This window comes from Sorex fumeus, unplaced genomic scaffold (genome assembly GCF_029834395.1).
Source record: "Sorex fumeus unplaced genomic scaffold, SorFum_2.1 ptg000035l, whole genome shotgun sequence".
NCBI classification, from domain to species: Eukaryota; Metazoa; Chordata; class Mammalia; order Eulipotyphla; family Soricidae; genus Sorex; species Sorex fumeus.
This window is the reverse complement of record NW_026606092.1, coordinates 22,895,582-23,183,939: the sequence shown is the minus strand read 5'-3', so window position 1 is coordinate 23,183,939 and position 288,358 is coordinate 22,895,582. Positions and strand designations below refer to the sequence as shown.

The following is a 288,358-nucleotide window of genomic DNA, read 5'->3' as shown; positions in this document are numbered from 1 at the left end:
TTAGCATTTGACTCCAGAGGTCTATCAGTGTAGGCTTTAGAAAATGTAAGGATAATTTAGATGGTGATGGAAGGGGTGCTAAAGAATGCAAAATTTAAGTATTACTCCTTCAATGAACAATGTAAGAACTGATTCTTACAGAATGTAAGAAGAGATTGTAAAAATACTCTGAGTGTAGTTCTAAGGAAAAGACTTGGAACAAGGAGCCAGCACCCCTCCACCTGATGAGAAACTAGATATGTCAAGTTATAAACATTTTCACATTCTGAAAAGTAGTTTTTGTTTTTTTCCTGACATTCTGTTTAGACAAGGTTATGTCTTCAATTTTCTCCCCAGTAGTACAAACCAAAGGAAACTTCAAAATGCAAAATAATAGTTGAAACTGATGAGAGTATTAATTTATACTGCTAAGTTAGAATTAACTGAAAATAGTAATAGTACTAGGGAAATCTGCAGAGAGAATTCGTTGTTTTTAATTTGTTCTTTATAAAAGGAAATGCATTTGAAAATAGAGAAATTTCTGATTTAAATATGAAGGTGAAATTTACAAGGGAAAAATCACATATCCTATAATTGTTCAATAGAGTTAATCGCAATTATGAATTGGATATTGGAGAAAAATTACTTATATTGTTCTCCATTAATAAAGAAAATTAATGACTGCAAGCTAACACAGAGATACAGAGTTTGTAATGGTAACTGATTTTAATTGTTATTCACCACCACATTGACCAAGCACTACCAAAATTTTGTTAAGCAAATCTTATTGAGTATCTGTCTTAAAAATGCTTAAATCAATAAGAAAGACAAAGTTTATTTGACTTGCAGTCAGATTCTAATTCTACTTTCACTTTTTCTACAGGCTAAATAATTACAATTAACCACTGATTAATGCTGTAGTTAATGAGAAATTAAAGCATTCTTCAATTTTCTCCTCATAGTGAAAACAACAGTTAGCTAAGATATATTTCATTGTTGACAAGAAAGCAGAATAGTGAGCAAATATTTTCAAAGTTAAATTTTGATTCAATCACTTTTTTAATACCAAAATGTATATATTTGATACAATAATAATATTTCTAAAAGGGAATAAATATTTTAATACATTTTATTTCTTTAAGATAGTGTTAGATTTTGTAATCATTTAAAACATTGATTTTTTTAAAAAATAAAAATACATTATAATAGAAACAAAATATTTTACAAAGTTGATACATTCTTCAAAATAACATATTCACTGTCTATTTTATTTTTATTCTTCTAAAGCTGACATGATTGTTTTGCCTTATTCCAAAACTATTTTAGCTAATATTAAATAACAAAAACAAAATCTTTCACAAAACTAATAAATTATTTTAGATAATATATTTATGCTCTCATTTTCTTTCATCAACGGTAATTTAATTAGTTTTCTTCTTTTATATAAATATAAAATTATTTTAGCTAAAATAAATTTGAAGAAATTGTGGTATATTTAAACTGTTTCTCTGTAAAAACAATGTTGTTTCTATAAATGTTTAGTGCTTGCTCAATTAATTGAATAAAGAGCATGATCTATTGACAATCTTTTCATTGTAACCTTTATAAACTTTGATCAGATTAACTGTTTGCCATGCAAATTAATTATCTACATCCAGAGACAGTGCTAGATGAATGGAAAGCTTATGAACACCATTCTTTAGCACCAAATTCTCTTGTCACTATTAATTCCATTATACCACTATCTTAATAGAGATCCAATTCAATATGTGGGATGGAAGAGGAGGCAAAAACAGCCTAATGAACTAAATTGATCATTTCTCGTCTCCAGTATATATGTTCATTTTGAATTTTCGCTGCAAGGTAAACAATAATGAAGTATGATGGTGCTCTTTTATCTCCTATATTTATATTTACTTCATAACTTAAATGTATTATTTACTCCATTTTTTCATTTCATTTCATTTCATCATCCTGTTATTCGTCGATTGCCTCGAGCAGGCCCCAGTAACGTCTCTTTCATCCTAGCCCTGAGATTATATTCAAGACTATTTAGGAGAATGAGACCCATCATTGTTACTGGTATTTGGCATATTTGGTATGCCACGGGGAGTTTGCCAGACTCTGCCCTGTGGGCAGGCTACATTCGATAGCCTGCAAGTTTGTCCAAAGTAGGAATAAGACAATAAGATGTCATAAAAAAAAAATTCTGTTAAGATGTTCCGGGATCTGGATGTTAAGCGGTTCCGGGATCTGGATTTTATAGTCTCTGAGTCTTGGCCGCTGATGGGATTACACGGCGCCAGGGGGCCAGGTGGTGGGTGTGACCCCCGCCTACTGGAATTTGGAGGATCTGGGTGGAAGATGCTCGACTCCAATTCGAGTAGGCTTGGAGGTCTCGGCCCCAGAACCCGCGTGGCTTTGTCCCTCTGCCAGTACCTTCATGTGTGCGGAGAGTGGTCTCAGCATGGTGGTTGCTGGTCCTGGAGGTCTTCGGCTGCCGTGGCCCTGGTCGGGGCGGGGAGGAAAGCTCAACCCGCTCCCCTCCAAGGGACTCCGGGAAGGAACACCCAGGCGCGGGGGCAGAGACTGCACTGCTCTCGTCCGGGATCTGGATTTTATAGTCTCTGAGTCTTGGCCGCTGATGGGATTACACGGCGCCGGGGAGCCAGGTGGTGGGTGTGACCCCGCCTACTGGAATTTGGAGGATCTGGGTGGAAGATGCTCGACTCCAATTCGAGTAGGCTTGGAGGTCTCGGCCCCAGAACCCGCGTGGCTTTGTCCCTCTGCCAGTACCTTCACGTGTGCGGAGAGTGGTCTCAGCATGGTGGTGGCTGGTCCTGGAGGTCTTCGGCTGCCGTGGCCCTGGTCGGGGCGGGGAGGAAAGCTCAACCCGCTCCCCTCCAAGGGACTCCGGGAAGGAACACCCAGGCACTCCAACACTCAACAATTTTGATAAGATAAAGATTGGCATTCAGTGTACTTTATAGCACTGTAGCACTGTCCTCCCATTGTTCATCGATTTGCCTAAGAGGGCCCAGTAACATCTCCATTTTGAGACTTGTTGTTACTGTGTTTGTTATATTCCAGGCTTTTCTGTGCAGGCTGTGCAGGCAAGATACTCTTGGTTGCTTGCTGGGGTCTTCTCCAAGAGAGGTGGAGGAATCGAAACCCACTCAGAGGGGCTGGCTGCACACAGGGCAAACACCCTACCGCTGTGCTATCACATTTATTCTACATAACTTTTCTGTATCATTCATTTTACTCGCTGTAACTAAAATCCCTGATGATAAGAACCAAGTAATTATTTCTTTTTAAAGTGAAACAACACCTTGTATATGATTTTCAATTTTTTTCTACCTCACAATTATTTTATAAGATGAAGTTTGGTTTTCATAAATAGAAAATATTTTGTCTTAGATTTCACTACAGAGACACATTTAATGGATTATAAGATTCTAAGACATTTCTGAGAAATGTTTTAGGAAGATAGCCCAGTTATAATTTTGGAATCTAAAATATATGATGTTCATTGAATATGTAACTAGAAGCCTTGAAATAATGCAATGCAAGAGAACAATGAATACCATGGTCCTAATGTTTAAATATTTTAAGGGAAATGAAGTTGTATAAATTTTAAAAAATAGTAATTAATAAAATGTAGACAGTTGATGCAGAGAGAGCAAATATGACTCTAACATATACTTCTGACATTTTTATTGTAATAAAATAAGGAACAATGAGAATGTGGCAGCAACAGGAGGTAAATGATTAATAGATATTTTTCAATATAAATAGTTTCTATTTTTGGTACACAGTGATTCTACAGTAGAAGTCTATAAAACATAGTTGAAATTGTGTTAGATCCTCAGAGAAAGGTAACCTTTCTGATAATTTACTTCTTCGTAATGAAGGAAAGATTGAGTGAAGATTGTCAGGAAACATTACTAGAAAATCTAAAAGAACTCAACTATGGAATGTTAGGGAAAATATGGTTTAGTCTTCTAAGGGGAATTAATAACTAGAAAAAGTCCTCCTCTACTTCCAGATGACCTGAAATCTATTTCCACATCTCGAAGCCACCACCATATCTCCGGCCAGACTGTCCAGCTAAATATTCTGGATTTTCTGGAATGCAACAACTCCAAACTCCATGACACTGTATCTGTAGTACATAGCAGCACACCAGATTAAATGGGCTGTAACAGAGATGCCAACAATGTCTCGATTATTTTTTTGCAAGATATATAGATTTTTTAATTTTTCGTATTTTTGTTTATTATTTAATTCACTGTCACTGTCACTGTCCTTTCATTGTCCATTGATTTGCTTGAGTGGGACCAGTAACATTGTGAGACTTGTTACTGTATTTGGCATATTGAATATGTCATGGGTAGCTTGCCAGGCTTTGCTGTGCGGACCAGATACTCTCGGTAGCTTGCTGAGCTCTCTGAGAGGGGCGGAGGAATCGAACTCAGGTTGGCCATGTCGGCCACCTGCAAAGCAAATGCCCTGCCTGCTGTGTTTTACAAAGTTGTTCATGGTGAATTGTTACAAACATTCAGTATTCCAACACCAGTCTCACCATCAGTTTTTATATTTTGTAGAATACTAATTCATAGGTAATAATAAGTATCAAAATTAACTATGAATAATATATTTTAATTTTTTTTAGTTTTACTCACTTGTACTTTCACTGATTAAACAACCACGGGGAACATTTTATTTTCTATTATATGGACAAGCTGGGATCTTGTAACATAATAGCAAATAAATGTATTCCATTTAAGTTCTTTCAGTTAAACTAGTATATTCATATATAACTGTTAAAAATTGTATAATTTTGAAGAGCTTATAAATATTTTCATCAAATGTTCTGGTTCAATTTCAATAAAATTTTAGTCGCATAATGCTTTAATTAATTTAAAATATATTAGTGCAGAGCTAGCCATTTATTTTATATTTGTGAAAATGTATTTGAAACATAAAATCATACATTTATTTTTATATGATATAATATCATAAATTATTGATAGCCAGCTTTCCTTTTACATGATAAAATATGCAGCATTTGGTTCTGGTATTTTAAATGTTTTACACATTTACAAAAATAAACTAGCACTTTGGAGTTGTTATGATCCCAACCTTATCCTAATGCAAATGTGTTTCCTTCTAGCAAAGCAATAAGAAAATTACACTAAATAGCAATCTAATTTGAAATCATTATTATCCCTTTTACTATTTATTGTGTGTCTTTTATACTTCTATAATTGTTTTAAAAGTATTAGGTCTAGTTCTTTACTTAATCTTTTTGACTTCTTGTTCCTCCATTTACAGAGTATTAGTCTTCTGACATAAGACAATATTACTCTCATGGAGAGTTTTTATTTTCATCATTATTTTCTTGATTAATGACTAATATGGTCAAAGATCTGTCTAGAGGCCTTATGAGATAATGACTATTGGTTTTAGATTCATTTTTCCTTTTATACAATTCTTAATCTCAAAATCATGATGACTACATAGGTCAATTGTAATTCTACTGTTGTTCATTGTTTTTATAATCTCTCTACCTCTTACTAGTAGTGCAAATAAAGTAATATTTTAATGCAAAGACAGATCTCTTCTGAAGATTTTTCCTCATCCATTTCTGTAATTCTATTTTCCATGATAAATAATATTAAAGTAGACATTGATGTAAAACCACTCATACCTGCAAAAGTCAATATTATGTGCAAAATTTTGTATTGTGGTTATCATCAAATTTGTATTATATATGCTCAGACTAAATAATTTAATTTCTATACCTTTAAATAAAATATTTCTTCTGAATATATTCATTTTTATTTTTAATATTACTCTTGATCTTCCTTTTAAAAAAAAGAGTTTTTCTGCTCATATTTACTCTCCTCTTCTTAGGGTTTGAGGGGTTTCGTCCAACCAGTGTGTAGGAAGTCCAGAGAGAGGACTTGATTCTTGATTTTCTGTCATGTGAGCTGGTGATTCACTGTGAAGCACTGAAGATGAGGTGCTACTCTGGCTCCTCTGTTATGGAGATTACTTGGGGAGGTGTCCAGGGCCACATTCAGAGGTGACCAGGAAATAGGACACTTTAAATTTTGTAGTGATCTCTTAAATAATACTATATATACCAAATTTTATTCCCAGATAGAATCAAATTCTTTGATTTTTTTAAATTAATTTATAATCCTGTCTAGAATTCTACTTGGAACATATTTATTCATCAAAGAACAGTTCAGAGTTTGATTACCAGCATCTCATATGGCTCCTCTGCAAGGAGTAATTCTTGAGTGCATGAGCCAGAAGTAACCTCTGTGCATCGCCAAGTGTGACCCAAAAAGCAAAAAATAAAATAAAATAAAAAAGTACTAAATCTCAATATGTCATCTCTTGTTCTACTCCATCACCTTTATCTCCACATTGGTATCTTCTTCACACTTGAATTACCTTTAATTTATGGTTAATACAGGACAGTTTTCTTATTTTCATGTTATTGTGTTTCAGTTCCATAATTTCTACTTGTTTCCTATTCACTTATGCAGCATCACTTTTATACATTTAGTCCATTTTTTCTGAGGTATATTTTTATTCTCCTGACAATTAACATACTTGTGTGATTATCTATATTGATTTTTTTTCTTTGAGAAAGTTTCCATTCATCTCCTCTACCCATTTTTTTGATGAAGTTTTTTTTTTTTCCTGTAAAGTTCTACTAGTACTTTGTATATCTTGATTAGTAATCCTTTATCAGATGAGAGATAGGCAAATCTTATTCTCCCAGTCTATTTGCTGTTTTTGTATCTTGGTCATCACTTACTTTGGGGTGGGGAAGCTTCTTAATTTAATGGAGTCCCAATAATTTATTTTTGCTTCCACTTGTTAGGCCAGTGGCATTTTATCCTTAAGGGTGTCACTAGCGTCAATGTCATGGAGAGTTCTGCCTATGTTTTCCTCTATGCACATATGGATTTAGGTTTAATATAGAGGTCTTTAAACCATCTTGATTTGACCTTTGTGCACAGCATTATGAAGATGACTGAGTTCTTTTTTTTTTTGCACCAGTTTTACCAACACCAGTTGTTGAAAAGGCTTTACTTGCTCCACTTCATTTTATTTTATTTGCTCCTTTATTGACAGTTAACTGACTGTATACCGGAAGGTCTGTATCTGAGCTTTCAATTATATTCTATTGATCTGAGGGTCTGTCTTTATTCTAGTAATATGCTATTTTAATTACCACTACTACGTAGGACAATTTAAGATTAGGAAAAGTGACACCTCCCTTCTTCTTTTTCTAAGAATTACTTTGGCTATTCAAGGTAAATTCTTGCTCCATATGAATTTCAGGAGAGTTAGATCTATTATTTCTGAAAACGTATGTATCCTTATAAAAAATGTATTGAATCTGTATAATACTTGGGGGACTATTGCCGTTTTGATGATTTAATCCACTATGTTCCTTCTATTTTAAATTTAAATTTTTATCATTAATGTTGAATCATGCCAACTGCTTTTATTTAGCATTACTGGTATGATCATGGGTCTTTTTATAATTATGTTGATATGATACATCACTTTAATTGCTATATGTCAAGCCATCATCACATTCCTACAATTAATCTCATTTTGTTAAAAGTTTTTCCTGATGTATTGTTGAATTATTTTTTGGCAAAGTTTTCCATCTATGTTCTTTATAAACGTCAATTTATGTTCATTAACTGGAAGAAGAAAAATAAACAAAGGACCATATTCCCTAATATAAATATAGATTCATGTAATTCTCATAAAATACCAATAGTGGTACTATTATTGGAAATAAAACAAAAATTAGTAACATGTGAGGAAACTCTATTCCTTATATCTATCTCAGACACACACATACAAACACACTCAGAAATACACACACAGTCAAAGAAATTCTGAGACACATCTCCTAAGTTTTATTAATAAGGTAGAGTGAGTTTACCTGAACAAAAACAGCTACCAAATGGAATCAATCCTCACACTGAGTTTCCACTGCCAGCCAAGCATTCACAGCACAGGAACTGACATAAGAAAAGCTCTAGATGCTCCAGACATCAGACTAGCAGCATGCACTGCTGGTCTGATGCATCGAAGGACTTTCCTGGTCTGTTCCCGTATGTTAATGTACCTGAATTCCCTTGTTTGTCTTTTAGTGCTTCAGCTAAGAGAGGAGTCTAATAAACTTAGAACTCTCAGTCCAGGTGCTCCTAGCAGTGACAGGTACTTCTATCTAGAATATCTGACTGTTGTCTGTGAATCTACTGATTTTTGGCAAGCATGAATTCCTTGTGATAATTTATAAAATACTTGCAAGATCTATCTCTACCTGTGGCTCTGTTTTATGTACATCTGCACAACAGCAAGGAACTTGATATTCCTATGTGTTAGAGCTCCTGAATCATCATAGTTGTAGCTGACCTGAATTGTATGCCACAGTTCGTGGTTGCTTGTATCTAATAGTCAGAGCTAAGGAAGATAATTTTACATTCATCAGTGCCAATAAGGGGTTGACTGCCCCAAACAGTGGCCTGGTGGACAGAGCTCACCTCTGGAAAGTCTGCTACCTACTTCAGTCTAAAGTTAAAAAATGTTTCGTCTCTCTTTGATTTGTTGCCTCTTTACATTTTCTTGTAATGGATGACAGGGTTAAGTTCCCTGAATACTTTTTGGTTCTTTGTGGGATACATCAGCCAGTGCTCAAGGTTTACTACTAAGGTTTAGCTCTGTGACCACTGCTGATGGGCTCAGGGAACAATGTAGGACACCTAGGGTCAAAGTTAGTTTAGCAGTGTGCAAGCAAGTCTCTACCAGCTATAGTGACTTTCTGCTATGAAGTAAGAGAGTATCTCAAATCATAATTTCTATTGTACTATCCTCTCATCTGTGCCACAGCTAGATGTTTAACACTAATTTGTACTGTGGTAAGATACACTGAGTAATTACTTACATCCCTTATATGCTTAATAGATAAATTCAAGTCCATTAAACTAGACAGAATTTAAAATAAAAATTAATTTAAAAAGTTTAAAAGATGAATCTGAAAGACTTTTTAATGATTTTAAAAATAAAATGCCAGGAGCATATTATATACTTTTCTTTCTATTGTAAAAAAAATTGATGACATTAAGAAATTGATGGTAGATAAATTTTAAATTATCAGTAGTATCAAAATTAAAGGTTATTGAGCTCTATAAAGCATGGGTCCATGGAAGATAAGATACTTATTAGTGATCACTCAGAACCTAACATTGGGTTGGATGCACTGTGAACAACCAATGAGGTTTGATAGTGAATAATTTAGTCTTGTTAATAATGCTATCTATGCAATTTTAAAGATTTTTAAGGAAAAGTAAAATTTGCACATAACTTGAGAAAAGGAAGTTTGTAATCACTGGTGATGCAATATTCAGTGATAGAGCTATCATAAACCAAAACAGTCAACTCTCAGAAGTTAATAAATATATGTAATAGATGTATGTGCATATATAGATATACATATATAATCTTAGATTGACAGTTGTTATTAAATTTAGTATTAGCCCAGAGATACTTAGACTATCATCATTCTATCTAATAATGATTAAGATAAAATACATTTAAAAAGTACTAAATTGCCTGTGAAGATGAGAGATCAAATTCTGTTGAGTTCACCAAATGCAGTGCTAACTTATTTACTCATATGTCTCATTGTAACTTAAGTTTCTCTAGTAAGAATTGATTTGAAAATAATTCTGAAACATACTTACATATAAGTGTGTGACCACATGGAAATCAATCCCATTAATTTTGATTATTGGCCATCTACTTTAGGTGTTTACAGAGACTGACACACATTCATCATTACTTTTGTACTGATGTATACTATTATTTCAGTGTGCCCTCATTAGGCTCAGAAAAAACATAGAGGTTAATTTTCTTTACAATAATAAAGAATGTGGGACAGAAAACAACAGCATATGTGTATAATTAACTGAAATTTTTAAAATAAGAAGAAAATGTCATTTTGGTATGTGAGCTACTTAAATTTTGTGTGTATTTTTTGGAAGAAGTCATTTCAGTGCACATTGGGTGCTCAATATCATATAATAGGTATATAATAGCATATATTTACGTCTGCTCCTCCGTAGGGATGCATGGTCCCCATGTTTAAGACTGAAAAAATTTCAAAAGTCTGGGTAAGAAGTTGAACATGCTAACCAGTAATCCTAATCGAGGTTTCCACACTGAAATACAGAACACAGGAAATGTTGTTTTGGGACCAGAGCAATAAGAGTGGGTAGGGTGTTTGCTTTGCACTTTGTTAATCCAGGTTCAACCCCAAACTTCTGATATGGTTCCTCGAGCACCAACAGGAGTAATTCCTGAGTACAGAACAAGGAGTAACCTCTGATTGAACATTGCTGGGTGTGAGACAAAAAAAATTAAAAAGTTTTCTTAATTGCCTACTGGGGTACCGTTTTATATGCATAGGTGTAAGATTATAACCATTAGTGTGATGCCTTAAAGCAATAGGACTTACTATTTTCACAATATTTTGGTTAAGGAAGATCTAGATAACTATAATGTTTCTAAGTATATACATTTAGATATTTATTTGTATGTGTACACATAATCATATAGATATGCAATTACCTATTTCTATATACTAATATATATTGTTCTTTTATTGCCCTCGCTGGGGCTCCTTTGAGAGGGCAGGTTGAGTTTCCCTCTCCGACCCCAGCAGAGCTCCAGCAGGTGAAGGCCTCCAGAACCAGCCTCCACCATGCTGAGACAAATCTCCACACGCATGAAGGTACCGGCAGAGGAACAAAGGCATGTGGGTCCCAGGGCTGAGATCTCCAAGCCTGCTCGGATCGGGGCTGAGCATCCTCCACCCAGGTCCTCCATCTTCCAGTAGGCAGGGGCCACACCCACCAACTGGCCCCCTGGCGCCGTGTAATCCCATCAATGACCAAGACCCAGAGACTACAAAACCCAGCACCAGGAAGCTCCCAACATCTTATTATCTCATTCTTACTCTGGACAACCTGTCAGGCTACCCTATGTTACCTACCCAGACGGCAGTCTGGCAAACTCCCCGTGCCGTACCCAATATGCCAAATACCAGTAACAATGATGGGTCTCATTTTCCTAACCCTGATAGAGTCTTGAATATGCCACTTTTTAAAATCTCAGGGCTAAGACGAAGGAGACATTACTGGGACCTGCTCGAGGCAATAGACGAACAACAGGATGATCATGATCGTGATATATATTGTTCTTTACTCTCCTTTATTCTTTATTTTAAAAACAGATAAAGAGAAATTATGTATAATGAGAAGAAGAAATGGTACTTATATATTTATTAGCTAATGTTTCGCTAATTAGTATTTCCAATTCTTGTAGTGACATCTACATATGAAGAAAATTATTATTAGAAACATAGTTATTCATTTATGAAGAAAAATATCATTTGGTCATGAGGAATTATTCTATTTTTATTCTTCATTAACACATATTTGTTGCAAAGTCTGGTGTCTAATTTTAGCTTAAGTATTTTCTCTCCCCTGAGTACTAAGCATAGTTTCATGACTTATTTTCCTGACTCACTTTTTAGAAGATGATAAACCTGAGCACCTGCTTTTCTGAAAATCTCTCTTTCAATTGGAGCATCCCTTACTTAGTTAATTCTCATACATATTTATATGTCAAATATTTGTTTGACAACTTTCTAAATTATGTATCTACATTCCTTAAAAAAGGAATGCCCTTCCCAGGAGTTAAAAATAAAATTGCAAACTGCAAGTCCCACTTTAGTAAAGTCTTTGATGATATATTTTACCTGTTTCACACTTTTTTGTTCTTTAACTAGAGATGAAGACAATCAAATCAATATACATTTGAGTAAATATCCTCCACTTTCAACCCTTATGAATTTTTATCTTTGCTTCAAGAGGATTAATACTGAGACCTGTGTTTCTCATCACTAGAACCAGAACTTCCACTTTTAATTTATTACTTATTTTTGAAGGTAAGAAGGAATAAAATCATGGTTTTAAGATTTTCATAGTCAGAATGGTCATTTTTTCATGATATATAAAAGGAAATCTCTTATTTGAAGTATAATGAGTGCTAGTGGTCCCATTTTTGCTGATTCCTTTCCCATGCTGCAAAGAAATTACTAGGCTATATTTGTGGTACCATACTGTAATATCTGAAATATACTCCAAAAATAGATCCTTGATATTAGCACTTATATAAATAAATAACATAGAGTGGATGTTAGACTGATACCTGGTTTGTAGTACATTGTAGGGGGTTTCCTTTGATAACCATAGCAAATTATCATAGTTTATCAATCAATGAAACTCTTTATTTATAGTAGTTCTAGGCTAAATGTCAAGTATGAGAAGCTCTGAGCTCAGAATGTCAGCAGTACTTTATTCTGGAAAGTCTCTAGCATGTGAGATACTTTTCATTTAAAATTTGGGTTATGGGCATAGTTAGTTTCTCAGCTGTAGGAGTGACACTCCAATTAATTTGTTGAATTTTTGTAAAGATTTATTTAGATTCCATTAAGATTTCTTCAATAATGCTTCCTTCCTTTATTTTCAAAGTCATTGACAGTTCATTCATTCATTTTCATTCATCATCCTGTTATTCGTCGATTGCCTCGAGCAGGCCCCAGTAACGTCTCTTTCATCCTAGCCCTGAGATTATACTCAAGGCTCTTTAGGAGAATGAGACCCATCATTGTTACTGGTATTTGGCATATTTGGTACGCCACGGGGAGTTTGCCAGACTCTGCCCTGTGGGCAGGCTACATTCGATAGCCTGCAAGTTTATCCAAAGTAGGAATGAGATAATAAGATGTCATAAAAAGATGTCCTGATAAGAGGTCACGTGGCCGATTCACGGCCACGGGGTTCCGGGAGCTGGATTTTATAGTCTCTGAGTCTTGGCCGTTGATGGGATTACACGGTGCCAGGGGGCCAGGTGGTGGGTGTGACAGTGGCCCACCAAAAAATGTTTGTTTCAAATATCTTCTCTTTTTTGCTTCATCTTTCTAACCTCAGAAAGTCAGTTTTTCTATTTTTGGTGATTCTTATAATACAGTTGATCAACTAAATAACAGAAAACAATATTTCCGTTTCAAAATAATTTGAAAGTCTATATTGACAAATAATCTAAAAGAGTGTTTGCTAAAGGTGCTATAGAACTTTTAGAGGATTTGCAATTATAATTATGGCATCTTTATAAGGAAGAGTCACTTTTTTTTTTTGCTTTTTGGATCACACCCGGCGATGCTGAGGGGTTACTCCTGGCTCATGCACTCAGGAATCACTCCTGGCAGTGCTTGGGGGACCATAAGGGATGCTGGGAATCGAACCTGTGTCAGCCATGCTGGCTGTGTGCAAGGCAAACGCCCAACCCGCTGTGCTATCGCTCCAGCCCCAAGAGTCACTTTTTTATTTACTACACTCAGTATTTGCATAGCTATTTGTGTTTACTTCTTAAGTGACCTTGACTAGTCTACTATAAAATACTTTGGCTATTTTATATTTAATTTTAATCCATTTCTTATGTTCTGGATATATCTTAACTTTTATGATGCTTTGCATCCTACTAATATGTTAGCCATGCTTTGCTTTCCAGTTTAGTTCAAAAGATGTATTTTGTTTCTCTATTTGCAATGTTTCTCTATTTTCAATATGTAAGGGAGATCACGGTTGCCCATGTGTATCAGTTAACAGAGGGAGTTGTATTTAGATTGTGGGTAGTTAGATTTATCAATAACAAACTGTGCATTATGCCAACAATTTAGTCATAAAACACATATATATACAAAACTTGAAGAATTTTGAAAATAATGCTATTGCTCCATAGCCAAGCAATCACTGTTTTGAATATCAAAGGACCATATTTTGACAAGCTTATCTGAATCTAATTGGAAATTCAGATCTCTACACAGTCATTTATCCTTAAGTTCTAAGCCATTGCATTTCATATGTTATTTATGATCTCATTTAGATTTTGAAAAAAAATCCAATTCCTCCTGACTCATATTAATTTACATTTTACCTTTTAGTTCTTATTACTATTTGATCCAAATGCACAACACTTTTTATGTGAATGCAAGTTATACCAACACAGGTGAAAAATCCACTCATATAATGATGACAGAATTATGAGTGCAATCTTGGTATCTGAGGGGTGGTTTGAATAGTGGTGTAAATAACTGCACATGATAATTTCAAGGCATATTATTCCAGCGGGATTATGATTTTTGGCCAGCCACTTTTTAGAGCAGCATTAATAGCAGAGGAAGGTAAAACTGCAGATAGTTGCTCAGGGTTTTCTTTCATTAGTTCTAGTCATTGGAACCCAATTTGATTGCTGCCCAAGGCAGAACTTCTATAGACCCCAATACCAGAACACTGAACATACTTAGTGTGCTAATAGAGTATAGAAAAACTCAGTTTCATTTCCATTTCACTTGGGATACTGAAAGTCAAAGAACTGCTACCAGTAAAAAGTCCTGGAGCATAAATCTAGTGACAGAAAGTGAAAATTTGAAAGGAGTAGCTCATAAATGATAGGCATATGATAAGTTTTCTTTGCATTCTCTAAGGGGTAGACTGTTTCTCAAATGCCAATTCCCATCATAATTGGCACCCCTGGCATTTATGAAATGTTTAGTTCTTTACATTCAGCTAAGATTAGGAAACAGGAGTTGAAAGAATGTGATTGTCCTGGTTAGCCACTGTCAATCACCACTCCCCACTCCAAGGGATTTATTCAAAGAGAATACAACTTAAGGTATCCCTTTAGGAAAGTTTTCATCTCCTTGCAAGAAATAGTGTAAGTCCAAGTAAATCTCCAACTTGCTCAAAATCCTGAAAGGATATATGAAAGTAAAGAATAGACATTTTTAAAAATAAAGAAAACCCATAAATTATTACAACATATAATATAAAATCACAGAAGTCATTCACAATAAAGCAATAATACTACATGTGTTTGGAAATATCACAGTTCCAAGTCACTTTGTGCCAGGATTTCAATGAATCTCACAAATGCAGTGAGAACATTAGCGAGTTCATTGCTGCTTTCAATGTGCTTTATCCATTTTTGAAAACAAGAATATCACAAGCACCTCAAAGTCTCAAAGGATCAACTTCTAGGGACACATTACAAAACCTCTTTCAGACTCACCTCATGACAAATACATGATTAAATCAAAGTGCCATGACTCAAAAATGAAAAATAACAAACCTACTGCTGAACTGACTAAAGAATAATCTTTTTCGAAACAAAAAAAATAAGGTTATTTTTATTTTTGAGGAGAGGAGGGTTTGTGGTTCTGTTGGAGACTCTGAACCTACTCCTGGTGATAACTATTGCATTAGTGGGGACACAAATGTACAGTGATTAAACTAGCAATACAGTTCGTGTTGGAACAGCAGTGTTAGGATTCACCAAGACTATAATCAGAAGTTCTTAAGGAACATATGGCACCAAGTAGCAAATACTGTTTATGAAGGCATGTACTATCACCATCTTTCAGTTTCCTCTGGAGTTATCCCTAGCTATAAAGGTGAAAATCTTAATACAAGTAGGAATCTATACCAATAAAAGTGAAATCCTAGCAGTCACCAACTACTCATTTCTATTTGTTGCACTAAAATGTTGCTTAATTTTTTCAAAACACAAGGATATTTTAAGTATTATGTAATAAGATGGTAATTTTAAATTTCAGTCATCATCAGGGCTTAGACTATAGATTTATTTTCTTTGGAAAATGATCCAAAATACTAAGTATTACTTAGTATTGACTTAATACTAAGTATTAAGTTAGTGTTGAGTTAATACTGTATTATTAACACAGTTACCTAGAGATAAACACACAAAATTCAACCCATTTTTTAAGCAACTAGAAAGTCTGAAACTTCTACACCCTTTGCATTTTCTAATAGACACTAGTACTTGCTTCAGTGAACAGCTGAGGAAAGGAAATGAGACTCTATTCACTTGGTCAAATACAGACTGACTTGTTTGTGAAAGTTTAATTTTCACATGCTAAGACAGTTTTAGAAGATCTTTATATTTATCTGTCTTATGGAAGTCACGTGATCCTTGTGTACAAAAAAGGCTAGTACCCTAACTACTATACTATCTCCAGCCTCCCAAAATGGACATTTTCACTGCTCCCATGATTTCTTTGTTTTCCCACCTTAACTTTTAGATTAAAGATTAGCTGGCAGTAAATACCTGCAGCATGGCATGTGTTGGCATCCCCTCACAAGTAAATATCCCCCCTGACAAACCAGAGTAGAAAGGACAGGCAGAATGCATTACAATTATTTAGCTTCATGACATCACTTTATTTAGAGCCCCAAGCTCATCCCTTAGTATGGCTATAATTTCTCTTGGTTTTATACAACATACATTGGGTTAATGAGGTCAACTTCATCTCTATATGATACCCTAAATCCAGGACATAGCTTAATAAAACATAATTCTCTGTGACCAGAGGAAAATACAGAGCACATTTACATAAATCAGACTAAAATCTGGATGTGTTCTAGATTTTCTTCCTTTTACTTATGCCCTGTATTAAATTGATGACAAAATCTTTCTCTGGTTGGCTCTCAGTTCTGCAATTTCCTCTACTAATGTTTTAATTCAGTCCATCTTTATTTGTCACTTGAATCTGACAGTAACCAAACTAATTTCTCTGCTCTAGTCTGTGTTTATATTTATCTGGCCATCTATATCGCCACCGCTATGATGGGAATAAAGGATGCATTTGTGATCTTTTATACACTATTTGAATAATTTGGTTGCCCGGTAAATTCCATGTATGATCACATAGTACCTCTTTAGCTGTATTAATATCAGAGAAAATGTTCAGCAACAACTATTTGACTGTTTTTTATTGTGTGTTCACTAAATTGAACTAGGCACTTCATACTCAACGGATATATGTATATATGGAATAAAATCCTATATAATTATGTCAGTCTAGTTCTTGTTATCTTAGCCAATACTTAATGAAATAAATAATTTTAAGTTCCAATTATAAAATTAAATAATGCAAGAGAATCTCTAATATACAGTGCAATGATGATAATTAGTTGTATAATATTATAAATGTGAAAGTTGTTAAGAGTAGATCTCAAATGCTCTCATCACAAGACAGCAAATAAAGCTGCTTAAGGCATTAGATATTAATGAGAATTCATATGATGAATATTTTACAAATATACTGACTTCATTGTGCTGCACATTGGAAAATATTATGTTAAGTGACAACAATGGTAAGAAAGAAAATAGCAAAATAAAGAAAAAGGAACAATTTATGCAGAATCTATAGATGATAGCAACTGATTACATATGAGATCCAAGGGAATGACATATGGAACCCAAGGGAAAATACATAATTAATAAAGATGTTATGTTTGATAGTGTGGGCAAACTGTTGATTATATTATAGAATTAGAGTATGCAGAACAAGATACTGTTTATTGAAATAACATAGAAATTTTGATTTAGGGACTTTTGGTTAGAAATCAACATGTCTGGAATTACTAAGTAGCATGTTCCTATATTTTGTAATCACCATTAAAGTTCCTAAAGCTAAAATTTCATATAAAATGTACAATTGAAAGAAAATAACTTTTTCATGTGAAGTATTATTTGTGTATATATGTGAGGATTCATGGAGAGAGAGAGAGAGAGAGAGAGAGAGAGAGAGAGAGAGAGAGAGAGAGAGAATGGATTTAAAGTTCCATTGCTCTAGGGCTAGAGCAATAGTCTTCTGGGTAGAGCATTTGCCTTGAATGAGGCCGACCCGGGTTTCATTCCTGGCATTCCATATGGCTCCCCAAACACTGACAGGAGTTATTCCTAAGTGCTGAGCTAGGAGTAAACCCTGAGCATAGCTAGGTGTGACCCTAAAAGACAAAAAAAATGAAATAAAATAAAGTTTCATCACTCTGCTCTTTGATACTGCCAGTTCCTGGATAAAATCCACAGCTGCCTGGTTAAAATTGAAAGGGGATAAATAAATTCAACAGAATGAATATAAGGGTATAGGTTTAGATTATAAAGTTAGAAGTTTTATTTAAAGATTTGGGTTACTTGATAAAGAAATCAAATGGAATTATTATTTCTATATGAATTTAAAATTATAAAAACATTGATTCTAGTAGAACAATAAATTTTGTATTTATAGCTCATAAATATAAATTGACTATGAAGTTGCTAAAGCAATAAAATAAAATAATAAATAACTTTATAAAATTTATAATTTAAATTTACTAATAAGTAATTTATAAAGATATTGCCTTGGGGCTAGAGCTATAGTACAGCAGGTAGGGCGTTTGCCTTGCAAGCAGTAGACCTGGGTTCTATTTCCAGCATTCCATATGGTCCCCCAAGTACCGCCAGGAGTAACTCCTGAGTGCAGATCCAGGAGTAATCCCTGAACATCGTTAGGTGTGACCCAAAAAGCAATATATATATTATATATATATAAACTTAAAGTAGCCAATAAGAAAACTATAAAACAACCAAAAATGAAAACAATAAAAAGCAGAATGAACTTTTAATAACTCTTAAAGTGTTAACATATCCCAGACAACTGTCTTTTGTCAAGATTTCTGTTAAAGATAATGTAAAATAGATGTTCTCATACTTACTAATCATCAGATTTGTGGCAGCCCAGTTGAATGGGAGAATACAGCACAAAATTAAGAAAATATGCAATTCAGAAACCTTGTGGGTGAGGAATCATATTTTGTTCCAAAGAAGAATCTAAAATTTAAGTTTAATGAAGATTTAAGTAAACTATTCACCCAATTTTTTTCCTAATTCCACTTCTGAAAGATAAATAGTTAAAACTAAATCAGCCAAGGATTCTGAAGCAAGCAAACAAATACCGAAGTAAAATATACCAACCAGCTAGTAAAATGAATATTTGATGCACAGTAAGCAGAAAGTATAGTATAGGAAAAATAAAATAGCAATAGCAATTAATGGGCAGCTCTATGCACAAGAAACTATTCCTAAAATCTTGTTCAATTCTATCCTAAATGTTTAAAATTTTGACCAAATTTTTCAAATGATATGAATCTCATAGTAAAGTTGCTAAATGGATAAAATGATTTTGCCAAATATAATTAGGTCAAGACTGGTTTAACATTTTTAAATTTGCTGATAAGCACATTCTACAAGTAGACTGAGCAAAGAAATATAAGAATGGAGCGATCTCTCCACCTCTTCTTCCATCTAATATTATATAGCATGGTCATGTTTAGTCTATTGCAAAGATATTACTCCAAGATTTCAATATACTATAAGATATGAACAATTTTCTGCTTTTGTTTTTATTTGTTTTGGGGCCACACCAGGCTATTCTCAAGAGATTTCTCCTGTTCCTGTGCTTAGAAATCACAAGAAGGGCTCTGAGACCATAAAGGGTATGGAGGACTTAATCCAGGTTGGCTTCATGCAAAGCATCTGCCTACCTTCTGTACTCTACTGCCTAGTTCTGGACAATTTTTGAAAGCAAATAATCAAAACTTTGGTTAACTTAGGTAGCAAGATTGTTTTTTTTAAGCATTAAGAGATGAAAGTTATGCAGTAGAATTTAGGATGCTAAACCTTAGAGAAGTGTCTTGCATTGTACTAGTCACACTTACTTTAGTGAGTAATCACTGTTTGAGAAAACAGGCTCAATATCAACAGACACGGATAAACTAAGAGTCTGTTAAATTTAATGGAAAACTTCAGTGCAAAATTAAAAGTCTCTAAGTTTTAATAAGGTTTAATAAGCCAATCTGATTATAAGTTACTCAATTGGGATACTTAGAGAGTAAATCAAATATATAGTTTCTGTTCCCTAGAAGAGGGACTCAAACTGTTTGTCCAGGGTCTTGACAAAGAAGTATGACCATCTTGTAGGTGGGTGACCATGTGTTCTTTTGACATCACGTGAAATTCAATCAGTATCAGCTCTAGTCCAGTGGTCATCTTCAAATCACATTACATGTCCGTCCATCTGATTTTTGATGCCTTGGCAACAAGACAGCATCCCTGACTCTCATCATGGACAGAGGTCGGAACTCCAGATTCCCTCTCTCACTTGAGTAAAGAGTGATACTCCAAGCATAGCTCTTTCAATTCCTCTTTGGGTGAACCGAATAGTGTTCTCATCCTGTTTTCGCAAGACCCAAGTCTCTGAGGAATATGTTAGTGCAGGCAGAATGGTGGAGTTGAAGAGATGTACCCAGAGCCAGAGGTTCTTCATCTTCTTATCTATTTCTTTGATGCTCTTAAAGTCATTCCACAGTGCTCTCTTTCTTCTGTGCAGCTCAGGTGCCAGGTCATTTGTAATGTTGAGTTTTTGACCTATGTAAACATAACTGCTGCATTCAGAGATGTTCATTCTGTCAAGAGCAAATGGAACGTCAGGAACGAGTCCTTTTTTCATAAACATTGTCTTCGTGAAATTCAGCTCCAGTCTGATCTTTTGACACTCACGGTCAAAGTTGGCCAGCATTTGTACCACTTGGCTAATGTTTGGTGCCATTAGAATGATGTCATAAGCGAAGCGGAGGTGGTGTAGTTTCTGACCGTCTAACTTCACTTCCATTTCTTCCCATTCCAGTTGTTGCATGACCTGCTTGAGGGGGGCACTGAAGAGTTTTGGTGAAAGGGTATCACCCTGTCGAACTCCTCTCTTTATGTCAATGATCACTTCCTTATAGAATGATGAGACCCTGGTAGTGAATCCATTGTACAGCTTATGAAGGATCTTGATGTACTGAGTTTGAACGCTCTGTTTGGCTAGGGCTTCAATGACCACTTCAGTCTCAACAGAATCAAAGGCCTTCTTTAAATCAATGAACGTAAGACACAGTGATATTTGAACTCCTGAGAATCCTCATTGAGCTTGGTCACCATGTGGATATTTTAAGTACTGCTGAATCCTTTATGGAACCCAGCTTGCTTGCATGGTTGTCCTTTATCTAATGTTCTGCCAATTCTATTCAGGATGACTCGAGTGAACAGCTTGTAGACGACAGACAATAGGCAGATTGGGCGGTAGTTGCCAATGTCGTGTACGTTTCCCTTCTTGTACAGTAGAACAGTCCTGCTGGTTTTCCACTGGGACAGAACCTTGTGTTCAGAAAGGTAGCGTGTGAAGAGTGGAGCCAGTGTATTGATGAGTACTGATGGCAGGTTCTTCAGGTGTTCAGGTCTGACCTTGTCTGGCCAGGTGCTTTATGCTTCTTTACCGATGAAACAGCATGTCAGATTTCAGAAGGTAGAACATTGGGAATGACATATCCATCCTGCAGAATTTGTTATGTGGGCAGGTGGACATAGCTATCAAAGAGATCTGAATAGAAGTCATGGATAATCTCTATTGAGCTTCTAGAAGATGTGGTAGATCCATCAGGATGTTGAAGGACAGGCATCTTGGTATGTAGCTGGTGAAGGACAGGTGGGCTTGCTAATACTTTTATCTGGGTTCTGCTGCATTGGTCAGAACTGTTGCTCTTCTCTCTTTGAGATCTTTCTTTCACTTTTCTGCACTGCTTTGTGAGCTTGTGATTGCCTGAGGCTCACGCCCAACCACATTGGCGAATGAGCTCCAGAGTTTCTAAAGACAGGCATCTTCTTGAGGCTTTCTCTCTCTTGGTGATCCTCATACAATCATGGAGGTGCCAAATCAGTTGATCGTATTTATCGTCAATGTCATCAATGAAGGCATCTTCCCATGTTGCCTCAATAGTGCCAAAGAGCTCCCAGTTGGTGGTCATTCTGGAAGTTCTCTTCTTAAGCTTTGAAGCCCTTTATGCTCTCTCTTTAACTAGAATTTTGCAGGAAGGAAACAGTTGTCCAATCCCTTTGGAATTTTGAGACAGCAGTGACATTGGTCAGGCAAAACTCTTAATTGAATATGATGTGGTCAATTTTGTTTTGGAACTGTCCACTGGGAGACTCCCATGTCCAAAGTTTAGATTCCTCCTTCTGGAACTGTGAGGTACCATCGATGGTTTTGGTCGACATGATGAATCTAGACAGTCTCTCACCCTGTTCATTCCATTCTAGGCCATTGGTCCCAATGTGAAGTTCTTTGAGTGATCTTCTCAGTCCTATTTTGGCATTAAAATCACCAACAATGGTCTTGTAGAAGGTGTGGCCTTCTTTATAGTACCTTTCCAGCTCAATGTAGAATTTCTCAATTTCTTCTTCATCTTAGTTGGATGTTGGTGCATAGACGATGAAGATAGAAACTGCAGGCAGTGAGACACATACAAGCATAAGCGTCAGATTCAGGATGTTAGGCATTCTAATGAATCAATGTCATGGCCAAGTTTGTGTCGATGAGCACAATGACACCACCAACACCTCTTTTGTCACATGTTCCAAGGAACAGTTCTTCTCCAGTGTCAAAAGTGGTGTGACGTGGTTGATGCCTTCTCATCTCAGTCAGACCAATGATGTCATACTTGTTCTTCTGTGCTTGCACCATCAGTTCCTCCATGGATGCTTTCGATGCCAGTGTACATGCATTGAAAGTACAGACAGTCATTTTAGTCCTTCTTCTGTTTGTCAGGCTTGTTCATCCCTGAGAATTTATCAGCTTCTCCTTGCTCAACCTTTTTAACCCTGCCATATTGGAGGCTCTTTCAAGTTTAGGTGAATGTGGCCATAGCTTTTACTGCTATTGGCATATCAAATATGCCATGGGTAGTTTGCCAGGCTCTGTGCAGGAAGGATACTCTTGGTAGCTTACCAGGCTCTCCGGGAGGTATGAAGGCTTTTAGGGTGGCCTCAAATCACCGTTATCAGTGTTTTCATGGTTCACACCACATTTGAACCCTATCAAATATTGTGTGGTAATCTTGAAGATGGACATTAAGTGTCTTATGATGTGTCTTACGATGTTCTGGAATGCAGCCTGGAGCATGGCAGCGACTGGGTAGTGGAGGTACCGGAGGTATTGGAGGTCGGCCGATGAGGTATTTATCTGGCACTGGCAGGGAGGGGCTTCTGGGTGTGATCCCTGGGTCACTGGAGATTGGTGGAAGCAAGCAGAGGATTTCTGTTTCTAGGTCCTATTGAGCCTGGAGTCCAAGGTCAAAAAGTTCTGCTTACCTGATTCTGTGGGACTTCTCTCATGCATAATATATATATATATATATATATATACATATATATATACACACACAAATCAAAAATATTTCTATATATATAGCACTGTCCACCTGTTGTTCATCAATTTTCTCGAGTAGTCACCAGTAACATCTTTATTGTGAGACTTGTTACTGTTTTTGGCATATTGAATATGCCACGGGGAGCTTGCCAGACTCTCTGACGGGCAGAGAAATCAAACCAGGGTCAGCTGTGTGGAAGGCAAACACTCTACTCACTGTGCTATATTCTAAATATATAGCATTGTATAGAACTGTCTTCCAGTTATTCATCAATTTGCTCGAGCGGGCATCAGTAACGTCTCCATTGTGAGACTTGTTACTGTTTTGGGCATATCAAATACATAATGGGTAGCTTGCCAGTCTCGCTATGCAAGCGGAATACTCTTGATAGCTTGCTAGGCTCTCCAAGAAGGGTGAAGGAATCAAACCCAGGTTGGCTGAGTGCAAGGAAAACGCTCTACCCACTATGCTATCACTCTGGCCCATTCTGTATATATACAATATATAAATATATATGCATATTTGTGTATATATTCATATACTTTTATATATATTTAGAAATCAATGAAATTTTTAATGACTACAGACGTACAATGCTTATTAAAAAATTATTGTTGAAAGCTAATGTTGATAAGCTTGCTCTCCAAATAGAAATGTACCTTGATTTTCTGTACAATTTGCATCTGGAACAAGAAGAAAACAGTGAGCACACATCACAGTTATTTGGAATCTGAGTGAAAGAATGCAATAGAATAAAAAAATGTAGGCATTCCTTGGGAAAAGAGCTATACATTAAAATGTATCCCTGACCTAAATTGAATTAAGTCTATAATGAAGAACAGTGAATTGTTCATAGTTAATGAGTATGTTTTACAGTATTTAGAGAAATATGATGTATCACAGGATAATTAAAAAAAATTACAACAGAAATGCAATGCTTACTCTGTATTAGACAGACAAGGTAAACGTAGAAGAGAAAGACAAAAATATAAACAAGTTTCCAATTTTCATTACGCTAAAAATTATAGAATAAAATTTAGGGGCTGGAACGATAGTACAGCAGGTAAAGTATTTGCCTTTCATGCGGCCAACCTGGGTTCAATTCCCAGCATCCCATAATATCCCCTGTACACCGCCAGAAGTAATTCCTGAGTTCATGAGCCAGGAGTAACCACTGTGCAATGCCAGATGTGACCCAAAAAGCAAAAGGAAAAAGAATAAAATTTAAAAAATATGAAATATATTGTTACTGTGTTTGTCATATCGAATATGTCACAGGGAGCTTGCCAGGCTCTGCCGTGCAGGCGAGATACTCTCGGTAGCTGGCAGGGCTCTCCGAGAGGGGCAGAGGAATTGAACTCGGGTCGGCCATGTTGGCTGCATGCAAGGCAAACGTCCTACCGCTGTGCTATCGTAGGGCATTTGCCTTGCATGCAGCCAACATGGCCGAATCGAGTTCAATACCTCCGCCCCTCTTGGAGAGCCTGGCAAGCTACCAAGAGTATCTTACCCACAAGGCAGAGTCTGGCAAGCTACCCGTGACGTACTCGATATGCCAAACACAGTAACAAAGTCTCATGATGGAGACGTTACTGCGCCCACTCAAGCAAATTGATGAACAATGGGAGGACCGTGACTGTGACCATGATGAAATATATTATGCAAAATACTATCAATTTCAGCTGTATATAGAAGGGGAATTTAAAGAGACTAATTTCTCATCGAGAAACTGTTTTAAAACTTATGCAGCTGAATCAATATATTATTCTGATTTAAAAGAAAAACAGTGGCAACCTGGGAGTATATTTTTAATTTTTAATTAAATGTAAGCATAAAAACAAAGATTGTTTACATCTTTTAGTAACCAGTGTTACAATGAGTGATCACTGTATTTTCCATTTTTTTAAGAAACAGATGAATTAATATATTTACTCTTTGTTTCTGATAGTCATTTATCAATAGCATAAGGTATTTTTATAAAATATTATAGAATTATTGAAATGTGTCAATGTAGAAAAACCTATCAATTTAAATATATAAATTTTCAACTCAATAATAAGGGTCTAGTGCTTTAATAATTCATTTGAAAATTAAAGCCAGAATTAGGATTCCTAATTTATTTAACAATGTTAATTAATTAATTAATTCATATCTATTCTCAAGTCTTCAACAAATAGCAACATGTGAATTAGTAAGTAAAATATTCACAAAAGTGTTCTATGAAAGCACAACCTTTGTTTAATATGATTGATCACTTGATCACTTGACATTCCGTTACTCATCAATTTGCTTGAGCAGGCGTCAGCAAAGTCTCCATTTGTCCTTGTCACGCGCCAGTGTAGCTCAATGGCATCTGCTCATTCTAGGAACACGAAGAGCCTCAAACCGATCATTCAGGTTCTTGACGAAGAAGTCTGACAATCTTATAGGTGGGCGGCCACACGATTTTTTGACGTCCCGTGGAATCCAGTCAGTAATGGCTCTGGTCCAGTGATCATCGCCAAATCTCGTTATGTGTCCAGCCCATCTGATTTTTGACTCCTTCGCAAACAAAACAGCGTCCATGATTCTTGATCACTGATGGAGGTTGGAACTCCGGATTCTATATCTCATTTGAGTAAAGCGTGATACTCCAAGCATAACTCTTTTGATTCCTCTTTGGGAGATCAGAATAGCATTCTCATCCTGTTTTCGTAGGTCTCTGAGGCATATGTTAATGCAGAAAGAACAGTGGAATCACAGAGATGTGACCAGAGTTGGAGGTTCTTTGTCCTCTTAGCTATTTTCTCAATGCTCTTGAAGGAGTTCTAAGCCACTCTCTTCCTCTTGCACAACTCAGATTCCAGGCCATTCGTCATGTTGACTTCATGAACTAGGAACACATAACTGTTGCATTCTGAGATGTTTGTGCAGTTGAGAGTGAACAGAATGTCAGGAACGAGATTATTTCTCATAAACATTGTCTTCGTGAAATTCAGCTGTAGTTTGACCTTTACAAACTCATGGTCGAAGTCGGCCAGCACTTGTAACACTTGGCTAATGTTTGGTGTTATTAGAACGATGTCATAAGTGAAACGGAGGTGGTGTAGTTGCTGACCGTCTATAGTCACTCCCATTCCTTTCCATTTCAGTCTTCGCATGACGTTCTCAAGGGTGGCACTGAAGAGTTTCGGTGAAATGGTATCACCCTGCCGAATCCCTTTCTTGACATCAATGATCACCTCACTGTAGAATGGTGAGATCCTGGTAGTGAATCCGCAATAGAGCTCATGGAGCAAACTGATGTATTGAGTTTGAACACCCTGTTTGGCTAGGGCTTCAATGACCGCTTTAGTCTCAACAGAATCAAAGGCCTTCTTTAAATCAATGAAAGTTAGAGTGAGCGGCATCTTGAACTCCTGAGAAACCTCAATAAGCTTGGTTATCGTTTGGGTATGGTTGATTGTGCCGAAACCTTTTCAGAAACCGGCTTGCCTGCATGGTTGTCCTTCATCTAGTGTTCTGACCATCCTATTCAGGATGACTTGAGTGAACAGCTTGCAGCTTTAATATGATTATGTTGTAAAAATAAGCAAAAAAATGTACCTACAATTCACTGTTCCTGGGTCCTTTTGAAGACTATAATTATAATATACGGTTTGTACACAATGTAGAGTTATATAAAATTTGAAGGATACTTGAAAGATAACTCACAATAACTTGGATATTTCTTTAGTATATTTTTTAGCATTTTGCAAGAGGAAATTTTAGTGTGTATCATTTTCCTCTTGTTAAATTTTTATTTTTAAGTAGAAAGGATTTTCTTTAAGTGAAGCCAGATCTAATATGAACTTCATGTTGAAGTTTAATTTTTAATTGTAGCTGCTAACACAGCATGATGATATATTTATGTTGGTAGAAAACTAAAAACAAAACTAAAACTTCAAAAGCACCATTATCAGGGCTGGAGCTATAGCAGAGCAGTTAGGACATTTGCCTTGCATGCAGCTGACCTGAGTTCGATTCCTAGCATCCCATATGGTCCCCTGAGCACTGCCAGGAGTGATTTCTGAGTGTAGAGCCAGGAGTAACCCCTGAGCTTTTCTAGGTGTGAACCAAAAAAAAAAAGGAAAAAAAACACAGCACCATTATCTTTATCCTTTTATATGAGAGAGATTAATGCCATGCTTTGGATTTGATTAAAAATTTTATTTCAATAAGTTCACATTTATAACCAGGAAAGTGTCAAGTTACCTAGCTACTGAATTGTCTATCTTCTTTATAATTTAAATAAATTAACGCAAACTCATCCTATGTGGTAATAACTTGAAAAGTTTATGATGTGTTAATAGAGGGTTGCTTTCTTAAACTTCTCACTGCAAACTTCTTTTCTCCTAAATTTTTTATTATTTTCCAACATTCTATATTTTAAAGGCTTAAAACATGAGCAAAATATGCCTCCTCAAAAAAAAGTGATAGAAATAACAAACTCAAATTTATCTATTTTTTTATGATTTAAGAATGTAGTTTGAAGTTGATGAAGGCATCAATAGAATGAACAGAAAACAAAAAATATATGACATAAAAAGCAACATATGATGAGCACATCTAATAGATAGACCTTAAAGGTATTATATTAAGTTAAAGAAATCAGATTTTAAAAGATCTGCTTAAGTTTAAAGGATAATTAAAACTATATAGAGAAGACAAAACTATAGTGACATAAAAGATTGAAAAGAGAGAATAAGGGAAAAATAGTTTATAAAATAATCCGATAAACATTTATGGACTGATAGGAATATCAAATATATTGGTACTGCTGACATGTACATGATCATTAAATTTCATAAATCTGTGTATTTTATTATATTGAAATATAAATTATACTTTGACAGATCCCACTCAAAGAAACGGATTTCTCTTCATAGTTATTTACATTTTCATTGGATTTTCTTGAAGTTCACTTTCCATGAAGTCCTCAATTCTGACTCATTCTCAAATCAGAACTTTTGATTCCTCTTAATATAGTTTCTCATTTCTTGTTTTCTCAAACTCCAATCTTCATAATTACTCCAAATAATCCCCAAGAAATTTAAACATGAATTAATTAATTCACTTCAAAAATTAGTAAAAAGAGACATTTTTGAAGCTCATTTATTTGACCTAAAGTAGGAAGGTTTTTTTCTGATACTAATCAAAGAAGAATTGCGTGGCTTTTAAATTTTTTTTTAAAACATATGAAATGAACCGTATAACTCAGAGAGTTTATAGTCACTCTTGACATCTAAAAGCCTACAGAACCTTTACCTTTATACTCTTTTTATCATCCTATTTACTCCAAGATGTACATTATTTTAAACTGCCCAGAATTAATTCTTCTTTCTGTGCCCAGAATCTACCAAAAAAGCAAAGGATAAAGTACTAGAAAATCCATCAACTGCATGGATTACTTTGTGAGGTGTCTTTTTCAGTTGTCCAATATTTCTTCATCTACTAGTCATAATAATTGTCTAAGGGAAAAAAAGTAGTGTTAATTTAATAAAAAGGGGGTTTTACTCTTATATGCCTCTGTCATTCTAAATACTATTGAGCATTTCCAAATTTATAGATAAATCCAATCGACATCATACCACTATTCCCAGACCCGTCAACCCATCTCAGCCAGTTTTGAGGCTGATCTGTCTTTTGGGAGACAATTCCCCTTGATGTCTTTTGAATAAAACTATTCAACAACTATGCTCCTCGATAGCTTACCAAAGAAACTATGGAATTAAACACCCTTGAAAGCTTAAAAAGGCAAGCAGTTTAATGAGGAGCTCCTTGGAAAGTCCAGTGACCTCCTGAATTATGAATATTAGCTGAGATACAATCATTCAGCCATTAGGCAGCTTGCCTTGTACATGGCCAATCATAGGTAGATATATCCCCCCAGCCCAGTAGCACCTAAGGTCCTATAATATCCTCCAGAAATGATTCCCGAGTGCAGAATCAGAAGTAACCCATGAGCACTGCTGGGTTTGGCTCCCAAGCTAAACACACACACACACACACACACACACACACACACACGAGTGAGGAGGAAATATTATACACTTACCAGGGCTCCTGAAGGTCAGTTGCTGTGATGTGAGGAGAAACTTGATTGTCGTTCCACTCCCTGCTCTAGCTATTACTCTTCAAGAGTTTGTAGCTCACAGTAGACGTACATAATAATTCATACTTCTTTTAGAAGGTTACAGTTTCTGTACCCAGATAAAATCCTCTTTATATCAACATCCTACAGGTATTACTGACTTTGTAGAATAAATATCTGTTAACCTCAACACTACGCTGTGCCTGTGTAAGCAATTCCTTATAATAATATCTCTATTTTATTTTATATTGTTTTATTTTACTTTATTTTAGACTTTGGGCTGGAGCGATAGCACAGCAGTAGGGCGTTCGCCTTATAAGCGGCCAAGATGGCCGACCCGAGTTCGATTCCTCCGTCCCTCTCGGAGAGCCCGGCAAGCTACCGAGAGTATTCAATATGCCAGATACAGTAACAACAAAGTCTCCAATGGAGACGCTACTGGGCCCGCTCGAGCAAATCGACGATCAACGGGAGGGCCTTTACCTTTTACCTTTACCTATTTTAGTCTTTGGAGTCCTTATTTGGTGATGTTCAGGGGCTATTCATAACCACACTCAGGAGTAATCCTTGGCAGTTTTTAGTTCTTACAGATCATATACAGTACCAGGATCAAATCAAAATAAGATCTACTGCATGCAAGGCAAGTGTCTACTTCCTGTATCATCATCTCTCTAGATTCCTGTTTAAAATGGTTTTCATTTTCCTGTTTAAGTCTTAATGTATTCATGCATTTTTCTATTGTAATTTTTTACTTCTATTTTTTATGTAAGATAAATTTTAAAGCAATTTGGTGGCAATATAAACACTAGCTCACATTAAAAATTAGGAGTATATTTCATTAAACTGGAGGCAGGATGTTTTTAAATAATTAGATAAAACATTGTCAAGAATAAGGCTAAAATAATGCACAAAAGATATTCTATACCTTGGCAGTGTAAGACCCAAACTTTAGCTCTAAACAAGTTAACATACAAAAAGAGAAAAAAAATTGACCAGTTTAAGAAAGAAACAAAGAAACAAACAGCGTAGGTGAACAACAACAGCAAAACAGCTATTAGAACCCACAGTTAGTTATCAGTTGTATCACTTGTCATCCTGTTGATCATCGATTTGCTTGAGCGGGTGCTAGTAAGAACTCCATTTGTCCCTGTCGAGTTCTAGTGTAGCCCAGTGGCATTTAGGGGCTCTTTCAGGGTCAGGGAAATGAGGGCCATCATTGTTAGTGTTTTGGGCATCTCAAATACAGCACGGGTAACTTGCCAGGCTTTGCCAACAGTTAGTTATAATCTACTTAAATTATATAAAAGGTCAATGCTTTATGCTTTTATCATTTTTGTTTTCAAAAAAGGAGAATACACTAAAGTATATGTGTAATTATTGAGTATTACATTAAACACATACACTCATCCACTGTCCAATGAGCCTATAATCAATACGCGGTAGCTATGGTATCCTGGCTAATCAAAGTCACACTCAAGTCCTTAAAGTTTTTGCAGTCCTTCAGTGAAACACTCTGACAATACAGGTCTATATTCCTTGTGATTTTATGGCATTTTAATGCATCAAAATTATTGTCTGTTTTTTCTAATTATAAAAACTACTTATTAAAAGGATTTGATAAAAATTAGGCTTTCCTTCATTTTATGTGTGTTTTCTTTTAGTATTATCTTGTGTCCCATAGGACCTGAGTGAAGACTAAAGGTACACAATTAGAAATGACTGGCAGTTATTGGTTGCTTCAAGATCTAGTAAGATTGGGTGATAACTCAGAATTTGTGGTCACAGACTTTGGTAGTAACTATGACACTAATTTTTAACCAGAGGGTCTAAGTTGCCAGCAACTGGCACCATCAGTGATACCATGTTCAAACCAGTCTTAGATGTAATCAAATATAAATGTTTTAAAGATGCTAATTCTTCTAGTACAGGAAACTGAAGTATCTTTTTACTCTTTGTGTCTCCCCTGTCTTTTAGTAATATTATAGTTTCTTTGTATTAGATTTTAAATTCTTTTTATATTTATTCCAAATTTTATATAATTATTTTTAAAAACAATACACTTTCTGTATTACTCTTGCAGCTTTACAATTTGTTACATTCATTCTCAATAAGCACAAAAAATCACTAGACACAATTGGAAATGATCTTATAATAAATATTATTATTAAAATTATTTTGGAAGGGATATAACTTAGATAATGAACACCATATGCAACAAACCAGAGATAATATCATACTTGGTAGTAAAATACTTAAAACTTTTCATGCCATATCAGGCACATGGTGAAGATTTCACTCTCCTCACTCCTACTCAACATGATACTATAAATCCTTTCAAGATAAAATGGATACGAAAAATATATAAAATGATTCAAATATGAAAGGAAGAAGTAAAACTATCACTGTAGTGCCATGATAACTATTTGCATTAAAATAATGAAGTTTGCATTATTATTATGCAAACTTATTTGTATTATGGTAAGGGCATGGGCAGATAGCTCTTATGGGAAATAAATAACTCCCCCAGCTTACTCTAAAACCCATTTGAAAAGTAAATGTTTTTGTTTTTGACAATTTGTAGATTTATAAACTCTTACTGTTCAAGTTGATTCGTTCTTTACCATTTTGAATAGCTTACCTTTATCATTTATTCTTGTGAAGTACCTCTTGGCTTTTGGTGATGACTTAAGTGACTATAATGTAAAATGAGATGGATTCCGAGTTAAAGTAGGCAATATTGAATGCACTCCTATTCAAAACTGTCAGCCTCTGATTTGGGCTATATGTAGCCAAGTCAATAAATCACATGAATATTTTCTAACTTACTCGCTTTTACACTAACTTCTTTAAAGATAAATCATTATTAAATATGGAGAAATAGAGATTCAATTGACCTGAACATTTTCTCAAATGGTCTTTGACTGAGATAGGTATATATTTTGTTAAACAGAAATCAGATGCCCATGATATCAGGGAATATTGTTAATCATAGAGATGCTGTGTGGATACTTTACTCTTTACTCTTCTGCAGAAAAAAAGAGTAAAGCCACTCTAAATATATAAAGTCATCAAAATGCATGAAAGTGTATAGAAAAAATATAAAACTTTTAAAATGAAACAGTAAGATAATCCTTGCATTTACAACATGTGGAAGCCCTTATACTCTTCTTACAATTTAGAGGGACATAATGAGGAGATGACTTGTAGGACTAAAACATATCAAGATGGAACTGGATTTGTTCATATTTATTAGGCAGCTTATGCTATACACATAAAAAGTGAATCTCAAATCTTCTGTGCATAGAAATTGTCTAAGCAATTAAAATATACTTTCACCATTTACCTCAAAAGATTCTATTTCAATGGAATAAGATTCAGTGTTATTAGGACTACGAACACTTAGTTTAACAAATATTCTTAGTAATTCTAATTTGAATAGTCGATGGATCACATTTTTAAGTGTTCCATTAAGGAGAAATTTCATAGTTCAAGATATAACAGTCCTGCTTCTTGAGAAATAAATCTGTCAACTGTTGACTAGGGCATGATGGATTTAGAGAGTATTCAGAATCAATTTATTTCTTGCATTCACTAAAGCCTGGCTCTTCAGTCTCCTTTTTTTCAGACAACAAGATTACATTCTATTTCAAAGTAAATATTTGCACATAAAGTTAGATACTAATTTGGATTACTCCTCTAGAAATTAATAGAGTTGATATCGCTTCATGTTTAGTGTCAGATTACTTAGGAAGGAAATAGCAATGAAACAACAACTGCCCATGCGTTTTTATAAAACCAAAATTTAAAGTCACAATTTAGGAAATCATGTTCACCAATCAAACTGGTAATCTAATAGCACTGTTTATCTGGTAGTATTTATAATTCATATATAGGAGATTGTCCGTATACTATTATTTTGCATTGCTTTTTTCTTTTCCTTTTCGTGCCTGTTTCTCCTTCAAAAGATTCATTCATTGCTAACACTGAATGCCATTTATTTACAAATCTATACCTTTAAAATCTTATTCTCATAGGGGTCAGATAGATAGTACGAAAGTCAAGACACATCTTGCGACACACAGCAGTGAAGAGTCTGGTGGACACCACAACAACGGAGAATTCTCTGGGTCACATACAGAGTCGATATCACCAGGACTCCAGAGATGGAGCAGGTGCAGTCTCGCTGACTTCTCCAGATGGAATCCCTGCGACCATAAGCTACAAGAAAGGCTTCAGTATGTGGGTGTCAGGACTAATTCTCCAAACCGCTATGGAATAGCTTCCTACAGAGATGTCTCTGGAACTTAACATTTGGAATTTAGAATCTCAGAAGCACGCAGCTGCATAAGCGGCCATGCAAACTTTCCTGATATGCAAAGTGAACAATGAAAATAAATGATCTAGCATCTGTCCCTGGATGTCAGGCTTGAATGGTGGTGGGAAAACTCGAGCAAAATATAATGCCCAAAAAATAGAGACAGAGTATCTGAGTAATTGTCTACTATAGAGGCAGGGTAAGGACAGGGATAGAAGTGTGCATGTGCATGATAATGGGGATATTGATGGTGAAAAGTTTGCACTGGTGGAGGGATGGGTGATTAATCTTTGTATAGCTGAATCTCCAACATGAAAGCTTTGTAACTGTATCTCATGGTGGCTCAATAAAAAATTTAAAAAATAATAAAACACAAAAGTGAAGACACTGGCCTATGTCTTCTTTGAAATCTCTGACACTTAATGTGGCCTCCTCAGCACAGAGCCAGGATTAGGCCCTGAGAACTGCCAGGGTGGTACAACTCACCCATAACCAGTCAAAAGAAACTAAATATTATCCACAAAATGGGACTTACTGTGGGCACTGTTTGTCACACAGAAGGTCAAACACGAAGTAAACTGTCTTTTTAAACTCCATCACAGCAGGACAGACACTACTGCTCACACATCCATCTTTCATGTGGCTAACATTCTGAGGTTTCTTTCTTAGCAACATTTCTCAGTCTATTTACATTTTGAAGAGGTGGGAAATATAGGGGACAGGTTGTGGGCCACACCCAGCTGTGCTCAGGAATCACTCCTGGCTCTGTGCTCAGGAATCACTTCTGGCAGTGCTGGCAGACCACATGGGGTGTTAGGAACAAACCCCAGTCATTGCACACAAGGCAAGCTCCCTACTTCTGTAGCATCTCTCTGACTTCATCTATTTTCAAAGTGTTTGGATGCTCTCCTCCTCCTCTTTGGCTGACAGAGCTTTTCTTGCGAGATTTTTGGTCAGCTTTTTTGTAGACTAATCCAAGTGCTGGTATAGACATTTTGTGATAGCAAGGGGATGAAGACACAGGTTCTTCCTACTCGGTTTATTTGTTCCTAGAATACTGCAGGAACTGAGCAGCATCGCATCCTCAGGTCCTTGCATTGAACATTCAGTCCAGTTGCTTGAGAATTGGCATGGAGGAATCTCCAGCTTTCTGAACAACTCTTGAAATAATCTGAAATACAAACTACCATTTTTATGAGAGATGAAATTCCAAGATAATAAAATTTATATTTTAAAGTCTTCTTAGATTATCAGCCCGTTACACTTCACAAGAATGCAGTGTTTTGAGGAACCATCATAGATAATTTCAATATTTGTAAATGAACAAAAGAGATCAATTTGTAGTCTTTTTTTTACTTTTTCTCATAAAATAGGAATCAAAAAACTGTTTCAAAATATTATCATAATTGTACTAAGTGAAACTATATTATTTTTCTTCAAACTGAATTTCAGTGTTTTATTCTTTAAAAAATGGTCAGAGGTTTTCTTTGTTCATTTAGAGTACAGTGTCTATTTGAATAGACAATTAATTATGTATAATAGAGTGATAGCACAGTGGTCGGGTGTTTGCCTTGCTTGCACATGGCTGGACCGGCTGAGCCTGGTTCAATTCCTCCACCCCTCTTAGAGAGCCCAGCAAGCTACTGATACCCGTGATATATTCGATATGTGAAATACAGTAACAAGACTCACAATGGAGATGTTACTGGGCCTGCTCGAGCAAATCCATGAACAATGGGAGGACAGACATAGATTCCAAACACATAAACTGTAGAAAATCTTCACAAAAATGTCCTGAGAGTACTGTACTATAGCACTGTCCTTGATTGAGTAGACACCAGTAACGTCTCCATTGTGAGACTTGTTACTGTTTTTGGCATATCGAATACACCAGGGGGAGCTTGCCAGGCTCTGCCGGGCAGACGGATACTCTCGGTACCTTGCCAGGCTCTCCAAGAGAGAGACGGAAGAATCAAACCCAGGTCAGCTGCGTGGAAGGCAAACACCCTAAACTCTGTGCTATCGCTCCAGCCCATGCCAAAAATGCTCATCTTTGGGCTGGAGTGATACAATTGTATTAAAATATTCTAAAATATACTAAAACTTGGCTCACTGAAAGTTCTGTCTTAGTGTATTAAAAGTTGTAAAAACTTTACATACAAATAATGTAAAAAACTCAACATGCAGAAGGTTATGTGTTCATGGGCTCTCTGGAGGGCTCTCTCACTGCCCGCCTTTGGTTCCCTAGAGCCACTGTGTGTGGCCTGGATCAGGACAGCTGTTGGCCGAGGGCAGAGGAAAGAAGAGAGGAGGGCCAGGCCGGTTGATCTTTCTAGCAGTTTATTACAAGGAAGTTTATCGCATAGAAGAAATTTATGTTATGGAGGGCCTAGGTTCTCTCAAGCACATGTTCTCCTTGCTAGTCTCTCTGTGGTCCATCTTAAGCCTTCCTCTCTCTTTCTCCAGCTCCCTTCTAGTCAGGGCTGACACTCCACCCAATCAGGTAGCCAAATCAACATAAGAAAGCCCTTCCTGGCTGCCCCAGGCAAAATACCTCCTTAAGGTGTTTTTCTCTTTTCCTCAGTCCAACAAACTATCAACTATTCCTGAAGCTATGCAGGAAGGACAGAACATTGTTATCCTACACAATAATAAATGTATGTTTTAAATTTCTAACACCTACTCACATACACACACACACACACACACACACACACACACACTCTTCCTTCTGTCTCTGAAGTCTTGTTTATTCTGTATACTTCAAATAAATAGAATCACAGATCTCTTTTATATAAAACCACATAAACCAAAGCTAATGTCAAATTGATTCATATTGAAGTGCATGCAAAATAATATTTATTTTTACACTTATTCCAACATTTTAATAAAATTTATCAAATTTATCATTTTATGATCACTCAGTTTGCTTTTTTGTCATTGAAAATAATGTTTATATTAGTATTTGAATTCTTTCTTTACAACCTCTCTTTCCAAATTGGGAGTATAACTACAAGTAGAATTGGTAAGTCATAACATTAGCATCCAGTGGAATTGCTACACTGCTTTTCAAATTGAAGATAGTATATTAAAATGTATACAATAATATGTAAGAAGTTAAGTTTTCTTCATTCTAAGAGCTTGTCATGCGTTCAGCTGACCTTAGTTTGATCCCAGCACTGCAGATGACACCATGAGCACCACAAGGGGTCACTCCTGAACCGGATAAAGCCCTAGAGCACTAATATACATGACCTTAAAAGCCCAAAAGGAGCCCAATAGATACTACAGCAGGTAAGGCGCTTGCTTTGCATGTGGCTGATATGTATTTAATCTCCAAAACCCCAGTTGGTTCACTGAGCATCACCAGAATTGATCCCTATGCAAATAGCCAGCAGTAAACCCTGAGAAAGTCCAGTGTGTTCCAAAAATAAATAAATCCCTAAAGTAAAATATAAGAATCTAGAACAGATTTTTCAAATAGGAAATGCTCTACAAATACATCTATATTGTCAAATTATTTTTCTATGTGTATATTAATTTATAAGATAATGCCTTATTTCACTTAATAGTTTGCCAGGGATAGTAGTTTGCAGTTCACATATAGCTTATAAAAATAATTAATAAGGCCTGATATCATGATATTGTACTGGGAAATGCAAGCACACTGAAAACTAACAAATTACAAGCATAATAAAACTAAAAGTTGCCACTTCTAATGATAGCATAGTCAGACTTCTGACTAAAGAACAGGTAAAGCCTTCAATCAACAGGATGATTAAATTAAATGCAAATTAAGTTGGGGAAGTAAAATTTAAAAATTTGACAATTAGAAATTGTCTAATTACAAATTACATTTGTAATTTTAAATAAGATGTATTCAGAATTATTTATTGATGTTGGTGGTCAAAATGCTGCAATTAAAAATCAAATTATGATAAAGCATACACACAACTTTAATTATATTTCTTTTGAAGCAGATAAGTTAAAGACAAATGTTAAATATAAAAGGAAATAAAGATTCCTTCAAAACTAGAAATTGAGCTTCCATACGACCCCACAATACCACTTCTGGGAATGTATCCCGAGGGTGCAAAAAGACACAGTAGAAATGACATCTGTACCTATACGTTCATTGCAGCATTGTTCACAATAGCCCAAATATGAAAACAACCCAAGTGCCCGAGAACAGATGACTGGTTAAAGAAACTTTGGTACATCTACATAATGGAATACTGTGCAGCTGTTAGGAGATATGAAGTTATGAAATTTCCTTATAAGTGGATGGACATGGAGAGTATCATGCTAAGTGAAATGAGTCAGAAAGAGAGGAAGAGATATAAAGAACTGCACTCATTTGTAGAGTATAAAATAACATAACATGAGACTGACACCCAAGGACAGTAGACACAAGGGCCAAGAAGATTGCTATATAGTTGGAAACTTGCCTCATGGTGGGGGGAAGAGGGGAGAGGGCAGCTGGAATAGAAAAGGGATCACTAAGAGAATGATGGTTGGAGGGCTCGGTTGTGACGGGAGACGTGTGCTGAAAGTAGGTAAAGGACCAAACATGATAACCTTTCAGTATCTGTATTGCAAACCATAATACCCAAAAGTAGAGAGAGAGTATGGAAGAAATTGCCTGCCATGGAGGCAGGGGGAGGGTGGGAAGAGGGGGAGGGTAGGAAAGAAGAGGTATACTGGGAGGATTGGTGGTGGGGAATGTGCACTGGTAAAGGGATGGGTGCTTGATCATTGTGTGATTGGAACTCAAATATGAAATCTTGTAACTGTACTTCAAGGCGATTCATTAAAAAAAAAGGAAATAAAGAGATAAATATAAATTAGCCAAGGGAATATTTACAGGCAAATTAACGTTATGCAAAAGAAACATTAATTCAATAACATAATAACAGAAAAAAGAATATGAAATAATGAAAAAAATTATTGGGAGGCAAAATATTTATAAATTAAATATGCAATAATGGAATAACAAGATAAAAGAAGTAGAAAAATAAGCAATGTTTAATAATTTATGAAATCTCTGTGACAGTGAAAGACTCAGACCAAAAAATTTAAATGTATCGAGAAAATTTGAAACCCATTATTATAAATGTGGTTTTCTATATAATTTTAAATTTTCCTCACATTTTATGAAGAACAATCATTTATTTTGGATAAAACCGAATTGATTTGAAAATTCATGTAGGATTAGGATGTAAATGAATAGCTAAAATAATCTTGAAAAATAACGTATGGGGCCAAGAAAAGACACCCAATGCATTATGTTTATAAAAGTGTCACTTCAAGGGCCAGAGAGTACAGCCATAGAATGCTTGTCTTGCAAGTGGTCAATCACACACTCAGGTGGTCTCCTTAACACACCAGAAGTGATTCCTGAGCACAGAGACATGAGTAAGGTCTTAGCTCTGCCATTGTGCCCTTAAAACAAGCAAACAAACAAATAAAAAAGAAAGTATAACTGCAATCCTTTTAATGTGCAGTCCAAAGTAGAGTTCTGAGTTTTCTCATATGAAACAGTCATTTACATGCAATTCTATCAATGAAATTTTAAACATAAAGCAAATTGGGCCATGGAAATAGTGCATTGCGATTGAGTTTCCAGCACCACGTGGTCCCCTGAGCTATGAGCAAGGAGTAGCTTCAAAGCAACATCAACTGTGCTCCCCTAAAACAGACCAATCAAAAAATGCTTGAGCTCGAGCGGGCCCAGTAACGTCTCCATTGGAGACTTTGTTGTTACTGTGTCTGGCATATGGAATACGTCCCGGGGAGCTTGCCAGGCTCTGCCGTGCGGGCGAGATACTCTCGGGAGCTTGCTGGGCTCTCTGAGAGGGGCGGAGGAATCGAACTCGGGTCGGCCATGTTGGCTGTGTGCAAGGCAAACGCCCTACCGCTTGTCACATGTGGTTATGCAAAGTAAATTGGAAAAAATGAATTTCAAGACCTGCAAGCTAGCCCAGAGGCTTGAGAAGTGCCAGGGCAATCTTGAAGCCAGAGCTGAATCCCTGTTGCCTGGCCTCTGCATGCACTGAGGTGATTTTGACAGCCCCAAGGTATGAGATTCAAACAAGGTACAGAAGATTTTACTTATCAACATAAATAATTGTTTTTCAAATGCTCAATATTTATATGTGGTTAGGGATTACTGTACTAGGGCACATTTAGAACACGCCATTATCATGAAAAGTTCTTCTAATCCTACATGAATTTTCATGGGTAATTTAGTTCTAGAATACAGCAATGAAGTTGAGGTAGAAAGTTTCTCAATTAGGAAAGAAATATGCTAGCTTTAAAGATAATTACAATGATAAATTGAAGTCTTAAAATTAGGCATTTATGTTGATCAAAAGATGTCAGAAAAAGAATGAAAAAAGTAACTCACAAAGCATAAGATGATATTTTAATCATATGTACCTGACAAATTATATCTAAAGAGCTTGGTTAAAAAATTGTCTGTAAAATGAAAATAAATTCAATCAACCTTAAAGAAAAATGAAGGAAAGCTTTGAATGAGCATTTCACATATAATAAAAGATAACAAATAGCAAATTAACAAAGATATTTTAGCAACCTTAATTAGCACAGAGATTATATATGCTATTTTATCTCCCTTTCTCTTCCCCTAACCTTTTTCATCTCTTTCTTTGTATCTCTAACATCATGTACATGCACAGAAGCTAGAATGACTAAAAATTAAAAGATTGACATCAATTGCTATGAAAATCATATTAATTGTTACCTTTTTATGCTTGTAAGAGTGACAAAAATAGGGGCTGGAGTGATAGCACAGCGGGTAGGGCATTTGCCTTGATTTGATTCCCAGCATCCGATATGGTCCCCTGAGCAGCACCAGGGGTAATTCCTGAGTGCAGAGCCAGGAGTAACTCCTGTGCATAGCCAGTGTGACCCAAAAAGCAGAAAAAAAGAGTGACAAAAATACTATAAAATAACTGTATTTAATAAAGAATATATAAAAAACAATATATCTAATGAAACTCTTCTTATATTGCTATATATAGAAATACACATAAATGTAAACCAATGGAAATGTACCAAAATTATTCATAGCAGCACTTACTCATAGTAACTCCAAACCTAAAATCACTCAATTTCCTGTTAAGAATATGTAAAGGAAAAGGTAAAGGCCCTCCCGTTGATCATCGATTTGCTCGAGCGGGCCCAGGAACGTTTCCATTGGAGACCTTGTTGTTACTGTGTTTAGCATATCGAATACATCACGGGTAGCTTGCCAGGCTCTGCCATGCGGGCGAGATACTCTCGGTAGCTTGCCGGGCTCTCCGAGAGGGGCGGAGGAATCGAACTCTGGTCAGCCATGTTGGCTGCGTGCAAGGCAAACGCCCTACATCTGTGCTATTGCTTCAGCTCAATATAACTTATAGTATGTCATCAGAATAAAACTTATAAGTACACGTTTGCTAAGCAGGTGTCCTAAATCCATGAACTATCACCCTGGGCCAATGTATACACAATTTTAAACAGTAAAACCTAATCTTAGGTATAAAAAGTTAGAGAAAATAGTTGCCTTTCAAAATTGCAATGAGTAGAAAGTGTTTCCACAGAACTTTTTCTTTTTCTTCAAAACTCATTTATAACACAAGGGAAACTTCTATTTCATTCTTTATCTATTTGTATAACGATGATTAAAAAGACATTATTTTATTCATAATTTATTCATATACATTTTTGGTTTGATCCATAATCTACATGTATATTATAATTAAAAGTTGTATCTAAAACTTATTTTATATTTGAATTTAACTCCATGCCTGCTTCATGTTGAAGTACTGAACTTAAATCCTAGGAGTCATGTGAAACTAATTTTTTTTTTTTTTTGCTTTTTGGGTCACAGCCAGCAATGCACAGGGGTTACTCCTGACTCTGCACTTAACAATTACCCCTGGCGGTGCTCAAGGGACTAAATGGGATGCTGGGAATCAAATCCGGGTTGACCACGTGCAAGGCAAATGCCCTACCCACTGTGTTATTACTCCAGCCCCATGAAACTAAGTTTTAACAAAAATCGCCTAACTCCCTAATTACATGACTTGTAAAATATTAAGGAGACACTAGGTAGAAACCTGGAATTATATTTCAATGGAAACTGACAATATATGTGATGTGTTTTACATACCACCGTGATTAGAGAGAGGTTAAAATGTATCCACAATACCAAATACGTATAAAACTTTTACTTTTACAAATATTAGATAAATGTGGCATTCTAAGTGTACATGCTATTGTATGTCATATCAATGTATTGAATTAGGTATCACTTATACAGATATATAAATTTTTGTTTGTTTTTTGAGGTTGCTCCCAAGTGGTACTCAGGATATTGAGCGCCCCTCCCCCAGCCCCCACAAGAGTGTTTGGACAATGTGCTGAATAGTTAAATGTAATCACCTGGTTAGGTAGTGTTCTTTGGGCCTGTGGTGTTGGGATTTTCCCAGGCCACCGCAAATACTCAAGGCCTTTGGATACGCATCTGGGGAATTTCTTATTATAAAATTTATCTTACAGTTAAGTTTACACAGGTAAAGTCATACGTGTATAAAAATATGCACAATGGTACTGAATATGGGTTTTTTTTAAGTTAAATATATTGGGGATGGAGAGAGAGAGAGAGAGAGAGAGAGAGAGAGAGAGAGAGAGAAGGAGGGAGAGAGAGAAGAGGAGTTAAGACACTTGTGTACAGGAACTATGGTGCTTGCATTACATTTAACCAATCAGCACTCTCAAGTGTGGAGCCTCAAGATTAAAAACATTGCACCGTCACTGTCCTCCCATTGTTCATTGACTTGTTCGAGTGGGCACCAGTAAAGTCTCCATTGTGAGACTTGTTACTGTTTTTGGCATATCAAATATGCCACAGGGAGCCTGCCAGGTTCTGCGTCTGGGCGAAATAACTCTCCATAGCTTGCTGGGCTCTACAAGAGGGACAGAGGAATCAAACCTGGGCTGGCCGCATGCAAGACAAACACCCTACCTTCTGTGCCATCACTCTAGCCCAACAGATTAAAAAGCAAAAAAAAAAAAAAAAATACTAGTTAATTCAGAGGTCAGGAAAAAAAATCAAGGTGTTGGATCTTCCTGTCACTGAAATGACCCCTAGTGGTGCTTGGTGGAGCCTTGTGGGCTCCTGAGTGTTGCCTGGGTATGGCCCTGTGGGGTCCTGATAAGTGGAGCCTCAGTGCTGGACAGAGCACCTGTCAGTTAGGCAAGGCACTGCGGGTAGTTGGTACTCAAGCACAACTGAGTGATCCTGACAAAAGAACTAGTTAAATTCAGTTTATTCAGTATTACATTGAATGTAGATATTTCAAATATTGTAATTTAAAAAAAGTTTATCATTATAAATAAAATAAACACATAAGCTTAATAAGGGTGCTAAGGAGTGTTGGAAATGAAACTTGAGTCTACTTCATGCAAGGCATGTGCCTTAAGCCATGTACTAACTCTTTAATGCATTGCTAATTATTTTGAAGATCATTCCAGACATCATTGAAAGCCATGGGAGATTTTTTTTTCTGGCAGGGGCTACACCCAATAAAATAGTTGGTAGAGGCTAGTGTGACTCCACTAACGCTCAGCACCTAAAAAAATATTACATTTTACCCTAATAAACTGAATCATAAATGAAAAGGGGGTCATTACAACGAAAACTACAGAAATTCAAAGGATGCTCAGGGAGTACTTTGAGAAGCTTTATGACACAGAACATGAAAATCTTCAGGAAATGAATAAATTCCTAGATTCCTATAGACTCCCAAAGCTAAACTGAGAAGACCTGGAATACCTGAACAGAGTTATTACCATCAAGGAAATTGAAGTGGTAATAAAAAAGTCTCCCCAAGCAAAAAAAGTCCTGGCCCAGTGGATTCACTAGTGAACTCTTCCAAATGTTTAAAGAGGAGTTATTCCCAATCCTCTTTAAGTTTTTCCTCTAAATTGAAATATTAAGAACACTTCCAAACAGTATCTATGAAGCAAATATCATATTGATCCCAAAAGCAGACAGAGAAACCACAAAGAAAGCGAATTACAGGCTGATATCCCTGATGAACACAGACCCAAAGATCCTCAACAAATTACTACCAAATAGAATCCAACAATTCATCAAAAAGATCATATACCATGACCAAGTAGGATTCATCCCAGGAATGCAAAGATGGTTTAATATTAGGAAATCGATCAATATAATCAATCATATCAACAAAAGAAAAGATAAAAACCATATGATCATATCAATAGATACAGAGAAAGCATTTGACAAGACCCGTTTATGATGAAAACCCTCAACAATATGGGTACAGAGAGGACTTTCCTCAATATAGTTAAAGCCATCTATCACAAGCCTACAGCAAGCATCATCCCCAATGGAGAAAAAATGAGAGCCTTCCCTCTAAGATCAAGGATGGGACAAGGATGCCCACTCTCTCCACTGCTGTTCAATATAGAACTGGAAGTACTTGAAATAGTGGTTAGGCAAGAAAAAGATATTAAGGGCATTCAGGTAGAAAAGGAAGAAATCAAGCTCTCACTATTCGCAGATGAAATGATACTATACTTAGAGAACCCTATAACCTCTACTAAGAAACTCCTAGAAACAATAGACTTGTATAGTAAAGTTGCAGGCTATAAAATCAATACCCAAAAGGCCATGGCTTTCCAATACGCAAACAGTGAGAGAGAAGAAAGTTACATGAAAAAAACAATCCTATTCACAATTGTGACCCAGAAAATCAAGGACCTAGGAATTAGCTTAACTAAGAAAGTAAAGGACCTGTACAAAGAAAACTACAAAACGCTACTTCAGGACATAAAAGAGGAAACGAGAAAATGGAATGATATTCCCTGCTCACGGATTGGGAGAATTAACGTTGTCAAAATGGCAATACTTCCCAAAGCATTATACAAATTCAATGCGATTCCTATAATGATATCGATGACATTCTTCAAAGAAATGGAGGAAACACTCCTGAAATTTATATGGAACAATAAGCCCCCACGAATAGCTAAAGCAATTCTTGGGAAAAAGAAAATGGGAGGAATCAAGCTCCCTAACTTCAAACTCTACTACAAAGCAGTAATAATAAAAACAGCATGGTACTGGAACAAAGACAGAGCAACAGACGAATGGAACAGGGTTAAATATACTGACATCTCCCTTCAAACATATGATCATCTAATCTTTAATAAAGGAGCAAGAAATGTGAAGTGGAGTAAGGAAAGCCTCTTTAACAAATTGTGCTGGCAAAACTGGATGGCTACATGCAAAAAAGTGGGCTCAGATCTCTGCCTAACACCATGTACAAAAGTAAGATCAAAATAGATCAAAGACCTCAACATCAGACCGGAATCCATAAGGTACACTGAAGACACAGTTGGCAAAACCCTCCATGACATTGACGCTAATGGTATCTTCAAAGATGTCACGCCACTGGCCAAGCAAGTGAAAACAGAGATAGACCAGTGGGACTATCTTAAACTATGAAGCTTCTGCACCTCCAAAGAAACAGTGACCAAAATACAAAGACAGTCTACAGAATGGGAAAGGATATTTACCCAATACACATCCGACAAGGGGTTGATATCAAGGATATACAAAGAACTGGTTGAACTCCACAAGCAGAAAACATCCAACCCCATCAATAATTGGGGCGTCAAAATGAACAGAAACTTTCTCAAAGAAGAAATTGAATGGCAAAGAGGCACATGAGAAAATGCTCTACATCATTAATCATCAGGGAGATGCAGATCAAAAAAAAACAATGAGATATCATCTCACACCATAGAGAATGGCCCACATCCAATAGAACAAAAGCAATCAGTGCTGGCGTGGATGTAACGAGAAAGGGAACATCCTTCACTGCTGGTGGGAATGCCGACTGGCTCAGCCTTTTTGTAAAACAGTATGGACGATTCTCCAAAAATTAGAAATTGAGCTCTTATTTGACCAAACAATACCACTCCTGTAAATATATCCCAGAGAGGCAAAAAAAGTATAATTTTCTTTTTTTTTTATTAGTGAAACACCATGAGGTACAGTTGTAGATTTACAATTTTTTGTGCTTGGGTTTCGATTATACAACGATCAAATACCCATCCCTCCATCAGTGCCCATTTTCCACCACCATGGATAATATCCCTCCCACCCCCATCCCCCCATCCCACCCTGCCTCTGTGGCAGGGCATTCCCTTTTGTTCCCGCTCTCCTTTTGGGTGTTGTGGTCTGCAAAAGAGGCATTGAGTGGCAAACATGTTCAGTCCATAGTCTACTTTCAACATGCATCTCCCCTCCTGGGAGGATCCTCCAAACACCCTTTATTTGGTGCTCCCTTATCTATCTGAGCTGCACTTTCCCCTAGAATGCCTGGCTGGCCTCTAAGCCATGGAGTAATCCTCCTGGTACTGATCTCGGCTATTCTTGGGTATTAATCTCCTATTTTGCTACTTTATGTCCCCCAGATAAATGCAATCTTTTTATGTCTATCCCTCTCTTTCTGACTCTTTTCGCTTAGCATGATACTTTCCATGTGGTACCACTTGTATGTAAATTTTATGACTTCATTTTTTTCTAAAAGCTACATAGTACTCCATTGTGTAGATGTACCAAAGTTTCTTTAACCAGTCATCTGTTCTTGGGCACTCAGGTTTCTTCCAGTTTCTGTAAAGAGTGCTGCAATGAACAAACAAGTGCAGATGTCACTTCGACTATACATTTTTGCCTCTCTGGGATATATTCCCAGGAGTGGTATTGCTGGGTCAAATGGGAACTCAATTTCTAATTTTTTGAGAATCGTCCATACTTTTTTCCAAAACGGCTGAACCAGTCGGCATTGCAACCAACAGTGAAGGAGTGTCCCTTTCTCGCCACGCCCGCACCAGCACTGGTTGCTTTTGTTCTTTTGAATGTGGGTCAGTCTCTGAGGTGTGAAATGGTATCTCATTGTGGTTTTGATCTGCATCTCCCTGATGATTAATGATGTAGAGCATTTTCTCATGTGCTTTTTTTGCCATTCTGATTTCTTCTTTGAGAAAGTTTCTGTTCATTTCATTGCCCCATTTTTTATGGGGTTGGATGTTTTCTTCTTGTGGAGTTCAACCAGTACTTTGTATATTCTTGATATCAACCCCTTGTCAGATGTGTATTCAGCGAATATTGTTTCCCATTCTGTAGACTGTCTTTGTATTTTGGTCACTGTTTCTTTTGAGGTAAAAAAATATAATTGAAGTGACATCTGCACTTGTTTGTTCATTGCAGCACTCTTTACAATAGCCGGAATATGGAAAAAAACTGAGTGTCCAAGAACAGATGACTGGTTAAAGAAACTTTGGTACATCTACACAATGGAATACTATGTAGCTGTTAGAAAAGATGAAGTCATAAAATTTACATACAAGTGGTACTTACATGGAAAGTATCATTCTAAGCGAAATGAGTCAGAAAGAGAGGGACAGACATAGAAAGATTGCATTCATATGGGAAACATATAGTAACAAAATAGGAGACTATCAACCAAGAATAGTCGAGTTAATTACCAGGAGGTTTACTCCATGGCTTGGAGGCCAGTAACACATAGAAAGGAGAACCAAATAAAGGGTGTTGGGAGGATCCTCCCAGGATGGGAGAAGCATGCTAAAGGTAGACTATAGAAGGAACATGATTGCCACTCAATGCCTCTCTTGCAAACCACTGCACCCAAAAGGAGAGAGAGAGAACAAAAGGGAATGCCTACCACAGAGGCAGGGTGGGGGATGGGAGGGATACTGGGACCTGTGGTGGTGGAAAATGGGCACTGGTGGAGGGATCGGTACTTGATCATTGTGTAATTGAAACCCAAGCACAAAAATTTGTAAGTCTACAACTGTACCTCATGGTGTTTCACTAATAAAAATTAAAATAAATACAAATATATATATATATTACGTTTTAATGAGCATTGATGCATAGAGTTTAGTTTCTACAAAAATAAACATTTACAAGTTAATCAATGTACCTATTAATTTCTCCTAGATTCTTCCTGGGTATTTAAGATATTTAAGATATTCTTTCTGGGTATTTAAGGTACTTAAGATATTTAAGGTAAGTTCCTTTATTGCTATGAACAATTTCTTATTCACACTTGCTGATTTCTTATATCCTGCCTTCACACACAAGTTCACATGTACTTTATTATGTACTGGTACCACAGGACAGTAAACTTATTTAAAATTCATTTAACAAGTTCTTTAGTAGTTTTTCAGTAATAGACATTTAAGGTAAGTGCCTTAATCCCAAATCTATTTCTCTGATACCTAGCTTTTAAGCTGGGGGGTTTCTTTTTCTTTCCATATACTTTTTTTTCTTTAAAAATAGCTACTTTGCAATTAAAAATCAAATTAGCTGAAATGCATTTCTTTATACATTTATGTATTTTCATGTGTTAATTTTGTTAAATGATAAATTCATGAAAATGAGACTTTTTTGTTATGCAACCTCTTGACTGAATTTTGGTTGATATTATTTCAAAATTATCATTTAAGGTGTAAGAATTATTTTATTATCAAGAACTGCAATTGATTATCATCGTTTCTGTTTAAAAAATATATGTGAAATTTTGAAGACAAACCTGGCAATAAAAAGTAGATTTTAGATAGTACTTGGAAATTGAATACAATAGTAGTCTTTATAAGTAGTTAGGGCAAAGGCAAAAAGAAGTAAGAAAATTAACAATTTTGAGAACTATCAAAGTAGTATATCTGAGAAGATTGAAATAATGACACCTTTGAATGCTCTACCCATTATATGGCCTTAAGAATATCGTTTACTAAATCTTCTGAGTTGAATTTCCAATAATTCACAAGACAGCCAGTCCATTACCATTTCAACCTTTGACTTGTTGGCCTCTCAGTTCTTTTTGCCAAATTCTCACTTCATTAATGTGCTACTAAAATGAATTTCCTCTGTCAGATGTCTCCACTGCTCTCCATTAAGCCATTAACATGGACTCTACTCTCTCAAGACCTTTGCCTTCAAAGGTTAGCAAACTTGAAGTTCAAGTATTTGGCCTTTATCATTAAAAGCCTAAGAGAAAGATATCTTTAAATCTGCCTCCATATTCAACTTCCAAATCCTTTTTCTTCCAGTATTAATAACTTTATCTTCAGAGGACCACAGTTCTTATAACTGACATGTGAAGAAATATTCAATAATTTACTAGAGACACTTAAGCTTGGCAAGCAATATTATCAGCAACAATTGTTTGTTTTAATTCCTTACCATGGATCATCCCTACCAAGGAACAATAAATTTCCAAAATTATTTTGATACAAAAGAAACACTTTCATCCTGACATAGCTGACATAGTATAAAGCCTTTTTCCCCTCCCTCCCTCCCTCCCTCCCTTCCTTCCTTCCTTCCTTCCTTCCTTCCTTCCTTCCTTCCTTCCTTCCTCCCTCCCTCCCTCCCTCCCTCCCTCCCTCCCTTCCTTCCTTCCTTCCTTCCTTCCTTCCTTCCCTCCTTCCTTCCTAAAATTTAATAAGTTATTAAGGGAATTATATGATATTAATTATTAAATATTTTATATATTTTAATTAAGGCTGTATGATTTACTAAGTTGTTCACAAATGGCGTGTTTTTGTGAGGAATTTCATTAAACTGTTTTTACTTAAACCTCTACTCCACATTAGTGCCTTAGTTTGTCGTGATAACCTATAATGGTCTTCCCATACTCCTTCTCACAATGTAACCAGCCAATTACAACTTAAGAGTTTGAGATATAGAAATGACATTGATCCCTAAAAAGGCTTACTAAAAGTTTAAATAGATTTTATACTGGTGGAAGTATCTATAAACAATGGCATGCCAGATACTCTTTTTAAGCTCAGATACAAACTTTATACTAACATCTTTGAAGTCTAAATCTACTATAAACAAAGTGGAAAGGCTGATAAAACAAACAGAATCTAAAGAGAAGAACTTGTTCTTGGGAAGCAGTCCAGGTATTTTCTGCTTTACAATTGTTAGAGACACAGTCCACTTTCATGGTGATTTTTTTATTGTTCCAGGAAAAACCACCAATGAAAATGCACTTTTTAATTTTGAAGATGTAAAGAAGAGATGTGACTCTAAGGGATGTAATTGTTCTGTAAGATAATATAAAGAGCTTGACGATGTGGCAAGTAGACTTGCATATCTGCAGATTGTGCTTCCCTTAGAGGAATTGTTTTTCTAGTATGGATTTAGAATGTGCTGTCTCTGAAAATTATATCAAGCCCTAAGGGGACATTTCTGTAAAAACAATGAGCATAATACATGAGAAATAGAGACCTCAAAGGACTTAAAGTAACATAAGAAAGCCCAATTAACTTGTAGTTGAAAAGAAAGTGTACATTGAAAATAAAATTGGAATTGGCTAAACACTGGACTGCTGATATTCTCAAAAATGTTGCACTCGACAAATGAGCTTTTGTCAATAAGGGGATGATTCAAGATTATAATATTCTACAAAAATTGTTCTTATGTAGCTACTGGGTCATACCTCTTTGATTGGATGTAAGATATTTCTTTGAAGAAGTAGAAATGCTCATGAAAACCACTCTGAAGGGGAAAATAAAACCAACTGAAGCTTCACAATAATCAGGTATGATTTATATTTAAAGAAAAGACATTTTCCATTCTACTTGTGGTAGCAGTTCTGTCGTGATGAAGAATATCTCTAATTTTAGCTTTTCAGCCACAACAGAAATGCTGGGTGATAGTCCTGGATCTGTGTTTTGGGAGATCACTCCTAATAGTGTTCTGGTGACCATGTGACATTGCATATGAACCTGACCTTTCACCTCAAAAGCATTCTTTGTGTGTGCTCAACCCATTAAGTTATCTCCCCAACTTTAAGAATACATGTGTGATTCATCCTTTCAGTTTGCTGAAACATGAATGGAACTGGAAGGTATCATGCTAAGCAAAAGTCAGTATTAACTAGACATTGTGGTATAAAGGAGAATAAAAGAGGGGAATAGACAGAACAATGACGAATTCTGGATTTTGGATTACAAAACTGAGACTACTGAAAAGTAAGAAGTGGGAAGTGGTATTATGGAGTTGAAAGTCTAGGGGACTGAAGTAGCATAAGGTTGGTGAGGGTGGTCTTGGACACTTTGATAGTGGTTAGGTGCAGAACACATAATCTGTAATATTAAGACACACCCACACAAAAATTCTTAAAGGCCTAGAAACCAGAGGAATGACAGAGCGAAACTAACCATTCTCACACTGATATGGGCTAGAAAACAAAATAGGAGTCATCTGTTAGGAATGTCCTAACATTGAATCTAATTTAGTGGTAGCTTTCACATTAAAAAACTATATATAATCACAGCTTATATATATTTTTCTTGCTATTCATAAGTGTGAATACATATGGCAACCAAAATATTTCATCCCTTCTATTATATTTTATTTTCAGTTTTTTTCCCAGTGGAAGATTAAAGTAAAGTCCATTTTAGCCACATTTGAGATAAAGATAGAAAATATTACATTCAGAAATAACATACTCTGGATCAGGGATGTAACAAACATTTGCTTTAAGTGTTTTATTTATTTTTTTAAATGTTTAAATATTTAATTTTTTAAATGTTTTAAATAAGTTACTTAAAAGTTCAGTTCATAAGTAAACTAAATTACTTAAGTCATTAGACTTTTATTTTTGAATTTTGAATTTTGGTCTAGGAAAATCTGCTTAGGAACAAAGTATCCAATGCTCAATTATTGCATGAAAAGGTTTATAATAGAAAAATTTTTATGCTAACACATTTATGCATTCATGCACACATTTATGTTTTTCAATACTATTGTCACTCAGTTCATTCTTCTTATTAATATGTCATTTTGCATACAGAAAAGTGATGATACAAAGTCATCCAGTGTGACAAATTTTTTATATTATTTTCATTATGCTATTGAGGATAGTAAATTATATATTTAATAATGAATTCATTTACATTTATCTACCTATTAACATCCTCAGTATTTCTCTGGCCCAATAGACTAATTTGGGAATAGCAGTTGTCAAGAGTTTACAAACTCAATCTGTGGCAAGAAACCATATTAACCAATTGTGACAATTCATTAGTTAACAGACTGGCAATCACCACTTTACTAAGAATGAGCAGATAATTAGCATGTCTTCAAAAGGTAATGTTCTGTGAGTTTCTGTTTCATTGTATAATATTGAAACCTGTGAGCACATCAAGATTAAAGTTAGCAAACTCAGGTAGACATATTATCATTATTGAATGAGTATATTCTGCCTGCACAGACTGACACTAAATACAGTGTTTAAATTGACTTCTAACTCCCATGTTTGTTGTCCATATTGTTGAGTGTTCTTTAACTATTTGTTAGCACAAATAAGAGATTATTCTTTTCAAATTACTTTTCATAAAAATTCCATTAAAGTGAAATAACGATGTAGTTGTTATTTATTTGCTTTTGAATCACCATGAGATACACAGTTACAAAGCTGTTCATGATCAGGTTTTAGTCATACAATGTTCCAACACCAATCCCTCTATTGGTGTATATTTCTCACCACCAATATAAGCAGTTTCACTCCCCACCCCACACAAGCCTTCCTCTATGTCAGGCACTCTTCTTCTTCTTCTTCTTCTTCTTCTTCTCCTTCTCCTTCTCCTTCTCCTTCTCCTTCTCCTTCTCCTTCTCCTCCTCCTCCTCCTCCTCCTCCTCCTCCTCCTCCTTCTCCTCCTCCTCCTCCTCCTCCTCCTCCTCCTCCTCCTCCTCCTCCTCCTCCTCTTCCTTCTCCTTCTCCTTCTCCTTCTTCTTCTTTGTCTTCTCTCTTTCTCTGTCTCTCTCTTTGTCTCTCTTTCCTCTCCTCCCTCTCTCTCTTTCCCTCTCTCTTTGATCTTTTGAACATTATGGTTTGTAATACAGGTACTGAGAGGTTATAATGTTCAACCCTTTACCTGTTTCCAGCATGCAGTTCTTTTTCAGAGTGATCATTTTCAACTATCATTGTCACAAAGGTCCCTTCTCTATTACGACTGCCTTATCCCCCACCAGCACTTGGGATAGGCTTCCAACCGTGAACTAATCCTCCTAACCCTTGTCCTTGGGTATTAGTTTCATACTATATTTCTTTATATCCCACAAATGAATGCAATAATTCTATGTTTGTCCTTCTCCTTCTGACTCATTTCACTCAGCATGATACTCTCCATGTCCAATTGATGAAAATTTATCAAAGTAGATCCTTACAAAATGTTACTGGAAAATGAATTAAATTAACTCTTACATGCTCTCTAGGTTAATATATGTTACTAAAAAATTCATTTTTATATGCAATTTAAGATTATCATTTTAAAGTACTAATTTAAATATCTTGGCCACAAAAAGTCACCTTAGATACTAAGGGGTCATGACTCAGAAAAGTGAAGCACTATTTCCAGTAGATTTTTGTACTGAAATTAATAGTCTGAATAATTAGATGTTCTTGTGATTCAAATAGTATTAAATTTCAATTAAAAATGTTTTAATAAAATGTTAAAATAATAAATACTTTTAAATTAAAACTTGTTTAAAAGTTAAAAAATCATTTCTAAATTTGCTAATTTTTAAATATAATTAATACAGCATTTTAAGGGAGGGGATGATTTATTATATGCTATTAAAAACTTATTTTAGAAGTTAGACAATGCAGGGAAGAGATCTCAGTGACATAGTTAATTGTTTTAAAGGTAAGATAAAAAGTATCAATCAGTAACTTTAATAGCATTCAGCATATAGGTTTATTAAGGATTTTTAACTTGATCACATTAGTGATCAACACTGAGAATTGGTCACATATAATAAATAGTCTAACATACAGTTTGGTTGAAACATCCCTGAAGACTACTTCTTTCTTGTCATTTTCAAAGTATCGTCCTGTATTTGATATGCATGAACATGTGGAATCATGCAAAATAATATACATTTGTGTCAAAATGAGCAATCACGTCTTTGATTCTAATGAACAATACTAAAATGAGAGTCCTATATAAGAAAACTCAAGCATGGAGTATGATTACAAGGATGAAGTTAAAGATATGACAGTTTCAATCTGCGCATGTATAAAAGCACAGGGGTTGGGAACACTTGCTTTGCATACAAGGGATGGTGATTCAATTCCTGGTACTATATACCTATATCAGTGCTACAAAATATAGTCTTGAAGGCCCCATGATCAATGCCTTGTGTCATTCTTGGGATCTCTGAGAGCATAGGAATCATTTGTGAGAATCATTTTACCTGGGTGTCTGAGTATTACCTGGAGTAGTCCTTGGGCACCCTGAGTACAGCTTTGGGGCTCCATTCTGCCTTTTTTGCACCAAAATATAAAATGTTCCATAAAATTGACTATTTATTGAACTTTGGCTCTTGTACATAGTACTGCAATGAATATCAGTTGTATATATCTTCTTGAGTTCATGTTTTCATGTTCTTGGGATAGGTGCCATGTAGTGGAATCATCAAAAACAAATGCAGTCATTCTATATCTGTCCCTCTCCTGACTCATTTCACTCAGCATGGTAACTCTTCATGCTCACCGATTTATGGGCAACTTTCATAACTTCATGTATATTAGAAGATTAATATCCATTACCGGGGAAAACAGGGCTTAGGAAGACTGATCATTGCCTGGAATTAATAACCTGTGTAGGGCTGAGAGTAGGTAAGATAGAGAAGAGACCAGTTTTAACATAGTAGCTGGAAATGATCATGCTGGACAAGATGTGAGGCTTAAAATAGGTAAAGGGATATTCTCAATAACCTTTCAGTATCGATATTGCAAACCATAATTCCCAAAATAAGACAGAAGACAGAGAGAGAGAGAGAGAGAGCGAGCGAGCGAGAGAGAGAGAGAGAGAGAGAGAGAGAGAGAGATGAAAATTGCCTGCCATAGAGGCAGGCAGGAGATGGGGGGTGGTGGGGGTGATGGGAGGGAACCTGGGGACACTGGTGCTGGAAAATGTACACTAGTGAAGGGATGAGTGTTGGAATACTGTGTGACTGAAATCCAATCATGAACAGCTTTGTAAGGGTGATTCAATAAAAAAGGTTTTTAAAAAAGATGTGGAATTACTGGGGCTTACAGGAGTTCTATTTTAAACGTTTTGAGAGGTCTCAAAGATATTGTCTATAGAAGGTGAACCAGATGGTATTCCCAGCAATAGTGGATGAATGTTCATTTTTCATCACTTGCTTTCTAACACTGTTTACAATCTTTTTGATATTTGCCATTTTGACTTGTGTTAGGTGATGTTTCTTTGTCATTTTGATAGTGATGATGAATACTTTTTCATACAACTACCTTATGTCATCCTTATGTCATCTTTAAGAAAATGTCTGTTTACTTTCTACATATTTTGAGGGGGTTGCTGTTTTGTGTTGTTGAACTTTGTTATGCCCATTTTTAGCATAATATGCAAAAATTTATATGCTAATTTATATTCTTCTGTACAGATTTGTCACAATTTGTTTTCATGTTTACCCAAAGAATACTTAAAAACTTATTTGGCATTATAAAAGTTACATGTAAGTATTTTTGCATGTATTTTTAAATTATAAGTGTACATGCATTCCTGAAAGGCTCATATTTCAGCTCAGTGACTAAATCCATTAAGTTATTAGCAAATATATATAGATTGAATGCATTTTCCTAAAAGAAGACTATAAAATTTTTCATTTAAAGTGATGCATAGTGACTTATTAGCATAATTTTGTTATAGCATTGTTTTAAAAACATGGATAACAAAGCGTGATAATTATTTTATAACTATCTCTACTTAGCTATGCTCTCTGTTTTTTAAATTTTCATCAGAGTATGTATTGCATTATTTCATTTAGCTGTGACCCAAAACAATATTATACTCTAACTTTCCAGGTACAAAAGCATTAATTCTGTTGATAATGCAAAAGTTATAAAATTAATAAAAAAGAGAAGACAAAATTCTGATAGATAAGTGAAGGACTAGTAATGTGATGGCTGATAGTTATTTTATTAAATGTAATTAAATTTCTAAGAAAAACATATTAGAATACCAATATTGTATATTTAAAGTCAAATTTTTAAACATCTTATTTTACTTATTTATTTATTTGTTTGTGGCTGAATCTAGTAGGGTTCAGGAACCATTCTCTGTGAGGTTTTCTGGGATTCTGTCCTGGCAGTGCTTGGGAGGCTCTCAGGAATGAGCAATTCTTCTAGTATACAGGGCATTCCAATTCCTGAGGCTATATCCTTAGTCCTCAAATTTATACTTTTGTACAATTTGTATATTAAAACTTAGCACTTATTATTCATAACAAAAATATTTAGCAACAAATTTTGGCACAAATGTATAGACAGCAATAGGCCACAAATATTTTGCTAACAGAAATTAATAAATCCACTTCAAGTGTTTCCTAAAATAAAGTTTATATTCTTATGTATATATCTATATACACACATGTACACAGAAAAGTTTATACTTCGTTGTAAAGGTGTGATGGTGTTGGTACAAAATCAAAAAGTAGACTTTACCACTTAAGAAAAGCAGAATTAGTATATAAATAAGGTAATATTCATATAATTTATACACCTTGTATATAGTATTATTTTTTCTTTCCTAATAATTGTTATATATGTACACATAGTATATACTTTATAATGTAAGTATACTATATATTTTCTCGGAGAGCCTGGCAAGCTACCCGTGGCATATTCAATATGCCAAACACAGTAACAACAAGTCTCATGATGGAGACGTTACTGGGTCCGCTTGAGCAAATCGATGAACAACAGGAGGACTGTGACCCACTGTGACCCACTATATATTTTATATTTAAAGCATTTTTTATAACTAAGCCATATTTTTGCTTATTTGTTTTGTTTTTATGTTTTTGAACCACCATCTACTGTGATAAGGGTTTATACAAGGCTCTGTGCTCAGAGATCAGTCCTGGCAGGGATCGGGGACTATCTGCTGTGCTGGGGATTAAACTGGGTACTCTGTCTGTTAGGCAAGCTCCCTACCCAATGAACTATCTTTCTAGTGCCTATATGTGGTTCTGGTTGGATTTTTTTTAATGTGGCAATGCTCTCACCTCAGGAGACAATGATGCCAGTGACCCAGACAGCTGTACTATATTTTTCCAGCCCATGTTAAGCCACATTTTATGCTTAAATACTACTTCTTACTTATTTCTCATTTGACTTTTACAGTAACTACTTAAGGATGTTATTATTATTCATATTTTACTGACAGAATATTGAGGCCCAAATTGATGAAGTATAGTGTCACATTTGTAAATATCTCACAAACTCTGAATATCAAATCTCTAACACTCATGCCTACTTTCTCAGTATGCATTAGTCCTTGTACTATATCACACTGACAGCATACAAAAAATTACAGTTTGTGTATAACAAACATATTTTACCATGTTTATGCACTTTAAAACTTATTTTTTACATAAGTAGTAATTTTACTTATCCAGGCTTTAAATGACTATGGCAATTTTTAAAAGTATAATCTGGACAAATATATTTTATACCAAAATAAAGATCATCAAATAGCTAAACATTGAATAAAACATCACCATAGTTATTTTCAATATTTTGGTTTTTATTGAGAACATTGCATTTTTTGGTATTACAAGCATAGCCCAGGGGTGCTATATTTAAAACTACATCGGCATTTCTATTAAAATCCCAGCTTTCAAGGGTTTATGCTAAAGCCATATAAATTCTATTTGATAGAAAGACAGAATTGAAATTCTCTGAGGAGATTGTTTCCTTCCTTTCTCATATAAAATCAGACTACCTATTTGTTTTCTTCATGGGATCCTAACACTTTAGCAGAACGCGACACTTGGATGACTAATAAGCTGTTAAGGTAAATCAACACTCTACCAATCTGAGAAAATATGAGGTCATCATACTGTCTAAAGGCTACCACTTTTCAACATATATTCTTTTAAACATTAAAAAGTTTATTGTTAATGTGAATGTCCTCCAAACACAGAACATTTTGAGTCACTGTGACAACAATGTATATGATCATAAAATTGCTAGGTTTCTAATTTTGTTAAGAAAATCATATAATTTATATTTGTTTGGGAAGGGTGACATAGACCTGTTATTCAATCGCCATATGAACTTTAAAGTTTAATCTTTATTTTTTTAAAAAAAATTCAACTAAATAAGTTTTATTGAACCCCATATCATTTGCTTAAGATAATATTTTTCCTAGGAAAAAGCGAGAAATGTTGGACATTTTTCTATCCATAAAAAGTCAGCATTTCAATTGGAAAGCTAAAAGATATGAACATTGTAGGTTAAGTCATAATTATCATCTTGAATATTCTTAAAAGATTAGCTGAAAAACAGCTGTGGTACTAAATACAATTTAACTAACTATTGCCACACTTCTTAAGGACTTTATAACTGAGAACAATATGATGCAACTGTATACATAAGAAAACGGAGGAAATAGGCAGTTGTTGATTAAATTGAACCCTGTTTATTTTCTTGTGAGAAGGTCATCCTAGGTGGTACTTAATGGATCTGTGGGTCTATCCTGGAAATACTCAGCTAATTGATATTCAGTAGGACTCTGTAGTACCTGGACCAACAGTGAAAACTTTATGATGTTCCAGGGATATATCCAGCTTGGCTTGGATGGTCATGGGGAAAAAGCAATAAAAATCAGGTCAATGGCATGCAGGGATACACTCTAAACTGTGTATCATCCCCACAGGTCATAGTTTGCTTAACTCTAATATAATAATTAAATGTAATTAGTGATTTTCAAACTTACAAGAGCTGTTCTACCATCTTTTGATATCATAAAATAAAATTAAATGGGTTTGGACCCACATTCTTTTACAAAATGAAATAACACTTGATAGATCAAGCAGAACCCAAAGGGTACCACCTAGTTAGAGTAAGTGTTGTTGCTTGAGTTACTATTATTTTTCAGAGAATGAAAGGCACACAAGTTGGTGCTAAGGCACAACTCAGCTCAGAGTTTCAGGTTCCATGCAGCACACTTTGGGGGCAGTGGGGATCAGGGATTTCCTCTATAAAAAGCATGCACTCCTACTTATCTATCTCTCAAGCATCTATTTTGATTGGATTTTTAAAAAATGTGCATACTAGTAATCGTTATAAAATATAAAATATATTTATTTGCAGGAATCAAATTAGATTTAGATAAAATGGACCAATTGCATTTCATATCTTCAGGTCTACTGTTTTGCAAACTATCCTAATTACATTAGGTTTCCCCAACACTCTATTACTTTGAACATTAATCCTCAAAGGCAGTTTAACAGTTTAACTTTCAGCAATTTAAGGGAAAAAAGCATCCTCTTTCTAAAACACCTGTTCTCCCAATCTGTTACTGTGGTGACTAAGTATGTTGGGGGTAACTCACATGTTTCATGACTTAAGATGTTCATAATTATATATATATAGCGGGTAGGGCGTTCGCCTTACAAGCGACCAACATGGCCTACCCGAGTTCGATTCCTCCACCCCTCTCAGAGAGCCCGGCAAGCTACCGAGAGTATTCGATACGCCAGACACAGTAACAACAAAGTCTCCAATGGAGACGTTACTGGGCCCGCTCGAGCAAATCGACTCTGCCATTGTTCCCTAAGCATTGAGCCATGTCTATGACATACTCAGCCAGTCCATAATATCTCTGCAAGCATTGAATCTCACACATATCATGGTGTTGACCCTGAAACACAGAGGCACATTCTTGAGGGTTCCTTGTCCTTTCCATGAGCTTTGTTCTTTCAACTTCTAGCTTATGTCTGCTTTTTCTTCATTATTTTTTTGTTTTTCTTAAAACCAGAAATCAACCATATCTGACTGACTGGTAGGGTAACAGATGATATTCCATCAATTTTTATATTTGTCATTTCTCTCATCTCTTAGATATTCCTTAAGAATTCCTCTATATTCCTCCAGCAAAGAGATAATAATCTGTGCCAGTGGCCCCCAAATATCACACTTTTATGTATACGTTGCTCCATGTTTTTGGATTCTTGAAGTCAGCATATTATTCCATCCCACGTCCTTTTGACACTGGCTATTTTTTATAGCATTAGTATTAAGAGATTGCCAAATAAGATGACAGAGACTCCTCTTGCTCCTTGTGCCTCCTTTAAGTTTGTATTTGCTACAGAGGTAGAGAAGAGATTTTTAGAGTTCAGCATTCTGACATATGTATTTAACTTTTAAGTTTCAGTCATGGTCAAAATAAACTTTGAAAAAAGAAAACAGCACTTGCCATTGTTTCTTCATTTTAAAGTAACCATAAGTTCATGGGCATGAACACAGATTTTTCCAACTTTTGATATTTGGTTACAATTTTTTTCTTTTTACTCCTCTATAATACAATTCCCTATTTACTTTATGTTATTCACATTCCTCCAACACTTATATAGCCCTTAGATGATTAAATTTTCTCTGAATTATTCGAGTTGATCTGCATTCCTAAAAGCTGAAACTGATCTCTTACAAGTGTTAGATCATTACAAAAATTTAAAGATGGGAGAACTACCAGCACTCATACTTTCAAGTGCATTTGAATATTAGATCAAGCTTAGTCTATAAAAATATTGAGAAAAAATGCCTACATTGCATATACTAATAATCTTTAGCAATTCCTTTGTGCACTAAAGTTACTTGAAGGTGGGGCTGGAGCAATAGCACAGCGAGTAGGACGTTTGCCTTGCGTGTGGCTGACACGGGTTTGATTCCCAACATCCCATATAGCCCCCTGAGCACCGTCAGAAGTAATTTCTGAATGCAGAGCCACGAATAATCCTTGTGCATTGTTGGGAGTGACCCAAAAAGCAAAAAATAAAACGTAAAAAATAAAAAATAAATAAAGTAACTTGAAGGAGATTGTGATATTTTTGACAAAGATGTGTCCCCATGGTCTGTAGGTAGGAAAGTTTTGCTCTGCTCCTTATTAGTAGGGAATAACATCCATATTATATTTTTTGGCCAGAGCAATGTGGCATGAGTAATAGCTTTAGTGTAGGCATGATAGGTCTTCTGGTGCATCCGCATATTTATGTCAGTCTCTTTGGGAATTCTCAATTGATCACTGTCACTCTATTCCCGTTGTTCATCGATTTGCTCGAGCGGGCCCAGTAACATCTCCATCTTGAGACTTGTTGTTACTGTGTTTGGCATATCGAATACGTCACGGGGAGCTTGCCAGGCTCTGCCGTGCGGGCGAGATAATCTCGGTAGCTTGCCAGGCTCTCCAAGAGGGGCGGAGGAATCGAACTCAGGTCGGCCACGTTGGCTGCGTGCAAGGCAAACGCCCTACCCACTGTGCTATCGCTCCAGCCATTGTGCTTTGCACCCGTGAGTTCTCAATTGATACCATAAGAAAATCTGGCTCTGATGGCTTCTATCCTTGTAGCCCAGGAATTCAGAGCTAACATATTCAGGTTGCAACTTCCTCAACACTGTGATGTTGAATTTCCTTTGTCAATCTACAGACCCTGGTGTATGAGAATAAAAAAAAAAACTGTTATTTGCCACTGAGATTTTGCAATTAGTTGATATGCAGACAAAACTACTCATGCCATAGATTTTCTAAGAGAGATATGTTCCCTTTCTCTATCTTGACTTTTTTTCCCTTCGTAATTGCTGACATAAATAATCCCTATAATCAATATCTGCATAACTCTGACCTGACTATTTTGACCTATTGTGCCCTAATGCCTGAAAATTTTATTTAGAGTTATTTGAAAGCAACTAATAGAAAACACTATTTTAAAATGCTGTTTCTTAAGAATAAAGATTCTATTCAGCTTAAACTCGAGATTTGTTGTCCTTTACTCATTTATTTCCTCATTCATCTTTGTTCCAAGTATGAGAGACATAACAGCAAATCAAATAAAATGTATTATTCTTATTTTGAGAGATCAGGACAGAATTTAAAATAAAAACAAATAAATCTACAATGCTCTGCCATAAACTTTTTGAAGCTGGGTGATCAGTGAAGAACTTTGGTCTTCTACTAGAGTTTAAACTCTAACAGAGCTAGTGTCTATAAATTTATATGTATAATATTTTGTTTATAGAATCATAGTCCAGAAAAATATCATTTCCTTTCACTCAGCAGTAAGTTTGTTAAGAGATTTCATGTGCCTTGCAGAATAGCAAATGATAAAAAAAAAAATATATCCTTCCATTAATGGAAAATTAGAGTACCTTTCAGAACTGACAAGAAGAACTGCACATAGACTTATCACATGATTGGAATTAAAAATATTTTAAAAGAATAAAGAAAGAAAAAGAATAAGAAAACTATCTAAAGAGCTTCTATGTCCACTTTGTTTCTCAGAAGCTGTATTTTCTCTTTGTTTTGGCTTTTCCTTTGGTGAGTATTCCATTTGCTTTATTCCTTACTAAATATCCCTAATTGCATATGACCCATGATGGCTACTCTGTTTCCAAAATCAAATTACAGATTTAAACAAAGATAACTGATAATAGTCCCTGTTCCATTATTTTAGTAAAGAGAATAGTATTGACTTTTTTTGGGCTATCTACTTCTTTTAATTCTCAGAATCTGACACTCTCACTGTGTTTCTTGTGAAGACAGCATCACTTTAAAATAGGTTAAAGTTCCAAAGTATCAGCCCCTGTCCCTAATTCCAGACCTAATGAGTTTGAATCTCTGGGGGTGGAAATTAGAAATCTATATCTTTACAACCTTTCAGGTGATCTGATGCATGCCAGACTTACAGAAATCACTGTTTCATGTGATGCCTCCTGTGTTAAAAAATATCCTTTCTCTAGAGAAATTATTAATATAATTTAATCATTTTCACAATCCATGAAATGGAAAACCAGTATTTTTAAATAACTATATTGGACCAGAAGGGTAATAGTGATTACCCCTGTATATTAGAAGACTCCAGTTGGTTTTGTTTCTTTGTTTCTTTGTTTGTTTTGGGGTAAGGGGAGATGGGCAGAATAAAATTTATTTGTTCCAGGTGTGGAAAATTAGCACGAAAGTACAGCCCATCCTTGCAAGCCTGTGAAGCATGGCTCATAGACTGGCTTTCTGGGATAAGAAGCTCATGATGATTTTCGTGCACTTGTTTGACACCCATCTGCCCTACAGAACCCGGCAATCCTACACGTTCACTGAGTGGAGCTTCTCCTTCTCATCTTTTCTGATGTGCTCTTTATAAAACCGCATGATATTCTGGGACAGCTTCAAATCAGACATAACCAAAACCTCCTTCTGGAAAGTTCTGTCTGGAAAAACTTGAGTCACCAGTCCCTGAGCAAAGACTTCTCTTGCTGTCAACTTCTTCTCCAAAATAAACATCTTTGTGACCTTGGCTAAGCCCATTCTTTTATTTATTTATTTATTTATTTATTTTTAGTGAAACACCATGAGGTACAGTTGTAGACTTATTTTTTTGTGCTTGGGTTTCATTTAAACAATGATCAAGTACCCATCCCTCCACCAGTGCCCATTTTCCACCACCATGGGTCCCAGTATCCCTCACACCCCCATCCCCCCATCCCACCCTTCCTCTGTGGCAGGGCATTCCCTTTTGTTCTCTCTTTCTTTTTTGGTGATGTGGTTTGCAAGAGAGACATTGAGTGGCAATTATGTTTAGTCTATAGTCTACCTTCAGCATGCTTCTCCCATCCTGGGAGGATCCTCCCAACACCCTTTATTTGGTGCTCCCTTCTCTATCTGAGCTCCATTTTCCCCTAGCACGTGTGGCTGGCCTCCAAGTCATGGTACTAATCTCAGCCACTCTTGGGTGTTAGTCTCCTATTTTGTTACATTATGTTCCCCAGATGAATGCAATATTTCTGTGTCTATCCTGCTCTTTCTGACTCATTTTGCTTAACATGATACTTTCCATGTAGTATCACTTGTATGTAAATTTCATGACTTCATCTTTTCTAGCAGCTGCATAGTATTCCATTGTGTAGATATACCAAAGTTTCTTTAACCAGTCATCTGTTCTCGGGCACTCAGTTTCTTTTCAGATTATAGCTATTGTAAAGAGTTGAGCCCATTCTTCTGGACTCTGAATGAGGTGACTGATCAGGGTCTGGAATGTGGCCCTGTCAGTTGCCTACACCACATTGAAAATCCCTAGGAGGATAACAGTGATTCCCACTGCAGACCCCTTCCCTACTGCATTCAGGGGCATCAGAAAATCTATAAAACTGGCTACAAAATCCCCCAACAGTACCACACTGCTTTGTCCTCTCTTTTCTGCTCATCTAGCCAGAGTCAGTTAGTGAAATCGTTCCCACTGTATCAATGGCCCCATTCTCTGTAAAAATGGTGACGTTTGAGTCATCTTGCCTGCAGTCTTCAGCACAAACACGATTTCATGGAACATCTGAATGGTGATGGTGTTCTTCTCGCTGTGCAAGTTCAGCAGGATCTTTGTAATGCCACCCTCCAAAGTCACCACCTTGGAACCTGTTCGAGATTCCTCTATTGTAGACAAGGTAGGGCACAGGCACTCACAGGAAATCAGTCTGGCCACCAGATCCACATAATTCTGCAGAGTGCCAATCTCATTCCACAACTCCCACTTGGCCTTATTGAGGAAGTCAAGCTGTTACAAAGTCCATTGTTGACCTGCTTATGAAGGCAGAGGTTTTTTGGTGTTTTTTTTTTTATTGAAACACCGTGAAAACAGTTACAAAGTTTTCAAGTTTACATCTCAGTCATACAATGATCAAACACCCATCCCTTCACCAGTGGCCATGTTCCACCACCATGAACTCCAGTATACGCCCCATCCTACCCCTCCCCCTGCCTGTGCACCAGATGATTTCCACTTTGCTCTCTCTTTTCTTTGATTACATTCGATTTTTTGACAGAAGACTCACTATTATTATTTAGAATTTTCCTCCAACTATCAGACCTGCCAAAAAGGCATCATTAGGTAATTTGTTTTCTATTGCTGATAATGAAGAGCATATAAGGTCTTGCGGCCAAGTGGCCACGTGATTTTGGATTTCTGGTATTTTGGTAATTAGGTCTAGAGGGATTTCTGCCAGAAGCCACTGGGTTCCCACATTGGTTTATATGCCTCTGGAATCATGATCCTTAGGAAGCAGAGAAGCCCTTCATAGCTGGCGACTCAGAGTCTGGTCAGGGTGGGGAGAAGGGCCGGTTCCGCCCCCATCCTGAGAGGCCTCTGCGCCCTGTCACTGCAAGCCTGTACCTCTCTGTCTGTTAGGTACTGAAAGATGGTAATCATCACCATGCTGCCACGAGAGGGGAAAAAAATGGAGGGACTAATACCCTTCCCCTCTGGGGTGGCACAAAGTCATAGCTTAGTTCACAGTCCAGAAGCATTTCTGCCAGAAGCCGCTGGGTTGCCACATTGGTTTGTGTGCCTCTGGAATCATGGCCATTCAGTAGCCTATGCAGGTAGAGTTTTAACTTCACTTTCCTGGATCCTTCTTCAAGAGTTCCAGCTGATTCATCGCATTTTCTAAGTCCTGATGACTGGCTCTCATGGCTGCTTCGCTCCCATGCAGCTGGAAGACAGAACCATAAGTGACCTGAACAGGACTCTTCATGCTTATTAAGCCAGTCCACAGAGAAAAAACCACAAGATCTCAGGATGCAGGGTTTTGTTTTGTTTCATTTATCTTTATTTATTTTTTTAATTGAATCACCTTGAGCTAATTACAAAACTTTCATGTTTGAATTTCAGTTATACAATGATTGAACAACCATCCCTCCACCAGTGTACGTTTTCCACCACCAATGTCCCCAGTATCCTTTCCCCTCTCCTCCATCCCTCCCTTCCGCCTGCCTCTATGGAAGACAGTTTCCCTTTTATTCTCTCTCTAATTATGAGCATTATGGTTTGCAATACAGATAATGGGCCATTATGTTTGGTCCTTTATCTACTTGCAGCACACATCTCCCATCCCAAACGATCCCTCCAATCATCATTGACTTAGTGATCCATTCTCTAACCCAGCTGCCTTCTCTCGCAGCTCATAGGCAGGCTTCCTACCATGGAGGAATCTTCCTGGCACTTGTCTCTACTGTCCTTGGGTGTTAGTCTCATGATACTTTATATTTCACAAATGAATGCAGTCATTCTATGTCTGTCTCTCTCTTTCTCACTTCATGATTTAGGAAGCTAAGCAGGGTCGGGCCTGGTTAGTACTTGGATGGGATGCAGGTTTTTAAGCATACACAGTAGACACGGGGAAGAGGGAGCTTCAAGGTATTAGAGTCACAGCTTTATAAGGATGTGCAGAATGATGACCCTCCAGAGTATGTTCATACACCAGTGCTGTGCCAGCCTTCCTACTTCTCCTACCATGGCAAGGTATCCCCATGCTGGATCAGAACCCCAGAAGACCCCATTTTGATCCCAGACACTCCATGACCCTACTAGTATTGTCACCTGGTATAGCCCTGATGTCACTTAAGCACCCTATGAAGGGTGGTCTTGCTGGCTGATGAACTCCACTAAGGTGGCCTTGATAGACCAGATATTACAGGACACAAGAAGCATACTATCTTCAGCCCTGACTTTGTACCTTGAAGGCTGATTGGTTGACTCTTCCCTGGAATAGCTATGGGGTCCCTTGTGCATGGCTTGAAAGTCCCCTACTCTAAGTGAAATAGGAAACATGAAAGTAAGCTAGCAAAAAAGGAAAGCAAGCAAACATGAGAGAAGAAAAGAAAAAATAAAGAAAAACAAGAAAGGAAGAATTAAAAAAATAAATTAAGGATAGATGGAGTGGCTCATAGATAGAGTGGCTGTCTTGTAAGGATGCAGTCCTGGGTCCTGGGTACAATTGCCAGCACTGCAAAAACCAACAAACAGATATCAAATTTGAAAATGCTCTGAGTCTATGGCCATACCACCCTGAATACACTTGATATTGGAAGCTCAGCAAGGTTGTGCTTGGTTAGAACTTGGATGAGAAAGCGGAAACAGTGATATGAAATAAAACAAATATTCTTCTTCTTTGCATGTTTATTAAGATCTGGAATTCCCATCAATTTATTTTGGATATTGGCTTTTTTTTCTTTGTCTTTTCTATTTTTTTTTAAGAATTTGGCTCTTTTGGGGGCTGGAGCGATAGCACAGTGGGTGGGGCATTTGCCTTGCAAGAGGCAGATCCAGGTTCGATTCTCAGCATCCCATATGGTCCCTCCAGCACCCCAGGGGTAATTCCTGAGTGCATGAGCCAGACTAACCCCTGTCCATCGCCAGGTGTGACCCAAAAAGAAAAAAAAAGAATTTGGCTGTTTTTAATAGAAATTCTTTCTATGGGATATAAAGATCATTTTAGCGCTTAGGTAACTTTTAATTTGAGAAACTACATGTTTTTAAGTATGTAGCAGTTTTAAAGACAAGATTAGATTTATACATGATTCCTCTTAATCAGTAAGCTATTTCATTTTCATTTGCACCGAGTTTTGGATTTAAAACTTATAAAAACTAACATAAATAAATATAAACTAGCTTAGAGAAATTTCACAACTAAATAACTCCATAGAAATCTCAATATAACATGGCTCATAAATATTCAGCATTGTCATTTCACATGCATAAAGTCATTTCCTGACATCTTTACATGCTATGTTAGAATTACATTCATAAAATAGTAACAAGATTTAAAAGCATTGGTTTTTCACAACATATTCTAGCAAAAACATGAATGGTATTTGGGTACATCACAGCAGAAGGAGATTTGAAAATTCTGGTGATTTAATAACTACTGTTTATTCTAAAGAAGTAAGAATCAAAGAAAATCCTCATCACAAATGCTGTTCTATGTACTGATCAAAGAAAAATACAAGATATGCCCTTTGTCCTCCAAGAGATTACAATCTGAGAACATTTATTTTCCTTTAGAGAAACCAACTTAAGTGACAAAAGGCAGAGCAGAAGTCACACATCGGATTTCCAAGTAGTTAACATTTGAATGAAACAGAAATAAAGTGACAGAACTCATTTTATATCCAGGGAAATACAAAACCTTCCAAAGGTAGAAAGAAATGACCTTTTCACCTTCCTTAAATGCTCAAAAGACACAACATAACTTATTTGAATTCTGTTCAAAATCATTTCACTGAATTTTACTACCTTAGCTTCTCTGTTTTCTCTCCTATTACCCATTAAAAAAAAAAAGATACCCATGGAAAGTAAAACAAAAATATATCTGACCTCAGAGTAGCAGTGACAAATAAAGCTCACTATAAAGACCAGTTCCATAAAAAAAAAAAAAAGGAGAGCAAAATAAATGTTCTCATGGTAGTGACAGTGAGAAAAGAAAATCCAAGAGTTATGTTGTGACATCTTAAAAATAGCAGGTAAGGTAAAAAAGGTAAAGGCCCTCCCGTTGATCATCGATTTGCCGAGCGGACCCAGTAACGTCTCCATTGGAGACTTTGTTGTTACTGTGTCTGGCATATCCAATACTCTCGGTAGCTTGCCGGGCTCTCCGAGAAGGGCGGAGGAATCGAACTCGAGTAGGCCATGTTGGCCGCATGCAAGGCAAAGGCCCTACCTGCAATGCTATCGCTACAAGGATAGAAGCCAACAGAGCCAGATTTTCTTATGGTATCAATTGAGAACTCACGCGTGCAAAGCACAATGGCTGGAGCGATAGCACAGCGGGCCGCTGATGGGATTACACGGCGCCAAGGGGCCAGTTGGTGGGTGTGACCCCCACCTACTGGAATTTGGAGGATCTGGGTGGAGGATGCTCAGCCCAGGTTTAATCCTGACTAAACCCCAGAAAATTAAAATGGAAAGCATAAGTATGAAGTCCAAGTTAAAAAAAAAAAACATTGCAAGGGACTGGAGCAATAATACAGAAGGTAGGGCACTTACCTTGTACATAGTTGATCTAGATTCAATCTTATATTGTCCCACCAGGAGTGATGGCTGAGCAGAAAGCCAAAGGGCAAACCGTAATCACCACCAGGTGTGGCCCCAAAAGAAAAACAAAACAAACAAAAAATGATTCAGCATCTATTATACATACAAATAAATGTGTTTAAAAATATCCAAACATCTAAAAAAAAGTAAAAATAAAAATGTCCTGTCTCTATCTATGTGATTCTATCACCATGTAAAAGGTTTGTAGTTATTTCTTTCATTATTATCATGTCACTATATATGTGCTAAATGAAAAGATTGATAAATATAACATCAGAATTTAAATGTTGTTCTACAAATGGGAAATAATTAAATATATACTATCTGTGATTAAACATATATAACACTTCTATATATAATTGATAATATATGATAGGAAAAATAAAATGCAAAGTCATCAAAAAATGAATAAGGTGGGCCAGAGTAGAAAGTTAGTGTGTAGGGCCTTTGACTTGCATGTGGCCAATCCAGGTTTGATCTCCAGCATCACATATGACCCCCCCTTTGTACTGCAGGAGTTATTCCTAAGTGCAGAGCCAGGAGTAACCACTGAGCATTGCCGGGTGTGACAAAAAAAATTTAAAAAGACAGATGAATTAATTGACTTAGAAAAAATTTAAACAAACTATACTTTGAAACCTTACTGATTACTCACTACTAATGCTGATAGAATTTAAACTTCTTAAAATGAGTGCTTTTACCTTAGTTCATCAAATTCAAAATGAAATTAATGAATTCTGGGAAAAGAATTCAGGGAATAAAGAACATGTCTTACACACAGTGACCCTGGATCCAAAATCTACACCATGCAGTTCCTCAAACATTATCAGGTGCAGCTCTGGAGAGCTCAAGTACTTCCAGGGGAGTCTCGATAATCTCTGCCACTGCAGAGTCCTAGATCAGTACATTCTGGGCCCATTGCATTGAACAGTCACCTGGTTGGCCAACAATCCACAGGAATAGCCCTCAGGCCCCATGAATAATACTTGAGAGATCCTCCAAATTAAATGTTTAAAATTTTCTAATAATACCTTCACAAATGAGGAAATGGAGTTTTCTTTTATTCTTGTTGGCAATTAAAGCAGTGTAGCAATTCTGAAGCAGAATTTGGAATTATCAGGGGCTGGAGCAATATTACAGTGGGTGGGGCCTTTGCCTTGTAAGCAACTCACCCGAGTTCAATCCTTGGCATCCCATATAGTCCACTAAGTACTGCCAGGAGTAGTCATTCTTGAGTGCAGAGCCAGAAGTAACCCCTGAGCATAGACACTGTGACCTAGAAAAGAAAAAAAAAGAACATGGCATTATCTGTTTGCACTATAATTGTATATAACCTATGATATACTTACATTGGAGAAAACACATGCTTTGTTGGTGGCAGAGCCTGACTAAACCCCAGATCCTGACTCACAAATCACAAATCACAAATCATCCTGTTATTCATCGATTGCCTCGAGCAGGCCCCAGTAACGTCTCCTTCATCCTAGCCCTGAGATTGCATTCAAGGCTCTTTAGGAGAATGAGACCCATCATTGTTACTGGTATTTGGCATATTGGGTATGCCACAGGGAGTTTGGAGTCTCTGCCATGTGGGCAGGCTACATTCGGTAGCCTGCCAGTTTGTCCAAAGTAGGTTTGAGATAATAAGATGTCATAATAAGATGGCATTCGTGGACGCGCAGTTCCGGGAGCTGGTTTTTATAGTCTCTGAGTCTTGGCCGCTGATGGGATTACACGGCGCCAAGGGGCCAGTTGGTGGGTGTGACCCCCGCCTACTGGAATTTGGAGGATCTGGGTGGAGGATGCTCAGCCAGGTTTAGATCCTGACTAAACCCCAGAAAATGGCATGTGTTTTTCCAGAGCCCAGTGCTAGGAGTGAAACCTGAGTAATTGTAGCATGGCCCAAAGAAAATTACTCCCAAAATTAAAATTTCCACTAAAAATTATATATTGTCTATTCTTTTATTTGTATAAAATCTAGTGTCTTTTGCCAAAGCCCAATCTCTCCAGGAGAATAAAAATAAATAGTCTGATTTTATTGCTTCTATAACTTTGTATTTTGAGATGCAGAAATTTTCAGCAGAAATCTATAAAATGAGGCTAGGAAATACCAAAGGGGGTAAGATACTTGCCATTCACTTTACAGATTCTGATTCAATCCTCAGTATTTATCCAAGAACTGCCAGGAGTGATCCCTTCAAACAAAGCCAAAAATAAGCCCTGAGCACAGCCAGACTCAAGTCTGTGACCTGAAAACAAAAAGATAAAAATAGAGAAAATATGGAAAGAATAAAGTGATTGGAATAAATAAATAAACTGGGTGACCTCTGCAAAAGATAGTTATGTGTATACATATATATCTCACTGTCACTGTCCTGTCACTGTCCTCCCATTGTTCATCTATTTGCTCGAGCCAGCCCAGCAAACATCTCCATTGTGAGACTTGTTGTTACTGTGTTTGGCATATCAAATACGACACGGGTAGCTTGCCAGGCTTTGCCGTGTGGGCAAGGTACTCTCAGTATCTTTAAGAAAGGGCCTCTAAGAGAGGGGTGGATGAATCGAACCTGGGTCTCCTGGGTTGGCTGCTTGCAAGGCAAATGCCCTACCCGCTGTGCTATCTCTACAGCTCTACATATATATCTACATATCATATATTTTTATGTATACAATTAATAACCATATGACGTATTCAGATAGATAAGAAAGGACCCCCATGGCAATGGAATTCCTAGGAAGTACTAAAACCAATAACCCCAAGGCTGCAAAAAACCCACCTTGTGAGCTCAGCCTTAGCCTGATCAGACTTCATCTGGTGCCAGCACAGACCCAGAAAAGGTTGGATAACCCTAGTGAGATAACCTCCAGCAGAAACAAAGGTCAGTGAAAGGAATTTCAAAGACCATCAACCACTCTCACTCTATCCCATAAGCAATCAACTGGCAATGGAATTTTACCTTGCTAGAAGTCCCACTGGGGAAGCTTGGGAAAAACACTATAAAAGCCACCATGAAGAAAGGAAGTACATGCATATCTGCTTGTTGCATGCACTGAATGAATGCCACTAGAGTCCATGAACTGTTTGAGTCCATGTGGCCCAGCACACATGGTGCCCTTGCACATGTGTCATCGGCATCTCCCCTCTTGAGATGTGTACGGGGACTCTTTTCACCTTTGCAGAAGCCAGGGTTCTCTCTTGAGCATGCTACTTTCTCTCTCTCTCTCTCTCTCTCTCTCTCTCTCTCTCTCTCTCTCTCTCTCTCTCCTTTCTCTCTCTTTTCCTTTCCTCAAAAAGACCCCAAATAAAATCTATTTTTATTTCACTATTCATCTACTCCTGAAATTGTTTTCTGTGCAAAACACAGTGATCAGGAAGGATTGGGTAAGGATGAGGACTGGCTTTCTTTGCCAACCAAGGAGCAATTCCTCGCTCCAATCTAAATCCATGTCTTCTTGAGAAATTGAGTGGGGAGATTAATTTCTGAGCTGAGAAGGACACCAGGTGTGTTTTGAAGTCCACCTAGTGGGACTGGCGAGGCTCTGGTCCATGCTACACAAGCGCTTATTGCAGACTTTTTCAATTTTAGCCTTCCCAGCTAGTCCGACAGCGACAGAGGTAAATTGGGAAAAGTCATCTCTCTCCTCTGCACCACACATAAGGCACTGGGAAGAGGAGGCAGGTATCAACTCCACATAGATACACAAATGCTGTTGAGATAAGACAAAGGATGCCTTTAGCTTCATTATCTGTTTTAAAAGCACGTATTTTATTTTATTTATTTATTTTTTATTTTTGCTTTGTTTAGGTCACACCCAGCTATGCTCAAGAGTTACTCCTGGGTCTGCACTCAGGAATTACTCCTGGTGGTGTTTGTGGGACCATATGGGATGCTGAAAATCAAACCCGGGTTGGCTGCATGCAAAGCAAATGCCCTACTTGCTGAAAAGCACATATTTTAGGGTAAACATATTTATTTGGGAAAAAAATCTTTATCTGTGATGTCAAAGTTAGATACTTTTACTCTAAAGCACAAACCAAGGGTTAAAATAAAATCAAACTTGATAATTTTTATATTCTCAGACTTCTATTCTCACACTTATTTTCAGGCATCAAATCCTAAAACATCATTTAGGAGAAATTTTAAAGTCATGTATTCTGTGACATGCAACAGTTTAGTGATAGCTTCAAGAAAAATTTGAAAGTAATTTTTATATCATACTTATTGAAACTTAAATTACTCTATTTTCTTTTTAAATTGCAATGGTTATGTACTTCTATTATAAACTCCAGAGAGAATTTTTAAACAGTTTTACATTTCTCTCTTTCTTCAATATGGAATATGTATGGTTATAAGTGTAAATAATTATTTTTCTAGAAAGTTTAATTTTAATGGTTACTCTTTAACTTTAAAATTTAGAATTTGGGGCAGGCCCAGGTAAATAAAAATGGTGTGTTTCTTGTCTTGCAAGAGTCTTACCCATTTCCAGCTCTCTAAGCCCTGCCAGGAGTGATTCCTAAGTGCAGAATAGGAATAAACCCTGCACAACACTGGGTGTGGTCCAAAATCCAAAAGAAGAAAATAAGTCAATCCATGGGGGAATGGAGGAACAGACCTGATAAAAAATTTAAGTTGTGCACATAAGGAAAAGTTATCTCACTAAATTAAGCTTGGAATTTTGAATATTAAATGGAATTGTACTATTTTTCTATTTGATATATTACGTTTTATTTGATTCAAAGCCTGGGAGGCTGTTTATATTATACAGAAATGTATTGGGGCTTACTAAAATAAGGTATTGAAGATCTAGTCCTGGAGGCATTTATATGAAAACAATGTGAAATGAACTTTTTTGCAATGATATGGCATTAATTGTTACATGCAAAACATCGACATTCATTTTGTAAACAAGAAATTGTTGATAAATCATACAAGGCAGCTAAATTACTTTTCGACAAAGAATTTCATAACTAGGAACATGAATAAGGTCAAGTATCATATAATTAATCAATACCATTTTTTTAAAACAATTACAAGAGGTGTCAAAATATTCTCTTGACATGAATTCACTGATGATAGAGCTTCTGGTGATAATGGGCCTGTGAATGCATTTTTGTACTCAGCCAAGGGTTTTGTGTCAGAATGACCTTTCACAATGATGAATATTTATAATAGTAAATGTTGTACCCTTTGTTAGTATAATTGAAAGGACTTCAGTCCTTTCAGTGTACAAATAAACACAAATATCTGTTGGCAACTTCTTTAGTATTACTCAAAGTAAAGTTTAACTATCCTCCATGGGAAGCCTAACTGAGACTCAGAAAACTTTTGATTCTTTGGTATACAGGGAACTTGTTCATTTAATTCACTAAAATAAGCATTCACCTGTCATCTTTCCATGTGGCTTAAAGATATGTAATATAACTGCTCTAAAAGGTCAGAAAATCAATTCTAGTTATCACACATGTGTACTAACTATGGTTCCCAGTAACTGGAACTGCACTCTACTTCTATTTCAAGCAGACTTGTCTAAATATGATTTTAAATCAAAGAGTAATATAGCATCAATACATGATTTTCAACATTTATTCTGTAGTTAAGTTTTAATTATTGAATAGAAATATGTGAGAGAGATGAATAGGAATTTATTGTTAAGTTGGTTCAGTATGGAATGACAAACAATTTCAGTATGGAATGATGAAGAAATTCTGGACATGGAAAATAGTGATAGATGTACAATGATGGGAATGCATTTAGTGCCAATAAAATATTCATTTTAAAATGGTTAAAATGATTAATGATGTTTATGTTAATGCAATTGTAAACAAGACATAATTGAGTCTTTGAAAATCAGTGTTGCCACATAGGATGTTCTAGTCCTAATTAAATGTGTCTGATCAAATCTGGTGGGATGAATCTATTTCGCCTCACTAGGATCTTAGATTAAAAGATTGAATAAACTGTGTTAAAGATTTGAAAATATATATGAGACTGGTGAAATAAAAATCGAAAGGCAAATATATGTTAGAAATGTGCTTAGAACCATTAAAAAATCAAATAACAAGTTTTCATTAAATTAAAAGATTAGATTCCCTTGAGATGGCAAACATGACTTATTACTCTACCTGCCTTCTCATACAATTACTTTTAATGAGCAGTTGTACCTTGGTAAGTTTATAAAATAGTTTAAGATGAAGGATAAAAAGAAATATAAAAGGTAAAAGTATAAATATTCCAAAATTAAAAAGATAAATATATTTATATGTTTGAAGAAACAAGTATTTAAACAGAGCACAAAGATATAAAATGCAAAAAAACAAATAAGACTTCAGCCATAAAATATTGTTTTCTCATCACAAGGAACCATTAAAAAAACAAAAGAAATCTGCAGATATGGATTAATTTTAGCAATGCATGTATATGACAACCTGTATCCAAAGCTTTTTTTTTTTTTTTTTTGCATTTCTGGGTCACACCCGGCAATGCACAGGAGTTACTCCTGGTTCATACACTCAGGAATCATTCCTGGCGGTGCTCCGGGACCATATGGGATGCTGGGAATCGAACCTGGGTCAGCCACATGCAAGGCAAATGCCCTACCTGCTATGCTATTGTTTCAGACCCGCTTTTATGCTTTTTAATCTTTAAGATTACGCAGTGAAAACAGGCAAAACACTTAACAGACACTACTTTAAAGAACTTGTAGCAATCAAAATTTTTTCGTTATCATTACACATCAGAGTGGGACAGAAACCTGGGACCCCTGGTGGAGAAATATCGATACCGGATAGTAGGACTGAGGCTGTAACATTGTATGCTTAAAATTCAACTATGGATAGTTTTATATATTCTATTTGTATATTAATATTTTTAAAAGAAAGAAACCTGAAGAAACATTCTACAGGGATGGCATAGTTTTTATGTATGAATTATTACATAAATTATTACATACAAAAATATAATAATATGACTATAGAGAGGACTATCTCTATTGAAACTCAGTACATTAAACACAATATAATGCATTTTATTTCAATTATACCTGATGGCATTTAATTTCATGCCTCAATTTTAGAAGGGATTTTTTAGATGAGATTAATATATAAATTATTGATAGTCCTCATTCAGTTGAAGGTCTGAGTAGGCCATAAAATGAGGAACCTCCCTGAGCAAGAGGGAATTCTTCATCTGACAGCCTTTCACACTCATCTGCACCATCGGCTCTTCTGGGTCTCCAGGCTGCTGGCCTGTGGGTTGGAATTGAATCATCAGCTCTCTTGGGTCCCAAGCCTGCAGGCCTACATTGCAGATTTTCCATTTCCCAGCTTCATAATCATGTGTATATATGTATATATATACATATATATGTACATATATATGTATATATATACATATATATGTACATATATATGTACATTTATATGTGTGTATATATTATGGACTGGAGCGATAGCACACCAGGTAGGGCATTTGCCTTGCACGGGACGACCTGGCCGACCCGGTTTCAATTCCTCCGTCCCTCTTGGAGCAAATTGATGAACAATGGGAGGACAGTGCTACAGTGCTATATAATATTATATATATAATATACATATATTATATAAGCACATACACACATATACACACTAACACACACTCACAAGCATAAAATACTAGTTACAATGAGTTTCAGAGTAGATTCCTTCAAGGATAAGCCCGAATACTGCCTTTTTAAAAATTTATAATGAACCATGATCGTTCCTATGTTCAGGAAAATAAAGCTTGAGGTTTAATTCAGTCAAACTCCTCAATTTACAGAACAAAACTTCATAGCATTTTCCTTCTAGGTTCTAACTTACCACTTCTGTAAAATCTATTTCTGAACAGCTATTTTTGCTTCTCTTTACTGATCAGTCAGGGTTATTATGGGTTTGTTTCTACAACCACTAGGATCTCAGTTGAAAATACATTGAGATTCCCCAACCCATTTAGCTCTTGACAGTTTCTGAAGCCTTCTTTGCAGTGTATCTGAAATTTGTTATCACCACCTAGTTGGTTTTCAGTTAGGTTTTCTACCAGATTTTAGTCATATTTCTATTCAAAGACATAGTTTAATAATCACTCAAGAACTATAGGAAATTTAAATACTGTGTTTATAATCACATTTTTTATATTTCTTCTCTCTAGGATTTCCCCCCTCACATCTGTCCCACTTTCTAATATCAAACTTAATCCTGTTTTTTTAGAAAAAAGTTATCTACTGCCTTCATTATATTCCTATAAATTAAAACAAACATTGTAAGTACTTAAGTGACATCATTTTTCCACTCTATCTATTCAATTAAATAAAATCCTGCATTTTTGCTGGTTCAAACTATTCTCTTGTATTTTCCAAAAATTACTTGTTATAGATTTTTCATAGTTTGTAATTATTTTATGGACATTACAGCTGAAACCAAGTTTACTAGAGCAATAATTTTGAGGCCACAGCAGGTAGTGCTCAACAGCCATTCTCAGATCAGTTCTCATACTGATACAGTACCTGGTTGTAGTAGGGGTAATCACTTAGTGCAGAGATTCAAACCTAGGTCTCCAGCTTGCAAAGCATGAAGTCTAGCCATTTGAATCATTTCATCTGCATGCAGAGCAATCTTTTAAAAAATTCATACCAAATTATTCTCAATAAACTTTATTGGGTCCCCTGCCCCCCTTGGACAAAGTTAGATACTTAGCTCTGACCTACAAAGGAAGCATCACCTAACACTGTGTACCTCGTGAGTTCATCAAGATCTATATTTGCATGATCACTATAAGTTTCAAGTCTCATGATCCTGTTTTTAGCTCTCTAAACTTACAAGCCCCCATCAGTGTGTGACCTCTGGACCTCAAAGTGTGACCCCTCTTACATTTGTCTAAAGTTTCAAAGACTTATTTCACTGATTTTTTTTCTCAGTCCCTGACTGATCTTAAAACAAACTTCTCAAACAGTCTTTTTGCCACATACAATAACTGAAGGCACTGAAAGAAACAAGTAAAATTTAGCTACACAAAGAACGGTAGATAACATTTAAAAGATACTTGTACTTAAAACACTAAGGCAATATTTAACATATGTAATGGAGATAAAAAGAAAGGAAAGGATGAGGTAGATTTTTACTGTGTTCTATGGTATCCTGTGGGAAAATTACTTAGGACTTATGATTCTTTATTCTTTATTAAACTTTGTTCTTGTTTCTTACATCAATACATTACAAACTGGTGTCCAAATCAATATATTCACTGTTACAGTTATGAATCATGACTGTTTAAACTTCCTTCTCATTTGGCAGGATTTTAGAGGAGGGTTTCAAAATTTATTACTTTGAGTAAGTTATTCATGAACTCCTGAGAAAGTATTGTGTGAATTTCTCAGATCAACTTTCAAAATAATTGCTTCCAAGAATGAAATATCTTTGATATAAAGAATATAAATATTTTGAATTCATAATATTTCCTTGAGGGAAGCACCCCTGGCAGGTCTCAGGGATTGCTCTAGTGCTTTTCCCTGCAGAGTCTCTCTAGAGGTGCTGGAGAATCATTGTATTGAATGTTTCGAACATAGTATTGAACCAGAATCTTTCACATACAAAGCACACACACTAAGCCTTTAAACCATATCCCCGTTTCAAAACTTTAATTATCTTATGACCAAAATAAGATCAAATATATCAATTTACAAATAAGAGGACATTGACTGCTTTTCTATGTTTTACTCAATATGCTTTGTACTTGTTGATGATTTTTTGGTTTGGAGGCTCATCTAGGATTGTTCCAGGCTTACTATCTTGTTTGTGGACAGTTTTATTCCTGCCAGTGCTCAGGAACAATATGTGGCGCCAACAATCAAAACAAGTTTTGCCACATTCAGGCCAGCACTTTAACCCTTGTCCTCTCTCTAACCACCTCAATACTTTAGTCAATTTGGAAGGAAACTGATGCCTCATTTTGATTACAAAAGAAATAGAAATAAACTCTAATATTCATTAGCTCCTTTTCAGCACTGAAAGGCTTTGTGTATGTCTTCTATAATTTCCAACGAGCATACATTATTTTTATTAAATTCAAATTAAATTGTGATAGGTTGGAAGATTTGAGAGTAAAAATTATGAAAATATTTTTTTTAAAAAAGTGCACAAAATTCATCTTATCTCCTATGCCTGTGAAGAAAATTAACATTTAATGGTGTATTTTGTTCTCATCTTTTGTACAGTTAATGGTAGCTTTTGTTCTCAACGACAAACTACCTCTGAAGTATTGTACATATAATTTTGCAGTAAGATTAGTAGATCTTTATCACATGTTTGGTACATATTTTAAGAGTTTCTTAACTTTTAATTTTGTGCTTAATTTTTTCAATGTTAATGCCTAATTTCAGCTGACTACATGCTTACCATTTTCTATATGGTTATTTTCATATATTCTCACTTAAAATGTCTTTAATTATTATTGTCAAAATACTTAGAGATCAAATATATAAATTTACAAATTTACAGAACTTTGTTGCTTTTAAATATTTTAATGAATTTATTTTGGTGTTCCTCTTGCCCAAAGATCATTCAGTTTTTAAGTCAACTCAAAATGACATTGTTAATCATTGTCACTTACCTCTAGAGCATATTTTAATTTATATGGGAATCTCCTTTTCATTTCTTTAATATAAGCTGCTAAACACTATTTTAAAAATTATCCTTTTAGGGGTATGGTGCCGTCAACAGGTCAAACTGTACCTGCGGGGACAAGTGTATCAGCAGCCTGGTTGTGTCTTCAGACTTGAGGATACCCCAAAATTGCTGCTGTGCCTTTGGCCAGACCCCAACAACTCGGAGCCCAGTTTACCAAGAAATTAAATGGCCAAAAGTTAGGTATATGAGAGACACACCCACAAGCCACCTCCTGCTCATCTATATAAGCTCATTTATTAGCCTTATTTTAGAGACCTATAAATCTTGAAAGGAAAGAGATCAAAAGACGCAGCTAGGGCTTGTAGCCAGAGTTGGGAGGAACCTATGACTGAGATATCCAGGCCCACTGGATCAAGACTGAGCCTCCTCTCCCCAGGTCTCCAGTTTTTCAGTAGCTTGGAAGTCACATCCACAAATTGACCCCGGAGCCATGTAATATCATCAGTGGCCAAGACCTAGGAACTATAAACTAAAGCTCCCAGAGGAGAGTACCGCAGAATATCCTGACCCGCGTCAGGCTGTCTTCACCCAAGGCACCTCGGAGGGGGGCTGTTTGAGTCTTTCTCCCTGCCCCAAATAGAACCCCAGCAACCAAAAACCTCCAGAACCCAAGCGCCACCATGTGCAATGCCACTCTCCACACTTTTGGACAAGCCTCACCCAAGAGGAGACGAGCCTCACCCAAAACGGAATGAACCTCACCCAAGAGCCGACTGTCAGGAAAATGTGGGAACGGGTGACTGAGATCTCCAAGCCAGCTTGGATGAGGATTGGGTCTCCTCCCCTAGTTCCCCAGTTTTTCAGTAGCTTGGCAGTCACACCCACAAACTGCCCTCATGTAATCTCATTAATGGCCAAGACCCAGAGACTAGAAACTAAAGCTCCAGGAAGAGAACGACACAGAATATCCTGAACATAATATTATATTCTATCCATAACAAGTAATAAAAAACAAATCGTCTAACATTGCCTTTTCAGCAGGTTTGAGTGGTGTTGGGACTGTAATGTAACCGCAGTAGAGAGAGCATATGGAGTAAATGTCTGCCACAGGAGCAGAGGAAGGGTTAAAACAGGGGCAGGAGTGGAAGGGGCAAATACTGGGGATTTTTGTGGTGGAAAATGTGCACTGCTGAAGAGATGGGTGTTTTGATGTTTGTATGACAGAAGCTCAAACATGAAAGCTTTGTAAATTTATCTCATGGTGAATCAAAACAGGGTAAAAGAAAATAATAGCAACATAATAAAATAAGATAGCACAGTGGGTAAGGCACTTGCCTTGCAAGTCGCCAGCATGGCTGACCTGAGTTCGATTTCTCTGCCCCTCTCGGAGAGCTTGGCAAGCTACTGAGAGTATCTCTCCCACACGGCAAAGCCTGGCAAGCTTCCCGTGATGTATTCAATACGCCAAACACAGTAACAACAAGTCTCAAAATGGAGACGTTACTGGGTCCACTCGAGCAAATCGATGAACAACGGGAGGACAGTGACAGTGAATGAAAAAAAAGTAATGTGGAGTTTATGTCCAATTCAATCAGCTTAATCAATGACTGAAATATCTTTTTTATATCACTGTCACTGTCACTGTCCTCCCGTTGTTCGTCGATTTGCTCGAGCGGGCCCAGTAATGTCTCCGTTGGAGACTTTGTTGTCACTGTGTTTGGCATATCGAATACTCTCGGTAGCTTGCCAGGCTCTCCGAGAGGGGCGGAGGAATCGAACTCGGGTCGGCCATGTTGGCTGCATGCAAGGCAAATGCCCTTCCAATGTGCTATCTTTTTTATATAGTTTAAGAAATAAAACTCCAATATATTCCTATGTAAATATATATTTCAACATTTGTAGAAAATATCTGTACAGATATATCCAAACATTCTTTCCTAGTTAATAAATGTATGTCCTAACATAGTATATTTCCTCTTAATGCTTATTTGTTAAATAAATGAGATTAAATTACTTATTAATTAGTCATTACTCCTTAAATTAAGTTGGTATTTTCTTAGTCACCAGCTTTAATACTTCAGCATGGTACATTGCATCACTACTTTATTTAAGATAGTTTAATATTAAACACAATTCATTACCCTTGTTTTTCAAAAGTTCTTGAGATGATAAAATTTGAATTATGTCAAACTACATTAGAAGAATGTCATATTTGGTACAAAAGTAAGAAACTTACAGATTGAAATAAAATAAAGAGAAAAATGCTTTCTACAATAGTACTATAAAACAAAATTTCCAGAATTTGCTTAACCATATTATGGTTTGTTCAGTGCCTTACTGAGCACACAACCTTTCAGTGAATATTGATTGAAAAAAACGTATGAAAGAAGTTGAAAACTGAGCTATTTTTCGAACCTGTATGACAAAAATTGTACAGATAAAATATTTCTTTAAAACCTCACAAATTATGTGTTAAATCAGTTTGAATCAGGAATTCACACGAATTGACTACTTTTAGAAGTCTCAGTTGTTTTGTATGGTTTGTACTATGAAGTGGAAGTTGCAATGAGCCTCTTGTTTAAATAACAAATTGTAATAATAAAAAAAAACCTTTAAGTATATAGTCATTGGAGAAAACTAAGAATTTTCAGAAGAAAGATTGTACGGTACAAAATCTAACAGGACTCTGTTAAACAAGGCAAAATATAGCTTTTCTGCTCAGAGAATAACAATCGGAAAGGAAAATGTCTGAATGTCTGTACTCAGAAATTCTTTTCTCACGTATCCAAGAATTCAAATGAAAGAGCTCGGATCAACTCTCTCCTATGAAACAAGAATACTTAAGATAATTGTTTTAATAGAAGTTCTTTTTGAAAGTATACTTGACTGGGGAAAATATAATATTTATATATCCTATGATAAGAAGTGTACATTTTGGCATTCTCTGGCTTAGACACTCACCCTCATCTCAACATAAGATGTCTACTCTCAGCGTTTTCCCTTCTGGAGTAGCTCGTGTTTTCTCTTGAACACACTTTTTTCTTCCACAATGCATACGAAGTTAGTATTTCTTTATGGAAATTTCACGAAATAAAATTATTAATTAATTTGATAACATAAGATTTTTTCAAAGTGTGCATTTCTATATTTTTAAAAAGCTTTTCTGTACTCTTCCCTTTGAAAAATTTCATTTCAGGTAAGGAACTTTGTTTGGTCTTTGATCGAAGGATTCAACATAAATAGTAAGGTCAGTATCCCACAGTTCTTAATACTATTTGGGCACTTATGTCATCCATTTTATATACATTTCCTCTTAACTACATGGCAACACTATAAGAGCAACAGTTTCTAACAAAAGAAGTAAGAAGAAAATGGTTCAGTATTCTTGACTCCATTGTATGTGATGCTTGCAAAGATGATGTTGTTCTATATAAAAAAGAAGAGAAGGTTATTTAATAAATTTGTTTTATTGTGCCCTGACCCAGGATACATAAGAAAAAATAACACTTAACAAACTAATGAAAACATTTATTGAGGTTAAAATTTAAATAATTTGATGATACTTGGGATCACTGTACTTAATGTGGCATGTATCACATGTCCTTAGTTATCTCCTTAATATTTTATTTTGGAAAACTAAGTTCAAAACATAGAACTTCACTAGTGATACATGAACTTGAACATTGTACTTTGAATTTTATTTAGAATATTTATAAAGTTTTGCTCCATTATATGTTTATCCTAGTAAACTTAAAAAAGTGCCTTGAGATTATACATTGAATGCCTACTGATTGATATTGATGTTTTCAACATTATGTACTTTTATTTTGAAATACTTATGAAGGGGTTTAAGTTATCTAACTACATAGAGAAAAATAAACACATATTTCTCCCTGATAAAATACCAATAAAAAGAAAATAAATAAGTGGATTTATGGATGTGTACCAAAACATCAGTAAACCTTGGTTGATTCAGCTTACAAAGCCACCTCATAATAGGTAGAGATCACTGCTAAATCCATTTGACAATAGCAATACTTCAATAGAATTGAAGTAGTATTGACACCACTTCAATACTGGTGTCAGTAGTGAAGATAGTCAGAATCATTTTTCAGTTTTTATTGCATCCTAGCTCACTTTTCTAGCCTTAACACTCATGGTTCCAAATACTAAGCTATTGCTATTACTCATTCCTTATATTTTTAATAAGAATTATAATAAGACATTTTATAGTCTAATTTTGACAGAAGAACTTCTGTATATGCTATGGATGTGATTCCTCACTTTCTCCCTTTCTCCTAGGTAAAGGTCAAGATTGGAGACAGATAGTGAGTGAACAGTTAGGCTCTCAAGTCGTCAATAGTTTTTTGGTCTTGATTGGTAGTACTTACTAAACTAGGAGTGAGTAAGACATCTAGTCACAAATAATCTCTCTATACTAAGGATAAATCAGCAATTATCATAGTTCCCTTAGAGAACCTATAAAGATTTATAATATTTATGCTGGTAAAATAATTTTGCAAGTTATAGACTTCATGTTAGTAGTTTTTCCAATGAAGAAGCTTCAAGAGATACAGACTGTCCTGTTATGGAAAAAAGGCCCTCTTTTTTCTTGACCTTTCAGAAACAAATGATGCAATCCAAGTAGATATTCACAACTCTTAGTTATTGGTAGAATTTCCAGTTTTCTCTTCTATTCTAAATATTATTATGAGCTCTTCCAGAGGTATATTCAACAAATAGAAAATATAAGCATCATTATCAGCTAATGAGAACTCATGTGACTCTCTTGGCATCTACATTATGATGACTGAGCATTGCATCAAATTTGCATGCCTTTATGTGAAATTTTTTCCTTTCTATAATTTTCAATAATATTAATAATAAATTATCAATACTTATCATTATATTAATATATTTAAATCAATATAGTTAAATAATTATAGTAGAGGTAAATTAAATTGTTTTATTATTATATCGCTTGAAGCAGAGCAAGCGTTCAATAAGTCTGGGTACTTTTCTTTTTTGTTTTTTGTTGTAGGTATTTTTCCCTGTGAGAAGTGTTATTAAGCACCAACATGTATGATGTTTCTACTTCCTTGATCCTTACTTACATAGCATCCAAGTCTAAAGGATCATGGTGACTCTCAATCTGAAGGAAGTTGGTCACGTTATATAGTAGTGAAGAAGGCACAGAGATTAATTTTATTATTTCGAAAATATAATAAAGGTCATTCTCAACTGACTTTCTTCATGACTGTGACAGAACAGCACATTTAAATAAAACTCATTGGATGTTTATGATAACAATTAGTTGTTCTTTACCACTGCTGATCCATGTTGTTTATTTCAGGGCCTATTGGCTCAGAATTTTCTTCATAAATTCCTTAAACTTCTATCTGAAAATTTAGCTACAAGTAGCAAGATCAGTTTAGTCTCACTATCCAAAAGACAGTGTCACTTTATGTTCGGATTAATATTTTGTGTTACAGGGAGAAAAAATATTCCCTTTAGTCCAAACAAAGGCTTTATCTCTTGTACTCTCATTTCTTATATCAGAATCTGATTTTTGCTATGAGTCATTTTCAATAGAAAATCTCAACTCTACAATATAATCATATAGTTTAATCCATTCTATTTTCTAAAGAAGAGAAACATATTCACCATCTGTCTCTTTCTTCCTTCTCATCTAGAAAAAAAACCTTCAATAAAGTCAACAAAGATAGAAAGCCCTGCCTAGACCAAATGCCTGTGCTTTCATATAGAAAAGTTGTTTAGCTTCTCCATCTAAATAAGGTGCCTCTGGGTTAATGGGCACTTCAGTTCTTCCCACAGAACAATGATGAGCTACATTATAAAACAACATGAGCATTTACAGAGTACTCATTAACTTAATGCAAAAATTGCTATCATCACCTGTTGACATGATTGGTATTACAAAATAAAGGCAAACAAGAATTTTTTTTAATTCTCTTTGAAAATATCTTCAGAAGTGAAAAATCCAGTGTTAGAGAAATAAAACTTTGTTTTAAAACAGTACTGTTTTGACATTTTATAAATTTTTGTTAATGAAACCAGACATAATGAAGGATAATAGCAGATGGAATTAGCAATGACGTGGAGTACCCTCAGTCACTGTGAGCTTTGTCCTGTCATGGTACATTCTTTCTATAATCTTGGTTTTAATAGTATTCTCTCCATTCAGCTGAAAAGTGCAAATGAATTATGTATATATTGTAATTACTAATAAAATAAAACCACTAATATCCAACGACAACACAAACTAAGAACTGATACTCATTAGGAAGCTCCCAAGAGGGGGTTGTTGGGAGGCGGTGAGAGCATGTGACACTGGGACACCGGTGGAGGGAACTGGACATTCTGGTGGAAGGTGTGTGCTGGAATGTTTAATGCATGGAAACCTACCATTAATAGTGTTGCAAACCACACAGTGGCTAAAATATAGATATTGATATAGATATATAGCCACAATAAAACTACAATGTGAGTAATGAAATAATTAAATATGCAAAGAAAATATTAATTTTAGTATGTGCACATAACAGAAACTTTGAGTCTCACCTCGAAGGGGAAGGGTTAATGCACCACCTGCCCAAACAGAGCCCTGACTGCCAAAAACCTCCACAGTCAAATTGCCACCATGCTCACGGTCAGATTCCATAGGCTCCGGGCGAGTCTCATCCAGGAATGAATCTGTTGAAAAGCTCAGGTATGCAGATTTTGTAACTGAAATCTCCCGTCTCCCATGGAATTGGGGATGGGCCACCTCTGCATCTCCCTGTGCTTCCTAAGCCTGGTGGTCACTCCCATGAACGGCCTCTGGCACCGTAAGCTCATTAACTGGCAATAATCCAGAAACTCATAAATCAATGTTAAAAGAGACAAATTGCAGAAATGCTCCCAGACCCCAATGTCACTATCAAGTTAAAAATTTAACTCTAGCTGTATCACCCCATTCAAAACTTTATAATTTCTGGAGCAGGTTGCTGCATCTGTGAGCAAGCAAAACATCAAACTATGCACCACTGATAAACTAGGAGTAGTGCACCATATTGGATGGGATGTAAAGTAGAAGGCAAGCAATTTGAATTAAAAAAATATTAGCACACAAGATTTAACAGTTACACATTAGTAATCTCTTATACAAGGGTATAATGGCTCCGGATTGAGATTCAAAAATCTTCACAGAGTTTCTTTTGAGGAAAACTTTTTTGATAATTTATAGTGAAATATTCATAACAAGCAATATAAAATAAATCATATAGCGTCTCCTCTTGAGGTAGGCTTGGGTGGTGGTTGGGAAAATTGGAAATAATGGTGGTTGGAAGGTGCAATGTTAGTGGGACTGGAGTTGGAATATTGAATGCAATAAATCGTCGTGAACAACTTTATAAAATATTTCTTAAGTATGAAGTGGAGAAGTGGAGTCCAGTATGGATGGAGATCATTGAGAAAAGAGGACTGTGAGGGTAATGAAGTCATAAAGGTATCAGGAGTAAATCATGCAGGCTGTGTTTACAAAGAAAGGCCTCGTCTTCTTATTCAAATATACTTGGCTGGAAGTACATGCTTCAGATAAGAATTATTTCATTACTTTATGCTTAGAAAAAAAATGCTTAGAAGGAGTAGCCAAGACTGTGCACAGTGCATTCAGTTCTCTACACCATGTACAGTTTCTGGAGTACCACCTGGAATGACCCCTCACCAGACCCAGGAGTAGCCCTTGAGCAGTAGTAAGTATGACCTCCAGAAGCAAAGTAAATAAACAAATAGCACTGCAGCACTGTCCTGTTCTCCCGTTGTTCATTGATTTGCTCAAGCGGGCACCAGTAATGTCTCCATTGTGAGACTTGTCACTGTTTTCAATTTACATTTTTTTTTATTACTGAGACACCATGAGGTACAGTTTGGAGGCCAGCTACACATGCTAGGGGAAAAGGGAGCTCAGTTAGAGAAGGGAGCAACGAATAAAGGGTGTTGGGAGGATCCTCCCAGAATGGGAGAAGCATGCTGAAAGTAGACTATAGACCGAACATGATTGTTGTCACTGTTTTTGGCATATCTAATATGCCACGGGAAGCTTGCCAGGCTCTGCTGTACAGGTGGGATAGTCTCCGTAGCTTGCCGGGCTTTCCCAGAGGCATGGAGGAATCGAACCCGGGTCAGCCATGTGCAAGGCAAGCCCTACTTTAGTTGTGGACACAAAAAGTCTGCACTCTAGGGCAAAATACCATTCTAGTCAGAAATTTGAATAAAAATGATAATACATTGAATTACTATTATTATAATTCTGTACATGTCTTACTTTTCCTGCTCTTGAAAATCACAGTTTTATTCATATGTATTGAAATATTTTTCTTTATCATTCATTTTTCTCTAAAACAAGTTCACTTCTTTAGAACTAACCTAAATTTTTCTGCATGCAAGAAGAAAAATTACTGACAGTTATTCTGGTCCAAGGACATTGGTTTCTGTAGAAGTAACCATAATTCTTAGTTTGCTTTAGTTCTTCGGGTGAAACATTAATGTTGGCATATTATAATGAACAAAAATCATTAATAGTTCACTTTTTCTCCTTCTGAAAAACTAAAATCTGTTGAAATAAAAATATATTTAAAATCTAAATCAATCTGTTGCTTTAAATTTATTTTTGGCAGTTAGTAGATTTTTTTTTTTATCTAACAACAACAGATGTGACTAAAAGAATTGATCTTGTTAACATCGTTATGCTTGTATGGATCAAAATCAATATTAACAATATCATTTACCACTGCACATTCTGGCAAGCAAATTTTTACCATTCATAAAGTCAGTTGGGACTTATTCTCCACTATAGTGTCACAGTCTCCTTCTGATGGAAAACATTTTTATCTGCAATTGGCTAAGTCATTTATCTTAGTGAGACATCACATGCAACAGACAGCATCAGCAAGTAGATATAGGAAAACTGCCATCATTAATTATACTGAGAGAGGGAATTGGGGTCCCTGAGCTTCCAGTGGCAAACTCACAAAGAAGGTAATACAATTTGTGATTCAAACACAATTAAGTGTAATGCATTGTTAATGTCTTTGTAGTCACCTCTTTAAATGCAGGATCAACAGTAAATCTACATGGTGATGACTGGTATCCAGCAAAACTTGAAGAAGGTTAATCTGCACTCACCATTGACATCACAGTGAGCATCTTGGCAAGTTTCATGACAAATGCCAATGTCTTTTAATTATCTTTCACCAATATCTACACACACCGATACTGTAGAAGACTCCAGATAGATCAGATAGATTTCTTCTCCCACATTTTTATTTCTGAATGATTAAAATTTCAGAAGAATTTTCCAGAGAACCAACAGCTCTTCTTTTCTTTGTTTGTAATTCTCCTATAATCATTTAAAGCAATGTTTCATAACTTTTGAAACTATGGCCCTCTTCCAAACTTGTTTTCTTCCTATGGACCCTCTATTCCAGCAGTTGGCTCCTAGTCTCGTACCACCATGGGCCCCTATTTATTAAATATTCACCCTCTGCTCCCTTGGAGCGATAGCACGGCAGTAGGGCATTTGCCTTGCATGCAGTCAACATAGCCGGCCCCAGTTCGATTCCTCCGCCCCTCTTGGAAAGCCCCAGCAAGCTACCGAGAGTATCTTGCCCGCACGGAAAAGCCTGGCAAGCTACCCGTGATGTATTTGATATGCCAAACACAGTAACAACAAAGTCTCCAATGGAAACGTTACTGGGCTTGCTTGAGAAAATCAATGAACAATGGGAGGACAGTGACAGTGACAGTGCTCCCTTGGACTGTCCTGGGCCCACAGAGGGGCATATATGATCCTTGTTGTTGAGAATTGCTATTTTAAAAATAAACACAACCACTTGTGATTATCCAATAGCAAGACCACTCACTTGAAATTGTTGTGTTTGAGGGAGAAATCTATATAAATAAATAAAATCATATTAAGATATGATTTTAAATGTTAATATAAAAATCAATAATCAAAATATTTTGAGTGTCTTTTGTTTCCATCACTAAATGTACAAATATTGCTAACCCTAAAAATGGTTAAATGGTATTAAGTTATTACTTATATATTAAGATATTATCCTTTATATTTTATGCTATAGAATTTATAAGTATTAACTATATTTCTGCTAATACTTTTATAAATTTAATTTTATGCCTAGCATCTGATTCTCTATTTGCCAAGCTCTATAGCATTTTGTTAGCTATTATTTATATTTACACTAATTCATCTCTTTAATAGTATTTTCTATCTTATCTTAAGTTTCAATTTGGCTTTATTATCTGTTTTTTTTCTCTAAAGTTACACCAGCATTCCATAAAATCTTATCAGAACTTTTATATACTGAGTAATTTGTTATTTTCACCTTTCTTAAATTAGAAAAATCTTTTAGCAGTAAAATTCTGCCTCCTCACTTATCTTAAGTCTTTAACTTCATATATAATTGATCAAAAATGTGAATATGTTAAAAATCTTTGTTTCTTTAGATCAAATTAAATTTATCTTACATTAAGATAATCCTGAATTTTTCTACAGAAATAGAAATTATACAATGTTCGAAGGTATGTTTCTTAGAAACATATTGGTAACTTCCTACCTGTAAATACTTATGTACAGAGGTATACATGTGTGTGTTTTGATTTGTTTATTACTTTAACAAAATTTTAATTGGAATGTTGGGTCACAGTTGGCAGTGTGCAGAAACTTCTCCTGGGTTAGTACTGACAAATCACTCCTGGAAGTGCTGGAAGTATCATTAAACTTTTAGAATCAAAGCCAGACCTCCTATATACAAAGCATGTATTAAATTCACTCTGCTGAATTATCTCTTTGATCCCCAAAGTAGCATTAAAAGGTAAGTACATTTATTCTTGGAAATCATTTCCAAAATATAAAAACCCTAATTCACTAGATATCTGCCCATCTATGTTTATTAGTGTTTGACTTCAATAGTCAGTATAATGGAAAAAATATTCAACAGATGAGTAGATAAAGAAGTTGTGGTATATATACTAAATGGAATATTATACAATTGTAAGAAAGATTTCATTTGTAGTTCACCACAATATGCATAGAACTAGAAGGTATTGTTAATTGAAATAAGTCAGAAGGAAAACAAATACCAAACTCTCTCATTTATCTGCAGAACAAAGAGAGTTAACTCAAGGAAATAGTATCAAACAATGACAAACTCTTGGCTTTGGATTACAAATTTTAGTAACAAAGCATGATGGAGTGTGGTGAGAGAGTGAATATTAAACAAGAGGTGACATAAGAAAAGTGGTAGACGGTCATGAGCACTTTGGTGTAGTTGGTGTGCAATAAGATTTTACAACACCATGAACTTTATTATTAAAATCATATTACCTAAACTAAAAATACTTTTTTTAAACATCATGGGGTTGGTAGAATTTGTTGGTATGACACAACACAGGAAAACAGGATTTTATTTACCAATAAGAAATAAATTAAAAATAAAATCTAGGTTATTTATGTCTCTTCCTCTCATTTTGAGTTGACCTATAAAATACATACAATTCATATATTTCAGGAAAGTGTTTGTTATTACCTTTATCTACAGATATATATAACTTTTGACATATATAGTAATGAGCACAAATGAATTTTTTCTTGTTTGTTGTATGGAAGAAGTGTGTGTGTGTGTGTGTGTGTGTGTGTGTGTGTGTGTGTCACTGGCCGTACCTACATGCACATGTGCTTACTTATGAACTATGTTTCTTGCACAACACAAAAGACAAACAGTATGAAAATTCTGAACTAATTGAAGTGAATATGGGAATGAAGCCTCTCCATTTCACAATTTTCACTGTAACATTTTCTTATAAATCAAATGATTTTACAAATTAGTAACATACATAGGGTCAATAATTCTTTCAAATGCAGTTAAAATAGTAACATACAGATTTGGTTTGGGAGTTCTTGCTTGACATTTGAGGTCAGCATCAAGTATAACTATACCTCCTATTTCAACTCTTTGGTGTCCTCTTAAGTGACAAAATCCTGATAAGGGCAGCACCCAACTGACTCAGTTTTTCAAATATCATATTTTTGACTTCTGCATGGCCTCTGCTTTTTATGAAGCCATCTGCAAAGAAATAAATCATCATAAAGTTGACTGAGTGTGTCCTATGCTCATCTGCTTGACTGTGCTTGATGTAATTGACTGACAACAATAAAAGAAGATTAGAGAAAGAGGCCTCAGTATTGTCAAAGAGGTGTCACATGACCCATGAATTGAAGAAGATTGCCAGGATACAGATGGACTGAGAGGGAAAGAAAAGCTATCCAAGGGGAGCAAAGACAAACAATGCTGAAAGAGCATGACAGCATGGCAACCGGGTCCATGTTGGGGAAAAGAAAAAGGAGGAGTGTTTTTATGATTAAAAAGCTAGCTATTGAGATTGTTATTAATAAGAGATGATTTTAAAAACTAAAATTTCCTGAACTTATTGAATGCTATCACTTAGGCTTATTTTTATATTCCATTTGACATCTCAGCACAGTAGCACTTTTAGCAATTTGAGGAAGAATTAATTACATTTAAGAGAGCATTTTGTATAGGCATGTGCCTTTTATGCTTTTTGCACCTAAATATAATTCTAACAGAATGTCAGTATCCAGCCAGAACAGGATATTTCATACACAACAAAAGCCTGAGGTGTTGTTGAATGTATTGTATAGAGAGAAACAAAGAATATGTAAAACATAGCTGGGCCCATGTCTATTATGCAAGCCATGTATGAATTGCTTTATATATTTGCACACAATGAGCTCAGTCATTTATTGTTAAAGAAATAATGGAATCTATTGACCAAGTTATTCAGAAGCATCAATTTGACATGTTACCTGTGATACTCTCTCTTTTGGGGGGATTTTTATACTATTGATTACATAGTCATTCATGTGTACTTACTAATTCTTTAATAACTGATAAAGTTCCAATTCCATATTCTCCAAGTCATAGTCTTCTGTATTCTTTCTTTTGGATGGAAGTCTTCTGAAATCACATTGAAAACACTGTTTTATAATTTATTATGGAATAACTTGTGGATGGAATGAGCTAAAAGGTGTAATAGAGAGAGAGTACAGAAGGCAAGACACTTGCCTTGTACTCAGCTAACCTGGTGTTCAATTCCAGCACCGGATATAGTCTCCAAGTACCTCCAACCATGATCCCTGAGCATAGAGCTAAGAATAAGTGCTGTAGTGCTGATCACTTCTGGGTGTTGCTTTCCTAAACAAACAACAAAAAATTATAAGTTTACTAAAGGGGTAAGGGTAACAATATTATACATACTGATTTCCTACCCTTAAATAAGTCTAATGTTAGAAACTTGGATGATTTAATTTATGTTCTTGCAAGTATATCTTGATTGTCATTAATTACACTTTCATTGTTGCCTCTTTTATGTCTGGGTTGGAGTGATAGCATAACAGGTAGGGCATTTGCATTGCACACGGCCAACCCACGTTCAATTCTTTTGTCCCTCTCAGAGAGTGCAGCAAGCTACCAAGTGTATCCCGCCCGCAAAGTCTGGTAAGCTACTCGTGATGTATTCAATATGCCAAAAACAGTAACAAGTCTCACAATAGAGATGATACTGGTGCCTGCTTGAGCAAATTGATGAACAATGAAGGACAGTACTACAGTGTGACATTTTCATTGATTACACAGAACATAACCAATGTAATTTGGCTTAGGGATTATTTTGAGCTGAATGATACTGAAAGGAATACATCAGATAAAAGATTCTGTTTTAGTGATAATTCTCCTGTGAAAAGGCTTTTCAGTATAATGTAATGCCATCTCCTTAGTTTTTTCTTTTGTTTTCCTTACAATTATAGTTGAATCCTTGAGGAAGATAAAAAATGAATCTTTGAATAAATCATAGAGGCCATAAATTTGCTTAAATATATTTTATGGCCTTACTCTAATATAAAACTCTTCAACCCATCTTGAGTTAACTTTCTCAGTTAATTTTCAATTCATCTGATATAGTGATCCAGTTCAATTGTTTTGTTCTCGATGTCTAGTTTTTCTAGAACCATTTATTTAAAAGACCATGTATCTCTATTTTAAGTTCATTGCTCTTTTACCATAAACTGTTCATGTATGTGAGGAATTAATATTGGGCTCTCAATTATATTCTATTGATAAATGAGTTTATTTGTATTTCAACACCTTGTTATTATCATCACTCTAGTTTTGCAGCATAGCTTCCAAACCGAAGCTGTGATTCCTCCGTTATACTTCTTTTGTGTCTGGATTGCTTTGGTTATGGTGGTCGAGGGATACTGGTGCTTTGATCATAGCTGTGATATGGTAACATGTACTTGTACATCTAAAACCCATGTAGACATGTTAATAATGTTACCTCATTAAAAATAAATGGGAAAATTCACATTGAAATATATTCTTAAAAGAAGAGTAAAAGTCATAAACTTTACTCTTGACATATCATCGACATATTTGCCTGAATTATATTTACAAAGGCGTCTTTTCTTCCAACTTTATAAAGAATAAAATTTAGCCACTGATATAGTTCATTTGGATGAGCACATGGTTCGCATGCAGAAGATCCAGGTTTAATTCCTGGTAATTGCATGTCTCCAGAGCACCACCGAGAAGCAACTCCTGAGCATACAGTTGGGGATAGCTTCTCAACACTGCTAGGTATGGTGAAAAAAAATGTTTTAAATATATAGAACAAAAATTGTAAATGTAATTAATATTTCTTTCAAAATAAAGTGGTGAGCACTTTAGACACTATCAGTTTATAACATATCCCCAGAGAAAGGAACATAGTGAACTTTACTAAATAGACTTTCTCCATCGTTACTTTCCCATCTACCTGTCATTCTACCATTTCCTGCATATGCAAAGTAAAAGTTCTTTTCTTACTCTTTCCACTTCCCCAGTGTACATCATACCATTGTTAATATTATGTTTTGTCCTCATTCTAAACCTTTTTATTTTTGGTTTACTTATTTCTAAAACACCATTCTGCCTTGTGGACTTTAAATATGCTAATAAAGTTCTGCTTCTTCTCTCTCTCATTCATTCATTCATTCATCATCCTGTTATTCGTCGATTGCCTCGAGCAGGCCCCAGTAATGTCTCTTTCATCCTAGCCCTGAGATTATATTCAATGCTCTTTAGGAGAATGAGACCCATCATTGTTACTGGTATTTGGCATATTTGGTACGCCACGGGGAGTTTGCCAGACTCTGCCCTGTGGACAGGCTACATTCACTAGCCTGCAAGTTTGTCCAAGTTTGTCTCTCTCTCTCCAGTATATTTCACATGATTTCAAGTAAAGAACTTAAAATATGTAGAGGAAGAAAATTATTTTTTACTCTGTGTGCGAGTAAAACAGAGAAAAGTGAAAAGTGGAGATATTTGCTTTTCTATGGGATTAGAAATTATTGAAAGAAGAACTGCTGGGATTGCACTGGGAGTGTGAGATGGTGCCAGGAATTGTACTCTCTGACTCACCAACCTCTAACTTGAAAAGCAGGTGCTGTTTTCATTGAGATATCTCAGGGCACTTTTAAGCAAATCTTTGTAACTACATAATTTCATCAGATGCCTGAACATAATATTTAATAGGAGATCCTAATTATACAATAATTAGCATCCTTTGAGCATCCATACTTGTCATATGTTGCAGTTATACAGAGAGCTATGACTCACAAAATTAGCAAAGTCTTATGCAGAATGGGGCTGACAGACATTGGGAAAAATAGAAGAAACAATAAATGAATCAGTCAACATTAATACATGATGCTCCTTCTCAGATTCATGACAGGTCTTTTTAAAAGAGATGACACAGTTCTTTATTTAGGTGCCCAATATTATCAAATAGCATTTCAATATTTTCAAATTCCAATACTTATTAAAGAATGGAATTTTAGGAGGATATTTATGAGTTTCAAAAAAGCTTGGGTACAAGGGACTCGAGTGTTTAGTTACCATTTTCCTGGCCAGCTCACAGCAATGGATGGATGAAGGACCAGAAAAATGGGCAAACAGGGCCCTAGCTGATTGGTAGAAAGTTTATTTCTCTCTTCTCCTTTATGGTTTGATCTCTCTCCTTACAGCATAGTAACTTCTCCTTCTTTCCTCTCCAGCATGTTTCAATCTCTTCCCTTGGGGCATAATAATTTTTCTTCATTGTAGTCATAGTCATAGTCATCATCATAGTCATAGACATAGTCATAGTCATAGTCGTAGTCATCATAGTCTTCTCTCTCCCCTTACAGCATAGTTACATAGAAATCATGAAGAGTAGGGGTTACATATAGGGGAAGTTCTAGGAGACTGACTCAAGGACAAAAATCTGATCTGAGAGTTTAGCACTCTAGATTACTAGAAGGTCTGCTCAAGGGCGAGATTCCATCTAGGGTGTATTACTTTCTCATTTCCTCAGCTAGTAATCCATTTAAACTATCATAGTAAACTTGCTTCTTATAATATTTCTATTTATTTTGTATGAACACAGTAAGAGATATGTTAAGCTTAAAGGGTGGCTCTTCCTGGGGATATCTCACTATATATCCCAGACTACAATCCTCAGGCTGGGTTAATCTTTCCTAACCCCTGCAGGGTCCTTATTCAGTTATTTCTTTTTGAGTCATGACAGAATTTGTTTCATGACTGTGTTCTTAACTTATACTTCTTATGGCACTTGGCTTGTCCTTTTCCAATGCCAGGCTAGCTTACAGCTTGTCCTAGGTCCATCCTTGTCCCTCGCTGGGATACTTCTTTTGGCAGTGTTAGGAAGTAAAGGCAACTGAGGTTAAGTCAAGTAAATATGATGGATGTCCAAATAAATATTATTTGGAGTCAGTTAACTCCCATGTCACAAAAGCATAACATCAACTGCCTTCCTGTGTCTATACAAAAAGGACATTGCTTGATCATGCAAGTGATATAAAGGAAAGAGAAAAGCAATATAGGATTATTAGTGCCTGATGGAATTGGGTGTGCCTCAGGGGCATTGTTGTGGGAGTAACTCAATAAACCTAATCTCCCCTTGGGAAGAGCAAGGACAACCCAATGTTATCCAAAAGACATTGTGATACAAAAAGGGTTAAATAATAATGTTTTATGTCCTAGAGCAATAGCACAGTGTTTGCCGTGCAAGTAGCCCACTCAATCCCTGGCTGGCCCCACATATGATCTTCTGGACCAACTTTGAGTGATCCCTCAACACAGAGCCAAGAGCAAGCCCTGAACACCAGCAGCTATGATCCCCAAACTAAAATGATGATGATAATGATAATGATGATGATGACGATGATGATGATGATGATGATGATTGCACTGCACTGTAACACTTTCCTACCATTGTTTATTGATTTACTCTAGCAGGCACCAGTAATATCTCTATTGTGAGACTTGTTGCTACCGTTCATGGCATATTGAATGCGCTACCGGGAGCTTGCCAGGCTCTGCCATCAGGCAGGATACTCTTAGCTTGGTGGGCTCTCTGAGAGGGACAGAGGAATCAAACCAGGGTCTACTGTGTGCAAGGCAAACGCCCTACCTGCTGTGCTATTGATCCAGTCTGTGGCTAATAATAATAATGATGATAATAATAATAATAATCACTGCCACTGTCCTCTCATTGTTCATCGATTTGCTCGAGCAGGCCCAGTAACATTGTGAACTTGTTACTGTGTTTGGCGTATCAAATATGTCACGGGTAGCTTGCCAGGCTTTGCCATGCAGGCCAGATAATCTCGGTATCTTGCTGGGCTCTCCAAGAGGGGTGGAGGAATCGAACTTGGGTTGGCCATGTTGGCTGCATGCAAGGCAAATGCCCTACCCACTGTGCTATCACTCCATACCACTACTACTACTACTACTAACAATAATAATATTGTTTTGTCATTTGAATCATGAGTGCTGATAGATTTAGGGAAAGGTTTGAGTTTTTATTTGGGTTTTATTTTTTTATTTTATTTATTTTTTTAATTTATTTTTTTCTTTCCAAAACCATACATAATTCATTTTAAGTTTGATATTACCAAAATTTCCAGAAAGAGCTGAGATTTTTCAATCATTACCTCCTCCTGAACAATTTTGATGATCACTAACCTAGATAAGGGCAAGATAAAGAACAGGAAAATATCAAAAACAATGACTTCTCTATTACAGAACATTTTATTTTATTTTTTATTAAGATATTATAATTTTAATTTTTTTCATAGATGAGGTACAGGCATACTCTATACTATACTATCACAATCACGATCACGATCATCCTGTTGTTCGTTGATTGCCTCAAGCAGGCCCCAGTAACATCTCCTTCATCCTAGCCCTGAGATTTTAAAAAGTGCCATATTCAAGGCTCTATCCGGGTTAGGAGAATGAGACCCAACATTATACTGGTATTTGGCATATTGGGTACGCCATAGGGAGTTTGCCAGACTCTGCCATGTGGGCAGGTTACATTCGGTAGCTTGCCAGGTTGTCCAAAGTAAGAATGAGATAATAAGATATCGCGCGGCAGAGCTGGGTTTTTATAGTCTTTGGGTCTTGGCCTTTGATGGAATTACATGGCCAAGATTAAAACCCAGCTCCCGGAAGAGAACAGTGCAGAGTCTGCTGACCCCACACCTGGCTGTCCTCACCGGGGCCCCTTAGAGGGGGGCGGGTTGAGTTTCCCTCCCCACCCCGAGCAGAGCTCCAGCTGCCGAAGACTTCCAGAATCAGCCACAACCATGCTTAGACAACTCTCCACACGCATGAAGGTACCGGCAGAGGAACAAAGGCATGCAGGTCCAGGGACTAAGATCTCCAAGTCTGCTTAGGTGTGACCCAAAAAGCAAAATAAATAGATAAATAAATAAATAAATAAATTTCTAAAAAAAAAAAAAAAGGGTCAGGCTCCTTGTATTCCAGGTCAGGAATGTTAATGTTTTTCCCATTTCTGAGATTCGAAATGGGGGGTCACCAGGTCTGGGGGTCGCCAGGTCTGGGATAGATGAGAGTGAGGGGCTGAAGAGATGGCATATGTAGGAGAAAGTTTTGATTTTTTTCATTAATGGAATAAGGAGTAAAGAGAGGCTGCTAAAATATCAGGACTGGGATGAATGGAGACGTTACTGGCGCCCACTTGAGCAGGTTGATGAACAGTGGGATGACAGTGATATAGAATGAAATAAAACTCACAAAAATTCCTTTGTAAACAACTCCCAGGACCATGCCTCAACCCTGCTCCACCAATCTCGTACCCCAGAAAAATTGCACAGAAATCATAGGGCGATAAAATTCAGCTATTCATAATGTTTCGTGTTTATTGATTCATTTTTTGGAGACCATGTCCAGTAGTGCTGAGGACTTATTCCTGGCACAGTGCTCAGGGAACTCTCCAGACTAGGCTCACCAAATCCTTTGGGATGCGAGGGATGGAACCTAGGTCAGCTACTTCCCCGCTGGCCTATATATATATATATATATATATATATATATATATATATATAATACTATAGTATAGCTCAGGTACAGTCCTACTACCACTGTCAATCTCTCTCTACTGGAGTCCTAAGTTCTCACACCACTATCCCCACCCTACAACCAGTCTCTTTGACAGGGACATTTCAGTCTGATTTGTTGTGCTTTGCATCTCCTGTTTTAATTGCTAATGTCTCTGGTCTGGCTATATAGTGAAGATACTCTTCTACATCACAGATGTACCCCAAGTCCTTTACACTTGTAATGCGTATATTTCTTTACCTCCCCATCGCCAGACATTACTTTTTTGTCTATGTCTTCTTCCTCCCTCTATTTCATTCCTTCTCTGTCCTTTTCTTTCTTATACCTATACCCTAGGGTCAGGGGTGATCTAAGCACCAACAATCCCTCACCCCCCCCACCTTTACTATGCTGCATTCCTTTGTCCAGTTATTTTATACACCACAGATAAGCAAGATTAACCTGGGGGTGGAGGGTGGTAGGATTTTGTATCAGTAATTTTATAACTAAATATGTCACTGTCATTGTCACTGTCCTCCCGTTGTTCATCGATTTGCTCGAGCAGACCCAGTAATGTCTCCATTGCAGACTTTGTTGTTACTGTGTTTGGCATCTCGAATACGTCACGGGGAGCTTGCCAGGCTCTGCCATGCAGGTGAGATATTCTCGGTACCTTGCCGGGCTCTCCGAGAGGGGCAGAGGAATCAAATTCGTGTCGGCCATGTTGGCCGCTTGTAAGGCAAACGCCCTACCACTGTGCTATCTCTCCAGCCCAACTAAATATGTAAATAAGGATAAAATGTAGAACTAATACATGGAGACATTTAGAAGCAAATAGTAAGACGTGATAAGAAGGGGGAACCAATGAAATTGAAAAGCTTAAAAAAGATTTAGGTGCATATTCTGGAAACAGAAGCTTTCACTTAATTCTATCAACAAAACAGAGGCTAAAGAAATGAAAGACTGTGGTCCGTGATTGGAAATTATGTGATTCAATTGGCATATAGATTACCATTCAAAGGAGAAGGAGCAATCTTTATAAAAGGGGAACAAAAAAAGGTCAGCAATTAAAATTCTTGAAAACCAAGTTTCTTACTGATACCCTCTTGACATTCTGCATATAAAAGGTGTCCTGATAGTTTCAGAGATGTATTCTTGGGGAATTATAAAGTATGTTACTTTAAAAAAGTCAATATAAGTATTATCTCTCTGGAATATGTTCTGACTTTGGATATTTAGAATAATGTTTCAATCACTGGTAGATAGTCATCATATTCAGAATATGTAGTTTAGAATCTATTATTTGAGCTATAGTATAATAGTTCAATTTTTAAAACATTAGTGGAAGAGTTTTCATACAGGAGCTAGATAATAGATTGTAATACAGATTTTAAGAAAGTGGCCGCATTTCTTCGGGGTACAAAGCAAGTATTGTTATGCCTATGTATGTGCATCTGATGCTTATGCATTTTATAAATGTAAATTGTTTTCTTAAGAGAAAATATCATACTGAATATTGAAGAAAGGGATTATTTGTTAGTGTTTCATTTTCCTGGGTTACAAAACTCATCTTCTGCCTCTAATGAGAGTCTCATGAAATATTGCAGAATGTTTGTAACAAATCTGGCCTTTAAGAAAGTAGATTTATATAAGCCTTGCCTGTGATTTTTCTCTATCTATATGCAGTTTTTTGCTTAGCAACATATTATGCAGTGTTATTATGATTTTTATCTATAGATGTGTTTTAAGTATTTATTGAATAGTACAAAAAAAATTTGAAAGCAAGCAAAGAATTCAAAATGAGCTACTAAGACAAAGAGTTATTAAATAACACCTTTAGTAGTAAGAAAAGTAGCTCTTTAAAAGTCTTTGCTAACACAGTATGAATCTTAACAATTTGAAGTTGTAATCTAGTTTAAGACTTTATAGTACTGCTTACAACCATTGTCATTAAAAATAATGTTGATATTACATATGATAAACACTAAATACGTCTTTTTTTTAAAATTGATGATGATCAATATTACCAGAACTTAAAGCATTTACATGAGCAGTTACATGAGCAAGTTCAATAAAATATAAACCCAATGGTATAAAAGTGACTTGATTTTAATGTCAGTTTTAAGTTAAAGCATAAATTGGGACCACGGTGACTGCAATTACAAGAATATGTGGTGGAAAAGTGTATACTTTTTCTGAAGATATTTCTGAGGAAGATAAATGAGGCATGAAGGTCGTACTTTTTCAGTAATTATATTTTCAGTAGACCCTTTGTAATAAACCTAAGGTGTCTTGGGGAAGAAAAAGCAGATAAATTGTTTAACAAAAGAATGGTCTCTTTAAGTAACAATAAACCAAGAAACTAGTGAATTTACCCTTGTAATGCATCCACTGGAAAGGAAGAAAAAAACAGACCATGTAATCTAATTTTTGGAAAAAAAAAAAAGTTAGCACTCCATTAACAAGAAGCATCAAATTAGCAATTCAAAATGAGTTCTTATCTGAATTTCAGGAACTAGAAAATTTTTCAGTGAACGTGGTTATAAAAGTCTGAGACTTTATTCATTTATTTATTTTTAACATTGTGAATTTGTTTCTCTCTTTAAATTAGGCACTGTAATTTATAAAATTGTTAAAATAGAGTGTCAGATATATAACATTCCATTTTCAGTCCCATCACCAGTGTTGGCATTCCTCTACCAACAATCCCAGTTCTCTTCAGCCCAATGCTGTGGACCCCCATCTCACCACCCCACCCAAGCCTTTTCAGATACACTTTTTAAAGCTTAATTATTGTAGTTCATGATGGGGCTTCATAGAAGGCAGACTTATCAGCTATTATATACCTGATTATAACACTGAACCACCTCCTGCTACCTCCACAACTCAAATTATCTCAGTGGCTTGACATAGGTAATATTTATGCTTAAGGGTATATAGAACCTAAAGATCAGAGCAATCATGGAGATATTCCAAAGAGATAGGTTCTAGTAAATTAAAATTTGGGTTTGAATTTGACTCTACTGAAATTACATCTAGTGGAAACAGAAAATCATCACAGATTTAAAAAACACGGGAGCTGGGTGGGGGGAGGGTGCTGATATTAACTCAGTTGTACCATAAGATTCTAGGCTACTAAAATAATTTTCAACTTAGAACAATCTAAGAAATAGATGGTGATTCTTGTAAAAATATTAATGTGTTGACATCTTAAAAAGTTTGAAATACAGAGAGATTGACAGGGGAGGCTGACAATGAACTTATTAAACTATTGTCAGAAAATTTAATGGGAAATTTATATTCATTATGGAGAAATGAAAGAAGTTGGAGAGGGGTGCCTTCAATTCTGGAAGCCCTGACAACTCAACAATAAATTGGTGATTTCTCTTCCTTTATTTTTATTTTGTGGGCCTCTCTCTCACTCTCCCTCTCTCTGATGGTCTTTTTCTCATTTTCTTTTTCCTTCTCTATCTTCTGTAATTCCTAAATAAAACTGCTCATTTCCAAAGACTTGGAAAAAAAAATAACCAAAGAAATGATAGGTATAAATTTCCCATGCATATGTACGTGTGTGCAGATTCACAAATATATAACAAGGAAAACTTTGGCACAACTCTGAATTATTTTCATTTTTTATGTTAAACAAATATATTTTCTTTATAACCATTTTTATTAAAGTATTGAAGAATAAAGTTAAATTCCTAAAATTCCATAAAATTATAGCTGATCAATTTTAACTGTATAACAGTTTTTGCAGATATATGAATTAAAAATTAATGTTATAAATATCTCTGTGTTAACTCATTTTAAGTTTTATATAAAATAGATAAATCATATAAACATACAATATAATAAGAGAGGAGAGAAGAGAATTAAGAAAAAATTAAGGGAAACTCTAAAGAGGTTCATACAAGTACAAAGGTGTGCAAAAACTCTGTACTCCAAAAATAGGTGAAAAATTCTAGGAAACATATAGGTTTTTAAAAGGAACAAGCTATTCACAAAAGAAAACTCATTAGATTGGAATTCAGCTTTTCTTTTGCAAAACTAAAGAAAAGGACTGTATGAATATCTTCTAAAGTCATTTTCAGAAATAAATGGGATCTAACTATCTGTAGGTAAGAATTATTTGGATCTCTGGCCACAGAAGTGACAAGATCAAAGGAGCACCATCCTGTAGAAAGTGTGGCAATAGTTTGCAGGCATTGTGCTGCAGCTGTGGTTCTAAGGCTATCTACTTTCAGAAGTCAAACTGTGGCAAATGTCACTTCCCCACTAATCAAAAAAGAAAATGGTATCGCAGTGTCAAGGCTAAAAGATCCAATGATACAGGAAACAGTCAAATAAAACCTCATACCACAGTTACAAGCAAAGTAAAGCAAAGACAGTATTTATAGCATGCAGTTTGTCTTAAAGACTTATTTTAAAAAAAAAAACAACTTATTTTTTTAAATAAAGTTGTAAAATTATGTTAAAGAAATTTGATCTTGAGAGTAGAGCCAGAAGGCCCAGTTTCAGCCCCCCCCCCCACCAATATGATCCCCTAAGCCTTGTCAGGAGTTATCCTTGAGCACAGAGTCAGAAGTAAGCCCTGAGAAAGTAGTAAGCCCTAAACCCCGAACCAGGAGTAAGCCTTGAGCACAGCCAGATATGCTCCCTCACACCACAAACACCCATCCTCCAAATATATATAATATAAGGCCACTCTCCATACACTTGGACAAGCCTTATCTGTGAGGGAACTGACAGAGGAACCCAGGTATGTGGGACCCATGGCTGAGATCCCAAGCCTACTTGGATCAGGACTGGGCCTCCTCCACTCAGATCCGCATTTTTTCAGGAGCTTAGCAGTCACACCCACATACTGAACCCTGGCGCCATGTAACCTCATTAATGGCCAAGATTCAGAGACTGTAAAACAAAGTTCCTGGTTTTTTCCTCTTGGAGAGTCCGCAAGCTACTGAGAGTATCTGACCCACACAGCAGAGCCTGGCAAGCTATCTGTGACATATTCGATATGCCAAAAACAGTAACAATAACGGACCTCATTCCCCTGACCCTGAAAGAGCCCCCAGTGTGTTAGCATTGGGAAGGATGAGTAAGGAGAGGCTGCTAAAATCTCAGGTTCTTCCTGTTCCTGGATCGAGCAGATGCCATTGGGCTACACTAGCACACAGCAAGGAATGAGCGGAGCGTTACTGGTGCTGCTCAAGCAATGGGATGACAGTGATACAGTGAACATGGTCACGGTCACGATCCTCCCATTGTTCATCAATTTGCTCTAGCGGGCCCAGTAACATATCCATCATGAGACTTGTTACTGTGTTTGGCATATCGAATACGTCACGGGTAGCTTGCCAGGCTCTGCCGTGCGGGCCAGATACTCTCAGTAGCTTGCCAGGCTCTCCGAGAGGGGCAGAGAAATCGAACTCAGGTCAGCCACGTTGGCTGCTTGTAAGGCAAATGCCCTACTGCTGTGCTATTGCTCCAGCCCGGATACAGTGATATATTTTATATATTTATACACTTTATTTATATAGTATATATCTCATTAACCTTATAAATGAAAGCAATTATTATTTTGATTTTCAAAAATTCAGGACAATATTACTCATACCCATCAAATGAAATAATAGAGAATGTATTTAACAATGAAAGGGGAAGTCTGAATTTCCCCTTGTTTGCTGCAGAGAGTAGTTCCATTTTTTACTGCCTCCACCCTACATTTTTAACACTTCTGAGAATTTCTGGGCTCTTTCTGATAAATAGGAAGTTAACAATTCTCCAACATCATAGATTTTGTCTGACTAAGGGTCAGTGAGATTAAGAGACAATGGATAATACCTAAGGTCAATGGTCAAATAGATAAACCTAAAGGCTTATAGCCAAATAGATAAACCATAGCACCTGAAGCCAGCACACCAGCCTGTCAAATCCTAAACATTCTTTATCACTTCAAATGTAACTCGAAGACACACCTTTTCTTAAAAAAGAAAAAAGACTTGAGCCGCATTTAATTTGGTCCTATCTGCCTTCATTCAAATTAACCTTCCTTCCTTCCTTCCTTCCTTCCTTCCTTCCTTCCTTCCTTCCTTCCTTCCTTCCTTCTTTCCTTCCTTCCTTCCTTCCTTCCTCCCTTCCTCCTTCCCTCCATCCCTTCCTTCCCCCTTCTTCCCTCCCTTCCTCCTTTCCTCCCTTTCTCCTTTCTGCCCTTCCATCCTCTCTTTCTCCCTTCTATACTTCCTTCCAGCACATGCAGCAACTACATGTAAGGCAAGCTCCTAACCTACTTTTGGCTAGCCCCCTTTTCTATTTTCTTACTTTTGTGTCTGAACATCCTTATTACTCAATATTTTCATTCTGTACAATACTGAAGACCCTGGGAACCATGAGTCACTAAGTCACTGCTCTTGCACAGCAATAAAATGCGAATCACACTTCAGAAGCTTATTTCTGGAGCACTATGTGAAAAAAGGTACCCCTAAATAAGAAAATGAAGTTTTGGTACCTTTGCCATACTGTGTGTATGTTTATTTTATATTATAGCAAATTGCTCTCATGTTATGGACATTTGCTTTGTAATGTCATAATTTTCCTCCACTGGATTAAGTTTTAATTTTGATATCCATTAATGCTAAAATAATAAGAAACCATATTCATAATAAGAAAATGATCTTATTTCAAAGGCTATGCTTTTTAGGGTATACTTTTTGTGTGATAATAACACAAAATCATTACTAAAATTGGGTCCATTGAATACAGGTTTAGAATCATGTATTTTAGGAAAAATCTGTAGTGCCAAAGTTAAACTGTGAAGTATAAAAGACATATTGATTGATGAGTTTGCACCATTTTATATAAAGACAGTCATGGTCCTCTGTCATATTATCTACCCAACTGTGCCCCACATGGAGTTCATTGCAATCTGTATGATTTTAGTATTTTAAAATTTTTTGTGTGTAATTTTTTGCCAAGGTTTTCTGTATGTCCTTGTGTGTGTTTGTGAATAAAAATACATTTTATTGAAAGAAATTTAAGAGATGTGAAGGAAAAGAAAGAGACAGAGTTGTGTTTAAGAGAGAACACGGTCTTCTCTGATGAGAAAAAAAAAGACTGAAAAGACTTGAGGAATCACGATCATGATCATTCCTATTGCTCGTCGATTTCCTCGAGCAGACACCAGTTACGTTTCCTTCTCCTAGCCCTGAGATTTTAGAAGAGCCATATTCAATGCTCTTTCAGGGCTAGGAGAATGAGACGTATCATTGTTACTGGTATTTGGCATATTGAGTGCAACACGGGAAGTTTGCCAGACTCTGCCATGTAGGCAGGTTACTTTCAGTAGCCTGCCGGGTTCTCCAAAGTAAAAATGAGATAATAAGATGTCACACATTCGCTTCTGGGAGCTGGGTTTTATAGTCTCTGGGTCTTGGCTGTTGATGAGACCCCCTGGTGCCGGCAGCAGCTGGTGGGTGTAATGCCTACATACTGGAAGATGGGGGATCTGGGTGGAGAAGGCCCAGTCCTGATCCTAGCAGACTTGGAGATCTCAATCCCGGGACCCTCATGCCTGGGTTCCTCTGCAGATTCCTTCATGCATGAGGCTTGTCTGGACATGTGGAGAGTGGTCTCAGCATTGCTGTGGCTGGTTCTGGAGGTCTTCGACTGCCAGGGCTCTGCTCGGGGCAGGGAGGAAAACTCAACCCGCCCCCCTTCCAGTGGCCCGGGTGAGGACAGTCAGATGCGGGGGCAGGAGGCTCTGAGCATAAGGTAAATAAAATTCCCTAGATTGTCTTGGATGGGAGTTCTCTGCATGAATAAAATTAACCTTCTAGACATTGCTATAAGGGGAGTCTTAGACTCATGATTGTTACTTCCTATCCTTACTACAAGCTTTAGATTTTTATGTAGCTTCTCTTTTCTGAGGAGCCCATCCTTTATTGGGTTGATGCCTCAGTTTCTCCACCTCAGAAGAGCTCTGGATTTGCATCAGGATGTGTTCTCTATGTCTTTGAACTGTTTCAGAGCTAGGCAATATCTTAAATTTTGTTAGTATTTCTTAGTTATATATTTTATTTTTATTTCTAAAGTAGTCTAAAACATTTTTATAATTTTATGCAACATAAACTTGCCATCTGTGTATTGAATCAGTGTAATCATTATGTTTGATTTGTCTAGCACTATCTTATTTAATATATTTGGTCTGTATGTACTATGGTGTAAGTACTGCACATGAACCAACTGTACAACTAGAATGCCAAAAATAATATAACTGAAATTTAAGAAGAGGTGTCTAATAGAGCTAAACAAATGCTTTCACTGGCATTACATAGTCCCCATGCATTGCAGGGGACCAGAAGTAGCTCTGAGTCCTGCAGTATGCACCTCCCCACAAAAACAAAACTTTGGGAACTTGGTTTGCAGTCATTTTTAAAAGTTTTAATTAAGTTAAATTTATTTATTTAATTTTTGGTTTGGGAGTTCACACTTAGCTATTCTCAGGGCTTACTCCTGGCTCTCAAAAAATGATTTTAAGTGACATTATTCATATTAACTTTCCCTTTCCACTTTAATTTATTTTCCAAATCACACCTGTCTTTTCCAAAGCATCAGTCATAGAGTCAATGGCCTAAATTGTTAGCAGCTTTTTGCCACACAAATTATATTCTCCCAATCCATATATCAGCAATCCTCACTGCTCTGTTTCATTTTTCAATTTGCTTTTATCTATTTTCTATTCACAACAATATTTGTCTTTTAAAAATCCCAGGTAACCCAGCAGCCTATAGCATATATGTGAATGGACTATGCATTGAACTATGGCACAGTGCCCCCCCCCACCCCCGGGAGGGAAAGAGTGTCTGTCTCTTCCCCCATTTCCCTCTCCCACGCCCCGGCAGCATGGTGGCTGCTGCCTTAGAGCTGTTTGTACGGCCAGGTATGAGTCAGCTGTGACGGGGCAACTGTGGCCTCATGGGATGGGAAGCAGAACCAGCATACCCTTACCGCCCAGCCGAGGCCGAGAGTTGCTCCCCACGAGCAGCTCTCCAGCACGTCCATGGCCGCAGAGGCACACAAACCAATCTTGTAGCTATGCAGCTTTTGGCAGAAATCCCTCGAGACTTAATTAGTAAAATATCAGAAATCCACAATTGCATTGCCACAATAGCGGCCATACGACATCATATGGTCTTCATAATGAGCAATAGAAAACAAATTATTTCACAATGCCTTTCAGCAGGTCTCATTCTTGGGGGGAAGTTCCATTTAATAATGGTGCATCTTTTGTCGAAATAATGAAAAGTAGAGAGAGAGTTAAGTGGAAATCATCTGCCTCACAGGCATTGGGATGGGTGGGATGGGGGGTATATTGGGGTTCTTGGTGGTAGAAAATATTCACTGGTGAAGGGATAGGTGTTAGATCATTGTATGATTGTACGACCAAAAGGAAAAAAATCTCAGGTAAGAATGTTTTGTTTTTCTTTATATTATCCGTTATTTACTAGAGGGTCACTGTTGGATGGAATTATTCCCTCTTCTTCCTTCTCTCTCTCTCTCTCTCTTTCTTTCTTCCCCAACCCCAAGTCTTTCAAATATGTGTGTATACATACACAGATGAGTCAGCTGTGACGGGGCAACTGTGGCCTCATGGGATGGGAAGCAGAACCCATGAGGACTATGCATTGAACTATGGCATGTTTCTTTTCCTCATGGTATGCCATGAAAGCACACACAAGCCCATTTTAATTTTATGTCCTTTGTCACAGTTTAATCACAAGTCACTCCAACTATAAGCACCCATTTCTTTTTTAATAATTCGCATATTTTCCCAAAATGATTATCTATTACATATTTTTCAAATTTGTCTATGTGAAGGTTGATAATATTTAGTTAGCTTTCAGTTTTATCTCAGAAATTACAATGTACAATTGTTTTTGTCAGGTAATACATCTCAGGAAAATGTTGATACTGATTTTTATTGAATATTTCATTTTTTTATCTATTGCTGTTGGAAGGAATAAATCTTGTTCTATTTTTATACTCGTTGCATATATTGTTACATATTTATGTCACCATGTTTCCCAAGCAGTTCTCAGGAAGTGTCTTGAGACCACTGTCAGTGGTACTTGGTCAACTTGACCAGGAAATTCAATGCTTGTGTCCCATGATAAAGTGCTGCTCAGGCTAGAGTTGCCTGAGTCACTAGGGTAACCTTAGTACTGCTGGAGTACCATGCAGTGCTCAGTTTACAGCTTAGTCCTCATGGTATGCCATGAAAGCACACCTGACTTATGAATTACCTCCATGCCCTCTTAGTTTTCATACTTTTTTTTTCTTGACCTCTTTTCTTAATCCTTGATTTTCAAAGCAGGATAAAACAGACAGCATCATATATTTCTTTTTGTAAGTAGGCAGGTCATTTTGTAGGACAGACAGCGTATTTCTGGTGGACAGAAAAAGTAGTATAATTTTTCACTGAGATGATTAAATATATAAATTTTGGTTTGGCCAAACTTTCTGATCACAGCATTGATTAACTTCTTCATATATAATTTGAAGATCTCCTTGTTTAGGTCTAACTTAATGACTTAAAGAGTTTTGGAGGGAGTAATTCCAAAGAGAAAATCTATATATAAAGTCTAACACTTTAAGTTCAATATTCAGGCCAGCCCTAGGTGTGAAGATTGGGTCTTAAGGGACTCATACTGTGTGTATGTTTGCTCTCTCTGATGCCTGCCTACATTCTCTAAACAAAACCCTCAAATGAGTATACTCTGTGTGTCTGCTGAGTCATTTCAAATATATGAACTGAGAATAATAATACAGATGTATTTCCTGGAATAGAACTGCTGATTCATAGGTTATGTTCCTGTTTCTTTTCAATAAATTGACAGAAAAGAAAAAAAGTTTGCACAATGGTTTGACTAGACCAAAGTGCACAGGAATTTCTACTTTTCTTCATTATCCCCAGCAAGAGACACCATCTCAATTTTCAGTTTCCATTATCACAATTGATATATAAAAGGATTCCCAAGAGCCTATTTGGTGTGGACTGCCTGACTTCTAAAGTATTTATGTATCATTTAAACTATATTGGCCTTTCAGTTTTTGCCTTTGTGAATTGATTTTTTTTAAATTCTTGAATTATTTGATTGTATTACTTATTTTTTTTCTGAGAATGTTAAGTTTTATTTTTTAAGTTTTCTTGATATTACTCTTTTCCTAATTTGTCACTTTTCTCTTAGCAAGATATATAACATCTCTATTTCTGTTGCTGCTTCTGTAAAGCAGAAGTAGAAAGCACAGAAATATTTTTCTTTTTCTTATTAAGGTTAAATAAAATCATGCATGGAAAATGTTATCACAATATTTGACACTTAGAGAGGCTTCAATATGTACTAATTATTTATTGAGCCTCTTTTAAACCAAATAGGTACTTTTGTTGGACTGCACCTGCATTCACATTTAAACTTAAATTTTGTTTTAGTTGAAATGTAAATGAAATTATGTGTCTTATACTATATTTAATCCTGGATCAAAGCTTCTGTCTAGACACAGGAAAGAAGTTTTATAATGTGACTATAGTGATGGATGGAGGAAGAGGCAGTTGAGAGATCAGGATACATTTCTATGCTCCTGAACTCACATTAGCCTGGCAGTTCTGCTTGTGTGGGTCATTGACCTTGCCCTGAAAACTGACCTGCCTTTCTGCAAGCACCTGACCTGCTGATGATGGAGGGATCAACGTTCTCTTCACTGGGGCATAACTGTTTCCACTGTTCCATGCACTTATATTTTCAAAACTGCTACACTTTCATCACCATTACTCTTGCTCCTGGTACACGATTCATCATCCAACATGTCAACATATACTGAAAAATGTATGGAGAATTACAAAGTAAGTTGTATCTGATTTCTATACTGAAAAAGAGCAAAACTTGAGTGGGAAGAAAAATATACTGCTAATGTCAGGATAGAAAATAGAATCGTGCATAAATTTATGAGCCAAAATATGTTTTCTAAAATTGGTATTATAGATATTGAAATATAGAGGTAGATATAAAATGCAGTGGGGATAGTGGAATGTTCTTGTATGTATATGGAATTTTCTCTTAGTAGAAACATGTTTCTTTTTATTACTAAACAAATTCTCTTAAATATTGGAAATATATCAGGAACCCTCAGGAAATAATCACTAAGATAAACTTATAGGGGTTGAAAAAATAGTAGAACTGGTAAGGTCCTTACCTTGCATGTAGCCCAACTGGACTGATTTTCAGGTACCACATATGGTGTCATGAGACCTGCTAATAAGTGATCTCTCAGCTCAGAGCTAAGAGAAAGCCTGAAACACTGCTGGTCTTGCCATCACACCCCCGCCTAAAGAAGAAAAAGTTAAAAAATAAAATAAATTACTAGCGATTTATAAATTCCCAAGTTGGTTTCCTTTCTCGATGCATTCAATCTTTTTTTTTTTTTTTTTGTCTAGGTCAAATTCTTAAGTAGCCAGGATTCTGGAAACATTGTACATTCACAAATCCAAGTCAGGTTAGTCTTAACTGCAGATTGTCTTGGGTTGTGTATATTCAGCATAGGTTAGCAAAAAGATTTTACCTCTAAAATTTGTTCTTGTAGTTCAGAAAATGAGTGACTATATCTACAAACAGATGAAAAGAAAGCAGTGTGAGTTCAATTAGCAGAGACAGATTGACACAAGTTAGAGAGAATGGGAATAGCCAAATATATGTTAGTTTCTCGTCTGGAAAACTCTTTGACCTTCACAAACAGAATTGTTCTTACCGCTTCACAATTTAAGGAAGATATAGTTTCAGATCTGAAAACTTTATTTGTAGCTTGTTCTCTGCACATCTCCTAGATAAAATGTAAGTGTAAAATAACTACATTATTCTCAGGAGCTTTCTTACCAATCATAAATCTTTATGATAGAAAATGATAAATTCAATTAGCCAATCAGGTAGATTGCAAATTATTAACCGATTTAGATATTTTGCATGTGTGTGAACTTTCCAAATTGAGAAATCCCTCTTATGGAATTTGCAAAGCAACACAGGCACCCTTTATCTTTTTTTTTTTTTAATGTAGGAGTACTGCTATTAATTTAGCCATTGATTAAGTTGATTGAATTGGGCTTGAACTACACATTAATTTTATAGTTCTTTAATTGAATATCTATGAGATAGACCATTGCAAAGCTCATCACAATTAGGTTTCAATCATAATAAACCTTGGCAGTCATATCCACAGCCCAAAACATAGGCCTCCTTTTTTGGTATTTAAATGATTAAGAATATCTTATCCCACTCTTCTATGAAGTGTCAATAGGGTCAAATCTCATAACCATAATCCAAAATGTTTTTTGTACTGTGTTGTTGTGTTTTTGGTTTCGAAAAAGAAATAATTGAGCATAGGAGCATTAGTAACAGACACACTAGTAATAACTAACAATGAGAACACATTTAATAAGCAAAGATTTTGAGATATTAGACTAAGGAGAAGAGTTGTAAAGACCAAGACTTTTATACACTCTTTACCTGGACACATAAACAATTACTTGTGTAAAAATACAACACGCAAATTAGATTTGTGTTGTCTGTGTATATGTGTTTCCCTCACTGTCCTTATGCTTTCTCATAGAAGTAGCGCTATTTTAAAAAAGAAGGATGTGATAATGCAACTTATAAAGACAATTTCTTTTTCAGTGTTTCTACAACAAGCATTTAGTAGTCTGATATTTTTTGCTAATCTGATAGCTTCACAAATAATTTTTATTTAATCAATGAGTTTTAAATGTTATGGTCACGGTCCTCCCGTTGTTCATAGATTTGCTCGAGCGGGCCCAGTAATGTCTCCTTCGTGAGGCTTGTTGTTACTGTGTTTGGCATATTGAATACATCACGGGTAGCTTGCCAGGCTCTGCTGTGCAGGTGAGATACTCTCGGTAGCTTGCCAGGCTCTCCGAGTTTTAAATATACTTTAATTAAAGTTATATGCCTGTGTTATGACTTATTATTAAATTTTTAATAATTGGAATAGAGATTAACATAATCTTTTTAGATTAAAAATAAAATCTATATCTATATGGATGAAAAATAAATAGATCAAAAATAAAATCTATATTTACATCTCTATCTATATTTTTATACACATAGAGGGTAGTTCTATTATGCTCTTCAAAACTAAAAGTTAAAAATTAAAAAAGAAAACCTCTTACATATCAGGGAAAATCTTAATTAAACAATAACTATAATCCTAAACTATAAATTTTAAAGTGTAGCTGCTGAATATAATAACGTTTCAGATCAAGAAAATGTGGAGGATGAGGGCTCCTACATTTATTTAATCAATAATACCTTTTTTAGAAAAAAGTGCTCTACAATCCTACTTTAATCTAAGTTTTTTAAGCAAACAGAAAGCATTAATCATTACACCCTAACTTACTCCTTCCACCCTAAATTTTTCCAGAGTACACCCTTTTTAGGGCAGTATCACTAACTTTGGGAAAGATGGTAGTGAGAATATGTGTATAGCACATATAGCCCTGGAATCTTCCTAGTGAAGAGAGTATGGTCTTAATGCAATTTAACAGAAAATATTTCATTCAGAGCAGTGATTCTGAAAATTTGGGAAAACTAGGGACCAAAGCTCTAAAAGCTATTCTACAATGAGTTTTGGAAAGAGACATAAAACTACAGAAAAAGTGTGGGGAATAGCAGTTCCAGGGGCTGAGCACAAGGCTACCATATATAAGTCCCCAGGTTTGATTCCCCAGATCTCGCATCAAGAACCACCTGAGGTAGATGTGGTGAACTCTGCACACTACTGAGCTCACTGGATCTGCACAACTAGGCAAAGCTTCTTCAGGACTACTTTAAAAGGAAGAAGACTAAAGACTATAGTACATTGATCCTCCATCCCTTTAAGAAATTGAAGTCAGTATGATACTGACAGTAAAAACAGCAGCAAACCATAGTGCAAAGGTATAAAAGCAGTTAGATAAGTCATTGAACAATAGAAAAAGTCTTTGTTATGTAAGTCCTAAACTCCAAGCTGTGCTCTAGCCATTGCTGCAAGAAGAAAAAAGATCTGAGCCACGCTGAGTAGATAAATACCTTCATAGCTCCTGGGTCACTTAGCCATGCTTCTGAGGTCTAGAAGACTTTCCCTAAATACTGGGCATTAACTCATCAGTTAATAAAATATCAAAGAGCACTGTAAAACAGACAATAAACTCTTACCATAGAATAAAGCAGTGGTTCTCTGACTTTTTTTTTTTTTAACATCCCTGACTTACTGAAAGCAGGAGAAATATTCTATGGACCACTAAGACAGAAATAAGAAACAAGTAGAATAAAACATTCAGGTTGGATATAGAGTACAGGAATTAAGGTACTTGCTTTATAATGCTGGACTGACCTCTGTTTTATCTCCAAGCACTTCAAGAAATGACCCCTGAGCACAGTCAGGAGGCAGGCCTCAGCATTGCTTTCCATGCCCCTTCTAAATCACAATATTTTTACATTTGTACAATATGTATAATAAAAGTAAAAGTAAAGGCCCTCCCGTTGATCATCGATTTGCTCGAGCGGGCCCAGTAACGTCTCCATTGGAGACTTTGTTGTTACTGTGTTTGGCATATGTATAATACTACCACTAAAAATCCACATCAATCATGGGTAAAGCAACAATGTTCTCCATGGTTTGGTAGGAAGTTTCTGCAGACTAGCACTGACAATGTCCTCAAACTGACAACGAAAAAGCATAGTATAATGGTAAGAGAGATCGCACAATGACTAGCACACTTAAATGTGCCAACCCAAGTTCAATCCCAGGAACCCCATATGGTCTTCTGAGCCCCATCTGTAGTGATCCCTGAGTGCAGAATCAGAAAAAAGCCCTGAGAATTACCTGGTGAGGCCCGGTACCCCTCTCCCCATATAAAAAAAAATCATAGGTATAAAAATAGTCATTTGTATTAAGATGATAATTAAACTTCATGTTCAGAATATATCAGAGGTTGACTTTTCAGAGGGAAGAGATTGCAAAGAAAAAAACACATAGAGAAAAGGGAAGGAAAGAATTTGGGTTAGTCAAATGTTATGTGAGCTAACATGTTTAGATTATAGCACCCACAGGGGAAAATGACCCAAAATGATACTCGAGAGTTAAATGTGTGCCAAATTACAAAGACTCTTGAATGTCATATTAGCAACTTCATTTTTTCCTAAAACCATTGGCAAAGGTTCCTTTAGATTTTGTTCTTTCTCTAAGCACCAAAATTACACACGAAAGAAAAGGAAATTGAAAGCAGCAAAAACTCTGCGCAATGACTAAAGATTGGAAAGGGTGGTTCTCAAAATAGCTATCTCTCCAAGGGAGATTGCTTTTGTAGAGTCTGAGAAATGTGAAGGGAGATGACTGCAGTCCTTATTGTATCTCTCATTATCATAGTTCTATACAGTTGTTTATTTTTGGTTTGGAGCCACTCCTGGCTGTTCTCTTAGCTTACTCCTGGCTGTGCTCAGGACTGACTTATGGACTTTCCTAGGGCATTATATTTAGTGCCTGGTGGGTCATATGCAAGGCCATGTCCTTACCATCATATACTCTTTCTGGCCCCTTAGACTTATGTGAATGACTTATCTTTTATTTAACAATAGAGCTGATATCATTGTGTTATGCCTGTAATGCTGCTACACCTTGTCCACCTGGGAGTGTGCTCTTAAGGTCTCCTTCCCTGGGAGAAAACTTTAGTGTGGACTTCTAAGTATCTTTAGGGTGACACCTCCCCTCCAGTTTCAAACTGCAAAAGTCCCCCAGAAAGGAGGTGCTTATGAAAATTTTGTAAACATAATAAAAATAACTTTAAGCAAATACAGCAGATTATCACTCAGCGAGTGGTACATTTTTGAAAGGACAATTAGCATTGAACATATGATTTAAGTAATCAGTGTGCTGATGTCATGAAATTTAGTATAACCTAGGAAGGCATAGAGACAAAGAATCAAGTTAAGAGGCTGTCCAAAGAAAGTCAGAGTGAGTAAGGCTAGACTAGGACAGGCAGTTAGGATGCAAATGGAGTTAAAAGAATGGATAGTGAGTTCTTGGTTAAATAGAGGAGCATGTGCTTTCAGTGAAAGTCCAATGGGATGACAATTTTGTGACATTCATCCCAGTCACGGCTGAAATGAAATTAGGAATTATTCAGTGAAGCATATAAAATATAATGGCACAGGAGATTGTTTTAAAAAGAACTCAGCACATATGGCATTTTAGATAAGGGGATTAAACTAGGCATCTCCTCTTGAGGTTTATGCTACAAGACTTGATCTTTCCCCTAACAAGCAAGGAACCTCGAAATATCCCTTAAGATGAAAAGAAAAGGATGAAAGCCTGTCTTCTGTGGTTATTTCGTGCAGCAAAAGGGGTGAAGTGTGTGAACATGAGCTCAGATTCAGGTCCATCAGAGGACAGAGGGTTTGTAACATGAATGTCCTATGTGGTCCAGAAGTCATGTGTGGACAGCTGCAGGGTAAGGGTGAAAGAGTCCCATTATTTTTTTAGGAGCCCCTTACCATCTACAACTTGATTGATCCTAAATGAGAAGAGAATAATTTTAATAGGTGAAGCAAGCTATATCTAGAAATAAATAAGGAAAATTAGAACTACTGGTTTCTGAAGAGTAAAGGTCCAGGATAGCTATTAATATAGGCAAACCTCACTCATAGATGTTGATCATGGGTTGATTAGTTAGACAAAAGACAAGTGTAGAAGTGTAGAAGTGTAGAAGTGTGTGTGTGTGTGTGTGTGTGTGTGTGTGTGTGTGTGTGTGTGTGTGTGTTTAGGTGAGATTCACTGGAAGTTGTCCTGTAAATGAAGGTTCTAAAAGTCAATTGGGATCTGTAAGAGCAAGAGAGCACACAAAAGAGCAGCACTTTGTGGGTGCTTGTAAAACACAGGAAAGAGTCTATTATAGTAGTTGATGTGAAAGTATTTAGCTTTGGCCTGACTCATACTCTTGAGGATCTTTTTAGGAAGAATTCTTTTAAGCATTTATCTTGTGTATTTAGTTTCTGTGTGGCACAGGGAGCACTATCTCTGTTATTTTGTTGTTACTTTGTAATTAACATTAACGTAGTTAAGTATGTTATCTTAACATTAACGTAGTTAAGTATGTTATCTTATAGGGATGTGTGGAATGAGAACTATTTAAGGGGGCATGATAAGTCCTGGTTAAAGAAAGAAGATCAGATCTGATTAATAGAAAATGTCATGGTATCGAAACACAGTTTTCCCTTTACTGTTGAGTCTGGCCTGTTATTTGGCCTGTTTAGACTGAGTGCAAATGGCCTCTTGAGTGAATGAAATGTATTCCCAGCACCCGACTTGCCTGCACTGGGAGAATTTGTCATATTTTTCAAACTGCAGACCTCAAGCTAGTCTGTTCTTTATCATTTTTCGTAGCCCCTAGAACCCATCTACTTTTTTTGTTTGTTTGTTTGTTTGTTTGTTTATGACTAGAACCGGTCCTATGGCAGTTGTTTTTTTTTCCCTATGGCAATTTTTGTGTCTAATTAAGTTAGATCATTCCTGGGCCCTAAGCCCTCCTGTGTGGAAATCAGAAGGCATCACAGTGTACGGTGAGGTTCATGGGTGTCAAAAACTAAGGTTGAAATTTTAAGGGAACTGAGGCCTCAATACCCAGAGGCCAAATAAGTTAATTCAACATGATAAAAATCCTGGATTTTATAATAAGATATTAGCTATCATCTGTATCTACCTGTAAAACATTTGAAGTTAATTACTACTTAATTTTATAATTGAAATATTTGGGGGATAACTGGACTGCCCTGTAAATCCTTCAAAAAATACATTAAATTTTTCCTTTCCGTTGGTTAATTTTCAAATTCAAAAATTTATTTTGGAGGAGTCAGAGAGACTTATGAATAAGGTACTTGTCTTATATGGGACTGACCCAGGTTACATTTCAATCTCTACATATGATCACCCAGTACTGCCAGGAATGATTTCTGAGCATAGGGCCAGGAGTAAACCCTGAATGCAGCTGGTTGAGGCACAACAAACAGCACTAATATATGTAAATTATATAAGGTTTTAACAATAAATTTATTTTTTGTGTGTACATATAAATGGTATTGCCATAAAATACAAAAAAAACTACAGTATTAAAGAAAAAAATTAAATAATATAGGTATTATTTGTTTTTAATTATATACAGAAATTTTATTGCTTTTGTGTTATAAATTAGATAAAAATTGTCTCTTTTATTTTAAAAACAAAGTTTTAATATTATTTGGAGTTAGTAGCAGAACAGTGATGAGCTGAATGTTGGCTCAGTCTAAGAAAGTGGTCAAGTTGAGAGATATAGTAAAACAAAAACTATGAACTAGGCAGCGATTAAAACTGTCTATTGTTACGTCTGAGAAGTAGCTCTGTGAGCAAATTGCTTGCCTTACAACTGACAGGCCTGGGTTTAATACCAAGCACCCCATGTAGTACCCTGAGACCACAGGAAAGATTCCTGAGCACAATAATTTGTGGTCTCTGAACCAAAATTAATTAGAAAGAAAAAATCAAGACACAAAAACACATTTATAACCCAGGGAAATTTAGTATACCCCTAAAATTCTGTCAATAGTATATTTGGGTTGCAATGTAGGAGCATGGGGGCTTTGGTTTGGTCATAAGAATTTTTTCCTCTTTTGTTTTGGTTTGTTTTATATATTGGTAGTATGGAAACCAGAAATTCAGCGCCTGTATAACTCAATTTTGTGCTTATCAGCTAGTGAGGGCAAAGAAAAAAGAAAATGTTTATCAGTTGCTGTTTTTCTTTGGCAGCAAAGTCCACCTACAGGAACAGGAAGACAAAGAGCTGACTCTTCTTCCAACTCTTCCCTCAAAGTTTGCCACTTTTGGAGTTGTTAATAAGTTTGGCATATTGGGAAAATTTTGAGTTTTCCCTTTAAAGTTCTAAAATTGTTTGTCTCAGTGGCATTAGCCTGATTTCACAAATGGAAAAAGACTTTAAGAAGATCTCATTAGAGAAGTGGAAGAATAGTTCAGTGGGGAGGGTGCCTGACTGATATGAGGCCGGCTGAGCTGTGTGTTTTACCCCAGCAACCCACGTGCTCCCCAAAGCACCTTCAGGATGGATCCCTGATTGAAGAGCCAGGAGTAATCTAAGAGCTTCCACACTGCCTGCCTTGGCTTCAAAACCAAACCCTTACAAACCCTTATTTGACTCTAAAATATATTTGACAAGGAAATTTGCCCTGTTGTGACCTACAGTTTTTAAATACTCCAAATTAGTCAGGAAAACAATCTTTAGAAAATTTTGAGATAACCATATTATGTTAAAAAAACATAGAACAGTTATATGGGTTTAATATCATTAAAATATTTCAGTAGCATAAATTTTAATACTGAAAGTAAAACTTAGCTGCCTAAAAAAAAACATGATTAGACCTACTTAAACATCTGGTGATAAAACTCATCATGCTTATTTACAAGAATTAACTAAATTAAACAAACAGATAAAAACCCTAGGGTCAGCTGGAGAGAGAGTACAGAGGTTAAAATACTTGCCTTGCATGCAGCCAGCGGTGGTTTGAGAATTAATACCTAACACCACAAAAGGTCTCTTGAGACTTGCCCGAGTAATCCTTGAATGGAAGGGCAGAAGTAAACTCTGAACACTTTTGAGTGTGATCCACTAGCAAACAGAAACCATAAAAAATACAAAGCAAAAAGCACTTCATAGCCAAACTATTTTTATTCTTTTGACCACCAACAAATACTTTTACTCTTTTGACCAAGGGAAAATAAAATGCTAACTTTGATAAAATAATTAAAATCCTTAGCATGGCTATATATGCAAAGCTTCTTAAAGATATTTTCTGCTTTTAGTTCTATTAGAATTGGTGCCTAATTTAGTTAACTTGATATTATATATCTGAAGTAATTATTTTTTAGTGCTAAAATTTATGTTTATACCAAAATCCAGACCTTACATCTAATTCTATGCTCAGGTATCACTCTTAGCAATGTTTATCAGACCACCTATAGTGTTTGTGATCAAACCAGGTAGGCCAAAGGCAAAACAAGTGCCTAAACCTCTGTACTGTCTCTCTAGACATCATGGAATTTTAAGCTATTTATTATTTATTAAAATTATTTCAGACTGTAAGCATTTTTGTACTAGATATAGAGATCATTTTTCTAGAGACAAAACAATATTAGCATTGAAGTTCTAAATTTTTTCTTACTGTTGTTGAAGTGATATTTTTCTTTATAATACAAAGGTAGTCTAATTATTAATTGAACCTGAATTTTGGTCTTTAAGATAAATGTTGTAAAATACAGCATGAACTAAGGCCTACGCAGAAGAAAGTTATATAGCATATGATAAATAAAGGACACAAGTGGCCACATACAAATGCTCATGTAATTGACCAACTTCTCCAGCCCATTGGAAGTAGCATGAGAGGCAATTGACTCTCAGGCTGAGAAAGGACAATCCACAAGGGTAAAAATCCCTCTTGGCCAAAGAATTTCTCCAGTAGCTATATTCCCAGCAACACATATAGTCTCCAAGCCATGCCAGAGGTAATCACTGAGCCAGGAGTAATTCATGAGCACAGTCAATTGTGGCCCCAAAGTAAAAAAAAAAAAAAAAGTAAAATAAACAACAATTTGTGAGAAATTGTAGTCCTAACAAAAATCCTGAGTTTGGGATATTTCCCGGAGCAGAATAGATTAGGTCTTAAAATGGGTTGTGAATGTGTGCCCAGAAAAGAATAGGATAATAGGAAAGAATGGAATAGATGACAAATATATGATGGCTGCAAACATGTGCACAAGAAAAGCATAGAATAAACCAGTTTGAGGTATTTTAGATGTTGAAGGCAATATGGAATAGGATACTGTCACAACTTTATACTCAAAGGGTGCAGAGACTGGGATATGACTCAACCTCTGCTCATTACTTACCTACTGAATGTTGGCATGCTGACTAATTGTTCTAAATGTCTTTCTCTGTCACCTGAAATAATGTCTCACATGTTGTGAGTCTGTGTATGTGTGTGTGGGGAGGGGTACTATTTTATAGAATAAATGACCAGCCTATGAGACCACTGATGGCTGCCCCAGGGGACCCGTAAGTTTGTATAGTCCTGTATGTTGTTTATCTTTTTGTCTCCTTATGTGTTTGTCTCATTTCCTGTGGCCAGACCAATAGGGAGGGGCTGTAGAACCAGTTTGGTACAATTTAATGAATAAACATTTTAGAATTTACAGGATGAGCCACATGGCTCAGCTCAGTCAAAAGGTCTATGTAGTTAGTTAGAAGGCAGAAGTGTTCATAGAAGTCTAAAGGGCAGAAGTGCTAAGGGAAATGTGATGTAAGGATAAACTGATGTTTGAGGCAGCAGCTAATTTGCTTAGATATTTCTCATTCACAGATCTACAATCAGAATAGGAATGTGGGAGGAACTTAAATTAATTCAACAATTCCCCACAGGGTGGAGTCTGAGCAGAGGGGCCTTGAATTACTCACCCTGAGGCCTGACCCTTTTATATTTCCAGGGACTCTTGAAGGGTTAGTTTTGTTTTCAACTGCAGGAGTTCTGTGGAACACTGAAGGTAAGCACTGAGACAAGCATTTACAGTTTACATACTTTCTGATGATTCTCTCAAAAGTATAGTTGCTCTATTGATATCTTTACAATTTTTTAGAGATTTCTGCCTGTTCTTTTTTTTGTCTTTACTCCAAATTATATTCATAAAATTGGCTAGCACAACCCCTTTTGAATTTTGGGATCAAATGAAGATTTTTTTTTCTAATGTAGTGAACACTTCATTACATTAGTACACTGTAATTCATCTACTGATATATGACTGCACTTGGTCATATCATTCCTAGAGTTAAAATGGTAAAATGATGTCAGAATTCATAATATGTCTCATACCCTTTGCTTACTGTTAACTTTCGTTTTCGTATCAGCTATAATTAATTATGAAGAGAAGTGAAAGTGCTTATTTATTTTTAAGAGAGGTTTCTTCCCGTTTTTATTTTATGAAAGATGTGCCTTATAATGAAAAGTTAACATACTTTTGTATGTAACAATGGGAGAATTACACTTTTCAATTTACCTTTTTTTTGAGGAGGGTGGAGTGCTAGTTTAGAAGTAACTTCGGAGAAAATGTGTTGTCTTCATTCATGTGAAGCTCAGCGTGTAGCTTATGTAAACTAGGTGTAATCCATGAGCTACGCTGCTGTGACAGTGATGTATCTTTAACTCATTTCTCAATAACTTTAGAAAGTATTGCTCTGTGAACATATAAAAATAAATATTTTGGTTCTTAAAAAGCTATATTCTCTTTGGGTAATCTGTTTATCAGGTTCTAAACTTTGAACTTTTATGTTTAGTTTGGTCATTTCAGGCTTGAAACTTGCAAATGTGTAAATATTAACCATTGAGTACTCAAGAGCATTTATTTAACTATTTGACCTTTGACCTGTGGATGACTAGGAGATACTTATTTTCATGATTTCATAAAAAAGAGGTATTTTTTTTAATGTTAAGATTGTCAGGGTTTTACAGTCTATAGACAATTTACAGAATTGTACAGACTGGGCATCAGGGATATGAGTCAAAGTATCAAAACACATAAATAGTAATATTAGATCCTGCATTTGACCCCTGTATTGCATATCCCCAAGCATTGACAGGTCCTGAAAACAATTAGGAACAAGTATTGTGCCACTGAATCAAACATGAACTATGGGCCCATAAAAGCAGCAAAAGCAAGACCAGAAGTGACCTCTTGCCTCCCATGTACCTAGTTCAGTTTAATTCTAAGAAATGAAAATATTCTTAAACTGTACCATTGTATTTCTTTTTCTTTTATGATGATTTAACATTTTTACTCCTCTTTCTACCAGAAAGAATAGTTCTATCTCAAAGTTCAGTTTCTTGAAAGAATTATTATATGGTTAGCTAAACATCAGGGTTGTTCTGTTCAAGCTTTTTAAAGCAAGTCTTTCATCGATCTTTGACAAAACAGTGCAAGGTCTTGGTGGATAAAGTGTTCAGTATATGTTTAATTAGCTGTGACTGGGCAATTCATAATGTCAACTGATAGAGTGATTGTCTTCTCTATCCAAAAAGGCAGATTTCTTCATCAAAAAGCAGGGAATTGCATTGGGTTGGAATCCAATTAAACTCTAAGCATGTTTATATTTGATCCTTTCCACCCACACATGTATCAAAACAAGAATAGGATGTGGCATAATGTATTACTTATTTTAAGAGCATGTGTGTGCATAAGTATTACAATTTCTCAGAGGATGAATACTACTTTTGTCTGGGACATCTTGACAAACCTAAAGAAGAAAATGACGTTTGAGTCTGGGCTCTGGGGGGAAATTAGGGTCTGAAACTAGAGAATGGGAAGTAAGGTTGTAGGCAAAGAGAAACCCCTGCAAAAAATCAGAGATTGGGGTGTTGACAAAGAGGAAAGGTAGTAATGTAGCATGGTCAGATATTGAAATAATTATTATTATGAATGTTACAATAATTGACATTTGTACAAAAAAATTTTTAAAAAAATAAAGAAATAGGGAGACATTACCAATACCAAAGCAATAAAAACAGATGAAGCTAAGCAACTGTATATGTTTAAGGAAACATGGCTTACCACGGGATACCATTGATAACTTAAAAATAAAGAGGCAATATAAATAGAAGAATTTAAAATCAGAAAACAGGAAGATTTTTCTACAAATATGTAACACTCTGATGTAGCCAACTTTATGGATTTAACACTGTATAGGTTGGAATCAGAAGAGCATCTGTGGGCAGAAGAATAATGGAAACTGACTTAACAATTTGGTTTCTTTCCTTTCCTTTCCCTTTCTTTCTTTCTTTCTTTCTTTCTTTCTTTCTTTCTTCCTTCCTTCCTTTCTCTCTCTCTGTCTGTCTTTCTTTCTTTCTTTCTTTCTTTCTTTCTTTCTTTCTTTCTTTCTTTCTCTTTCTTTCTTTCTTTCTTTCTTTCTTTCTCTTTCTTTCTTTCTTTCTTTCTCTTTCCTTCCTTCTTTCTTCCTTTCTTTTTTTCTTTTGTTTTGTTTTCGGGGACTTAACCTGCCAGTGCTCAGAGTTTATTTCTGGATCATTGCTTAGCAGTGACTTCTGGAGGTTCTCATGGGCCCATATAGTACAGTGACTAAGTCTGTTTTTCCTACAGTGCTCTCCAGACTACTGGGTTATCACTTTGGCCCATAATTTGAGCTTTTGAATCTTTTTGGTTTGTTTCACTTAATTCCCAAACCAAGTACACCTAAGTTCAGGTTATGAATTGAAAACCACTAACTACCTCGTGATCCAATTTTCTTTTCCACCACAAAATTAACTAATGCTCAATAATTCATAGTTAGCTTGTTATTTCTACATGAATATACAGGTCTCTTTTTCTTTTTTTTTTTTTGAATTTATCTTGTAGCTTTTGGGCTACACCCAGCAATGCTTGGGAATTTCTCGTGGCTCTACATGTAGGAATTTCTCTTGGCAGTACTCAGGGGCCATACAGATGTCAGGAATTAAATACAGGTTGGACACATGCAAGGCAAATATACTACCCACCGTATTATTGCACTGGTCCCAAGAGCTCATCTCAAACTTAACATGATCTTTGTAAAAAAAAAATTTTCCTCTCAAAATTCCCTTCTTCCTTCCTTTTAATGCTACCTTTCTTCTCGCATGACTCCCTTTTTCCCTTTATTTTGGATGCTGGGGATGAAAACCAAAGCCTAATGTGTGCCAAAAATTACTCTACCTATTGACTGAAATACCCAGGTCTTATCACTAGACATGTATTTTTTTCCCTTTGGTTTGGGGACCACACTTAGTATTGCTGTGTGTTATACTTAGCTGAATGCTCTGATGTCCCTCCTGGCTATGTTGGGTTACCCAGATCTTGAGCTATCTCTCCAGTCCGTTTTATCACCATTTATAACATGTTTGCTTAGATACCAAAGTTAAAAACCATTCCTTTGCCTTCACCAGATATTTTTCTTTGTACCTCAAAATATTTCATAAATTCAAACAATTTTATTTTTCTCTTAACTTCCTAGCCTACCGGTTTGTTTTTTTCTGTAACATTAAAATATCCCTTGGTTGCCTCTTTTTGAATGAATAACTCATCACAGAACAGAAAAGGTATATTATTAATGTAGAATAGGATTAAATCATAACAATTCAAGTTTCAATAGTTTCATATTAAACTTAGAAAGATATCCATATTTTTCCCTTGCCTTCATAGTTGTTCATGGCTAACTTCTGCCACTGTTTCTCTAATATTGTAGTCTTCTCCTCGACAATTTTCTTAGTGCATTGGTTTATCTGCAAACAAATTAAGTCTTTCTCCAACTTCAGGCTTATATCCTACTGTTATCTACCTCTAGGTCCAGGTCTCATGCTTGACTCCATAACCTAATTGTGAAATACTTGTGTGGGATCAGGAGAATAATAGCTCAGTTGCTTGTACTGCTTGCATTGGAAGCATGTAGTCATAAATTCCCATCTCTTCTATGGCCACATATGACAAATATGAGCCTGAAAACTGCTGCTTGACCCTTTCGCTCTGCTCTCTGCCAGTGCTACAAGTGACTTGCAGTCATGCTTCAACTATGTGTCCACAACTGCCATGAAAAGGTGCCAGCTCTTGTGAGCACTGCAACTAGAACGATGTGTTAGCACTATGGCCAAAAAGTGCCTTCCCTGGGGAGTAGTACATGCATAAGCTCCAAAGTGACCACGAGGGAGAATTTTTATCAAAACTCGTGTGATTCCACTAAAGAGTGCAATTCCATGGAAGCACAGGTGCAAGTAACACAACAAGAGGAGCACAACCCTTACTGAGCACTGTGGTCGAGTGTAAAGTATCACAGGCTGATGAATGTAAAATATCACAGCCTGATGTGGGATCTACAGAGACCACCATAACTTCAAATGCATTAGCACATGAGAGCACTGTTCAAACTAAAGGTATCACAATAATTGTATCAGGAACAGCACTGATGAAGTGGAGAGACTGTGGGGCTAAATTTTTTCACAAAGGACTTTGGGGGGGAGAGTTTTTGCTTTTTGCATACTCTGGACTTAGTAAGCTAAACCTGACCTCCCAAGAAACTTATTCCATACTTTAGCAACCATCTTTTTACTATGGTATAAATTTATTATAAAACCTGGATGTATCAGAAATTATTTTTTTTATTATTTCTTTATTTTCCACAATATGAAAATTTCACAAATGTCACTACTTATATAATATCTGGGCTGGAGTGATAGCACAGTGGTAGGGCGTTCGCCTTAAAAGCGGCCAACATGGCCGACCCGAGTTCGATTCCTCCACCCCTCTCGGAGAGCCCGGCAAGCTACCGAGAGTATTCGATATGCCAGACACAGTAACAACAAAGTCTTCGATGGAGACGTTACTGGGCCCGCTCGAGAAAATCGACGATCAACGGGAGGGCCTTTACTTTACTTTACTATATAATATCTATACATTGCTTCTCTGCTAGTGCTTGAAACTTCATAGTAAATGCTGAAAAAGTATTTTTTGAAAGGATAACTGAATGGAGAGACATGTAAGTGAATCTTCTGATAATTTATTTTTCTAAATACTATTCTTGCTTCAATTTCCCCAAAAAAGAAATTTAAAAATATAGATAGAAAATGAATAAAATTTCAACAAGTGCACTTTATCACTTGTCTTCTTCAGAAAGATTAAGTATTCTTTCCAAAGATATAAGAAATATTAAACAGTATTTAACAGAGTAGAATGTGGTTTCAAACTAATTTCAACACAAACTAGGCAATTCTATTGTGCTGTAAGATGGTATGTATGGCTGTAAAGAAAGACGTTTCACAGCAACAGCTGGTAGGCTTCTTTGCTTTTCACGTGCCCCAAATTCCTAAGAATTACTTAAAAATAAAGTTTCTTAAGATAAAATAAGCATTATTTAAAATAAAATTATTCTTTTTAATGAATATGTCTTTATTCACAACAGGTAAATTGTAAAATGACCTAGTGGAGACATACTCCAAGTTTTAAAACTATGATTTGAGAATCATTTGGGGTGGGGTCGCTGAGGAGATGTATGGAGAAAAGCAGGTCAAGTGGGCACTGTATTTCTATATTTTTTATGAAATCAACTGTATTGTAACCTCCTGGTTCAATATTAGAATATAGATTTAAATATTTATATTTTGATTTTATATAGATTTAAATATTACTAATTTGGAACTTGGAATAATAGCTTAATTGACACTATATAGTTTCCTTTGCATTGCTAGTTATGGTACCAAAACAAAAAAAAAAAAACAAATGAAAATGATCTAACTCACTGGAGCTAGAGAGAGATGTAATGGGCTAGAGCACGTGATTTGTACATAGGAGGTCCAAGTTTGACCCCTCACATTATGTGGTCCCCTAAAGACCATCAGGAGTAATCCCCACAAACTGAGCCAGGAATAATCCTTATAATCTAAGAGGCAGGATCCCCAACTTAACCAACCAACCAAAAATGGCCACTACCCAGAAAATAATGGAGGAAAAAGCTAACAATAGTGAGTGTTCACTCTGCCTAAATTTACTATTTTCAACAAATCTAACTTATTATTATTTCATTCATTTTATATGTGGAGAAAATATATACAAGCTGGTTTTCACTGCTGCTTGCTTAATTACATAATTTCTGAGGTTGGGTAGATGGAAATTCTAGTTATAACAAAACGGATATTTACCTGCAGTGCTAGTATATGCAGAAAAAAATTATAGCAGATATATCTTTTTTTCTTCCAATTTTAGAGAGCAACTTATAATGGCATCTCCACCTGTTGAATTACCAGCTGACACAGTACAACGAGTTGCATCTGAACTTAGGTGCCAGCCAACAGACGAGAGGGTTGCCCTGCGCCTCGATGAGGAAGATAAGTTGAAACACTTCAGAGAACATTTTCATATTCCGAAGATGAAAGATCTACCTCCAAGTAAGAATGCGACAGGGATTTTGTTCTTAATCAATTTATTAATTTATTTCTTGTACTGCTAGTATTTGTCATAAATCTTTGAAAATCTTTGTTCCATTACAGAATAGCTTCTTAACAATTGTGTCTAAAAAAAAGCAAGCAGGTTTCATGTGCTACTAAATCAACCTGTCAGCCTACCTTATCCTCAGATTCTTTGTTTCCTTTCCTCTTCCAAATAAGATGCTTACAGAGTGCTTATACTGTCATCTACTTCTCTGAACAATAGAGCAACTGATTGAAAATTATAGGCAGTTCCATTCACTTGTTCTCTGAGCAGTTAGAGCTCAAAACAATTTCTTTTCAGCCTGGTATTAAAATCTCTTATTTGTGTGGCACCTCGTTTATGATTGCATGATATTTATCTTAAAGGAAATATTATTTGGGGATTTTGATATATTAGGATGGATGCCATGTGAATAGCCATCTTTATATACAATGGCACATATAAACATTATTCAAAAAATCAATCCTAAGAAATTCATACTGAATCTCTCTTTTCTAAATAAAGTTATATGCTGATTCTTTTGCTGGTTTGGAATAATTTATTCTTGAAAAGATAAACGTAGGTAGAACAAGAATACAAATATGAAAATACTTTTTATGATGTAATTTTGGTGGGGAATTTGTGGCCATCCTCAGTGGTGGTTAGTGTCTATTCCAGAGAACTGCTCAGAGTCACTCTTAGAATTGCTTTTTGGACATGCAGTTATAGGTCTCAAACCTATATTCTCATGCATGGAAAATATTCACATTAGCTCTTCAAACTGTCTCAAGAAAAAAGAAATATGGTAAAAACTGGTTCACATATTTTGTAGCAGACCCTAGTTTTCATTTTCCTACAAATTGAGTCAGGTGACATTTTAGATCTCTAAGAGCATAAACAATTATGATTTTAGGATGAAATTAGATCATTTGTTGTTTGGCTTATATATTACTAAGTACTTTAGGGTAGTATCATTGTATCACTGTCATCCTGTTGTTCATTGATTTACTTGAGTGGGTGCCAGTAACGTCTCCATTCTTCCCAGCCCTGCCATTTTAGAAGGCTCTCCTTACTCGTCCTTCCCAACAGTGCCATATTGGAGGCTCTTTCAGGGTCAGTGAAATGAGACCCGTTGTTGTTACTGATTTTGGCATATTGAATATGTCACGGGTAGCTTTCCAGGCTCTGCTGTGAGGGTGGGATACTCTCAGTAGCTTGCCTGGCTCTCCGAGATATATATATATTTCCCTCTTCGCTCTACGATTTGTTGTCTACTGTCTGACCTGCATGAAATATAGTGTGGGAATTATGGAAAATGGGTAGAGAGTGTCTTATGATGTGTTGCAATAGTACAGTGGGTAGGGCATTTGCCTTGCATGCGGTGGACCCAGGTTCAATTCCCAGCATCCCACATGGTCCTCCCAGCACTATCTGGAGTAATTCCTGAGTGCAAATCGAGGAATAACCACTGTGCATCGCTGGGTATGACCCAAAAAGCAAAAAAAATTCTGCTTGCCACTGTTTCAAAGCCCAGTTACTTTAGGATAGTACCATATAGAATTATAAAACAATGAAAAGGGAAGTAATCTTATATTCAATTTAATATATGTCAATATAAACTTTGAGGGGACAAATATATGTGCATGTAATAAGTGATATTCTCTAATAACAGAAGAAAAATCTATGTCTTTATAGACTCAAGAACAAAAGATCACTTTAGTTGAAATATTAAAAAATAAAAATATGCAAAACTTAAGACCTTAAATCTAGGGATACACTTTCTGTGATGGGAGAGAAAAGTGTACATTAGTCATTTTTAAGAGCAAACATATTTCATTTTAAAAATTGTGTTAGGCTTAGAAATACCAATGACCCTCCTGTGACTGACAGTTTTTACTGTGATGATTCTGCTTCAATATGTTCCTTCACCTCTGAGGTGTCCAGAGGTGTGATAAGCTATCACCTTCTTAGTCTGATTCCTGGAATCAGGGCTCTATTTCATTTATTGATATAATTTACTTATATTTAAAAAACACTCTATCTTATTTCTTTTCATGAGTGATAAAAGCAGACAGTGGGGCTAGAATAATAATTAACATCCTGGGAATTCGGCTTCAAGCTCCAGCACCACATCATCACCCTATAACCCCCAGGAATGATGTCTTGAGTTATAAGTAGTCTGTGAGCTTCATAGAGTAAATCCCAGAAATAGAAATAAGAGAGGGGAAGGGAAAGGAGAGAACGAGAATGGAAAAGAGGGGAGAGGTGGGATTGGGCTTCTAGTCAACTCTCCCACTTAATTTTCTGTGCTCCTACTGGGCTATCAGTACTGGGAACTCTGACAGCTGTGTCGTTAGGATGATTCAGTCTTGGTCCACCAGGTTTGGTGGCTGCAGCTTCTCTCTTTCTCTATCCTTCTCTCCCTCAACTCTCTCTTTCCTCTTCCCCCTCCCTTCCTCTCCCATTTCTCCCACGCTCTTCCCCACCCCTATGCCCCCCTTTCTCTCCCTCTCTCTCACCCCCTTCCACTCTCACGCAGGATCCACTCCTGGTGAGACTCAGGTGACCATGTGAGGTATCAAGTCTGCGTAGTGCACAGCAAGTGCCCAAGTCACTGTACTATCTCTCTCACTGCTCAATTATTTTTAGTGCTGAAGATCTAACCCAGAACCTCATACCTACATTGAACATCTTCATCAGTCAGCTGTCTGTACCTGAGTTCTCCATTTCTTTCTTCTTTTTTTCGGTTGTGTCTGAGTGTTTTCTTGTTTGTTTATTGGAGCAAAATTAAATTTTAACATGATAGAGTTTTCAGATGTGCATCAGTGAACAAACAGTATGTTTATGTGCTACGTTTAAATTCACTACCAGAAGTTCAAATCTCTGTACTACATTAAATTCAATACTAGATCTACTACATTTCACCATGGAAAAAGATTTTATTGCAATTTTTTTCATACTTTATAACTCAGATTGGGACTGGGGCCTCCTTCACCCAGATCCCCTACCTTCCAGTATTTAGGCGTTACACCCACCAACTGCCCCCAGCGCCATGTAATCCCACTGACAGCCAAGACCCAGAGATTAAAACACCCTGCTCCTGGAAGAAAACAGCACAGAGTCTCCTGCCTCCATGCCTGGCTGTCTTCACCAGGGCCCCTTGGAGGAGGGTGGGTTGAGTTTCGCCCCCGACCCTGAGCAGAGCCCCGGCAGCTGAAGACCTCTGGTTCCAGTCACAGCCATGCTTAAGACCACTTCCCACAAGTTTGGATGAGCCTCACACATGAAGGAGCTGGCAGAGAAACACAGGTGTACAGGACCTGGGGAGTAGATCTCCAAGACTGCTCGGATTGGGACCGGGGCCTCCTCCACCCAGATCCCCGATCTTCCAGTACGTAGGCGTTACACCCACCAACTGCCCCTGGTGCCATGTAATCCCATCAACGGCCAAGACCCAGAGACTATAATTATCTAGTTCTTACTCTGGAGAACCTGGCAAGCTACCAAAAGTATCCTGCTCACACGGCAGAGTTTGGCAAACTCCCGTGGCATATTCAGTATGCCAAAAACCAGTAACAATGATGGGTCTCATTCTCCTGACCTTGAAAGAGCCTCACATGTGGCACTTTTTAAAATCTCAGGCCTAGGACGAAGGAGATGTTACTGGGGCCTGCTCGAGGCAATAGATGAACAACAGGATGACAGTGACAGTGACAGTGACTTTATAACTCAGGAATATTTTTTAAATGAAGAATAATTTGTTTGGCATATCGAATACATCACGGGTAGCTTGCCAGGCTCTGCCGTGCAGGCGAGATACTCTCAGTAGCTTGCTGGGTTCTCCAAGAGGGGCGGAGGAATCGAACTGGGGTCGGCCATGTTGGCTGCATGCAAGACAAACGCCCTGCCACTGTGCTATCAATATGCCAAACACAGTAACAACAAAGTCTCCAATGGAGACGTTACTGGGCCCACTCGAGCAAATCGATGAACAATGGGAGGACAGTGACAGTGACAGTGACAGTGAAGAATAATTCGTAGTTGAGTTTCAGTGCAGCATTCTTAGTGCTAGTTCCAACACCAGTGTCAATTTCCCTCGCCAGTGTCTTCAGGTTCCCTCCCCAACACCCCCCATCCAGTAGCATTAGGTCCCTGGGCTCCCTTGCCTAAGCCTGTGTGGCTGCAGCAGGAACAGCACCTGGGTGTCCAGCCTTGCTAGGCTGAGTGGTCAGCAGCTGGATCCAGTGCAACCTATCTGGCCTCAAATAAAGGTCAATGCTGTATTTTTTTTAAGTACCTTCTGTGCAGGTGCATTTTAAGTTTGGTCCATGTGGTTTGGAAGGCCTGCTTTCAGTGTTGTTGACTCTGTGGTTTAGATATATAGGTATACCTCTCTCCACCACTGATGTGCCAGGGTCCTACCACTCTTTACTTTTGGTCCACTTCTTCTTACTGCACTGCCTTGATTTTTTTTTCATTATGCCCTCTTTCCTGACCTCTGGTTCAAGGTGATGAAGATATACCGCCTGTCACCCTTTAAAACCTTGCATTTGTTCAGCAGTTTTTCTGCGTACTGCACATGAACTCATCCTGTGTCTGTCCTTCTGAGATACTTCATTTAACATATATTCATTCCAATTCCATCCAAGTTGTAGAAAATTGCATGAATTTGACATTTCTTATAGCTGTGTTGTACTTCATTCTAATATTGCCACACATTTATAGTCCATATATCTCGTAACACCTACTTCCTGAATGTTGGAGATGCTCTTACATATGTTCTAAGTGCTGCAATGAATAATGGCACGCATATGTCCTTTTGAATGAATGTTTTTGTGTCCTGTGAGTAGATGCTCAGAAGTAGAATTGCTGGGTCATATGACAACTTAATTCTTACTGCACTGAGAAATCACCAAACTACTTTTCTTAGGAGTTGAGCCAGACAATATTTCTCTCAGCAGTGGATGAATTCCTGATTCCTACCAACACAAATTCTTCTCAATATGTTTGATGTTTGCCATTCATACTGCACTGAGATGATATCTCATTTTTTCTTGATTTGGGTTTCCCTAGTTAATATGTGATGTGAGACATTTTTTCATGTACCTATTCACCTCCCGTTGTCTTTTTCTTAATGTCTTCTTAGATAGAATGCCATTAGTTCTTTGAGTTAATATAAAACCCTAAAGTTTCAGGAACAAAAAGATCGTGTGTAAGGTCTACACAGAAAATTAAAATGTTATTCTGATTTTGATATTTCTGAGAGCCAAGTAATATTCAGTTGTGTGCATGCACATATATATCCATATACATTTATATATCACCATTTCTTTGTTCAGTCTTTATCTGTTTTGGGGAACTCTATTCCTTTTCTATATTTTGGCTATGGTGAGTAATGCTTAAGTGAACATAAGCGTGCAAATATCATTTGAAAATAGTATTTGGGGGCCTTTGGGTAGACACTGAGAAATAAAATTTACCACTACATGGATAGAATTAGAGGGAATCAAGCTGAGTGAAGTCAGTCAGAAGGGAAGGTCAGATTCAGAATTCTCTCACTCCTTTGGGATATAAAGAAACATAACAAGAGAAAAGCAAATAGTCAAAGACAATAGAACCTGAGAACTGGTTTACAGAACTGAATGTTTTGGTAAACCAGAGTTGAGAGTTAGGAGGGAAATTTGAGACAATGATAGAGCAAAGTAGTCGTTCTGGTGGATACTGTGGTATTGGAATGTCGTATGATCATGAAACTCCTTGGTTATCAGTGTTGTAAATCATGATGCTTCAAATAAAAAAATGCTATTTTTTTAATTTATCTTATTACTGTACATACTGTACTAAGGCTCATCAATATAATGCATAGCCTCATACTGAATCACTTTTATTCAATACATACTTATATACTATCTTTTGAACATTAAATTATTGTTTATTTACCACTGAGTTCTAATACTATACAGATTTAGAGATCATAGTAACATGCCTCTAAGATCTATGACTCACCAGCCCCACCACAAAACTCTTAGCACTGATTTTTTGATCAGCTTGACCTTTGTTACCTTTTCATAGTTTTTGGTACTAAGGAAATATTACAACAATAAGTAAATGATATAGGCACTGCCATAAATTCTTTAAATATAATATTTGCTTTTGACTGTAACAGAAAGTTTCATCAAAATAAGCCTCCTATTCCTAGCTGGCAACTGAGCTTTATTAATAAATGAAAAGCTTTATTTAACTTGATACTTCACTTGACGAGACATGCGGAGCCTCACAGAATGAAGGTGGAGCCGGCCCTTTCCTCCCCGTCCAAACGAGACCCCCGAGTCGCCGCTCAGGAACAGCCTCTCTGGCTCCTGATCAAGCCTCTTAATCCCAGACTCAGAAACAAATTTCTGAACCTAGAGGTTTTAGGGAGAAATGTGTCTGGTCCCTGCAGTAGGTTACTGGCGCTGGGCCACCTCAGGTGAGAATAGGTTCATACCTTGGCCTGTTCCCTCTGGAGGCCCAGTGGCTGCCATCCTCCAGAGGCCATTGGACAGTCAGGTTTGGGCCTGCAATGACGAGACATGCAGGGCTTCACAGGACGAGGGCAGAGCCAGCCCTTTCCTCCCCGTCCCAACGAGAACCCGAGTTGCCACCCTCTCTGGCTCCTGATTAATCGGCTTAATGGCCATGAAACAAATCTCAGAACCCAGAGGATTTTGGCAGGAATGCATTTGGACCCTGCAGTAGGTTACTGTTGCTGGGCAACCCCAAGGGGGGAAGGGTGCTGTCCCTCCGCCTGCTCCCCATAGGCAACTCGGTGGCTGTTATCTTCCAGAGGCCACTGGACAGTAAGGTTTGGGTCCGCAGTAATGAGACGTGGGGCCTCACGGGATGAGGGTGGAGCCGGTCCTTTCCTAGCTGTCCCAACAAGACCCTGAGTCACCCCCAGGAACGGCCTCTCTGGCTCCTGATGAAGCTTCTTAACAGCAATGATCCCAAAGACTCTGGAACAAATCTTAGAACGCAGCAGGTTTTGGCAGAAATCCCTCCAGATTTAATTGTTAAAATTTTAGAATTTCAAAACTGCGTGGCCACTACTGCAGCTGCGCTTCATCTTATGTTATTCATAACCAGAAATAGAAAATAAATTGTCTAATTTTGTCTTTTTTTTGGCAGATCTGAGTGTTGGGGTAAAATCCCAAATAATAATAGTTGGTCTAGTGTGGAAATATAGAATGTAATCAAAGTAGAGAGAGAGTAATGTGGAAATCAACTGCCCACAGGTGTGGGGGGATGTGGGGTGGGGGCATACTGGGGATTTTGGTGGTGGAAAATGGGCACCGGTGAAGGTATAGGTGTTTTATTGTATGACTGAGACTTAAACCCGAAAGCTTTGTAACTGCTCTCACAGTGATTCAATAAATAAAATTATAAAAAATGAAAAAAATAACTTGATACTGGACTTATGGTCTGCATTTTCTGAAAATCAGAGCTCACATAACCCCAAAATAGCACACACACACACACACACACACATACTCACAATCACACACATTTACACATTCACACACACATACACACACACACACACACACTGAAGATAAAAAAGATAAAAAATTAAGGGTCAAAAGGGAGATTAAAGACATAAATATTGGTAGAATTTTCCTAAATTTTATTTTATGTAATTAAAATTATTTCTGTTTGGAACATCTTGTACCTAAATCTTTGAGAGCTTGTTCATTCGCAGAAATGCAATATGAAAACTTTTGAATGCCCTATTTCAGTGCCAAATTACCATGCAGATAGTACTTTAGCTGATTTTTTAAATTTTCTTACCTTCCTGCAGTAATAAATATAACTATCTCACTGACTCTGACTCTAAGAACGGTTATACGTGATTTATACCTTATTTTTAAAGTTTTAGGGACATCAACTTGTTGGATGTAAAAAGTAATTTTTCTTCTATTGTGTTTTAGGCTAAGAAAACTGATACAATAATGTAGCCATGTTTTATTTTTATTTATTTATTTCCTGGGGGCCACAACAGAGGTACTCAGTACTTACTCCTGACTGTGCACTCAGGGCAATGCTACTGGCAAGCTCATTAGAATTTAGGGGTATCAGTACCCATGTTTCTGTGCACTCCCTATTACTGCTATTCTTTGATAGGTATTCTTGGTATTCAAAGAGGAGACAAAGGGTATAAAAGGAACCCAGTTATCCCATTGTTCTGGAAAGAATTCTTCTAGTTAGAGAAGTATTTTCCTTTCTCAGAGAAAGATTTGTTTTTGGCTGCTGCTATCAGAACAGTTACTCCTATTGTTACAGGATTAAAGTTTGGTGGATACTTTAGCAAAGAACATAATAAAGAGAACCTAAAGGATTGTGCTCCACTTCCTGGAGTTTTTTGGCATAATCTATCTTCTCATCTGAGCTAGAAATAGGAGTTTGTCTTGAATATTTTATAATCTGCTCTCTACATCATTTGCAGTGTCTAGATGTGTTTGAATCCAGGACAGAAGAAATACCCAGAAGTAAAAGAAAATAAGAAATCAATGTTAGTTTGAGAGCATTTCAGTTCTGGCTTTCTTTATGCATATACCTATTACCATTTATTTTTTAAGCTTATCTGATTCTGAAATGGTATTTGGTGCATTTTAGTTACATTTAGTGTGTCAGAGTGGAGATGCATTTCCACATCATCTTTCCTTAGTCTTCAGTCCTTATAATGGTAAAAAGTGGTTCTCTGTAAATTCAGGGAAAACAAATTTGGTTGAATCTAAACTTTACTTTAAAAGAAACATTTATCATTATACATTTTTTTCTGGAATAAATGGCTAGTAAGCACATGACAAGATCTTTCACTCTCATGAGGAGAATCAGAACTTTGAATTTCCAAGAGGCCTTGTTTTCTATACCAGTGGTCTACAAGCACTGGATCATGGACTTTGAATTGATTCTGATGTCAAAAGGTTAAAAACCACTGGCTTATGGAAGTGTTTATAACTGTGGCCTGTAAACCAGTACATAGTCAGGTAAGGGTCCTCAGGCATAAATAGTTTTAAAACCAGTTTTCTATATATGCTATATAAATTAGTAAATTCTGGCATCATTAGTTTGCTTCTGGGGTTCATTTGCATGCTTTAAAGGTTTGATCTTGTTCCTCAGAGATTTCAGATATCAAGTCTTTACAGCCATAAACATCAATCCAAGGTAAGCAATATTAAATTACCAATGTTCAAATTAACGTTGTCAACAATAAAATAAAACCAAACTCAATCACATTACTACTGCAAGTAATCAGATGGGGACACATTTTCCATTAAATACCTTATATAGCAAATTCATATTAGCTGCTTTTAACCTTGTGAAAAATGAAATGCAATAAATGCAGCAAATAAATGAAACAAATGCAATTGGAATCTACACTTTTCTTTGCTAATTGCAATATAATCAGCAACAATTTCATGACCACCAATCTTCCAAAATATAGTATATCTTTGAAGAAGGTCTTTTGCTTTCTCTTCCTTTTAACTTCTTAATTTCAGAACAGGATCCCATGTTCTATTTTAAAACAATCTAGCTAAGATCCTTCAAATGAACAAGTTACTCTGTGTTAAAAGTTTGACTGATATTGTTAACCAAAAGAATACTCTAATAATGCCTCAAAACCTTATTATACCATTAGCTTTAACCTAGTTCTTGATTCTTTATGTATGTATTGATTCTTGATTCTTCATATATGTATGTATATATACACATATATGTATGCATATATGACAATTGTTTTAATGAATTATATTTACAAAATACTTGCTAACACACATTATACATAATATGTGTGTGTTAGCAAGTATTTTGTAAATATAATTCATTAAAACAATTATTTTTCTTAAGGGATTTGAAATCCACATAGATTTTTTCTTTTTTATTAATACTTCTGATTTTCTTTAAAATGGTCAAGAAAATTTAGCAATCACACAAATCTCTCGCAGCAAAGGGCTTGCAAAAATACCTTTGGGCTTTCAAGCTTTCACTTGCATCATGCACTAAGACTTTAACTCAGCTTTACTTCTTTGTATTAACATGTATCTTAGTACTTTGATATATATCAGCAGGAAGTAAATATATATTTTGAACTGAAGAAAATGTAAAAGTAAAGATATATTTTAAAAGGGGGAACAGTCATTTGCCTAAAAACTAGAGCAGAAAATAATTGCAGACTAGTCTATCAGTTTGGGGAGAGGGTAGTGCTCACACCCACCTGACAGTAATCAGATGCTACTCTCTGCATTGCTGGGGATCAAACCTGGCTCCCACAGGCAAAGCAGGTGCTACAGCAATTTAAGCCATCTCCATTAGTTCCTAGTCTTTTATTCTAACAACAGACATTTTACTGGCAATATTTCAACCACAGGCCACCAACATACGAAATTTATTTTGTAATGCTCAAAGAAAATCACTATCTATTTCACACAGCTACTGTCCCATTTAGTTTTATTTTATGTGTGTACAATGCCCTCATGGCATCCATATCAAAGATTCACATTGGCACCCAATAAACAAACTATTACTGCTGAGCTCATTTCTATAACAATTTTATATTTTAAAAGCCTTTACATAAAATTAATTGTATTCTTTTCTGTCATGGAGACTATAAATTGTAATACTCAAGGATCATGCCTAGGGGTGCCAGGTGCCCAAACCTGGAGGGATTGGAACTTGAGATCAAACTCAGTGCATTACACATGCTAGACTTGTGTTCTGCCATATGAGGCACATTCCTGCCCCCATAGACATGTTCTTTATAACTTTTTAAATATTTTATTTTGCTTGTACTTATAGTTAAACTATATTTTTCTCTTTAACTCAAAAAAGTTAAATGTGGTTTCAGTTATTTTATGTTCTCTAATAACTTAAACATAATTTTTAATAAATGCATCAATATGTATGTGATCTGGAGATTTTTTATTAATTCCTTCAGTTATTTTTTTAAATATATGTTGTGTGTGTATTGAACGACATAAACAGTGTTCAGGACTTAATTTCTTATTTTACACTCGGGGATCACTCCTTGTGGGGACTATGTGGGATGCCAGGGTCCAACCTGAGTCAGTGTGCTGAACAATTTCAATTGCTATGTTTTTCCTGAAATTAGAAGTGAATTAGAAGTGAGTAAATGGTGAATTAGAAGTCCTTGTTATGTAATAATTTTATAGGCATTTTAGTGTGGAGTTTTTAAATACTTAAAATGTATTAAGTAACTTAAAAGTATTATATGCTATGCTGTATTAAGCTAAATTGCCTTCTGTTAGTTTGGATAATTAATAAAACTTAAGTTGTCTTATATTTTGTTTGTTTTTCTTTACTTAATTTTAACTTTTGGGGTCATACTCAGCAGTGCTTGAAGGGTCCTTCTGGACTCTGTGTTCTCTGTTGCTCCTGAAGGTACTTCGAGACCATTTGAACTACGGATCCAGCCCAGGCCTCCTGCATTCAGAACATATGCTCCAGCACATTGAACTCTCCCTCTGGTGCTATTCTGCTTTCTTTCTCTATGGGGTTATGACCAGGTCTTCTAAGTGTGGTTATGTAAGGAGTTGGAATTATAGTCAAGGAATCTTTTTTAAAAATTTTTATTTTTATTTTCATAAAGTAGTTCACAATAGTTCATTGCAGATAGTATTCAAACACCAATCCCACCACCGAGCACCTTCCCACCAAAATAAGAGAGAAGTGTGTGAAGGTTGTTGTATGTTGTTGCATTTCATTCTGTGTTAAAACCAAACAAATGTGAGCTACTTTTGGTATATAAGGATAGAATATAAGAGGTCATGTGGCTGGGGTGCAGGAATACACTCCAGAAAATTCTGCAGCAATCTCTTCCGGGAGCTTTGGTTTATAGTCTCTGGATCTTGGCTGTTTATGAGATTACATGGCATCGGGGCAGTTTGTGGGTGTGACTGCCAAGCTACTGGAAAACTGGGGAGGTAGGGGGAGGAGGCCCAGTCCCTATCTGAGCGGGTTTGGAGTTCTCAGTCACGGGGCCTGCATATGTGGGTTTTTCTGTCTTATCCCACTTGGGTAAGGCTTGTTTGAGCATGTGAAGGGTGGCTTTGAGCCTGGTGGCCTTCGGGTTCTGGAGGTTTTTGACTGCTGGGGTTCTGCTTGGGGCAGGGAAGAAAACGTTTAAACCTGGTGAAGAAAGTCTGGCATGGGGTCGGGAAAATCTTTAGCACTCTTTTCCAGGAGCTTTGGTTTATAGTCTCTGGATCTTGGCCCAGTCAAGGAATCTTAAACCAATATTTATACTCTGATCCTAAACATGATCAAGTTGAATCTCTGATTAGAGTTAAGGCAATGTATTTTTTTAAGTTCTTCTAATGATAGGCCAGGATGAGCATCTCAGTGAATAAAAAAAGTATGCATTATATTTAATAATTTTATAGATATGTTATTATACCTAGCACTACAAGTATTGCATGTACATATGTGTATGAGTAGATTTCTATCTTTCAAAAAATGCTATCAAAACATGCATTTTAAGTATTTGTAAGGAAAAAGTACATTTTCAGTTAAAATAGTCTTTGTTCAGTTTTGGTGATATTAGCAGGCTCATTCCAATAGACTGAGCTGTTAAAGGAAAGAATTATTTGCTAATAACTATGCAAAATATATAATTTTATTCTGATATGTTAACAAAGTTACAATTTATAGTTTGAAGCAGCTTTATGACCATTCCATATCAGTATATAAAGGGGTCATACTTCCTTTGAGCTAAGTGAACTCAGAGAAAGTTGCAAAAGTTTTAGTCCCAAGGGCCTTATCTGAGAAGGTGGCTTGGCTGGTCATAACAAATTCAATACGAACTGTGTAAACTCAAAAAGACAGCAGCGATCTATCTTTCCTGCTGCCCGAGTCTGGTAGTCTCATGCTGCTTACCCCACCCTGGGGAGGTCGATGGTGATGGGCAGACAATGGGCAGGCAAAGGAAGAAAAAGAGGGCCAGGCTGGCTGGTCTTAGTTACAGTTTATTCCAATCCTCTCTCCATTCACTCCTGTCTCTCTCTCTCTCTCTCTCTCTCTCTCTGCTTCCCCCTCTGCTTCTTCCTCCCCCATGCTACTTCATTCTCCTCCTCGATCCCCTTTCATTCTCCTTCTGGCTCTGGAATCTGGATCTCCCTTTCTCCTCTTGCTCTGGAATCTTGATCCCTCAGCCCACTTTTACAGTCTAGTTAAATTCCAATGCATGATGGGTTGGGGCTTACACATAGGTGTGGTCTAATAGGGGTAAAGTTCTTTCCCTCAGGGAAAGATGCTTCTAGGACAGATTCTCATTTAGCAGGTCAATCCACCCTAGAGAGGAATCCCAGGGGGTGTTTCTCCTCTCCTTATCCAACAAACATACAAGCATTCATAATATTAATCATTTTGTATGCACAAAGTAAGAGATGCATTAAGCATATCGAATTCCTCTCTCGATCTTAGGGTATAGTGCTCAGGTCAGAGTAGTCTTTTCTATCCCTAACAGGGTCCTAGTCTAGTCGTTACTTTTGGATCATGACAGTATTTGTCTATGACCATGCTCTTAACTTATAGTTAAGAATCGTGGAACTTTGGCCTGACCCATTTCGATGCCAGGGTAGCTCACAGTTTGCCCTGGGTCCATTCAGTCCCTCATCAGGACCCTGTTTTTGTGGTGTTAGGAACTAAGGGCAACTGAGGCTTAAGCTGAGAAAGTAGATGCCCAGGTGTGAATAATATTCAAAGCCAATTAAATTCTAAGTTACAAAAGCATAATATTAACTGTCTTCCTCTATCTATACAAAAAGGACATTGCATTAAAATAAGCTACTCAAAAGACATAATGAGAGGAGAAAGGCAATATTAACTTATAATACAAGTTCAGTATCCTAGAAAGATCTGACCTTACAAATTAACAGAGTCTGATTGGGGGAAAAGCTGATTAACTGTTGGGGAAGAGAGCATAGAGAAGTGGTTACATATAAATAAAGGAAGGGAGAAAAGACAAATCAATTGTTATTCTACAGGAACAATCTGTAAATATACAGTAAGACATGGGAGAAAGGGGTAGTGGATAGAATCAAAAGACTTCAAAGCACTCATTAATCACTGTAGATTATAGGGGTCTGAAGGTCTTTATTAAGTAGAGGTTTCCAAAATACTTATCCAAAAAAAAATCACATAAGAAAAAGAGCTATGAACATAAAATATAGAAAGCCAGATTAAGTTTTTTTCTTTATTCCTTGGAAGAATTAGAAGTAGCAGTTGTGAGGAACAACAAATAAATAAATAATCTACTATATTCATGTATCTCAATTACAAACTATAATTTTCCGAATTTAATTCAGGCCTGAGCTGAGGATAAGGAGAAGCTTTGAGTCTAAAATGATGCCAAAATTGATTTCTTTTGAAGAAGTAAATATAAAACTGATTCCTGGGTTACTCTTGGAACTTAAAAATAAAATGTCTCACTCTGAACCACTCTAAACAAAGGTTTACAGTGAGACATTTTTGATTCATTGAAATGTTGCTCAGAAGCAATCAAGTCAGTTTCCAGAATTATAAACTCTCTAGCAATCATATTGCAACCTTTGTTAAGAAATGAGACTTCCAGACAAATTGCTCAAAAACTGATTGAAAACCTAATTGCAATGAAGCTTATTTTAAGAAATCTAAAACTCTTGAGTTCTTAAAGAATTTGAAACCAAGTGAATCTTTAAGGATGGTATTATGGGTTCAACTATGTCTTATAGAAATGAACCTGGGAAGTTCTATCCTCTAGTACCTAAGTGTGAACTTCATTGGAGATGAAGTTTTTATAGATATAAGCAAAATTTTTAAAGGTCTCTGGGGTGGGTTCTAATCTCACATGGCACATTAAAAAGGGGATTTTGGATATACTTATGCAGAGAGAACACTTGTGAATATGAAGATGGATATTAAGTCCAGTGAGGAAGTCTAGAATTTCCCTAAGAGCCAATTCTGGAGTAAACACTGTTGACATTTTGATTTGGAACTTCTTTCTCCCAAACTGCACTACAATAAATTAAATGCCTATTGTTTAAGAAACTCTTTGGTTAGGAGTTTGTTAGGAAACACTTAATGACAGGAGATTTGGCCCAAGGAATTTTGTTCTAATTGATTGGAAATTTTGTATATTGATTGGAAAGAAGGATAATAGAAAAGACATTCAAGAATGTTTTTCACCAGTTTAGAGAAAAGTTAGAAAATATTGCACATGCAGTTTCTAGGATTCTTTCAGCTTAAACTATTTAATGTGCCAAGGTACTATATTTTGAGAAACAAATATTGTAGTTTATAACTGTTAAGAACACAAGATTTTAATAATAAACTTGCTTATTATCCTTGTACAAAAGAAATTTTGTTTCCCTAAGTTTGAAATCCTAATTGTTTTTTATGCCATATAGATTCACTGGGCCTGATTTGGTGAGCGCTGACCTTGTTCTTTCTTTGGGTCTTAACAGAATATGCATTGCTAGTACTTTTTAAATATAGTATAAAGTACATATAACATATCCACATTATGTAATTTGCTGTGCTCTGAGACATTAAATTAAAATGTCAATCAAGTAAGAGAAATGTAATGATAGGAAACCGGGAACCATATTTTTGACTGACATAAGATACGACAAATCATCTAGTTTACAGTTCTGCTTTTTGTTTCTACTGAACAGACTTTAAAAATAACCTCCTGAAGAAAGGTAACTCCATACCTGCCTACAGAAATAGCAGCAATAAAAGAATAAGATGAAACAATGGGGCAGAGAACTAGAAATGTCATTGGAAGCTGATTCATGAAAATTATTTTTAAGTTTCAAATAGAAATTTAAAATATTTAATGATTTTATTTTATGCTTGGTCGGCCCCGCAGCCCAGTGGCTGCCAGGGTACTTGGCCCTGCCTGGGTCCCCCTGAGGAGCTGGCAGGTGAGGAATTGAGCTCGGGACCTCGCCTAGCAACTAGCGTGCCCCCGCCCCCCCCCCCCCACCTGAGTCATCCACCTGGTGTTACAAAGTCAGACCCCGGGAACCGAGCTGGAGGAATGGTGGGGTGCTGGCCTTGCCTGCAGTTGATCTGGGTTCGATCCCTTATGGTCCCCTGAGTGCCATCAGGGGTAATTCTTCCTGAATACAAAGCTAGGATTAACCCCTGAGCACCGCTGGGTGCAAACCCTTCCCCGAACTGCAAATTAAACAACTAAAAAGCCCACCACAACCTAGGAACGACCTAGGTTTCTAACCGCGGAGAACAGGCTCCGGGGGGTCCGTGACTCAGGCCTTTCCCTCTTGGCTGCGGGATCCCGGGTCAGTGGGCGGGGTACCTGCCACTGAAGGCCCATGGGCACCCGCTTCTCTTTCTTCGCTCTTTTCTCTTGGGACACACTCCTGGCTCTGTGCTCAAGGATCACTCCTGGTGGGCTCTGGGGACCATACGGGATGCTGGGGATGGAGCCCGGGTGGGCTGCAGGCCAGGCCAGCGCCCTCCCCTGCTAGACCATTGCTCTGGTCCCGCATGGACTGGACGAGATGTGCGGACACCATGCTCCTCCTGAGTGACCCGAGGGCTCCTGCCACCTTGTCCCTCCTGGCAGCCTCAAGCCTCTGTGCCCCGGGTGCAGCTCACGAACACAGCGGACCGTTCTGCTGCCACTCCGGTCAGCAGCCGCCCGTGCCCCATGGCAGAAGCTGCAGGCTGGTACAAAACGGGAGACAGATAAACGGAACTCTAGAGCCCCATCAGAAAGGGGAGCCCCTTGTGGCCAGTTCCTGGTGTGGGATGCAGGGCCGTGGAGGAAATTTCTGCTCCCCCACGTGCTGCCACAGGTAGCTGCGGGCCCTGGACAGAGACCTCAGCCCGGAGGCGGTTCCGAATTCCCTCTGTCCCCTAGCCCCGGCCACCCCGCCCTGCCCCCTGGCAACAGGAGGCTCCGCCCCCTGGCAACAGGAGGCTCATGGGCTGGAGTGATAGCACAGCGGTAGGGCATTCGCCTTACAAGCGGCCAACATGGTTCACCCGAGTTCGATTCCTCCGCCCCTCTGGGAGAGCCTGGCAAGCTCCCCATGACGTATTCGATATGCCAGACACAGTAACAACAAAGTCTCCAATGGAGACATTACTGGGCCCCCTCGAGCAAATCGATGATCAACGGGAGGGCCTTTACTTACTTTACTTACTTTATTTTATAGACTTTTTATAGGTTTTTCAGCCTCTTTCATAGGCAACTCTTAAGACAAATCCAATAGAAGGGATATAAATATTATTCACACTTTTAAATTGAATTCTTTAACAGCTTTTTGTTGACTTAGAGAAAAATATTTAATGATTTTATTTTAAAGTCCAAGGTTTTTAATTATTGCTATATGGCTCAAATTTCAATATATATGGTATTCAAATACATATATTAAATCAGAGCTCAAGCTGATAACCAAGAGTTTATGCTTGGTTATCAAAAAAAAAATCAATTCATGGCTTCTCTAGATACTTTCCCGTTCTTCACATGTCTGTATGGATTTTTTTTCTGGTTTCTCTGTATTTTTCCTACATCATAAACCTCCTTGTTCCATGGGTATGTGTCAAGGATCCTAGTCTGAGTGAACATAGATGTTTGAGTACACCCCGCAATGGAAGGACTCCCTTTCATGCCTGGTTATCAGCTTGAGTTCTGGCATGTTGGGATAAGGCTCTAGCTACCTCTGACCTTGAATTTACAAAATGGTTTGGGAAAGAAGTCAGTAAAATTGGCCCTTTTGTGTGTTATATTTTTTCGGTTGCCTCTCTCAGCAAGGCTGTGGAACTTCTTTCTATAAATACTGGGGTTGGCCCTGGCAGTGCTTGGGGGACCCTCTTGTATCAGGGACAGAACCTGAGGCTACAGCATGTAGGATAAAGCAGGTGCTTCAGTCCTTTAAGCTTGCTCTTGCCCTAGAAGTAAATGTTTATGTAAATGGGTCTTTAATTTTTTTTTTAATAATTTATTTATTGAATCACTGTGGGAAAAGTTACAGAGTTTTCGGGTTTAGGTCTCAGTCATGTAGATACCGAACACATTTCCCTTTACCAATACTCATTTTTAACCCCGAACCCCAATAGACCCCCACCTCCCACCCCTCCCAATTCTTGTGAGGCAGATGAGTTCTAGTTAATACTCTATCTACTTTGACTAGATAGATTATTTCGATAGAAGATGCACAATTATTGTTTAGAGTTTACGACCCACCCCCCACAATCAGACATGCTGAAACAGCGTTGTGAAATGATTTGCTTTCTACAACTTGGTTTAAGAATAAAATGCTATCGTGTCCGCGCGGTTTTGAATTTCTGCTATTTTACTTATTGACCCTGGAAGAATTTCTATTAAAAGTTAGCTAGTTAAGAGATTGGTTTCTGTGCCCTGGAGTCGTGGCCGTGCCGGAGAGCCGCTCGTGGGGGGCAGCTGGCGACCTCGGTGGGGCGTGGGGGACGGCCCACAAAGCCCCCCTTCCCATGAGGTCCCCGCCGCTCCCCCGAGCCCGGCTCAAACCTGCTTTCCACAAGGCTCCCGTGCGGCCGCCATCTTTCTTTCCAGAGAGGAGCGGGCGGGCCGGTCAGCGCCCTTCCCCCTCCGGGCAGGCTTGGTGGCGCGGTTCAACACAAGTCCATTTGCTTTTCTGCTCCAAGCGGCTGGTTCTCTGTGCTAAGTCCTTGTGCCTCCGGGGCCGTGGCCGTGCCGGAGAGCCGCTCGGGGTGGGGGGCAGCTGGCGACCTCGGTGGGGCGTGGGGGACGGCCCACAAAGCCCCCCTTCCCATGAGGTCCCCGCCGCTCCCCCGAGCCCGGCTCAAACCTGCTTTCCACAAGGCTCCCATGCGGCCGCCATCTTTCTTTCCAGAGAGGAGCGGGCCTAATTTTTTGAGGTGTTATGTAAGCAGACACATGTCAGCAATAGGAACTTGCCTCTTACATTAATTAGCCTGTGGCAAAATAAATTACATTTTATATTGTTTTGCTTAAAGTTGAAGTTTTCATGAACCAATTTATAATGTTAAGTTCTGAATGCATATGGTGAAACTTTGAAAACATTATAACTCTACAGGTTGATAGCCTCCCTTTAAGCATTCTGTTTTTAGTTTTAAACTATTGCCATTGACTATTTTAGACTGGGGGCAGTTGCTAATTAAAATGTTGTCATGGAAGACATTAAAGTGTGAGGTTCCAACAAAAGCCTTGATAGGATTAAACTACTTTTTAATTTTATTTTTCCATGAAGTTAAATAGTTTTATTTAAAGAAATTTTCTTAGAGAAATGTGAGGAGAGAGAAGTTAGAATCACATGTGAAGGAGACACTGACCTCTCCAAAGTAGAAAAAATCCTCAAATAGCTTTAGGGAGATGGTTTGGGTTGAATCTTTCACATTATCTTTATCTGGAGCTCTCTGAATAGCTAAAAATTAATCTGGGTTTTGTCACAGGGATAGATTTGAACTCAGTGTTCCTTGTTCCTTCTGGAAACGGGGGTGAGGGGCACACCTGTTATGCTCGGGGTTTATTCTTGGCTCTGTGCTCAGGATCGAACCTCCAGGTCAGCCACATGCAAGCAAGTGTCCTACCCACTGTACTCACTCCAGCCCGTCCTGATGTTCCTTTCATATTCTTACTACAGCCTTTAGATTTCTCTATATTAAGCTAAATTTTAAAATATTAATGTACAAAACAATTTTTAAGACAACCTGATGTTAATCTTGGGAGAAAATATAAATCATTTATTATCCTTCTTTGAGTTATTAATGCTAATTATTTGTACTGGACTCACAACTCCACTTGAAAGAAATATTAATCAAATAAAAGCATTTTTATATTTTCTTCTGTTTCAGTTGATTTATCTTTAGTGAATAAGGATGAAAATGCCATTTATTTCCTGGGAAATTCTCTTGGCCTTCAACCAAAAATGGTTAAAACATACCTGGAAGAAGAACTGGATAAGTGGGCCAAAATGTAAGTATTATCTCTTAACCTATCACTCAACACTTCATAGAAGAATTTCAAAAAGTTGCAATGGCTTGTCTTAATATTTGGAAAGGTGTATAACAGAGTTCTAGAATTTATGGGCAGAGAGGGAACTTTGACATTACATCATGCAGTGCTTTCATTTTATGGATGAAATGACTGAAGATCTTTAAAGTTATATGGAAAATTAGTGACATAATTAGAAGCAATTTTAAAAAGTATTCAAAAGTGCAAGCTCTTCTCTTGAGTTAGAACATGCAATCACATAAAGATGATATTTTTTTTTATTGACTAAAGAAATTTAGTACATAGGACTTACTGTTATTATGTAGGGCTTATGGTAAAATGAGGTGTTGATTACACTTTATTACATTGATTGTAATAAATGAACAAAAATTATTGTTGAGAAGTTTAATAGAGTAGAATAGTCTTATTTCCTTCTACAAAGAAGATTAAATGGTTCATTCCAACAATGTGGGGATCTTAAGTGAAGATCCTTTTTGTCTCTGTTCTGTTCTACTTCTATTCTTCTGCCTATGAAAACCCTCATTCTCTCCTGATTTCCTCTTTAAATCCTACCTCCCCACCATCCTAGTTTTCCCTCCTTGAATTTACATTGGATTAATAGTCATTGCTCCAGGGTATGCAGTTTAGAAGGGACTATAAGTTTCATATATTTTAGCAATTACAATACTTATTGAAAATAACCCACTTCCATCAATAGCACAGCGGTAGTGCGTTTGCCTTACAAGCGGCCAACATGGCCGACCCGAGTTCGATTCCTCCGCCCCTCTCGGAGAGCCCGGCAAGCTACCGAGAGTATTGGATATGCCAGACACAGTAACAACAAAGTCTCCAATGGAGACGTTACTGGGCCTGCTCGAGCAAATCGACGATCAACGGGAGGGAACTAGACTATTTTAAAAATATTTTATACTGTCTACATTTTTGCTTCAATATTTGATATTTGAAAAAAATAAAATATCTTTAAAATTTGTAAGTATCCGAATGTAACTTGCCCACGCAGCAGAGTCTGGCAAACTCCCCGTGGCGTACCCAATATGCCAAATATCAGTAACAATGATGGGTCTCCTCCTAACTCTGAAAGAGCCTTGAATATGGCACTTTTTAAAAAAAATCTCAGGGCTAGGACGAAGGAGATGTTACTGGGGCCTGCTTGAGGCAATCGACGAAGTATTTATGGAACCAAATTAATGGACAATAGTTCATATTCTGTAGGCAAGGGGCTCAGATTTTTTTTAATTTTCATTAGTGAAACACCATGAGGTACAGTTGTAGACTTACAAATTTTTGTGCTTGGGTTTCAGTTATACAATGATCCAGTACCTGTACCTCATGGTGTTTCTTTCACTAGCAAATGTTTTTAAAAAAATATGTAAATGATGTAGGCAAGGGGCTCAGATTTAATCCATAGTACACATGGTCCTTAGGCACTGCAACGAATCATCCCCATACATGAGTAAACCCTGAGAACTACAGGGTGTGGCCCTCAAACAAATAAACAAAAATATGTTTATGGAAAAATTCCAAATGGATATGAGGAAAACATAAATCTGAAGGATAGAGGACAAAAACTTCAGGAATATGGATTCAAATAAGACAAGAATTTGGAGTGATACTCTCATGGAGATTCAGAATATTCTCTCCATCTTCATTCATGATGTCATTGATCAGTTATGGTATGAATTAAGTCTCTTTTTTAGAAATTATTTCATTATGACTGGGCTAATGATTACTGTTGTGGCTATTGGATAACATAGCACAGCTCTTTTTCTATTGGTTAAGAATATAATTTTGCAACTTAATGAATACAAATAATGAGTTTATTTACATAATTTATTTTGTATGCATAAAATTATGTGTATAGCTTTCATGAATAGATTAAAAAATAAATACTACCACATTTAAAAGCATTTTTTTTCCTGAAGGAGGTTTTAGTATTTAAAAAATGAGGGTCATAGTTAATAAAAATGGTTAATATTCATTTTTGGCCTTAATATAAAAGAGAGCACGGTTGAGATTGAATGAGTTTGAACTTTAGAAAATGTCCTTGTCTCTTGGATATTCGTTCAACAAGACTGTATATTTTTATCCTCAAGACATTAAAAAGGTGCGCTCCTGATATCCACTTCAAATCCTTCTGTCTATTCTGCATTTTTTAATGGACAGGCTGATTATTTTCAAAAAATTAAATTTATATTATAGCAAGTTACCTCTTTTACCACACTTACCCTTCTATTATTGCTTTCAATTTTATGTCACCTTGTAATAGTAGAAAATTACATAATCTTATATCCTCCCACCTGCTTTCCTTAGACTGATGAATCATAAAGATGATGCATTTTAAACTTCAAGTAATGTAAATTAAATTTTAAACAGACTTATAAGAAAAATATTAGGTCGTTTCTTCTGTTTTATTTAGTCTTCTTGCTTTAAATTGTGGTGGTCCAGTCAATATAACAGACCAGACTTCCTGCTAATATCAGTAGGATTTAAGATGTGTGTTCTCACTGCCTTTCCTCCTACCTGTCCCTCATCTTCAACATTAAATGTCTATTCCTTATTTCTTTGCTCCTAAATCTGTAGGTTAAAATTCTAGTCTATTCTTTTCCAGCTGAGACATTTGGAGAAAACTTTGAGGACCAGCTTTTGTCGAGGTCATTCAAATTATTCAACAACAGAAAGATTAGCAAAGAGAAAAAAATAATCACTTCGAACGTATGCAGACACACCCTCTTCAAAGAGTGGTTCATCGCACAGAGTTGGATAAGGTTGTTTATAGCAACTTATATTGGAAGGAAGTTTCAGGGGTTCAATAGGAAAATTTAAAGGTTCTGTTAGCCTTTGTCATCCTAATGGTGAGTATTTTTTTCCTGGCTAGAACTACCCTGAGAGAAAGATCGATGGGAACTGAGTTTCTAGCTACTAATACTAAACACCTTCCTTCTAAAAGTGAGGGTGTGTTTATGTTTGTTTTGTGTTGTGTTGTGATGGGGCCACACCAGGAGTTGCTCAGAGGTTACTCCTTATTCTGCTTTCAGAAATGACTCCTGGTGGTGCTGAAGGGCAGGAGAACTCCACATGGGATTCTGAGGATGGAATCCTAATTGGTCAGGTTGGCCATGTGCAAGGCAAATGCCCTACCAGTTCTATTATACCCTGACCCCCAGGAATGTTTAGATTGAGTGTTTCTCCCACATCTACCATTTATTTACATTCTTTGAGTTTACAGTAATCCTTCTGCCACTTTGGTGAAATTGACACCTGCAATTCCCTTTCTCTTTATTGGCTTCTAGATCCAATTTTCCGTTACTGGGGTAAACTTCATCTGAAAATTTCATCTGTTCCTCTTTACCTCTTACATTCCCTCTGCCCCAATGCGTAGGTGGTATGTAGTTTAGACCAGTTCTTCTCTTTCTTGACCTCTATAAGATTTGGAAGGGACTGAGTCAAAAAGAGCCACATAACAACTGCGTACTCTAATGTAAGTTGAAATGCTAATTTTAGTTTCTTAGTAAGAAAATAGTATTTAGAATCTGACCTTTGCAATAAAAATTAGTATGGTTTGAATTCTTATGGCATTGCACTGGCATATCCAATCTCTGTCTGCCCTTCCATGACAGGCCAAATATCAGTTGGCTATATGATTGTCATCTTTTATGTTCTTTTCTTTTTCTTTGAGAGAGCATGTTGGGCAGTCTACTGCCTTCTGTAGGAAGATACTGATTTCCGTTTCTCTACCCAGGGACCATTTGCAGTGGTACTCAGGGGATGTGAAGCCAGGGAACTAATGAGAGTCAGCTATATGCAAGGCAAACCTTAAATTCCTATAATATTTCTCAGCCCCTTTATGGCCTTATCTTTATAGGTTATCTTAAACATAAAACTAATCATATTTTCTTATCATAAACTATAGGGCTATGGTATTTTATAGCTAATTTATGATTTATAATGCTGTCATCATCAGTCATTTGTATGAAAGGAAAGTTAAGAACAAGGGGACACTTAGAAATGTTTTAGGACCCAAATTATTTTTTTAAAACTTCCATTGATTTAGGGGTGTGAAAATAAAGCATTTACATGCTACTAGGTGAGTGTAAGTCTTACCATCAACAGCAGGACATCAGTAAGAATAAAAACAACACCTAAACCAATAAATTGATCAAAAAATGAATGACTATTATCTTAAAATGTCCTATTCAATTCAATTTTATTCCTAAAATCAGTTAACAGGACTTTTATTTGAAGAATATCTTATTTTTAAGATGACAATTTGCATTATAAAACAGATAATTTCAAAATGAAAACTTCAACTTTACAATGAGTTAATCTAGATGATAAGCAAAAATTATCAGTGATATAAGCAATAATAATAAAATGCAATAATAATCAGTTCTTGTATGCCACAATATGAATCAGTATACATGAAGCTAAGTCAGTGAGCCACACCCTTCTGTGCCCAGAGATTATTTGACAGGGATGGAGCTAGAATTCTCCATGTGCTAGGCAATGATATTTACAATCTCTCTGGCCCACTTTAAAGAACTGTTGTTTAGAACAAGTTATATTAAATATTTACTAATAACCCAGATTATTAAAAGAGAAAATGTGTTAAGATGCATAGTGCTAAATTTCAGATAAAAGGGAATGATATAGCAGTCATAAATACAGCATTTCTTATTGAGAGATTTACAACCTTAAATTATAATCCCAATATTTTATATATCATCTGCACTATCAAAACTGTTAGGTAAATGCCATTCTTCATACCCTTCTTCCTCAGGAGAAAAATCTTACCAAAGTTTTGTCTTTATGGGTATTCACTCTTCCAAGAACTGTGACATTTTAGGTAAGATTATTTAAAGTGGAAAATAGCCCACTGAATTACATAGCAGGAGAAAACCGCCTGGTTTGCAGACAGTGACCTACTTTATATGGGAGTGTGTATACAAAAAGGGCACTGGTGAAGTTCACAGGCAAGATGTGCCCCTGCAGACTCTGCATCCTCTTTTAATTTAAGAGTTTCTTTCTTTACAATAAAAGTCTATAGTAAGGGGCAGAAAAAAATTCCTTATAACTGGGTCAATGTAGTGAATCCAGTACAGAAAGGTTAACAAGGGAATGGCAGTCTAGTTTATTAATTTTTAATATGTGTATGAAAACATAATCAGAAAAATGGATACATGTAAATAAAGCAGCGAGGTTTTAAAGCATATATGTCTATTATCTTAAATAGAGACCATGAGAGGAGAGACGGACTAGCATCCAAGTCAGAGACAAGAATCTGGTGGAATTGAGTGGGAAGGGTGAGACTAGGAGTGAATATCTAAGCCTCAGAGAGCAAGGATGAGGCAAGCATGGTCCAGTAAGTTATAGAGAAATGCAACATTGCAGGAGGAGGTAGGGTGGTTCTTGATTAGTAAAAAGGGGTAATGACCAGTGGCTGGTTAAACACACGCTCAAATTCCTTAAAGAAGACACAGCGTACTCTCAGTGGACACTCGGACATCTACTTTCAGCACAAGTCTCGTCTGCATAAACTTTTGGTTTCCGTGCCTTCTCACAGTGCTATTTGGGAATTGTTTCTTGAGGATACACCAGAACAAAACAGTTCCTCCTAGGAGATCAGTAAATGATTTTTAAGTAGTATGAAAGAGTGTCTAGAAGAATACATGAAAAATGTAAACATGAAAGTTACTAAAAATTATGAAGCATTTTGTATGGGTTATTAAAAGAAAGTCAAGAGGACTTTTAAAGGTCATGCATCAGCCATATCCAGACATGTCCACTTCAAGAAAGAAGATAAAGTCAACCTGACATCCTGCAGTCTATTGGCTTCTACATTCAAACAATCACTGGCTAATAAGCATTGTACCAATTAAGGCTGTTCTGACTAAAAACCTGACTTGCATAAAGTGGACCAACGCATAAACTAGTCCAGATTTTGGTGTTGTCTAAGCGCTCCTCACTCCACAGCACATAGCACTAATGCTTCATTAGTCTGTATTGTCCAAAATATAAACATAGTTTAACACCAAACAATTCCTTATATTTGGCTTCAATCAGATCTTATCAATCTGGGTGACACAATCTATTGCTGATTAGAGATTCCCAAGATTGCCGTTCAAGACTACTAGGAGAGCTCTGAGGTTAAGGCATTTTCCTTGTAAATGAATGACCCCAGTTCAATTGCCAATACTACATATGGTCCCCTAGACTCTGCCAGGAGTGATGTCTGAGCAGGGAACCAGAGTTAGCCCTGAGCACCTCCCCCACCAAAAATACATATAATTAATTACAATTCAGTGTGTATAGTTTTAAAGAAATATAAAGATATGTTTCAACAAGGAACTGAGGTTATTGTAGGAAGAAAAGAGTAAGATGGGATAAGTGGTTAAGGAGAAGAGTTAATTAGTGTTCTTGACTGTAATTGGTTACTGATTCTATCCTTTGATAAAAATCCACAATCATCAGTCTTTGTGATCAAAATGTCCTTTCTCCTGCTGGAATCTCAAAAAATAGATTCTGAAATAATTGTGATTTGGTCCAGTTCTAAGGTCTTTTGACCCAGAACAAGTCAACAATAGGAAGGTTTTTCACCATAGCAACTCAGAGTCTGTTATAAAATGGTTTTATTTTTTTAAAAGAACTTTTGCTTTTCATGTGAGCTATGATAGTTTCTGGCAAAGTTTGCATGGATTTGTTCTTAACTTTCACTCTCCTCTCCTGTGGTCAACTCTGAATCATCTCTAAAACTTCTGGAAAGAGGATATGTGGCATCCAAGTTCCTTTTGGGGATCAGTCTTAGGTATAGATAGGCTGTTTTCCTTGTTTGGGGGCCATGCATAGCTGTAACTAGGGCGTTCTTCGGCTCTTCACTCAGGGATCACTGTAGGGCTAGTGGTGGGCATTTGGGAGACATATAGGGTGCTAGTGATTAAACCCAGATTAGCTACACAGAAGGCAAGCACCTTATTTTATCCACTATACTATCTCTCCAGTCCCTTTACAGAAAATTTAAGACCAGTCTATACATGGATTTGATATTTTTGAAGTACCCTCAGCTCCTAATAATCTTTATACTAAAGAGAGCAACTTTAATATAGAATATTCTGCCACCTTTTATTATGAATAGAGTCACATTATTTCTTGGCCTTTTGGCTAAGATCAAGTGTAGTATGAATAAAGGCAACATGGTATGACACAGAACAAAGAACTTTTTATTTCTGTGTTGGCTAATTTTCGCTTAAATTGTAGGGGGAAATGATAGTATTAAGACTCTGTCCTCTATTTACTTAAAGAGTGGAACTTTTAAAGGTAGGATTATTTCATTTGGGGTTTTTTTTTGTTTATTTGTTTGTTTTTGATTATTTCATTTTGTAAGATAGTTAAAGCCTGTTCTTATTTCAGAGGTACTACACATCTTATTAGCATTTGTTGACATTCAAACAAAAAGGTCATTTTAGCAATCAAGTAGTTCAGAAACAATAGAGGTTGGATTTAAAAGTGTGATTATGGAGCAAGAGAGACAGTACAGTGGGAAGGAAGCTTGCCATGCACACTGATGACTGGGATTTGATCTCACGTGCCACTCACTAAATGGCTCCCTGAGCGTTGGGGTGATCCCTGTCCACAGACTCCGGGTAAGCCCCAACTAAGCACAGCCGGTGTGGCTCCAAAACCAAACCAAACCAAAACAACACACTCAATAGTCATTGTAGTCATGCAAAACCCATCTGTACTTTGCTGAATTCAAAACGAATGACTCTTAGAACTTTAGAGAACTTAAAACTTAACCCCCTGTCATGCTGGAGGCTGAGACAGCATTGATACTCTTGGAAGATAAAAGGGAAGTAGTATTCCCTGTAGCTTGCTGATTTGCACATGCATGCCCTCTATAACTTCACAAACCCAATTCAATAAGGGTTTTGAATACTAATGTTCACACTTTCTAATTAGATTTTATATTCTGAAGTTTAATTTCTAGAGAAAATATTATGTTTTGTAGCTCTCACACCAACGATCCACTTGCAGCAAATGATTTATGCTGCTATATTGTTGACTCTCCAGCCTTTTTTTCCTTTCCATTGTTTGTGAAAGAAGATTCCAACTAGACTGCAAGAGAACAATATAATTCCTTTCTTAACTTTAATGCAAATGTTTATAACTGCTTCATAATCTACAGCAACTCTTTCTAATGACAGACCTCTTTACTGAGTTTATTTGGGTAGCACTAAATACATTTCACTACCTCAGGCTAGTAGACTGACAAAATGAAGAGGCAGAGTGTGATATTTTAAAGGCAGGGAGATGCCAGAAGCACCGGAGGAAGAAAAGAATTCTTAAAGATTATCATCACAAAGTCTTCCAGAGTAGAAGTAGGTGGCATGATATTCTGAGATATAAATTCTCTAAGGCAGAACATAGAATTTTACTACCTAAATGTAATAAGATGTATTGTGCTATCAGGGAAGGCCATGGAGTTCTATGTGATTAAAATCAAAAAAAGGACCCAAGTATCTGCCTTTAACTGTTATTTAATGACACTGATTTTTGTCTTTGAATTTTTATTAGAAGTCAAAAAGAAAGCAAGTTGCAGGACATTTGCTAATAATATAAATAATAATAGTTAACAGTTGCCCTTCAATTTTTCTTCCTTAGTTTTTTGTTTTGTTTCTGCATTTTGGGCCATACTTGGTTGTGCTCAGAAATTATTTCTGACTTTGTGCTCAGGGATCACTCCTTGAAAGGCCCAGGGAGAACATATATATGGGATGCTGGGGATCAAATATACAAACAAGGAATGCAGCCTACTCAATTTACTATAAATCCAACCTTTCTTAGTTATTATAATCCATGTTTATTCTCCAAGAGTCTTCTTTTTCTCCCTTTATATGGTAGTTAAAATATTAGTTCAGAATGATGGGAATTTTCACATTAGGATGGAAGACTTAGAAAAAGATGGAAGACTTAGAAAAAGAGTTACTAGATACCAGACTTCTTTTTGGGGGAGGGAAGACTAGCACCAATGATCACCAGCATGTGACACTTATGTCAGAAGCACTTTTTAAGATACCGATTTCTTACACTATTTTTCACAGCAATCCTTGGGAATCCATATTGTCATTAATTTCCTTTTTAAAAAATGGAAAACTTAGTCCTACAATTATTTACTAAATAGTCAGGTGATGTAGTGATATGGAATTGGCATATATCAGGCTTACCCCTTGTACTCTCACTCCAATCCCTAATAGAGATATCTTGAGGGTTAATTTTTCTATTAATTATTTTCTATTTTGTCATTGCACTTAAATATTATAATATTACTAGAATAATAAAATTTAGTTGGAATATAGTAGATAAAATTGCTAATAGTTTGGAATTTAGTGATGACTTTGATTATTGCCTAGCTTATAAGATTGCCTTGAGTAAGGTCCCGTATTATATTATATATGTTTATTTAATTGATTAGAGCTTTATCTAAAACTCAATTACTCATTTTAGTCTTTGCCCACCCAACCCAAATAGATTTAGTATAGATACCATTATATCATATAAGTGTACATGTAACATTTTAAAATAGTATTGAAAATTTCAGAATAAAATAATAAAACAGCATATTGAACAAACAGAAATCAGTAAAATAGGCGATCTCACCTTCCACTTTACCCCACTCCAACATGAAACAGTCAAAGAACTCTAAAGATGACAAGTTAATACAAGATGAAAAGTTAATAAAATCTTCTATAATTACTTATTAAAAGTTATTAAAAAGCATGCTTTCACATCATCATGGAAACGCTAAAAATATTAATTTAGAAATGTCCAGTTGTTAATCCTGATGCTCAGAAAAATCACATGTTTATATTCCTTTAAATTTCAGGGGTGCCTATGGTCATGAAATAGGAAAACGTCCTTGGATTACAGGAGATGAAACTATTGCAGGCCTTATGTCTGACATTGTAGGTAAGTACAAAGTGAATACTTTTGTTAAAGGGTCAAAGTAGTTAAATACATAAGTTACGAAGTTAAATATTTTTGAAAATCTGGCTGATTTTCTATTTTAATTCAATTTAGTAAAAAGTAAGCTAAATTTCAAAGGAGTGATACATGAGCGTAAAGCCAGAATTAAGGTCCGAACACTGCTAGTAGTGGCACTCAAACAGACTAAGCCTACCTTTAATTGAGAGTTGTTTGCTACAATGAACATAACTATATTACTTTACAAACAAATATATCATAAGAGGTTCTTCATATATTTTAATACTAATATTTGCTTTCCAATGAAAAACTCAGGAATGCTCCTGTCTCTGGGATCACTCCCAACAGTGCTCAAGGGACCATGCAGTGCCAAGGATTAAAAGTAGACTTCCTGCATGCAAAACATGTTTTCAGCCTCTTGAGCTAGTCCTCCAGCTCCAAAAGAGTTATATTTATTCTTTTTGTTTGTTTTGTTTGAGGGCTATACCTGGAGATACTCAGAGACTGTTCCATCTCTTTGCTAATGGACTGCTTTCAGCAATGCTTAGGGGACCACTCTTTACCAGGGAAAAAGCCAGGAGTTCTTCATGCAAGGAGAATTATCTCTCCATTCAAAAATACAATCTTATTGTTTTCATTTATTTGGGCCACACCTTGTTGCTGTGTGTGGGCTACTCTAAGTTCTGTATCCAGGGAGTCACTCTCAATGTTGCTCAGAGATAATGTGATCAAGGGGATCAAATCTAAGCCTCCTGATAACAGAGTTTATACCCACCTTATCGTGTTCTTTCTGGCTCAAAAATCCTAAATTTATTTTTAAGGTTTTTAGCATATAGTGAAATAAACATCAATTTTTACATACTTGAGTTTCAAAACCCCTACCATTTTTGGCCATTTTTAATCTGACCAATTGTGTCTTTTATTGTAAATTAGGCTGAATATTATTAAAGGTAATAAATTTGATTTTGCTTTTTGGCTTGTACGTGTTTCCTGAAGTTAGTTATAAAAACTTTGGGACTTATTCAAGATAGTTTGAGATAGTAAAGGTGGTAATATAATAATTATTTAATTAAGCAGTATTGAATTTTCCACATTACCTAAATTATATTTGGAGCTTTGCAAATAACCACAGTTAATGTTTTACCATTAGAATGGTCAGACTGGAAATATTTAAAGGACTTAGGAACCCCCCACCCACACTCCCCACCCCCGTTGTCACAGTTCTTCAAACCTCATTGATGAATCACCTTCTGCTTCATTGCAATTGTATATTGGTCAGTAGTTGGTAAACAGAACCAGTGTTCTTATGAGAAAATGGAATCAAAATAGGAAAAATATGACTTATATGCAGTTTTAGAATTTTGATAAATTCGAATCATTCAAATCTTTTTGGATATTAATTAGGGAGAGGGGGCAGGGAGACTGTGACAAGGGCATTTCCAAGTTGTACACTGGAGGCCTTGCAACCCTCCCAGATATACTCAGCCAATATGGCTGGTCTGGCAACTATGGCTAAACCCTATCCCTCTCAAAGGCCTAAGATGTGTTGGGGAATGAGTTCAGGCTCCTGCAAATGCAAACTATAACCTCACTGACCGCTAAACTGTCTTCCTGATCCTGGAAACTATCTCATTTATTCAAAGTTGCTGTTCCTCTGCTTATAGTCAGAACTTGAGGTCAAGGTGATGGACCATTGTTCCAGCAGGTAGAGTGCTTGTCTGGCCTGGCACCAATCTGTGTTCTATGCCAGACACCACATAAGGTCCCCTGAGCCGCCTCAGGAGTGAACCCTGAGCTTAGAGCCCTGAACAGTGCTGGGTGTACTTAAAAATAAATAAATGAATAAATCAGAACTTTGAATTCTTTCCTTCCTTAGGCTTGAGTGATGTTACAGGGGGGTAAGGTGCTTGCCCTGTTTATAGCTTATCTAGTTCAAATCTCCCTGTACCACATATAGTCCCATGCAGCCACCAGTAGCGACCCCTAAGCACAACGCTAGGTCTAAGCACTGAATATCACTGGGTATGCCTCTACACACATCCCCAAAAAAGGCTGGGAGAAATCAATTCTTAATATCTCATTCTCATGAAATTTTCATAAAGGAATATAACAAGAAATATAAAAGGAATACATACCCATAGTCACATAATAAGAATAAATATAGAATAATCATTAATATGAGTGGTTCAAAAAACAGGGAATTATAGTTCATTATAGAAGCCTAAATAGACGCATTTTAATATAAATAATTTTTTCCTCTCTGAAGTTTCAATAAGTAAGCTATAATACAATTAAGGGGACAAAAAAGTGTGAGGCTCAAGAACAAATAGAATGGCAAATGAGATGATAATGCTAAAACATTGACCTCTGGTTTAAGACACCCAATTATGTACAAACTCAAAATATTTCCTTTTATTCAAAGGAAAGATAAATCTTAAGGGGGAGGGGAATGCAAATTAAAAGCAGCACTAGCAAACATTAGATAAAACAATAACAAAAATTAAATAGAAACCTCTATAGTTCAGATAACAGAGACTGAGACAAAAGTAGTTGTAAGGTTGGAAGTATAGAAGTTTTGTGGGGAGGAGGTGGGGCACTTCGAGCCCGAATGTGTAGGTACTGAGACCAATGATTTAATCAGAAACCCCAGTGTGCACATACACAGTCTGCCGAAAACCTTATTTCACTGCACTGCATATTCATCACATGATGCTTTTACTACTCATAGAATTTAATAAAAAGCTTCACATAATGGTCACATCCCATTAACAGAGAAAAAAAAGCATGACTTTTGCAGTGGTTATGCAGTAAAATTCAGTAAAGATGAATGCTGAGCACCTCCTGCTTCACCCATTAGGTTAGCGGGAACTTAATGAACATGCTATGGAAGTGATCTGAAACTAGTGTACTTTGTGAGGCAGGAAGAAACCACTTTGAGAATCCAGGTGCGCCACGAAAAGTATGTAAGATAGTTGTTTAACAATATATGCATGTTTAGATTTTAAGAAGCCATTATTCAAATGAATAGTGTATATTTTGAAAAACCGTGATTAACCTCATCTGAGACTATGTTTTCTTTAACACTGATCTTTGGTTTTTCTTTCATAGATTTGTTTTTTTAACATAATCCATATATTAATCCTGTTATTTTGTGTTTAATATTCACAATCCTCTAGAAAGGTGTGGTTATATGTACAGGAAAGTGGCAGGGTGATATTACTTATTGAAATCGATTTAGGAAGTCAGTAAGCCTCCCAAAAAGTTTCTTTTAGCTACTTAAACATTTGTTTCTCTGTTGTTTGGTTTAGTTTGGTTTTGGAGCCAAACACCTGGATCTCCTCAGGGCTTACTTCTGGCTCTGTGCTCAGCAAACACTCCTGGCAAGGCTTGGGGAACCATGTGCAGTATCAAGGACCAAAACTGGGTCCGCTGCATGCAAAGCAAGCACACCTGCCTGCTTTACTATTATTGCTCTGACTGTTAATATTGCAATTTTTTTACAAGTCTATTGCCAAGTAAATTTTATGTCACAGAGATCACTAACTTTTTTTAACAGCCACCCTTCATTATCATTATGAAAGAAAATTAATTTTTAAAATATTTAATTTTGTTTAGAACAACTGATTAACCAATTTAATTTTTTGTTTTGTTTTGGGGCCTCACCTGGCAGTACTCTGGGGACCATATATGGTGCCAGAAATTAAATCTAGATAAGCCACATGCAAGGCAAGACCCTACCTGCTGTACTATCATTCTGGACTCCCTATTTATTCATTTTTAAAGAAACATTTATCAACTCTAGCTTTAGGGCTCTTTGTTTGAAAAAAACATACAAATTTGTAACATGCATGGGACAAACATGTTTTTATGTATTTGTTTTAGAATATTAAATTAATTAAAAACAAAATTGGTGATAACAATGTAGGTTATAAAAGATATTAACTAACTCTTTAAATTTGTAGACTTGAACCTTAATAAGCTATACATACACAGTTTATTATATATATACATATATATACATAAATTCCAAAACCTTGATTGTACTATTGCTAGTAATAGTACAGCAGCAATTATAGTACAGCAGCAATAATAGTATATGTCACAAATATATTGCAGTATTGTATTTAAACTAATGTCAGTGAATAATGATAATCTCTGATTATGATTATTTTACTAAACGAATGTTTTGTTTTCTGCAGTTCATGACTTATCAATTGAGACATTTCGATCATTATATTTTTAACCATAAATATCTGATACAATGCCTGCAAGTACACTATGAATTTTAAAGCTGTGTTTTAATATTTTAGCAAATAATTTTTATTTCCCAAATTTACATTCATAATTTCTAGGTTAGGCAGAAAAATTATTCCTAATTTGAGCTGATAATTAACAAATGAATTTATTTTGCTTTTGTATAAAAACAGTCTTGGAAAAGGGGTAGGTGTGTATATGTGTTTCTGTTGCAATTCTCCCTCTGGTTCCCATTTTGTTTCAATTACTAGAAAGTTCTGAGAAAATGGAGGTGAATTTGAAGTACAAAAGAAATTTAATAGCTTCTAATTTGGTTTTCATTTGCATACCCTTGACATTTTTAAGTCATTCTTCACATTATGATACAAGTAATCTCAGATCCTCTTTGGAAATAGGTGTGGCATAAATTACAAAATAATTATGTGATAAATGCAGTAAAGAATGTCAGAAGTCAAATATTTGCTACTTACTAGGCTATTTAAATGTGTCATGAGCTCACAGATAAGTTTTATAATTGGGATCATGATTGATATTTCAAAACACAGTTTTTACTTCTCCATAAAATTTTTAAAAAGAAGCAACAAGATAATAATAAAAAATAATTATGTGTACAAATTGATAGAGAAAGAAAACGAAAATGAACAACCACATTTATTCAGAGACATATGAAGAAATTTCAATTTCAGATGAGAAGAAAAACTATTAATAAAACGTTTTATAGGGAGCCAACAATTCTGCAAAATATGGAATAACTTTCCCTTATAATTACTGTCATATTATCAAGATACTAGAAATAGAATTGCTGAAGAATATTATTGTATTATTATTAAGCCCATGTCTCCCAGGGTACATAAAAATCACCAAGGGCTAATACATGCATTTTAGCTCATAAAAATTGTTGCAATGTGAACATAAATTTGCTTTATGAAACTTGTATATCTGACCCTCAGACAAACAATCATCTCTGCAACTTCTCTCTAAATGTTTATGAATCCTGCAGCCATACTGTCTCTAGAGGTCATTGGAATTTGTTACTTGAATCACAGAATAAAAAGTTTGATATTTAATCTAACTACAAACCCTACAACCAGATTCGTATAAAAAAAAAGCATCAGCTTAGTGATATAAACAGAATATGGTAGAGCAGTTAGAAGACCAAACATAAACATGAATCCTATTATTAAGTAAGTTTGGATCCAGATATCTTCAATTTTAAAAATATTTAGAATTAAATTAGTATTAGAAACATGCGTTGGGTATTTGGTAATGAAAGTGGACTTCATACTTTCACTTAAAGGGAGAGATAGTTTTGATAATGTTTCCAAATTCAATCATGTGATCTACAGCAAAATCCTTTTTTTTTTTCCTTTACTTTTTCTTCTACTTCAAATTTGTGATACGTTTGGCTTATTGGTTCATTTCTCTGATGTCCTTTTTTTCATTGATAAAGTGCTGAAAATAAAATAGTTTTTTTGTATGATCATTGTGAGTTCTGTAGAGATAAGAAATATCACATAATTTAGAAATTTGTGAGTAGAGCAAATAAAAAATAGCTTTCCAAGAACTGAGCCAAAAAGTCAGTTCTTGTAAATAACTAATCTTCACCTACTGGTAAAGAAAAAAATAGAAACACGTATATGTGAATGTGTATGTATTCAATTCATAGAATGAAAATACCCTTAAATGAGATCCCTAGCTCACATGTTATGTAAAATATTGGTATTTGCCAATGGTGGTGTTGTACGTGTTCTTTTAAAGTAAAGTCATTTGGAGGCCTGTGTGATAGTAGTAAAACTAGGTTCCCTGCTTTGCATGCAGCTGATCCAGTTTCAATCCTTGGCATCCTGGGCATCCCATATGGCCCCTTGAGTACTTCCAGGAGTAATTTCTGAGTGCAGACCGAGGAGTAACCACTGACATTTCAGGATGTGGCCCCAAAACAAAAAACAAACCAAATACTTAATAATGAAAATAATGATAATAATAATAATAATAATAATAATAATAACGTAGCTGTTAAGGATCAATAAAATGTTTGGAAGTTTTTTGTAGTTTCCCCCCCACAACATTTATAGATCTAGAAGTTTCAATAGTAAAGTAAAAGTAAAGGCCCTCCCGTTGATCGTCGATTTGCTCGAGCGGGCCCAGTAACGTCTCCATTGGAGACTTTGTTGTTACTGTGTCTGGCATATCGAATACTCTCGGTAGCTTGCCGGGCTCTCCGAGAGGGGCGGAGGAATCGAACTCGGGTTGGCCATGTTGGCCGTGTGTAAGGCGAACGCCGCCCTACCCGCTTTGCTATCGAAATAATATTAATATTAATGATAAAGTTTTAGAATAAAGACAAGAATAGGGCGAATGAACAACAAAAGACAGCTTGAAAAAATTCTATTAGTAATATTAAAATTTTATTTTCTTATGAATTATTGAGAGCACCTTATAATAATATTAGCTCAGGGATACAATTTGAATCAAAAAGGTCAATTAGGTAAATTTTCTTTTGAAAGAACACTAAATACTAATCTTACTGGTTTGTGCCTTTTTGATGTTAAGAGCTCTTGGTCTTCGGTGCTTTTACTTTCTATTTGAAGTACTTATGTCTGCAAATGGAATGAAAATTTTATACAGACACCATCCTCACATATACATGTGTGTGCATATGCATTTAATAATGGAGTGGCTTCATCCTCAGTGAAGTTCGGCAAGAGGTGGGGAGAGCATTTTATGAAGTAGTGGAAAGTTTTATTCAGATTGAAAAGTTCCAAAGTGGGATCCTATTTGTGTGTAGGGACAGAAAAATTGCTAGTCATTTTGTAAAGGAGTTCTTTAAGGAATTGTTGATATAAGTGTTACTAAGCTTTTGAAAGAGAGCAAGGGCGATGTGTAGAGAGTAGAGCAGGTAAGCAGTAGCAGGAGGTCAATAGGCAGGAGGTCAACAGGGTTCAATTCCCAGTACCCCATATGGTTTCCTAAGTACTGCTAAGAAAGAGCCAGTAGTAAGCTGTTACCGCTGATGTGGCTTTCCCCATCTTGCATCCGAGAGAGAGAGAGAGAGAGAGAAAGAGAAAGAGAGAGAGAGAGAGAGAGCAGAGAAAAGCAAAATGTCAAGTCTACAAGTCTAGACATAGAATAAATTACCTGAACATGCATGACTTATTATACTCTCTTGAAAGGAGAATTTGTGGTGATCAAAGTGAACACTGTTGTTTGACAAGACAAAAATGTCTATAATAATTTAAGTCTAAAAGCAATTTAACAAAACAGAATGTCTGAGCTCCTATAGTAACTCTTTTCCTTCCCTTACTTCCTCCAATTCTTTCTTTTTTGTTTTGTGGCATTTTGTTTTCCTTTATTCTTCTTTGTTCTTTCTGATTATCATATTTTTTCATATGACTACTTTTCTATTCTGTTTTTTCCCCTTTTTATTAATGCATACAATTAAATCCAGGATCTCACATATAAACGGCAGCTACTTAACCACTGAAACACATCCCTGGCCCTAATTTTGTATTCTTTTTCATTAAAAAAAAAACTTCAGTATAAGAGAGATAATAGAGAGGTTAACATGCATGCTTTACATGCTGCCCATTTTGGGTTAATCCTCAGAGCACTGAAAATGGTTCTCTAAAGACAGCCAGGTTTCACTCTTAAGCAGAGACAGGATTATCTTCTGTACCAATATTTGTGGCCCAACCCACCCATGCAAAAAGATCTTTTATTTTTATTTTTCAATTTATAATCAACTTCTAAAGGTGTTTGAGAGATCTCAGCTCCGTGCTTGAGCATCACTTCCCATGGTGCCTGGTGTTTCAAGTGGTACGGAGGATCCAACCCAGGCTTTCTATATGTACTTGGCACTGGGTACTGTATTCCCAACCATGCTCTCTTTACATTATATTTCCCCCACCTTTTCTTCTAATCTTCCTGACAAAATATGTTTTATTGAAATAAATGGTTTTCAAAAATGATGTGAAAAATAGCTATCAGGAAATTGAGGATACCAGATTAGATATCTTAGATAATAAATTATATTTTAGATATAACAGTTAAGACACACTCCATAATCCAAGAAACAAAATATAAAAATGTGGCAAGAATTTTCTTGCAAACATCAAAAAAAATTACTCATAGGAAAAACATACTAGTTTTATCATATTCAGAGCTATCTGCTGTGGCAAAAAAAGATCTTAATTACTTGTAGAAATTTGGAATAACTATGATTTTGATGCCATTTTTCTAAATACTACCTAGTGGCCAAGGATAAATCTCTTAACACCTACCACCTTGTTTCTTTCCTTATATACAAGATAGAAAAGTTCATATGGCAATGCAAATATTTTTCCTCATTTTGTGAAGACATTGGCTCGTCATTAGAATGTAGATTCCTAATATATGTTTATATTTTTAGTATATTTCTCTCACGTTTACTTAACTTAGAATGCATTTGTTAATTAGTTATTCCACTTAATGTCTACTTTTAAAATAGGGATCTTGAAAGAATATTTTCCATATAAAATGTAGGACTTATAATATACATATTCTCTAAAATCTAGTAGAGTCTTATAATTGGTCACATACTCCATTTCTCTCATTAATGGTAAAGATACATAATTCCTGCTACACAAGCAATTATAATTGTCTTTAAGAGGTATAAAAACTAAAGACAGGAAAAGTGTTATTATTATGCCCTGAATGCTTAAGCATCTAGTGCATGCTTTGTCTCTTGTCCTTTCTCTGGTGATAAAAACCCCATTAATACAAATTAATTAGACTATGATGCTTAAGTGGATTTTTAATTTGTATGTTTTCTCTGTTAGACAATATATAACTGTGCTAATTGTCTTATATCTCAATGTATATGAGTAAACCTAATAGCTATTAAGGTCTTTTAACTTTCTAAAGTATTGCATATCTCAATGTAATAACACAGTGAATTACATTTGACAAAATCGCCTTCTTTTATGGAAGGTGCATTTTAATTTTACATTAGAAACAACCAGCTTTTAAAAGTTATTGGCCCTAATATCTGTTTAGATCCTTTTGAAGAGACATTTACCACAAAAATGTACTCTATGGGAATTTAGCAAACTAGCTGATAATAGATTAATCATTTTTATTTTACAGTAAAGAGAAAATGCTTCATTATTTTGTTGTTATTATTCACTATATCAGAAAGGAAATATAATTTTAAGCTAGTTATGTGCGTGTGAATAGAGATACCATTTTATTAAATGAGTCAAGTGGGTAAACAACCTCCACTTTACAGCGATGACACATTAAATATGTCCTTACTTCTACTAACAATAAAAAGGAGTGGTCTCTCTACTTTGATTTTTTAAGAATCTTCAGAACTAATTTTTTAAAAAATAAAAAGTAAGCTATGTTTACTTTGCAGGAGCCAATGAGAAAGAAATAGTCCTAATGAATGCTTTGACTGTTAATTTACATCTTCTACTGGTAAGTTTCCTTTCCCATCAATGTTTAGCACACACTCAATTACAGAATCTGACAGTTTTCTATCTTTAATTCATGAGCATCTGGTGGTTTACTTATTTAAAAACATGTTGTGAGGGTTATTTTAATTTTTACCAGGAAATTCTGGACCATACTTGAAAGAATGTTTTCTAATAATCATGGGAAACTTAACTGTTCTAAAGAGTTTTAGAATAATGAACAGTTCTTATCTTGAAACATAAGGAAGAGTGTTTCAGTGGGTGAAAAGCAAAACTACTTGCAAACATACAAAGCAACAATGTGCAATGTGCAGATGCTAGGAAAGCATTAAGTTTTTTTTCCCAGAAAGATAGCATTTTTATACATCAGACTAGCAAAAAGTCATTATGAATTGCTATACTCTTGTAATTTGGGTCAGATGGTTTAAGACTTAGAAAATAGGGAAAATAGATCTACTACATTTAAAAAGTGACTATGTTTAAAAGATCTTGCATCCTAAATACTTAATTAGTATTTTAACACCTTAAGTGTCAAATGCATTCTTTCCTTTTTTTCCAAGATAGCAGACAAGCAAGTGAGATGAATGATCAAGGGAGAACCTGGGCATGAAGAGCAAGCCTCATTTCTTTAAAATGCATTCTTGATGTGGCATATGGTACCTAAAGAATTGCCTAATGCCATAAAGTTAAATTAAATTAAATTAATTTTTTATTTTTTGTTTTGAGGGCCATACCCAGCAGTGCTCAGGGGTTACTCCTGGCTCTGCACTCAGGAGCTACTCCTGGTGGTGCTTGGGACACAACATGGGATGCTGGGGATCAAACCTGGGTCAAACATATATAGGTGCCCTACCCACTGTACTATCTCTCCAGCTCCATAAAGAATATTTTTTTTCTTTTTTGTTTTTTGTTTGTTTGTTTGTTTTTGGGTCACACCTGGCAGTGCTCAAGGGTTACTCCAGGCTATACGCTCAGGAATCACTCCTAAGCAGTCTCATGAAGACCATATGGGATGCCAGGGATGCCTTAACATCTTAATTTTATTATCAAGCAAGCTTTTGTAAACGCATAACCAAAGTATACAATGAAGATATTAATATTCTATTTTAAATGGAAAGTTGATTATCAAATATGCCAGAATATCATGCTTATGGATATATTAAGTTTGATGATAAGCAGCATAATTTTATTTTTAGACACCCCAGGGTTTCACTCCCAGCTAAATTACTGCGTGTTAAACTTTGGGCAAAAAGTTTGGCATTTCTAAATAATATGTCTTCCTTTGTGAAATGGAGGTATCTCTTAGGTGTTCACAGATTATCAAATGTGATATCTAAGAAAATTTATTTATCATCTAGTTAGTAACCAATTGCCACTTAATAGTTGCAATCATTTTCTGTTATTGCTGTGAGTAATTTTTCTCCAGGTGCTATGGAGAAAATGAGTGTTCCATTGACAAAATAAGCAAGTACCTTGTATATCTCTAGAATGATCAAATGTCCCATGTTAGATCTAAAGTACTTTTAGTTGACTGATGGGAAGGGGGGCGTTCCTGGCTCATCCTTCATGCCCTACAATGTCACGAATTGCCTCCCACCCCCACCCCACGAGTGGCTTTCCAGCACAGCCATGGCTCCAGAAGCACAAGTACTTAATTCAGAGCCTGGCAGCTTGTGGCAAAAAAGTGAATGGACTATGTGTTAATCCACGCCACCATGCGTTCCCAGAGGGGAAAGGGTGTTGCTCCCTTCCACCTTTTTCCCTCTGGAAAGCAAGATGGTGGCCGCCTCAGAGCTTTTTGGAAAGCCACGTATGGGCCGGTCGTGACAGGGCAACTGAAACCTCATGGGAAGGGGACCTTCCTGGCTCGTCCTTCACGCCCTACCAAGGTCATGAGTTGCCCCCCACGAGCAGCTATCCGGCACAGCCATGGCTCCAGAGCCACAAAAAACAATCTCATAATTATCTGACTCTTAGCAGAAATACTTGCATGCTTATTAAGTAAAATACCAGAAATCCAAAATCGTGCAGCCGCTATCGAGGCCAGGCGACATCATTTGCTTATTGTAACCAGCTGTAGAAAATAAATTATTTCACAATGCCTTTTCAGCAGGTCTGATTTGGGGTGTAAACTCTAAATAATAATGGTGCATCTTTTGTCGAAACAGTGAATCTAATCCAAGTAGATAGAGTGTTAACTAGAATTCATCTGCCTCACAGGCATTGGGAGAGTTGGGAGGGGGGTATATTGGGGTTCTTGGTAGTGAAAAGTAAGTACTGGTGAAGGGAAATGTGTTTGATGATTGCATGACCGAGACTTAAACCTGAAAGCTTTGTAACCTTTTCCACGGTGATTCAATCACTTAATAATCACTTAACTTCCCATTAGTCGTCAATTTGCTCGAGCGGGCGCCAGTAACGTCTCCATTTGTCCCTGTCGCGTGCTAGTGTAGCACAATGGCATCTGTTCGCTCTGGGAAGATGAAGAGCCTCAAACCGATCGTTCATGATCTTGACGAAGAAGTCTGACCATCTGGTAGGTGAGCGGCCACGCGGTCTCTTGACATCCCGTGGAATCCAGTCGGTAACAGCACTAGTCCAGCGGTCATCTTTAAATCTCATTACGTGACCAGCCCATCTGATTTTTGACACCTTGGCAAATGAGACAGCGTCCCTGATTCTTGATCGTCGATGGATATCAGAACTCCAGATTCTTTCTCTCATTTGAGTGAAACATGATATTCCAAGCATAGCTCTTTCTATTCTTCTTTGGGAGACCTGAATAGCGTTCTCATCTTGTTTGCGGAGGGCCCAGGTCTCTGAGGCATATGTTAATGCAGGAAGAACAGTGGAATCAAAGAGATGTGCCTGGAGCCGGAGGTTCTTCGTCCTCTTAGCTATTTCTTTGACGTTCTTGAGGGTGTTCCAAGCCGCTCTCTTCCTCCTGCGCAGCTTGGGTGCCAGGTCATTTGTCATGTTGACTTCTCGACCTAGGTAAACATAGCTGTTGCATTCGGAGATGGTCATTCCATTGAGAGCGAATGGGGCATCAGGAACGAGGCTGTTTCTCATAAACATTGTCTTCGTAAGATTCAGCCGTAGTCCTACCTTCCCACACTCATGGTCAAAGTTGGCCAGCATTTGTGCCGCTTGGCTGATGTTTGGTGTTATTAAAACAATGTCATCAGCAAAGCGGAGGTGGTGTAGTTGCCGACCATCTATCTTCACTCCCATTCCTTCCCATTCCAGTCGTTGCATGATGTTCTCAAGGGTGGCACTGAAGAGTTTCGGTGAAATGGTATCACCCTGCCGCACCCCTCTCTTGACATCAATGATTACTTCTTTGTAGAATGGTGAGATCCTGGTAGTGAATCCGCAATACAGCTCACGGAGGATCTTGATGTATTGGGCTTGAATGCCCTGATTGGCTAGGGCTTCAATGACCGCTTCCGTCTCAACAGAATCAAAGGCCTTCTTTAAATCAATGAACGTTAAACAGAGCGGCATCTTGAACTCCCGAGAAACCTCAATGAGTTTGGTTATCGTGTGGATATGGTCGATGGTGCTGAATCCTTTTTGGAACCCGGCTTGCTCGCATGGTTGTCCTTCATCTAGTGTTCTGCCAATCCTATTTAGGATGACTCGAGTGAACAACTTGTAGATGACAGACAATAGGCGATCGGGTGATAGTTGCCAATGTCATGGATATCTCCCTTCTTGAACAGTAGTACGGTCCTGCTGGTTTTCCACTGGGACGGAACCTTGCATTCAGACAGGTAGCGAGTGAAGAGCCGAGCCAGTGTATTGATGAGTACTGACGGCAGGTTCTTCAGGTGTTCAGGTTTGACCTTGTCTGGGCCGGGTGCTGTTTGTTTCTTTACCAACGAAATGGCGTGTTGGATTTCGGAAGGGAGAACATTGGGAATGACATATCCATCCTGCAGAATTTGGTATGTGGGCAGGTGGACATGGATATCGAAGAGATCTGAGTAGAAGTCATGGAAAATCAACTCCATTGCCATTCTGGAGGATGTGATGGATCCATCAGGACGTCGGAGGGCAGTCATCTTGGTCTTGTAGTTGGCGAAGGACAGGCGGGTGTTATGAATACTTTTCCCAGCTTCTGCCGCATCTACCAGTACGTCTGCTCTTCTCTCTTTGAGGTCTTCCTTGATTGCATCTCTGCACTGCTTTGCGAGCTCGGACGTTAGCTTGCGGTTGCCTGAGGCATGTGCCAAACCATGCTGGCGAATTAGCTCAAGAGTTTTCGAAGACTGGCGATTTTTTGTGGCTATCTCTCTTTTGGCATTCCTCGCACATTCATGGAGGTGCTGAACCAGTCGATCATATTCCTCGTCAATGTTGTCAACAATGGCATCTTCCCATGTTGCCGCAATAGTGCCAAAAAGTTCCCAGTTGGTGGTCGTTCTGGGAGTTCTCTTTTTGAACGTGATTCAATAAATAAAATTTTTTTTTAAAAAGTACTTTTAGTTGAACCTGAAATAATAGTGTAATGAAAATATTCCATACTGAAACCAATTCGGTAGTGAAAAAAATCAAAATTAGTAAGACATACATAGAATATGGTATCTCACTCCCACAATTGAGAAATTGACATTAAATTCATAGGTAAGATAATTTTTCAATTAAGATTTAAGTCATGGTCACGGTCCTCCCGTTATTCATACATTTGCTCGAGCAAGCCCAGTAATGTCTCCATCATGAGACTTGTTGTTACTGTGTTTGGCATATTGAATACGTCACAGGTAGCTTGCCAGGCTTTGCCGTGCGGGTGAGATACTCTCAGTAGCTTGCCGGGCTCTCCAAGAGGTGTGGAGGAATCGAAACTGGCTTGGCCAGGCCGGCTGTGCGCAAGGCAAATGCCCTACCACTGTGCTATCACTCCAGCCCAAGATTTAAGTAAAGTTTGATAATGTGTTTTTATCTGATTGACATTTTTTTTCTGAGTTTGCTTTTCCCTTGATAAACATAATGAGCCTATATCTTCTTCCTTTTTCTAATTCATTGACAACAAGGCTAATTGGTAAAAAAAAAAAAACCTAGACAGACATTCCAATTTGTAATTAATACCTTTTATGTGCTAGCAATTATGAAATAAACTGTGGAATAAAATGAGCAAATGCATAAATTTTGTATTAATTCTCTTTTCAATAAATCCACTTCATTGCAGTTATCATTTTTTAAGCCTACACCGAAGAGACATAAAATTCTTCTAGAAGCCAAAGCCTTCCCTTCAGATCACGTAAGGATTCTTCAAATTATATTTATATTCATTCTACTCCTCTTAAAGGAGCATATCATTTGCCTGACTTGAATGTTTATTCACTAGTCTTTTCAAAGTTACTTTAAAATAAAAAAGATCTGTCAAATACCTTTGAGTTAGACATTTTTAATAGATTGTAGTTTTATTTCTTTTGTTCAAATAAAATGTGTGTTAAGAAAGAAAAGGATTGAATAGGAACATTGATTTAAAATCTTTTTAAAGACATGAGCAAATTGTTGGTCTAATCAAGTGCAGTAATAAATGTTTTATTAATTCTTGCCGCTTTGTTATTTTATGAAATCAGATCAATACCCACCCCAATACTTAACTCTTTAGCTCCAAATAATAGGAACATAAAGGCTTTTTAAGATACATTTGTTACAATATCGTGCTAGTGTAACTATTTGGTGCTTAAAAGTCTTACTGAAGTATAAACATGTTGCAAACTATGCTTTAGTTATGCATATTTAAAAATCAACCTGTATTCTTTATTCTAATTAATGTTACTCCTTTCACACTTCCTCCATCTTTCCCCTTCCCTTCTGATAATCATAAATTGTTCTCCAGAGCCCATCCATTTATTATTATTTCACTTAATTCTTATTTTTCTCCTTCTAATGTACAATTAAAAATATGAAGTTTGTGTCTCTTTTTCTAGCTGTCAGTTAGCATAGTACCTTTTACATCATCATTGTTGTTGCAAATGGCATTGTTTCACGTGTTCCGTATCATTGTATAGCATTCTAGTATATATGTTCATAGATACACACATATATTATTAAATAAACATTCCTATTATAGTTTCTATCAATAGGCAGTTATTCATTGTATCTGAAAGTTTATCATGAAAGTGCAAACATCTCTTTGAATTATTTTTTTGTATTTTCCAGGAAAATATCCAAAAGTGAGATAATAGAATTGTATCATTATATCTATTTTCAAAAATTGTGAATCTCAGACCAGAGCAATAGTACAATAGGTAGAGTGATTGCCTTGCATATGATATGCCTAGGTTTGATCCTGGTACCACATATGGGTTCAGTGCCCTAAAATGAGTAATCTCTGACCCCAGAGGTAGTACTAAGCCCTTAACACCACAGGTTGTGACCCCCAAAACAAAAGGAAAAAGATATTGAGTGTCACCTTATTGTTTTCTGTTGTGACTGCAAAAATTAACATTCCCACCAATGGCATTTCCCTTTCACTTCAGATCCTCTCCAACCTTTTTTTCTTATCATTTGGATAATAGCTATTTTTAAAGCTATGAAGTAATATCTCATTATTGCTTTCATTTTTGCTTTCTTTTGCATCTCCCTCATAAAAACAGATGAACACTTAGTCATCTATATGTCTTCTTTGGAGAAGTATCTATTTAGTTACTCAGCCCATTTGTCAATCAAACCATTTATTTTATTGTAAAGTTTTACAGAGCAAAATGTCACGGGAGGGTCCTCCCTTATTCATCTATTTGCTCGAGCAGGCCCAGTAACATCTCCATTTTTTTTGAGACTTGTTGTTACTATGTTTGGCATATTGAATACGTCACAGGTAGCTTGCCAGGCTTTGCCATGCAGGCGAGATACTCTCAGTAACTTGCCACTCCGAGAGAGCCAGAGGAATCGAACCTGGCTCTGCCAGGCTGGCTGCATGCAAGGGAAATGCCCTACCACTGTGCTATCACTCCAGCCCAAGAGCAAAATGTATGAGATGTAAATATATTTTTCTATTCAGTACCTTGTCGTTTTGTTTTGATATGTCTCATGCTCACTGTGTAAAGTAAAGTAAAGGCCCTCCCGTTGATCGTCGATTTGCTTGAGCGGGCCCAGTAACGTCTCCATTGGAGACTTTGTTGTTACTGTGTCTGGCATATCGAATACTCTCGGTAGCTTGCCGGGCTCTCCGAGAGGGGCGGAGGAATCGAACTCGGGTCAGCCATGTTGGCCGCGTGTAAGGCGAACGCCCTACCCGCTGTGCTATCGCTCCAGCCCACTGTGTAAAAGTTTTATTTTGATGTGTCCTTACTGCTTATTTTTACCATTTGTTTCTACTGTTAGTGGAATTGAATTTCTAAATTATCCCTAAGAATGCTACAATGGACTGTAGAGATAGCACAGGTGTTGAGATACTCTTTTGTACATGGCCAAACCCTGGCACCAGTATGCTCTTGTAAGCACTCCCAGGAGTGATCTCTGAGCACAAACAAACACAGGAATATCCCCTGACATTGAGGGTGTAGTCCCAAGACCTTAACTTAAAAAATTCCAATGATGTTGAAATATTTATTCCCTGTATTTTCTCTTCTCTTATGCATTTTATAATCTCAGGTCATATATCCAAGACTTTAATCAACTTTTATTATTATTATTTTATGTTTCTTGAAGTAATAAAGATTCTTTTACACATGAGTCCTTGTTTGTCTATAACATTTATTGAATAGAACTTCTTTTTATTGATTGCTGTTGGCTTCTTTGTTATATTTCTGCACTCTCAATTCTGTTTCATTAACCTGTGTTGGAATATTGGTATTTTACTATTAAATATATTTATCAAAAATAGAAAAAAATGTTTGGAGGTATTCGTATACCCTTGACCGAATACCGGTCCGTCTCTATTCGGGGAAGGCCGTCCTCTTCGACCGAGGGCTGGAGCTATAGCACAGCGGTAGGGCATTTGCCTTGCACGCAGCCAACATGGCCGACCCGAGTTCGATTCCTCCACCCCTCTCAGAGAGCCCGGCAATCTACTGAGAGTATCTCGCCCGCATGGCAGAGCCTGGCAAGCTCCCCGTCACGTATTCGATATGCCAAACACAGTAACAACAAAGGCTCCAATGGAGACGTTACTGGGCCCGCTCGAGCAAATCGAGAAAAAATGAGTTCCCTGAAAAACCAAGCTACTATATTGTTTAATTAGTTGATAAGATATTGTACTAGTATAGACATACATAGATAAGAATATTTAAATTTTATTATTATAGAGTTATAATTTTTGTTATTATGTCATTGAAGTTAAGACTTCCTATATATGTCTAATAATTTTAAACATTTAATTATGTTCAAATTAGCGATCATTCCCTTACTAAAAGGCATCAAAACTCAATATCTTAAAAAAAGTTATAGGTCCAATAATTGCTAATTTCTATTTATTTTTACTTCTTTTATGCCCTTTTCTTTGAGTAGATTATTATTAGTAGACCAGTTACATACATACATACATACACACACACACACACACACACACACACATACACACACCTTACTTCTTTACTTGTTTATTTTTTACCACATCTAGTGACTTTTGTAAAGCCTGGCAAGCTACCCGTAAAGTGTTCAATATGCCAAACACAGTAAAAACAAGTCTCACAATGGAGATGTTACTGGATCTGCTTGAGCAAATCAATGAACAATGGAAGGACAGTGACAGTGACAGTGACGTTTGAGGTTACTTCTGGCTCTATGCTTGGGAAATGATGTGATGCTAAGATACTTCCAAGCAAATCATTTGATCAATGTTTTGAGCTACCTCTCTGACTCCAGCTCTATATTTTATAGTCTGACTGAGTAGGTGATTACTTTGGCAATTTTGTAAATTTTAGTTTTCCTTAAATTAGGTAATTTTATATCTGACTTTAAAAACACCTCTTGTCCACATCTTCATCTATTGCTAATATTTATAGTGTTTCAAAGAATATATAGATTCCTAAATGTAAATCATGTTTTATATTTTTCAATGTTGTATACCTTGAGTTTTATCTAATATAAATTATTTTATCATTGATCTCTTTTAAGAGTTATTTCAATGTATATGTATGCCTTAGACATGATTTGATAAGTAATCTTTCTTTTCCAGTATGCAATTGAATCACAGCTTCAACTTCATGGGCTGCAAATAGAGAAGAGTATGCGACTTATAAAACCAAGAGAGGTATATGATAAAGAAAAATAAATATTAATTTAGTACATGCATCTAGTCTTTAATTTTTTAAAAGATCTATAATTCTATTACTGTTAGAACATTTTGCCTATGTGCTCAGTTTAAATTTTCAAGGGCTCATTAGAAGAAAAGCAAACTATTTTTCAATTGAGTTTGCATTATTCTTCAATGAAGGGGAAGAGATGGCAAAATGTATAAATCTTTTGTTTTAATTTCAAATATATCCCTGTGGGTTTCATTCGATCAAATTAAAATAGTGACAATTGTTGAAATTGAATGATTTCTATCTTTAATTTACCTAAACTAAGTATCAAATACTTGTCTTGTGTTTGAACTGAGATGTAGAGAGAGATGTAGTGATATGGAAAAAATCTTGGATTTTACAGCCAGCATGCTATGCCCCAGAGAATTCCAGACCCATTAAAACACCTAGTCAGGATTGACCATATGTTCAAGATCTAAAATACTATGCCCTATACATTTATAGAGATATAAGTCAAAGTTTTCCAGTCTTTGACATATAAGCCCTTCTTGATCTGTAATTTGACACCAAGAGATGCACAGGGAATAAATTTTTGCCTCACATAGGTTGCCCCAGGCTGTCAGAAAAATTGCTCAATTATCATTTAACTGAGATTACTTTAAAAACATGTAAGTCTACTCTATTCATTTATAATTTTCAACATAAATTAACAGAAGACAAATTTTTCACATCCGTGTGTGGATTTTTATTTCATATGTCAAAAATTGCTAATTTTCAGCCAAAATAAATATGACAACTGATAAATCATGAGTTTTACTATCAAGAAACATGTGTTACGGAGTTAAAAGAGTTATTCACAGACTTGAGAGCACTTTCATAAATATTTTAAAGCAAGTAAATAGTTTAGAGCAAGTCAATAAAAAAACAACATAAATAGTTTACAGCAAGTCAATGAGAAAGATAATCATATCTTTTCACTGAGAAATATATATATAATATATATAAAAATATATATTTCTACATATATTAGTTTAGTATGAAATCTTTGAAGAAATACACTGTATGTTACATTATACATTGCTTTTAATTGAAATTCAATTCACAAGTCATATTTGATTCTTCAAAGAATAGTTTCAGATTGTCACATTGTCAATATTACAAGTTATCTTCAGACTGATGATGCCTGGGCTGTAATGATAGCTCAAAGAGTGGAACACAGGGGCTGGAGAAATAGACAGGGGGTACGGCGTTTGCCTTGCACACGGCCGACCCAGGTAAAATTCCCAGCATCCCATACGGTCCCCTGAGTACCGCCAGGAGTAACTCCTCAGTGCCGAGTCAGGTGTAACCCCTGTGCACTGCCAGGTGTGAACCAAAAAACAGAAAAAAAAGAGTGAAACACATACTTTGTGTACAGAAGACCTGTGTTTGGTCCCCTGAACCCAATGTCACCTCAGCACTATCAGGAGTATCCTCCAAACACAGAGTTGCTAGTGGTCTGGGATTAGCTGAAAATAATTCCTCAAAGAGTACTGAAATCCTTCATAGTGTCTGTGTGTGTGTTTGTGTGTGTGTGTGTGTGTGTGTGTATGCACCAATTTCTGAAGCATCATGTCTGTACTGCCAGACCACTCCTTGCATGCAGTGACCCTGTTTCCTTTTCACCCCACTACCCTCAGTGTGTGGAATCTATTCTTTAAACAGGAAAAATAGAAGTACTTTAATGACCTTTCCCCCAAATATTGATGCATTTAATGATGCTTTGTCCTCAAATTAATGTCAGGTTTATCTCTGGAGTAGATTATTAAAATAATGAATGTATAAAATTATTTATGCTCTAAGATGACACTATTTAGCTGATTTCTTTTTAATCAAGCTGCATAAAAGGTCACATTTATATTAATTCATTTATAATTTTACATTAAATTATCAATATTTAGTCTTCTGTAAAAAATCTGTAGGAAAATAGCAACGTTGTGTGGCTTTTCAAAAATAATCTTTCTCCTTATGTTTATGTTTATATCTGAATCTTTAGATTCCTGTGGAGGAGATTGTACTTTCCAGTTAGTGAGTTAATAGATGTTCATTAAGTTGTACTCAGATGAATGATGTAGAAGCTTGTGTTTCTTTTTTTTAATAAAAATGAGATTGGTAAGTAACACACACATTTCCAAATCATTTCTCTTTCCATTATTTTTTTGAGTTTTCAAGATTTTATTAGATAAAGTAAGAATGAAACTATTTATAGCTATGAAAATAATGAAGATTAGTTGAAAACTTAAGAATTAAGTCACATGAGTAGTGTTTTGCAAAGATTTCATTTTATAAAATATGGTTTACTAATTTATCACTTCCTAATAGCAAAAACATGCTCAATTGTTGTTATCTTGACAGATACTTGAAGTTTATTAAATTTAAAAAATGTCTCTGATTCTTTTATGTGAGAAAGAGAAACACATGATGAATTTTACACCAGCAAATGTGAAGTGATAAGAACAATGCTGTGGGTATGATATAACTTGTGCTTAATCTACCATTAGGGGGAAGAAATCTTGAGACTAGAGGATATCCTTGAAGTTATTGAGAAGGAAGGAGAGTCAATCGCAGTGATCCTGTTAAGTGGGGTTCAGTATTATACTGGTCAGCTGTTTAATATGCCTGCCATTACAAAGGCTGGACAAGCAAAGGTAGGCACAACTTTTGTTTCTTTGTACCATGGTCCAATCATCATTTTGCAAAGGACTGTTATTATTGTACTAATGAGAGAGCCTTTTAGTGTGTCTATGAAAAGAAATTTAAGGAGTGAAATCTAAAAGTTAAACTTACATTTAAAAGGCTATTTTTCTGTTGCTTCATTTTGTTTTAGAAACCAGTGTTTAAATCTTTTCTCACTCTGGTTGTCTCATGTCCTTAGTAGCAAGCATCTGCTGCCCCAGTGTTTACCTCTAAATAGCAGCACAGGTGAATTTCCTGTAGGTGTTTTCATTGGTACAGAACTTCTCAGTCAGCAGGAACCAGATGGAATACAGAGATTAGTAACTACCTGCCAGGACTGTGAGGAATTCAACCTTTATATTTTGCTGTCACTGTATCACTGTCATTCTGTTGTTCATTGATTTCCTCGAGCAGGCGCCAGTAACATCTCCATTCATCCTATCCCTGAGATTTTGACAAGTGCTACATTGGAGGCTCTTTCAGGTCAGCGGAATGAGACCCATCATTGTTACTGGGTTTTTGCATGTCAAATATGCCACGGGGAGCTTGCCAACTCTGCCGTGCAGGCAGGACACTCTCGTAGTGTGCCAGGTTCTCCAAGAGTGAGAACTAGAGAATAAGAGGTCACGTGGCCACATTTGCATACTTGTGCTTCTGGAGCTTGGTTTTGTAGTCTCTGGATCTTGACCATTGATGGGATTACATAGTGCTGGGACAATTGGTGGGTGTAACGGCCTAGCTACTAGAAGATGGGGCATCTGTGTGGAGAAGGTCCAGTCCTGATCTGAGCAGGATTGGAGATCTCAACCCCGGATCCTACATACCTTGGTTCCTCTGCTAGTTCCTTCGTGCATGAGGCTTGTCCGAGTGTGTGGAGAGTGGTATTAAGCATGACTGTGACTAGCTTTTGGAGATCTTCAGCTGCTGGGGCACTGCTCAGGGCGGGGAGGAAAACTCAACCCTCACCCCTCCAAGGGGCCCCATTGAGGACAGCCAGGCGTGGGGGCAGGAGACTCTGCATTATTCTCTTCCAGGAGCTTGGTTTTATAGTCTCTGGATCTTGGCCCTTAATGCGAATTACATGGTGCCAGGGGCAGTTGCTGGGTGTAACTGTCTAGCTAATGGAAGATGGGGAATCTGGGTGCAGGAGGCCCAGTCCTGATCCGAGCAGGCTTGGAAATCTCAGACTGAAATTTAACCTTTGTATTTCGCCATACTGCAATTTATTTTCAATATATTTAATTGATCTTTTGATCTTAAATGCCTGAAGATAGAGAAGCAGAAATAAAATTTATTAGATTAATATTTAAGTTTAACTTAGGGAAGTAATTTATTGCTAAGAATCTTGAGAAATTATAAAATTTCATAGGAAAGGTTAGGCTTTTACTCTGAATAATGCTAAATTTTATATTATTTTCAATAATTACTCTTTACATGTGTGTTTATTAAAAAAATTAAGTTTGGATTTTTTTTACCTGATAAATGGAATCAGGGGAGTGACATTCAATAGTCAAAATGTATGCTTAAAATTCTTAAATAAGAGTTCTATTTCATTCAATAGTCAAGTCATGTATTTAAAAAAGTGACAATGGTATTTTATTCTGAACATTAATAAGTTATGGGATTAATATATGTGCGAGGTCTAGTTAATACATTCAGTTATTGAAGCTAATGAATGGAACTAATGAAAAGAAATTTAGTACCGTTAACAGCAGTCTCGTGGAGTTTCCAACCATCACTTTCAACTGGTTTGATGGATGACTGTAAAAGTGGTACATTACAGAAGATATAAAGATAATGTCTTCTTAATTTAGATATTTAATATTAAGCACAAAAATAAAGGAAGACCACTAAAAATTATATTTTAAAATGCTGTCCAAGTAATCATCAGCCCTTAATTCCTTTGATATGCATGCTTGCCTCATGAATCATTATAAACATAAGTCATAGGACAAGCAAAGAAAGACCATGGGTTTTGGCATTACACAGTCTAAGGTCCAAATCTTGACTAGATCATTTAACTTTTGTATGAGCTCTGAAACGCTATATGACTTTTTTGAGTCTGTTTTAAATCATGTTCAAGGAGGAAAACAGGCCCCACTTTATAAATTAGGTGTGAAAATGGAAAGTATGAAGCATCTATTTAATCCCTCCCATTTCACTGTTAAGCAATGCTTCACTCCCCTTTCGGTGTAAAGAGATGAGAAGTTAAATAAGGTGGTAAAAATGGCTATTTTTTGCCTATTAGAAAAGGGAAAAAAGTATTGGAGTTAAGGCATTTGCCATAATATATGTGTTCTACCTGATTTGATCACCAGCACCACCTGGTCTTCCCTGAGTACTTAAAAGCACAGAGCTAAGACTATTGTTCTAAGCACCACAGGGGTGGCCCCTAAACAAATTAAAAACATAAAGCCCCCAAAAATCATAGCAGCAAAAATTTAAAAATAAAAGGAAAATGTTTACCTGTGTGCTATTTATGTAATTCCGAATCCTATTTACTTTAGATCTTAAAACTATTTTGAGTGCAAGTCCTCTTTAACTTAAAATATATAGTTATTACTACCAAATGAAACTGTTTTGGAGATTTTACTCAAATAGAGAAGGTAGAATTGGGCAATTTCATTTAAATGTGACATCATGGAAGTGATGGATATAATGGATATAAAATGGTGACATAGTGTGTTTAGAGTTATCTTTTATCAAACCTCTTCTAACATTTATCTTCTTGCTGTGTGTTTCCTCCTATTCTCAAATAAATTCAATAAGCATTCTTTAAAATATATACTTACGTAGCTCCCTTAGATGATCTATTTGACTAATTGGTTTTGAGCACTCATAATTTTCATTAATTTGTAGAAATTTCTGTATCATAGTTTCAGAATTCTCAGTTATGCTTTCATCCAAATATTACTCTCTTCTAACTACATTGGTTATGATTAACCATTTTTGAATTTTATGAATTAATGCATATTATTTAGTGTTCAATTATTTTTTATCACTGTTACTTTTGTGAGATTAATACTTGTTGTATGAAACAAGTTTTGTTTTTTTCACTCATTATGTTATTATATTGTATAAGGTACACCATTTTGTCTTTCAATTCTAGTTGACATGGATACATAGGCTTTACTTCTGTTTCAGGGCTATTGAAATAAATGCAACTAATACATTTTAATTATGTAAAATATTTATATAATTTATTTCATATATCCCTATATCTAGAAATGCAGTCCTTTGAATATGATATGGTCATGTTTGATCTTAATGACAAGTTTTCAAAGTGATTATATCAATTTGTCACATACTTCTTCCAGTAGGATTAAATCTATTTGTTATATTTTCCTTCAGTAGGTTTATACTTTGCTGCAATGTGGAAGTTTCTTTGTCTCTATATCTTCATCCACAGACTGTCTGATCAGTTTGTAATAGTAATGTTATATAGTTTTAATTTGAACTTCTATGACTATGTTGATGTTGAATATCTTCAATTTGCCTTAACCTTCTCAATATCTTCTTTTATAAAATGCTTGTTTTACCACAATTTTCTATTTGATTATCTGTCATTTTATTTGGTTATATGTGTATAGAATTTGAAGTTGAAAAAGAGAAAAAAATATACAATTTTTATGATCTTAGAGAGTAAATTAAATTAAAATAATAGTAAAATGAACAATTTCAGTCACATTATAAATCTCAAGGACAAAAAAAACCTGCTGGGTTACAGATTTATATTGTCAGGGAAAGATATCATGTGAAAAGACAAATTTGTTAAAGATACTTTGAAAAAAAACTTTGAAGTCTTCTATTGGGAAATCTACTACTCTGCAACTCTTTCCATATTTTTCATATTCTTTTACTGTTCTTTCCAATCTTCTTTTCTGTAACTGTTGAATATAGAAGTTCTCCATGGTTCTTTGCATTATAATCCGAAGCAATTTTAACTGATGTCAAAACTCAACTCCCACTACCCCATGAATGCTATCTAGTCTTCACCTACACTTGAAAATAGCTACTTAGGCCCATATTCTATTTACATCTGAAAGTCCTGTTTGACTATTTAATACTAACATCCTGCCAACAGGTTTGTTCTACTTTCAGAATCAGATCTGTTTTGTACCATTGTCCTAGACCTTTCAATGAAACCTTTACATTAATTCTTTCAATCATTTTTGTCATCATTGTTTATTTTAATATTGCTGTTAGAATTTATAAAGGTTTTCAGGTATATGAAACAGAGCCTTGTGAACATTTACTGAAAAAAATCGATATATTTTTCTCATCATAGAGAGTCAGTACTAGAAGCGTACTGGCATACAGTCAGCAGAAGAGCAATATCTGAGTGGCATGATCAGATTTCCCTTGTATTTTTCCCTCAGGCTTCTCATATGAAGGTCACAAGGTATTTTTTTCAAATCCATATATCACAAACCTATTTAAGGCAAAAAGAAGAAAGAAGTAGTAGCAGAGCAAATTCATTTGTCCCTTTGATCCAAAGTATAAAATTTTTCATAAAAATATATAGCAGATTCCTGCTTATGATTTATTTCTTCCTGAATGAGCAGCTTCTAGAGAACATGACTTTAAAAAAATCAGTTCTCAAACCTATAGTAAATAGAAGCCAAGGGATTTGGGTTAACTAGGATTACTTCATAGATTTCCCAATTTGCCATCCTGGGATATCATTGTTTCTAAACTGTTTCTGTCTTTTATTCTCAAAGTCTCATATTTCCTCCATCTTGCCATTGTTCCTTTTATATCTTTGCTTTTTTTTTCTTTTTTACTTTATGCAATACAACATTTGAAAACATTTTTTGAAATTTAATTAGGAAACAATAGGAAGAGTCAACGAGCTTTAATATAATATCACACAGTGTAAAATTTCTAAACCACAATGACATATAAATTAATTTGTAGCACTGTGCCTTTGTAGCACTGTACTACAGCGCTGTCCTGTTGGTCATCGATTTGCTCAAGAGGGCACCAGTTACATCTCCATTGTGAGACTTGTTGTTACTGTTTTTAGCATATCAAATATGCCATGGGTAGCTTGTCAGTCTCTGCCATGCAGGTGGGATACTCTCGGTAGCTTGCCGGGCTCTCTCGAGGAGGGGCGGAGGAATCGATTCCAAATCAGCTGCATGCAAGGCAAATGTGCTACCTGCTGTGCTATTGCTTCAGCCCATATATTGCTCCAGCCCATCATCACCTCATGAAAAATTAATTTATCTTCAGGAAAGCTCTAACTTCTTTAAAAAAAAAGAAGAAACAGTCTGAGACTCATGTAGGAGACAAATAAGTAACTGAGCTTGTATAAAAATTCCACAGAAAGTATGTCTGCTAGTAGCTGAGTTCTGGAAATTGAAGGAGATTGAGAGTAAGTTTTATGAAATATTACATTTTAAAAAATATCAAGGGTTTGGAGCTATAATACAACTGGTAGGGCATTTGTCTAGCATGTGCCTATTTAGGCTCAATGACCACCACCCCATACGAACCCCCGAGCACACCAGGAGTAATCCCTGAGCGCAGAGCTAGGAGTAAGCTCTAAGCACAACCAGGTGTGGCCCCAAAACCAAACCAAACCAAAAAAAAAAAAAACAGCCTATCAATATTCTTGTGTGGGATATATTTATTTATTCTAGATTTATTCTAGAAAAAGGATTTTTTTCCATCCTGTTCTATTTGGCTATTTTACATAATTCACAGGTGATAAAATGCAGCCAGATAAGTTACTAATGAGAAACAGTTTTATCTGTATATACCAGGACCAGACCACATGATTTTTCAGGCCTTATATAACCATCGGATGCAAAAAATTCCTATTCTTAATTTAAGAAATGAATCAGTTAAGAAAATTAGTATCAATTACTTTGACATGTACCTATAAATTATCATGTTGTAGATGTCATACAGATTTTTATACACAATTTTCTCAGACATATTTGATATTGGAATATTCACTATTAGGTATTCTTAATCTATGATACAACTTGCAGAGTACAGACATTATTATATTAACTTCACTGTTACCTCATTCAATAGGCTCTTACCATTAGTTAATAAGAGAAATTTTGTCTGTATATGTATCCTGTACTTGAATTTAGATATCCTGGAGTGAGAAGATGGGATATGAGCCAATCCTAGCATTATGAACAGGAGTGAAGCTGGAAATCCCCCTCCAGGGACCTATTAATGTGCTGAGGTCATTAGTTAATCAGCAATTCTTTCTAAGGACTGACACTGTAGCAGTGCAATTTTAGACAATTAAAAATGGGAGGATTTCAAGGAGGCACAATTTTTGCATAATTTGATAGAATAAAATATGTAATTTGATATTTTGAAAAAATATGACAAATACTGAGAAGGCAGCCAAAGACTAAGTAAAGTAGTGTCCACTAATCCATAATATGCATCTCGAGCTACTCTTTGAAACCCATATAGAACTATTGGAAGCTTTTAGACCATAAAGGAATTGGATTGTAGACTATATTATTATATTATATTATATATTAATATATATTAAAAGGGCATTTCTATCACATAGTAATGGATAGGAATGGGGTAAAAATGTGGAAAGCATAGAGTCAATTGTTGTGTCTATATAAAAATACAAATATTTGTTCTCATGATATTTCAAAAGGTGGGGACTCCCAGAAAAGAAATAAGAAATTCTGTTCATATTATATAAATTGTTTGGTTGGTTGGTTTCAGTTTTGATTTTGAGTTATAGGTTCTGGTGCTCAAGGATTACTCCTAACTCAACTCTCAGGATTCACTCCTGGGAGATGTCTAGGGACAAAGTGGGGTGCCAGGGATTGAACCCAGGCTGGCCACGTTCAAGGCAAGCACCCTACATGCTGCACTATCACTCCATCCCCTCCTTTATTATTTCCAAGAGATCAGTTTATCCAGTTCTCTCCATGACAGTAAAGATTGGTTTCATATCAATGTGAAAGTCAGGCAACTTTATTCATTTTGTCATTAATCTAACCACAAAATCCAAATAGCAGAGGGTAGGTTTAAGGCCACCAAGGGTGATCCTTGAGCATAGAGCAGGAGTAAGCCCTGAACACCATTGCCTAAAAATATAAATAAATAAATAAATAAATAAATAAATAAAACTGTTAGCTTCAAGTCTCTACTGGAAATTAGAAATGTGACATCACTCCAATCATACCTATAAGGTAATAAAGAGGGTAATCAGTGCCATGCTAACTTAGAAACAGCAGTTATGTCCTTTACCTAGAACTTCTTCAACATAACTCCTACTTGGCCTGTGGATGTCAGCATTAAAGCAGAGTGATAGCTCAATAACACGGTATATTATTTATACTTATGTTGCTATATTCTTAAAATAAAGGGTAAAGTATTGTAGTCTCAACTCATATTACTTGGATAATACAAATATCACTCTTTGATCCTTATCGTCAAGTTTTATGATTCTGTAAGCAAAATATATTTTAATGTTGTATTTGCATAACATGATTGAAAGTGCATTATTTGTCATTTACACTGACCTGGAATTACTATCATGTTTATCCTCATTTTAAAATTGAAGAAACTTGTGTATGAGTATTAAATGACTGATTTAGATCTCAAACTTCACACTTGTGCTAGTGATTTGAAAATCATTAAGTCTGTTTCTTTGGTCTTTAAATTGAGGAGTTTGTGTATATACAAATAAGAGCATACTAAGATTATTTTGTATATCACATTTTGATAGAAAGCAGAACTGTGTTATCATTAAAGATAAATAGAATTATTTATATTTGTTAGCTACTTCAAATTTTGAGATACTTGCTGTAAATTTCAACTTTGTTTTCAAATTCTGTTTCTATTCTTTGACACACTTAGGAAATGCATACTGCTCCATTAAGTCATTAAATATTAAATGAACTAAATTAAGCTTGAAAAATTACCTTAAGCTATTTTTCCCATCTTGGAAATCTGAAATAAATCAAACAAACTGTATTTTATGTGAGGTTCTTACCAGTTAAAGAAAAACTATGGAAGAGAATGGAACTACTCATTTTGTTTTTTTTTTCTCTGTGGATTTTGCACTTTCTTCTGACCATAAATGTAGAAGAAAATTACTGTTTGTTCTGGTTCAGGTTGGAAATAGTTGAAAATTGCTTTTAGAAGTCTATTCAGTGTTAAGTACTAAGATGCTTTCACCTGAGAATTAAGCACTGCCTTAGTTTTCTTTTTTCTCCTTTCACCTGAAAATTAAGCAAAACCTTGGTTCTGTTTTTTTATTTCACTAAAAATTAGAAATGCCTTAGTATTTTTTCTGCTTTCCTTAAAATTCTTTACCCGTTCTCTCCATGTAGCTACATTCGTTTTCTTTTATAATTTCCTAAATGGAACATTCCCTTAAATTTTATTAGCAAGATGTTACCAAACTCCTTGTATCCTATTTATCATCTCTGGATTTACCAGTCTCTTCAATATACATTTTAAGAAGGTCTGGCTAAAATGATGGATGTAGTTTCTGTAATAGTGTTTGTGCAACTGTGAATAATTCTATGGACTATTGATGAACTAATGTGCTTCAGGCTCTTGAGGTTCAGTCTCAAGTGCTGACTCCCAACTAGGGGAGAAGTTTCATTTACAACTCAAGACAAGAGAATGTAATGAAAATATATTTGGGGGACACCCATTTACAATAAAAGTATACAATTCAATGGGCAGTATAAGGCAGAATGGATACAAATTATTTCAAATTCAGGAGACCTGCATATAGGTGCATCTCACAGATCCAGAGAATTCCTGGAAGAGTCTTTTTGTAAGAAGGAGTGTTATATTCTTAGTAAAATTACTTAGTGGAATTTCCTAAACCTGGAGAAAACTTCAGAATCAAGGACATAGAGTTTTATAGACTTCTCAAAATTGGCTTATTTTGGTGCCTATATTTATCTCAGAGGCATATTATCAGGGTCATCTGTTAATTTTTATTCAGTTGGACTTGGCACAACCAGGTTTTTAACCTACCCTTTCTTTTTTTCATGTGTATTTATTTGTGACTTTGTAACAAGCCTTCTATGCTTTTTAAAGTATAACTTAATTTGCTCTGTTTCAATACCCAGCTACTTTTACATCAGAGTTATTACAATGTCAATACATATGACAGTAGCATTTCTAATCCTCCCAGCAATTCTAAAATAAGCTTTTATTATGGCTCATTGATAAAACTGGTTCAAAGAAAGGTTGATCACTTGCCCAACGTGATTTGGGTGACCAGAAAAAGCTATAACTGATGTCTACACATAGTTGATTTGGAAGGTTGCATGGCTACATTGTCTCCTTTCATCTGTGTAAGCTAGTTGTATAATGGCAAAGGTCTTGAGATTTACAGAAGTAATATCTATCTATCTATCTTATCTATATATATATGAATATATATATATATATTACTCTTTTCTTTAGGTTATTTCTTTTACAGGAACCCCAGAGACCTCTATCCTTTAGTTGATGTCCCTACCTCTTTCAATTCAGAAAATATGAATCTTGCAAATTTATCACTTTGCCACGAATGTCAATCATAAGAATCAGAAGTCCTTGCTGAAAAAGAGCTGTGCAATGGCACAATCAACATTATTCTCATTCTCCAAACTCAAACTCACTCTAGCCAACTACTCTCATTAAGAGAGTCCCAGGGACGTTTATCCCATCATACTATTCCAGTGATTCTCTCAGATAGATGTTTCGTGGCAATAACTCCCAGCGGTAATGGGCTCATGTGCTTGTCTGTCAACTGCTCTTCCGACTTTTAGATTTGTTATAGGCACTCTCCTTCCAGTTAGGATAAAGTGAAAATCCCATATGATCAGAAGATAACCTACATAACAAATAGAATTTCTGCAGAAAGTCCACTGGGGCCTAAAACGTTTTGGCTGAGCTATAGAACACTATCACGAAATTTCATTGTATATTTTTCTATTTTTCTTTTTTTGTTTGTTTCACTCCTGGCAGTGCTGAGGTAACCTGCAGTTCCAGGGATCAAACCTTGTCCTTCTGCATGCTGTACATAAACTCAACCTATTGATCTGTCACTCCAGCAGCAAGAAAGATCCTTATTTAATATGCATATTGACAAGTTATGGAAAACTTGGGAGAAAAGTTGTGATCAAAGGGGGGTGGGTGTAAAAGTTTCATCCTTAAAGAAAAGTATCATATTTAAATAACCTAGAGTCTGATATAGATCAGAAAATTACATTATTGCTACATTAAATTAATAATGGTAAGAAAAAGTTCATTAAAATGTCTAACAATCCAGTCTTCACACTATGAAAACTAGAATTATGTGTTTTCTAATTTGGTTTACATTACATTGTACAAAATGCACATACTGTGAGTTGACTCGAAGGGAATGCATAGATATTATGAAAGGTTCCTACTCAAGTTCAAAAGCTATCATTTCCTCTAGGAAACTATTTACATATGCAGGGATGTAAATCTGATTCCAGAGATTCTTGATATATGTTCCCTGTAAACTACTGGGGTAATCATATAAAATCTCATTGCTGGAATAGTTCTAAAATTAAAACTGTGAGGGAAGTGAGTTACATATTAATTTAGAAAAATATAAGCCATCCCCCTTCCTGTGATATAAGTTGCGTCCAAGGAAGCCTATAAAAGATGCAATACCATGGTCATTTTCTATACTTAGTAAGAGTTTTAACATTCTTAGAATCCAGAATTGTATCCGAAACACATCCATTGACTTGCTAATATTTATACCATTTTTTTGAGAATCCCATTTCCTGTCATTCATTTCAATTTTCCAACATACTTCCTTCATGATATTTTTTATGGCCATTGTAGCTTTAATTTTTATTTACCTGCCCCTGTCTCCAATATTCACCAATATTGTTCCCCTGTTCACCAATATAGGGCCACCCCTATTAGTACTTTGTACAATAGCAGACATCTATATCATTTGCTGTTCATTTGCTTAGTGCTCGGTGGTAATTAGGGTGAACCAAAGTGATATCAGCTGTGCTCACGAGCTTTGGGATCCAAAAACCAAACCAGGACTTATATATGACACATATATGCTATACTATCTGAGCCATCTCTCCTACCATACCTTTTGTTTTATTTTATTTTGTTTTGTTTTGTTTTGTTTTTAAAGATTTCCAAGATGCTTATAAGTGGATGGTAAAACCTGATTGCTTTACTTTTCTAGTTTGCACAAGGTTACAGTTGAATATTGATGAATAAATTTCATCTTCACCTTAATTTATCATTTATCCTAAAATCACTATTCTTAAATCACAAAATGAAAGTGTTCACTCATTCTAATCTCAAGTTAATGGTAGTCATTTTTTGTAATGAATTTTAAAAAAATAATATTATTCCTTTGTCATGGAAGACTCTTGATTCAAAATGCCTTTGTCTTACTTATCTTAAAAAAATGTTAGGAGAGATAGCACAGATATTAAGCTGCTTGTCAACCTGGGTTTAATTCCCAGCTCCACATACAGTCAAGGTGTGTGTGGCCCAAAACCAATATACTAATAATGAAATAATAATGACATTTTCATCTGGAAACTCCCAAATATAGTCATAAATCCACAGTCCCTAGCTTGCAGGCACAGGAGTGACGCAATAATGTTTACTTAATCAGCACTTCTTTTTCCTCTGGATCCATATATTGAAGCAAATCTCTAAGACAATAGTTCTAGAACCAAAGAGGAGTGTTCTTAATCAACTTATCACATAGAGTAAGAGCTCTCTTTGATTATCATTCTTCACTATACACTTGAATTCAAAATATAATTTTGATAAATATTTCTTTTTTAGTTATTATATATTCATCTTGGAGTGATCCATCAATTATTCTAAAGGGAACGTTGTATCCCCTTACAACTTTCACTATTTTTCTGTTCTTTGTTGCTGTCCATCAATTTGAATATTTAAAATTGATTATAGGTGACTGATAATCTGACAAGACTACTGTGTTTGTGCTTTTTATCTACAACATATATGCTGATTATTTTCCTGGTCTCATCTCTCAGAGCCTCAGGATTAAAATAACATATATCATTTGAGTGCCTGCTCTATAGAAAGCTTTAATTTTTTATTCTGGTTACCATGATACTTGATTTATAAAATGCTTCGCTACTACTCCACTTGGAATACTGTGTCTCATCTTTTCTTTACTTGCATGTTTGTTTTCATTTTGTATTGTTCTTTGTTTTATTAGCAAAGAACTTTATCCTCATCAAATACTTCTTTAAAAGATATACATATTACTTAAGAATAGCACATAACAGTGTTAATAATTTTGTATTGAAGCTATGCTTGTATTACTAAATTGAAGTAAGAGTGAACAGAATATAAGGAAAGATGCTCAATTTCTGTTTTTTGTGTAGAGAATAGGATTCAAAAGAAAAAGGCATTAGAAGTTAATGAAAAATGAGATTGCATGATTCTAGGAAAAATAACTCAGAAAATTAAATATTTAGAAAGGCAGTATTTTGGTATATTTTTAAAATATCTGTAATGATTTTTCTTAAAACTTAGCTGCTAAGTAGGACTTTAAATCATAACACTCAGTGCATTTTAGAAATTTGATGCTTTAAAACTGGTAAGAAACCCTGCCATCTTGTATCTTCCTTGTCTTTGTTCTCACTCATCCTCTCACTATTCAAAATTCCTAATAATGTACTTATCTGGAATACCCAAATAATATGATACTTTCGCTACTGAATATTTCCTTCTTTTACTTATTCCTCAAGTTTTCCAATCACAGTTTTTTTAAGGCAGTATGGTTCAAATGTAAATCCTTCTAATTATTCAGTTGTTTCATAGAACTTTTACTTAAAATCAGGAAAGAAGTTTTCAAAGTTCTAATTAGTGTGGTTAGAAGCTGCAAATTCCACAAACAGTAAGGAGAAGGCTAACCGTTCTTGAGAGTGTTGGGTATTAACCATTACTAGCTTTGTTAACACATATACAATTTACCTACAGTGATGCTGGTGTTACTGCCAGGGGCAGCCAAGGAGTTTGAACCATGCTAAGTAAGGAACATGCAGTAGCTAATAAATAGGAATTACCAAAAATTAACTGATAGTTGCTACAGATATTCCCCAGGGACTATGGGGACTGCAAATTCAGGTGATAGCTGAAGTGACACAGAACAAAGGCCATTGACTAACTTAAGTATTTATTACTTTGTCATTTTGACTATACTTTTTTGCATCTCCAGAATATAGTCCCAGGAGTGGTATTGCTGGGTCAAACGGGAACTCAATTTCTAATTTTTTGAGAATCATGCATACTGTTTTCCAAAAGGGCTGAACCAGTTGGCATTCCCACCAGCAGTGAAGAAGAGTCCCTTTCTCGCTGCATCCACGCCAACACTGATTGCTTTTATTCTTTTGGATGTGGGCCAGTCTCTGTGGCGTGAGATGATCTATCTCATAGTTGTTTTGATCTTCATCTCCCTGATGATTAGTGATGTACAACATTTTCTCATTTGCCTCTTAAGCCATTCAGATTTCTTCTTTGAAAAAGTTTTTATTCATTCCATCACCCCATTTTTGATGGGTTTGATGTTTTCTTCTTGTAGAATTCAACCAGTGCCTTGTATATCCTTGATATCAACCCCTTATCAGATGGGTATTGGGTGAATATCCTTTCGCATTCTGTAGATTATCTTTGTATTCTGGTCACTGTATCTTTTGAGGTGCTGAAGCTTCTTAATTTAAGATAGTCCCATTTGTTTATGTCTGTTTCCACTTGGTTGTTCAGTGGAGTATTGTCTTTGAAGATACCATTAGCTTCAATATCGTGGAGGCTTTTGCCGACCTTGTCTTCAATGTACCTTATGAATTTTGGCCTAACGTTGAGATATTTAATCCACTTTGATCTGACTTCTGTACATGGTGTTATGTCAAGGTCTAAGCCCATTTTTTTGCATGTAGTTGTCCAGTTATGCCAGCACCATTTGTTGAAGAGACTTTTTTTGTTCCACTTCACATTTCTTGCTGCCATATTAAAGATTAGATGTTCATACATTTGGGGTTGTGTGTACAAATATTCCACCCTGTTCCATTGGTCTGCGGCCTGCCTTTGTTCCAGTACCATGCTGTTTTAATTATTACAGCTTTGTAGTAGAGTTTGAAGTTGGGGAGGGTAATGCCTCACCACATCTTTTTCCCAAGAATTGCTTTAGCTATTCATGGGCATTTGTTGTTCCACATGAATTTCAGGAGTGCTTGATCTATTTCTTTGAAGAATTTCATGGGTATCCTTATAGGGATTGCATTGAATCTGTATAATGCTTTGGGGAGTATTGTCATTTTGACGAATTTAATTCTTCCTATCCATGAGCAGGGGATATGTTTCCATTTCCTCGTGTCCTCTGCACTTCTTTGTTTATCGCTGCATTGTTCACAATAGCCAAAATCTGTAAAAAACCTCAGTGCCTGAGAACAGATGTCTGGTTAAAGAAACTTTGGTACATATACACAATGGAGTACTATGCAGCTGTTAGAAAAGATGAAGTCATGAAATTTACATACAAGTGGTACTACATGGAAAGTATCATGCTAAGTGAAATGAGTCAGAAAGAGAGGGATAGACATAGAAAGATTGCACTCATCTTGGGAATATAAAGTAAAAACAAAACAGGAGACTAACACCTAAGAATAGTTGAGATAAGTACCAGGAGTTTCACTCCATGGCGTGGAGGCCAGCCACACATGCTCGGGGAAAAGGCAGTTCAGATAGAGAAGGGAGCACCAAGTAGAGGGTGTTGGGAGGATCCTCCCAGGATGGGAAATGCATGCTGAAAGTAGACTATAGACCGAACATGATTGCCACTCAGTGCTTCTTTTGCAAACCACAGCACCCAAAAGGAGAAAGAGAATAAAAAGGAATGCCCTTCCACAGAGGCGTGGTGGGTTGGGGAGAATGGGGGGATGGGAGGGATACTGGGATCATTGGTGGTGGAGAATGGGCACTGGTGGAGGGTTGAGTACTCGATCATTGTACAACTGAAACCCAAACACAAATATTTTTAAGTCTACAACTGTACCTCATGTTGTTTCACTAATAATTTCTTTTGAAGTATTTATTACTTTGCCAATTGTATGAGCATACCAATGCATATTAGTTATCAGCACTATAATTTTCTACAAATATCTTGAAAAATTTGATTTTTAGACATTGATACTTGTTACTTATTGAATAATAATAGTTTACAGGACTTGTAAGGAAGGATAAAAATGATAATATTAAACTACAGTAATGAGTAAATAAAATTACCAAAAATGTTTTGTGTCACAAGAGTTATGCATTTTAATATATTTTTCAGATGCTTATCATATTAAAACATTTATATCCACTTAGTATATAAATATGCAGTAATATTATATATCTTAGTACATGATATTTTACATTAGTATCTTATTTAGTATATATTAGTAATTATTTTTGTGTATTTATATATTTATTTTGTGTATTTTTGCATATTTGACATATCTGAGAGTTGATGAGGGCCTGTATGTTATATTATTCCACTTGTTAGAAAAACTTCTAGTATTATGATTGTGTAGATAACATTGACAGAACATGTGACATTATTTATTTTCAATATTGGAGGATTTTGAGCACCTTCGTATAGCTTGGCCAGAGATAATATTCTTTGTTTTATTGAGAGGATCTAAGAACACGTGTATATCTACTTTTAATTTGACCAAGAAACATTTAAAATAATGTCAAATCAGAAAAGTTCCCACAGCAAAATTGTCACAAAAATAAAGAACCTCAATCTTTTAAAATGCAGCATCAGTTTACTAAACATTTAATATTTATATCACAACATTGATGGTTTGAATTTAATCTCTCATTTATTATTTATTTCATAGTCTCTAGTTCATATTAGTAAAGGTAGAAGACATTAATTTAGAACACTGCTTCAAGAGAAGGAGAGATATTACAGGATTAAAATTCTTGCCTTACCACTATCTTGAATGTGGGAAAAACTAAAAGCCTTCCCTCTAAGATTAGGCACAAGAAAAGGTTTCCCACTCTTACCACATCTATTTAATATAGTACTGAGAATACTTGGCATAGCTATCACGTAAAAAATACATGAGAGATATCCAGATAGGAAAAGAAGTCAAGCTCTCACTATTTGCAGATGACATGATACTATACTTGAAGAATCCTAAAGATTTCACAAAAAAATAAAAATAAAAAAAACTCCTAGAAAAAAATAGATTTGGGTAGTAGAGTAGTTAAAAAACCAATACCCAGAAGTCCATGACTTTTCTAAATACAAATAATGAAAGAGAAGAGAGAGATATTAGATAAACAATATCATTCACAATCATTCCTCAGAAAATCAAATATTTTGGAATCAGTTTAACTAAAGAGGTGAAGAACCAATAGTAAGAAAACTATAAAACCCCCCTATTACAAGAAATAAAAGAGGATATGAGAAAATGGAAACACATCCCCTGCTCATGAACTGGGAGGATTAACATTGTTAAAACGGCAATACTCTCCAAAGCATTATACGAGTTCAATGCAGTCCCTATAAGGACACTCAGGATATTTTGAAAAGAAATGGACCTAACACTTCTGAAATTTATTGGGAGCAACACGCCCCCACAAATAGCTAAAGCAATCCTTGGGAAAAAGAAGATTGGAGGCATCACCTTCCTCAACCTCAAACTGTACTACAAAACAATAGTTATGAAAACAGCCTGGTATTATAATAAATACAGACACAGAGATGAATGGAACAGATTCAAATATCTTGAAAACAACCCTCAAATATATGGCCACCTAATTTTTAATAAAAGAGCAAAAATAAGAAGTAGAGCAAGGAAAGCCTCTTGGACAAGTGGTGCTGGGAAAATTGGGCAGCTATTGGAAAACAAATATTAACTCAGACATTTTTCTAACACCAAACATACAAGTCAGATACAAATGGATTAAAGACCTCAATATCAGACCTTAATCCCTAAGGTTCATGGAGGAAACCCTGGGCAGAATTCTTTATGACATTGACGCTAAAGGCATCTTCAAAGACGAAACACCACTGACCAAGCAAGTGGAAGCAAAGATAAAATAAAAAGGGGAACTACAATGAACTCAGAAGCTTTTGCACCTCAGAAGAAACTGTGACCAAGATACAAAGACAGGCCACAGATTGGGGAAAAAACAGCTACCCAATACCTATCTGATAAGGAGTTAATGTCCAAGATATACGTCACACTGGTAGTACTTCACAAGAAAGAAATATCCAACCCCATCAGAAAATGGGGAGAGAAAATGGAGAGAAACTGTCTCAAATAAGAAAAACAAATGGCCAAAAGATAATATCCAAAATCAAAACAACAGTGAAATATCATCTTACACCAAAGACTGGCACACATCAAAAACAACAAGAGTAACCAATGCTGGCATGGATGGGGGAAACAGGGACTCTCCTTCATTCTTGGTGGAAATACCGACTTGTCCAATCTCTCTGGAGAACAATATGGGCATTCCTCAAAAATCTAGAGATTGACCTTCATATGACCCAGATATAACACTTCTGGGAATGTACCTTAGGGACCCAAAAACACACTGCAGAAATGTCATCTGCACTCTGTGTTAATTGCAGCACTACTCACAATAGCTAGAATCAGGAAACAACCCATGTGACTGAGAAAAGACAACTGGCTAAAGAAACTATGGAAACATTCATTCTACACAATGAATGCCATGCTGCAGTTAGGAAAAATGAAGTTATGAAATCCACTTTTAAATGGATGCACACGGAGTGTACCCTGCTGCGTGGAGAGTCAGAAGAAGGACAGATAAAGAATCTTTGCAATCATTTGTGGAGAATAAAATACAAAAAGACATGATAAGAGACAGTAGAAACAGGGGCAAGTAGGATTAGTCTATGCTTGGAAGCCTGCCACAAGTGCTGACGGAGAAGGCAATTGGAATAGAGAAGGCACCATTATGATAAAGATAGTTGGAAATGATCACTCTGGATAGGAACTGTGTGCTGAAAGTAAGTAAAGAAACACACATGATAACCTCTCAGTATCTGTGTTGCAGATTATAGTTTCCCAAAAAGAAAGAGTAGGCGTGGGAGGGGGTGTTGGGGACACAGAAAGAGAGAGAGAGATGGTGGAGAATGAACTGCCATAAAGCCATTGAGGCAGTCCAGGGAAGGTGGAGTGTGGCAGGAGAGAAACTGGGCTCATTGTTGGTGGGAAATGGATACCAGTGGAGGGATGGGTGTTATATCATAGTATGACTGAAACCTGATCATGATCAGTTTTGTAATTATATATCTCACTGTGACTCACTTAAAAAATTAAATAGTGCTTGCCTTTTATGAAGTGGACCCCAGTTTTATCCTCTGGTCCCTGGAGCACTTTTTCAGGAGTGATACCTGAGCACAGGACCAGAAATAAATTCTGAGCATAACCAAGTGTGGCACTCTTCTTAACAACCATCCCAAAACAGTGAGAACAGCAAACAAAGATGAAGAGGAAAGGAAAACCCTGTAGATAGAATAAAGTTTGTTTGGGGGAGGTATAGGACACTGGAGACAGGAATTCTAGAAGGAATTCAAAAACTTAGAGGGACGTATCAGGAAACTTGAGCTACATGCTCTAGTTAAAGAGGGAACAAGAGAAAGGTCCTTTGAATGAGAGAAAGCAGTGAATCTCAATCAAATGTGAAATTTGGAAAGATCACTGGAGTATAGCAGGCTTTAAGCAATTAGAATGACTACAAAACCATGACAATAGTATAAGGATATAAGGATTCGACTATAGAGCCATGTGCCATGGAGGCTGGACACTGCTAACATGTACGTGGGTATAGCAATATGAGTTCTCTGGGTAATTTTAATCAAAGTTCTGAAAAATATTTGATTTTTGTTTTTTAAGTGCAAAAGTAGGCACACAAGTTGGGGGGGGGGGGAGTTTTCACACATATGCATATTTTAAATCATTTGTATTGTTTTACTGACCCGTAGAGGTGAAATGACAACAGTAATTGATAGCTTTGGAGAGGTTTTGGACAGCCAAGTATTTTTTTTTCTTTATTTTTAAGATACTGCCACCTAGTGAAACTTTGATAAAATTACTTTGGAATGATTTTCAAGTTTGTAACTTCTGATCTTTTCCTTAAAACAGTACATTTTAATAACTCATAGTTTGTGGCAACCAGGAAGAAATAATTTCACAGGCATTAAAACATAAAACATATTGTGTAAATTGAAATTTGTGTGTGTTGAGGGGAAGAGGGAGATAGAGTTTGGGGACAAGGGCGGGGACACACTGGCTGAGTTCAGGGCTTAGTCTGACTTTACACTCAGGGATCACTCCTGCAGGGCTCTGTGGATCACATGAAATTTCACTATCACTATCACTATCACCACTATCACCCTGTTGTTCATCAATTTTCTCGAGCGGGCGCCAGTAACATCTCCATTCGTCCCTGTCACATGCTAGTGTAGCCCGATGGCATATTGGGGGCTCTTTCAGGGTCAGGAGAATGAGGACCATCATTTTTACTGTTTTTGGCATTTCGAGTATGCCATGGGTAGCTTGCCAGGCTCTCCCTTGCAGGCAGAATACTCTCGGTAGCTTGCCGAGCTCTCTGAGGGGGATAGAGGCTTTTGGGGCAGCCTCTAATCCCCTTTACAGGTGTTCCCAGTCAGGCATATATGTGAGCAGGATACTCTCAGTAGTCTGCAGAGTTCTCTGAGAGTGAGAACTAGACAACAAGAGGTCTAGTTTATAAGCTTCTGGGAGCTTGGTTTTATAATCTCTGGATCTTGGCCATTGATGGGGTTACACGGCAGTTGGTGGGTGTAACTGTCTAGCTACTGGAAGACGGGGGATCTGGGTGGAGGAGGCCCAGTCCCTATCCCAACAGGCTTGGAGATCTTGGTTCCTCTGCCAGTTCCTTCTTATGTGAGACTCTTCTGAGCATGTGGAGAGTGGTCTTAAGCATGGCTATGGCTGGGTCCCAGAGGTCTTTAGCTGCTGGGGCTCTGCTCAGGGTGGAGAGAGAAACTCAACCTGCCCCCCTCCAAGGGACCCTGGTGAGGAAATATGAAATTTAAGGGATATAATTCATCTTCGCTGCATGCAGGATAAGTACCCCATCCTCTATACTATCTCTCTAGTACTGACAAGTTATTTTTTAAAAGCTGGGCCATACTGTTACCTAAGGGTTTTTATGGATATGCTAGGAAAAGGTTCATGGGTTCTTCAATGTGAATTTTTTTCATCAATACTTGACAATAAATTAAGAAACTTTTTCATTTCTTTTTTCTCCTAACAAAATTTGAGTTCTAAGAATGTTTATTAAAATTTGGTTGTGGGACTGGAGGAGGAACTCAAACAGTCGAGCAATTGCCTAGCGTATGTGAGGTCCTTGGTATGTTTCCTATGAACATATGTCCTCTGCCCCCAGCAATATATGTGGTCCTTGTTTTCAAAGAGTTCAGCTTTAACATACCGACTGATTTATAAAAAAATATTTAATTACATGTTTAGGCAAGAAATATGTATTTGAAGGAAATTTCAAATACATTCAAATACAGTATTTTCCCCCATATGAAATTTCAGTATTAACATTTATCTGGGGCTGGTGATGGGACTCAGTTGTTAGAGCACAGATTTAGCATGTATAAGACCCTGAGTTTAATCCCTGGGACTATAGAATCTCCCTCCTTCTAGCAGTAGAACTATGTATGGTTCAAAGCACAGCTTACTATGGGACTTGGTGGTCTCCAAACCTACAAGGGGTGGCCACCATTCATCTCCAGCCAGGGCTGTCCACACACAACTAACAACAACAAAAATTACATTTTAGCATAAATATGTACATGGATGTGTTTCAATTGAACCTGTAAATTCATTTGCAAAACCAAATTTCAATAACTTGAATCTTGAGATTAATATTTTCCACGTTCTCTCAAAATTTAAGTTAACATGAGCATCTGTTAGACTGATGACAGTATTATTTTAAATTAATATTTTATGTGTTAGAAAAAGGACACCGATATACCCTCCCCATTTGATATGGCATTTAGATAGATTAATAACAAACATAAATTGATAATGAAATTAATTAATGGATATCATTAATACTTCATTTCTTCTATGAAATGATAGATCCAGTCACATCATAATGAATAAGATTTCTAATTAACTGACTCTTAAGTAAATTTAGTTTTCTTTATGCTGTGGGCAAAGGTTAATGACTCTTCTCTAACAGGCAAGATAGTAAATGTTTAGACTTTGCCATATGTGTCTGTCGGAACCACCAATTCTGCTTGTAAATAAGACCTATCACCCATCCTTAAACAAATGAGACGAGTATTCACATAGAATTTTACAAAATAGGCCTTAGTTTACATCTTCTAGTCCGGTATGTCTCAACTGGATATTACAATGGGATCATGGGTACACATTTTTTTTTAAATGGAGGTGTCGGGGGGGGAATCACAGCAGAGATTAGGGGCACAGGAGGAGCACTAGGAGAAAACTAGTCAGAATGGGGTTATTGTAACAAAAAGATTTAGAAATCCTGCTTAATTCTTGGGAAAATATCGGTAATGATAGTTTGGGACTATTTAATATTAAGTATTAGTCTCTAATTTCCACTTCAAAATACCTCTTTAATCAAAGGATTACTAAAAAGTCACATAAAACTTAAAGTTTTGAAATGCAATAATTATGACTGTTTTGTAAACAACAATAGAATAAATCAGAGTTTAACAAGACTTAATATGTTTAAAAAATGTAATTGTTTTTTAATTTGTTTGGCGGCCACACAGGCAGTGTTCAGAGCTTACTCCTGGTAGAACTCAGGGGAGCATGTGTGGTTCTCAGCAAGGCAACAAGCAATGCAAGCTGCTTCAACCCCAGTGCTTCTCTCAGCACTTTTTTAGAATCAGCTGTTACCATCATTTAATGATAAGGCCATCAGAGGTTTTATCTGTTTGTTTGTTTTGATTTGATTTCTCTTTGAGATCACATTCATGCACAAAGTTGTCTTAGTAGAGAATGAATCATTATATTAACTAGGTAAAACTTCTAACATTTTGATATGTAAAGTTTGAAACATTTACCCATGTAGATTAAGGCAGAAAGCTATTGCTTTGGGTACAATTTGTATACTGCACATTCGTGGCTTCTGGTTTCCTTCCTGGGAATTTAGTGGAAGAGATTTAGCTTTTATTCAAATAGTCTAGTGAATTATACTAGGCATGTATGCAAAACCACTTAAAACTATACAACAATTAGACTGAGATTTGTGTCACATTGTGAAGTGGTTATTAGGGATTAAAGCCAATGTATAAGACAATTGCAGGAGTGATAGCACAGCGGTAGGGCGTTTGCCTTGCATGCCGCCAACCCAGTCAAGCCGGGTTCGATTTCTCCGTCCCTCTCGGAGAGCCCGGCAAGCTACCAAGAGTATCTCGCCCACACGCCAAAGCCTGGCAAGCTACCCATGACGTATTCACTATGCCAAACACAGTAACAACAAGTCAAGAGTGGAGATGTTACTGGGTCTGCTTGAGCAAATCAATGAACAATGGAAGGACAGTGAAAATTGACATTAAAATTCTTTCCCTGAGGCTGGAGAGGTAGTGCAGGGGGTTGGGCATTTTCCTTCCTGCTGCTGACCCCAGTTTGGCTCTCACATCAACTATGGTGCTCTCATACCACAGGAGTGACACCTGACTATAGAGCTAGGAGTAGTCTCTTAAGTACTTTGAGAAATAAACTGCAACCCTCTTCCCATAGAAAATCTTTTCCAGTTACATCATTTTGTTGTTCCTCTCACTATCAATTGATCTAGGACTTTTGCTAGTGCCAGCTTAGCTCACTAGGGAAAGAGGAGAAAGCAGCTAATCCAGGCTGAGCTCAGAAGACCATACGCTTAACTACAATTCATGCATTTTCTTTCTGGGGCTTCAAGTTGACGCAAGCAAAATTTCCCACTGAAATGTCACAACCTTAGAGAGAGAACGTCTATTACATTACATTGGAGATGCTTTATACATGTACTAGCCTGCCATTGGTCAGAACATATCACCTAATGAACCTTGTTGGCAGAAAATGCAGCATTCCATAGAGACAAAGATCAGACCTATGAATGCAATGAACCAGAGTATACTTGTACATGCATATGTATCTACACACATATACACAATACCCTAGAATTAATTACATTCAATATGTACAGGATATGAAATTATATGATAGGCCAAAATTTATCATTAATTCTTGGACAATAAAATGTTATCAATAAGATTATAAGAATATATTGAAGCGATTTGCAAACTTTTACTAATGAAAGACTTTTATAATCTTATAGAGTCATAGAGAGCTTCAAAGATGTTTTTATACTGTTTGTGCACATATATATGTACATATATATACACTCTGCACATGTGATACAATTTTTTTCTTTTATCTTTTTCTTTTTTCTTCTTTTTTTTTTTTGCATCACACCCGGAAACAGGGGTTACTCCAGGCTCATGTGCTCAGGAATTACTCCTGCCGGTGATCGGGGGACCACATGGGACGCTGGGAATCGAACCTGGGTTCACCACGTGCAAGGCAAATGCCCTACCCACTGTGCGATTGCTCAAGTCCCACATGTAATATAATTTAACATAAACTTGTTTATTTTACAATAACAACAAACATTATTCATATATGAATAGAAATAATGTACTATTATGAAAACAAATTGTATTTTCTGAATGATTTTTCATGTCTTTTTTGACACATCTCTTTGTTTCACTTGATAGAAGCTATCTGAATTTCATATCCACATCTGCAGTTTTCTTTTTATCTTTTTCCTTTTTTTTGCTTTTTTTGTCACACCCAGCAATGCCCAGGGGTCCCTTCTGGCTCTGCACTCAGGAATTACTCCTGACGGTGCTTGGTGGACCATATGGGATGACTGGGATTGAACCCTGGGTCGGCCGCGTGCAAGGCAAATACCCTACCTACTGTTCTATCACTCCTCCCCTGCAGTTGCCTTTACTTTTTTTTTGTTGAATCACTGTGAGATAGACCCTTACAAAGATGTTCATGATTAGCTTTCAGTCATAGAGTTCCAACACTCATCCCTCCACCAGCGTACGTATCTCACCAGCAGTGTCCCCATTACACCTTATGCCACAGCCTGCCTCTATGGCAGGCACTTCTCTTCTCTCTCTCTCTCTCTCTCTCTCTCTCTCTCCTTCTGACATTTTTGTTTGCAATACAGATACTGAAATATTATTAGAAATATCCTTTTACTTACTTTTTTACATTCTTTTTTATTAATCATTGTATTATTATTTATTTATTTTTAATTTTTTTAAATTTTTTTATTAGTGAAATACCATGAGGTACAGTTGTAGACTTATAATTTTTTGTGCTTGGGTTTCATTTATACAATGATCAAGTACCCATCCCTCCACCAGCGCCCATCCTCCACCACCACGGGTCCCAGCATCCCTCCCACCCCCCATCATCCCCCTCCCCCCCGTCCCACCCTGCCTCTGTGACAGGGCATTCCCCCTTGTTCTCTCTCTCTTCTTTTGGGTACTGTGTTTTGCAAGAGAGGCACTGAGTGGCAATCATGTTTGGTCTATAGACTACTTTTAGCATGTCTCTCCCACCCTGGGAGGGTCTTCACAACACCCTTTATTTGGTGCTCTCTTCTCTATCTGAGCTTCCTTTCCCCCTAGCACGTGTGGCTGGCCTCCAAGTCATGGAGCAAAATTCCTGGTACTAATCTCAGCCATTCCTGGGTGTTAGTCTCCCATTTTGTTGCTGTATGTTCCCCAGATAAATGCAATCTTTCTGTGTCTATATTGCTCTTTCCGACTCATTTTGCTTAACATGATACTTTCCATGTAGTACCACTTGTATATAAATTTAATAACTTCATCTTTTCTAACAGCTACATAGTACTCCATTGTGTAAATGTAGCAAAGTTTCTTTAACCAGTCATCTGTTCTTGGGCACTCAGGTTTTTTCCAGATACTGGCTATTTTAAAGAGTGCTGCAATGAACAAACAATTGCAGATGTCACTTCGACTATACTTTTTTGCCTCTCCGGGATATATTCCCAGGAGTGCTATTGCTGGGTCAAATGGGAGATTAAATTCAAATTTTTTGAGAATCGTCCATACTGTTTTCCAAAAGGGCTGAACCAGTCGGCATTCCCACCAACAGTGAAGGAGGGTCCCTTTCTCACATCTGCACCAGCACCGGTTGCTTTTGTACTTACTTTGAACTCTCAGTTCTTGTCCACCACGATCATTTCCATCATTTCCATCTATTATTGCCATAATGATCCATTCTCTGTCTTACCTACCCTCTGACCCACACACACTTGTGGTTGATTCCAACAATTGGCCAATACTCCTAGCCCCTGTTTTACCTGGCCAAGAATATTAGTCTTCATATACATATACATACATGTGTATTTGTGTGTATACATCACAAATGAATACAGTCACTGTCACTGTCCACTGTCCTCCCATTGTTCATTGATTTGCTCAAGCGGATCCAGTAATGTCTCCATTTTTCACTCAGCATGATACTCTCCATGCCCATCTATTTATAGACAAAATTTTAAGAACATTACCTTGCAAATGTTTTTTTCACATTAAATTTTTAATGTGTAAATGAAGGTACTAATATTTAATAAAAATTATCAGTTTTTCAACTTTATCAAGAAAAGTTGTAAGATAAATCATCTCTCTATTTTTTTTTAATCTTGAAACTGGATTATTTTGACTGCAGTGAATAGTATTGGTGTCACTGCCTCCATTTACACTCTAAGGTCAACGGTGATTTTTCTTTTATTTTGTTTTGACCCTTCTCTGGTTTTACATTATCAATATAACAGTAGAGTGAAGAGAGGATAGAACTTCTGATCATAACATTCTTTTGAACTGAAAGTATCTTGAAAATTCGCACAACTGAGTGATTCATACTTTCTGAACCATATTTATGGCATAATAGTTTGTAAAAATTTCCTTAACAATATGTGTGCTTACTAATTCATACCATTAAACAAATTTGAAACTAGTTATTATCTTATTACCTTCTTCTCCAGGGTTGTTTTGTTGGCTTTGATCTAGCACATGCAGTTGGAAATGTTGAACTACACTTACATGACTGGGGAGTTGATTTTGCCTGCTGGTGCTCCTACAAGGTACAAAATACTTAATTTGTTTACTACTTTTATTAACATACTTTTAATCTTCATTGACATTAATTTAAGTAAAACACAGGATTGGTGATTGATTTTAAGTACTTGTATTACCTCATTATGCATTTTCTTATATTTTCCCTTCATAATATGTGGAAAAGAAAAATGAACACACTATGTGTGAGGAACTTTAGTATAGGGCTACCTTCTGATGCATTTTCTAATTTTAGTTAATAGTGGAGTTGTTGTGGGCTGGAGTGATAGCACAGCGGAAGGGCGTTTGCCTTGCACGCAGCCAACATGGCCGACCCAAGTTCGATTCCTCTGCCCCTCTTGGAGAGCCCGGCAAGCTACCGAGAGTATCTCGCCTGCACGGCAGAGCCTGGCAAGCTATCTGTGATGTATTCGATATGCCAAACACAGTAACAACAAAAGTCTCCAAAAGAGACATTACTGGGCCCGCTCAAGCAAATCAATGAACAACGGGAGGACAGTGACAGTGACAGTGGAGTTGTACAAAAGGATAATATGACAAATCATTAAATATTGGTATTTTTACAGTTATAGAAAACATTCCCTGGTTGCATAAAAAAGTCAAGAGGTTTTTTTTTTTAAGCACCACGAAAACAATTTAATTCATATAGGTTACTTGTTTATTTGTTGCCATATTGTGAAATCTCAGGGTTGGAGCCATAGCACAGCGGGTTGGGCATTTGTCTTGCACACAGCCAACCCGGGTTCGATTCCTCTCGAAGAACCTGGCAAGCTACCGAGAGTATCTTGCTTGCAGGGCAAAGCCTGTCAAGATACCCGTGACATATTCGATATGCCAAATGCAGTATCAAGAAGTCTCACAATGGAGACGTTACTGGGCCTGCTGGAGCAAATCGATGAACAATGGGAGAACAGTATTACAGTGCTATTGTGAAATCTCAATTGTTATTTGAAAATAGTTCAATTAGCAGGGAGCATGGAAATTGAACTAATTTATATTAATTAAAATGTTTTTAATGAACACTATATGTAATAAATTTTAAGAAAGTTAACTGAATAGATGAGGTTTTTAATAAAATGGACATCATTGGAACTTTTATGTACTAGTTGAAGTACAATTTGTCAAAAGTAATATTCTTACTTAAAAATGCTACGTTTCATTTATGTCTTTGAACAAGGTACAAGAACTTTTTGCTGCAAAACCACATTCAAACTCATCAGAAATTGATTTTATTTTTAAAATTATTAAATTATTCACTTTTGTAACGTAGTGAACTAAACTCATACAATTTAATTTGCTTTCAATCCAGTATTTAAATTCAGGAGCAGGAGGTCTTGCTGGTGCATTTGTCCATGAAAAACATGCCCATACAATTAAGCCTGCGTAAGTACATCTTCAAATTCTTCTTTGATACTAAAAAATTAATTCACTAAATTTACTTGAAATCTTTGATAGGACCCAATAAAATCTGTATTAATTATAATTATTTTACTACTCTATTAAAATAATATGTTTTATAAAAGATTTCTAAAGAGTTCAGTTTATTGAACAAGAAATTTATTCTCAAACAGGGATGCTTCATTGCTAAAAATGAGTTGCTGTAATCATATAGAGCGTATGGTTTAATACAAAAAGACTACTTTAAAAAAATTAGACTAGAAATTTTCAAATTCCTCACATAGATGAATAAATCAAAAGCAGCCAGAGCTGTGGATAATAGAACCTTAAATGTGGTGTGTTATTATTAAAATTACCCCTACCTATAAAGCTAGTAACATTACATGATGGTCTTCTAAGGAATATATTCTGTGGAAAAAGATTTTATAATCCATGAAACTGAAGAAGCTGAACATTGAACAACAAGCGAACTATATAAAAAGCATTACTTTTCTATTTTATACAACTCTTCATTTTTCGAGGCAAGGATAAATGCAGATGTGATACACCAACAAATTTACACAGTTTCATTTTACTGCTGATCTTATAGTATTCCTTTTATTTTTATCTGATAGAGGAATAAAGAATATTTGAGGTGGAATTTTTATAGTTCTATCAGAGTATGTGTGATGACAAGACTATCTAGATGCCTAATAGGTAATATAATAATATTTGATTCATTTTCTGAATTTTAGCCACTAAATGAGTGGTATAATCTTTATGAGGACTGAAACTGAGTTAGTAATAAAACTCAAAGCACCTCACATTTCTGAGTTTCTATGCATATAAATCCTAGAAATTCAAGATGATTTTTTGCAGTTCACTTAATCATGTTTAAATTTTCCTCAAGGTTTTAAAGTTTAAAATTAAATAGAGCATTTTCTGTAGTCAAGTATATTTTTACGGAGAAGTCTTCCTTGAATATATTGTCAGGACAATAGATCTCTTTTCATGACCCAAATGCTATGGGTCAAGAAGAAACCTAAAGCATTAGAGCTAGAGAAAGCACTTCATCTGCATGGAAAAGGATGATTCCTCTCTCTGCATGGTACCCCAAGAAATTCTAAGTGTAACCCCTAAGATCCCCAGGTATTACACTGGAGCACTGTCCTCCTGTTATTCATTGATTTGCTCAAGCGGGCACCAGTAATGTCTCCATTTTTTTTTTTACTGGGCCAGTTATTACACCTTCCCAAAAATCTCAAACATTTGTGTTATTATCATCATTATTATTATTATCACTATAATTTGTGGGGCCTCATTTGGCTGTGTTCAGGGCTTACTCCTGGATCTGCACTCAGGATTCATTTCTTATGAGTTTGGAGGAACCATATGGGGTTCCAGGAATAAAACCCCGATCAGTCCTATCCAAACAGGTGCCTTAGCTTATAGTACCTCTCTGGCCCCTTAAGCATGTATTATTTTATGCATATTTAAGAATGCATGTTTTAGCAAACTCCATTAATAATATTTTATCTACATAATGCCTTTCAAATAAACAGCACTATATTATTTGTTCATTTCATGGAACCACAATAACCATGGGACACTATATTAAATTGTTAATAAGAATTTGATGTACCTATCAACCCAACACAAAAGTCTTTGAAAGTTGAGGGTAGGGATGGAGGAAATGGAAAGTAATCTACACAAATTGTATGGAAAGCAAGTAGAAGCAAGATATGTTGTTTGAGATTTTCCTAGCTAAAGTGCACTCTAGGATTGAGGAACAGGAAATAAAAAAGTTGTTTAAGTATGAGCCACCCTTCACCATCCCCTAAATGTTGAAAATAAATGTCAATTTTGTGCACCCAGAGGAAAGATCTTACAGATTCACATTTGGGAAATTTTCTAATCCAATACCTTAAGGGGGATCAGAGGAATAATCATGTAGGTGGGAAGTTGTTTGCCTTGCATGCAGACAACCTAGGTTCAATTCTCAGCATTCTAAATGGTTCTCTGAATCTACCGGGAGGAATTCCTCAATGCTAATGACTGAGCACTGTCAGGTGTGGTTCCCAAAACAAAACAAAAAAAACAAAACAAAACAAAACATTAAAGATATTCCTGGATCTCTCAGTATTCTTGTCTCTAAGATAATATCAGAATCTAACTCATAGGTTTTTAGTTTTTTGGTTTTTGTTTGTTTGGTTGATTTTTTTTGTCTGTTTGCTTTGGGGTTTTTTTGGAGGAGGGTTTATCATAAAAGGGGGAGGTGTGCTGGTAAGGTCCTAAACCTTGTCATCTGAGAATCATATGTGAACCACCCATGTTAGTTGAATGCTTCATTCCCTTGTAGGTTTTTGCCTGGTAAAGATCACTGTTTTCAAGTAGGAAATGTAACTCTAAACTCAACTTTAAGGGATTTTGTGAACTTTAGGATATTTTAGTAGTTTGTCTCCAAGTTCATTTCAATAGCCTTTCACAGACCAGTTTTATCTGCATTCCTTAAATTCTCAGCTTTAGCATCTTAACAGACCCTTTATCAAATATTAAGGTGACTGTGACTCATTATGTATTTTCATTTTAAATTCTTATGGGAGCCTGGCTTTTAATTTTTTTTTTGAAAATTATTGTTATTCACTGTTCACTTTTATTTTCCTGCTTTGAAGGATGACAGAGCTAAAAAATCAGAAAAGAGTGCAAAATAATTATCCTTATTGAAAACTTTGGTGCGTGTTGTTTCTTTGTTGTTAGGCTGGAGCGATAGCACAGTGGGTAGGGCGTTCGCCTTACAAGCGGCCAACATGGCCGACCCGAGTTCGATTCCTCCGCCCCTCTCGGAGAGCCCAGCAAGCTACCGAGAGTATTTGATATGCCAGACACAGTAACAACAAAGTCTCCAATGGAGACGTTACTGGGCCCACTCGAGCAAATCGACGATCAACGGGAGGGCCTTTACCTTTACCTTTACCTTTAGTTTTACACATGCTCAGAGTAAGTAATTCCGATGGGTGCAAATTTTCACCCTAAAGTGGAATTTAACTTAGTTGCAGAAATATTTTGTTGCTTAAAAAAGGGTGACATCTAGTGGCTAAGTGTGTTATTTCAAATAACAAATAACGTTCAAATAACATTTCCTTTCCAGTTCCAGATGCTCAGTCTACATTAAATGACTGAGATACACTTAGGTTGCTTTGCTATTTTATATAATTAGACAATATGTATATCATGTAATAATTGTTTAGTCAAATTCAGATAAAAGGTTGGGCAGAAAAAAGGTGGCAGCAACAAAAAGTACATACTAGGTGCATGATTAGCAGCATATGTAATTTTACATCCTGGTTGGGGATTTGGGGATAAAGGGAATGATGGTAGCGGGAGGCTCACCTGATTTTATATATATATACAGGACCCCAGAACCTGTAACACTGCTTTCCAAAAGTTTTATATCAAGTATATAATTTTTAAATATATAATGTTTCCATTAGCAACTAGTTAATTGCATCTCATCTCTAGAGAGAAACTTTGCCTTCATTTTTTTCTGTTTAAAGAGGCATTTTGGCCATTGTTCAAAACTAATGACCTAAGACTTTTCCAAGAGCCCTTTGCCAATAAAGACAATTAGTAAAATAGAGGCCAGAGTCGATTCACTGCATTAAGCATCATAACTCAAGCTGCTATTCTCAACTAGAATTTGACCTTATCCTACTTTATCATCACCCTTTCTATTCCAGTGTCATATTCTAAACCTTGGATATAGCTAAGAATTAAACCAAATTAGTCCTGGCCATGAGTAAATGTCATCTTGTGTTTTTTTCCTTTAGGGCTGACTTTAATTTAGTCTACAATGTCAATGAGTATTTCTCTGAGATATGGAAAAAATACAGTTGTACATAGGCCACTGTAAACTGAATCACTTAAGAAGTACTGAAATAAATTGGACTTCACTCGTTTCAAATAAATGGTTTTCATTTGCGCATTGTGATTTACAAATGTGTTGATAATAGAGTTGCAGGCATAAAATATCCCAACACCAATCCCACCAACAGTATCAACTTCCCTCCACCAGTGTTCTTAGATTTCCTACAACCTCAAATCAGACTCCTTAATACACTTTTAAGTTTAATTTTTGTGGTTCTCACGTGTACAGGAGATATAGCCCTTTAGTGAAAATAATATATATCACACCTCTACACTGCTGATGTGTCTGATACCCCTGAAATTTAACCTTCTCTCTTTTTACTCCTCCACTTTATCTATTTTCTTCTCTAGGTCTACCCATTTAAATTTTGTAAATGTTGACCTTGCTGGTACACTTTAGAATAAAATTTTACAGAAGTAAATCATATAAACGATTCAAAATTTTTTATAAGTACAAAACACTCAAACATACTGTAAAACTGCTGTTCCTTGACATGTGTATATGTATATCATTTCAAGACTCTGGTGTGCTGAAGATTTTCATTAAAATACTAGAATTTTAAATGATTGCAGCACATTTTTATGATCAGAAACATTTGATTATAGACTTCAATAGAGATGATATTCGTAAGTCTTTATATATGAATGGATGCAGTCATCTTTATTTTAACAAGTATTTTCAGGTTACTAAGAACCACCCAAGGGACCATAGAGAGTATAGAGGTTAAGGTGCTTGCCTTACTTGCAGGTGACCACAGTTAGATACCTGGCACTGCATATAGGCCCTCAAATACTAACAAGTATAACCCAGAAATACAGTCTGATGTCGCCTAACCTTCCTCCTACCATCCCCACATACATATACAATAAAAATACTGAGACAATAAGAAAGTATAGGTGTAGTGGAAAGACGTGTGAATATGCATAACTCCAGTTGCTTCTAGATAGAGTAGGGCAAAACTTACAGATTTCTTATTGATAAGTTGCCCAGAATTTCTTGTTGAATAAAATATGATATAGTCTTTTTAGGTGTCTGTTATACCTATTCAGTGTATTTATGGAACTAGATTATTAAGTATTGACTATTAACATGAATGCCTTTGCAACCAAAACTTTTTGATCTCTTAGGCGTACTAGAGTTTTTTAACTAATGAGCTTACTCTGAACTAAGGGATCACTTCTTATGGGGCTTAGAGGACCAGATAGGTGCCAGGGATCAAACCCAGGTAGGCTGCATGCAAAACAAGTACTATCTCTCTTGCCCCTTTTATTTTTAATGCTTATTCTCTACTCTGTTAAGTTTCCAAAGTACTGTTTTCTCTTCTTTTTGCACCAATATATATTATTGCTCTTCCATATTATTATAGGATTTTTTAAAAATATATTTTCGTATTTTTTTAGCATAGCGGTGGGGCATTTGCCTTGTTTGTGGCTGGCCCAGCCAACCCAAGTTCAATTCCTCCGCCCCTCTCGGAGAGCCCGGCAAGCTACCAAGAGTATCTCGGCCACATGGCAAAGCCTGGCACGCTACCTGTGACGTATTCAATATGCCAAACACAGTAACAAGTCTCACAATGGGACGTTACTGGGCCTGCTCGAGCAAATCGATGAACAACGAGAGGACAATGCTACATATTTTCATAAATTCACTCATTACCCTTAATTCTTTGTGACGGTTTATCTTCTTATTCTGTCATTATTTCAGCAATACACGTGTGTAGAGAACAGAAATTTACAGCTCAACTACTATCAGCAGAATCAAATAGCAGTTTCTTGATTATCAGAGCATTATCACAATCTTCAAAGATAAGTGGCAATACAGAAAAGTGCAGATCATCATAATAAAAATTATTCATGATTGGAGAGATGGCACAAGTGAGTAAAGCCATGTTCCTGAATTTATTCCCCAGAATAACACCGGGGATGGCGCTGAGAGCACCAAGTACTATTACCCTGATGATCACAAAAGTGATCATGTGAGCACTGAGTCTGACTCAGTCTGACAATAACCCAGAGCACCAGAGTACACTGCTGGAGGTAGATCATGGAATTTTTAGAAAATATATATTCACTGTTAAACTACCCAATTGTGGGGCTGGAGTGATAGTACATTGGGTAGGGCATTTGCCTGGCATGCAGGTGACTCAGTTTTGATTCCCAACATCCCATTTTGTCCTCTGAGCACCACCAGGAGTAATTCCTGAGTGCAAAACCAGGAGTAACCCATGTCCATCACCAGGTGTGACCCAAAAAGCAAAATAAATAAATAAAACAAAATACCCAATTGTAACTTTTTTCTCTTAACTGAACTCACTTTTTAATTACTATCAGCATTATTTTTATAGAATGATACATATAGATCAGTTATTATATGTATATCATTATTTGTGGCGCAATATAAGCATAATAAAATTACACCCATACTTCAAGTCATTCAAGAGATTTGACTTCTTATAAGCAACCTATACTGAAAATTAGCTAAATAACAAAATCATGGACAACGAGATTCTGTCAGAGTAGAAATCTCAACAGAAACATGAAGTTGAAGAAATCACACTTAGTACTGCCAAAACAAATAACTTGAATATCAGGGATGAAAAGGAAATGTTAGTATCTCATTTTTAATGATAGATTATAGCACAGCGGTAGGGCATTCGCCTTACAAGCGGCCAACATGGCCGACCCGAGTTCGATTCCTCCGCCCCTCTCGGAGAGCCCAGCAAGCTACTGAGAGTATTCGATATGCCAGACACAGTAACAACAAAGTCTCCAATGGAGACGTTACTGGGCCCGCTCGAGCAAATTGACAATCAACGGGAGGGCCTTTACCTTTTTTTTTACCTTATAAAGTTAAATGTAAACTAGAGCATATTATATTTTCATCATAGTCATTGTCAAATGTGAAATCAGGGCTGAGATTACTTCTAGGGCAAAAATATTGCTTGCTTGTGAGAAACAGGGGTCTGATTATAGGAAAATCCCTAAGCATTTCTAGGTGAACTTTCCCGTCCCAAAGTACGCTAACAATTGAAATTTATTTATTTATTAATTTAAATAATAAGCATGTCAATAGCCTTAATAGAACTTGTAAAATTAATATTGACATAACTTTTGTCAAATAGTTTTTTGCACTTTATGAGAGCTCATTTTTATTTTCTCCATTAGTAACTATAAAATGTAATTGCTAGTTTAAGTAGATTTATTTTAAATAATCATTTCATATATCTTCCACTTGTTGCCAGTGAAGGACTTCCAATTTATCTATTCATTTTTTCTAATCATTGAAATTGTCACAGTAAAAATTGTCTTTTTCGTTTTTTCCAGCACAGGTATCCTTCCTAAAGATTTTTTTTTTTTTTTGCTTTTTGGGTCACACCTGGTGATGCACAGGGGTGACTCCTGGCTCTGCACTCAGGAGTTACTCCTGGCAGTGCTCAGGGGACCATATGGGATGCTGGAAATCGAACCCGGGTCAGCCACATGCAAGGCAAATGCCCTACCCACTGTGCAATCTCTCCAACCTCCTTCCTGAAGTTCTTAAGTTTTTATTATGTGAAAAAATGATCTTGAATCAATCAAGGCTTATAAAGAAATATAAGTAGCAAATATTGAACTATTGTATATAAAATATATCCTAGATAAAAATATGATACTATATTTCAGTAAGTCCAATAAATTATTCAAATGACAGGTAACACAAGATTAGAATAGGTACTACAAGACCTATCTCAGTAAGTGCTAAGTGACTTCTCAGAGAGAATGCTACAGGAACATACAATAGAGGAATAGATAACTTTAACTTAGAAATGCTTCAGAGAAGCTTGAACTAAGCAGTGAGGAAAGTTAAAGATTGGAATCCTTCATGAATGGAATGCTAGATTAACTAAGTGAATAAATTCATTCTGTTACTTTGAAAGCTGAAACTGTTGGCTATGAGCGATATTTCACTTGATTATTTAAAGAAGCATAAAGAAGTAGAAACAGTTACTTAAAAGACATTTCTTAAAGGTATATATCAAGTAATCTCCATTTTATACTCTATACTATAATTTTATAGGATCTGAGTTATTGACTTAACATTTTAATGTCAGCCTATTATCATAAAATTATTCTTTATTTCTACTTTAAAATATTTTAGAAATTAGTATCAGTGGTAAAATAAAGTATTCTTTCTTTTCTCACTTAGATCCAGTGCTATGCTCATAGAGTGTGCTATAACTGTCATAAATTCTGGTCCCTAAATCCTCACTCTAAGGGATCCAAAAAAGAGAAAACAATTGATGAAAACTTGTCTATGGAATCATGACAAACAGACTGAACCAAGTTTATAAATCATATTAGATAAATGACTATGGATTTCTAATTTTCTAATTTTCTTGACTAAATTAAAGTGTTTCTATTACAGTTTAGATTACACCGTTATACTGTGTCAATGTTTATGGTCTCAATGCACAAGTACTGTATACGTTTACCACTAGCAAATTGACCAAGATCCTCCAACAATGTCCTTATGTCACTTTAAGACTGCCTTTCTGCCCACTCTTTCCTTCACCGATTGCTTGGTGAGTTCAATTCCACAATGAAACACTAAGGATTGCTCATCACTCAGTAATGCCTATTTCCTTGTCTATCTTTCTATACACAACAGATAGGTGATATCATCTGTTTTTTGTCCTACTCCCTCTGACTTAAAAGGCCCTCCCGTTGATCGTCGATTTGCTCGAGTGGGCCCAGTAACGTCTCCATTGGAGACTTCGTTGTTACTGTGTCTGGCATATCGAATACTCTCGGTAGCTTGCTGGGCTCTCCGAGAGGGGCGGAGGAATCGAACTCGGGTCAGCCATGTTGGCCGCTTGTAAGGCGAACGCCCTACCCACTGTACTATCGCTCCAGCATGCCACCCTGAACGCGCCCTCTGACTTATTTCACTTAATATAATGGCTTCCAGCTTTATCCAAATTTCAGCAAACTCCAAGATTTTATAACACACAATGCCTAATAAAATATTTTTAGGTTTATTTTTGCTGAATACATTGTTATTTTTATATTCTCAAGATAATACACTAACCATCTTATAGCATATAAAAGCATTTGTGTTTTACAAGTTATTCTGAAAGGAGGATGATTTGCAAAATCATGTCAAATTAAATATGCATTTCCATATGTTTCTTCAAAGACTATATATATATATCTGCATATATATATACTTGTTACAGACATTAAAATGTTCATAAGTATTTTGATGAGTATTACAAATAGTTCTTTGCAAAATCTTAGATCCAGATATCTATTTTTGTCCTTTAGGCATCAGTATTCAAATTATTGTAGTGCTTCAAATTAATATAAACTATTATTATAAAATTATAAATTATTATAGTGATATAAATTTAAATTATAAATTACTGCAAGCTATTATTAGAAAATGATTTCATAAAAACATGAATCTGAAAATTTTTAAATTACATTAATTAATAAAGAAGCAAGAAAATAATGATTAGCTTTAGTCCATTACTGTCACTGTCCTCCTGTTGTTCATTGATTTGCTCGAACGGGCCAGTAACATTGTGAGACTTGTTACTGTGTTTGGCATATCGAATACGTCACGGGTCGCTTGCCAGGCTTTGCCCTGTGGGCGAGATACTCTCAGAAGTTTGCCAGGCTCTCCGAGAGGGGCAGAGGAATTGAACTCGGGTCGGACGTGTCGGCCGCATGCAAGGCAAACGCCCTACCCACTGTGCTATCGCCCTAGCCCAGCTTTAATCCGTATAGTATATAATTCTGAGACTTCAGGAGACAATTGTCATTATGCAAAACTACATTTAAAAATGTGTATTTATTTATTTGGGGAGAAGGGGTTTGAGCCATATTTGATGATGCTCAGGACTTTCTCCTCCTCTTTGCTCTGGGATCACTTGTGGCAGTGTTCCTGGGACTATCTGAAGTGCTGGTGACCTAACCCTGGTCAACTGCATACAAGGCCATGTGTTTTACCTGCTATGTTATCTCTCCAGCTCCCATAACAATTTTTAGAAACATGCTTGTCTCACTGCTAACTCATTGAACCTTCAATGAGGGACATTTGAAAATTTAATTGATATATAACATAATCCAGTGAAGCATTCCCTCAATATTTTGGGTGGGTAAATGAGAGTAGGAAAATAAATTAAGCTTAACTGTCCTCTTCAAACTACATTTTGGAGTTAGACTAAATCAACAGAATTAGAAGAGTTGAGAAATTGTGAATACAAGACATTTTTAAAATCACTTTAGAAAATGGGTATTGGTAGTTATTTTAACTACTAATTTTGACTCTAAAAGTCAAGATTTAACATTGGTAAAAATCATTTTCCAATATGCCTTGGCCAAGTTAAGCCCTGCAAAAGTCCTGCTCAGGACTGGTTCACATATGAAAATGAACATGCAATTTTTGGTCTAAAGCAATCTGTTTTCTCAAGCTGTTTTAAACATTTTTCTATAGATTTTTTTCATTAGAACCTTTGAATCTATTCCCATTACTAAATCTTGCTTCACATTTGTCTGCAAATGTGCTGGTTACTTACTATTTAGATTGTTTTTGTTCTTTTGCTCATTTTTGTTTTGAAGGGATGGGGTTGTTGTTATTGTTAATAACCATTTTCTTAATCATGTTTCAGTACATGCGCTTCATCTTCACTATAGATATATGAAATTTTGTGTCTTAATTTCAGTTCTATTTGAATAGAAGCAAATTTGTTTCTGTTTCACAAATATTCTCAATTATGCTAGTATACCAATAATATATGAGAGCATGGTCTAAAATTTTGACAGGGGTGTTTTCCAGCCATACAGCCATGCCTAGCTCATACCACACTTATAACCTGAACATCAGAGATTTAATATGGTGAAACCCATTTTTGTTTGCTGTTGCTTATCCAAATTGAATTGATTAGAAAGAACTATTTGTGGCTGCTGGAAGAACCTTTTGTTTAATATAAACAATTTAAAATAACCTCAAAAAATAGCAAAAATAACATAATCTTTTATAAAAAGAAGTTAGTTTTTAATGCTATGAAATAATGTTGTCTTATAATTACTGAAGCTAAGTTTCATAATGACACAAAAACTACAGTATTTTTATTTATTAAACAACTGCTTTTAACATCCTCTATATTTAAACAATTTTTCAAGTGGCTGAAATATATAAATTTAATAAACTAAAGGCCTAGTAGCCAACAGTTCTACAAAGTAAAAAGTAGAAATACAAATAAACAAATAATATATGTTCAAAATTGATGTCTTATGAACAGTGGAAAAGTAGGAGAGGAAAAAGTGGGTAACAAAGTAGTTTATGTGGAATCCCTGAAAATCTGCAATAGTAAAAAAACATCAGAGAGAACCCGTATTGAGAAAATGTGAATGAAGAAGTGAAGGAGATGGAGAGTGGGCCAAGCATTTCTCTTGTGAAGAGAATTTTATGCACAGAGTATTTTTTTGGAGTCACAAATATGACTTGAAGGTTTGTGTAACAGTAAGAAACCTATAAATAAGTGATATTAGAAATATAAATAAATTCTATATATGCATATATATGTGTATATATATTTATATATATGTAATATTTTAAACGCCCCCTCCCCGAAAAAAAGCACACTAGGAATCCCCAGTCCAGCTTGAGAGAAAAGTGACATGACATAGAAACTTTATTTTACTGCGGGTGGGGGAGACTTGGCCCACAACCAGCAGTGTTCAGGGCTTATTCCTGACTACATAGTCAGGGACCATTCCTGGTACATTTTGAAGACCATATCGGGTGTCAGGGATGGAACTCTGATTGACCTCATAAAAGGAAAGCATACTACCCAAAGTACAAATTTTAAAAACATCAGTCTGTGGACCAGAGGCATAACTCAAGGTGATAGGGCACACTCTTTTTTGTGTGAGAGGTCCTGCCTGAATTTTATGCCCAGCACAAATGCCCATCTCAGCACACTGAAAGTGACTCTATCTCCCAAGCATCTCTGGCTGTAGCGTCTGAAACAGTTAATAAAAATAAGTCAATGAAATAATTGTTGTGGTGGCTAATTTAAGGTGGGTATTTAGAAGAAGTTGCAGTGATTATCGACTCTATCTAAAAATAATAGCAATCGGGAAAATGAAGGGCTGGAGTGATCTGGCAAGCTACCCATGATGTATTCGATACGCCAAACACAGTAACAATTGTCACAGTGGAGACATTACTGGGACCGCTTGAGTAAATCGATGAACAACGGGAGGACAGTGACAATGACAGGGAAAATGAAAGTATGATAAATACTATTCAGATTTCATTGTCATTAAGTAAATGAATGAAGAGGACTTCAAAGTTTGGATAGAGTGGTGAGAATGATGGAAGAAAAAGTTTGACTTGACATTTGAATAAAGAGTATCACTGCATTAATTAACCAAATGTCATATGGTGATGTTTTAGGCCATATGTGCTGACAGTCCAGGATCAAATAAGGGTCAGCAATGCACAAGGGAAATGTCTTAATTCTGTGCTGTCTCTCTGGCTCCCAGGAAATTTTAATTTTGTGAAAAACAATTCATTATTGAGAAATTTTAGTGCTATACTACCACTTGAGATTGGGTTGCAGAAGACATTAGGATAGAATATGACAGACATGCAAGCATCCCCAATTGCTATTGCAGATTTTGTTTAAGAATAAACAATTATGGTGTATCCAAAATGTTTCATGTTTTTGCAGTGTTATAACAGTTTGTATAATTCAACACATTTGTGAAGACATGAGAATGGTAAGACAATCATGTTTAAGTCCAAGCCATGTCCTTAAGAAAGGCGAGACCTAGGGGCAGAAAGAATGAGGGAGAGGAGGAGCATAAGGGAAAAGAAGGTGAAAGAAGAAGAAGAAAGAAAAGAATTTAAAATAGAAAGGATAAGAAAAAGTGTAAAAAATAAATCTTGTGATCAGATCCAATTACTAAGCACAAACTTATATTAAAAGCATGGTAATAAATTATGTCAAGTTTCAGGACATTATAAAGCTGATGATTATACAAATTCACTTTCTTAGAAAAGGCTGTGATCTAATTTCTTCATACGCTGGATTTTGCTTTAGTGATGAACTGTATATTTAACATTGACTAAGAAAACTTGGCCAATGTTAAATATATTTGATACAGTTGGTTTGTTTAATTTAGGTGAGATATGAGGTGAAAAAGGTAAGGAGTTTGAAGGATAAGTTAAATTCATTTAGTGCATGAAATATTTAAGAATTCATACTGGAAATTCTGCCAGTAAAGCCTTGCTAAATAGATCACGAAGAGTTTGGATATTTCATTTCATAACTCTTAGCATTCAAAATCATATTCAGTGAAGCCCTAGTGGTTTGCACTCACTGAATATCATGCTTCAAAGATGTCTTAATAATAAGTGATGCTTTCAATTTGGTAATACTTATTCAAGACTCCAGTCAGGAAATTTATGATACTCAAAGAACACAAAGCATATTAAACTCTTTTCTTTTCATTATATATTGGACCTATTCCAATAAATTCTTTAAAATTCTTTTAATATCCTAATCCTAATTTAAAATAAACAGCAATCATTCTAGTAAATTAAAAATCAATTCCCGATTTAAAAACTAAATTAATGAAAAAATATTTCAATTTCCAGTCCAAGTATAATTAAATGTTATTTTAATCGGTGTTATTCATATTCACTGTGTAGAAAAGATTTATGAAACTCACAACAATACCTGCTTATAAATTCATTTAATGATTTTTAATTTTACTTCATTAGCTTTAAATGCTTATTTTTTAAATAATTCATGGCAACATTTCATTTAGATTGCTTTTCTTTGTGTGTTTTGATTTTACCTTTGCTGTGTTCCAAGGGATGGGCTCATAAAATTCATTTAATTTTCTCCTAGCTCCTGTGTAGCATGTTTTGAACTTCAGGATTAAAAGAATTGCCTTTTAACTATTTGGTTTTAAGCAATTCCTATTTTATTTGCCAAAACTTTAAGGTGTTATGTATAAGCAATGTTGTAGCACTGCACCGTCCTCCCATTCATTGATTTGCTCAAGCGGGCACCAGTAATGTCTCCATCGTGAGACTTGTTGTTACTGTTTTTGTCATATTGAATATGCCACGGGTGCTTGCCAGGTTCTGCCATGTGGGCGGGATATTCTCAGTAGCTTTCCGGGCTCTCTGAGAGGGACAGAGGAATCGAACCTGGGTTAGCTGCGTGCAAGGCAAACACCCTAACTGCTGTACTATTGCTCCAGCCATATAAGCAATATACATAACAAAATTTACTAAATTAATTCCTAGATCCATGCATTTTTAAGTAGAGAGAATCACTATGGGGACAGTAAAAAAACAGAAAAAGTAAAAAGAACCAGCTTTTCAAAGGTAAAAGAAGGTGTTGTACTTGTTAAAAAGAATAGATGTTTCTGCTCTGTCAGTACTCTTTGCTAGCTCAGAATTCTAAATGCACTACTTAAATAATTTGGAAAATGTGTACCATAACATCTCCAATTCATATTTTAAAATTTTTCTCCTGTGACTTTACACTTGTTTGCAAATATCCTTGCTCCTAATTAGTGTATTAGAGCTACATGTGGAATTTAACAACTAAATGTATTATCTAAGACCATTAGTTTCTTAGAACCTCAGTTCCCGCATCTGAGTATAGTATAAAGAGTATATATAAAGAGTATAGTAAATACCTGCTGCAAAGAAATTTTTAAAGATACAATTATTTTGAAGTATTTGCTTAGAGATATGTTTGGATCACAAAGAACAATTGATGTATGTTTTCATTGTTCTTAAAACTACTAAAACAACTACAATAATTGATTTGTAGAAAAAATTTGTTTTCCCTAAGTTAAATTTGTTTTCACAGGACCTTTAACTTCCTGGATTCATATTGTTTGTTATCAATTGGAAGATAGGATGGAGTAAAAACAAATTATCTTTAACATACTTTTTTTTATTAAATAGAATCATTTCCTTTTCTTTTAAATTAAATAATTCTTTCTGAAATACAGTTATGATAAGAGTTATATTAGTATAGACTCTTAAATTAAAATGAATCATCACATTTTTAATGAAAATATTCAGAATACCCTGAATAATGTCAAAGAAGAAATTCTGGAAATTTTTTACTGCATAAGAGATTACGGGTAAAAATAAATTTTGATAAGATAAAAATGTCATTCTCTTGTCATAATATCCTATTTAAATGATTAAATTTCTTTTAATCAAGTGAAAGTGTAGAGCCATTAATTTTAGAAAGTTGCAATTATTTCTTGAAGAAATAACATTTAGAATTTCATTAAGATTGAAGATAGCACCAGTGATTATAAAAATGTGGTATTAATTCATACTTTATGTCATAATAAATTCAGAGGAAGAAAAACTTCATGGAAAATCAGCAACTCTTTGAAACAATTAACTACCAGTGGTCGCAGAAATTAGATGTACAAACACTATAGACTATATATCCTCCTCGCCCTCTTTTGGCAACCATAAAGCAGAAAACTATAAGCATTTATACCCAAGATTTGTTCAGTTACTTTGATGATATTTCAGTAAATAAGCATTTGATCTTTTAATTAAATAGCATTTCTATCTTATCTAGATTTTAGATGTAGTGTCATATATGTATAAGAAAATTATATTCCTGCTCTGGAGTATTCTGACCTCCACAAATTGGTAGGCAAATTAGGACATTAAAAGGTCCTTATAATACTTGTTATTTTCTTCTTTTTCTCTTACTCTTCCTTAATTTTTTAATTACATATTCACATATCAATTTATTTATTTATTTATTTATTTGGAAGCTACACCTGAGAGTGCACATGGCTGACTCTTCACTCTGTCAGTTGGATTAGTTGGTGGTCCATCACAATTCAGGGCTGTAAGACGTGTGGTTCCACTGGCACTACTATAGCAACTGCGGACTTTCCTTCCCTTCAACTATGGGCTTTTAGCACTTGACTCTTGCAAATTGCCATTGTCCCAACTAGAAATCTGTATTAATTGGTATAAATGCTACTGTGTTAAAGGTTATAGCCAATGTTTTTAATGTCAATGGCAACTTTCTTTACATTTGCCTTATACCGAACTGTAGGGTGGTTCAGTGGATTTTAACACCACCAATTAGTTGTTTCACAGTCAGTGTGGAAGCCAGACAGTCTTGCTCTTAGGTGTGCCCATTCCTGAAGATACCTGCTTCATATTCACCCACATCAACCACAAGAGCAGTGCAGTGAGCCAGAAATATAGCGGTAATAGTTTCTGTGTGCTAGTTCACATAGTACTTGCTGATCACAAACTTCCACAAGGAGATTTCATGTTGATATTACACTCACCTTCAGCTTCCAGTTTATCTTGACCCAGTCATAGAAGGAGGAGCCCTTTCCCATCACAATATCTGTCCCTCCTCAGATTTTTTCAGTGGTTCTTTTGTTGATTCCTTTGCATTTGTAGATCAGATGACAAGTAGTGCTAGACTTGCCTGCATCTACATGTCTAGTGACAGTGATGTTGATATGAGTCTTTTTCTTTCCTATTTTGTCTTAAGTTTAGCTGAGGTTTTCAGATCAGCTGTTTCCTTGTGTCAGACCTCTTATTTTACTATCTTCTGAGGCCTTGAAAATGTGAAAATTGTTCTACTTGACATAATTCGAACATAATTTCCTCCAAGCATTTTTAATATTTAAATTTCTTAGGAGTTTAAATATAGTACAATATCAAAGAGATATAGTACAGTTTATAGAATGTTTCCCATAAAAGCACCTGACCTGTGTATATTTCTGGCACTCTGTATAATCCCCTAAACCAGAGAGGAGCAATCCCTGAGTACAGAATACTCACCACAAATGGGCGTGGCCCAAACACATCCTCCACTAAAATAAGCAATCTTTTAAATTTTCTTTTTTTTAATTCATTTTTAAATTTGAGATAATGGTTCCTCTTGGGGGTGTTTTACATCTCAAGTGCAGCTTAGGAGTCACAGGGGCCCTTCCAGCGTTCTTTGGGCAATGAGGGGTCATTCAAGGGCTCAAGGATAGAGTGCTACTTGGGCCTTTCAGTGCTGAAGTTTGTGTAGGAAACCAAAACATTGCTCAGGGATCACCCAGGCCCAACTCTTAAGTACTTGAGGCTGAAGAAGGTGATTTCCAGGACTGCACTCAGAAATGCTCTGGATACCATGTAGTGCAAGGGATTTAATTGGGGTTGCCCACATGCATGGTAAAGGCCCTCCCGTTGATCGTCGATTTGCTCGAGCGGGCCCAGTAACGTCTCCATTGGAGACTTTGTTGTTACTGTGTCTGGCATATCAAATACTCTCAGTAGCTTGCCGGGCTCTCCAAGAGGGCATGATATATGCCTTAAGCTCTGTACTATCTCTCAGCCCTATATCATTTTGAGTGGGATGAGATGGAGATATAGTTCAATGAACCGAGTATATGCTTTGAATGCTGGAAGAACAGGTTTGATCTCCTTCACTGCATGGTACTCTGAGCACTACTGGGATAATCACTCTGCCCCTAGCATGGATCCAAAAATAGCCTCTGAGCATCATCATATGTGGGCTCTAAACCTAAATAAAAATGTACATATTTTTTCTTGTTTCTGGTCTGTATGGGTGGATTCTATAACCATCTTCTAAATTGATTCTAGAAGACTCTCCTTTTTCACTTTCCCTCTTCACTCATTCAGCCAGTGGAGTCCTCAATTGTATTTTCCAGTTCTATTATAGTATTCTCCAGCTCTGCTTTTTTTTGGATGGATCGCTCTTACTTTATCTGTTTTTTCCATTCATTTCTTGAATTTGTTTAGCATATTTTAGTCATTACTTTGAATTCTCTCATCAGATAGGCAAAATGTCTTTTTCATGACAATATTTTTTTCAAGTGTTTTATCTTCTTTCTTCAGGACATTTTCATCTATTTTCCCTCTATGCCAAATCTTCTTTGCTCCTGTCTATATATTAGTCAACTCTATAACCTCTCCTGGTCTTTAAATAATAACACTGTATCCTGTGGAGGGCAGGAGCACAGTCCATCATGGACACCAGTCTTCATACTCCAGATATGTTACCTTCATGGGTTTGCCTGTCTTCTTGCTGTCAGAGTGTCACATTGTGTAGTTATTGATCTGACTATGAGATATGAGATGCACAGTCAGGGAATGTGAATCTTGAGTGCTCGTAGGTAGTATTATGTGCCTGTGGAAACTGAAATTGTCCCACTCACCCCCTTTCTGCTATGCAGCAGATAAGTAGAGTGCTATCCTGACCAAGGTGTATTAGTAGAGCTTGTATTGTTTGGCAAGTTTGTGCAGAAAGCAGTAATAGGTGTCAGTTCCTTTTACCAGGCACTGATTCCTGGTTTTATAACTCAGGCTAATGGGTTTCTCAACAGAACTCACCTGCAATCTTTAGGAGGCTTGTGGTATGTTCTAATATGGCTCCTGAACCAGTGAAGTTAGTATAGATTACAGGAAGTTTCCAAAACAGTAGGCACTGATGCTTCTTATCTGGGGATCCTCCCAGAAGTTTCCTACTTATTCAAAGGGTTCCACAAAAGTAGTAAATAGAAACCCTTCAAATGTTATTCAGATTCTTTTAAACCAATGTTGTTGTTATTAGTCTTTTAGTATGTTGAGTCTGAAGAGGATGAGATCTCTGGTGCCTGTAGACTTATCACTATCCTCAGTGTTATCCTCTAAGTTCTTTTTTTTTTCTGGGTATTTGTCATATTTACTCAATTTATTTTTTTTTTATTTATTGAATCACCTTGGGAAAGGTTACAAAGCTTTCAGGTTTAGGTCTCAGTCATGCAAATATCAAACACATTTCCCTTTACCAATACTTTTTTTTTTACCATGAAGAACCCCAATAAAACCCTACCCCCCACCCCTCCCAGTCCCTGCGGGGCAGATGAATTCTAGTTAACACTCTATCTGCTTTGATTAGATTCATTGTTTCAATAAAAGATTCACCACTATTATTTAGAGTTTACCCCACCCCCCCAAATCAGACATGCTGAAAAAGCATTGTGACGTGATTTGCTTTCTACAGCTGGGTTCAAGAATTAAATGTTGGTTTTGGATTTCTGCTATTTTATTTATTGACCCTGGAAGTATTTATACTGAAAGTCAGATAGTTAAGAAATTGGTTTCTGTGCTCTGGAGTCGTGGCCGTGCTGGAGAGTCGCTAGTCGGGGGCAACTGGTGGCCTCGGTAGGGCGTGAAGGGCGGACCGAAACGCCCCCTTCCCATGAGGTTTTAGTCGCCCCCACTCCCCCGGCTCATACCTGCTGTCCACAAGGCTCCCATGCGGCCGCCATCTTTCTTTCCAGAGAGGAGAAGGCGACTGGGGCAACACCCTTTCCCCTCCGGACAGACATGATGGCCTGGATTAACGCATAGTCCTTTCACTTTTCTGCTCCAAGCTGCCGGGATCTGCATTAAGTCCCTGTGCTTCTGGGGCTGTGGCCGTGCTGGAGAGCCGTTCGTGGGGGGCAACTGGTGACCTAGGTAGGGCGTGAAGGACGGACCGGAACGCCCCACTTCCCATGAGGTTTTAGTTGCTCCCGCTCCCCCGGCTCATGCCTGCTCTCCACAAGGCTCCCATGTGGCCGCCATCTTTCTTTCCAGAGAGGAGAGGGCGAATGGGGCAACACCCTTTCCCCTCCATCAGATTTGATGGCCTGGATTAACGCATAGTCCGTTCACTTTTCTGCTCCAAGCTGTTGGGTTCTGCATTAAATCCTTGTGTTTCTGGGGCTGTGGCCGTGCTGGAGAGCCGCTCGTGGGGGGCAACTGGTGGCCTCGGTAGGGCGTGAAGGACGGACCGGAACGCCCCCCTTCCCATGAGGTTTTAGTCGCCCCCGCTCCCCCGGCTCATGCCTGCTGTCCACAAGGCTCCCATGTGGCCGCCATCTTTCTTTCCAGAGAGGAGAGGGCGAATGGGGCAACACCCTTTCCCCTCCAGCAGATTTGATGGCCTGGATTAACGCATAGTCCGTTCACTTTTCTGCTCCAAGCTGTTGGGTTCTGCATTAAATCCTTGTGTTTCTGGGGCTGTGGCCGTGCTGGAGAGCCGCTCATGGGGGGCAACTGGTGGCCTCGGTAGGGCGTGAAGGACGGACCGGAACGCCCCCCTTCCCATGAGATTTTAGTCTCCCCCGCTCCCCCGGCTCATGCCTGCTGTCCACAAGGCTCCCATGTGGCCGCCATCTTTCTTTCCAGAGAGGAGAGGCCGAATGGGGCAGCACCCTTTCCTCTCCAGCAGATTTGATGGCCTGGATTAACGCATAGTCCGTTCACTTTTCTGCTCCAAGCTGTTGGGTTCTGCATTAAATCCTTGTGCTTCTGGGGCTGTGGCCGTGCTGTAGAGCCGCTCATGGGGGGCAACTGGTGGCCTCGGTAGGGCGTGAAGGACGGACCGGAACGCCCCCCTTCCCATGAGGTTTTAGTCGCCCCCACACCCCCGGCTCATACCTGCTGTCCACAAGGCTCCCATGTGGCCGCCACCTTTCTTTCCAGAGGGAGGAGGGCGGAAGGGACCAACACCCTTTCCCCTCTGGCAGACTTGATGGCCTGGGTTAACACATAACCCGTTCACTTTTCTGCTCCAAGCTGCTGGGTTATGCATTAAGTACTTGTGTTTCTGGGGCTGTGGCCATGCTCAAAGCTTAACTATGATTTTCAGAGAGAAACGTTAGGTGGTTTACTTCCCATGGATCACTTTGTATATAGAGAGATGTCGCGCGGCCACGCGGTTTTGAGGAAAAATCCTAGTTCCCGCATACTCGAGCTGTGCTTGTAGAGGTTTCTGGTCACCGGGGTTCCATCTGGGGGAGGCGGGATGCGGTACCTACCCCATCTGGGACTTCCCGATGATCTCGGCTCTTTTTGGAACCTGTTTTTTTTTTTCCCCTTTGGGATCTGTGGATCCCGCCCTCCATGTAGTCCTTCTCTTCGGCTAAATGCTGTCAAGGTGGCGCTGGGGGGCGGGCTGTGGGCGTGACTTCTGGAATCTGAGGTTACCTGGGAGGTGTAGTCCCGGCATTTTTGAGGAAAAGTCCTAGTTCCCGCATACTCGAGCTGTGCTTGTAGAGGTTTCTGGTCACCAGGGTTCCATCTGGGGGAGGCGGGATGCGGTACCTACCCCATCTGGGACTTCCCGATGATCTCGGCTCTTTTTGGAACCTGTTTTTTTTTTTCCCCTTTGGGATCTGTGGATCCCGCCCTCCATGTAGTCCTTCTCTTCGGCTAAATGCTGTCAAGGTGGCGCTGGGGGGCGGGCTGTGGGCGTGACTTCCGGAATCTGAGGTTACCTGGGAGGTGTACTCCCGGCATTTTTGAGGAAAAGTCCTAGTTCCATGTAGTCCTTCTCTTCGGCTAAAATCTCCTCTAAGTTCTTAATGCTGGGAATCCTGGGGCCCAGGGAAGTTTTAAAAAGCTGGAGTGTTATTGCAGGGGAAACGCCCACCCACCTTCATTCTCCAGGGTAATGCTCTTCATCAGATTCCCTTATTGCTGAAAACATCCACACTGGGGATGATGTGACCTTATATCTATCCATCTTTCTTTCCCACCCACTTTGGTGCTGACTTCTGATCTTTTGCTGTGAGATTCCTACCTGTTTTTCAAACTTATTTTCTTGTGAATTATTCTGTATTTCATTACAAACTTGTTGTCGATGGAAAGAGATAACTAAGTCCAACTTCCTCAGACATTTAATTCTTTGTGGCAAGAAAAAAATTCTGTACAGGTTCACTAGTGTGTCTGTAGCTTCCAGCACACTATTGTGTGAGCTATTTTTGAAGAATGTATGAATAAAATATAGAAAATCTAAAATAACCCTCAGAAAGGAAAAATAACTTAATTGGAAGCATAAATGATAGAGATCACTGGTAGCAAGTATATACTTTTGTTTCCCTTATTTATTGACATGGGCTGGAGTGATAGCACAGAGGGTAGGGCATTTGCCTTGCAAGCAGCCGACACGGTCGACCCAGCCGACCCAGGTTTGATTCCTCTGCCCCTCTTGGAGTGCCCGGCAAACTACTGAGAGTATCTCGCCTGCACAGCAAAGCCTGGCAAGCTACCCATGATGTATTTGATATGCCAAACTCAGTAACAAGTCTCACAATGTTAGTGGGCCTGCTCGAGCAAATCGATGAACAACGGGAGGACAGTGATTTATTCAGGTAAAAGTTCAGCTTCTGCTTTTTCTCTGAGCTTCTAGAAACCACAGTTTACTGGCTTGTTTTGAGTACCCTCCATCAGTCTTATTCTGCTGATGCATCTTTATCACAACCTCTACCTTGGGATGGTGTTGACCTAAGCAGTACATAGAGACATGGTTGGATATGTTTCTTAGGATGTTAATGATAGTCTTTTATCTTTCAAACATGAAATGGTGCAAGTAACACATGACTCAAAGGGTTGTCACAGAAATCAAGTGAAATAATAAGAAACTGTCATACCTATTTCTTAGAAAAATATTTTAGTTTCCAGCCTTTATTTCCTTAGCAATTATCTATATCAAAACTGCTCAAGCATGTGCTTTGAACAGGTAGTTTCATTAGCTAGGAGACTCTTACATGTTTCGTGGAAATATCTTAAATCCATCCAGAGGTAACATAAATGTGTTATATGGATGAGGGAAAGTGATATGTAAAAATAACTGGGCTATCACTTATGTATCAAATTTGTATATCAATTTGAAAGGACACTTAATTTTCCTGATTCTGAATATCATTATTTTTTGATTCAGGAATAATTTATTCTTTTAATGTGGATCTAAAATGCTTAAATTCAGATTTGTAAGATAATACAGTTATGTTCTTTATGTACCATGAATTGTCACTGTCCTCCCGTTGTTCATTGATTTGCTCGAGCGGGCCCAGTAATGTCTCCATTTTGAGACTTGTCGTAACTGTGTTTGGCATATTGAATACGTCACGGGCAGTTTGCCAGACTTTGCCGTGAGGGTGAGATACTCTCAGTAGCTTGCCGGGCACTCTGAGAGTGGTGGAGGAATTGAGCCGGGCTCGGTCAGGCTGGCTGAGTGCAAGGCAAACGCCCTACTGCTGTGCTATCACTCCAGCCCTTGTGTACCATATTACTGAAAAATTTTTCTTTCTTCATGACGTTGTAAAATTACATAGTTCAAAATTAATGAACTTTACCACCATTTATCAATTGTTATGTTACAAAATAATACAAGTATCTTATCTTTCATTAAATCTGAGAATGATGTTTAGACTGAGATAGATATATACTATTGCAATAAGTATCTCCTAATTATTTTAAATATTGTTTCTTAAAAATAAGAAGAGTTGTAGAATATTGAAAATGTATTTTTAGGGTTTTTTGATATTATCCTATGAATTTTTGTTTTATTAATACATTTCATTGTTAAAAATTTAGCAACATAAAGATACTTGCACTTTAAGTGAGTAAATAACACCCTCTTGTAACATATTCATATGTGATCAATTTGCTTTTATTTCTTAAAGTTATTATTCTTAAGTAAGTATTGCTCATTTTCATCAAGTTTATAATTCTTACCTGGTTTCATAATCATGTGTTTTCCCCCTTAAATATAAAGTCCTTTCTACATTCCTTAATTTTTTTGTGGGGGGAGGAACTCCTGTGAGTGATTAGGTTTATTCTCAGATCTCTGCTCATTGGGCTATCTTTCTAGACTCTTCCATTGCTGTTTTGATTTTGGATCCTCTATGATCTAGAGTCATTTAAATTACACTGAAATTATCTACTTGAAAAGTGTGGAATAATTTCTCTGCGAGGACTCCATATTTATTAAGTTTCATGTGTTTGAGTTATTTTTGTTTCCTCTGTTAAAGTCTATTTGGTTAGATCATCTTTCACTTCTGGTATTTGATCGGATAAATAACACTCTCCTACAGATTTATTTATTTGGGCCACACTAGGTTTTAGGGATTTTTCCTGGCTCTGAGCTCAGGAATGGCAGGGCTCAGATGATGAAATGTGATGCCTTCATTGGACAGGTTGGACTAATGGCAGTATAAAAGACCAGCATATTCCCCACATTTCTCTCAGGCCTCTCTCATAGATATTTTTAAATTATTTGTATTCTATTTGTTGCGATTTTCTTTACTTTATGATTACCCTTCCTCTTATGTTTTAGTCTTCATAGCGATACTGTGCTTCTCAGTGTGTTTTTAATTACCTGAAATACTTTCCTCACTAAAATACCTTCTAACTTATCTACTAATATAACTATTATGTTGTATTTTCTAACTCTTAGCTTCACCTCCTATTTATACTAATTGTATATTATTGTTTTATTTTGGTTTCTTTTCTTATTTGCTATACAATTTTAGTATTGACTTAATGTTTTTCATTTCATGTTATTTTTTTATAATTCCTTTTAACTTATGCAATCTTTTCACTGTGCCCCTATTTGTCAATCTCTATCACTTGTAGCTCTATATTTCTCTTTAGTATATTTGTTTATCAGATGGAATATTATTTGTGTCTGTGTGTTGTTGTTGTTTTTTTTCAGTTGTTTTACCATTTCATCAGCTTTCAGGCAATCGTTTTTTGGTGATTGAGTTTTTCTTTGTTCTTATTGTGGGTAAAATTTACTGTTCTCTTCTCATTTTTCTTGTGCTTATGCAACATCAAGATCTTTTTTTCATTATTCCTCTGTGAATAAGTGAGATTTTTCTGGTTCAACTGGGGGAGATACCTCAGCAGAAAATTAGCACTGCTTAGGTTCCATGTTTTTTATGTGTTGATTACTTCCAATCTTTAGACTTTTTCTTAATTCTTCTTATGGATATGTCTACTCTTTTTCATATGTCCTAGTATAGCGGTTGTTCTGAACATAGCACTCTTTTCCAGAGTACAAATATATATGGATATTTTTACCTAAGTTCTGACTGTTGTGATTCAAACTAGAAAAACTTGCCATCATTGTAAAAAGTGTATTTTTGTTTAAAGTTCATTAACTTCTACTTGGATCTTCATCCCTCCGTTATACTTCTTTTACTTAATCCTTATTATTTCTAGCTTTTCTAGTTAGAAAAATTGGAGTGAAAAGAGACAGAGGTGTTTACTAGATTTTCAGGATATTAGGTTAAAAACGAGAGAAGAAAATTTAGGAATATGTTTGGAAACAATGTGTTATATGATCTGCAATGAATTGTATCATTTTAATTAAAAGGAATAATTAATTAATCATTAATTTTAAGTCTAAGAATAAAACTAATTTTACGCAATTAGATTTTCAGACTAAGGCCCTCCCGTTGATCATCGATTTGCTCGAGCGGGCCCAGTAACGTCTCCATTGGAGACTTTGCTGTTACTGTGTCTGGCATATCGAATACTCTCGGTAGCTTGCCGGGCACTCAGAGAGGGGCGGAGGAATTGAACTCGGGTCGGCCATGTTGGCTGCATGCAAGGCAGACACCCTACCCGCTGTGCTATCGCTCCAGCAGATTTTCAGACTAATTCTGTATAAAATATACATGCAAAATTTATAAAGCAAATTGTTCTAGAATTAAAATAATTGACTCATAGGTATAGTTAAAATTATAATTACTACTTTTCTGTGATGTAAGAACAGTACAATGACCATGAGAATATGTATATATTTCTTCTGAACATATATTATTTTAATAGGATTTTTATAATGGCCCACAAGTTATTAAATCATCTGAAAACAGTATGATTTATCTTACAAATCCTCTATTAGAAGATATTTAAGTTGCTTTCCTCTGTAAATAATATTGTGCTAATTATCCAAGTACATCAATCTTGGTTTAACCACATAGTCTTTTGAATAAATTGGAAGAACTAAAAAGTACTGATACATGAAGTTATACATATATTTCATTTATATTTTAAAATTGTACTCTAGAACAATTTAATCCTTATTATCATTAGATATTTCCTATTTATTGATAAAAATTGGTATCATAGATATAAATGCCTTTACTAGCTTATGAAATATGGTATCGTCTTTAAATTGAACTTGTATTTGTTATGGGCATTGCATTTTTTGTTCTCTCAGTTTCTGTTCTTTTTGTTTTGGGGCCACACTAGAGAAGCTCAGGGTTCATTTCTGGCTCAAATGTTACTCAGGAGACCATATGGGATGCAGAGGATCAAATCCCCGTCCTCTTTGTGCAAGGATAGCACTCTAACTGCTTATCCTGAGTTTCAATTTTATTATTTTATTTTTATTGATCAATTAACTTATTTATACATATCTGTCCATGTTCTGTGTAGCTCTTCTTTTGTGCTGGCTTTTTTTTAAAAAAAAAGAAAGAAAGAAAAGAAAAGAAAACTTGTTGAAAACTCTCACATTATGAGAAAAAAATCTTAATTTTCTTTTAATTTCTTTGCAATACATACATATAAATGTCTACAAATTTATTGGTTTCTTCACACGCTCTTTTAGTTATTAGTACATTTTCCAGTCATTTAAATATATAAATGAACTTCCTTTATCTTTTCAAACCTCACAGTTATCACACAGGAAGCTTTGTCACCTGTTCAGCTGAGCCAGGGAGATAGCTCCAGGAGCAAAGGAACATGCCTTGCATATGGGAATTCTAGGGTCAGTTCCCAGAGCTGCATGATCCTCCAAGCTCTGTACTGGGAATAACCCCAAGCACTGTCAGTGTAGCCCCCAGACAAAAGCAAAACTTGGGCTAGAGAAATCGTACACTGTGCAGGGGCTTGCTTTGCAAGTGACCAACCTCGGTTTGATTCCCTGGCACTCTGTAAGATCCTCGAGTCTAATAGGGGTGATCCCTGAGCACAGAGTCAGGAGTAAACCCTAAGCATTGCCAAAAATGACGCAAAAAAAAAAACATTGCCAAAGACTAAAATTAATGCTTTGATTTTTTAAAATATTTTGCAGTATTAAAACTGAATGAATGAATGAATGAATGGATTCGAGGCTGGGCCTCGGGGCACCGCTGAGCCGCTCTGATCACGGCCCTAGCAAGCGTGTCCTTTTCACCGCGACGGGGAGGGAAACGGGGGCCGGCCGGACATCTTATCATCTCATTCCTAATTCGGTCAAACTGGCAGGCTACCAAATGTAACATGCCCACACGGCAGAGTCTGGCAAACTCCCCGTGGTATACCCAATATGCCAAATACCAGTAACAATGATGGATCTCATTCTCCTAACCCTGAAAAAGCCTTGAATATGGCACTTTAAAAAAAAAAATCTCAGGGCTAGGACGAAGAAGACGTTACTGGCACCTGCTCGAGGCAATCGACGAACAACAGGGTGGTCGTGATCGTGATTAAAACTGAACATTTCTTTAAAGAGAAACAACTCTCAAAATTTTCTTATAATTTTCTCTTTCTCAAATTCTTGTAATTTTCTTCAATGTATTTTGCTGTTTGCTTTCATTGTTATACTCACATATACACATTCGTGTATTCGAAATGCATATGTCTCATATTTCCACAAATTAGTTTCATGTGTGATATTTAGGAGCTGAGGTATTTAGCTGTACTCGGCGCTTACATCTAGCTTTGTGCTCAGGAATGACTCCTGGCAGGACTCTGAGGACTATATTTGGTGTTGAGGATCAAACATGCGTCAGCTGCAAGGCAAGTGCCGTACCTTCTGTACTATCTCCTCAATCCAGTAATTTTATTTCTCCTAAGGTATTTTTAGTGATGAAACAGCACTGTCCAAGAAATTGGAAACAAGCATAAACAAATGGGACTACATTGAACTAAGTAGCCTCTGCACCTTAAAATAACTGGTGACCAAAATAAAGAGAGCCCATAAAATGGGAAAAAAATGTTTACCCAATACCCGACAGATAAGGAATTAAGATACAGGATATATAAGACAATGGTAAAACTTTATAAGAAAAAAACCTTCCAACCCCATCAAAAAATAGGAAAGGAAATTAATAAAAAACTTCCACAAAAGACGGAATACATATGGCCTAAAGGCATATGAAAAATGCTCTATGTCGCTAATCATCAGGGAGATGTAAATCAAAACAACAATGAGAAATCATCTTATATCACAATTAGTGCTGGCATGGATGTGGGGAGAAAGGGAATCCTATTCATTGTTGGGAATACTGACTGGTCCAGCCATTTTGAAAAACAACAGGACAATCCTCAAAAAACTAGATATTGAACTTCCAAATTACCCAGCAATACCATTTCTGGGAATATATCCCAAGGGTGCAAAAAAATCACAGTAAAAATGAGATATGGGGGCTGGAGCAATAGCACAGCGGGTAGGGCGTTTGCCTTGCACACAGCCAAAATGGGCGACACAAGTTCGATTCCCAGCATCCGATATGGTCCCCCGAGTACCGCCAGGAGTAATTCCTGAGTGCATGAGCCAGGAAAAATCCAGCTCCCGGACGAGAACAGTGCAGTCTGCCCCCGCGCCTGGCCGTTCCTCACCGGAGCCCGTTGGAGGGGAGCGGGTTGAGCTTTCCTCCCCACCCCGACCGGGGCTCCGGCAGCCGAAGACCTCCAGGACCAGCCACCACCATGCTGAGACCACTCTCCGCACACCTGAAGGTACTGGCAGAGGGACAAATCCACGCGGGTTCCGGGGCCGAGATCTCCCAGCCTACTCGGATTGGAGTCGAGCATCCTCCACCCAGATCCTCCAAATTCCAGTAGGCGGGGGTCACACCCACCACCTGGCCCCCTGGCGCCGTGTAATCCCATCAACAGCCAAGACTCAGAGACTATAAAATCCAGCTCCCGGAACCGCGCGGCCGCATTTGCGGCCACACGACATCTTCTCAGAACATCTTTAATGACATCTTACTATCTCATTCCTACTTTGGACAAACTTGCAGGCTATCGAATGTAGCCTGCCCACAGGGCAGAGTCTGGCAAACTCCCCGTGGTATACCAAATATGCCAAATACCAGTTACAATGATTGGTCTCATTCTCCTAAAGAGCCTTGAATATAATCTCAGGGTTAGGATGAAAGAGACGTTACTGGGGCCTGCTCAAGGCAATCGACGAATAACAGGATGATGAAATGAAATGAAATGAAATGAAATGAGCCAAGAGTAACCCCTGAGCATTGCCAAGTGTGACCCCCCCCAAAAAAAAAGAAAAAAATGAGATCTGCACTTGCATTTTCATTGCAGCACTGTTCACAATAGCCAGAATCTGGAAATACTCTGAGTGTATGAGTACAGGCGACTGGTTAAAGAAATTATCTGTTCAGGGATCACTCCTTATGGACTCAGGGGACTGTATGGAGGGCCAGAGATCCAACCCGGGTTAGCCATATCCCAGGCAAGCTGTACTATATCTCAGGTTCAGTAATACTTTTTTTTTAAAGTTGAATCACTATATTTGAATCACAAATACACTTGCAAATCTTTCATCGAGTTTGTCATACAATGATCCAAAACCCATCCCTCCACCATGTACATTTTCCAACACCAATTTCCCCAGTATCCCTCTTGCTATTTCCACCCCACCCCATTTCCACCGTCTATGGCAGACAATTTTCTTTTTACTCTCTCTATACTTTTGGGCATTATGGTTTGCAGTATAGATAATGAAAGGCCATCACGTTTGGTCCTTTGTCTACTTTCAGCACACATCTCCGAACCAGAGTGATCCCTCCAACCATCATTGACTTAGTTGTCCTTCTCTATTCAAGCTGACTTCTTTTGCAAGGGTCAGTAATATTTTTAGGTAAGGTAAAAGGTAAAGGCCCTCCCATTGATCGTCAATTTGCTCAAGCGGGCCCAGTAACGTCTCCATTGGAGACTTTGTTGTTACTGTGTCTGGCATATCGAATACTCTCAGTAGCTTGCCGGGCTCTCCGAGAGGGGCGGAGGAGTCGAACTCGGGTCGGCCATGTTGGCCGCGTGTAAGGCGAACGCCCTACCCGCTGTGCTATCAATTAAATAGATTATCTTTGTATTGTTTCTTTTTCTGGGTCCATTATAAAAAGCGTTGAGAGACTTTTGAGGTAGTCCACTCAATAATGAAAATGTTCACCATTCCATGGCCACCAATAACTGCTTGGCATGACCCTGAGTTTCTGGAACATTACACCACCAGGCCTGAGCAGCGAACTGTCAATCTGACAGGAGCAGTCTAAGACTTCAGAATGTCCAAGAAAAGCTGGGACTACTGGAAGGGACCTCTGCAGCCATGTTATGAATGAGGCACTTTACTCTTTTTTGTTGTTATGTATTAGATATCATACTTGGGAGATGTCTCAACCAGAATACCTGTGGCCCCCAGTATTGCACAATTGTTGTAATGCCACAGTCACAAACTTGCAGTTCACAGTGAGTTGCACTTGTTGTTTCCTAGGAATGATGGTTGACAAAGCAAGGATTGTACCCATGGTACCATGTATGGACTCATTTCTCTGAAGCCGGAACTCTACCACAGAATCACATCTCAGCATTCTACCACTTGAATTTTTAACTTTTACCATTTCTTAAATGAAAGTCAACATTTTACTTCATTGTATTCTGAATGAATTCATTAACCACACAGTTCATTGGATGGTTTACCTCATCAAAATAAATATAACATGCAATATCAATAGATTGATTTTATCTGCATCAACAAAGATATAAATACTAATTAATGGGTCAGGAGAGATAGTACAGGGTTAAAGGTGGTTAAAGGTGCCTACTTTGCACATGGCTAAACCTGGTTTGATCCTCGGTCTCATTTACTATCTTCCAAGTCAAAAGCACAAAGCCAGGAGTAAGCCCTGAGCACATCTAGGTATAAACACAAAACAACAAATATCAATTACTTTATAATCATACAGTATTTTATGCTTAAGTATTGATGGTTTCTATCTACAAATGACTTTAACCTTTGCGGCCCAAATTCTTATAATTATTTGGTTATTTAGTAAAACAAAATATCTAACGTTGCATTTTGTGTTTTAGGTTAGTGGGGTGGTTTGGCCATGACCTCAGTACCAGATTTAAAATGGATAACAGTAAGTGTATTTAATTTTACTCTGTAAGTCATTTTATTTTTATTTAAATTTTCTCGGGTCTCTATATGAGATATATATAAATGCCTCATGGAGAGTGTAATTTGAAAATGCCACTGAGAATTCTTAAAATAAGAGGTGACATTTTCAGAGTGTAAGACTAAGTTTGTATAGATTTCAGCATGATGGGAGCTGGCCCTTTGTAGGAGGATAAGAGTGAGAGAATTGTAACATAGGGAACTCAGAACTCATCATGCTGAATATCTACATCGGGAAGAAATGACAGGAGGTAATTTTTGAGTTCAGTCCCAGAGAGCTCCAACATCACACTGCCCTTAGAACATTTATGATGCTCCATAAGTTACACCATGTTGGGCTCTTTGAATTTTTCTCACATATTTGATGTTAATATTTCTTTAAGGATAAGACAAGTGCAAAGTTTTAAAGAAACACGTACATAGCATTGCTATTTAATACTTGCATCCCCATCTTTCTTCAAATTTGACTCCTTCTGCAGTTTTTCTCACCTACTGTAGAATAGCACTTAAACCCTCATGGATAGAAACAAAGTACACAATGCACAGAAACTGCCAAGATCTTTCTTTTTATTATTCAGTCACACATGATACAGAAAGCTTCATACATATTGTAAGAGTTCAACCTAAACTTGATACTTCAGATTGCTTCCAACCCTGAGATAATATTTTAAATATATTCACATTTGCAAAAAAGCAACAAAGATGCACAGAACTAAGGCAGTCTCTTGTAGTCAAATCGAGAAGCCCGCATTCTATCTTGAAGAATTAAAATAATTAGCTCTTTTCTGCCAGTGCCTAAATGCTTCTTGATAGATATTCTCATCTGTAAGTAATGGGATTTGAATAGGTCAGCAATGGTTAAAGTGTCTCTTCAAAGGCCAGCAGATCTGAGATGTTCGAAGCTTTCCAGGCAATATTGTCTGTGTGGCAAAAATTCAAGTCTCTCATCATGGTGCTAGAGCAGTCACAGACAAACATAACTGAGCAAGTAAGGGGATGATCCAATAAAACATTATTTACAGAAATAAGCAGTGCACCAGACGTGGTCCATGGGGCATGATTTGATTAGCAATGGATTAGCTGAAACTCAAAAGACCTTGAACATTATTTTATACAGCCTTAGTTTCGATTTCATCTCTTACTAGTAATCTTTTTTTTTTTTTATTTATTTATTTATTTATTGAATCACCATGGGAAAGGTTACAAAGCTTTCAGGTTTCGGTCTCAGTCATGCAAATATCAAGCACATTTCCCTTTACCAAAACTTATTTTTTACCATGAAGAACCCCAATAAAACCCCACCCCCCACCCCTCCCAGTCCCTGTGGGGCAGATGAATTCTAGTTAACACTCTATCTGCTTTGATTAGATTCATTGTTTCAATAAAAGATTCACCACTATTATTTAGAGTTTACCCCCCCCCAAATCAGATATGCTGAAAAAGCATTGTGAAGTGATTTGCTTTCTACAGCTGGGTTCAAGAATTATATGTTGGTTTTGGATTTCTGCTATTTTACTTATTGACCCTGGAAGTATTTCTACTGAAAGTCAGATAGTTAAGAAATTGGTTTCTGTGCTCTGGAGTCGTGGCCGTGCTGGAGAGCCGCTTCTTACTAGTAATCTTAACTATTAGTTTTAACTTTCTACTATGTAATATAATAACAATTATCATGATATCACCCATTAATTTGCCTTACATGACACTCTTGATTACAATTACTTTGCCACTATACACTCACATGAATTGAAAAATATACTTAAAATGCATTTATTTAACTTAATCTGTATGTTATGTTAACAGTTTAGTTCACCTTACAAATGCTGAAGACATTTGCACTAACTTATAGTTGGGCAAAAGCATCTCCATTTTTAAAAAGTGATAAATTTCCTTTGTGGTTCATTACTAATAATTAAAGTGAAGATGGTTTCCTGTATTCTATTAGTCTATGAAGCTGAAAGCAATATTGCATTCCTAAAAAACAGTCTCAGTTGAAGGGTCTTAAGTAGACCTATTGTAAATTGGGACTCTGTACTATACTTAGGTAGATTAGTTTTTTCAAATTTCCTTTAAAAATATCACCTGACTTGATAATACTTCTAAGGAAATCTTTAAAATTTCTTTTTAGCTTATTTCACATTTCACTTGTGAGCAACATTACAAGGATAAGTTATTCAAATCATAATGGTTTCCTTTCTTTGATATGGTTTAATAAAATAAAAGCAAATTATTGGGAAGAACAGAAAAACTGGTTTGGGGGTGGGAGAAAAAAATTGGGTCCAGGAAAGCATCTAAAAGGTCTGTTTTACAGCATGTCTAATGGCATTCAGCAGTGAAAATGGGAAAAATATTTTAAATGAATTCACATTTGCCCAACCAATAAGGACCCAAATTATCAGAGCATCCTCTTCTAGTCAACCTGGAAACGCTATTTTATTTTGCCCACAGTTTCTAAACAGTTCCTCCCAGTGCAAAGGACAACATGTGTAAAAGAAAATTCTGTTTGTATTTCAAGTCCCCAAGAGTTTCTTTTAAATCTATTAGCATACGCTTACAGGAATTCTATAAAAGTGATCTGATATGGTTTTTTTTAGAATTGCAGCTAATTCCTGGTGCCTGTGGATTCCGAATTTCAAACCCTCCCATTTTATTGGTCTGTTCCTTACATGCTAGTTTAGAGGTAAGAAATCTACATTTCTACTTTGCATTTTATTTATGTGATTGTGATATGTTGTAGTACATCCTCTGCTCATCAGCAAGACTGACTGCACAGAAACTGTGGGGAAGGTAATGTTCTACTTAAGAAATTAAGGATAAACTAATTATTAACTGAGATCAATATCTCTAGTCCTTAGTACAATGCTTGGCACATTGTTGGCACTTAATACAAATTGTAAGTGGAACTGATCCAGGCAGACATATTTTTAGTTCCATTGAGAATGTGTGTAAACTAGAACATACTACTCATTTCTGCTCATCTCTATAAATTAAGCACGCAATATTTAATTTTTGATTATTTCTCTTCAGATTTATTTATTAAGGAGATATTCTGTGGGTCAAAAGACAACTCAATAGATTAAGCACATGCTTTGCATACAAGAGACGCAGATTTGATTTCCAGTACCACGTAGTCCTCTGAGCACTGCCAGAAACAACCCCCAAACAACCAAGCTAGGATTATTTCCCAAGCACTGCCATGTACACCCTAAAATTAGAGAAAAAATATTAAAGAAAGGAGCTGTGTAGTGTACAGCCATAATTAGTTAGGATTGTTCTTCTAGTTGTACAAGTCAATGAAATAACAAAGAGTATGTGACAAAGAAACAGGAATCTGGGCCGGAGCGATAGTACAGCGAGTAGGGCCTTTGCCTTGCACACAGTCAGCCTGGTTCGATTCCTAGCATCCCATAGGGTCTTCCAAGCACCACCAGGAGTAATTCCTGAGTGCAGAGCCAGAAGGAACCCCTGTAAATCATAGGTTGTGACCCAAAAAGAAAAAAACAAAGACACCCATCACCATGTGGAGTTCATGCCCAATCCAATCAGGTTAATCAATAGTTTATCAGTGGCTGGTTAGATAACAGTACTCCTACATTAAAAAGAAAAAAAAGAAAGAAAGAAAAGAAACAGGAATCTTTACCTTAAAGAAAACTATGCAATCGTGAATACTCCATTCATTTCATTCACGTTTTAGGACCAGGATGATAATTCAATCATCTGATCACATGCTACTGATGCAGGTATGGGTTTGATCACTAGCATCACTTAATTCCCCAAACGCTTCAGGGAGTAACTCTGAGAACAGGAATAGTCCCTGAGTACTACTAATAACTACTACGACTATTTCTACTACTCTTCTTCTTAAGTTTGCTTACATTTTTAGTCTTACCCTAAATAATATTCAAGGATGCAATTTTTCTTTCTATAGTTCAATTTATCTATTATATAAATAGGTTGGTAGGTAGAGGCTTTATTCTTAACTATCAATAAAATGCCTCTCAGAGAGCCCAGCAAGCTACGGAGAGTATCCCGCCCACACAGGCAGAGCCTGGCAAGCTCCCTGTGGCATACTGCACTGTCCACTGTCCTGCACTGCCCTCCCGTTGTTCATCGATTTGCTCGAGCAGGCCCAGTCAAGTCTCCATTTGTGAGACTTGCTGTTACTGTGTTTGGCATATTGAATACATCACAGGGAGCTTGCCAGGCTTTGCCGTGCTTGCCGGGCTCTCCGAGAGGGGCGGAGGAATCAAACTTAGCTTGGCCAGCCATCTACGCTCAAGGCAAATGCCAAATCGCTGTGCTATCGCTCCAGCCTATGGCGTATTAGATATGCCAAATGCCAGGTCTCGTTCTCCTGACCCTGAAAGAGCTTCCAATTGTTGGGAAAAGAAGAGTAAGAAGAGGCTGCTAAAATCTCAGTGCTGGGAGGAATAGAGATGTTACTGGTGCCCGCTCAAGTAAATTGAAGATCAATGATCAATGGGATGACAGTGATACATTGATCCAGTGATCAATATTATGGCTATTAATATATAGACTAAAGTTGTTTAGTTGTAATTTATTATTAGGTCATATATTTCAAATAAATTTATTATTAATTATAATTTACACATTAATTAAATTTATTTTACACGCCTTTGAGTTAAACATATTTAATATTTTTAAGTATATAACTATTTTAAAAAATAGCTAGCTTTTATAAAATCGCCTGATTTATGATACTTTACGATATTTTATTATAGGGCATTTCAGTGTGAGTTACTGAATAAAGGCTTTCAAGTTTTTGGATTCAAATTGAAGGATTAGGAACATTTAAAGCAGTTTCTCAGATTGGCCACAGGAGGGCAGTGTGAGGTCCCTCTGATTTTATACAACCACAGTCCAGAGTGATAACCAACTGATTTCCCGTCTTTAAGGAGCACACGCTAAATTTAACCACTAGATGGAGCTTGTGCTGTTTTCACTTTTTGACGAGATAAAAAGGTCTGGTACCAAGGCTTTCCGTCTGCAGCATATTTTTTAAAAGTGTTTTTAGTTTTTTCCGTGTGTTATTTTTTTAAAATAGCGTTTATATGATACGCATCGAATATTCTAGTTAAATCATTTAATTAAAATATCTGTGCTTATTTTGCAAGGTTATACCAAGAAGAAATAAATTACAGTAAGAAAATCACTGAGGCATATTTTTGGAAAACTTTTGCTTAGAGTTCATTCCTATGTTTTCCTTATCTTTATAAATAACTTTAAATAGATTAAATTTTAATATTTTAATTTAAAATAAAGCAAGGTAAGGTAAAGGTAAAGGTAAAGGCCCTCCCGTTGATCGTCGATTTGTTCGAGCGGGCCCAGTAACGTCTCCATTGGAGGCTTTGTTGTTACTGTGTCTGGCATATCGAATACTCTCGGTAGCTTGCCGGGCTCTCCGAGAGGGGCGGAGGAATCGAACTCGGGTTGGCCATGTTGGCCGCTTGTAAGGCGAACGCCCTACCGCTGTGCTGCTTTTCTGGGCTTCTTATAACTTCATTACTCTGGAGTGACTTTCAAATACTTTACACAAATTGTTCACTACCAAGTCTGTTTTCTAACCAATATTATCACTCCTAAGTAATAAAACTTGATGTTGAATAATCTCTTCTAAATTTTCTTTCCCATTATGAATTGCAAAATTATGAAATTTCAAAATAATAATATTCTGTTGCTTTCTTTTTTCTACCTAACAAAATTCTATTTTTTAGAGATTTCTGAGTTTTCATAGTAGCATGCACTAAGAAATGACCTGTTTGTTCTTAAAGTATTTCTTTCGAAGTTATTTTACATGATGCTGGCTAAAATAATGAGCCAGCATCATGTAAAATATGTAACTGTCACTGTCACTGTCCTCCCATCGTTCATCTATTTGCTCCAGCAGGCACCAGTAACATCTCACAAGAAATTGTGAGACTTGTTGTTACTGTTTTTGGCATATTGAATATGTCATAGGGAGCTTGCTGGGCTTTGCCGTGTGGGCGAGATACTCTTGTTAGTTTGCCGGGCTCTCCGAGAGGGGCAGAGGAATCGAACCCTGTATGACCGCATGCAAGGCAGACACCCTACCCCCTGTGCTATCGATCCAGCCCTGTAGAGTGTATGTAAGAAGAAAACATGATTCAAATTACATTTCTTTGTTGTTAAATCCCTTGAAAATAATGCTAAACTGTTTCAAATATCAAGCGGAAGATTTCTAAGAGTGACTGCACATAGAAATAATTTAATAAAGGCAATGCTATGATTCTTGGTTTATTTTTAATGATAAACAGTAATAAAAAGAAATCGTGGGTAAAAGGAGTATAATTCTATACATCTCTATACATTTAACATCAACCAAACCTGCCACAATGTTCTAGAAATATCCCATACCCAGAAAGTTAGTCTCTATCCCTTCTATCCATTTCTTACACCTCCTTCTTCTTTCTCTCCTGAAAAATTCCTACCAGAATTCTCACAGAGTCAAGAGATTTGTTTTCCGTTCAGTTTATTTGCAGTGATTCTTTTTGTTTTAATTTTTATTAGAGAAACACCATGATATACAGTTGTAGTCTTACAAATTTTTGTGCTTGGGTTTCAGTTATACAGTAAGTGAGTACCCATCCCTCCACAAGTGCCCATTCTCCACCTCCAATGCTCCAAGTATTTCTCCCACCCACCCCTATGCCCCCATCCCATCCCACCCCACCCCTGTGGCAGAGCATTCCCTTTTGTTCTCTCTCTCCATTTGGATGCTGTGGTTTGCAAGAGAGGCATTGAGCGACAATCGTGTTCAGTCTATAGTCTACTTTCAGCATGCATCTCTCATCCTGGGAGGATCTTCCCAACACCCTTTACTTGGTGCTCCCTTCTCTATCTGAGTTGCCTTTTCCCCTAGCATGTGCAGCTGGCCTCCAAGCTATGGAGTGAACCTCCTGGAACTTATCTCAGCTATTCTTGGGTATTAGTCTCCTATTTTGTTACTTTATATTCCCCAGACGGACTGGAGCGATAGCACAGTGGTAGGGCGTTTGCTTTACAAGCGGCCAACACGGTCGACCCGAGTTCGATTCCTCCGCCCCTCTCAGAGAGCCTGGCAAGCTACCGAGAGTATCTCGCCAGCATGGCAGAGCCTGACAAGCCACCTGTGATGTATTTGATATGCCAAACACAGTAACAACAAGACTCACGATGGAGACGTTACTGGGCCCACTCGAGCAAATCGATGAATAACGGGAGGACCGTGACCATGATATTCCCCAGATAAATGCAATCTTTCTATGTCTGTCTCTCTCTTTCGCACTCATTTCGCTTAGCATGATACTTTCCATGTAGTACCACTTGAATGTAAATTTCATGACTTCATCTTTTCTAACAGCTGCATAGTACTCCATTGTGTAGATGTATCAAAGTTTCTTTAACCAGTCATCTGTTCTCGGGCACTCAGGTTTTTTCCAGATTTTGGCTATTGTGAATAGTGCAGCAATCAATATAGAAGTGCAAATGTCACTTTGACTGTACATTTTTTGCATCTCCAGGATATATTTCCAGGAGTGGTATTGCTGGGTCAAACAGGAGCTCAATTTCTAATTTTTTTAGAATCGTCTATACTATTTTCCACAAGGGCTGAACCAGTTGGCATTCCTACCAGCAGTGAAGGAGAGTCCCTTTCTCACCACACCAACACTGGTTGCTTTTGTTCTTTTGGATTTGGGCCAGTCTCTGTGGTGTGAGATGATATCTCATTATTGTTTTGATCTTCATCTCCCAGATGATTAATGATGTAGAGCATTTTCTCATGTGCCTTTTAGCCACTCGGATTTCTTCTTTGGGAAAGTTTCTGTCGATGGGGTTAGATGTTTTCTTCTTGTAGAGTTCAACCAGTGCTTTGTATATCCTTGCTATCAACCCCTATATGATGGGTATTGGGTAAATAACCGTTCCCATTCTGTAGATTGTCTGTATTTTTTTTTTTATGTAGGAGTACTTCTATTTATTCAGCCACTGATAGGCTGATTGGATTGGGCATGAACTCCACCTTACTTTTTTTTCATAATTTTATTTATTTTTTTCTTCTTATATTTATTTATTGAATCACTCTGGGAAAAGTTGCAAAGCTTTCCAGTTTAAGTCTCGGTTATACAATGATCAAACAACTTTCCCTTCACCAGTACTCATTTTTCTTTTTTTTTTTTAATTTTTATTAGTGAAACATCATGAGGTACAATTGTAGACTTACAAATTTTTGTACTTGGGTTTCAATTATACAATGATCGAGTACCCATCCCTCCACCAGTGTCCATTCTCCACCACCCCTAATCCCAGTATCTCTCCCAACCCCATCCCTCCCATCCCACCCTGCCTCTGTGGCAGGGCATTCTCTCTCTCCTTTAGGGTGCTGTGGCTTGCAAAAGAGGCATTGAGTGTCGATCATGTTCGGTCTGTAATATACTTTCAGCATGCATCTCCATCCTGAGGGGGTCCTGCCAACACCCTTTATTTGGTGTTCCCTTCTCTACCTGAGCTGCCTTTTCCCCTAGCATGTGCTCACCAGGCCTTTTATATCCACATGAGCTCTGTGGACACATCTATGTCATTTTCTCTTTTCACTTATTATTAGCACAGTTCTCATTTTTCAGCCCCAAGAACCCCAATACACCCCCCTCCCACCCCTCCCAATGCCTGTGAGGCAGATGATTTCTACTTAACTCTTCTCTACATTGATTACATTCATTATTTAGACAAAAGATGCACCATTATTGTTTAGAATTTCCCTGCAACAATCAGAATTGCTGAAAAGGTATTGTGAAATACTTTTTTTTCTATAGCTGATTATGAAAATCATATCAAAGCCATACGATTTTGTTTTCCTACAAAGAGTCAGATAATTACAAGATTGGCTTCTGTGCGACTAGTGTTATGGCTGTGCCTGAGAGCCACTCGATGGGGGGGGGGGCAACTCGTGACCTTGTAGGGCATGAAGGATGAGCCTGTACCGCCCCCCTTCCCGTGAGACTGCAGTTGCCCTGTCACTGCCGGCTCATACCTGGCTTTCCAATAAGCTCTGACGTGGCAGCCACCTGGCTGCCAGGGTGAAAAAATGCAGAAGAGAGCAACACCCTTTCCCTCCCGTGGAGGCATGGCGCCATAGTTTAACACATGGACCATTCACTTTTCTGCTGCAAGCTACTTGGTTCTGGACTAATTCCTTTTGCCTCTGGAGCCATGGCTGTGCTGGAGAGCTGCTCATGGGGGGCAACTCATGACCTCAGTAGGGAGTGAAGGAAGAGCCAGCACTGCCCTCTTCCCATGAGACTGCAGTTGCCCCTTCACCGCCAGCTCATACCTGGCTTTCCAATAAGCTCTGTGGCGGCGGCAACCTTGTATGCAGTTCAGATGTATTTCTGCTAAAAGCTGCTGAGTTTAGAGAATTGTTTCTGAGTTTCTGGGATCATAGCCGTTAATCAGCTTGATCAGGAGCCAGAGAGGCTGTTTGTAAGACTCAGAGTCTCATTGGGATGGGGAAGGAAGGATCGGTTCCACCCACATCTGGTGAGGCCCTGCGTGTCTCATCACTGCAGGCCCAAATCTGACTGTTCAGTGGCCTCTGGAGGATGGTGGTCACTGGGCCACCAAGGGGAACAGGCCAAGGCACAAAATCTATTCCCACCTGGAGTGGTCAAGCGCCAGTAACCTACTGCAGGAATAGGTCACATTTCTGCCAAAAGCCTTTGGGTTCCGAGATTCGTTTCTGAGTCTCTGGGATCATGGCTGTTAAGCAGTTTGATCAGGAACCAGAGAGGCCATGCTTCCAATTATATAGCTGAGCTGGAGGTGGTTTGTGGGTGTTTCTCCCACATACCTAACTTTTTGCCATTTACTTTCTTGGTAAACTTTGCCCCAAGATTTTGGGGTCTGGTCAAAGGCACAGCAGCAATTTTGGGGTATCTGAAAGTCTAACGGTGCCATCAGGCTGCTGATGCACTGGCCTCACAGGTACAGATTATCCTGCTGGCGGCACCATACCCCCAGTACATTGTCTTTGTATTCTAGTCACTGTATCTTTTGAACTGAAGAGTGTCTGAATTTAAGATAGTCCCATTTGTTTATCTCTGTTTCCATTTGGTTGGTCAGTGGAGTGTCGTCTTTGAAGATACCGTTAGCCTCAATATCGAGGAGAGTTTTGCCAACCTTGTCTTTTATGTACCTTATGGATTTTTGGCCTGATGTTCAGATTTTTAATCCAGTTTGATCTGACTTTTGTGCATGGTATTAGGTCACAGTCTAAGTCCATTTTTTGCCTGTGGTTGTCCAGTTATGCCAGCACCATTTGTTGAAGAGGCTTTCCTTGTTCCACTTCACATTTTTTGCTCCCTTATTAAAAAGTAGATGTTCATACATTTGGGGTTATGTGTACGGATATTCCTCCCTGTTCCATTGGTTTTCGTCCCTTCTTTTGTTCCAGTACCATGCTGTTTTAATTATTACTGCTTTGTAGTAGAGTTTGAGGTTGGGTAGGGAAATGCCTCCTCACGTCTTTTTCTCAAGAATTGCTTTAGCTGTTCATGGGTGCTGGTTTTTCCATATGAATTTCAGGAATGCTTGATCTATTTCTTTGAAGAATTTTATGAGTATCCTTATTAGGGATTGCATTGAATCTGTATAATACTTTGGGGAGTACTTCCATTTTGACAATGTTAATTCTTCCTATCCATGAGCAGAGGATATGCTTCTATTTCCTTGTGTTCTCATTTATTTCATGGAGTAGGGTTTTATAGTTTTCATTGTAGAGATCCTTTACCTCTTTAGTTTAGGCAGATTTCGAGATATTTGATTTTCTGGGGCACAATTGTGAACAGGATTATATTTTTCATGTCACTTTCCTCTCTCTCATTATTTGCATATAGGAAGGCCATGGATTTGGGGGCATTGATTTTGTAGCCTGCGACTTTACTGCACAAGTCAATTGTTTCTAAGAGTTTCTTGGTAGAGGATTTAGGATTCTCAAGATATAGAATCATATCATCTGCGAATAATGAGAGCTTGTTTTCTTCCTTGCATATCTGAATGCCTTTAATGTTTTCTTTCCTAATCACTATTGCAAGTACTTCCAGTACTATGTTAAACAGAAGTGGTGATAGTTGGCATCCTTATCTTGTCCCTGATCTTAGAGGAAAGGCCCTTAGCTTTTTTCCATTGAGGATAATGATTGCCATGGGTTTGTTGTAGATGGCTTTGACTGTCTTGAGGAAAGTTCCTTCAAAACTTATTTTGGTGAGAGTTTTCATCATGAACAGGTGCTGGATCCTGTCAAAAGCTTTCTCTGCATCTCTTGATATGATCCTGTGGTTTTTATCTTTACTTTTGTTGATATGATGGGTTATGTTGATTGATTTCCAAATGTTAAACCATCCTTGCATCCCCGGGATAAATTCCATTGGTCGTGGTGTATGATCTTTTTCATGAGTTCTTGGATTCTATTTGCTGGTATTTTGTTGAGAATATTCGCATCTGTGTTCATCAGGAATATTGGCCTATAGTTTTCTTTGTTGGCAGTGTCTTTGTTTGCTTTTGGTAATAGGGAGATAAATGCCTCATAGAAGCTGTTTGGGGAAGTTCTTGTTTTTTCAATTTCCTGGAAAAGCTCGAGGAGAAAAGGCAAAAGATCTTCCTTAAATGTTTGGAAGAATTCACTAGTGAATCTGTTTGGGCCTGAGCTTTTGTTCTGGGAAAGACTTCTGATTACTGCTTCAATTTCCTTGATATGAATGGGTCTATTAAGGTATCCCAAGTCTTCCTGGTTCAATATTGGGAGGTTATAGAAATGCAGGAATTTATCCATTTCTTCTAGGTTCTCTTATTTTGTAGCACATAGATTCTCAAAGTAGTCTCAGATGATCTTTTGAATTCCATTAGTTTCTGTTGTGATGTTCCCTTTTTTATTTCTGATTCAGGTTTATTAGGGTTCTCTTTCTCTCTCTCTCTCTTTCTTTGTGAGTCTTGCTAGAGTTTTATCAATCTTATTTATTTTCTTAAAGAACCAGCTCTTGGTTTCATTGACCTTTCAGATTGTTTTTTGGGTTTACATGTTATTAATTTCTGCTCAAAGTTTTATTATTTCTTTCCTTAGGCCAATTTTGTGGTTCTTGTGTTGGTCTTTTTCTAAGATCTTGAGCTGTTTGGTTAGTTTATCTATGTAGGCTCCTTCTTCTTTCTTTAGTAATGCTTGCAACACTATAAATTTTCCTCTTAGCACAGCTTTAGTTGGATCCCATAGGTTCTGGTAGCTCGTGTCTTCATTCTCATTTGTTTCCAGGTATCTTTTGATTTAGTCTTTGACTTCCTTCCTGACCCACTCATTGTTCAACATTGAGTTGTTTAATTTGCAGGTGTTTGATTTGGTTCTCGATGGCTTTGTGGAATTTGCTTCTATCTTCAGCGCATCATGGTCTGAAAAGATTCTTGATACAATCTTCCTGATTGTACTGAGGTATGTTTTGTGGTCTAGCACGTGGTCTATTTTGGAAAATGTTTTATGTGCACTGGAGAAAAATGTGTATTCTTTCTTTTGGGGGTGTAAAGCCCTGTGTAGGTCTATTAGCCTTCTATTTCTTCTTTCAAAGCCAGTGTTTCCTTGTTGAGTTTAGTTCTCATTGATCTACCCAGAGGTGATAAAGCAATGCTGAAGTCTCCAACTACTATTGTGTTGCTAGCAATGTTCTCCTTAAAATCTGTTAGCAGTTGTTTTAAGTATTTAGCTGATCCCTCATTAGGTGCATATACATTTAAGAGTGTGATTTCTTCCTGCTGTACATATCCCTTGATAAACAGAAAATGGCTTTCACTGTCCCTTCTAATCTTTTCAGCCTGAAATTTATGTTGTCAGATATTAGTATGGCCACCCCAGCTTTCATGAGGGAGCTGTTTGCTTGTAGGATTGTTTTCCATCCTTTAACTTTGAGTCTGTGTTTGTTCTGATTGTTCAGATGAGTTTGTTGTAGACAACGTAATGTTAGCTTCAGTTTCTGGATCCATTTTGCCACTCTATATCTCTTGATTGGTGCATTTAGACCGTTGACATTGAGAGAGATTATTGTCATGGGGTTTTGTGCCATCTTTCTGTAGGGGTTGGTTGTGTTTATAAGTGTTTTCCTTCTTATCTTACAAGAGCCCCTTTAGTCCTTCTTTTAGATTTGGTTTTGAGTCTATGAAGTTCCTGAGCTGTTGTTTATCTACAAAATGGTATATAGTTTCATCGAGTTTGAGTGAGAGTTTAACTGGATAAAGTGTTCTCAGTGAGGTGTTCAGTTCATTGAATTTTTTCACTATATCTCATGATTGTCTTTGGGCTTGGAGGTTTCCTCTGATAGGTCTGCTATAAATCTAAGGGCTGATCCTTTGTATGTGATTTCCTTCTTTGACCTTGCTGCCTGCTTTATTGTGTCTCTGTCCACAGCATCCATCATTCTGACTATGATATGCCGTGGAGTGTCTTCATTAGGGTCTCTTTTAGCTGGCACCCTTTTGGCTCCTTGGACCTGAATGTCTGCATTCTTTAACTCTGGGAACTTTTCAGCATTGATTTCTTTGACTGTGGCTTTTTCATTGGGGTTGCCTCCCTGTCTTTCTGGTACTCCAATGATTCTAATGTTGTTCCTCTTGGCATCATCCCGTAGGTCTCTGCTTCTCCTTAGAGCTATTTTGGGTCTTTTCCCATTGTTTGTTTTTCCCTATGTGATTTCTGTGCTCATCTTCAAGATCACTGATCCTGTCTTTAGCTGTATTCATTCTACTGTTGAGGGTACCTACTGAGTTTCTAATTTCATCTACCAAATCCTTTATTTGTGTCACTTCTTTTTGTAGCTTTTTTATTTCTGCCTCATTTCTTTCTGTATTTTCTCGACTATCTGTTCTACTATCTGTAACAGTAGAACAGTAGTAGTAGTTCCTTGAACTACTCAAATCCTCTGCATTCCATCTCATATTTCTTTATCGGAGAGAGCATATTTGTGGATAACCCCGGTTGAGGATTCAGGACTCTTTTCTTCGTCCTCTCCTTATAGTGAAGATCTGCGCTGTTTCTTCATGTTGTTTTGGTTGTCTAGTGGTAAAACCGTGGAATTCACTAGCACTGTTCCCTCTTATCGTAGGAAAGGATTCTGGATAAGGTCAGTAGCTTTGCGTAGTGTCAGTATTGGAGCCAATGAGGTTTATCCGAGGTGCGATTATTGCTAGATGGATAAGGTCAGTAGATGGTGGTCACCCTTCTCCTTTTCTAGAGTCTGACCTTCCTCTCAGGCATTATTCTTTGGCTTATGATGGGCATCTAGTGAAACTTCGGAGGAGGTGCTCTTTAATATTGGGCTTGTACAGCTTCTTGCGTACTGGTGTTTTGTTAGAATTGGAATAGGCCAGTGGATTATTCTTGTATTCTAGTTGAAGTGGCCAGGATTTTTTCCACAGAATTAGGTGATAAAGGCTGGGATGAAAGACAAGAGTGCTAGGGGTGGGAAATGTACCTGTGGCCCCGTGAGCGGTTGCCCGTAACAGAGAAGGTCACACCCACTTTTGAGGAGGTCATGCCCCTTACAGTGGTGGCCATGCCCCCAACAAGTCCTGATGCTAGTCCACAGACCTCTTGGGGCAACGACTAGTTGGGCTGGTGCTCGCTGTGGAAGTGGACGCAGGTGCCCCAGGCGGGGGTCCCAGCAGCAGCTGGCTTTCAGAGTTGCAAGTTTAGGTGAGGAGGGGGTGCCAAGCCTGCAGTGATTCTTTTAAAAAAGAATTTTAAGTGAAGCAAACTTATTTACTGAAAGAGTAGGAGATGTGGGTGAGAGAAAAGAGAGTTACATGTTCAAGAGAGAACAAAGGCTTCTCTAGGGTGGACAAAATCCCATTTAATTTGTCACTTGTCACTTGTCACTTGTTTTCCCCCTGTTCATCGATTTGCTTGAGTGGGCGCCAGTAGCATCTCCATTTGTCCGTGTCACGTGATAGTGTAGCCCAATGTAATATTGGGGGCTCTTTCAGAGTCAGAGGAATGAGACCATTATTGTTACTTTTTTTGGCATATTGAGTATGCCACAGGTAGCTTGCCATGCTCTGTTGTGTGTGTGTGTGATTCTCTCAATAGCTTGCTGGGCTCTCTGAGAGGGAGAAACTGCCACATTTAATTTTAAAAAAATAATAATAAAATGATTTGCTTAATTTATTGGGAGGGAGTTGTTTGGACTACATCCAATTGTTTTCAGGGACTATTTCCAAATATGTGGTCAAGAGTTATCTCTGGTGGTGTCAGGGAGCAAGATGCAGTGTCAGGGACTGAGCTCACTGTCGCAGGAGGAAAGGCAAGTGTCTCTGCCAATATAATATCATGTAGTATCATGTGGGCCTCTGCTGCATTGTTTTATAGTGCATGTGGAGTCTGGGATCAAATTTGGAATCTGACACATGCAAGGCAGCTTCTCCACCCCTTTGATCTAGCTTTTCACATTGGATTTTTTTCTATTTTTCTATTTAAAATTTTAATATTATAAATTTAACATTTATCAACAGAACTGTATGTTTTAGGAGTAAAATCTCCCCCTCTTAAGAATGTTTACACATGTCTGTTTATACACATTCACTGATAACTTAAGTATCAGTACCTTCACATTCCCTTTCCTAAGCCTCAGTTTTATAATCAGAAAACAAAGATTTCACTCTCATTGTCTTTTTTCTTCTGCTTTATTTCTCTCTTTTTCACAATATGGGTGGAAATCATGAAGTATTTGCCTTTTTCTTATGATTTATTTTGTTTAGCTTGATATCCACCATTTTTATCCATATTGTTACAAGTAACAAGAGTTTCTTAGTTTAATATTAATCTAATGTACATATAAGCTCACCTCATTATCTGCTAGGTATTTTGAACACTTTAAGTGTTTCTGTGTCTTGACTACTGTAAATAGTGTGTACTGAGAAAAGCGTAAAGGAAACTTTTTAAATCAGTATCTAGGTGTCCTTGGGTGGGTCTTTAAGAGTAGAATTGCTGAGTCGTATGGTAGATTTATTTTTAATACTCTCGGTAGCTTGCCGGGATCTCTGAGAGGGGCAGAGGAATCGAACCTGCAGATGACCCAAGTTCGATTCCTCTGCCCCTCTCAGAGAGCCCGGCAATCTACCGAGAGTATTCCATGTGCACGGCAAAGCCTGGCAAGCTACCACTAATGTATTCAGCATGCCAAAAATCGTAACAAGTCTCACAATGAAGATGTTACTGATACCTGCTGTTGAGAATCAATGAACAAAGGGAGGACAGTGCTACCGTGCTGCAGTTTCAGAAATGTCTACACTGTTTTCCATAGAACCTGGACCAATTTAGGATTCCACCAATCAATGCGGTTTCCACCAATAATAAGTAAATCTTTTGCCTGTTTTGTTAGTTTTAATGCCAGGCATGTACTCCTGCTGTTCAAACTTCCCAACTTGCCCTTGTTTTATCTTTCTTTTAATATGTTTAAGTAGAATTGTTTTCTTAATTTTTCCTTTCCTTTCTAACTCATTGTTTGCATACAGAAATTCAATGTACTTATGTGCACTGATTTTGCATCTTGTTACTTTACTGAACTCATTATTTGCAGTAGATTTTTGTAAAATCTTATATTTTCTTTGTGTAGTATCAGAATAGAAACAAATAACAAATCTTTCTTCTCATCTTCAAATTTGCATTCACTGTATATAGTTTTCTTGCATAATTGCTCTGTCTGAGGCTTCCAAACGTATCATGTGGGATAGTGGTAAGAGTGGACATCCTGGGGTCCAGTGCAGTGAAATAGATGGTAAAGTCCTTGCCTTGCATCCACCAAACCCAGTTTAAATCCCCTGAATCATTTATGGTACCTGAACCACCACCAAGAGCAATCCTAGAACATAGTGCCAAGAGTAAGCCCTGAGCACCACTGGGTATGATTGAAAAGAAAAATAATTAAATAACTAAAACAATAAAAAATTAAATAAAATAAGGTAAAAAACGACAGTCTTCTTTCAAAGTTTATGGAAATTTGTTTGCTTTTCACCATTGAGTCTGATGTTGACTGTTTTCTGGTGAGATATTTTATTTTATTCCTAATTTATTTAGAATCTTATCATAAGCATATTTTGAAACTTGCCCATTATTTTCTTAGCCGCAATTAATATGATCATGCCATTTTAATCTAGCTGTTATGTATTTGGCATGTTGTGGCAATTGATTTTCATATGCAGACAACCCTTGCGTCTCTGAGATGGATCATACTATGAATTGAATGTGATAATGCATGTCGAAGTGCCTTTGTGGGTTACTTGTTGTTTGTTTGTTTGAGATGCCTTCACTTGATTTTTGTGGTGGAGGGTGGGTCTGTCCACACGTGTTGCTCTGGAGCTACTCCTGGCATTGCTCTCAGGAATCACTCTTAGCTGTGCTTAACAGGTATTGTACATTGTTGGGGACTTAATGAGGAATACACTTGTTTATGATTTTATGTAAATGCTGTAAGCCTTAGCTATTTTTTCAACAGTATTTTTCTTTATAATTTTCTTGTAATAATTTAATGATTATAATAAGTCTTGTTGGTCATTTTGCATTAATCATGTCTATATAAATTATGTTTGACAAGTTGTTTTAATTGTATGATTTTAAAATGCATTCAACAAAATATGTTAGATTAAATGTCATTCACTGTAATATTAATACCCAATACATCTGCTTAAAATCTTTTAACCTTATATATCTCTTTGGTGAGAAACATCTTGTGCTCTTGTAGCTCCTATATATATGTATATATATATATATATATGTGTGTATATGTATATATATATATATATATACTGAACTTCCTTATCTGTGTTTATGTGAGTTTTTCTAACCTTGTTAAGCTTCATTATGATATCTTCACTTAAATTTCTGTGTTATAGTCTAACCCTTCCAACTCTTAATTTGAAACTAAACTAAGCATGTATTGCATTTTGAAGAATTATATATGCATACAGCAGTAGGAAGACACTTTTTAGACTTTAGCATATGAATTTATAATGAAGTATCTTGAAAATACCATAGTAGTTAAAATACAAGGCAAGTCAGAAGAAATGTATTACGTGTTTCTTAAGAAAACTACTGAAGAACCAATTAAAATTTTAAGATAAAATATATGAGAATCAGTAATCAGTAATAAAATATTAACATTTTTTCTGTTAAACTTATCTCACTATTCTAGTTTTGCATTTATTTTACTCAGTAAGAAAAATAACAAGTAATTGACATGCTGCCAAGAATTCTATTATAATCTCAGTATTTTAAAACTCCCTTTTTCTAATTTAAAAAATTATTATTTTTCATCGCCAAAGCATGGAAATAATGAGAAGCAATAAAGAGAAAAGGATATTTGTTTTATTTCCCTTTTAACTCCTATTAAGCCCTCTTAACATTCTGATGTGAGACCTCATAAGAGGCTTTTACTCTCATTGAGAGTAGAATTAAATGATGCTTCATAATGTGGCTGACTTTGCTGTGGTTATAATATGCAAAGTAATGTTATATCTGAAAATTATTTTATTATTAATAAAGTAATGGTATATTAAAACTTTTCCTTCTTATAAAAATCAGTTACTGTTGATGAAGAGAAATTTGAAAACCAAACATTCTTTAAACTTTTTAAATTTAATATTCTACAAAGTGTTACTAAGCTACAAATATCAATGAAATATCAGTAAATAGAATATTCACACATTACCCATATATAGATCTTAAGGATCTTCTAGTAGAACAAAGATGTTCAAAGTGATTGTTTTGTGGTTTGTCTTCTTGAGTTCCACACCCAGAAGTGCTGACCAATTACTCCTGGCTCAGTGCTCAGGAGGTCACTCCCACATTGATCAGGGAGCATATAGTAGACCATATGAAATGAGACCACCTATCTGCATAGCATGTGCTCAGAGCTATCTCTCTGGACTTTTAAACTAAATTTCTTCATTTCTTAATTAAACACCTATCAAATTATTATTTATAAAGAGAAGATTGAAACTATTCTTTCCATATTGTCTACTACTAAACACACTTGGGGATCATTCCTAGACAGTATTTTCCTTCCCTTGTTTTCCTTCCCTCTGCAAGAATGCTGACATATAGACCAGGTACTCTCTATCAAAAACTTATTTATGTCCTTTTGAATTTTAATTATATCAAATTTATTTCAAATTTGTTAACACAAGAAAATGCTGCAAGACTGTCGACAACTCCATGCAACTGAGGTTCTCAGAGTCCAGGGCTGTTGTTTGCACTGCCAGTCTCAGATTCCCTCTGAGGCAAGCCCAACAACCTCTGCTTACAGCAGCTACTAACATCAACTGCTCTCTTCCGGTCATAGACACAGTTGGTCATAGACACACCTTCCCATACACCCTTACCCTTATCCTGTAGTTCAGCCATATTCATAGCTTCCATGTAGTGTAAGTTTATATATATATATGTGTATGTATATATATGTGTGTGTGTGTATGTGTGTGTGTATTTATATATATGTAGCACTCTCTGTAGTACTGCCCTGCTGTTGTTCATCAATTTGCTTGAGTGGGCACCAGTAATGTCTCTACAGTGAGATTTGCTGTTACTGTTTTTGGCATATCGAATACACCATGGGTAGCTTTCCAGGCTCTGCCATGTGGGCGGGATACTCTCTCGGTAGCTTGCCCGGCTCTCTGAGAGGAATGGAGGAATTGAACCTGGGTCGGCTGCGTGCAAGGCAAATTCCCTACCCACTGTGCCAATATTTGATTATATTGTATAAAATAAATAAATGAGTAATAAAATATTATTTATATATTATATACACATATACATGTCTGGATTTATTCTAAGCTTGAGTTCTCTTAAAATGTCTGGGAAGACATGCCCTGTGTATTCTCAGAAAGAACTATATTCATAGACTTCATAAAGTCTAGGGTTTACTGAATGACTCTATTTTTGCTCTGTGACATAACATGATCAGAAAAGGGACATTAAGTGACATGCCAGTGCACCGTGCTCTCTTTGCAGTTCATTCAGTTCTTATACGTAGGATGTATCTTTAAACTCTATTTGACCTTAAGAGATAAGCAAAAAAAACATGTGCGTTCTGACCCCTAATGTTTCAACACCAGTTATTGTGTGCCCTTGTCACTCATCTTAATGTGACACCCTGCAGCCGATAGCAGGATTTTCACACTCCTTTGACAAAACTTAGCTTTACTGTTAGATGGATGGTTTTATTACTATGAAGCTAAAAGGAATTTAGAAATTGGTAAAATGTTTGTGACAAAAGTTACCCTATCTTGTACTTATAGACATGTCTTTAACTCTAGATTTTTTTATTACTATAGATCAAAAAGCTCTATAAAAAATATAAAAGAGTATAAAAACACCTTTTTGATGAAAATATGAATTATTTGGGGGAAAACTATCTTAATTGTAGATTTTCGAATGCATTTATTAAAGTATGTTTAACTGTACTATTTAGAAAACTATTTTAAAGTAACTCTGAAAGAACATTTCTTGATTTTTAAATTACTTTTATTTTATATTCTATATTTTACTCTTTAGAAAGAATTTTTAATGAGCTATTCTTTCATTGAAAGCTTACCATCACTTTTTAATATCAATGCATTTGAGAAGAAATATTTCCACAAAAATATTACCTATAATGAAGTGACTTTTGCATAGATGAAAGAGGACATTTCATTTTTTATGAAGGATTTAAGTTTTTGATATTTTTGCATTACAAGATACTTTAATCTGTTTCTCACTCTACAGATTTTTAGTCAAGCAACTATGAAAGCATTGAGGAGGAAATCTATTCTGCTAACTGGTTACCTGGAATACATGCTCAAGCATTACTATAGCAAAGATGAAGCAAAACCCAATAAACCATTTGTGCACATAGTTACTCCAGCTCATACGGAGGATCGTGGCTGCCAGCTAACACTATCATTTTCAGTTCCCATCAAATACGTCTATGAAGAACTAGAGAAACGAGGAGTGGTAGTAAGTATATCACTCACTTCACTACCATGTTTTACTTTGCATTGCAGGGAGGCGGTAAAATTTGGGTTCTTCTGTTTTTCATTCCTCATTTTTTAATTATGGGCCACACCCAGAGATGTTCAAGTATTATTCTGGGCTCTGTGCTCAGGGATTACTCCTAGTGGTGCTCAGGAGCCAGGATTGAATCTGGAATTGAATGTGGAAGCAAGCAACCAACGCAATTCACTATGTCTACAGGCCCAAATCTGCATTCTTTAGTTTGTTCACCGTTGACTGTTTCTTAAGATAACTTTTGCAGCTAAGGATACAGAACTATGCTAATTGAAAGGCATTGAGATCTGTCATTTCTAGTAAAAGGGAAGAAACCACTAATTTAGGTTTTAGGAATCAGATATTTTTATTTATTTATTCTGTTCATTAGAATTTGGGCAAAAATATCATTGCCTCCAATTAGGACTTTTTAAAAATTTCCATAGTTTTCACAAGTGAAAACTCCAATATCTATTTATTTTAAAATAAAATTTGAAAGCATTTAAATATTGTGTGTATAGAAGCAGTTATATATATGTATGTATTTATGTGTGTGCATATATATTTTTTTCATTTTATTTTTGCATTGGATAACAAAAAAACAGTGATGCACAGGACATGTTGCAGTCCCTGAGTGATAGAACCTCTGCTGCTCTGTGCAATACAAACACCTTACCTCTGAAATAGCTCTCCTACCTGAAATGCCTTATTTAATACTTTGTTTTAACTAAGTTAATTTCAACTTTGGCATCTGAGTAGAAGCCAATATATAAACATATATGTGTGAGTATGTGTGTAGTTAGAATGTATTTCAAATATAAAAGAGTATATTTAACACTAGATCTAAAGTTACCCTTTTTATTCTCTTTTGGAAAGGGGTTTGGTCCTCACCATTGGTGCTCAAGACTTACCAAAGCTCTGTGCTTAGGGATCATTCCTTGTGGATCTTGAGGGACCATACAGGATGCCAGTATTGAGCCTGGGTCCAAGGTGTGCAAGGAAAATGCCCTGCAGAGAATTAAGAATCACTTATTAATTGTAATAGAAAAAGGATGCTAACACATTTATTTCAGTGATATTTAGAATTTAGAAACTGCTTTATTAATACAACCCTACAAATGTTTAAGAGAGGCTTTTACAAACCTAAATCAGAATATCAGAGTTATAAATCAAGCACTCCCATTTTGCAATCATGTGCTCTTGAGTAAGTCACTATTTTATGCTGCATGTTACTATACCATACTATACTACCCTATGCTATGTTCCTTGGTACTGTGGATTGTCCCCAGAGCATTGCCAGGAGTAAGCCCTGAGCATGACACAGACTGGCCCAAACAAACAAACAACAATAACCCACTTATAATCTTGAGATCTCCCACTTGTATTTTGGTGTGAAGACTTATGAAAATGTTGTGGGAATAAACCATTTACTACAGAGTCTAGCTATAATGTATGTTCCTTGAAGGTAGCCATTATGATATTCAAGGTACACCAAATGATCAAAGCCTGACTGGTGGTGTTTTAGCCATTCTCAGGGAACATAGCAATTTCCCTATGGGCAAGATTAAGGATTGAGTAATTAAATATAAGTATATTTGACTAAAACTTTACTGAATATTAGGTTCTTATTCAATTAAGTATTTTTAAAGATTTTAGTTTCTGTGTCTTCCACAGATAAACTATAATGCAAAATTTACGGAATGCATAAGACAATGTCTGACTGAACTTAATAAAAATTATTTTGTTTCTTAGATGCCAATATATTAATAATATGAGCAGTTTATTTAAGATTAAGAGAATGGTTTCATAAAAAATAGAAATCCCATTTTAGGCAAATATTTAGGTATAATGTTGTACCTAAAGAGGAAAATTGTGATTTTATATTAGATGTTAAGCAACTAGGCATAGACTTCAGTGTATGTATATTTTTACTAGGTGGATAAGCTAACTTACTCTGCTTTTATTTCTCTCTGCCCCACAGTGTGACAAGCGGGAGCCAAATGGCATTCGGGTTGCTCCAGTTCCTCTCTACAATTCTTTCCATGATGTTTACAAATTTATCAATGTGCTCAGTTCTGCACTGGACTCTGCAGAATCAAAATATGGCCGTAATTTCTAGAATAACGTGAGCAGTTAAGATTCAAACATGAGGTGGCTATTTTATTCTGCATCTAGTTTAATTACTGAAAGGACTTCAAAACTGATCACACATATGTGACAATTAATTGTGTAATTTAATGAAAAGCTGATATTATTTTTCTGAGATGACCAATCCTAAGGGATCCAGATTCCTGTCTAATTTTCTTCTTATTATTATTTTGTTTTTGGTTTTTGGTTTTTGAGCTACACCCAGTACTGTTCACCTCCTTACTCCTTGCTGTGCTTGGTGGAAAAATGGGGTGCTAGGAATCAGACCTGTGTTGGTTGTAGACAGGGCAAGTGCCTTATATCCACTGTACTATTGCCCATTCCTTCCTGTTTAATGTCTTGATTTTTGATGGATAAAAATCTACTAGTTCAGGGGACTGGAGCGATAGCACAGCGGGTAGGGTATTTGCCTTGCATGCGGCCGACCCAGGTTTGATTTCCAGCATTCCATATGGTCCCCCGAGCACCGCCAGTAATTCCTGAGTGCATGACCCAGGAGTAACCCCTGCGCATCGCTGGGTGTGACTCAAATAGCCAAAAAAAAAAAGTCTACTGATTCAAGTATTCAAGTATTATGTATGCAATGTTTGGGTTAACTACCATAGTTCTTGATAAAGAAAAGATTTATGTTAATATAATTAAAAAATTGACTGATACTTCCTACTCTATATGGAATTTTTGTCTCAATTTTAGAAACATTGCATCCAGTTTACCAGTTCATTATAAGTATCAAAATTCAACAGTCTGAATATTTATGATTTTTCAACATTTTAGAAAACTCCAATCATAGAAACATTAAGTAATTTTAGGGCAGAAATTTTCAAGTTTATATTGGTTACAATTAACACTAAGAAATAAATTGAAAAGCAGAAACATTTATGTGTGTTTGTGCCTTACTTTATTGATTTTAATATACAATGTTGTATCATATTTTAACATTTGTAAATGAGGAAATAGTTTCAATTTTCATAAATAGTCACTGGCCATTCTTTCACATAACCATCTTTTAAATTAACATGATTCTCATAATGAATAGATAACATCTTTACTTTCACATGTCTATTAAAGTCTTAGATATAATAGCAAATGCTGTGTATATAGCAATACACTGTAGCGCTGCCCTCCCATTGTTCACTGAGTTGCTCAAGTGGGCCCAGGAATGTCTCCATTGTGAGACTTGTTGTTACTGTGTTTGGCATATCAAATATGTCACAGGGAGCTTGCCAGGCTTTGCCATGTGGGCGAGATACTCTAGGTAGCTTGCTGGGCTCTCCAAGAGGGGCGAAGTAATCGAACCTGGGTCGCTCGGGTCGGCCGTGCAAGGTAAAGGTCTATCCCTCCATCCCAGGTTCAATTGTTTGCTTGTAGTCGTATTTTGATCATGATCACTATCATCCTGTTGTTCCTTGATTGCCTCTAGCAGGCACCAGTAACGTCTCCTTTGTCCTAGCCCTGTGAAATGTTCTTTCAGGGTTAGGAGAATGAGACCCATCATTGTTACTGGTATTTGGCATATTGAGTCACCACGGGGAGTTTGCCAGACTCTGCCGTGCGGGCAGGATACATTTGGTAGCCTGCCAGGTTGTCCAAAGTAAGAATGAGATAATAAGCTTCCGGGAGCTGGGTTTTATAGTCTCTGGTCTTGGCGGTTGATGGCATTACCTGGCACTGGGGGCAGTTGGTGGGTGTGACGCCTGCCTACTGGAAGATGGGGATCTGGGTGGAGGTTGCTCAGCCCTGATCCAAGCAGGCTTGGAGATCGCAGCCCGGGGACCCGCATGCCTGGGTTCCTCTGCCAATTCCTTCATGCATGAGGTTTGTCCGGACGTGTGGAGAGTGGTCTCAGCATGGCTGTGGCTGGTTCTGGAAGTCTTCGGCTGCCAGGGCTCTGCTCGGGGCGGGGAGGGAAACTCAACCTGCCTGCTCCAAGGGGCCCCGGTGAGGACAGCCAGGCGTGGGGGCAGGAGACTCTGCGCTGTTCTCTTCCGGGAGATCATAATAGACATATTTATGGTTTTATTTTTTATCTTGCCTTCCATGCGGCCAACCCGAGTTTGATTCCTCCGACCCTCTCGAGCAAATACTGCTCGAGCAAATCTATGAACAACGGGAGGACAGTACTACAGTGTTACTCATATTTATTATTGTATTTTATTGTACTAGGATTATTATTGGCTGAATTTGTGGTCCTAATTCATTTCACAGGGGTATCATTTTATCTAATATTATCATAATCCTTTTTTTGTTTTTTGGGATTTTTTTTTTGCACTATACCTATAGTGCTCAGGGCTTACTTCTCGCTTTGCACTAGGGATCATTCCTGCAAGCTCGTGAGATCATATAGCATTCTGAGCATCGAATCCAAGCCTGCTGTGTCATAGGCAAGAGCCATAACCATTGAAGTACCTCCCTGCCCCTATCATAATCTCTTGTTTATTTGATGGGTACTTTCCTGTTTTGAGAGCTTATATATAATTCTCTTTCAAATTAGTGAAATAAGTCATCACAAAGATGGAGCTGGAGCGATAGCACAGCTGTAGGGCGCTTGCCTTGCACGCAGCCAACATGGCCGACCCGAGTTCGATTCCTCCGCCCCTCTCAGAGAGCCCGGCAAGCTACCGAGAGTATCTCGCCCGCACGGCAGAGCCTGGCAAGCTCTCCGTGACGTATTCGATATGCCAGACACAGTAACAACAAAGTCTCCAATGGAGACGTTACTGGGCCTACTTGAGCACAAAGATAAAATAGATTAAAAAACCAGGTTTATAGTATGAGTATAGTACGGCCTTGGAGATAGTAAGAGTAGGGAAGGAATTTGTTTGCACAGAGCTGCCCTGTATTTGATCCATGGCATCCCACATGGTTCCCTGAATGCCATCAGGATTGACCCTGAGCATAGAGTGAGGCATAATCCCTAAATACAGCTCGGTATGTCTCCAAAAATATAGCAACAACAACAACAGTAAAAAAAGCCCTTAAATTATGGGGACTCAGGTACATACCTCAATGATAGAGTCCCCACCCTCACTGTGTAAGGCTACACATTCAATCCATACCACATCCAGTGTGATTCTAGGTATACTGTCATTTGTAATCCTGTTGCTATGGCAAACTGTGATCTCTGGTTTATGGCAGCCAAATGTGGAACACTTGTGTGTGCAACTGAAATGTGTGACATTCAGTGAGCACCAAAGCTATATATGAAAGCAACACCAAAAACAAAAAGTAATCCTGGAACATAGCAACCAATAAAGAAAGAAATTGGGGAAAATAAGAGAAGCGAACAATTTTTAAAAACTAACTTGGGATATAAGTGTCTTAACTTTTCTTATTTGTAATGATAAAGATGATTAAATAATTTTACCAGAAGTTTCCCCATTTTTATCTCTTGCCCCTTTTTATCATCAATCACAACACAGTGGTGCCAAAGTGTTCTATATTTGTGTACATAAGCAGAAAGAAATAGAGATTATGATGTAAACATTAACTCTGATTAAACGAAGTGGGATGAAATTGACTAGACAATTGCTTTAGATACTAGACATAAAAAATAAAACTTATAGCAATCTCAAGGGCTGGAGCGATGGCACAGTGGGTAGGGCATTTGCCTTGTACGAAGTCGACCCAGGTTTAATTCCTCTATCGCTCTCAGAGAGTCTGGCAAGCTACCGAAAGTATCCCGCCCTCACAGCATAGCCTGGAAAACAACCCGTGGCATATTCAACACCCCAAAAACACTAATAGCAGGTCTCACAGTGGAGACGTTATTGGTGCCTGCCTGAGCAAGTTGATGAACAATGGGAGGACAGTGCTACTCATACCTATCAAGTACCTAACTATGTAAATATATATGCTACTTGCTTATTTATTTGTTATTCTCACACAAGTGGCTACATACTTTCTTTCACAACCTTCAACTATACTTTTACAAAATATCCTCTTCATAGATCGAAGAGATCTTGAACCTTAGCATTTGACGCTTTCTAAGTTCATGTTGAAGAAATCAGTTTTAAAACTCACAGTAGCAAACAAACAGAAATAATTTCAATTTTCATGAAACATGTTTTAGTAGGAAAAAGAGATAGTTAAAACAGAAATACCCAAGCAAATATATAAATATAAATGATAACTTTTGTGAAAACAATACTATAAAAGAAAAATCCAAGATATTAGATTGTTGAGCAATAACAATTATGTTTGAGTTTTAAAGTATATGACTTACATTAAAATTATATCAAATATATATGCATATTGCTGTATCACTGTTACCCTGTTGTTCATCAATTTCCTCGAGCAGGCACCAGTAACATCTCCATTCGTCCTAACTCTGAGATTTTTAGCAAGTACCACATTGGAGGTTCTTTCAGGGTCAGAGAAATGAGACCCATCATTGTTACTGGGTTTTGGCATATAGAATATGCCACGGGGAGCTTGCCAGATTCTTCCAGGAGTTTGGTTCCATAGTCTCTGGATCTTGGCCTTTGATGGGATTACACAGCCAGGGCAATTGGTGGGCGTAACTGCCTAGCTACTGGAAGATGGGGGATCTGGGTGGAGGAGGCCCAGTCCTGATCTGAAGATCAGATCTGGCTTGGAGATCTCAGCCCCAGGTCTCGCACACCTGAATTCCTCTGCCAGTTCCTTCATGCAAGAGGCTCGTCCGAGCGTGTGGAGAGTGGTCTTGAGCACTCTACATATATATGCATATATATGTATATATTTCATGGCATAATTTCTACAATGTATTCATCACTTAGATCAAGGAACAAATAGAACATGTGAAACCTTTATTTCCCTTCCCACAGCCTCTTCTCTCTCCAAATCCAGAGATTATGAACAAATTATATTTTTTATGTCCATTCTTTTAAAATTGTTTTCAACCATGTATGAACATATGAAATCATTGAATTTTGCTTGTAGGTGATTTTCACAAATGTAATGGTGCTGAGCCTAAGAGACAGCTCTGAGGGCAGGGTACTTGCCTTGCATAGTTGACCTAGGTTTCAACCCCAGCACCACATATGGTTCCCGGAACCCCACCAAGAATGATCCCTGAGTACAGAACCAGTAATAAACCCTAGACACAGTCAGTTGTGCCCCGCACTCACCAGCAAATGCACAAAGTAATTGTACTATATATTACTGTGATAGAACCATTTTATATGCTTTCCATTTATTTTAAGTGTTGCTCATATTTTATTATATAGTTCAACTAGTAGCTGACTCTACAGCTGATAGGCGTTTCAGTTTCAGATAGTTTTAATACTGTAATATTTCTACTATAAACTTTCTAAATACAAAGGTTTGCATATGCAAAAGTTTGTTCACAATATAAAACTCTGAAAAATCTGGTTCGTATATTCATCTCACATATATTCATCAGTGCCACATTAACAAGCACCTTTTCAAAAGAGTTGGACCAGTTTCCACATTAAGCAGTAAAATACGAGATTCCCATTACTTTGGATCATTGCTCATTGAATTTGTTAATTGACTTTATCATAGCAGTGATGTTAATATTAAAGTCATATGAGGGTGGAGTGATAGTACAGCAGGTAGGTGTTTGTCTTGCACATGGCAGACCCGGGTTCGATTCGCAGAATCCCATATGGTCCCCTGAGCACAGCCAAGAGTAATTCCTGAATGCAAATCCAGGAGTACATCACTGAGTGTGACCCAAAAAAAAAGCAAAAAAAAAAATTAGCCATAGAGCATACATGATACATGATTTCCATGTATGTAGAAGGAAAAAAAAACATGGGAATGCTCAAATACACACATAGCATTTTTCATTTCAGAAAATGGTAATCTGTGAATTAATCCAAAACTAGTATCTCATCCAACTTTCATCCTTCTTATCTCTTCTCATTTTTTCAATCACATTTTTTAATAACACCAAACATCAGCCAAGCGGCACAAATGCTGGCCGACTTTGACCGTGAGTGTGGAAAGGTAGGACTACAGCTGAATCTTACGAAGACAATGTTTATGAGAAACAGCCTTGTTCCTGACGCCCCATTCGCTCTCAATGGAACGACCATCTCTGAATGCAACAGCTATGTGTACCTAGGTCGAGAGGTCAACATGACAAATGACCTGGCACCCCAGCTGCGCAGGAGGAAGAGAGCGGCTTGGAACGCCTTCAAGAACGTCGAAGAAATAGCTAAGAGGACGAAGAACCTCCGGCTCCGGGCACATCTCTTTGATTCCACTGTTCTTCCTGCATTAACATATGCCTCAGAGACCTGGGCCCTACGTAAACAGGATGAGAACGCTATTCAGGTCTCCCAAAGAAGAATAGAAAGAGCTATGCTTGGAATATCACGTTTCACTCAAATGAGAGAACGAATCCAGAGTTCTGACATCCATCGACGATCAAGGATCAGGGACGCTGTCTCATTTGCCAAGGTGTCGAAAATCAGATGGGCTGGTCACGTAATGAGATTTAAAGATGACCGTTGGACTAGAGCTGTTACTGATTGGATTCCACGGGATGTCAAAAGACCGCGTGGCCGCCCACCTACCAGATGGTCAGACTTCTTCGTCAAGATCATGAACGATCGGTTTGAGGCCCTTCATGTTCCCGGAGCGAACAGATGCCATTGGGCTACACTAGCACGCGACAGGGACAAATGGAGATGTTACTGGCGCCCGCTCGAGCAAATCGACGACTAACGGGAAGTTAAGTGATTAAGTGATTAAGTAATTTTTCTCCCTCTCCTTCACAGTGTTTACCTACTGAGTACTTTTCAGGTAAATAATCCCTACCTAAATCTTAGCCTCCTGGGAGGGAAGGACATATGATCCAGATGGAATCTGGATGGTGGTTGGTGAGGAAATTATCTGGTTCCAGCCAGATGTGGTTTATGGGTGTTGCTGCTGAGTTGCCTGAGATGAAGATATGGGCAGAGGATCTGCATTCCCTATCCTGTTAAACCCAGAATTCTCAGTAGCAAAGTCCCACATACCTGGGTTTTCTGGGGGTTCACTCATGGGTGAGGCTCGGCCAGAGCATGTGTAAAGCGACCATGAGTTTGGCAGCGGTTCAGTGCTGGAGGTTTTCGGCTGCCGGGGCTAAGTCCCATGGGATAGGGAGGAGTCTCACCCACTCTCCTCTGGAGTACCCCGAGTGAAACAGCTTGGTACAGGGTCCAGTGGAATAGTTGTGGCAAGCGTCATGTCTTCCCACCCCAAGGGACCCAGCCCCAGCAACCGAAAACCTTCAGAACTCAACTGCTGCATTGCTCACGGCCACTCTCCACATGCTTGGACTGAGCCTCAGCCTCAAGTGAACATATTCCTGGACTGCATAGCCTAGAACAGCCATGCAACCCTTGATACCACACACCCTATCCGTACTCCAAGAGTATTGTACCACATTTGATGGAGTTCAAAGTAGGAGGCCACCAATCTTAGAGGGAAATTTTTTTACATATATATGTATTTGCCTTACACGCAGCCAACATGGCCGACCCGAGTTCGATTCCTCCGCCCCTCTCGGAGAGCCCGGCAAGCTACCGAGAGTATTCGATATGCCAGACACAGTAACAACAAAGTCTCCAATGGAGACGTTACTGGGCCCGCTCGAGCAAATGTATATATATATATGTATATATACATATATATATGTATATATACATATATATATATATCTTGCCAAGATCCAGAGACTATAAAACCAAGCTCCCAGAAGACCTCTTATTGTCTTGTTCTCACTCTCAGAGAACCCAGGAGGCTACCGAGAGTCTCTTGCCTGCATATATGCCTGACTGGGAACACCTGTAAATGTGATTAGAGGCTGCCCCCCAAAGCCTCCATTCCTCCCTTAGAGCCTGGCAAGCTACCAAGAGTATCTCATCCACAAGGCAGAGCCCGGCAAGCTACCTGTGGCATACTCAATATGCCAAAAAAAAGTAACAATGATGGTCCTCATTCCCCTGACCCTGAAAGTGCCCCCAATATGCCATCGGGCTACAGTAGCATGTGACACGGATGAATGGAGACATTACTAGTGCCCGCTTGAGCAAATCAATGAATTGGGGTGATAGTGATAGTGAGATATATATATATATATATATATACACACACATATACATATATATGTACAATGTGTTTTGTAACAATATGTGCAATGTTTTTTGGTTTTATTTCAGGAAAGGGTGGTAGGCTATAACATGAAATGTTCAAAAGAGTGATAACTCAAAAATGGCTAAAATTTCAGTTATTGAGTGAGAGTTGTAAAGGTATAATTGCATGGACTCCAAGAAACTTTTAATAGATTTTACTGGGTCTCGAGAAATAGTACAGTGGGTAAGGTGCTTGCTTTGCATGCAGCCAACCCAGGTTTGATCCCTGGCACCCCAGGAGTCTCCCAGACCCACCAGGAGTGATTTCTGAGTGCAGAGCTAGTGGTAACCCCTGAGCATTGTTGGATGCGGGCGCCTTCCCTCCACACAGACACGCACACCCCTTCCCACAAAATAAGATTCTGAAAATATACATAAAAGCACACAAAGCTCAACTTCTAACAGCAAGTCAGTGATCTCTTATAGAAGGGCTTAATGGCCCGTGGGCAAAATACAACAATCTTCACCCACTTCCCTCTAAGGATATTTTTTGGAAGCATCTTCAGGGGCTTTTCTTAACAAACAATACAAAATACATCATTTTAGTTCTGCTTCTGGACCGGGATTGGGTTTCGGGATGGCAACACCCAAAATATGGTGGTGGGTGGGTGTTATGGTGGTGGGATTGGTGTTTGAATATTAAATGTAATGAAATATTGTGAACTACTTTATAAAATAAAATTATAAAAAAATAAATCAGCCTCAAGCTCTGTTCCCAGAACTAGTTTTTAATCTTAATTTTATCTTTTCTTAAATCTTAATTTTAGTATATATTCTGTATTGTATGATAAATTTAAAGTTTCTGTTGCTTTTCAAACATACTGCCTTGGTTTCTCATATATATTGTGATCTCTAACTTTAAACTGCTCATTGATCTTGATTTTTGCAATTCTTTTAGGACTGGATTCTAGTCTATTCTCCAAAGATGTTTGTGGTCCATTCTGTGCTGGTTGCCAAGTGTCACTTCTGACAATGGAACACCTTAAATTCCCCTTGGAATTTTCCAGACCACATAAAGAGCTTGAAACTCGATGTGTTAATCCATATAAGTATCACTATATAGTTATAAATTACTACCAGATGTTAACTTTCTTTGCTGACTCTTTCTGCAGTTTTTCCTTGTCAGAATTATACAGGACTCTCATATCAGCTTATTTTCCTTAGATAGTCTTCGGATGGTTTCATGCCCTATGTTGGTATCTATGCATAAGCTCAGTGACTCTAGATTTTATTGGCAGAAACTCCCTAGAATGAATGCCAGATTGCTTATTTTGATTCTTGCTTAATTCCCAGGTTCCTTCTTTTCTTTTCTTTTGGGGTTCTAGAAAGATATTTTACTTTCATTCCATCTGATTTTAAAAGTTTTTTTTTTGTTGTTGTTTTCTTGTGGTTTCTAAATTTCCTTCAGCATACTAAACTGAAAATGTCTTATGGCTAAAAACAAATAAGATTATGTACTTCCTACTTAAAGTAGAATACGTGAAAAAAAAGTTTTCTATATATTCTAGATAACTCGTGTTCATTTATATAAATGACAATCCTCGTATGGTGATGCCCTTGGGAGCTATTATAATACATAAGACTATTTATGTTACATTAAATTACACATATTATACAAAATTGACCAGAGAGGAAAGGCAGGATGTGAGGTCAATAACAATTTCAAATTAATGAAACTTTTTTCCACAGATTTTTCTCTCAATAACTTTCCCCTTACTTGAGTTCAGAACTATACAATGCCATATTTTTGCTCCATAAACTGAAGCTTCTGAAATATTGATTTTTGAGAAAATTGATTTTTACGAACTCATAAGAAAGCGGCTTGGAGAGATCAAGGCCTGTGACTAACCCCAGTTTGCCAACTGACCCCACTTGGATCCCTGCATGGCATGTGATTCCCTGAGCACCAACAGAGGTCACTCTCGAGCACAGAGGCAGAAATAACCCAAGCATGGCCAAGTGTTGCCCCGAACTAAGTGAATCCTCCCAACCCACACGAATCTTCCCATGCTCAGCCACACACACACACACACACACACACACACACACACACACACACGGAGGAAGGAAGGAAGGAAGGAAGGAAGGAAGGAAGGAAGGAAGGAAGGAAGGAAGGAAGGAAAAAAGTTGCAAATAACCTGGAAGTAGTATCAAAAACCGTACTATGTGATTCACTTGATTAGGGTGCTCTCTTAGGTGTGGGACCATTATGATCTGAGTAATGTATCTGAGAAAGGTACATGCTATGTGTTCTTCCCTATAATAGTATATTTTTTGATCTAAGCAATTTTTTTTTTTTTTGCTTTTTGGGTCACACCCAGCAATCCTCAGTAGTTACTCCTGGCTTTGCACTCAGGAATTACTTCTGGCAGTGCTTGGAGGACCATATCGGGTTCCGGGGATCAAACCCGGGTCAGCCACATGCAAGGCAAACACCCTACCCGCTGTACTGTCGCTTTGGCCCCTAATCTAAGCAATTCTTAAGATGAAACATTCTCAAAGAAGAGATCATCATGTACTAATGAATTTGAATTTTTCTCATGTGTCTTACTTTGTTGTTTTAATTAAAGTTGCAGTTCTATATTTTTTAACCCCTTAAGGTGCTATTGGTTCCCTGGCATTGCTTCAACTTCTCTGACAGATAAAAAGATTATCTAGTATTTTCTTTTTACCTCAAACAAGACAGCGTGCACTTTTCGTACCCTACTTAGATTTGGGGAGGGGGAGAAGAACAAGGTAATCAGAATCCAGTAGCAGGTTGAGTAGCAGTAGAAGTGCAAACTGTAATCAAGTAAATGATTATCCTAGGGTCAACAGAGCAGAGAACTCACTTGGCATGCAAGAGGCCTGAACTTAACCCCCTTAATTGCTTGGCCCTCTGAGTATGGTCAATAATGACCCCCAAACACTGAGCCAAGAATAGTCCCCAAGCATTGTTCAATGTGATTCTCCCAAATATATAAGTATATATATTTTTAGAAATTTTCAGTCAACAAAGTTCAAAGACATTTATGTCTAATTGTTGTCATTTTATACGATCTGAAGAGAAACCAGAGCAGAGACCTGGGCCCTATGAAAACAGGATAAGAACGCTATTCGGGTATCCCAAAGAGGAATCGAAAGAGCTATGCTTGGAGTATTATGTTTTGCTCAAATGAGAGAAAGAATCCAGAGTTCTGATCTCCATCAATGATCAAGAATCAGGGACGCTGTCTCGTTTGCCAAAGCATCAAAAATCAGATGGATTGGACACGTAATGAGATTTGGATACGACCCCTGGACTAGAGCCATTACTGACTGGATTCCATGGGACGTCAAAAGACCGCGTGGCCCCCCACCTACAAGATGGTCAGCCTTCTTCGTCAAGAACCTGAACGATCGGTTTGAGGCTCTTCGTGTTCCTAGAACAAACAGACACCATTGGGCTACACTAGCACATGACAGGGACAAATGGAGACGTTACTGGCACCCACTTGAGCGAATCGATGATTAACGGGAAGTCAAGTGATTCAAGTTGTTATTTGGTAGGGAACTATGTTCCCAGCAGTGCTGGGTGCAGCAGCCATACCCAGTGGTTCTTCAAAGGACTTCCATGCCTGGGACCAAAGTTAGAACATTGCACATGCCAGGCATCTGCTTTACACATCTGGCTGTCTACAAAGGTCCTGAACATTATTTTTAAGATTAGTGCTATTTTTATTTTATATTTATATTTTAATTTAACTTCAGATAACAGGCATTTTATTTAATTAATTTATAATTTTATTGTATATGAGAAAAATCTTGATCTTAGCAATGTTAAGTACTGGTTTTATGAAAAATGTACTACTAGAATTAATGGTATAAAAGTTTTTATGAATATACTTAATAATTTAAGTTTTTAAAATATTTTTTCTTTCATTCTTAGACTATGTCTATTAACAATATTAAATCATAGTGATGTGTTTCTAAGGGTTTATAATAAGTCTCCTTCATATGGTATGCAACCAACAGGATACACAACAGTTATTTTTAACTTTTAATATATTTATATTGATGAAATTTATTAAGAAATCTATTGGAAGGAAATTTTCATGATTTATTTGAAGTCAACTTTATTTTAGAACTAAAATTGATAAACCAGAACTTGTTCTCCCTAAGCCATTCCCCTATTGCTATAAGAACAAAAAATACTAAACTGTAATTGTTAAATTTATTATTTACTTGCTTTTCATAACAATACGTTTCTCACTATTCCCAACTCCTTCATTGTCATTTTCCTTTCTGTATTTTCTTCTCACTTCCCTAGAAATCTTATTATTCTCCAAATTGAAGTACTATAATAAAAGGTAACTGCAATAGCAACCTCCTGTACCCCAAAGAAAAGACACAACTCAAAAAATTCAGTGGGTTAGTATAGTTTATATAGTATACAATGTTGACAGATTTGTGAAATCATCTAGATTAGCATTAGGGAACAGGATGGTGTGATACTGGAAGGACTAACTTCAGTTAGTCATTCTGCATCCCCAGTTGTTGCTGTCTCTACTACCATCTCACACTGACTTCAATGACAGTCCAAGGTTATTCAAACTTGAGCAGCAACATCCAGCAGAAAGGTGGAAAAAAGTGGAAGCTCATGTATAAGAAGTTTCTGTAGGTTTTACCAGAAATAGCATGTGTTACTTTTATGCATCGTCATCTAGTAGAGCTTAGAGTAGGACCAAACTGAACTAGAAGACCTGCAAAGAGTTTTAAAAGAAAATTGTGCTTCATACTAGTGAGGAAAGTGTCTGTTAAATTGTAAATTTTATTGAAACTTACAGTTATACAGAAGGAGTAATGGAAATAGAAAATAATCATTTTTAACACAATGGAGTCATTTAGTTTGAAAATATTAAACATTAAAGGAAAATGATGAAAGACAGCAGAGTGGCAGCATTAGATTGTTCTCTTCTACCTGAATTCACTAATTAGCATTAGTACCATTAAATTTGAACAACATATAGTAATGTTCCTGATGTGGTAATAAAGCAGATAGCATCACATGGAGTTCACAGATGAAATTATAAATCTGGATTCAATAAACTTTTAGGGTTATTTTCTAAGCTATAAAATATATGAGGCATTGAAGAACTTAAATGATTCCTTAAGAAGCGAATATAGGACACAATAAATACATGGCAATGGATGGGGTTCCCGCCTTGAGTCAAAGAAAAGGTGAGGAAGAAGACTCCAAGACTCTCCAAGACTATGAGACTGAAAAGAAAAATAAAATGTAATATGTGGTCTTCAGACAAATACTTACTTTACTCACTTAGTTTCCTACATTTGGGTATTGATTCAAGATCAACTATAAAGACATGTCAGTAAGAAAACAGAACTTGAGTGAGAATTACTATTCTTCTGCTTTTCAGCTGCCTTTGAAACTACCATAGGTTATAAAATATAAATGTGAAAAAAATTAGCATTTTCCAAATAGCTAGAAGTGAAATAATATGAAGTCTGGAAGTCTCTGAAAATTCCTTTTCCCTGTACCACCGGCCCTCCCCCAGGGAATGGAGGTGGGGGGGAGGGGTGGCAAACAACTCACTGCAAATTTAGTGACTTAAAACAAGACATTTATTTTGCAGTACTGTATTGGAATTCAATATAGATTTTATAGACCAAACTCATTTTTTTTGCAGTAACATTCCTTTCTGGAGACTTTATAAGAAAGTCCATTATCGTACTTATTTCTTCCTTTAGAGGTCGCTCATATTCCTTGACTCTGGTGCCTTTTTTCTACTTTGAAGACTAGCAGTGTTGTACTTCTTTGATCACTCTTTCAGATCTCCCACTTTAGTCTTCTGTTTCCTTTTCTGTATTCTGTGTATAAGGAGTTTTGTGATTATAGTAGGCTCAATGAGACAATCCAGGATTATCTTCCTACTTCAAAAAATAATAGATTACCGATCCTAATTTCATCTGTAATCATAATAACACTTTTTTGTAAAGTAAAACAACCACGTATTCTGGGGATTATGGCACAGTCATCAACCAGGGTCCTTTATTTCACCATGGAAGAAAAGAAGGACAAAAAAAAAAGAAGAATTAAAAAAGGGTAGGGGGAAAGTGTTTAAAATATTGATGTTTAAAATTGGATGATATTTGGGATTCTCCCACTTTTTTAATTAATGTTGAAAATCAAAAGAAAGCAATAAAAGAGGATAGAGAAAAGAATACAGACACCTGTCTCAAAATGCATGATTTTACAAGAGCATGCACATAATGTGCTACAGTTTTTGTTTTTATTGTTTTGTTTTGTTTTAGGTTTGGTGCCACACCTCACAGTGTTTAGGGTTTATTCATAGCTCTGCCCTCAGGTATCACTCCTGGTAGTGCTCTGGAGACTATAAAGGGTGCCATAAATGGAAGGCGGTGGGCTGCATTCCACGGAAACTCCCTGTTCACTGTCCGATCTCTCTTATTCCATCCACCACAGTTTTCTGGTTGAAATGATGTCTTTGTATCCACAGGTTAAACAACTTCGTCTAAAATTGCTTGATAGCATTTTTGAAAAGAATTTGTTCCTGATTGTTTTTGTATATTATTTTTCTACCTACCATAATGTAACTAACTTGACGATATGATTATATTCTGATTTTCTTGAAGTGTGCTTCAGCATTTACCATTGTGCTGATAATTAGTTAGACCCTTAAAAGCAGGAACCCATTGAGAAGTGTGCAGTTTTAACAAATTATTTATGCCATTCACATTTACCTTGAGACTGACTACATCAAGTTAACTGTCACTTTGAACCTCCTTTGTCTTAAAAGGATCTCAAAGACCTTCTCCCATTGTCCTACCTGGGATCAAAGTTGAGAATGACTTAATTCGCCTAAATCCAATAAGGATTTAATGCATTACCTCTCATGAAAGACAAATTCACATTGAACTTCTGAGCTTCCGTTGAAATTTCAAATACTCATGATAATATTTTAGGTGAAAAGTGCCACATTTTCTAGCAATATTTATTAAACAGATGTCTTCATTTTCTTTTTCTCAGTTTATAGGTGCTTCTCTTTTTGCATATTCCCCAATATTCTATTGTGTTATACCAGCAGCTTGTCAAAACTGAGACATTGCTATGAAAAATGCAGAGTCTAGGGGAGACATTTCCTCTATGGGTTAAAGTAAGTAGTTGGATCAAAGTCAGGACATAGATACTACAGCTGGTCTAGGAGAAAATGGCAATTAAGAGGAAAAAAAGTAACAGAGAATCACAGACAGTCTTTTTTTAGGTGGCAACAACAGAACCAGACTGAAAGTGGTAACTGATTCCAAATGTCACATTTTTCAGTGAATTCTAAATAATATTGCTAGTTTATAATTGTTACTTGGTTGCACTGGGCCATATTATTTTATAATCAATTTGTTTATTTTATGTATCATTTATAATCCTTTATATTTTTCTCAATAATACTTTGTACAACTGAAAAAATATTATTGAAGGTTAGAGAACATTTCCATATAATGATTTTTAGTTCTGACAAAACTTATATTTATTATGTTCAATTCAAGCACCTGTGTGATTACCTAACAGTTACAATCATTTTAGAGGAAAAAATCACTTTACACTAATCTATGTTTCCAAATATGTCAACTTTTCACACACACACACACACACACACACACACACGTTAAAAATAGCATCAATAGGGAAAATAGTCCATAATGGTAAGGGCCAGAGTAAATTAAAGATATCAACATACTTTCAAAATGGAGAGAGTAAAAGGAACTGACTTAGCAGGATGATAAAGCTGAAATGAAATTGTCTGTAAGAGAAGCAGGAGGATATGAGGGATAACAATATAATCCAAGTTTAAGAGCTATCTAAATAAGTGAAGAATTAGAGGTATCATCATGTCTGAAGCTATAATACTCATAAACTGAAAAATGTGATTGAAAGTTAATAAAATTACCAATTGGCCTACAGATCTCTTTTAACCTCTGTAAGAGAATACTCCACTTTCCCCAACCTGCAAAGGTTTACCCTCTGCAGAGAATGAACTAGTGCAGTTTTGGACTCAGAGACATGAGGACAAGTTAGCAGAGGGAAAAAAATGAAGAATATTTTTGCACATCCAAATGGTGAATAATTCCCTACTAAGAATTCTATGGCAAGTTCAACAATCAATTACATGTGAAAGAACAATGGTTACTTTCAGATAAGCAAGGTATTAAAAAATTGTCTTTCCATCTACTGCTTCTCAGAAGTTACTGAAAGATTAGGACAAAAATACAAACAAATAAAAACAACAATGGGGTTTCCAAAATAAGCATGAAGAGAAATTACAATGATAATAGTCTATTGCTAGCTAATAAGCTTAAAGAAGACCCCCAACAAAGCCTCTCTCTCTCTCTCTCTCTCTCTCTCTCTCTCTCTCTCTCTCTCACACACACACACACACACACAGATACATACAGAGAGGGAGAGGGAACAGAGAGAGTCTGATGAAATACATAGAAATTGATGTATTTTACTATTCTTAGAGGAGTTTGACACTGTCAAAACTAATTTAATAATCCAATTAATTCAGTCAATACTAAGAAAGTACAAAAGAGGGGGGTTTTAGCTGTATAAAAAGTAAGATAGAACAATGGAGGAAAGAATTGGAATCGACAGAGTGCCATGGAAGATATGCATTCTATTTTCTCTTTAATATTACATAAATGCTATGTTCTCAATATATTTTAACATATGTCTTTATTCTTTCATATACACAAAACACCAGCTGTAAATAATATTTGTGTAGTTATAAACATGCAAATAATGAATATTGATGCATTCTAAGTGATGATTTCACTATATTTAAAAACAAGGAAAAATATATATTTGCATATATATAATTGCAGTGTAAGAGGAAAGAGAAAGGTTTATAAAAATAAAATCTTCTACAATAGGAAAAAGGGTTGAAATATAAAGTTTATAAAAGAAATGAATTTGTTATTTGAAAACGGAGCTGAATAATTAGGAGGTTTCCCGTCTTAGAGCTATCTTCTTTTGCTTAGCAGAATTTAGTGGTAATGTTAGGTACATCAGAAAAGTAGGTTTGGGGCATAGGAGTTGAAACAGGCAAAGAAGTATACTGTTACCATAAGACTCTAAGAATTTTTTTCAATGGTCAAATATGAACCCTACTCCCCATTGGTCATGTTACTTTGTGATTTAATTGCTTAGTGCCTTTTCCCATGTGTAAAATGACAAAATCATAGTAGAATCATGGAGTTGTTCTATAGAATATTACAATACATGGAATCATTGAACTCATGTGTGATACATATCTCTGGTAATGGAAATAGTAAGTATTCACAAGAATTATTAATTTGATTTTTAAAAAGCCTCATTTTGACTTCGAGAAAGTAGAGCAGTTAGGGTAGAATCCTGCCAGTGTCCTGGTCTCCTGATCATCACAAGGTACAGCTCTGTTGTCCTGAGCACCTACCTCCAGATGCCCCAGGTAAATTTAACACCGCAGGGATAGAGCAAAACAACATCGATGTCCCTTGCATTGGAACCAGCTGGCCAAGAATCACAGGTAGATCCCTTAGGTCACTGGATACTATTTAGGAGCTCTATCCTCAAACTGCCCTCACGCCTGGCTGTCCTCACTGGGGCCCCTTAGAGGGGGGCGGGTTGAGTCCCCCCCCCAAGTAGAGCCCCAGCAGCCGAGGACCTCTGTAGCCAGCCACAGCCATGCTGGGACCACTCTCCATACATCCGGACAAGCCTCATGCATGAAAGAACTGGCAGAGGACCCAGGCATGCGGATCCCAGGGCTGAGATCTCCAAGGCTGCTCAGATTGGGACTGGGCCTCCTCCACCCAGACCCCCCATCTTCCAGAAGGTAGGCGTCACACCCACCAGCTGCCTACAGTGCCAGGTTGGTCCCATCAATGACCAAGATGCAGAGACTATAAAACCCAGCTCCCAGAAGCTCACGGCTGCATTCGCGGCCACGCGTTATCTTATTATTTCATTTTTCCTTTGGAGAACCTGGCAGGCTACCAAAAGTATTCTGCCCGCACGGCAGAGTCTGGCAAACTTCCCGAGTCATACTCAATATGCCAAATACCAGTAACAATGATGGGTCTCATTCTCCTAACCCTGAAAGAGCCTTGAAATGGCTCTTTTAAAATCTCAGGACTAGGACGAAGGAGAGGTTACTGGTGCCTGCTCGAGGCAATCGACAAACAACAGGATGATCGTGATCGTGATCGTGATCCCCAAACTGAAAAGAGCGTAACACATTATGCGACACATTGAAAGTTGTGATATAAAGAATTGAATTTAGATTGACATTCATGAATAGTCAACAGTGACAAAGTCACCTTGCATTATTAGTGTTTTTATCACCTACAGTATCTAAACCAGTGCAGTTGATTATGTTCAGTTATGAATGATTAATTTGTCCATTGCATACTACCAGTATATGAAACTATTGATTGAGATATGTTAAAACAGACTTCTAGAAAATCAGATTCTCATTAACTGAATGCAATGCAGATAGTAAAATTGATTTCAAACTAATAATGCTTTCAGAAAGCTAATTAATACTAAGGCTAATATTTTCAGTTCTGCTATTGTATACACGCCAACATGGTTGTAGGTTTATTATCTATTTTTCTGTTTAAAAAATTTGAAATTCTCAGTATAATTTTATATATGGCTCTTCTCTCATATGTAGTGAACCTAAAATTTCAGTGAAATATTTTTCCTCCAACAGAAATTATCTTTTCTTTTTCAAGTATCAGCTATTCTTGAAGTGACAGTTTTAATGAAGGAAATATCAGGTAATATCACAATTATGGGGGTTATATTAATTGCAAAATGCAGTAAACCATATTTGTGTTTTTATTTAACTTTCAGCATATACTATAAATAAGAACATCTCACAATATTATTTTGCCAAGCACAAAAGCTGTTTATTTGACAGATGATACAGACAATAATGTATGGCACATAATTAGAAAGAAAACTGTAATTTGAGTTCTGATGGCGTTGAAACAGTTTGTGTGTGACTAAACTAAGCTGTCAGTAAATGGCAACTTTAAAACATTTTAAAACATGTGGATAACAATTGAACTTTTATTATAAATTGAAAAGAATATTTCTAAAAAATGGAGAGAATATGCTATGATCTACCTTTGAGAAAGCTGAGGAATATTGGTGTTTCATAATTAATAATCTGGTTTTCTTTACCACTATGCATAATCTGAAGTAGGATAGCTATCGATAACACTACTTAATATCACAATTAGAAATGGACACATTTTTTTTGTATTCTGAGTAACAGGAACTTAGAGAAGAATTACAATGATGCTTATATCTCTGCAAACATAAATATATTCTGGAAATTTGGCGATGATACACATTGTATAAAATATCTAATCTAGAGAATGTATATATGCGTACATGTGCATATATGTCAAAGAGAAAATCTATTCAAAGAACAAAAATTAATTTAGTCTTTGCTTTCAAGTCTCTGACATGTCAATAGCTTTTCAAGTTGGACAGGTTTGAATAAAAAGAAATTATATGATGAAAAGTTATCTTCATAGTCCATTGTCCAATTCATATTGTATTTGTTTATTACATATTATAAAATTATATATGAAAAAGTTTAGTAGGGTTAGTTTTCTCTACAAGAGAAAACAATGCATGAAAATTATATTAGAGGGACTGGAGCCAAACACATTGGGTAGGGTGTCTGCTTGCACGTGGCCAACCTGAATTTGATTCCCAGCATCCCATATGGTCTCCTGAGCACTGCCAGGAGTAATTCCAGAGTACAGAGACAGAAGCAACTCCTGTGCATTGCCAGATGTGATCTAAAAGAGCAATTTATATATAAATATATATATACATATATACATATATGTCATCGATTAGTAGTATTGAAAGCTAAGTTGCAAGATATTTTGTTATTGTTTTCTTTCAGCTCATATCTGGTGATTATCAGGACTTACTCCTTCCTTTGTGTGTATGGGTTATTCCTTACAGGTTCAAACCTGGTTTGGCCAGGAACAAGGTACTCCACATTGCTATTTTTCTTAGAAAACAATTGTCATTAAAAGCTTAGTTCATTTCAAATATAACATTAAATGGCTTAACACTTATAAGTATAAAGTCTACATATAGTCAATATTTTGTTTTAAATAAGGAAGTGTTTAACATTTATTTATTTGTGGGGGGTTGAACCTGACAGTGTTCAACGCTTACTCCTGATAACCATGGTGTGACACCTTGATGGAAACAGACCCAGCTGTGTGTACCTCAATTGCTGGGCTGTTCATCTCTTCAGTCCTTACAGTAGGCATTAAAATATTTTCTATATATTGAGTAAGTTAAGTTATATTTTAAGACTTTAATTTATTTAACATTTATGAAAGTGGATGTTACTCCATTTTTAAAATGTTGACATACTGAACTACATATATTTACATTTATCCACTTATTTTTTAAAATATAAAGGGACTTTAACAAGTCTTGTAATAAATAGCCTTATAACATTAATCTACAGTACTGATAGCCAATTCAATTATATTGTGTGAATGATAAATGGATAATTTAAAGTATAGCAATCGATAAATGGCAACGAATGGTGGATAAATAAATAGAAAGTAAACATGGGACAATACAATTGCATTTTTGTTAGTAAGTCCTTTCTAGGTTAAATAACACAATTTAAGGACAATGCTCATCCTTCTCAGCAACACCAAACATCAGCCAAGCGGCACAAATGCTGGCCGACTTTGACCGTGAGTGTAGAAAGGTAGGACTACAGCTGAATCTTACGAAGACAATGTTTATGAGAAACAGCCTTGTTCCTGACGCCCCATTCGCTCTCAATGGAACGACCATCTCCGAATGCAACAGCTATGTGTACCTAGGTCGAGAGGTCAACATGACAAATGACCTGGCACCCGAGCTGCGCAGGAGGAAGAGAGCGGCTTGGAACACCTTCAAGAACGTCAAAGAAATAGCTAAGAGGACGAAGAACCTCCGGCTCCGGGCACATCTCTTTGATTCCACTGTTCTTCCTGCATTAACATATGCCTCAGAGACCTGGGCCCTACGCAAACAAGATGAGAACGCCATTCAGGTCTCCCAAAGAAGAATAGAAAGAGCTATGCTTGGAATATCACGTTTCACTCAAATGAGAGAACGAATCCGGAGTTCTGACATCCGTCGACGATCAAGGATCAGGGACGCTGTCTCATTTGCCAAGGTGTCGAAAATCAGATGGGCTGGTCACGTAATGAGATTTAAAGACGACCGTTGGACTAGAGCTGTTACTGATTGGATTCCACGGGATGTCAAGAGACCGCGTGGCCGCCCACCTACCAGATGGTCAGACTTCTTTGTCAAGGTCATGAACGATCGGTTTGAGGCCCTCCATGTTCCCGGAGCGAAGAGATGCCATTGGGCTACACTAGCACGCGACAGGGACAAATGGAGACGTTACTGGCGCCTGCTCGAGCAAATCGACGACTAACGGGAAGTTAAGTGATAAGTGAAGGACAATGCTACAAAGCAATAATTATAAAATTGTGTTGATGGGTTCTTAATGGTCACGGTCATGGTCACGGTCCTCCCGTTGTTCATCGATTTACTCGAGTGGGCCCAGTAACATCTCCATTCATGAGACTTGTTACTGTGTTTGGCATATCGAATATGTCACGGGGAGCTTGCCAGGCTCTGCCGTGCAGGCGAGATACTCTCGGTAGCTTGCCGGGCTCTCCGAGAGGGACGGAGGAATCGAACTCGGGTTGGCCATGTTGACTGCTTGTAAGGCAAATGCCCTACCGCTGTGCTATCGCTTCAGCCGGGTTCTTAATGTTAGAAATAATTATTATTATAATGATAGACCAAAGAACTGACCTATATTCAAGCAAAGTATTTGTATACAACTTAAATTAAATTCGTATACAACTTAAATTAAGTCAATGTAAATTCAATCCTATTGTTTAAGATGTTACTTGTATTCTTTTGAGTAACCACTAAATAACTGTTGAAATAGACAATCAGGGGGGTATGGTGTCAGCAGAAGGTTAATCTGTACCTGTGAGGCAAGTGCATCAGCACCCTGATGGTGCCTTAAGACTTCCAGATACCCCCAAATTTCTGCTGTGCCTTTGTCCAGACCCCAAATACTTGGGGCAAAGTTTACCAAGAAAGTAAACGGCCAAAAGTTAGGTATGTGGGAGACACACCCACAAACGACTCGGGCTCAGCTATATAATTAGAGGCATGGCCTCTCTGGTTCCTAATCGAACTGCTTAAAGGCCATGATCCCAGCGACTCAGAAACAAATCTCGAAACCCAACGGCTTTTGGCAGAAATGCATTCAGTCCCTGCAATAGGTTACCAGCACGGGGCCAACCCAGGTGGGAATAGATTTCGTGTCTTGGCCTGTTCCCCCTGGCAACTCGGTGGCCGCCATCTGCCAGAGGGCATTGGACAGTCAGATTTGGGCCCACAATGAAAAGACACGTGGGGCCTCATGGGATGGGGGTGGAGCCGGCCCTTTCCTCCCCGTCCCAATTAGACCCCAAGTCACAACTCATGAATGGCCTTTCTGGCTTCTGATCAGGCTGCTTAATGGTCATGATTTCAGAGACTCAGAAACAAATCTCAAAATCCAGCAACTTTTGGCAAAAATGCATCCGGACCCCACAGTAGAAATGCATCCGGACCCTGCAGTAGGTTACTGTTGCCAGGCCACACCAGGGAGGATAGGGTGCCTTTCCTCCACCTGCTTCCCCTTGGAGGCTTGGTAGCCGCCATCCTCCAGAGGCCATTGGACAGTCAGGTTTGGGCCTTCAGTGATGAGACACGTGAGGCCTCATGGGATGGGGGTGGATCCGGCCCTTTCCTCCCCGCCCCAACAAGACCATGAGTTGCCGCACATGAATGGCCTCTCTGGCTCCTGATCAAGCCATGATCCAAGAGACTCAGGAGCAAATCTCAAACCCAGAAGGTTTTGGCAGAAATTCCTCCAGATTTATTTGTTAAAATTTTGGAATTTCAAAGCCGCGCGGCCACTACTGCAGCCATGTGCCATCATATGTTATTCATAACCAGCAAAAGAAAACAAATTGTCTCCTGTTACCTTTCCAGCAGATCTGAGTGTTGGGTTAAAATCCCAAATAATAATGGTAGGTCTGGTGTCAAAATATTGAATGTGATCAAAGTAGAGAGAGAGTAATGTGAAATATTCTGTCCCACGGGTAGGGGGAGGGTGTGGGATGGGGGGTATACTTGGGTTTTGGTGGTGGAGAATGGGCACTGGTGAAGGTATGGGTGTTTCATTATATGACAGAGACTTAAACCCAAAAGCTTTGTAACTTCTCTCCCAGTGATACAATAAATTAAATTATAATTAAAAAAAGTAAGGTGGAGTTCATGCCCAATTCAATCAGCCTAATCAGTGGCTGAAAAAATAGCAGTACTCCTTCCATAAAAATAAATAGATAAATAAGTAAAATAGACAATCACTAACATAATAAATTGGGAGGCATGATCCACTGCATATGGTCTATGAGCGAGTTTTGGAGTCAAAGGCACAAATAGATTGAAAAATAAAAGATGAAAAAAACATATGATCCAAATCACTTAATCACTTAATCACTTAATCCCCGTTATTCATCGATTTATTCGAGCGGGTGCCAGTAACGTCTCCATTCATCCCGGTTGCGTGCTAGCGTAGCCCAATGGTATCTGTTCGTTCTGGGAACATGCAGAGTCTCAAAAAGATCATTTAGGGTCTTGACGAAGAAGTCTGACCATCTTATAGGTGGGCGTCCACGTGATCTTTTGATGTCCCATGGAATCCAATCAGTAATGGCTCTAGTCCAGCGGTTGTCTGTAAACCTCATTACGTTTCCAGCCCATCTGATTTTTGATGTCTTGGCAAATGAGACAGCGTCCCTGATTCTTGAGCGTTGACGAAGATCAGAACTTCGGATTCTATCTCTCATTTGAATGAATCATGATATTCCAAGCATAGTTCTTTCGATTCCTCTTTGAGAGACCCGAATAGCGTTCTCATCCTGTTTTCGTAGGGTCCAGGTCTCTGAGGCATATGTTAATGCAGGAAGAACAGAGGAATCAAAGAGATGTGCTCGTAGCTGGAGGTTCTTTGTCCTTTTAGTTATTTCTTCAATGCTCTTGAAGGCATTCCAAGCCGCTCTCTTCCTCCTGCGCAACTCAGGTGCCAGGTCATTCATCATGTTGATTTCTCGACCTAGGTATATACATGATCCAAATAAAAAACAAAATATATTTATCGTTATAACTTAATAAAAACCAAAATACATTTTTATAGAATTGTAACTAAAGGCAAAGCTGATATGTTTTTAATGGTAAATGATTAATCTGGAGAGTGACGTTTGTAAAGTTTTAACCGGTGAAACAGTCTACAAAGAGCAAAGGTACATGAGCTGCAAATGAACAGAATTAAAGGGTAAAACTTAAGATTCAATTTCACTGTCATAGTTTAAATACTTGATAGAATGAGGTTGAACAGCAACATCTAATTATAAAAATAAAATACACTATAGACAGACTGACCTGTTAGTAATCTATTAAGCAACCTTCACAGAAGTAAAAAACAAAATCTTCTCAAGAGTATTCCTAACTATTGGCCACCTTCCAGATCAAAGGGCTGCTTCTCCAGATGGGAGCATAACGTGAGGCACCCATATCCATGCCATCAGACTCTGACCCAGGCTGTTTGCACTTAAGGCACCCCAGAAGGGGGCAGTGAGAGCCCTCCCTGACCCAAGGGACCAAGCTCAGCAGCCAACGTCCACTACCTAACTGCCGCCACCTTCCAGGCTGCTCCCCACACACTCAGGCCAAGAAACTCCCTACCCATTCTCCATAATTACTACACCATTTGTGATGGCGTGCAGACAGTAGGCAACAAATCATAGAGGGGAAATATATATATATGCATATGTACATATTTTCAGATTTATATATACCAAGGCTGACATCACCCAAACTTTAACAATATGTTAGTGATATCCTACAGAATGTCTTAATGGCTCCTGCCAAAATAGAACAATCTTCACACTGTTTCCTTTATGAACACTCTTTTTAAAGTATTTTCAGCAGTTCTTAACAGATAATACAAAATATATTCTTCTGTTGTGTTTTGGGATAGGAATTGGGGCTTGGAATGGAAATATCCCAAATTTGATGGTGGGAAGGTGTAATGGTGGTGAGATTGGTGTCTGAATATAAAATGTACTCAAATATTGTGAACTAACTTATAAAATAAGAGTATTCCTAACTATAGAACATATTCTTTATTATAAAACAAGTCACAAATCTGTCACTGTCACTGTCCTCCCGTTGTTCATCAATTTTTTCGAGCGGGCCCAGTAACGTCTCCATTGGAGACTTTGTTGTTACTGGGTTTGGCATATTGAATACGTCACGGGGAGCTTGCCAGGCTCTGCCGTGCGGGCAAGATACTCTCAGTAGCTTACCGAGCTCTCCGAGAGGGGTGGAGGAATCGAACTCGGGTCGGCCATGTTGACTGTGTGCAAGGCAAATGCCCTACCGCTGTGCTATCGCTCCAGCCCAAGTCACAAATATTACATGATATATTCTCCAAAGAAGTCAAGAGAGAATTAAATCTGTGACATCACCTGTGTTTCCTTTGATCACTTTCAGGGTTCATTCCTAACACATAACCAGAGTACAGAAATATCTATAATTAGGATCAGTGAGATTGTTCAAGAAGTCTAGCATTTGATGAGTTTGTGGGAGGCTCTAATTTTGATCTTTAGCACTGCGTGGATGTTAATACTGCTGAGTGTCGCACAGTTGACTCTTGAGTCCAGCTGGAGTTGAGTAATGCACTGCCATGATGAGCATTTCTGGGAATGACTCCTTCTAAGTACCTCTGGGATCGATACCTAAATTAGTTCAGCAAGTAGAGGTAGCACTGTAGCACTGTCCTCCTGTTGTTCATCGATTTACTCTAGCGGGCACCAGTAACGTCTCAACAGATTGCGAGATTTGTTGTTACTGTTTTTGGCATATTGAATACATCACAGGGAGCTTGCCAGGCTTCTTCCTGCAGACTAGACACTCTCAGTAGCTTGCCGAGCTCTCTGAGTGGGGCAGAAGAATCGAACCCGGGTCGGCCGCTTGCAAGGCAAATGCCTTTCTCGCTGTGCTATCGCTCCAGCCCAACAAATAATGGTATATCTATACAATAGTCTAAATATATGCATTAAAAAACACAACTTTATAATGGATGTAGTGATGTTCTTCAACCTCAAATGAATTATATTGAATAAAGAAGCCTATCTCTAATTGGGGGGATTATACAGAGGATAAGCCACTTTCTTTAAATGAAACTGATTCTTGTTTGATCCTCATAACATTATGGTTCCCTGAGTACAAATGGAGCCACCCTGAGCACCAAGCACCACCAGGCATGACCCCAAAAGAGATTAGTGATTGATAGGGTTTTTAAGACGAATAACCAAAAATGAAGTGTCTATGAAGTAACTTTGATATGGTAGAAGGATTTTTATTGGTTGCTGTGATAATTATATAATGCTACATGTATAATAAAATTCCATAGGACTATAGACATGTCATAAATGAGGGTCAGCTCCATTCCTTGTTAGTTTACTATAATTTTGCGAAATGACCACATCGGAGGAATATTGGTGAGGGTGAGTCATTCTTCCCTGTTTACTTGTTGGGTTCTTACTTCATCACTTCCTACTCATTTATTATTAGCTGTAGTTCTGATTTTATTTTGTTTATGTTTAATGTAACTATAATATGGCACTGGGCAA

The 288,358-nt window shown here is 36.9% G+C and overlaps 1 protein-coding gene across 1 annotated transcript; it reads left to right on the top strand.

Annotated features, from left to right (window-relative positions):
• The first annotated feature begins 121,329 nt into the window (after nt 1–121,329).
• On the top strand, nt 121,330–262,246 carry KYNU (kynureninase). Its single transcript, XM_056117666.1, has 14 exons — nt 121,330–121,550; nt 127,779–127,960; nt 147,867–147,987; nt 157,904–157,986; nt 167,651–167,712; nt 172,900–172,971; nt 176,842–176,916; nt 179,449–179,595; nt 205,742–205,840; nt 207,142–207,215; nt 238,081–238,133; nt 240,760–240,845; nt 258,972–259,202; nt 261,214–262,246. Exons 2-14 carry the CDS (start codon nt 127,792–127,794, stop codon nt 261,349–261,351), a joined length of 1,410 nt encoding a protein of 469 aa, XP_055973641.1. The 5' UTR covers nt 121,330–121,550; nt 127,779–127,791; the 3' UTR covers nt 261,352–262,246.
• Nucleotides 262,247–288,358: the final 26,112 nt, after the last annotated feature.

What these genes read in the sequence shown, in the direction of transcription:
- KYNU (XM_056117666.1), top strand. Translation starts at nt 127,792, where the DNA reads ATGGCATCTCCACCTGTTGAATTACCAGCTGACACAGTACAACGAGTT. An exon ending in CCTTATGTCTGACATTGTAG is followed by an intron (nt 157,987 to 167,650) that starts GTAAGTACAAAG and finishes TTTACTTTGCAG; the next exon opens with GAGCCAATGAGAAAGAAATA. An exon ending in GCCCATACAATTAAGCCTGC is followed by an intron (nt 207,216 to 238,080) that starts GTAAGTACATCT and finishes TTTGTGTTTTAG; the next exon opens with GTTAGTGGGGTGGTTTGGCC.